Consider the following 259,440-nt stretch of genomic DNA (forward strand, 5'->3'; position numbering starts at 1 on the left):
TACAGGGAACGCTTTCCAGAACACCCCACCAGTACTCACTTGGCCGGATGTGACCTCCTGCCTTGACCTGCCCAGATGCGCTCCTGCCTCTGAATAACTTGCCCCAGCTCACACAGCTCACACCACATGTGCCCAGCACACACTGCAGTCCTTGTAAATGCCTCGAAAACTCTGCAGTCCCTCTTCCCTTGTGCCCGTGTAAGTGAGCTGCATTTCCTAGGACTCGAGTCGGCCTCACCTTGGAGCTAGCTCATTGCCGTCTGCCCTTTGCATTCTCATGCTCCAGCTCATCAGCAATTGTTTGTTCTTAGAGCTAAACTTGACAGGGGATGGAGAAAAACACACAGCCAAGGTCAGAGAGCAGCAAACTCTCTCCTCCATTAAGTCTGTCTTCATCTTTAAACAGCACGGATCAAAACCTCACCTGTGTTTTCTCTGAGCTACCTGCAGCCTAGTGAGGGTGAGTGTCCTCTGAAAGCTGTCCCCTCCCCTGGCTATACCTTTGTTTCCCCACACTGACATCACTGTCCTGAGACAGGACGCAGGAGAGAAAAGGGATGCCATCATTAGCTATAGCCCTTACGGTTTTCCAAAAGCTGTCTCTTAGGGCAAAGTGAAAGAGGAAGAGAAGCTGTTTTTCTGGGCACTTTCTCATTCCTTGGCTTGTGGTTTCCATCTTCAAAGAGCCGGCAACTGTAGCACTTCCCTGGGCTTTTCTTCGGTGTTCATCCTATCTTCCTCTGACTGACTCTTGTGCTTCCCTCTTCCAGGGAACCCTGTGTTTACCCCAGGCCCGTGTAGGTAAAGCAGGGTAATAAGGTTAACCAATTCACAACTGTAATTCCATCTGTCACCTAGGATTAGGGCAAGGACATCGTGGGGGGCATTATTCTGCCTGCCGCCCCCCAAACCCCAGTGCCTGTGAGTAGGTGCCGAGTCTGTGCATAACACACTCATTTTCCCTGGACGTAATGCACCAGGGCAGCCAGTCGTGAGTGTCCTTCGTATCTGAGTCAAGATTGATTAAGATGTTTGTTTATTGTCATTCAAAGAAGAAAACAACGCCAGCGTGTGATGGGTTCAGCATCACCACATTGCCCCCGGTAGATCAAGTCAGTTCCTTTGCCTGTGCTCGTTCTCACAGTTTCTGCCTGCGTCTCAGCCAGAACCCTGTTTTACCCACCACAAATTGTCTCCAAACACATCTAAGAAATTGTTCAAATCTTATATCTAAAGGTACACTACATATATCTCAATGTTCACTCAAGGGGAAGGGTCAAAGCACATATGGCAGATGAAAAATGCTGACCAAGAACAATTAATAAAGCATGTCCTGTGATGTGCCACCGTCCCAAGGCCATTTGTCCCAGAACGTTAATAAGATTCAGCTTCCAGGGGTCCCGGAAACTCGAAACTCCAGCCTCAGCTTACTAGTGGAGGTCATGTGAGAGAGAGAATCCCACCAATAAAAAATTAGGTTACTTGCTGTTATCTCTGACAGCTGTTGGATTATTCGCTGACTGCCACAAGTCTCCAGAGCTACCTCCAACTCTCTCTCTCTAATCCGGGAGGCATTTCATGACAGTTTAGATTTAAGACGGGGATTTACACAAAACCAGTAAGTAAATGAATTGGTCAATAGGTGTGAGCACCTAGACAGAGTTAGTGAAGTGATTAATGAAAAGAGTTTAAAATCAAAGGTTCAAATTTTCGCTCTTCTGCTTGCTAGCTGTGTGCCTTACGCAAGTTTATTTACTCTCTGTTTTCATCTTTCTCCTCTGTAAAATGAAGATAATAATATTACCTATCACAGGGTTGTTTTAAAATTAAATTAATCGTATATAATGCTTAGATCCTTGTTTGACACATAGTGTTGCTCAAGGAATATTAATTTTTACTGGTGTCATTATCATTATTAGTATGTATGTGACAGACACTGGAAGGCTCACTTGGGTTAGGTCCCCTGTCCTCTAGCATCCACAGGAGGGAAGCAGGGGGGAGGAGCTGAGAGGAAAGGGGAGGAGCATAAACTAGGACTGAGGATCAAGGAAGGTTTCTTAGATGCAGCTGCATTCAGGCTGAGACTTGAAGGATACAAAGAACTTAATCCGGAGGGTGTAGCTGGGGCCAGGGGTGGGGTGGGAGTGTTGCAGGCAGTGGGCACAAGGCCCCAGGTGTCTCAGCAGAAGAGGTTTGCGAGTTCCTGCTGTGAATACCAGGCTGCTATTTTAGGAGCCCCTGTGGTGGTAGCTGCCATTTCTGTTTCTTCCTTTCCCATCTGGCTCCTCGCCTTCTTTTCCCTTTTCCCTGTCCCTTTTCTCTTTATAAAGCCTTGACCCCAACAGCACTCCCAGACAGGACAGGTTAATGGCCTCTGGTTTAGATACGGTCCCATGGGGTAGGGGTGTGCATGGGTCAGATGCGTCATCTTCCTGGTCTGGGGACTCTGTGATCCCAGGTCTTTAATGAGGAAAGCACTAGATGGGTCTCTCGTGCCCTGTTGTTTGCAGGAGAGCAGTTCTGGACTGTCATTCCCACCCGGGCTGTGCCGGTCTCTCTCCCGGGCTTGCCACCGTCCTGAGGCCACTTGTCCCAGAACATTAATAAGAATCAGCTTCCAGGGGTCCCAGAAACTCCAGCCTCAGCTTACAAGTGGAGGGCATGTGAGAGAATCCCAGGTGAATGACAGACCGACTCTGTCTGGTGTTCCTGATGAAGACCAGACTGTGCTTTCCCGTTTCTGCCGCCAGTTTTGTATCGAGCTTTGACTATTTGCTGGGGGAGGAGCTGTCTGGGGCGCTGGAAGCAGATGAGCTGGAACCTTGTCCCAACCACTTGCAGAGGCTGAATAATTCTCAGCAAGACCTGTAAACCCTCAGAGCCTCCCTCTTCATCTGGAAGATGGGGATTATAATACCTTCTCCGGGGGCTATGATGAGGATCAAATAGGGTGAGTTTACAGCCCCGAGGCCGGGGCCCCACACCCTGGACTTGTGTGAGCGCAGGTGCATGGCATCAGCCCATCCTCCTTGTCCTCCCCACTAGCACAGCCCTTGTGGCTGAGCCTAGTCTCCCTTTTCCTGCCTTCTGATCGGGCTGTCACCGTACCGTATTGATGTGGGACAGTTTTGCTTACAGTGTGTTGTAAAATTGGAGAGCAACCAAGCAGTGGGCATGTGGAACAGACACAGGACTCTGAGCCAAAAATCTCTGTGACTTTGGTCAAGCAGTTACACTGCTCGTGTCTCTTCCCTAAATTGGGATAGAAGCTGACTCACAGGGTTTGGGTGAGGAAAAAAGTGAGGTCATATGAAAGCTCCTTGTAAATTGTATTGTTATTTCCCATCAGCATTAATAACTACTGGCTGGTCTCCAGATGTTGCTGAGGAAGGTTATCAACGCACACACACCCTGGAGGGTGGCTGTGACCAGCTCCCTGGTCAGTCGCCATCCTTGGAGGCTCCAGACCGGAACTGTCCACTAGGTAACCACCAGCCACATGTAGCTGTAGAAGTTTTAACTTAATTTAAAATTGACTTCCTCCATCACACCAGCCACTTTCTGTATGTCTGGTGGCTACCGTATTGACAGAACAGATATAGAACATTTCCACCATCACAGAAAGTTCTATTGGACAGTACTGGACTGAAATAGGCGTCCCCTTCCCCCATCTCTTTAAAGTGTTACAGGAACCCCTCAAGTGAATTTTGGGGATACCACAGAGCCCACAGAGCCTATGTTTTAGGTTAGATCATCCAAATCTGCCCTTCAGATTTACTATAAATAAAAAGACATAGAAATGGACACCGTTGCTATGAAAATAGTTATTAGAGTTATGGAGACTAGTGACCTAGGGGGATGCGCATTAATTCCCACCTACATGTGCTTTCTGGGTGGCCCCTCAGGAATTTGGCATGGAGAGATAGCGTCACAGAAAATTATTAGATTTAAGACGGAGATCATCCCTAAACCAGAGTGTAACTTTTGGGGGGTAAAAAAAGTGGAACCAACCAGCACCCCCGAAGCTAACACGGGGGACAGTAGTTGGCCTGCTAGTAGAGAAGTTATCAAAAGACAGCAAGAGATTTGCTGCAGCCTGTCTGCATAATGCCAGGACCCCGGGAGGACCTGGGCAATTATCATGTGTCACCACAGAGTCTCCTGGAGGAGGAGAGGGCAGGCCTCGAGTCAGATACAATAACCATCATTACTTGATGGTAAATTGGGTCTGAGACATCCCCTGGTGAGCTTGCCTCCTTCTTGGGCTGGAATTTGCTCCCGCAGCAGGGTGAGGATGAGAACTGGGACAAAATTGCTAGGGTTCAGAGCCATTTCCCGCTAGAAGGGTTCCCAGAGGCCGAACAATGAGACCAAACTTAATTTTGTTGGCTTTTAAAGTATATATTATTATTGTTTTATTGCCCCTTGCTTGTACTTGTAGTAAAGATTGTAATGAAGAAAATGGGAGGAGGCCACCTTCTGCAATGTGGGGACAGTCATATCTGTCTCACAACATTATTGCAAAGATTAATTGAAGGACATGTGATAATCTGCCCCCAGCATGGTACATGCTAAACACTTAGGAAAATGTTTGTTTGTGAACTATTAGCAGTACTACTTACTGCTAATAGTTATTGGTAGTATTACTAATTAATATTACTAATTAGGCTTACTAATATTTATTAGTAGTAAATATTTCGTAGCAATTTTCATAAATATTAGTAGTGCTATTAAATATCAGTTAAACTATTATTAGTTTATTTTTTAATTCATTCCACAGATATTTATCGAGCACACATTTGGTGTCAGACTCTGTTCTAAGCCCTGGAGCAACAGTGGCTAATGACACAGTGGCCTTGATCACGGCGAACTTATACTTGAGAGAAGGGAGACTGTCTGGTAAGATAATTGTAGACACATGCTAGTGACAGGGACTAATGGGGACAGGGGGACATCACAGGCTATCTCCTTAGGGTGGCTGGCAAAGCCCTTTCTGAGGAAGGGACATTTGTCCTGACCCTTATATGATGAGCTGCTCTCGGGTGATAGCAGTTAGAATGCTCTGGACAACAAGTAGCAGAAAACTCTGACTTGAATTGCTGAAACAATAAGAATATTTATTGTTTCACGTTGCAAGAAGTCTCGCGATAAGAAGGGGTTGGCTAACTCAGGGCTTCAACACAGCACAAGGACCCAGATTCTTCCATCCTCAGGATGTCAGCGGGGTCCTCGGGGATGGCCTCCCCATGGCTGCCACTGTTCTCAGCCCCACCCCTGAGGTATCTGGAGGAAGACAGCATTCCCAGAATCACACCCAGCACACTTCCTCTTGCATCTCATTGGTCAGACCAGGCCAGCCACCTTTAACATCACTCACCAGCAAGGGAATAGCATCACCTTCACTGGTGCACTTTTTCTGTAAAGAGATGAAATACTTTTGACTTGTGGGTCAAGAGGCAAAACTGAGGGTATTGTGCAGGTACTTCTATAATAAGAGAGAAAACACATTTGCATAAAGTCTTCATGGGTTGATAAAATTAAAAATAGAATAATGGTTAAATATAATTTTTTAAAATTCAGGTCTACTAATGAGAAGAATAGACTTTTTAGGGAGGATAACATTTTGCATATCTTTTGGCAAAGATAGTATTCCCTGTCATCAGAAAAGATTGCACACGTTCATCTGTTAACGCTGATCTATAATGAGATTTTACATATTTCATCTCTGAAAATGTCTTCACACAGACAGGTGATACATGTGACCTGAAAATCCTTTCAAGTTGTAACCTTGTTACTGTGACTGGTAGCGTGCCACTACCCAAGTTTGCTGTGGTTGTGTGAAGGCAGCCACAGACAAAAAGTAAATGAATTGGGACACAGCTGTGTTCCAATAAAACTTTACTTATCATCACTGTGATTTGCAGTTGATGTAATTTTCATGGGTAATAAAGTAGCAATCTTTTGTTTTTCTTTTCAACTATATAGAATGTAAAAAAAAAAATTAAATGTAAGCTGCACAAAAACAGGCAGTATACCAAATTTGGCCCATGGGCTATAGTTTTCTGATTCCTGCTCTAGAATCATGAGGATTTCCTCTGAGTCATGAGGGAAAGGGACCCTATCTTCAGGGATCAGGTAGAAAATCCTTGGGTAGGGATCCAACTGTGTTGGATCTCCCTACTTCAAGGGAGAAATTTCAAGGCTAAGGGAACAGTAGGTGCAAAGGTCCTGCAGCAGTGATAAGCCTGGCATCTATGTCCCTCAGTCAGGATCAGAAAGGAGAAGGAGAAGAGGTGCCCAAGATGAGGGCGGAGAGGGGGAGACAACTTCCAAATGGTGATGTGAGGAGTCCCACAGAGCCTCTCCCCAGCAAAGCAACCATAACTGGTGAAAATTATTTTAAAAAACAAAACCCAACCATTTAAACTCTGAAAATTGTCCTAAAGGCACATAACAAATAAATATTTATTCAAGAAAATGTGTCAAATCTTGGTAAGAACAGTGAGAGCCTGTGGCACTTGAAGCGAAACCCGTTCTCTCCTGCCCCTCCCCGCCACCCAGCTCCATGCTGCAGAGGCTAAATTCCAGACGAGTGTTGCCAAAATGTCGGGCCTCCCTTCCTCCACCCGGTCCCCACTGGTAAGGTAGAGGCGCTATTCCAGGTACGGCAAGCTGATAATACTGGTGCCCAGTTACCTTCACCCAGCTTGCTCATAGGGACACCGGGAGAGGCACACTGTCCACACAAGGATAGACAAGCCAGGGAGGTCAGAAAGTGCTGCCCAGCACCTGCTCATAAAGCAGGGACATTGCTCTGAGAAAGGCGGACCACTGTTTTGATCCTAGTTCTGAGGAAGAGACTCAGAGATTTTGTCCAAGAGAGAGACAGGTCTGAAAAGAGTGCACCAATATGGATCTACCGAAAGGACAGGTAGTAAGTAATGTAGGTGAGGATGTAGAGAAACCAGACCCCTCATACACCGCTGCTGGGAATGTAGAATGGTGCAACCATCTTGGAAAACAGTCCTTATTACTTTCTTGATGATGTCCTTGGAGCACAAAATTTTTAATTTTGATGAAATCCAAGTTATTTATACATATGCATATTGGAAATTCTAGAGGAAAAGAGAAAAAAAAAGGGCGGGAAGAATATATGAAGAAATAATGGCTAAAGATTTCTCCAAATTGAAAAGATTAAGCACTGAATTACCAATGACCCAGCAATGCCACTCCTAGATACGTATCCAAGAGAATAGCCACATGAAAGCTTATCTACAAATGTTCACAGTGATATTATTCACAATACCCAGAATGTCATCAACTGATGAATGAATACACAAAACCAGGTGTATCCCTACAAGGTAGTATTATTCAGCCATAAAAAGAACTGAAGTATTGATACATTCTACAACATTGATGAACCTTGAAAACCATATGCTAAATGAAAGAAACCAGTCACACAAGACCACACATTGTCCATTTATATGAAATGTCTACACTAGGCAAATCTAGAGAGACAGAAAGTAGACCCGTGATTGTCAGGCTGTGAGCTTGGGAGAAAGGCAGAGTGACTGCTGACAGGTATGGGGTTAGTTTTTAGCATGATGGAAAGGTTCTAAAATTGATTATGGTAATGGTTGCATAACTCTGTGAACATATTACAAACCAGCAAATTGTAAACTTTAAATGGATGGTGTATCCAAAGTAAATTGGATACTTTAAGTGGAATTGGTGGTATGTGAGTTATATCTCAATAAGGCTGTTATAAAAATAACAAAGGTGAGACGGGAGAGGTGGACTACAGACCCAGATCTGCAGTGTCTTGCTGGCCTGATGGAGAGTCTGGCTTTACTGCAGTGAATGGGAAAACATTGGAGGTTTCAGAGCAGGAAATCAGATATGATCTGATTTACATTAAAAAATATTGCTTATAACCCCTTGCTCATATTAAGAATATTATTGCCAATGTTACTACTCTCTTGACTCTGCAGTTTGAATGGAATAAATTCATTAAATGCCTGCTCTGTAACTTCCAGGACACCAGTGCCCATTAAGTACTCACTAGCTAAAAGTTCAGACCCAAGAAAGGCTGTCAGAAAATCCTGGAGTATCAGCCACAGCCTCATCCTGCTTGCTGGGATGGTGGGCTCCAAATGGCTCCAGTCTCTGCTTACCCTTAATGCAGTCTGAGGAGCCAGACACAGAGAATCACACAGTGGGGGGCATCCATCCAGGACCCCAGCCCTCCTGACCTCTGCTATTTGCCTCTTTGACCCTGATTATGGAAGGGAAAACCTTACGTCTTCTCAGAGCCATTCCCCAAGTCAGGTTACTCCACAGCTGAAGGCTGTTTCCTCTGATAATCTCCTGTGAGTATGTCCTCAAAGACTCCTGAGTCCTCAATAATGAATATTAATAATGTGTAATAACAAATCTAATAATGAATGTTCTTAAAGTGATTAAATACTTCTAAAGAAAAAATTCGTGTGTGTGTGTGTGTGTGTGTGTGTGTGTGAGTGTATGTGTGAAAACAGAGTCTCAAGTAGCTTTTATATGTGAGGTCTGGCAGCTTCAAGCAAGGAAGGAAGCAAACATCTCATTTTGCAGTTAACCTGTCTTATTACATCATTTGTTGGCAACCTTGGATGACATTAGTTCTGGGAACTGGCCATATGTTTTTGAAAAGATAAGGACTCTACCTCCAGATATATTGATGGCAATGAGATCATGACATGAAAAGCTGGGGTTGTAGCAGTAAAACCTACCATCAAAAATTTAGACCACAGGTCAGACACTCAAATACCTTTGCGGACAGAGTAGTAACACAGCAGTGTGCGGCTACTTTCTGTTAAGACTCCAGTGAACTGTGGTTACCTGAGAGGTTGTGGCTCAAATATATCCAAATTAAAAAACAATTAGATATTATGTTAGTTAAATCCAACCCAACTGGTGGACCCACTGGCTTCCAATTTGTAAGCCACTAGATGGATTTGCTGAATCAGTTTTAACCTTGAGACCATCTTACAGGATCTAAAGCCCCCAGGTTTACTCTCCTATTTATAATAAACCTCGGTAGTTTCCTCGGACAGAGTTCTCCGTATAGCTGCTGACTCATTATTATTTTTGTATTGTAAGTGAGAAACTCTCCTTGTGGGAGTATCTCTAATAGCGACAGGTGAGGATGATGGTGATGATCCATGTTCCATGCAACAGACCCTGGGCTAAGAGTTTCAAATTACTCGCTCTACTTTATATGCTTCCTTTTTAAAAATTCTCATGGAATAGACACCACTAAAGCCTTGAACTTAACCGAGGAAGTAAATGAGGGTCAGAAAAGTTAAGCAACTTAATGAAAACCACACAGCTCTGTAGCTTCGAAAACCTTCCAAAGAAAATCATTATTTAACGAAACACCTGGTCCTTTACTATTGCCTTTTTTGGTAGGTTTTAGAATGTGTCCTAAGCATTTACTTGAATTTCAGTTCAAGTTTTCCAAGCATGCCCATGGATATAAACATTTATTGAAATATGCTTTTAAAGACAGTAAATTCACAAATATCTGGTAAAAGATAATGAAGTAAGGGGCAGCATAGGGGTTCTATCACTAGAACTAAACTTGAAGCTCCTGAACATTGGTCTAAAACAGGAGTCAACAAACTATGGCACAGGGGCCAAATCCAGACTGCAACCTGCTTTTATAAATAAAGTTTTATGGGGACACAGCTGCACCCATTTACTATGTATGATCAATGGCTCCTTTCCCAGTCTAACTGCAGAGTTGAGAGGTTGTGACAAAGACTGTATGTTCTGCAAAACAAAAGTATTTACTATCTGACCCTTTATAGGAAAATTTTGCTGATCTTGGTCTAAAATAACTAATACCATATACATAATACATCTATAATTTCCCCAATTCTATAATCTCTCTGGCTGTCTTTTCCTTCATTTCGGCAACAAGGAAAAAACACTAGGGTTAAAAAAAGTGCCTCGGTAAATTTCCCATCTTGTCTCCTGAACTGGATAAAGGTCTCCTTTTTATTCGGGGCCGGCAGGGGTGGGGACCAGTGTTAAGAGGGGTCAAGCCACTTGCCCAGGTCATGGAGCAGGTGGGACAACACTGAATAACAACAATATCAGTAATAATAAAACAGCTCTTTACTGAGTGCTTAACACTGTGCCCTGTGCTTTACAGGCAGTGTCTCCCAGAATCCTTGTAACTGCCTTCTGGGGTGGTTACCATTAGTGCCTCATCTGATAGATGAGGAAAGTGGGGCCTAGACCAGGCAATTTCCCAAGATCACACAACCTTCTCTGACTCCAAATAAAGTGCTGTCTTTGACTATAGACTATCAGAGCATCTCTCGAGTGAGCAATCTGCCTTAAGGCTTTCCTCAGGGACTTGGTGGAGCTAGAAACAACAGGTATGGCTGCTGTGAAGCACTGAGTCTCTTGTGGCCACAAAATAAAGAGAAGCAGGAGCCTGGAGAGGCTCTGGACCAAGATCTACCTGCTAGGGCTGGAGCCTTACAGACCACTTGCATATCAGATGCTCTGGCCTGCTGGGTGCTGGATAGCAGGCAGAGCGTCCCGAGCCACCTGGCTCCCCGGTCATTGAAGGCCAGGTGAACTAACTTAGTTTCCAATAGCAGCACATGAGAACCTGATTCTGAGTTGGAACGTGCGCCCCCAGGTGCTTCTTGTATAAACGAATGCTTGAGAATCACTGGGTAGGTAATAAAAGACCGTTTCACCCAGAGAAAGCCAGGTAGATGCAGACTAGTTTTTCTGGCCAGGAAGAGACAGAGTTCTGCAACCAGGCGGTCCTTTTAAGCCCAGAAAAGTGGTGAGTAGGCATGTTTGCTTTCAAAGCACAGAGGGAGGTGACGGGAAAGAGGTGGGAAAGGAAAGGGAGGAGATGGTCAGCTTTCATCTCTCCTTCCTTTCTTAGCATCGGCCCCTCTAGTATGAGCACTGACTGCGGCAGACTGAATAATGTGCTCCCCACCATGTCCCCCCGCCAAGAGGTCCCCATCCTGGTCCTCAGGACCTAGAGATATGTTCCTGTACATGGTAAAAAGGATTTTGTAGATTAACATTCTGGATCTTGAGATGGAGAGATTTCCTTGGATTATCTGTGTAGACCCATACTAATCAGATAAACCCTTAAATGTAGAAAACATTTCCTGACTAAATTTTGAGAGATGCCAGAGCAAGAAGAGTTAGGAGGGATTTGCAACAGGAAAGAGACTTCACCCACTGTTGCTGGCTTTAAGAAGTAGGAAGTGGCCACAAGCTAAGGAACTGTGGGTGCCCTCTAACAATTGGAAATTGCCCCTAGTTGACAACCAGGGAGGAAACCAGGATCCCTGGTTCCCAAACTACACGGAACAAAATTCTGCCAACAGTCTGCATGAGGAAGGAATCAGATGATCCCCTAGAGCTGCCAGAAAGGAGCACAGAAAACCTTGCTGACGTTTTGATTTTGCTTTAATGAGACCTGCACTGATTGCACTTGCTACCTATAGAATTGTAAAATCATAAACTTGCATTGTTTTAGAAACTCAGTTTGTGGCAATTTGTTAGGGCAGCAATGGAAATTAGTGTTCTGACTCAGAGCTTTCTACTTGTTGTTTATCCTCAAGTTTTTCAGGTACAGTCGTGCCAGACTAGACCAGATAATGAACTGTTTTTGCCCTATGGTGCAATTCAGGCACCTGTATCTCCCACAGTACCCCCACAAGCCCCTAAAAGTCTGAGTGCAATGTCTGCTCTAGCACCTTGCCCAGAATTTCTGCAGCAGTGCCAGAAGGAGTGGTGGCCATCGGTGACTTGCTTTGTGCCTTTGGATTCTTCTCTAGTCCTCTTGAGCTATTCTTAGAATCATTGCCTTTGTTTCTTCACCCTGTGCTTCTCATGCAGTGTTCTTTTTCCCAAGAAAGGAAATAAATGCATTGTTTAATTTATGAGGATATAATACTATAATAGTATATTCCTCTGCCTGAAATGTATTCTTAAGTATTACCTTGGTCTGTACTTTAATTGAATTGGATAGAGACGGCACACTGCCGTTGTTAAGGTTAACGGCCCAATGATTTACAAGACAAGGCACATTTACTGGCAAATAGATTTTAGTAATTGTTCCGCTCCACGGTGAGAATAACAGCTTGTGCATTGATTCCTCATGTTCTGGAACTGGGGCTCACCTAGAGGAGACTGAGCTCAGGGTCCTAGAAACACAGAAGGCTGCCTAGGACGGATGAAATTAGCAGGCCTCACAAACTCTTCCTGCTCAGAGTACTTTGGCCCAGGGACGGCCTCAGGTGGAGGGAATGGTATCCAGAAATGAAACACACACACACACACACACACACACAAACTAATAAGGGATTGTTTTTTCCTAATCTGAGGAAGGTGGAAGATGAGCTATACTTGATACTCTGGACTTTGCCACTGGGGACTCGGTTTGGCATTTCTAAGGGGAAGGGATGAATTAAATAGCTAGGGGGAAAATATCTGCTAGGGTGGTTTGATCTTTTAGAAAAATCTTAGCAACGATGTTGGGGACCAGAAAGGAAGTCCACTTTCCAGAATGACTGCATTTGCTCTTTTGATACCCTTGCCTGCATGGTGGTTGAGAGTCACAGAATGGTCTATAAAACCAGGCCACTCTGAATATGTCTTGCTAAGTCTGACCCTTATTTTCTTCATCTCCAAGAATATTGATGAGGCCACAAGTTCTGTTTCAAGAACAGATTATCTTGCATTAACTGTGACAGAAACTCTAAGGAGGGAATTGAACCAGGACTGGTTGGGGTGGTGGGGAGGGTGGGGAGAGCTGGGAATTGCTGAGGCCATGGTTCCTCAATGACGCACATGCACCCAGGCCTCTGAGCCTCAGCAGCCACTGAGTGTAGGGCCCGCCCCACTTTGGCCTGTGGTATTCCCCAGAAAGTGATGGAGAAGATTCAAAGCACAAGGACAGCAATCCTTATTTTTTCACGGACGTTCTTTGTATTGTATATTAAATAAGTCCTCTGGAGGTTACATAGGACAGACTACGAGAGGAGCCTAGCTGTAGAGAAAAAGCTAACTGAATATTGTCCCACTTGAAAGATGATGTTATTAAAAAGCAAAAGGAGGGCAGTGCTTCTGGATGAATGTATTATCATGTGCATGCACGGTGAAGTTTTTCTTCTTTTTTTAAAAAAAAAAACAAACCTTGAAATGGTGAAATAGCATACTTGGCAGTCAGGGTCTACAACATATACTTTAAGTCAGAGGAAACTAAGCACTCCTGGACTCTCACCCAGTTTAAGAAAAAGAACCACCTGATGGCCACCGTCTGTTCCCAATGACCCCCTCCCCGGTCATGCCACCTCCCTCCCACAGAGGGCACTCTCTGAATTTGGTGCAATGACTTCATTTTTAAGAGCTTTTCTCAACATCTCTGCAGTTGTTCAGTACATTTTTAACATTTGCTATAGCTTTTCATTGTATAAATAAACCACAACTGGCTTAACTGCTCTAACATTGATGGAAGCGAGGGCCATTTCCAGTGTTTGGTATCACAGATGAGGCTGGTGTGCACATGGTTGTGACTGTCGGCGTATGACACGTGCAAGAGTTCTCTCAGGTGTCTAAGTGATCTCTAGTGTGTGTCCATGTACCATCTACCTGCACTGTCTAATGCCAAATTGTATTCTAAAGTGGTTGTACCAACTTTTACCCCCCACCAGCCGTAATGAGCACTCCCACTGCTCCATATGCTGGCCAATAGCAGATGTTTTTAGAGTCCTGTTTCGATAATCTGATAGTATTAAGGATATTTAATTGTGGGTTTAGTTTGTAATGCATTTGGATTGTTTCCAAGGTCAAATATCTTATGTTGGCTGTTTGCATCTTCTGTGAATAAACTTCTTCGTGATCTTTTTCATTTTCTGTTGAGTTTTGTTCTTTTTATTAACTCCTAGCTCTATATATATTCTAGACCAATGCTGCCCAATAAAGCTCTAATGCAGGTCACTATTGTAATTTAAAATTTTTCTAATAGTCACATTTAAAAAAGTAAAAAGAAACTTGTAAAATTGATCATAATTATTATTTCATTTAACTTAGTTTATATTATTTATCCAAAAATATCCAAAATAATTATTAATGAAGTCTTTGGAATCTGCAGGGTATTTTAAACTTAGAGTAAATAGCAGTTCGTGCTGGCCACATTTCAGTTGCTCCGTAACCATGTGTCTCATGGCCGCTGTCTAGAGGCTGTTCCCTTGTCCGTCATATTTTCTTCCAACCTGTAGCTGTATTGTTGCTTTTTGTGGCTTTTATGAACAGAATTTTTATGAACAGAAGTTTTCCACTTTAACATGGTCACATTTGATCAGTCTTCATGCTTTAAGTTCCAACATGGTTAACATACAGTGCTATATTAGCTTCAGGTGTACAATGGAGTATTCAACTTCTATACAGTGCTCATCCTAAGTGTGCTCTTAATTTCCTTCATCTTACTGCTTTTTTGCATTTTAGGAAATCCTTTTCTAGACTAAGGGTATTAAAATTTTATTTATTTTTTGTCCAGAAGGTTTAAATGTTTGTCCTTTACATGTAAGGTCTTAATGTGTATGGAATCCATGTTTGTGTATTTTTGTGATGGTTTGTAGTTCACTTTTCCATATTGTCACCCATCTGCCCTTATTGAATAGCCTTTTTTGTCCCCCTGTTCTGCCAGCCCCATCAACTTCCCATCAGAGAGCCTGTCAGGTTTTGGACCCGTTCTTCTCTTCCATTTGTCTATTTGTCTACTTCTCAAATGCCACACTGTCTTCATTTTTCTTATAGCTACTATAAGCCTTGTTATTTGATGGGGCAAGTCCCTTGGCTTCTTTCTTAAAAGTTTCTTGGTATATTTGGCCCTTTGCTTTCAGATTTTCAATATCGAAACCGGTTTGTCATGATGTGTGAAAATCCTCTGGTGGCCCTTCTGTTCACACAGATGTGTTACTTTGCCTCTCTGGCCTGTCTTTCCGTCTGTAAAATGAAAGCAGCATGGTGTCGTTTTTACAGGATTGTTTTGAGGATTAAATCAAATAATGCATGCAAAGGTCCTAGCATAGTACCTGGCACATGTGAAATTCTCAATAAGTAAAATGAGTAGTTTTATTATTTTTAGAGTGGAGAGGTGGCCAGCCTGTTGTGAAGGATGCTGGGATCCTGAGAGGAAGTCTGGCTTTTAACTGTGTGGGCTGTTGCACAGGAACCGTGTTCTTATTACTACCTTGTCCTCACGTTTTGATGAAGGCTTTTGTGCTTAATGCTAGTAATGTGTGTGTACCACCCTTCACGCTTAAAGGATTTTCTTTCGGTCATATTTGGATTGTTCAGGAAACTTGAACAAGTAAGCATGCACATATTTGGAAATAGGAGACTGGAGCTTCAGCTGAGTCTGAGAAGCTCTATCAGGGCACTGGGGTGAGAGGTAATGAGGGCCAGAATCTTCTACTCTACCACCTACATGTCAGCTATCATGCAGGATGATAACCCGAGGAGGTAGAGGTGAGGTAGGATTGCCAGAGAAGATATAGGACATTCGGCTCCGTTGGAATCTCAGGTAAACAATGAGTAACTTTTTTTTTTTTTAGTATTAACTATGTCCCAAATATTGCATGAGACCTACTCATATTAAAATTTATTCACTTATCTGAAATTCAAATTTAACTGAGCATCTTAGGTGGTTGTTTTTGTTGTGTTTGTTTTTTTTTGTTTTTTTTTTTTTTGTTTTTTTTTTTTTATCAGCTAAAACAGGCAGCCCTAGGTGGGGGACATTGTCATTCCTTCTACATGTTATGACTGTGCTCTAATAATTTAGTACATACATTGTCTTTCAATGGCGTGCAGTCTAACTAACCTCTTCTTTTGACAAATGTGGAAACTGAGATCCAGAGGTTCAGAGCTGGTTAACTGCAAAAATCGGATGGTTCTAGATCTCGTGTTCTTCCTAATGCTTCTAAATGTGCAAAAGGACACAGTCAACTTTTCATTATTCTCATCCTGGAGAGGTAGAGACCTCTACCACCACTGACCTTCAGTCATGTGCAGGTTCTGTGGCAGGCCCTGGCCACCGGGCCAGTATCTGGTCACCCAGGTGTGAAAGGCTCAGGATTCTATAAAGTTTCATGCTGGCCTGGAGTTTGAAGGGCATAAGGGTAAATGGCCCACATTTGAGGGCCTCTGTTGGAATGATTGCTTTGTCAAAGCCTTCAGTTACTATAGTGCTAGGGATCAGAGAAGCAGATAAAAGCATAGAAATCTTTAGATTAAAAAAAAAAATGATGAAAGGGAAGGAAAGATGAACAGATAGGAAGAGCTACTGCCACTTCCTGGCATCTGGAGGGACTGGAGGACATAATGGTGGAGAAGTGGGGCTCCACTGGGAGAGTCAAGTGGGATAATAAGATTTAATATCAGAAATTTTTTCCCCCTAAAATGAAGAGCCTTAGCCTGAGAAAGGGCTCCCAGGGGCCTCTTTGATGAAGAGTCCCATTGCTGGAGTCGTTTAAAACCAGAACTGAACGAAGCAACGGAAAGTGAACTGCAGGAAAGCCTCCCCTGAATATCTTTTGGGACAGCCTTGATAATCTGATAGGTCTTTCTTTTCTCCATGCCCGTGAATCTCTGGTTCATATGAAAACATAATGGTTAAAACTCTCAGGGAACCAGAAATTGAAAATTTAATTGAAAGTAATTTTCATACAGTGAAGTATGGTTTAGAAATTCAGTGTGCGTGTGCATGTGTGTGTTTTAATCCAGGATAGTGTGAGCAATGAGTCTTCAAATCCTCACCAGGCCAAAGCTTTGTTTCCACCTTGCTGAGCTGTTACTGTTCCTCACCTCTCGTTTCAAATTATTTTTATGTGACACTTGGATGATTATGCCTATTTGACTTCATTTTTCTAACTAAATAGTCTTCAGGAAATAGATCGCCCAGCTTCCTTTGAAGCTCTAAATAAACATTCACAGTATCTATGTGCTATAAAATCAGCTCCTCTATGATGCTGATCCAAGGCATGAAAATTGCCCCTCCTGGCGCTGGATGCCAAGCCTGGTTGACCTTCCCAATTTTTCGGCTGCAAATCTGAAAACAAACCCAGCTGTTGCAGAGAAACATCAGGCATAGGCACACATTAGATAAGTGTTCATGTTTTTCTTTCATAGCAGATGGCCTCACAGGAGATGAATCACGTAAACCACCCTACCTGTTAGCACGCCTTCATTGCCGTCATTTTATTTTCCTACGTCAGTTCTAATATTCCTGGTAACAGAGGCTTTTTTTAAGGCAATTTGGGGAGCAGCTATTGTCTTTTGCTTTGTATCTTACATGCCTTCCACACGAGGAAGAATGACCCGTTGTGGATTCGCCCTTTCTGTTCCAGCTCTCTCTCCCCAGCCCCACCTCTGCAGCCCCATGGGCCTCCCTGCTTCCCCCTGCATCTTCTTTGCTGTCTCTCCTGTGGCTGCAGCCATAGGAAGCTTCCTTGAGGAGAGCCTTGATCCTATCTCTCTCCTGCTCCGAAATTGTCAATAGCTCCCCGTTTTCTAAGAGGCATTTCCCCTAAAACATCCCTCTTTCACACACCATCTCCATTATCTCTGCTGTTTCCCCCTTCCTTCTGTGTGCTGTTGTTTACTTCATATTTATCTTTAAATGGACTCACTTTTTTTTTTTTCACTTAAATGTATTCTAGGAGGAAACTTTATCTGTAAGTAAATGGGAAGCCAGTATCATCTATCATAAATAGAAGCTAACAATAAATGCAATGAAAACAAAACAAAACAGAAGTAGTATCTTCTAGCTAGATATTAATGCCTGAGGCTATAAGCCTGAGGCCTGCTCTCATGTGTGAGCTTGCTTTCTTGCTCTCTCTCTCTCTCTCTTTCTGCTTACAAAGGTGAATGATTATTCAGTTATCTTCCATTTGTCCCTCAGGATACATTTTCCTCCTTTCTCCTTGCCCCTGGAGGCTAAGCCCTATGGACTAATCTTTGGGCTCCTTTGTCTTTTGGCTTCCACCAGGGCTTAGCCTATGGGAGCCCAGTAGGGTATAGGAGTGAGAGTATGGATCCGGGGCTTTGTGTTTGGTTTCCCCAGACTTGTAGTGCTTCTGACCAAAGGTTACTGCTTGTTTTAGGGTGCTTTGTTCCACATGGCTCTCCTCTCCTGGATTATGGCAAACTCCCTCCTCTAATCTCTTTAGGCCTAGAGTTGGTAACCAAGTGTCTTTACTAGCCCTGGTTTACTGCACTGCCCTTATGCTTCGCTATACTTGTGGTTTGTCAATAGTCCCTTTGTTAATCCATCCTCAGATTCTCCTATTTGACATGTCCTATCTCTCTATGGAGACCCTGACTAACACAGTTGTCATGACCTAGACGTTCTAGATAAATCTGCATCAGTGGAGACTCTCCTTGGGTTCATCAAAGATTAGAAGGGGGTGGATTGATATACTGTCTATGTCCCACTATGGTGCATACCAGTGACACATGTGTTATGCACTCAGGGACATACCTTTCTATGGAATTCTATGGGATTCAAGCTGGACTGGAGTCATCACCCTTCTCCTCCTGTTTCCTTCCACATACCCTTTGTTACAGACCAATGAACTTGATGCTGTTCCTTGTTCCTGCCGCATGGTTCCTCACCTTTGGTCTGTATTTAGCCTGTTTCTTCTGCTTAGAAAGAACACCTCCATCTCTGTGGTGAATTTGGTCCCTATTCTGATGCTGCCTTCTCTACCAGGGCCTCATTGATCTGACTGCTTCTCTTGTAGTGCCAAGTGACTCTCTTAATATTGTCTCCATTTCCCCCAAACCCTGTATGTCCTTCCCTTCACATCTTTCATGGGATGCAGAGGAGCAAAGAGTTGGCTCCAGGCTGAGCTGAGACTCTATACAGTTGTGTCAGCCTCTTGGACCCACTTCTGACACCAGGTGGCTCCTTCTCATGGCTGATTATATTCTTGCTTGTATTATGATAATGCCTTTTCTCCTGTACTATATGTAAGTCTCCATTAATTAATTTAACAAATGGTAATTAAAACCTACAAAGTTCCAGGTACCTGGTAGGTGCTGGACATATAGCGATACGTAAAACAACATGATCCCTATCCCAAGGAGCTAAAGGCCATAGAAAACTGCAGAAACCCTTTGAGACTGAACCATTCTAAGGAAGCCATTGACTTTATGTCCCCATCAATAATTTATTTACACACAGACATACATGAACAGCGTGTATTGGTTTACCATTGGGGTTGAAACCAACCTGTGTTTTGAGGTCTTCTTGGGAGACAACTTATATGCCCTCTTCAAAGGGTTATTATAAGGGGGTCAGTATACCACATGAAAGGGCTCTTAATATCCAGCACCAAATAAGAGCTCAGTATGTACATCAGAGGTGGTAGTTGGAGGGGAGTAGTCTTTAGACAGTAAAAGGTTGGAAATTGGCTCTCTTAGAAAAAAGCAACATTGGGGCGCCTGGGTGGCTCGGTCGGTTAAGCGTCTGACTTCGGCTCAGGTCATGATCTCACGGTCCGTGAGTTCGAGCCCCGCGTCGGGCTCTGTGCTGACAGCTCAGAGCCTGGAGCCTGTTTCAGATTCTGTGTCTCCCTCTCTCTCTGCTCCTCCCCTGTTCATGCTCTGTCTCTCTCTGTCTCAAAAATAAATAAACGTTAAAAAAAAAAAAATTAAAAAAAAAAAAAGAAAAAAGCAACATTGATATTTGCTTGAGAGCACTTGGGTTCAGACTCCCTAGTTCCAAGTACCTGGGCTGTGATTATAAACAAGCTTGCAGGGAAACCCTCAGTAAACCTGAGCAGGAGCTGCAGAAGGAGCTGAAGGTATTTAGAGAAAACAAACTCACACAGGCAGAGAACAAGTCAGCCCAGAAAATTCACACACCTTCCACTAAGATTCTATGTGTGCAAATTTTTTTGGTACACTCTAGAACTGACCTAGGAATACCGAGGATTAAACAGGTTGTCAACACATATTCACCATATTGAGTCCATTTTGGGTGTATAACATCACAAACCCTATTTAAGGATGGTGCTGGGCATGGTCTATATTTTGAATACAGACTCTTATTCCCATCCTAAGAGAATTTACAACTGACAAATTATTACAAGGACTAATCTTTTTCTCCTTATCAGAGAAATATAACTTGGAAGATAGTGGGAAAAACTCCACCTTCTCTATTTTGAAAGACCAAAAAGTGTTAGTTTGTGAGATTGCCCTGGGTCCTTCATCTTGGAGAAGGATATGCAGAATCCCTTTCCTGGCTTCCAGAGAGAACTTGGCTCCATGGAAGCCCATGGATATCTTTCATACTGTCCCTCTTAAAGAGCAAGCAGCTGAATTTCCTGAATAAGAATCACTGCTTTCTCTTTGAATACTTACTTTGTATGACCAGCAGTGGAATGAAACTTTATAATTAGCTCATTCTGAGAAGAACCCACTGAAGTGGTTACACTTTCCCATTTAGCATGTGATGAATTGGAGGTCCATCAAGGTCCAATATCTTGCCCACAGGACACTCAGATGGTGAGTAAGGAGCATTCAGTTCTCCCTGATGCCCAAACTTGTTCTCTTTTTACTTGCTCACATGGTCTCTCAACACCTTGTGTTCCAGATGTTTGGTTAGGTGGATCTGACATGGAGTATTTGATAGCTTTTAGCTGGAATTCTGTTTTCTGCCTTAGTACAATGACTGATGTTCTAAAGATGACTCCAACCCACTGCTGTGTCCTGAAATTAGTCTGAAGTAGGAGGGAGACCTGACCACTGAGCAAAGTTTGCATGTTACAGTACAAGGAGGGGCTCTGATTCTCGTACCACAGTGCCATGCATGTTTGTTTCCTCATTTGTAACCACCTCTCCTACCAGACTATAAATTCCACAAGGCAGAGGCCATAACCATGGTGGTAACCCTCTCTTCCTGGTGCCTAGCAACAAATAATTGTTGAAAGAATGGATTCTATCTGAAATGGTAATCTACATGTAACACACATGACTTAAGTCTATTTGCCTGAATTTCTCAGCAGATAGTTCTGTTCTTTCTGACACGTTGTCTCCTGGTTTGTATAATTTATTCATAGGGTTCTTCTTGGCGTACTAATAAATTCCTATGGGACTTAGACTCTTTATATGCTGTGGAATCCGCCACCATAAAGTGTTCATAAGAAATGACTTTAGAAATATTGTTTGGGGCTATGCCAATTATGAATTTCTGAATACTCATGTCTGGGCTCCTCTCTGCCTCTGAGTATGCAATGTGGGATATTGGCACTTCTTTGTATTAAGATGTGCATAGATTCTGATTTTAAAAAATGGTTGGGAGGTAGCAGGAGAGGAAAGTCTATCAGAAATCTCTACTCTCTGAAACATAGACACTTCACAAACCCTGGCATGAGTTTTAACAAACACATACATAGCATTCGTACGTGGTTTTTTGCTTATGCATCTAGATGATATGATCGATGAACAGGGCCCTGCATCTGTTGTAGGCAGGAAATTGTAGCCTCGTGTCTTGCTACTGCAATGAAATCTGAGGTGCTTTTTGAGTTTTGTTTTCACCCCTTGACAAAATTGAGTCCTGCCTACATACCAACTGAGAAGCCAGCCTATTTGGGAGCTTGAAGCTACCCTACTTGATGGCCTCCCTCTACCCACCAAAGCATAGCAGATGCTGAACAGGAAAAGGGCCTCTGGAGAGTTGACATCCACCAGTTTCTCTGACTTTTGCCAACTGACTTTGCAAGTGTTTCCAAAAGTCCTTCACTGCCTCTGTGGGTGTGAAGAACCCCTGTGCAGTTCAAGGGCTTGTGAAATCACGTGAAACGGGATTGAAAGCCTTCTGGCAAAGCAATTGCAGTTGGAATTAGCTATGTCACCAAGCCACATCCTGGCTTAAATGATGTTGTTTATATCCAACTGCACTCAACAAGTCCCAAAGCCTTCTGTCAAGCACAGAAACCTGACTATAGCATTGGCTCTTAGCTCCTCTCCTTTGTGTAGGAACAAAAAGGATTGCTCTTCCATACCTCTGTGTTTGAGCCCAGAAGGAGTATGTTCCCCACAGGGAAATGTCACTAATATTGAAGTGGATGAAATCCTGGGATTTCTGAATATGGTATACAAATACAGAAAGTTATGGATTAAGAGGCAGAAGGAAGACAGGTCCTCGGCTTCTTGTTCCTTAAGTGTGCCTCTGGAAAAAGGAAATGCAGGCATGTCCACATCAATAAACAGTATTTCTAAGGCTCCGTGTTTTTAATCACAAAATGGAGGAAGAACAGTGCCTGTTGTTGGGGATCAGTGAGGGGCCCTGTTGGAAGATCCATGCAGACCTCTTAGCACAGCCTCTGGCAGATAATGTGCTCCCACCGGGTAGCCAGTGCTGCACGGGGTTATCAGGGTATGAAACGTGTGTGCATGTGTATGCATGTTAGGAGTATAGGCCTTAGAATCCAAAAGATAGAAATAGGTGTCAGGAGACAGGATCTGGTCACAGCTAGACCATTCTCAGATAGGCGATAGGTGCTGGAGTTCCAAGCCAAAGTACCCCTTCCATGGCAGTTCACGTATTATGTACCACATAACCTCCTGTAATGCATTTTCTCTGGTGCCTGAAAGGTTCCATGTGCCCTCTTTTAAAAAATAAAAATAAAAAATTGTTTGTTTTTGAGAGAGAGTGAGAGAGTGAACGGGGGAGGAACAGGAAGAGAGAGGGAGACACAGAATTCAAAGCAGGCTACAGGCTCTGAGCTGTTGGTGCAAGAGCCCAATGTGGGGCTCAAACCCACGAAGTGTGAGAACATGACCCAAGCTGAAGTTGGACACTTAACCGTCTGAGCCATCCAGGGACCCTCTCACTCTCTTTGTTGTTGTTGTTGTTGTTTTTAATGCTTATTTATTTGGAGAGAGCATGCGAGTGAGCAGGGGAAGGGCAGAGAGAGAGGAGAGAGAGAGAATCCCAAACAGGCTACGTGCTGTCAGCACACAGTCTGATGCTGGGCTCAATCCCACAAACCGTGAGATCATGACTTGAAGGGAAATCAAGAGTCAGACACTTAACTGACTGAGACATCCAGGCACCCCTCCATGTGGCTGTCTAATTAGAGACTAAAACAACACACATTAAGACTAAGTACTTGTATTTTGATGCCTCAATTCAAAGAATGGTTCTACGATTTGGCTTATATTTTTTTTGTTCTTTGTGTTTATTGGTGGTAGGGTAGAGGTAGACCTAGAACTTCTGTGTTTTAGTGACCTGAAATCAGAAATTGTTTTAGAGTAGCAAATAAGAAATTACCTATTTTTCACTTCTCTGAAAATAACATTGATTCACCTTCTTGGTAATGAACACTGTACTTCCTAAATTTGTCAGACTTCTCAACCGTATCCCTGTATCAGAAGACTATATGGCTCACTGGTGAGATAACAGTGGCCTATGGTTTGGGAAGAATCATTGCCTTAATGATTTGAAAATCTTGCCCTCTTCCCCCTCCTCAGTCCCCTAATGCTGGAGAGGGTAAAATTACTGCTAAGGGTCTGGGTCTGGGAGAGTAGCCAGAACAGCCTGCCAAGTGCAAAATTGTTTGGAAGAATCAATGTTTAGCTAACAAATTCATGCAAGGTTTTCATTTTATTCCATTCTGTATCCATGTTTGTTCTAATATTGATAGTAAAATGTTTATATGATAGCCCCCATAATACACAAAAATGTTAAGTACAATTAAGACTGCAAGTCTGGGGGCACCCGGGTGGCTCAGATGGTTGAGCATCCGACTTTGGCTCAGGTCATGATCTCTCGGTTTGTGAGTTCGAGCCCTGTGTTGTGCTCTGTGCTGACAGCTCAGAGCCTGGAACCTGCTTCGGATTCTGTGTCTCCCTCTCTCTCTCTGCCCCTCCCCGCTCACACTCTATCTCTCTCTCAAAAATAAATAAACATTAAAAAAAAAATTAATACAGATTTTGCAGTCTTTTTTTTTTTTTTTTAAGGCTACAGTTTCAGGGGAGTCTGGATGGCTCAGTGGGTTAAGCGTCCGACTTCAGGTCATGATTGTGTGGTTCGTGGGTTCGAACCCCACGTTGGGCTCTGTGCTGACAGTTCGGAGCCTGGAGCCTGCTTTGGATTCTGTTCTCCCTCTCTCTCTGCTCATCCCCTGCTCATGCTCTGTCTCTCAAAAATAAATGCTAAAATAAATTTTAAAAAAAGTCCACAGTTTCACTGACTGCCAGATGGAAGACATGGAAGAGATTTATTTGAAACTGTAAATCTTAAATACTTTATCACCCTTTCACTCTATTCAAACTTAAACCCGGTCTAAGACTGGATTGGGAAGGGACTTAGGTGTGGTTTTCAGAAAAAGTCCCGAGCATGCCCCTGAAGTATTGATAAGGTGTATCCTGTCCCACGAACTGCTGTAACATCCTGGAGGAGAGCCCTATATTAGGTTAAAACAGGAAAAAATCCAGCCTTAGTCTGTGATGGTGAAAAATACAGATGTTTCAGACAATAACTGTTTTAATCACCTTTATCAGGTACTTGCCTTGGCTTAGATAAGCAGGGAATCTTCACTGTGTATTCAGAGGGGCCTTTCTAACCCTCCTCCAATGTGGAGGATAAAACAGCCTAAATTCTGCCCAAAATAACTTTATTCATTGAAAAAATACATATTTATATATATGCACACACATATATATACATATATATATACATATATCTCCTACCATATATTAGGTCTTACGTATAGCAGTAAACCAGTAACATGTTAATAAACTGTACAATCAGGGGCCCTAGTCTGATGGAGCTCACATGCTAGGGTAGGGAGAAAAATGATAAGTGAACACAGGAATAAAATAATTTCAAACACTGATATGTGCAACAAAGAAAAATCCCAAGAATGTAAGTAAATTTCTCTACTATTGATTGGGAGGTTGAGGACGATCTGAGGAGATATCATTTAGATCAAAGATCTTAATGATGAGAAGAAGCCATGCATGTGACAATGAGGGAGAAAAGATCTCCAGGCAAAGGGAATCGCTAGTGCAAAGGCCCTGAGGTAGAACCAGTTTAGGTGTATGTTTTTAAGGAGTTCAGGAAGGCCAATATGTTTGGATGCTTGAAGATTGTGACACAGAATCATGAGGGGAGAGGTAGGCAGGAGCAGATCAAGGCAGACCTTGTTACCATAGCAACATGTTTGGCTTTTAATTGTGACAGCAGTTGAGAGCCACAGAAGGAGTTTGAGCAAGAGAGACCTGTGAAGGGTTTTAGAAGATTGTACTGACAGCTGTATAGAAGCAGACCTTCAGGGCCTGCTAGAAGACTCGGGTTTGGCCAGGTATGAGCTGTGTTGGCTTAGACTAACGTGACTGTGGTGAGGAGAGAGAGAAGTGGTGGAAGTAAAGATCCACAAGTGAGCTCAGTGATGGATTCAAAAGAGAAGAATCAAATAATGCCTAGAGTGGTGCCATCCTACTGGAAATAGAGTATAGGTCACACCAGTAGTGAAGTTTTCTAGTTGCCACTTAAAAAAGGTAAAATCAATTTTGATAATACTCTAGATATATTGGCTTAAATAAAATATATTTCAATATGCAATCAATATAAAAAATATTACTGAGAATTTTATCTGTATGTATTTCAAACTAAGTCTTTGAACTCTGGCACATTTTTACGTTTCTCAGGTCAGCTCCATTTTGCAGTGCTCAGTAGCCAGTGTATTGCAGTGTAGCATGGCTGGTTTATCTGGGAGCACCCTGGAACCTAGCGCGGGGCTCTGACAAGGACTTTATCCCTCTGGCATCAGTTTTTTTCTTCCTAATTGGGAGGAAGACTGTTAGGCTGACTTGTGGGAACTCCTATTCTTCCTCTATCAACTTTAACATACAAAACTTTGTGAATATTTAGTCCATGGGACCGTGGCCATGACCCTACCCTTATAGGGGCTGGGCTCAAGGGCATTTGGAAGATGAGGTCTTAAGGTCTGTCTCTCTTGTTTAGCCTTCTCTAAAGTTTCCAGGTTTATGGGTCTCTTCTTGCCATAGAGTCTATAGTGGGCAACTAGTATCAGTAGGAAAGAAAAAAACAGAAAAGGACTTTATGTAAACTGTGCTTGGACCAAGTGAAGGCAAATGACTCCATGGGATTTTGTAAACAAAGTGTTGGATTAAACCCAGCAAATTCAGAAGAACACAAGGCAACAGCATATACTATTGCAAGTGGCAATTTCATTTTACAAAACATCATATTTCATGTGAACTTTGTTTGTGTTAATTAACTTAATGTTAATTTCAATTGTTTTGCAGTTTTGCAAAACAGTTTTCATATATATCTAATTATATGCAAAATGGGTAAGCAGACCTTAGTCCATGTGAAAAATTTTTCTTTAAAAAAAAGAAAAGTCTTTAAATTCACCAACTTCACTGAACCCTGTTCAAAGTGGTAAGCAGTTTCCAGAAGATGAGTGGGCGGATACCCTGAAACCATCTACCGTTGTATGACCCTGTGCGCATGAGCTGTGCCTGCATAGTTAGAACTAAATGCTAACTGTATGGTGATAGCAATTAACTATAGACCTCAGGGAGGCTTTAGTTCTGAATCTGGATACATTGATATTTACTTTAGTACTATTTTGCCTTTGATGTCATATTCACTTTTAATTCTTTAATATCCTATCAAAAAAGTCCGTTTTGCCCACAACAATGCAAATGAAAAGTACTATATTTTGGCTACCTCAAGGGTTTTGGAAAGGTTCCTAGAAATCTAACCACCTTTTAAAAATATTTCCATGGGAATGTATTTCTGAGTTTTAAATCTTGGATTTTTAAACTAAAACTTAATCTATTTTATTATTTTTATTTTTTTAATTTTTTTACTCTTATTTTTGAGAGACAGAGTGAGAGCAGGGGAGGAACAGAGAGAGAGGGAGACCCAGAATCTGAAGCAGGATCCAGGCTCTGAGCTGTCAGCAACTGAACAGGACTTTATGTAAACTGTGCTTGGACCAAGTGAAGACAAATGACTCCATGGGGTTTTGTAAACAAAATGTTGGATTAAACCCAGCAAATTCCTAAGAACACAAGGGAGCAGCATATACTCATATTGCAAGTGGCAATTTCATTTTACAAAACATCACATTTCATGTGAACTTTAATTCATGTCACAGGGCTAGAACTCATGAACCTCAAGATCATGACCTGAGCCAAAGTCAGACACTTAACCGACTGAGCCACCCAGGTGCCCCTTAAACTTAAGATATCTTAAATGAAGAACTCCCCAATACAAGAGAGTGTGCAAAATCTCTATGTATGTGCTTTGTGTATCTTCCATAAGGATTCTCTACAGAAAAGAATGGCTTAAAATAACATGAGCTCCAAAGATGGCCCAGCTGTGGTGTCCATAACCTAAACCAGTGGTTCTCCTCCTTTAGATCCATAAAGCACTGGTGGAACTTGCTTAAAAATTGAAACTTCAGGGCTTGACTCCCATGAAAATGTGCAGTTTACTCCCTCCCCAGGTGGGAAACAGTGCTACACTTTGTGGGTCACAGTGCCTGTTGCGATTGGACCAGCCATCTGCTAGAAGAGTACCTGGCCCTTCTGAATAATCATAGCCCTCATTACTGAGCCCCTACTTCAAGGCAGATTAACACATTGGATCCTTACAAGATCGTTAAGTAACTGGTTAGTGTTTTATGCATGTTACAGATGAGGAAACTAAAGTTTAGAAGAGACCAGCCTCTTCTCCATCGTTAAACACCTAGTGGTGAACAGAGCTGGGGCATAAAGCCTTGTCTTACTCCTAAGACTGCTACTCCATCCAGTTGCTTGACAGATAAGCATCCATGCAGGACCTTAAATCCTTGCTGAATCAACTGAGCTAAGTAACTAAAAAGCACCTTGGTTGCAGCTTATTTTGTTCCTAAACCTGTAAATTTGGCCTGGTGAAATTTTGGCATGGTCTTACATGATGACCCGTTTGGTTTGGGCTTTGTAATCCACTTACTTGCATTCTCTTCACCCCTGTTCATCTGTTGTCTTTCCTGTATGGCCCCTGTTAGGCTTGTCCTCAAATCCAAAGTCTCTGCCCTCCATTGTTTTTGTTGTGTTTTGTTTTGTTTTGTTTTTGCATGACTGAGCTTGACAAATGCCTTCATTTGAGAAGGCAAGCTGCCTCCCTGTGCTTGGTTTAATGTGAGCTTGGTAGAGTGGCATTGCTGGGTTTAGCATTAGTCCCCAGTGCTTTTAGTGCTTGTTGGTCTACATAATTGTCCTTTTAAGACTCAGATTAAGATCACAAATTCAAGAGTCCAAGACTCAGCTGCCCCAGGATGCAGGGCAGTCTATGAGGGTAAGGAGGCTCTTCTCAGCAATATGAGCTAAAAGTATGGCTATCACTTTTGACACTACTCCTTTAAGAAAAGACCAGAAATATAGAAGAAACCCTAACTAGACTTCAGTCTGGTGCAGCTAGTAGTTATCTTACCTGACTTGTTGGCAACTCAAGTTGGATAATGGATCATGTTAGATAAATGGGTCTTAGTGTGCCTGCAGAGGTCTCCTGATGGGCAATGAGGGGTCTGTAAATAAGACAAAAATCTAACCATGGATACAGTCATGAAGATCTAGAGGCTAACGACAAAATAAAAACATCTGAAATTTAAAAAGCGTCACAAGGAGATCTCTCTGAGATCTCTCTTGGTTGCTTGGAAAATGGATTATCCCAACTACACTTTGCTGCTCAAGTCATGATCTCACAGTTTGTGAGATCCAGCCCAGCATTGGGTTCTACGCTGACAGTGCGGAGCCTGCTTAGGGATTCATTCTCATTCTCGCTCTCTCTCCCTTTCTCTCTGCCCCTCCCCCTTGTGCATGCACTCGCTCTCAAAATATTTAAAAATAATAATATTTAACAAACTGGGAAATACTGAAACAGTTCCTTTGTATGACAAAGAAACTGTTTTTGTGTGTGCACATGTGCACATGCACTCCTAATTAAATTAATTGCTTATGGAGAACTGTTTCTCTAAATGTTTCAGGCAGGAACAAACTATAACAGCAGGGGAAGAAACTCAATTGAGGGGAGCATGGCATCACCTAAAAAGGGTGAGAAATCACTCTGTCAAACGAGAGGATTAAAATTAAACAGGTATCAAAATTACATACTCCTTGGAAGAATGGCTTACACTAGGAAATTGACTATCAGGCAGGGGGTATGAAAGTAAACTGCTGTCTGTAATTTCATCCTGTCACAGGTAACTACAGTTGTAGTCAACATGCTAATAGCAACAAAGGGGACTGTCTACTGCACACTCAGAAGGAGCCAGCTTGATGAGCCATCTGGGTTGTTTAGTAAAGAATCAAGATCTCTTTCCAGCTCTTAGAACACCACTAGAATTCTTAAGGACAGCTACTTAAGAGCAGAGAAGTTCATTATATCTACTAGTATCAATTACCAAAAAAAAAAAAAAAAAAAATCCCCTGAAAAACATAGGGTGAATGAAAGAATCCTGTATATGGTGAAACTTAGGGGGTAAAATTGTAGGCGAGTAGGGCACTATTATTAGAGTTCATAGTTGCCACAACTGGTAATGACCCATCAGCAAAAGACCATAGGGCTGTCCATAGGGCTATTGCAGAGAGATGCCAACCCAAGGATATTTCCTATAGCTGCTGAAACTCCTTATTCCACTTAAGGAGGTTTATTAGATGTCTCTTATAGGGATAATCTGTAACTCTAATATTTCAAATCAGAATATTCTGCATTTTAACCATTATTAGTACTGATGACTTAAGGTATCCCTGACAGCCCATTGCATGGACCTACCAGACTGTGGCCATACTGCAGCTGAGAACCATTTTTTCAAGATGGTGGTGGTGGGGGGGGGTCATTCTTTATGAAGCTTCTGTCTCTTCCAGTGTAAGGTCCCAGAATGCAGATCCAGTGCTTGTATTGGGAATGCAAATGGGGAAAGAGGCATATGAGCTTATCCTCAAATGGAGGAGAACCATAGTTGTTGGTATTTATGGATGGAAATTCTTGGGAAATACCATGATTCTGTTTTTTACTTTAAGAAGTTATTTGTGGATACCTGGGCCAGGTAACTTCCCCAAAGATTCCCAGTGGTTAGAATATTGGCCAAATCTTTAACACGATGCTCCAAGCCCCATGCTGAATCCTATGATTAATCTTTGTGTTGGCATCTTTACAGTGGGCCATGAAGTTACCTTCTCAGTGGTCAGATCCTGTCCTGAATTAACAGTGACTAAAACATTATAAGACAGACAAATCTATTATCTGATCAGTGTAATTGATTCTACCTGCTATAATAGACAAATCTCCCGAAATGTAATGATCCAAGGTTCTCTCTTGTTCATATAAGATCATCTGTAGTTTGGTGGCCCCTATTACTATACCATCAGGAATACATGACCTGTAGGGGTAGGGAGAGCTGGAGAAGATACATTGTCTCATAAACCATTGATCAAACTAGCCACATGACCTTAACATCAGCATTTGGGGGAGGGGTGTGGGAATTCAGAACAATGCATGGATGTCTGATAAGTCTCCCACATGAAACCTACCATTTCTAGACAATGCCACATAAATATTATTTCAGGTCTGGATGTGGCTCCTATTCATTTGGAGACCTGAGAATTAAACTGTCAGCCTTCACTTACTCATCTGTATCCATGACAAATAGGATCATCACAGCAAGCACACTTACTAATTTCCTATCATTTGGAAAGTGAAAGAACGGAGTCTGCTAGCAGCCACTAGTCCCCAGTAATCTGAAATCTACCAGGCATGGGCGGGGATCTCAGCCTCCCAGAGAGGAGAGTTTCCTTGTTTAGGCTCTGTGAAAGGATTCCTTTGTTCACTGTTCTCCTGGACCCTGGTTTGAATTCTCAAACCTATTTTGTTCTCATCTTCTTTTCTTCCCAAATGAATGACTGCTATCTTGAGGCTAAGGGAAACCAAATGTAGGAAAGCCACATCCCTGCCTCTTCCTACCCCCCTACCCCAGAAAAAGGCCTAAGGTTTTTAATATATAGCTTTCATAAATCAGGGTGACAAAGATGAATAATTTAGTAGAAACAAGACAAAGTCTACAAGGAGACATTCACAAGGAGAAATGCAGTTGGCCAATAAGTATGAGAAAAAGCTGTTCATCATCACAAATTTTAAAAATTAAAATGAGCTACATTTTCTACCACTTAGTATAGGTTTTGTTATATTTTAAGGTATACAACACCTTATATTTATATTTAAGGTGTACAACAGGATGATGTGATACCCATATACGTGATTATTACAGCCAAGCTAATTAACATATCCTCTCATAGATCCCCTTGATTTTTGTGATGAGAGCACCTGCTGAAGTCTCAGCATATTTCCGATATTGGATACAGTATTAACTATAGTCATCATGCCTGCACATTAGATGTCTAGACTTATTCATTCAGTTATCGCTTAATTGAGTCTTTGCTCTGAGTCATTTTATCCAGTTGAAAGGTTTAATTGGGCACCTGGGGTGCAAGGGCCTGAATTTTGAGACCCATATATTTCCTTGTATTTATTTTTGTAAGCTTGCCAGGGCTTCCCCTAGCTCATCCTTCTAGCAACATCTTGGCATATGTAGCCAGTGGCAACCAACACACTCTAATCACCTGTTTTCAGTATGGTAGGCACATGGTCTGCCTGCTGAGGCAGCACAGACAGGGCAGCCACTGAATTTGTTGTCCTGCAAAACAGGACCACCATCTTTGTATCCTCTGATAGCCAGTTCCTTGCTGCCTGCTGCCCAACGGATGCACTAATGGGTATATTTTATGATTTTGTTACAATCACACCCTGCTTCTGGGTTCCAGTACCTCTCTAAGGATAATTTTTTTAAAGTTTTTTTTTAACGTTTATTTATTTTTGAGACAGGGAGAGACAGAGCATGAACGGGGGAGGGGAAGAGAGAGAGGGAGACACAGAATCGGAAGCAGGCTCCAGGCTCTGAGCCATCAGCCCAGAGCCCGACTTGGGACTCGAACTCACGGACCGCGAGATCGTGACCTGAGCTGAAGTCGGACGCTTAACCGACTGAGCCACCCAGGCGCCCCTCTAAGGATAATTAATGACAAAATTTCAGTAGTTTCACACAGTAAAGGCCAAATGGCCCTGCTCCGTCTAGTAGCTGTGCCATCTGAAATGTGATCTCTAAGCTCTCCACAGCAAATGTCACAGGGCACTGCCACTCATAGTCCATTAGCCAGAACCGGACATGAGGCAGGGTGGTCAACCTCACTGCAAGGAAGCCTGGGGGTCTGTAGTGAAGCCCAAGAATCTTGACCTATCTCTGCCACGTGTGCTCACATAACTTGAGCAGCCAGCTGCTGCATTACAACTCCCTTATCCACAGCTCTGCACAAGTGTAGCCACAGCATCAGAATGGATTCTGTTTCCCAGAATGACGGATTTTTGCCCCCAAACTCCCTACCTGCTTCACCATGGAACTGGTTTTGTAAAGGAGAGTGGTATAGGTTGGCAGTGGCAGTCATGGATCACCCTAGAGGTTCTGCCAAGTGCCTCCCGCCCCACTTCTCTCCTTTTAAACTCCTCAGTTACTGCTTCCTCTTTTCCAGCCCCCCCCGCCACCCCCCCCCCCCCCCCCCCCCCCCCCCCCCGCCAACACTTAGCTTGCTTTTCAGGTCTGGAATGCTAGGGTGAATGAAAGGCACTTCAGTTTCTCCTTACTTAATTTTTAAAAAATAAAGTGGTGTGTGTGTGTGTGTCTATTTCAGATTTTAAGAGTAATGAATGCTGATGTAAGCCTAGAAAATACAGTAGTATATAAAGAACAAATAAAACTACACGTTATTTGATAACCTAAGAATGATCACGATTAGGAGCACTCGGCTAGCTCAGTAGGTAGAGCATGCAGCTCTTGATCTCAGAGAGATTCTGTTTGTTTATTTTTGAGAGAGACAGAGACAGAATGCGAGTGGGTTGCGGCAGAGAGAGGGAGGCAGAGAATCTGAAGCAGGCTCCAGGCTCCAGGCTGTCAGCACAGAGCCTGACACGGGGCTGGAACTCACGAGCTGTGAGATCATGACCTGAGCCAAAGTCGGATGCTAAACTGACTGAGCCACCCAGGCACCCCGTGTGTCCTGCTTTTCTTAACAGTGATCCTGAACATGACCTTGTTATTGGGTATTTCCATAAGCATGATAGTTTCACTGAGGTATACTTAACACATCATACAATTAACCATTTTAAAGTGTAAAATTCAGTGGCATTTAGTACATTCACAATGTAATGCAGCTATTGTCTCTATTTAGTTCTGAAAAATTTTTATCACCCACAAGGAAACTGTACCCATTAGGCATTTGCTCCCCAACCCCTGGAAACCACCATCTGCTTTCTGTCTCTATGGATTTACCTATTCTGATATTTCCCATAAATGGTAACCTATAACATGTCACCTTTGATGTCTGCCTTCTGTTACTTTGCATGATGTTTTCAAGGTTCATCCATGTTACGACATGAATTAGTACTTCATCCCTTTTTATGGCTGAAACATTCTGTGCTATGGATGTAATACATGTTTATCCATTTTATCCATTTGATGGACACTTGGGTTATTTACACCTTTTGGTTATTGTGAATAGTGTTAAGAACAATAGAATATACATTTTTGTTGAAATACCGGTTTTCAGCTATTTTGGGTATATTCCTGTGGGTGGAATTTCTGCATCGTATGGTAATTCTAGGTTTAACTTTTTGAAGAGCCACCAGGCTGTTTTCCACAGCAGCTGTATCATTTCACATCCCACCAGTGTATGAGGGTTCCAATGTGCCACATCCTTACCAATAATTCTTTTTTTTTTTTTAAATTATAACCATCCCAGTATGTGTGAAGTGATACCTCATAGTGGTCTTGATTTGACTAATGACTAGTGACTAATGACTAATATTAGTCATTTGATTTGACCAATGACTAATATTTTCACGTGCTTTTCGGCCATTTATGTATCTTGGGAGAAACTCAAGTCTTCTTTTTTTTTTTTTTTTTTTTAATTTTTTCAACGTTTTTTATTTATTTTTGGGACAGAGAGAGACAGAGCATGAACGGGGGAGGGGCAGAGAGAGAGGGAGACACAGAATCGGAAACAGGCTCCAGGCTCCGAGCCATCAGCCCAGAGCCTGACGCGGGGCTCGAACTCACGGACCGCGAGATCGTGACCTGGCTGAAGTCGGACGCTTAACCGACTGCGCCACCCAGGCGCCCCGAAACTCAAGTCTTCTATCCACGTTTTATTTGGGGTTTGGGTTGAGATTTTAGATTTCTTTATATGTTATGGATATTAGACCCTTCTGAGACCTATTTTCTCACCTTCTGTGGGTTGTTTTTTTCACTTTCTGATGGTGTCCTTTTAAACACAAAAAATTTAGATTGTATAAAGTCCAACTTATACTTTTCTTGCTTGTGCTTTTGGTGTCATCATTATAATTCGTATCCACATCCAAGATCATCAAGATTTACCCCGTTTTCTTTTAGAAGTTTTATACTTTAGCTCTTACACATAGATCTTTAGTCCATTTTGAGTTAATCATTTTACGTAGTGTGAGGTAGGGATTCAACTTCATTCTTCTGCATGTTTTTATCTAATTCCAATGACATTTTTGAAGAGACTCTTCTTTCTTCCATTGGATGATATTGGCACCATTGTTGAAATCAATTGACTCTATTTGGCTCTCATTATGTCAGCACCACACTGTTGTATTTATAGTAAGTTTTGAAATAAGGAAGGGTGAATCCTCCCTTCTTATTTTTTGAAGTATAATCGACCTTCAGTATTTTGTTTCAGGAGTATAATAATGATTTGATTTTTATACACATTATAAAATGATTACCATAACTCCAGCTATCATTTATCACCATACAAAGTTTTTACAATATTAACTGTGTTCTGTAAGTCTTGGTACCATGTCACCATACACGTTTTTACAATGTTGACTATATTCTATACTGTACATTACATCTCCACATCTTATTTTTTAAGTGGAAGATTGTACCTCTTAATCCCCTTCACCTGTCTCTCCATCCCGCCCCCTCTGGCAATCATCAGTTGGTTCTCTGTATCTAGGAATCTGTTTGTTTTATTTGTTCTGCTCTTTAGGTTCCACATACGTGAGATAATATGGTATTTGTCTTTTTCCGTCTGATTTATTTCATTTAGCATAATACCCTCTAGGTTTATCCATGTTGTGACAGATGGCAAGATCTCATTCCTTTCTATGACTAATATTGTTATATATATGTTATATATAAACTTAAACACGTATATATACATCTCCTATATTCATTCATCAGTAGGTGGACACTTAAGTTGCTTCTCTATCTTGGCTACTTTAAATAATGCTTCCATGAACATAGGGATGAATGTATCTTTTTAAATTAGTGTTTTTGTTTCCTTTGGATACTCAGAAGTGGAATTGCTGAATTATATGATAGTTCTATTTTTAATTTTCTAAGGAAACTCCATACAGTTTTCCATAGTAACTACATGAGTGTACATTTCCACCAACAGTGCATGAGGGTTCCCTTTACCCTATATCCTTAATAACACTTGTTTCTTTATTTTTTGATAATAGCCATTCTGACAGGTGTGAAGTGATAGCTCATTGTGATTTTGATTTGCATTTCCCTGATGACTAATGATGAAAACATCTTTTCATGTACCTATTGACCATCTGCATATCTTCCCTGGAAAAATACCTATTCAGGTCCACTGCCCCCTTTTTAATTTTTTTTTTTTTTTGATATTGAGTTAGGAGTTCTTTATATATTTTGAATGTTAAACCACCTACTGGATATATTATTTGTAAAGATATTCTCCCATTCAGTAGTTTGCCCTTATGTTTTGTTAGTGGTTTCCTTTGCTCTGCAAAAGCTTCAGTTTGATATGATCCTATTTGTTTTTTGCTTTTGTCAACCTAACCTGAGGATACAGGTCCAAAAAATATTTTGCTGAGATTGATGTCAAAGAGCTTACTGCCTATGGTTTTCTTGTAGGAGTCTTATGGTTTCAGGTCTTACATTTACATCTTTAACACTTTTTGGATTTGTTTTCATACATGATATAAGAAAGTTGCCCAGTTTTATTCTTTTTCATGTAGTTGTTTAGTTTTCCCATCACCATTTATTAAAGAAACTCTTTTCTTCATTTTATATTCTTGCCTTCTGTGTCATAGATTTACTGATGATGTAAGTACAGGTTTATTTCTGGCTTCTCTGTTATGTTCCATTGATATATGTGTCTGTTGTTTGTTGCCAGTACCTTACTCTTTTAATTACTGTACCTTTGTGATATGAGATCCAGGTGTGTGATACCTCCAGCTGCTTCTTTCTCAAGATTGCTTTGGCTATCCAGGATCTTTCATTGTTCCATACACATTTTAGAATTATTTGGTCTAGTTCTGTGGAAAATTCAGTTGGTATTTTGATAAGAATTACATTGCATTTGTAGATTGCTTTGGGTAATAGGGACATTTTAACAATATTGCACTTCATGAGAACAGTATATCATTCCATTTGTGTTGTCTTTAATTTCTTTCACCAATGAAAACCAATCTTATGGTTTTCAGAGTAAAGGACTTTCACCTCGTTGGTTAAATATATGTCTAAGTATTTTATTTTTTGATGCAGTTAGATTACAAATGGGATTGCTTCTTAATTTCTCTGATAGTTTATTAGTATATAGAAACACAAAATATTTCGATGTATTTTGTACCCTGTGACTTTACTGAATTTCTTTATTCTAATAGTTTTTTGTGGAGTCTTTAGGGTTTCTTATGTATCATTTTTATGTATTTATGTATTGCAAATAGTGACCACTTTATGTCTTCTCTTCCAATTTAGGTTACTTCTTTTTTTTAACTTAATTTTGAGAGAGAGTGTGAGTGGGGGAGGTTCAGAGAGAGGGAGAGAGAGAATCCTGTGCTCACAGCATGGAGCCTGATGTGGGGCTTGATTCCACAACTATGAGATCATGACCTGAGCCAAAATCAAGTGTTGGATGCTTACCCAACTGAGCCACCCAGGTGCCCCTAATTTTGGTGATTTTTATTTCTTTTTCTTGTCTAATTGCTATGGCTAGGGCTTCCAATACTCTGTTCAATAAAAGGTGGTAAGAGTAATCATCCTTGTTTTTTATAAGATTTTACAGAAAAAACCTTTCAGCTGTCCACTGTTGAGTATGCTATAGCCATCAGTGTGTCATATATGGCCTTTATTACATCGAGGTATCACTTTTTTTCTTTTTTCAAGACTATGGAAGTACAATTCAATGTCTTCATGACATTGTACTGTATGTGCATACCTCAATTTATTTTTCTGGTCTCTTAAGGTTGGAAAATAGATTCTTCCATTCAGTTTTCAGGTAGTCCTTGTGAACCACCACAAGCCAATATTTAAAAAAAAAAATACAGCTGTGGGCAGGACAGCAATATTTTCCACTAAAATTGAAAATGAAGAGTGCTCATATACAAAACTTTACTAATAGAATGGTATGCAAATAAAACATTAAAAATAAAAACTGAGAAGTGAGCATATAGGTAAAAAATATTTCTATTTCTCCTGCCTAATAGTATGGGAAACTGTCCTCCAACTACCTTCAAATATACCACATACATGCTCTGACACAAATACTAGATTTGGCCTAAGTCGTGTAATGAATAACTTTGTCTCTGATAGGGAAAATAAATGGACATTCCATCATACTGAAAATACAAATTCTTATATTCTAGTCTGTCTATACCTGTGTGAACTCTAGAGCTATATCAAAAGACCGAATGGTTTATTTTTATTTCCTAAAAATTGAGGTTTATTTGTAAATAAAAAAAAAAAAATGAGTCCTCAGACTTCTCATAATAAAACGGCTTAAGACCTAGAAAGCCCTTTTAACAGTACCTGCCCCATAAGTCTTTAATAAATGTTAGTTGTTTTTCTAGAAAGTTCACCAATTTCTACTCCGCCTTTGTTCCTTTACCCAAGAAAATGGGATTAAGAAGACCACTTCAATCCTGATATCAGAAAAAATTTTTCTTACCTCCCACAACCCCCAATTCTGTGCACAAAGCTATTTAAGAGGTTTGGAAGCTTTCTGACCTTGAACTGGTCCATTAATTTTAATATTGAGCTTTTGGGTCTGAACACAGTATAACCAAGAACATTAAAAAAAAAAGATACTCCAGGGGCACCTGGGAGGCTCAGCTGAGTGCCTTACTTTGGCTCAAGTCACAATCTCACAGTTTGTGAGTTTGAGCCCTGTGTTGGGCTCTGTGCTGACACCTTGGAGCCTGGAGAGTGCTTCAAGATTCTGTGTTTTCTCCTCTCTCTGCCCTTCCCCTGCTTGTGCTCTGTCTCTCTCTCAAAAATAAACAAACATTAAATAAATAAATAAATAAACAAATAATAAAATAAAATAATAAAATAAAAGTAATAATATATTCCACAGGGCCATTCCTCATAGACATTCCAGTTGAAGGGTAGCAGAATTGGTCATCCCCAAATATGGCACTTTGGCATAAGGATTATTTTGGGCCAAAGGCAAGTGAGAAGCAATGGAGACCAGAAAAGTTCTCTGCTTAAAAGCAGGATATAAATTTATCAGATGTATCCACTTCCCTCTCTATCAGAAGGACAAAAGTTAATCATTGGAGAGAATTCGAGAACCTTATCAGCCTAGAGATGGCACAAGGGGCATCTACATAATAAACCTTGCCCAAACTAGCCCTTTGCTACCATGTGATTCCCAAATTGTAGCTACCTTCCTGCAATTTGCTACCCCTAGAAGCTCAAAGTCCTTTTCCTTTTTCACTTCTCTAAAAATGTATTGCTCTTTTGTTAAGATGCTATATAAGCCTATGTTCTGACCACCCTTTGAGTTACTCATCACTGGGTACTCCAATGTGTATGTGCAATACACAGGTTAATAAACTTGTTTTTCTCCTTGTTAGTCTGATTTTTTGTTAGGAGCCCAGTAAGAGAGCCAAAGATGGGTAGAAGAGAAAGCTTTTGTCCCCCTCCTCCAAATAGGGCATGCCCTTCCGGATCTGTACAGATTGTTCCAGATTCCAGTACTTTCAGTTCATGATGCTCTGGTTCTTGGTGCTTCCTGATTATGATAAAATAGAAAATACTTCAGTATCAACCACACATACAGGATGAATTGGGTAAGCCTAGGACATGTTGCATGAAGATTTTTCCATTTTGATTTGAAATAAGGAGACACGGGAATAATTTCTCATGCAGGGCACCTCCATCAAGAGACCTGGCTCTCACCTGCCTCCAATAAGTGTTGAGGGGCAGTGGGCCACTGTATTCAAGCTGCTGGGGGGTGAAACAAGAGCAGCAAGGGATGGAGGAGCCAAATTAACTGTTGTAATCCGTTTCTGGTGACCTCAAATCACTGCTCATTCCATTCAGAGCACTCTGATACATAGTTTTGTGGAATAATATCCTTACAAAGGTTAAAACAAAAGAATCATTTTTTAAGTAATATTTTAATTGTGCATAGGGGTAAATCCCAAATTAAACAGTCTTAGAAGCAAACAGAATGATAGGCTGTGACCCACTAAATTGATTCCATGAGTCTTCATTGTAAATAGCAATCACCAGTTTGAAGAAGACTGCTGGGTGTCTGGAAATTTCCAACAAACTTATCCTACCTGAGGAGGAATAAATACAGTAGGCTTTGGTCTCTCTAGCAAATGTTCTTTGTGTATTTGTGTTTTGTTTTGTCCCTGGAAGATTGGAAGGTACTGGAGCTGATGTAGGGGATTGTAGAAGTATTTCTCAGTTTCCCTCACTTGTACTCTATTCCTTCTATAGCCTGGGTGCTCAGATCTTTATTCATCCATTGAACAAGAATCAATGAGTACTATCCTCAAAGATGAAATCTAGATATCTAAAATTTTTGCCAGTTCACTACCACAAACTTACTTAGCTTGTCCGTAGGAGAGACAGCCTCTTTTAGTCTCACCAGAAAGGATTCTGTTGTGTTTTCTGACAACAACCAGTTCTCCAACTCTCTGACACCAGCTGGGTGTCCTACAATTCAATACTGACATGATCTACCTGGAGTTAGCATCAGATCTCACAAGTTAAGGGCTCAATCCCATTGGACTGCCCCCCAACTTTAGATGCTAGTTGAAAGTCCCAGGTTGTCCCTGATGCTTCAAACCAACTGCCCATAAAGTCAGAAGTTCCTACAACTCCCTCCTCAGGTTTGATAATTTGTTAGAAGAACTCCTAGAACTCAGAAAAGCCCTCTATTTGTTATTTCCAGTTACTTCTAAAAGATACAACTCCTAAAAAGCCAATGTTTGGAAGACAGGCCTAGGTCAAGGTTAGAGGGAAAAGGTGTAGAACTTCCATTCCCTGTCTCTAGGCATGCCACCCTCCAAGCACCTTGATCTGTTCACTAACTTGGAATCTCTCTAAATTCTACCATCTAGGATTTTTTGGGAAGCTTTTGTTATGTAGGCACGAGTGATTAAATCATTGGCCATTGGTGAGTGAACCGAATCTCCAGCCCTCACCCATCCCCAGGGGCCAAGGGTTGGGACTGAAAGTTCTAACTCTAATCATGCTTACTCTTTTGGTGATGATCCCCCATCCTGATGCTATCTAGAGGCCCCTAACTAACAGTAATCTTATGAGTATGTAACAGACAATCTTATCACTCCAGAGATTCCAAGAGCTTTAGAAGCTCTTTGCCAAGAATGAGGGACAAAGACCAAATATTTATTTTTGTTATATACACACTGATTTCTCCCCAGGAAGATTTGTGGCTATCTGAGCTAGTGTTGAGGTGGCAGGAGAGGAACTAACTCCAGTTATTCATTTTTCTCCCCATCTCTCGTCCAACTACTTTGCACAGGGTTGAAGTAAAGTCAGAGAAGAAATCAAGCCAGAATTGGTTTAGTTCATCTTATTGTCCTTATCTTCAGATCAAAATCAGAGTGTCTTGAACGACTTGAATGTGAAAAATATTCCTGCTGAAGGCAAAATTGAGAATGGTTGAGGAAAAAAAATAACCAGGGGTGAGAAACAGTAGGAAGTTTTGAAAAGTTGAGTTATAGCCTGCTATAGTTTCCTTTCTGTTGGGTAGAAAGTTTGACCATATAATACTATACAGTTGGAGTGGCCCTGTGTTTGAAACTATAAAGCAAATACAGTGGTTACATCATTTCTGAGTTCCTGACGTTTCCTCCCTTTTAAAGCATATTTTTCTTGTACCTGTATTTCTTTAATTAAAGTTTTTATCATGACCTTTTGTCATATTCTTCTTTGTGTTATTCTCCACTCACTTCCCCATCTTCATTTTCTGGTTACCATGCAATGATCTAGTGCTGCTTCAGAGTGTATTCCTTGGTTTTGTGTGTTTTAAACCTTCACTTTCTGCATCTCAAAATATACATGACTTATCATGAATAAGACCATAAGAACACCAGAAGCCATGTCCCTCCACTGTTTCCCCTCTAAAAACAGGTGTGTAATCCTAACACTCCTTTTGATATATTGGAATTTTCATTCTGGGAGATTTTTTTTTTCTTATAGGGCTGCTTAAATTTTTTTTTCATTTTAGGTTAACAGAAAAATCAAACAGAAATGACAAGGAGTTCCCATATATCTGACCATGAACCGTCCCACCCCCAGATCCCATGTTATTAACATCTTGGATTAGTGTGCTACATGTCTTACAACTGATGAGCTAATATTGATATGTTATTAACTAAAGTGCATAGTTTACATAAGGCTTCGTTTGTATTCTACATTCTATGGGTTTTGACTAGTATATTATGTCATATACCCATCATTACAGTATACAGAATTGTTTTACTATCCTCAACATCCTTGGTGTTCTGCCTACTCATCTTTTTTTCCTAAACCCTGACAAACACTGATCTTTTTGAATTGGCTCTTTTTCATGTAGCAATATGCATTTGTTTCCTTCATGTCTTTTTATGGCTTGGCAGCTCTTTTTTTTTTTTTTTTTTTTTTTTTTTTGTTATTGCTAAATAACGTTTCATTGAATGGATATACCACAGTTTGTTTATTCAGCATGACCTCTTTTAATTGCAAGATCTTTGCAATCTGGTTTTCTTTAGCATAACCAAGAGATTTATTATTCTAGATTATAATTACAGCCTATTTATCTTGATGCCTATGAAAAGACTTTGATTTTTCATAACTCACAATTCTGCAAGAAACAAATAAGAACTATAAATGTATCACTGTACTTCATCTTCATTCCCCATCTGGTCTCACTTGAGGAAAATTTGTTTGAACATCAACAATACCCTAGACATCCTAGAGAATGCTGGGAATTATTAGCAAAGGATCTCACTGGAAAATATACAAGGTAGATAACATTCTCCCATAGCTTTCCTTTGGCAAATTGTCATCTTATTAAGAAAATTGACAAATTATAACACTGGACTTTCAGGTTTATTTCAGATGTGTGTGTGTGTGTGTATTATATACCCTCTTGGCATTTGTTTATGTTGTATCTCAGTCCATTTGGGCTGCTATAGTAAATATCAGACTGGTGGCTTTTAAACAATGGAAATTTCTTTCTCATAGTTCTGGTGGCTAGAAGTCCAAGATCAAGGTGCCGTGGTCGGATGAGGGCTGTCTTCTAGTTTGTGGACTTCTCACTGTCCTCAAGTGGTAGAAAAGGCACAGGAGCTCTGTAGATTCTTCTTAAGACCACTAATCCCTTTCATGACATGATCCATCCTCATGACCTTCCCACATAATCTCTTCCTACAGCCCCCAACTACTAATACTATCACCTTTGGGTGTAGGATTTCAGCATGAATTGGGTGAGGGCACAAACATTCAGACCATAGCATCTAGCACATAGTATCCCGATCACTGTACATCTAAATGAAATCCAGATCACCCATATGAACTTGGGCTGATTCTTCTCCCCCATCACCCTTCAGTGAAGTTCATTGGCAGGTGAGATGGTGGAGACAGTCCTGAAGTTCTGTGGGCAAGAGTTTGTCCCTGGGTAACCCAGATAGGACTGATGCAGTGGGTTCTGAATGAACATTGGAAACACTGTGGGAAAGGAAATGGTGTAAGTTCTTAGAGGGCATTTTTTGTTTGCCATTTCACCCTGTCTCCCCAGAATCCAGGGAAGTGCCTTCTGCTGATGAAAACTTGATGATGCCTTGCACGTATTAGAATGACAGTTTTTGGTATGGTGAATATGAAAATGGATATTGTTTAAGTAGGGGTCTGATTTATTTACCCAAGGTGGCAAATTGGGGATGAGAAACCTCAATCTCCATTCAGTGAGGATGTACTGAAGAACTAATAGATGCTGGCAACTATGGTAGGTGGGTTAGATGGTAACATGAATCCACAATGGATTTCAGCCTCAAAGAGTTTGCAGTTTTAGGAGGACTGATTGTTTCAATATAAGTAGAGTGAGATCTGAGTTAGGAGAAAAGTATAAATTGGAGCTAAAAGAACTGGTAGGAGAAGTTAAAACTTGTGGATAGGATTATCTTGTAGCATGAGTACCTTGAGGTACCGAATACTACTAGAGCAAAATGTCTGAACCCTTGGATTGTGCCAACTGTAAAGTGGGGACAGCTGTCCCCATCTTTGGAGTATGTCAGAGTGTTAAGTATGGTCTCTGCATTCTTCATTTTCCCATTATACCAGGGTTTTCTCTTACTGGTTCTTTCCTCATGCCTCTAATGCCCTTTTCTCTTTTTCTGTCTTCTTAAATTGGCCACTAAGAATTCAAGATTCAGTATGCATTGACTACATTGCATACATTTTTATGTTACCCCTTCCTACTTTTGAAAGGTATGTGAAGTATTTTGCATATCCATACTAAATTTGACTTAATGTACATGAAGAGGTATTATGCTAAGCTCTTTGGAACAGGAATTGGTCTCCTACTCACCATGTGTCTAGAATAGTGCCTGGGACATAGCTGGTATCTCTACTTGTGTTGGAAAAAGGTTTCAGGCCAGAAAAGCAGAGTTTGTATTATCTGGTAGCTCTGTGGCAATGGAAAACTTGCCCAATCGTTTTTAATATGCCTCCTCACTTAAATCATGGGATTAATAATCATATTTCAAGGCTTATTTGCAAAAATGAGGAAATGATGAGAAAATACTTAAAACTACGAAATATGTTAAGTATTGTATGTTGCCATTTGTTTGCATGACAAATCAGGAGGGTCTCAAAAGAATCAAATTCTTTAGAACTGGAAGAGGCCTCATACAGCTTTTCCAGTTAACAGAGCTTGATATATTTTTGAGGTGTCTTCATCTCTGTAACTCTGCATTTCAAGGCCATCTCATTACACCAAGCTCAAATCCATCTCCTGTGAATCTTTCACTTGGGCCAATATTCCCAAACCTGTTCCCTTTCTCTTCTCCTCACTGTGTACCTTAATAAGTGCTGGAAAAAGGTAAACTTTGTGCCTTTGTAACATGGCACAGAAACAAGGTCCTACAGATTTATTTGTAAAATGGGTCATTTATGCAACACACAACTCAGTGTTGCATAAGGAGTATCTGGAAACTCTTCAAATTGCAGCCCATTGGCAGAACTCTCCCCTACATACCTTGTTAGGATCTTCTGTGAAGTGAATCTAAATGCCACCATCCTTGTAGGAGGCTACATGGGCGATGCAGCAGGTCCAGGAAATGCACACGGATGAGCCTCAAGACTGTAGGGAGCCAAACCCAGGATGCCCTCTTGATGCACATGCATGGGCTATAAAATGCTTCTGAGTAAGAAGATACTGAGAGAAAAGGAAGAAAAACCTGACCTGCTATAGAATTTCTAGGCCCTTAGAGGGTTGTAGAGAGGAGGTTTGGAGTTGTAGGACACTCACTGCCCAAGAACACATACACCTGAGGATGTACACACCCATGAACATACATCTTCTCTCCCCCACAACCCACCCCACACTGCCTGGGAAAATCCACAGCCCTGGAAGTAGATCGCTTTTGAGTGAAGTGGTCACCCAGGAATAGTGCAGGAGCAAAGGTGAATTCACATTAGTCTTTTCCTTCATTGACTATGCCTGGTACCATTCCATAATCAGTTTCACCAACCCGTTATGGGCTGTAGAAGGTGACCTTTCCTGGGACCAAAACAGTGTCTTAGGTTACAGTGGAAATATACTAAGGTAGGGATACTCTAACCATTCTGTTCACAACACAATAATAGACTGCCTTTCCTGTGACAGTGGTTGTCTTTTGTCTTGATAACAACTGTCCTCAGGGGATGTTGCTCTCCTATCATTTAAGGGAGCTCACCAGCTGTAGCAAAGATAAGGCAGGATAAGGACTCTACTCAAAAACCAGTGCAGAATAATTCAGCTTATCCCAAACCCCCAGCCAGTCGTCATTCAGGTGGCATTTGATCATTGCTGCTTTATGGAATGAAAGCCCAGCAGGTACATTTCATAAGGGAAATAAGGCACCTGCAAGTGAGCAGGAGTGGGTACAATGTAAGGTTGCCAGATAAAATACAGCATGCTGGTTAAATTTGAACCCCAGATAAACAACATCTTTTAGTATGAGTATATTCCATGCATGCTCAGTTAAATTGGAATTTCTGATCAACTAAATTTGTTCAGAATTATATCCCATGCAGTATCTAACCAAGGGAACTGAGTTAGGCAGGGAGAGGAAAGGCCAAGGATGTGACAGCCCTTCAGTGTTCTATGGAATTTGGGAAGAGTTTGCAATGGAATCAAAAGAAAATGTGAGGAAAAATATTGACATGAAGAAAAACCCACCCCTAATAAAAAGGAAACCCCACTATCATAGTCACTACAGATGGAAGAGTTGAAATTAGGCTAAAGGGAAAATATAAGTATCATAATCCCTAAATGTTTTACTTGCACTTTTAATCTCTCAATCTTGAAGCATTTTTCTTGCAGTACATTCACTGTGAGTGCTTTAATTCAAGTAGACTCCATGATTTATTCCAGAGTTTTTCTTGGAAAAACTGTCCAGTAAGAAACACATTCTAATTCAGGTTCATTTAATTTGCCTTCCCCATGCTTCCTAAAGTCTCTTCAAGCCATTTACTTGCACACATTAAAAAAGATGCTCAGCATTTCTGCCCCAGAACCAGAACCAAACAAGTATGTAATCACTTAATGCAATTCTCTCCCTGACTTCCTGGAGGGGAATCTGGGCACTTTGAATAGAAATACAGAGCAGTGTGTCTACTCACCTTGCCCACCTTGGATTTGACTCCCCTGCCCCCAGTTTATGCTTTCTTCCCAGAAGTAGTTCATCACCAACTTCTGCTTCCTTTCCAAATGTGAACCTTCCCTGCAACAGGCTCGGGGTAGCGTTTTCCCCCCAGGTGAGAGGGTGAAAGGCCTCACCTGGCTCATGAGCAGAGGTTGGCACCTGAGTAGCAACCACATGCTCACCGCCTGCAGCTTCAGTAGGAAAGGATCAATCTAGCATATAAAAGCAGGCACAGATAGATTGCTAAACACTGTAGTACAATGATGGCATACATCTCTGAAATGGGAATCTTGAAAATCAATAAGAATTGAAATTGAAAGAGGAAGAATTGGAGCTGTCAAAATGCAGGATGTCGGCAAGATATTTGAGCCCAGGTCCACGTTGGCTTCTCTGGCGCCCAGCAGAATTGTCTGTTAAGAAAACTTGTCTCTAGGTGATCTTTTTCATGTCTCTTTTTGAAAAACACTGTGTCTAAGCCCAGGGACTGGACTCTTCTCCCAAGTTGTAATTGACCTACACATCATGTCTGCACAAGAGTGAGGGGCATTCCCCTCAGCCAGAGAGGGAGGTCTGGGGAGGGAGGAGAAGCCAAGGGTCAGAGGCTTATGTGGGAATGGGGTCTGGATAGAGGGAGGCACACCTCAACTTCATGCAATGATTAAATACAAAAATCTGTTGTCTGGAAGACTGGCCATAGGGGTACAGGGAGCAACCAGGCACAGTGAGAAAAAGACTTATCACAGAAAAACACTGAGTACCAGAGCCCTCTTCTGGCTCTTGGTTATAAGAAAAAATTCAGAATATGCCTTTTCACCTGTTCTATATCCTTTTTTAATAGATTTTTTAACTTCTATTTTTTAAAATTGTACCAGTTCATGTTAACACAGACATGTCCTACTGTTCCACATTCTTGCCAACTCTTGGTAATGTCTTAGTTACTATGTTGGGTTTTATGTCTGGTTTTGCTTGGTCAGTCCAGTGGCGGAGTGTGGTTTGGCATTGTGGATTTGATTTCCTGATTTCTGATGGGATGGAGTACACTTTTCTCTGGATAGAACCATTTGGATATCCTCCTCATAAAGAGTTACATACTTTGCCCATTTTAAGCATTGGATTCTTTATATTGATCTATAGTACTTTATATCTTCCAAATACTTTATTCGTTATATTGATTACAAATATCAATGTATTTTCTTTTTTCCTCTCTTAACAGTGTCTTTTGAACAATTCTTAATTTTGATGTAATGAAATTTTTTCTGTGGCTAATGCTTTCCAGGTCCTGTTTGGATCTTTTATTTTTCTGCTCATCTTTTTTTAGGATTATGTTAAAGGATATTTCTTTGTGCATTGACTACCTACTGTAAAATCTAACTAATTAGCATATCTGTTCAAAAGAACAATTTTGCCTTTGCAAGGTAAATAAAATAGCATAATTAAGATCATCCATTCATTTAACAAACTGTGTCTTGAAAACTTATGTATTGGTTTGAAATAGATGGATTAAAAAAAAAAAAAAACACGTGCACGTAGACTTCCAAGTTAACATATTGTAATATGTTATACATATGTATAAGTTACATATGTGCAAGTTAACATATGTAATATGTAATAATGGTTTCAGGAGGAGAATTTAGTAATTTATCACTTCCATATAACACCTAGTGCTCATCCCAAAAAGTGCCCTCCTTAATGCCCATCGCCTACTTAGTCCATCCCCCACCCAACACCCTGCCAGCAACCCTCAGTTTGTTCTTTGTATTTAAGAGTCTTTTATGGTTTGCCTCCCTCTCTGTTTTTCTTATTGTTCCTTCCCTTCTCCTGTGTTCATCTGTTTAGTTTCTTAAGTTCCACATATGAGTGAAATAATGATATTTGCATTTCTCTGACTTGCCTAGAATAATTCCCTCTAGTTTCATCCATGTTGTTGCAAATAGTAAGATTTCATTCTTTATAATTGCTGAGTAATATTCCATTGTATATATTATCCATTTGTCAATCAGTGGACATTTGAGCTCTTTCCAAACTTCGGTTATTGTTAATAGTGCTGCTATAAACATTGGGGTATATGTGCTCCTTTAAATCAGCATTTTTTTATCCTTTGAATAAATACCTAATAGTGAAACTGCTGGGTCATAGGAGTGCTCTATTTTTAGTTTTTTGAGGAACCTCCATCCTGTTCTCCAGAGTGGCTGCACCAGTTTGTATTTGCACCATCAGTGTCAAAGAGATCCTCTTTCTCTGCATCCTTGCCAACGTCTGTTGTTTGGTGAGTTGTTAATTTTAGCCATTTTGACAGGTATGAGGAGGTATGTCATTGTGGCTTGTTATTTCCTTGACGATGAGTGATGTTGAGTGTCTTTTCATATGTCTGTTAGCCATTTGGATGGCTTCTTTGGAAGAGTATTCATCATGTCTTTTGCCCATTTCTTCACTGGATTATTTGTTTTTTGGGTGCTGAGTTTGACAAGTTCTTTCTAGATCTTAGATACTGACCCTTTATCTGATATGTATTTGCAAATATCTTCTCCCATTCCGTTGGTTGTCTTAGTTTTGCTGGTTGTTTCCTTTGCTGTGCGGAAGCGTTTTATCTTGATGGGTCCCAATAGTTCATTTTTGGTTTTGTTTCCCTTGCCTTGGGAGATATGTTTAGTAAGAAGTTGCTTCGGCTGACCTCAGAGGTTGTTGTCTATTTTCTCCTCTAGGATTTTGATGTTTTCTTCTTGCACATTTATGTCTTTGATCCATTTTGAGTTTATTTTTGTGTATGGTGTAAGAAAGTGGTCCAGGTTCTTCTGCATGTTGCTGTCATTTTCCCAACACCATTTGCTGAAGAGACTGTGTTTTTTCCATTGGATTTTCTTTCCTGCTTTGTTGAAGATCAGTTGGCCATACATTTGTGGGTTCATTTCTGGATTCTCTATTCTGTTTAATTGATCAAAATGCTGGTTCGTGTCTGTTTTTGTGCCAGTACCATACTGTCTTGAAGATTATAGCTTTGTAATACAACTTGAGGTCTGGAATTGTGATGCCTCCAGCTTTGGTTTTCTTTTTCAGGGTTGCTTTGGCTATTTGGGGTCTTCTGTGGTTCCATACACATTTTAGAATTGTTTTTTCTAGCCGTGTAGACAATGCTGGTATTATTTTGATAGGGATTGCACTGAATGTGGAGATTGTTTTGGGTAGTATCAACATTTTAACAATATTTGTTCTGACCCATGAGCATGGAATATTCTTCCATTTCTTTGTGTCTTCAACTTCTTTTGTACTTTCATAAGCTTTCTGTAGTTTTCAGTGTACAGACCTTTCAACTCTTTGGTTAGGTTTATTTCCAGGTATTTTGTTGTTTTGGGTGCACTTATAAATGGGAGAGAATCTTTTATTTCTGTTTTTGCTGCTTCATTTTTGGTGTACAGAAAGGCAACCTATTTCTGTATGTTGATTTTATAAGCTTCAACTTTGTTGAATTCAAGTATCAGTTCTAGCAGCTTTTTGGTGGAACCTTTGGGTTTTCCATATAGAGTATTATGTCATCTGAGAAGAGTGAAAGTTTTTCTTCCTTACTGATTTTGGATGCCTTTTGTTTCTTTTAGTTATCTGATTGCTGAAGCTAGGACTTCCAACACTGTGTTGAACAACAGCAGTGAGAGTGGACATCCCTGTTGTGTTCGTTACATTAGGGGGAAGCTCGGTTTTTCCCTACTGAGGATGATATTAGCTGTAGGTCTTTCATATATGGCCTTTATGATCTTGAGATGTTTCTTTCCCTATTTTCAGGGTTTTTATCAAGAAAGGATGCTGTATTTTGCCAAATGCTTTTTCTACATCTATTGAGAGGATTGTGTGGTTCTTTTCCTTTCTTTTATTAATGTGATATATCACATTGGTTGATTTATAGATACTGAACCACCCCTGTAGCCCAGAAGTAAATCCCACTTGATCATGGTGAATAATTCTTTTAATTTATTCTTGTATTTGGTTTGCTAGTGTCTTGTATTTTTTCATTTATGTGCACCAGGGAGATGGGTCTGTAATTCTCCTTTTTAGTGGGGTCTTTGGTTTTGGAATCAAGGTAATGCTGGCCTTATAGAATGGTTTGGAAGTTTTCCTTCCATTTCTATTTCTTGGAACAGATTTAAAAGAATAGGTATTAACTCTTCTTTAAATGTTTGATAGAATTCCCCCTAGGAAGCCATCCAGCCCTGGACTCTCATTTTTTGGTAGATTTTTGATTACTGATTCAATTTCTTTACTGGTTATGGGTCTATTCTAATTTTCTACTTCTTCCTGTTTCAGTTAAAGTAGTTTGTGTTTCTAGGAATTTGTCCATTTCTTCCAGATTGCCCAATTTGTTGGCATATAATTGCTGATAATATTCTCTTATTATTGTTTGTATTTCCACAGTGTTGGTTGTGATCTCTCATTCATGATTTTATTTACTTGGGACCTTTCCTTTTTCTTTTTGATAAATATTCATAGAGGTTTATCAATTTTGTTAATTCTTTCAAAGAACCAGCTTCTGGTTTCCTTATAAATTAAGGGGTCTATACACCAAGAAGATCTAACAATTGTAAATATTTATGCCCCAAATGTGAAAGAACCCAAATAAGTCATTTAATCACAAACATAAACTCAATGATAATAATACCATGATAGTAGGGGACTATTAACACCCCACTTACAGCAATGGACAAATCACCTAAGCAGAAAATCAACAAGGAAACAATGGCTTTGAATGACACATTGGACCAGATGGACTTAACATATATATTCAGAACATTTCATCTTAAAGCAGCAGAATACACATTCTTCTTGAGGGCACATGGAACATTCTCCAGAATAGACCACATACTGGGTCACAAATGAGCCTTCAACAAGTTTAAAAGGATATTACACTATGCATATTTTCAGACCATAATGTTATGAAACTTGAAATCAACCACAAGAAAAAAATTTGGAAAGAACACAAATACTTGAAGATTAAAGAACATCCTACTAAAGAATGAATGGGTTGACCAAAAAAATAAGGAAGACATTAAAAAGTACATGGAAGCCAATGTAAATGAAAACACAACAGTTCACAACCTCTGGGATGCAGCAAAGGCAGTCATAAGAGGGAAGTATATAGCAGTCCAGGACTTCCTAAAGAAGGAAGAAAGGTCTCAAACCTAACCAAGCTAGAAAAAGAAAATAAAGCCCAAAACCTGCAGAAGAGGGAAATAATAAAGATTACAGCAGAGATCAATGATACCAAAATAAAAACCTGTATAACAGTGCACATATTTTTTCATTAGCTCCATGTTTATCTTTCACATCAAAGATTTCACTGGTAACATTCTATGTTCTCTAAAGTCACACTCTGCAAACCTTAATGTGCCTCCAGATCATCTGGAGATCTAGTGAAAATGTAGCCTCTGATTCAGTAGGTCTGAGGAGGGACAAGACTCTGCATTTCTCCCAGATCAAGGCAGTTGATGAAGAGAACACACTTGGAGAGCAAGGTTCTCCAGCACAAGGCAGATTTTATTACCATGAAGAATATATAAGCAACATTATTTATGTACTAAGTACTACATCAGTAGGATTTTAAATGGACTTAACTTTTTTCCACCCAAGATGTCCTTGAACTAAACAGACCTCTATTCTCAATTTTTCTCGATGTAAAGTAGAATATAAGCTCGTGACCACTAGCATTTTAAAATATCTAAACAGTTTGGGGGTGTGGATCAGCTTGCCCTGCTTCTAAAAGCAGGGTTCTGAAGCCAGATCCCATGAAACAAAGCCAACCATTTGGCCAAATAAAGGAGTATCTTCTCTGAAAGAACTTTACTATAAAATTTGGATTCGAAGCTTAATTTGAAATAAACTACCCTCCTCTTTCTTTCTCATCCTAATACTTCCTAATGTTCTATTCAGGTTCTCCCTGCCTGCCTTGGAGGAGGCTAATAGTAGTGACCCTTTAAATTTTAGTATCGTGAGCAACACCATGTTTTGAATACCACCTGAATATGATCCATTTTAGGCTTAGCTACTTTAAAAAAAATGGCTTACAGAGGAGAAAACTGGCAGATACTCTGTGGCCAGGTGATCAAGGTCTGCATTGCCAGTGAGAAATCACATCAATAGCCTCAACCACTGGATATGATATAACTAGAAAGGCACTTTACTTTGTAGCCTTTCTTCTCAAAAGCCCATAACCCCAGGGTAATCCTGAGAAAACCAGCACACAAAGCTGAAATGAGGGACATTCTACAAAATATCTGACCAATAATCCTCAAAAGTGTGAAGGTTATTACAAAGACTGAAAAAGTGCCACAAGATAGTGGAAATTAAGAAGGAGACATGCTGACCTAATGCAGTGTGGTTCCTGGTTTCAATCTTGGAACAGGAAGAGGACATAATATGGGAAAACTGGTGAAATGTGATTTAAGTTTAGAGTTCACTGTAATGTAGCAATGCTGCTTTTGGACTTCAGACAAATGTACCATAGTAATGTGCAAACATTGGGTGAGGGGTATATGGGAACTCCCTGTACTAATTTTGCAACGTTTCTGTCAATCTAAAGTTATTCCCAAATGCAAAGTTTATTAAAAACGGCATTGAAGGCAGGATTAGGGGAGAACAACACCTAAGGGACTACTAGAACATCCTCTGTAAAGCATATTTCATGGCATTTTTTTCCCTGTGTGTGTGTGGGGAGGGGGATGGCGGGGGTAGGATATTGTACAGGAGTGTATATTTTGCTAATGACCTATGGAGAAAATAACACAAAAATCAGACTACTTCTGGTTCAAAAGAAAAGCAAAAGAACACCTCAGTGTCCTTAAAAAAAAAAAAAAAAAGTCCTTAGTCATGAAATTTAGCTCAGATGCTCAGCTGACATGTACCAAATTGCTCTGAAAGAAAGCAAAGTCTAGAGGAACTGTTGAAAAATCTGTCGAGTGACTAATCCCAAGTTGGATCCCAGTGGAGGAAATTGGAGAGATCCATTAGGCAGACGAGGCTGTCCATTTCCTCAGAATTATCGACCGTGGTGATGTCCTTGCTCTGTGCGCATGTGCCACCGGAGAAGCTCCCCAGCCAGAATCAAGTTAAGTGGAAACATCACAATCAATAAAAGACACTCTATTTTCCATTTGCTCATTGTTTTTTAAGGGCTTATTTTGTAACAGCACGAGAAGGATTCAATTCAATATCAATTCACCTTCTGGGTGGGAGAGGACTCCAGATATTGACTTTTAGTCCCTGACAAAATTTGTGACAAGGTTCTGTTTGCTAACATTCTGACCAAAGTGCAAACCTCAGCCATTGGAGGAACCAGGATAAGCAGATGTTCAGCATCACTTCATGATACTGGAACCTCTTTCAATGCATCAACAAAGTCCACAACAAATGTCAATTGCACACCTACTGGCTGCTGAGCCAGCCAGCCAAGCACTTCTCATGGTTTTCAGTGAGTTGCCAAGAGTTGCTCCAGTCTGGGCTTTGCTTCTTCCATATTAAATAGGAGCTAAATGAGTCGTCTTCCAGGTGTTTATACCATTCTATGTTTGTTTCTATGTTTATACCATTTAAGGGTGACTTAAATGATACTGTTTAAAGCAATGTTGGACCTTTACATTGACCTTATGTATTTTACTTTGTGGAATTGCAGTTTTTGAGTTTGTGTTGGTGATGGTGGTGGTAGTGATGATAATGGGTTAGACTCGCCATAGACCGATTTTTTTCATATTCTTTCCCCACTCATGCCCCTGCCCCCAAGTGAAAATTACTAGGATTAACCAAGGATGTGGTTCTGTATATATTTAATACAATTTAATAATAGAGCAAATTATTTTCAAAGATGGCTGTGATCATTCCTCCCACGAATGTATGCATACACACCTCTGCAACATGACTTTGCAGCTCTTTCCATTAAGAGAGAAAATCTATTTCTTTACCCCCAGAATCTGATTTGACTTGCTTTGGCCAGTGGGATATTTGCCAGTGTGGTATGGGAGGCTTGAAAATGTGCACTTACTGGGGCTTGTTTTCTCTTGCTTCCAAGAATCCTGCCCTCATATGAGCAAGCCAGGGCTAGCCTCCTGGAGGAGGAGAGGCCACAAAGACAGAGGCCCTGCCTGTCTCACCCATCCCAGTGATGGCGTCAGACAAGGGAGCGAGGTCCTCCTAGGCCACATGGCTTCAGCCAAGCCAATTCAGAGCAGCAGCACTGCCAAAGTAACTCACAACAGTGATAAATGCTGTAAGCTATGTTTTGGAGTGCCTTGCTACATAGCAAAAGCTAACTCCTACAGTATATATTCTTTGTTAGAATGGTTTAGTTTTCTCATTTATAGTAAGTCTTTAGAGGCTCAAACCCTAATTCAGAGCAAATATCTTGCCCTCAGAATCTGCCTCTACCTGGGAGACAGAATTAATTGCTCTTGATAATTCTGTGCCACTCTGTTAAAACATGTGGCAATTATGTCATACCTTTATTGTCCACATCTGTGTTTCCCTCTGACTAAGCTCTAAATGGAAAAGTTTGTACACCTTTGGGCATGGCCCAGTCTTCAGTATGGTAGACACTGGAATATTAATAAATGTAGAAAAGTTCTAAGAAAATGATTTCTTAGTGACTTCTTCGTGCTGGGTCAAGCAGTGTATTCCACCTGCTTGAGTTTTGGCTAACCCGAGAAATAAGACTGAGGAGATGGAAAATAAAGATTATAATATCTATTCCTGATAAAACCTAGGTAGAAGACATGGTTTATCTGTCATCCAGTGCTGGCAAATAATCAATTCCAGAATTAACCAAATGGGACCCACTCAGGTATAGGCTGTACTATATGAGACTCCATTTGAGTGGAATCTGGAAAGACTCTCTTTTTATCCCTCCCCTACTGTAGAGTTGACCCCACTCTCTCCATGACCCCATTGTACATGTCTGTTTTGGTGTTCACAGATCTTCCTGGCAGTCTTAATAAATTATCAGCACATCTCTCCCCCAAACCAAGATTACAACCTCTTTGGCTCAAGGCCTGGCATGTTAGTTATTTCTGTATCATTTGTGTCTGGTGGAGATCTAGGCACAGAGTACTTAGTAAATACTTGTTGAAAGACTAAGCTTTGTAATTGTGACTCTGGAGATAGTTTGACTTCTCCTTTCTCAGTTCATTGGCATTGAAATAATCACAATTATGACATGGCATATGTCACATAGGACACATAACAGCTTATGGACAAAAGGGGAAATCAAAGCTGTATATGATGCTAATTTTAATAGGCACATGCTCACTTAAGGAGAACAATTAGAACTCACTGCAGTAATAAGCAATGATGTACTATTTGTGGACTAACTTAACCACCCCTCATATTTGCAGTGTTTTTTAGAGACTTAAAGATGATGTGACTATGACATGTTCTAAACACTGAATATGGTGTTAAGCAACTTTTTGTTCTTCGTATTTTTATTAACTTTTAAAGGCTAAATGCCTTTGAAGATGTTTGTGTAACAAACATTGTCTGATTCTGGTGGGGTGTATGGTACTTGATAAAAAAACAGATTCCTGATCTCCATTTCCAGCATCATTTGATTGGAGACTTCCGGATAGAGACCAGTGTTGTGTGTTTAACAGCTAACTAGGTGACTGATTCAGGGATTCTATCGGCCATCTCCTGAATAAGGGATCTTTAGGTTGAAAGGAAGAGAGATCTGCTCAATGAGTTGAAGTTCAAAGGTCCTTTTTCTTTTGTAAGGATACAGAGATCTCCCAGGAACCCAGGGGCTGTCACACAATCAGACATCTGCAAGGTCCAGCCCCAGGGCAGCTCCAGGGACTGGCTTGCTCTCCACCTCTGAGTCTTCATATCTGATCCTTTCTCACTCTCAATCAGCTGCCTTTCAGTCCTTGGTCCTTAGGATGTGGGCATGTGCTGCCACTGACTGTGTCCTAGCTCTTCCCCTAGATTCCTCACAACCACCTGTGTCTTTTGTTTCAAATTCCTGAGAGGCAATCTGATCAGTTCAATGCATCCTCTGGAGACCTGGTACCCAAGTCAAAGGTCAGGAAAACCTCTGAGAATTCATTTCTATTCAAGGATTTCTACTCCTTGTCCAGGCAGCTGGGGGCTGGCAGTGGAAAGGAAGGTTTTGAAGAAGACCGTGGCAGGGAGGCTGAAGGCGCACTGGCAAAAAGTCTGTTATTAACACAAACGCCTTCTCACCATTTTCAGTATCTGAATTTGTGACCAGTGATAAAATAGGGATTAAATTTGTCTCCACGAAAGACCTTTATCTTCAGGGATATTAGCCATACAGTAGGGGATATGTAACACTGCTGTGGAGTGTGGTGTTTTAATAATGCAAATATCCAAAAGGGGGAGTTCTAAGATGTTTGGATAGTGAAGAACTTCTAGAACCCAAAGGCTAGGAAATAGAAGATAATCAACTTGGAAAGGCCTTCTATTCCTTTGAGTCAAACTTTGAGTACTCATTTTGCCTTTGTACTCCTGGGCATTGATTGCATTAAACCCCATCTTGCTAGTTAGAGTTTTCTATGTTAGGGTGACTTTATTTACTTATCAGAGTCGGTAGGTGTTTGAGTTACTTGATGGAAATTTACCTTGATGAACTCATTTTGCATGTTAGAAGTAAAGAAAACCTCATACTCAGAACTGATCTCCTCGGCAAAATATTAGAGAGCTTGTGTGTGCACTCTGCCTCCCCACCCCCACAGCCACCTTCCCTGTGTGTGTGTGTGTGTGTGTGTGTGTGTGTGTGTGTGTGGGTGCATGCGCACACATGTGTAAATAAGAAAAGGTAAAAAAAAAAAATTGGAGTCGAAAACCAAATTATTTTCCTGAAATGTGTAAACTTCCCCCAGGTTAGAAAGATTTCATTTTGGACAATGCAATGAAACTTAAGTAATCATCTAAGTTGTGCGTCTGTATGTTTGACAGCAGAGCCTTCAAAATATTTTGATATGCAACCTTTCTTCTTTTCCTTTGTGTTGTCAGACAACATGCCAGCTGTCAGACGGAGGGAAGCAAGAAACTTTGGCATCACTATTCCTGCCACCTTCACCATGGAGTTCCTATAAATAGCATAATAGGATAAACCAGCCTCAGAGGGAGAGCAGCAGGTGGCACTCGTTGTATCCAGAGCTGAAGGTGTAAATGAATTTCAATGCCCTTTTGATACCCCAAACAACAATAAGATTACAAAGAATGAAGCTTTTGTTAGAGAGCCCAATATTTGAAGTAAATAATAATGATGATGATACTTTTCATTATCTGGCAGCTTTTCCCTTTGAAAGAGTTTTCAAAGAAGAAAGCGTCCTGTTTTCAGAACAGCCAGTGTCCCCTCTTATCTCTCTAAAGAGTCTCTCTGAACTCCCTCTTTTAAGAAAGGGGAGGTGATACTGATCTGAGCCAGGTGGTAGGTGGAGGGAATTAAGTCTGTTGTTGAAATGTTACTATAAAACACATCTTGCTGTAATTACCAGAAAAGGAAATCATGGTGGCCTTCATCAGGAATGTTCTTTGTTGTCACCCTATTTCTCAGCTTTGGCTTCTGTCCATTCCTTGTCATTTCAGATTTACCACTACTTTTTAGAGCCCGTTTACAGTTCCATCTCCTTTTCTTTCTGCCCTGATTGCTCCATTTTGAAGAAATCTGCTCTCTGACCACATAGCATGAAGAGAAACAAAACTTGTCACATGGTTTGGCATCTGTATCCTCCTCTAGCTGTGTCTGACTTGGCCTCCAATGTGGTCTCATGGTGTCCAACACATTTCTGGATTCACAGTGGCCACATTCTCCTTTAATCACAGTCTACACAACCAGGGAACACCATACTGGGATCAAAAGAGGAATGGGCGATGATGATGAAAGTTTAGCCCTTCTGACCTTGTGACCTCTTTCTCACCTTCTGTCTTTACCTGTGTCTTTTCAGCTTCCAACTATGGCTCTTCTCTCTCTCTGTCTGGTCCACACTTACTCCTCCAGCGGCTGGCAGGTTCAGCAAACTCCATGTGGTCAGCTCCACTCTTCCCCCAGCTGTAGCTGTGCAAACTCCTTTGACTCCTGGTTCCTCTGGGTGACTGTTCTGCCTTAGCCACCATGAGGAGGAATGGACCACAGGTGCTCAGTTGTAAATAATTAACCTTATGCCTTGCAATCGACTAAAATCAAGCCACACTTTATATTAGAGCCACAGCTGTACATAATCTGACCCTCGGCTTCTCTAGACTTTATCCTCCTTTCTCTCTCCTTCCCTCACCAAATTCTGGCCTTTGTGCCCCTTGAAGCTTCAGGACCCTTTCACTCCTCTTCTGTCTGGAGTGCTTGCCCTACAGCTGGTCCAGCTGTTGCTCATCTTCTCAGCTCACCCTTCCTAAACTTGACATCCAATTACTCTCTCCGCCTATTTTCACTTCCTTCATAGCAATACATAACTATTCATAATTCCCATTTGTTAATTTGCTTACCATAGATCTTCTCCCATCAAACGAATGTAAACTCTATGACAGCAGGGGCTTTATATTTTCTATCACCATGAAGCCACTTAATATAGAGAATGCTTAATGATGAGTGTTGGCATGGATGTGGAAGGAATGAGAACACAGAGAAAGTTCTTTAGTAATGTCTGTTCTCTGTGTGCTTTCTTTCACTTCAGGGACCATACTCTATTGTTACATACAGTTTGGCACCTAATTGAAAACTGAATTGTTAATGTCACAGATGCCAAGTTGTCTTAGTGAGCTGTGGCTGGAGATCCATATCAACCCTTGGTTAATCACCCGTTGTTACTCACATTTGAATAGAGTGACGCCAATGTCTAGTTGATCGTTTGCTGAATCTACCACGTGGATGAGACCGTAGTGCTATCTCTACTGTGTGGAGATAATATGCCACCAGCAGCTGTGTCTGCTAAGGCCTATTCAGTGTTCAAAATGGGTTCTTCCCAGTAGGCCTTGTTGATATGTACACCAAAACCGACATCTGGGAAGATGAAGTAATACCAATTACCTGCATTTCACAACAAGCCAACCAAAGTTCAGAGCCTCAACTGCAAAGTTGTTGAAATAAAAAATAAATGAACAGACGTGCTGGTTGTAAAATCCAATTTTATGTAATTCCTGCTGTACCACTGTCTTTCTCTTGGTCCTCTGCATTTTTCTAGTTTCTTCTGTTCTCTACAATTAGTGTACCTGCATGAAAGTTCTATGACCCACAGAAGGTGGGCTCCACAGCAACATAAACCAGTGTCTTTTGTGAATTCCCTTAAAACGTGTTCCTGGGAGAGTGCTGGAGGAAGTCCCCTTAATACTAGGGTGGGGTCTGCAAATTTTTTGGCAAAGAGCCCTATGGTAATTTTAGACTTTGCAGGCAAAAAGGCAAGATCTGGGATCTTACATAATACTTACATGATAAGAGATGAATTTCTGCAATTTTTTTTCAACAATGTGAAAATGTAAAATCTTCTTAGTCATAGACCATATGGAAACAGCCCAATTGGACCTGAGGGCTACAGTTTGAGGGCTTCTCCAGGGGAAGAACAGAAATATTAGCCCATGACTCCTAAACCAACACCACTCCTAAACTCCTTGACCTTGCCTTGAGCCACAAACCTGGCTCCTTTTTCGGGTGTGCTCACTTCCATACTTGTGTCCTGGGAGCCCCTTCTGAATTCTGTAACATCTGTGGAAAGTTGGGAGAGACCCTATCTTTTAACTTGGCCACAGGGGATTTATTTTCTCACTGGAACCTCATGGGGGTGGGGGGGGGGAGTGTCGCTGGTCTGTTGGGGACAGGAGCCTTGTTACAGCGTTTGCTATCTGGCTTTCTCACTTACTCTTTTCAGACCTCTCACAGAAGCCTTTCTGCTCATTCAGTTCTCTGGAACACATGACTTAACTGAACCCTCATTAGACTTGTTTACTGAAAATCTAGCAATGCACAAAACTTTGTCTTTCGAGCAGTGCTGTACTGACAGGACTACCATGGCAAATGGAATTAGGCCTATTTAGAGTTCTGTTTCTCTATATGTATAGGTAAAGAACCTCATTTTTAACTGAAGTGGGCAGTAGTTAGGATAGAACTTTAAGAACTCCCTAACAAACAATTTAAGACTGGGTCATGCCTTAAACCATATTTTTGCTATAACATGTTTCACTTCAATGAAAATTCTTTCCAGTGCATTTTTTCTTTTTCTGTGTGTGCGTGTGTGTGAGAATCTTTTTTTAAAATTTTTTTAACGTTTGTTTATTTTTGAGAGAAACAGAACATGAGTGGGGGAGGGGCAGAGAGAGGGGGAGACACAGAATCCGAAGCAGGCTCCAGGCTCCAAGCTGTCAGCACAGAGCCCAACGCAAGGCTTGAACTCACGAACTGTGAGATCATGACCTGAGCTGAAGTCGGACGCTCAACCGACTGAGCCACCCAGGCGCTCCAAGAGAGAGAGAATCTTAAGCAGGTTCAGTGCCCATTGAGGAGCCTGATACAGGACTCCATCTCATGACCGTGAGCTCATGACCTGAATGGAAATCAAGAGTTGGACACTTAACCGACTGAGCCACCCAGGCACCCCTTCCCAGGGGTTTTTAATAGGACTTTAAACACCATCCAGAGTTGGAGGCACAGAGTCAGGATCTTCCCAGATGAAGCCAAAGCAGATCTCTTTTCCCAAATACAGTTAACCCTTGAATAATACCCACCCCACCCCCACCACCGCCAAAACTTCACTAACTTTTGACTCTCGCAAAACGTAACTCCTGATAGTCTACTGTTGACCAGAATTCTTACTAATAAACATTCAATTTATACATATTTTGTACCGTATATGTATTATATACTGTATTCTTACAATAAAGTAAGTTAGAGAAGAGAAAATGTTAAGGTCATAAGGAAGAGAAAATACATTTATAGTACTGTATGGTATTAAAATATATGCATGTGTAAGTGGGCCTGTGTTGTTTAAAACCTGTTGTTCAAAGGTAACTGTACTCCATTTTACTGCCTCCTTCTCAGGATGTGGATGTTTCCACTTCCTGACACCTTGCAGTTGTGGTCTCTGACTTGCTTTGGATGATAAAATTCGAGAGGAGGTAGCATGTGTCTCATCTAGGTGGAAATACTTAATTGCCAGAGCAAGGGATTTTTTTTTTTAAACCCAGCTACAGGGAACATGGAAACCCAGTGGGTAAACAGTCCTCCATCAAACTGTACAGAGTATGCAGTACAAGCAAGAAGTAGACCTACATCTTTTTAAGTCACCAAGATTTGGGATTTTGCTCTTATTGCTGCACAACTCAGCCCATCCTGACTGCTATCCTCGGTCTAGCCCAAAAGCATGAGAGTAGAAGAAAAAATCTGTCCAGCTGGTTGTTTGGAAGAATCACTGATAATAGTGGTTTCTAGTTAGGCTATTCTGGATACAATTGTCCTGTGCACCATGCATGTTGAGCTGGAGCCATGGGCGGTTGTGTATCTTTGAGTAGGAAACCAAACCTCTATCACAGAGAGGGAAAACTGCACTGGCTGAAAATAAAATCTAGGTACTGGGGTGAATCCCATTGCATTGTGTTCTGAAAACATTTATTGAGTGCTTCTGTGTGCAAGACACTGTTGGAACCTCAGACTGCTTTATCAGTTTCTGAAGGAGAACTGCAAGTATTTTCTTTCTTACTTGTTTTCCTTGTGGTCAAGCAATTAGTTAAGACACCTAATTAGCAGCTATTGTACCTCTGTGCAGACAATTTACAAGTCTGTTCTCCAAAAGGGGAAATGTTAATGAGAAGAGAATCCTGTGGCTGAACTCTGGAGGGGACAACTGTCTCCCTTCATTGTATTCACTGGGCAACTTCCTTCCTTCAGTGTGCTGAACTCAGTCTGAAAAAGCCTCCAGCTACTCACGTGACACAGGGTTTATTTTTACCTCCTCAGATTGAAACCCTATTGCTAGTTTAGTGAGCCCTCTTGACCAGCATGAGCAGGTAATGTGAAAAATCAAAACTGACAGCATATTTAAATCACACCCCTAACCCACATTGGGTATGTGTACATCTCATGGTACCATTTAAATCCCCAGATGAAAAAGCAAGGGACATTATTACAATTGCTGCAGGATGGGTCCTGAAGGTAGAACTTTCCAACTACTAAGGACCAAGGATTGGGCAGTCTATGTTTAAGTTGCAAGGGGTGGGGTGTGGGGGGGTAACATTTAGCCACTGACCATTTAAGAAACCTGGAGAAGCCACAAACTATTAAGGTATATGTTCTTATTTTTGTCCAACACACACCTATAGCTACTATAGAATTTCCAGTCCTAAGCAAGATCACTAGGGAATCATCTTTTTCTCCTCTTGGTGCAAAATAACCAGTTTTATTCAGGAAGTATTTTTGTGAATTGCCATTAAACACTTTGTTAGTTGAATAAGGAAATGGCAAGCTCATAAACAAGTGTTTTTTTCAACCCAAGTGTTGATGATATTACTTTTGCTTCTGGATTTTCTTGAGTTATACTCTGCCTATATGTAAAATGGAAAAGAACCTTGTGAATTTTGAATCCTAAATATTTCTGTGTATGGGAAGGGGAAGTAGAAATCTGACAAGGGAGGCAAATCAGAGGCTCTTGTGAGGAGGAGGAAAGAATAAGCATTCCCATGTTGGCAGGACTTTGAGAATTTGCCTTTTCTGTCCAAAACCAATATCTGAGTCATGATGTCAATACTTTTGAGACTAGAAGCAAATATTGAGTATTTGAAATAGAGAATTTCCTTTTTGTTAAAGGGGCAAGGAAGCACCCTTTGACTTATCAAAATTCCTTCCACAGTTAAAGATGCTCAGAGAATAGAACACTCAATTTTGAGCAATCTTCATAAGGTAGGATAATGGGAGATTTGCTTCATATACAAAGCTTTGTATGTCTTCCAATAAGTGCACTTAGTTCCTCCAGCATTGATCAGTGAGGCTGTGGGTCTCCGAGTTCTGTATGGAATGTGGCTTCAAATTCTCTTGACTTCTGATTCTACCCTGGCTGCAACGACCTGTTCACACAGGCTTCAGGCAGCTTTCTGCAGGTAGAAATAAACAGCATCTTGCTTGGGTGTGTATCCCAGGCCTCCTGAATTTGTTTCAGGAATTCCCTGACATCATGGCCCAGTGGGACTGTCAGAGCCGCTTGGCAGGTTTGCAGGTGCATCCTAGAAGCCTAGGAATTAATGATCCTTTGGGAAACTCTTGGCCAATGGGAGTTGAGAGTTGAGGAATAAATGCTTTCTCTTTCTCTTCTCATCCCCTAGGGTAACCACTTTTAAGGCACATTTGACAAGGCTTCTAAGAAGGTCTTAAGGGATCTAGCATTGCAGTGTCTACAGTGCGGGCCAGATTGATAGCATGTTTTTGTGTTGCACCCCCCCCCCCCCCACCCATTCCTGTCTCAGTCCTATAGTCCCTCCCTCCTGCCCAGGCATCCTTTGTCAAAGAAACCACTTGCATACAAAGTTTGTCTCAGGCTCTCTTGAAAAAGCCTGTCCTAAACACATTCTATTCTTAACCCTCCACCCCTCCCCCGCCCACCACCATCCTCTGCCTAAGTGTGTAATTTCAGACTAAATTCAGTCTTACTGCTGTTGGGACATTATTAGTGAATATGAAAGATCCCACTTTTACATTTCCAATATGGTTTTAGCACCAGGGGCCAGTGGACAGAAATGATCCCATTAAAATGGCCAATGACCTATTTTTTTTTTCCTTTTGATAGAGGTTCTTCTTATGTGTGTTTCTAGCTCCCTGTATTGCTCCTTTGTGAGCCTCATTATAAAACCTTGACCTTCAGGAAAGAAAGGATAGGGACATTTCATGGTACTCGTGTTCATTCTCTGGATGCTTTTTGATCTTTGCAAAGTATAAACAGTCTGGGGAGAGTGCTGATGAGGCCAGTGCTGTAGCCTTGATCCTGGCATGAGCTGATTAGCCTTGCATGGCAGAAAACCATCACGTAGGCTGAAGCTGCATTCTGAATTCTGGTGGAACATGGTGTGTCTGCTCTTGGCCACCCAGGGTAGCAGATGACAATGTGCATTTCACCCTCCCTCCCGAACACGAAACACAACCTCCCTGTGACAGTGATTCGGATGTGCAGTGTTGCCCGTGATGAGACGAACACGTTGATGTAATGGGGCATTTATAGGTGGCTGAGCAGGGCTCAGATAGGACTCATGTAGGCAGTGCCCTGAAGTTAGGAGTGGGAGGGCAGGAAACCATCAGAACTGTTTGCACAGGAGACCAGGGACTTGGGCAGATGCTGGATGCGAGCAGCGTGGCTTCAAGGCACACAACCTAGGTGTGGTTCTCCTCTAGCAGGGAGCCGAGGAGGGGCTGGGTTCTCCACTCCCCATGGCATCTCTGAGGCATCGGTGGGATTGATTCCATGCTGAGATGGCACAACCATGTAGCCGTGGGCATTTGTGCATATGTGGAAGGGGATGGGGACAATGCTAAGAGAATCAGAGTCAGCCAAGCTGCCAAGTGCTCTTAAAACTGTGCTTACGGTGCACTCACTGTGGCACTTTCTTTCTTGTCCCAAATGAGTTGACTCTGCAGCCATGTTTCTAATGGCAGTGGGTCATCTGGCAACTCAGGAAGCTGCTGTTGTCTCTGAATTTCAAAGAATGCCTGGTGACCCCCCCAGGAGGGCCGCAGCTTGGCAGAGACTTTGCTAAGGGTAGAATTCGTTCTCCAGGGTAAAGCATGCTTGAGTTTAATTTTGTGTTCTAGGAATGTGGAGTGGTTTTTATTTTTGAGGTGAAATTCATATAGCTTACAATGAACCATTTTAATGTATACAAGCAGTGGCATTTAGTGTATTTACAATGTTGAGCTACCTGCTTGCAAAATATTTTCATCACCCCCAAATAAGACCCTGCAGGAATGTCATAATGTGGTTTTAATACCTGACTATGATGATAATTGCTTTTTTATGAGGAGCCAAAAAAAGTTCTAAGAACAAATATATACTCCTTGTTAATTTTATTCTATTTTTTAATGACATAACTTTATTTTTGTTCCTTCCAATTTATAGATGCAATGTATTTTCAATTCAGGAAACTAAAAAAATAATTGTGAAAATCATAAGGCAAAAGAATACCCAGACACCATATGAAGAAGGTAGAAGACTAGTTGGGACAAAGTTCTAGCAAAACCTTTTGCTAAGTTTACATGCTCTGCTCTATAGCCCATGTCTGGATCAAGACAAAGAGTCATGGATGAGAATTCCCTGAAAGAATTTGGACAATGTGTCTTCCTGAAAGTCCCATGTGATTTTTGCCCTTCTTCTTCTGGTATGCTTGAGAATTATTGGTTACACAGCAGGAGTGGTTTACAATCAAGTCAGACTAGAGGTAAAAATCCAAGCCCTGCTGCTTACTAGCTATGTGACTTTGGCAAGATGGGTAACATTTTTGTGATCCTTGGTTTTCTTATCTGTAAAATGGGGTTGGTATCTGCCTCATGAGTTTATTGTGAAAGGTAAATGCCTGGCACATAGTGCTGAGAAAATGAAAATGTTTTAAAAAGAGACAACCATAAAGACAGGCAAAGATACAGATGTTTGGGGGCCAGCTCAGGCCAGCACCTCTCTCATGGCAGGTTTGATTTAAGCTCATGCTACCAAAAATGGAATCAAACTCCCAAATACTAAAGCCAGGATGGCAAATGTCTACTGTTGGGCATTGTTCACTACTGCCAGAGACTGTCTCCCAATTTACAGCAAGATCACTTTGGGTAGCAAGTGACTCTGTGGTACGTCAAAAACGTACCAGAGAAATGGCAGTAAGTTGTGAAGGAAAGGTTGTGTGTTCTGTACCTGACTAGCTCAGTTGCATGGGAGTTTCGGAACAGGCCCCTCCCAAGGCTATAAATGACACTGGCGTGACAGGCATGGACCTGCTGCCGATGGTAGGATGCCTGATTCTCATGAGGCTGAGAAGAAACTCATGCCCCGAGGGCTGGTTTTGAGTAGGACCTGAACACATCATTTCCTGTGATCCAGGTATGGAATGCAATTTAGAATCCCATTAGTTTTGCCTGGGTAATATATCCAGCCTCTCCAATTTGTAATTTATTCAGGAAATTGTTGAACATCTATGGGTTAGATGCTACCCAAGGTGTTGACATCTGGAAACGAGACATGGCCCCGGCCATCATGAGAGTCCCAGGCTGGAATGGGCATTCCTTGGAGCATCCTGGGGTTGGGGGGGGTGGGTGGTGTGTCTATCACCTCTCAAGACATATATCCCATCCATCAGAAAAGCTTTCCATGACCAGACACATTTGGGAAACCGTGAGTAGGACATAAGTTTCATTAGGGTTTAAGACCTCTAAGATGTGGTAAAGGGAAAAAAGACAAAGTAACTTAATGTTCCCAATGTTAAAGTAAATAGGAAATCTTTTTGCCACTTAAAACTTCTTAAGGTAGCCTGGACCTGGTATTCCCTGTGGGTCTAGAAGAAATCTGTCCTAAGTTTTCCAGACTGAGATTCATAAGCCAATACAAAAATTATACTTCTTCTATAGATGCAGATGTATGTCATGCCTTGGGAAACTTTGAGATCTGATTCCATTTCAAAACCCCCCCTGAAAAAGATGGTAAACTGAAATGTTTGTGCAGCCAGCCAGCTTAAGATCAGTAGGAGTGGCTGGCTGGGAGTTTGTCTGTGCTCACTGACAAATTGGTGGCAGTGCTGTGACCTGGAAACACACATCCCTCCGCTCCAGTTGGTCTCTGCCGGGTAGTGTGAATGTAGGTCAGACCAGTAAGCACTTGTTTCTTAGGATAGCATGGAAACCTGTATTTTTTAGATTTGAAATTTCACAACTGCAACTTTGTAAAACACTGTACTGGCCAAACAAAACAACAAAAACACACTTCTATAGGCCAGCCCTTGGAGAGGAGCTACCAAGCTGTGACCTCACCCTGGGGAGATGGGTGGGAACCCTTTGCAGATTAGTAAGATCTGTAAAACAAAGGGTCTGGGAGTTCCCAAGGCAATTACTATGCCTAGGTAATTATGTTGGTGACCACACCCTCCATGCTCTGGAGATTCCCTGCCTGTGCCTCTTCCTTGGCTCTCAGTCAACAGCATTGACACAGTTGATGCCTTTCTTCCCAGAGACGGGTTCTGCAGTTAGCTTGCAGGGCAGCTCCTCCCTCTGCTTGGCTGGTTTTCCTTTTCTCCCCAAGTCTGGAAATGTTGGAAAGCCCAGGGTATAGTCCTGGACTCTTGGTTCTTTCTCATTTACACTCGCTTCCTCAGAGATAGCACACAGCCTGTGCTGCTAAAGCCCTGTGTGTGCATATTTATATTACTAGCCCAGTTTTCATTCCTGAACTCCACAGATGTATCTACAAGTCTCTTCTTCAGTCTAGTAGATCTTGAACCTGGCAGATCCAAAGCAGAATTCCTGATTTTTTTCAATCCCCAAAACTTCTCCACACACATCCTTCCCCATCTTGATCACTGGAGGCAACGGACTTTATGGCTAATTCCTTCCCTTCCTTTAAGTCTTGAACGCTCCCTTCTCAAGGAAACCTGTTTCAGATTGTGCAGCCTACCTTTGGTACGTCTGGTTCCTCCTTCTCTTATCAGTCTTCTTCCACAGCACTTCCTTCTAATACACAACATGTTTTTATGTTTGCTCAGCATCTGCCTGCCCACATTAGAATGTGAACTCCACAGGGGTTGAGGATACTTGTCTGTTTTATTTCCTAACATACCCTGGGATTCAATATGAAGCACATAGTAGATAATAAATGTTTGAATAAATAAATTCCAGTTGTCATCTGTCAAGGAACTCAAGAGAAGATGTGCTTCAAGGAACAAGCTTGTCATAAAAGCTCGTGTTAATACCCACTAATTAGTGACCATTAATTGGATTGAACCACAAACCATTGGGAGTATAAAGACAAGGAATGTCTTTAAAATGTACTTGGTATGTGGAAACACTGTTATAGTCAGGGAAGATTTTAAGATGTATGTTAATAAGTGTATATATAATGTGTTTATAGATTCATAGACACTTCTTTTAATTTTTTTTTTTACATTTATTTATTTTTGAGAGACAGCACAAGTGGGGAAGGGGCAAAGAAAGAATGAGACACAGAATCTGAAGCAGGCTCCAGGCTCTGATTGGTCAACACAGAGCCTGATGTGGGGCTTGAACTCACAAACTGTGAGATCATGACCTGAGCCAAAGTTGGATTCCCAACCGACTGAGCCACTCAGGTGCCCCTAGACACTTTTCTTCTGATCAGGAGTTTCATGTTTTGTTTGATAGGCCAAAAATTCTAGGGGATATCTACCTATTGAAGCATTCCACCAGCTTTCAGCTAGGGTTCCAAATTTAAAACAAAACAAAACAAAAAAAACATGTACTGCAGGCTTCTCCCTCTACTGATAGCTCATTTCCTAGTGTGTTGCTAATCTCCAGTTTTGCCCCAAAGATAGTATTTTAAAAACTTTCACACTGAGTTCCTTTGTGTATCAAAGGCCAAGTTATTATCAAAATTATTACTCATGTTCTTTGTCATGCAAAAAAGCATAAGTAATGTTTTTAATAATGCAAGCCATTAAAAAGTGGATGGGCTGAATTCATTGTGTCTGTTTCTAGCCTGCTTTGGGAAAGAATTTTTCTCCACACAAAGGTGTAACCCCTTAATGCCTGCATGAGTCTTTCCCCCTGTTTTTTGATACAGAGTTGAACGTCCATTTCATTTAGAAACTCAGAGCTAAAGCGTCAGCCTTTCAAATCCCTGCCCCCAAGATGGAAAGGTATTGAAAGGAACAGTTTTACTGTGAGAAACAACTTTCTTTGGGTCAAAAAAAAAAAATTGCTTTGGAAGAAAATGAAAGTTCTGGATTGATTTTTAAGTGTGACTGAGACTCCTTTCTTCAAAATGGTCTAGGGGTAGGTTCTTCGGACAGGTGGTACTTGAGGAGTTAGGATGCCCTTCAGGATTGAGGCCTTTGCACTGGCAAGCTTGAAAGTGAGAATGTGGTACGTGTGGAACATGTACCCTTCATTTCCCTACACGATGCCAAAGCAGACATCGAGATCAGGAAATCCTTGTCCAGAGTCTCACGCTATTATCTTTAATTTTTAATTTTTTAAATGTTTATTTGCTTTTGAGAGAGAGATTGAGAGCACAAATGTGTGGAAGGGGCAGAGAGAGAGGGAGACACAGAATCCAAAACAGGCTTCAGGCACTGGGCTGTCAGCCCAGAGCCCGATGTGGGGCTCGAACCCATGGACAGCGAGATCACGATCTGAGCCAAAGTTCGATGCCCAACTGACTGAGCCACCCAGGAGCTACCCACCCCCGACCCCCCGCCCTTTTTAAAAGTTTATTTGAGAGAGCATGAGCAGAGAGGTGCAGAGAGAGACAGAATCCCAAGCAGGCTGTGCTCTCTCAGCACAGGGCCTGATGCAGGTGGGGCTCAAACCCATGAAATGTGAGGTCATGACCTGAGCCGAAATCAAGAGTCTGATGCTCAGCTGACTGAGCCACCCAGGTGCCCCCACAGTATTTTTTAAACGTGGTAGTCCAAGCAGCCACCACCAGTCACATTGAATTGGCATGTGAAATTACCATAATAGATACAATTTTAAAAAGCAAAATATTTTTAAAAGATGGAGGGCAATTCAGGTGGACCAACACCAAGTCAAGGCCAAATTCAGGTACCTCTGGTCGTTGCTGCTGTGTCACCAGCCTTCCTCAGTTCCAAAACTTGGGTTCCTGTACAGGCTTTTGACCAATACCTCGTGGCCTTCTCTGGGATGTCTCAAACCTTCAGAAAAGGCTTCGGAGCAAGACCCAGTGAGAGTGGTTACGCGAGCTTCCTCTTGGCTTACCCCAGGGTGCTTTGAACATCCTGGCCACACATAACCATCATCTTCATCCCAGACTCTTCAATCATGTGTCACACAGATGTGACAAGTTCTGAGTTTCCTTCAGAAGAATCAGGTGGCCTTGCAGCTTTAATTCCTTTTCCAAATAGCAGTCTTTGTTCTAGTTAAGAGTCCCAGCCTATAAAGTAGTTACATAATGGGGGACTAGGCAAGAAGGCTGGGACTAGAATAGCTCTCCAGGGAGAGGAATGCGCATTGTAACTTTCTCAAACCCCAAATCTGTAAATGCTGCTTTGCTGTTGAAAGAAATTGCTGTTTATTTTTCGCTTCTAGTTTCAGAGAAGAAATGTGAAGGATCAAAAGAATGGATTTGCCTGGATGCTAGCGTGGCCTGATTAGGTTGGAATTAGTCTTTTTCTCTCTTCACTGAGAGAAGCAGAGACCATCTGCGGGAATTATTCAAATTCGTGTGCCTTCCAGGGAAGCTGTTTTATTTGCCACTGCATTTATTGTAGCACCAGGGAGCTTGACAGCCATTCCAAACTCTTGCCGCAATAGGCACCAGCCTTGCCTTTGGCCATTAGATTAACAAAAGGAAAAATTAACTTTCCTCCAGCTGAAAATTAACACCTTAGATTAATTAAAAAGCAAATGTGATCAAGTCCCCTGGATCTTTCTCTGAAGGTCCCTTCTGCAGGGGCTTCAGGACTGCAGTGAAGCTTCTCAGCTCATGGCAGGGGGTGGGAATGTTTCATCAGGATTAATTTATAATGTAACTTGCCCAATGTGAATAGAAAGAAAACCAGTGGGAATCTAAACCCTCTCTTGCTCCACACAGAAGGGATGTCACTGCTGTTTGTTTTGGAGATGGGGAGGGAGCTAAGATATGCGTGTGGGCTGCATGCTTCATTCTCAGGTCACCTTCTGTCCACATCCCAGGTGCCCCAGGTACTATCTGTGTGACCTTGGGCACCTACTCCATTTCTCCAAAACTTTTCTCATCAAGGAAATGGGAATAAATAACAAAACCTAGAAGCCACGGATCCCTTAGCATATAATAGGCACTCATTAGATGGCAGTCCTCATTGTCAGCATATTAATGAGGGCTGTGTGGTTAGAGGTGCTTTGACACTTCTTACTGATCTTACAAACACAGGTGATGTTGACAATTATCTGTTATTACTTGGTCTTTGGGACCAATACTGCTAATAGTTTTAATTATGCTTTTGCTGCCTGCAGTTTTGTTAGGAGGGATCTGGTTTGACAAACCTCAACATCTAATAGACTATGTCATAGCAGATTTCCTTCCATTTTTGTTTCTTCTTTGAAGATGTAGAAACATTGCTGCTTTCTTAATTCTTTCAACTACAAATTTGGCATCTTCTGGACTCTTTCACGTGGCATTGAAAGCTTTTTCTACCTCAACCCATGGACCATAAAATACCCTGGCCACACTGAAATGTCTACATTTTTCAAACCATTAGGGATTTTTCAACTCTCTGCTTTGACTCATACGAGTTTCCTTGTCTTTGAGACCTTTTCTCCCCTCTGGGTCTGGGATCTGGAAAACTCCTCTTTACCCTGAGAGGTAACCCCACCCCAAAAACCCATCTCTTTGTCTCTGATGCTCTCCTCTGATCTTAATCCACATCTTGGTCTCATTCTTCTCTACGGGAACATTTCTCCTTACATTCTGTTGCCTTTTAGTTTTGTGTATGACAATAACAATATCATTAAGGTAGTTAATTTATGGGGCAAAATCACTCTCCACAGTTAGTAGAATATGACCATGCACTAGGCATGATGTGAAGAATGTACTTATGTATGCTTTCCAACAACTTCATGAGATGAAAACTAGGACTTTCTGTAGTTGGCAAATGGGGAAACTGAGGCTCAGATGTACTTGCCACAGTCCCACAGCCAGCCTGTGGTAGGGGAAGGGCTGGAACATGGGCCAGTTTGTCTCTCAAGCCCATACTTCAAGACACGTGCTATGCTTCCCAGGTGTTGCCAGGACAATTCCATTCTATTATGATGCTCATGTCGGTCCCTCTTTTTAAAATTGTATGTCCTCTGTGGTCTAGGCATGGCTCGTCTGTCATTTCATTCCCTCGGCCTTGCACGAGCCTGCTACCTGGTGGGTACCTAAAGTGTGGTGGAAGGATTGAATTGGGTATGTGGGGGCTAGCAGAGACCAGAGTTGAGGACAGTGGCCCCCTACTCTCTGAAATATGACACAGTCCCATAACGACATCAGTTTGTGTGTCCCTCAGACAATGACTAATGATTCTCAGTCTTCCTGAGCACATTAAGACACGATTAAATTCTGTCAGCTCAGCTCTCCTGCCTTCTAAATTAGAGCAGCAAGCATGGTTTCTCTCCTCAAGTCACGTTTTCCTGCAGCAGATTCCATTCAACCTCCTGACACCAATTTGTGTGATATTTCAGCGTTTAGCACGCAGACAGGAAAATGGTATCCCGCTTGTGTCCTCTGGGCAGACAGCCCACTTTGAGGTTCAGCCATGTGGTTTGCCCTCGCCCCAAGTCTGGCCTACTCTATTGAAATTCTCCTCCTGAAATTCACTCATTAAACTCTCCCATGATCCATCACGATGAAACTGATTATCACAGTGTTGTCTTTTACCATTATTAATCTTTGGAGATTGATGCTCGCTGGTGCTTCTGACTGACTCACATGATTCCAGCTATTAATCTTTATCTCAATCAAATTATTTACTGTTTTAACTTGGAAGGTCTTGCTGCCTCTGGGGCTGAATCTTATCAGCTCTGATGGCTTCACAGTGAAAGCTATTTTTTTTTTAAATCCCATCAACTTTTTGGTTTGCAAACAACTTCTACCCACAAGAATTCCTGGATCGCCATGTTGTTTACTGGAGTCCCTTTCCAAACACTATTTTCTCCACCTTTTTGTCTGTCCTCCTCCTTCATGGGGGCCAATTAAATGTGGTACCTGAGAAATGACCTTCAAAATCTTTCCAATCACGTACCTAATTCACAGGAGGCTACTGCAGTGGACATAACCTATCCCAGTTTTGCACCACAACCACACCTCCTACAAACTACTCATGGCTAATAACTCAAAGTGTTGGGAATACTAAGGCAGACCCATTCCTGGAAGACAAGAGACTTACTTGTTTCCCGTTTTGGCTCTAAGACTCCCTTATGACTTTTCAGAACCTGCCTTAGACTGCAGGGCAGTCTGGAACACTCTGACCCCATCTTCTCTCCCTCTCTAGTTCACTTGGGGTCAGATTGCAGCATGGTCTGATAGCTCTCCAGTACTGTTCCAGCTTCCTTTCTGAGGATCTAGACTAACAACTCTCTCCAGACAGAGACCTGGCTGCACCTGGAGAGTTTAACTTTAATGGAGAATGATATTAAGGGGATGAGAGCAATCGGTATATCAAAAACCAATAATCTCTCAAGGAGAAAAATGAATCAGTAAAATTATTAGCAGAATAAAATTGAAATAGCTAGTTTCTAAGACAGGGCATGCAGCATTTGTTATTTTAGGGATTCAGTAGATGGAACACTGCCTAATTAACCTAATTAAGATTCGCTATATTCATGAGGATACATTCACATACTTCTCAAACAATTGGAGGTCAAAGGTGGGAAAGAGACATGACAAATACTATAAAACAGGCTACGGTACAGTTATGTACCCTGAGTTATCCTGCAGATAATCATGTGTTTTTTATTTTGTATCTGGGTGATTTTATTTATTTTTTAATTAAGAGATGTAAGCTGCTTTCAGGCTTATGTGATAATAAAGGAGATCTAAAAGGATGGAGATAACAGTCTTAAGAAGACTAAGTTTCAGGAAACTAATACCCTGCTTCACGGTTGGGGACTGGCTGAATGAAAGGCTGATCTGATAGAACCTTGACCTTGGAGGAAGGAAACTTGGAGTGTAGTCCACAATAAGCCAGTAATTCATACCTGTTGTACATTGAGGTAGGATGGGCCAGCTGAGTGTGACACACCCTTCCAGTGAATCTTCATAGATTCTTCCTGCAGAATCTAGCAGGAACCTCAACTCATTGGCTATTGAAGGTTTGTGTTGATGAGTAGTGTTTCATGTCTAGAAAGCCGAACATCGCTGACTGATTCCAGAATGTTCAAAATGAATAAAATTCAAGATATACACATGTTGGCCAGCTAAAAGTATAGAAAGGGGATTTTAAAAAGGGCATAATCCCAGCTGTCTTCCAGAAAGCAGATTTCATGGGATGACTTACTCAAGGTTGTTCATGGAGCTTCTGCTATGTTTTAGGCACTGTGCTAGGTATCAGCATTGTTTGGGGATCACTCTGTTAGCATAATTCCATAGATGAGTCCAAATCCCTGGTTAACTAGTACCCTGGCGGTCCTCCTCCTTCTAGTCAAAGCAGAAAGAGACAGTTTGAGTAGTGGAGTAGTGGTGGAGAATGAATTCAGCTCTTCTCTGCGTGAAGCCCACACCTTCAAAGGTGGAACTCACTTCCTATCTGAGGAATGAAGTGTATACAGATCCAAACTAAAAGCTTTCTATCACACTGTCTTTTAACATTTCTTGCTGCTTTTAGAAAGGGGAGAGAGAATCGGATTCGGTGACACCACTTCTAATTGAGTCTTTACCTTTGATGGTTTTTGAAGGAAGGATCATTGTACGTGCTCGCTATGAAATACTTTCTTTCTCGAAATGTCAGTTTGCTTTTTTCCAGTTACAGACAGGGATTCGTATATGGCACTGTGATCCTGGGGTCTGGAGCAGATGTACTGGTGGTTCCAAGGAGGCCTCTGCCCATACAGTGAAAATTTTCAAGGATGGTTCTCCTGCTTGTGGTGGTCTGAGTCTGTCTCAGGCCCTCTGAAGCCCTGGATTTTACCAGTCTGGCATCTCACTGCCTTTCCACCTCTTCCAGGCAACACTGCATTGCAGGGGAGTCATTCAGGGAAACCAGACAGCCATCCTAACTCTAATGGAGCTAACCTGTGATGCCAGTAACTAACTGGTTGGTTATAGCTGGCTCGATGCTCTCTCCAGTCATCCAAAACATTCCCCCCACTCGGAACCCCCTTCCCTGGGTCTCTAGGAGAGCTGAATTCACCTCGCTACCATATTCTGTTTTGAAGTTAGCATTTAATACATTTGTCAGTACTGATTATACAATTATTTCAGGCTCTCTGAAAAAAGCTTGGCAAATATACAAAAGCACAAGGAAGAAAAACATTCTTTCATCTTTCTATGACAAATACATATTTTTTTCCCTTTTTTCTACATCAGGGATCTTATTGCCCATACTGTGATGTTACTACTTTATACTCAATACTGCATTTTCCATATTTCCTTGCCTTAAATCTTTTATAAGAGGAGTTTTAGAACTGCATGTCATTTTATAGGTTGGATGTGCCACACCCTATTTAACCACACTCTTGTTAGATGTTTGGAGTATTTTCCCCCTCTAATATTCGTCTTCTCTGTCAGGTCTGAACTGTGTTCAGCTCTTTTTGGACATCTGTGATATTTTTTCCAAGGATAAAATCTTCAAAGTAAGGTTGTTGCCTTCTAGAAAGTGGATTTCATGGCATCCATGGGGGGAAAAAAGGCTATTTTACAAGTTTTGTGGATTTACATCATCTACACCTGTTAGAGGAGGACCCTTGGATTAAATTCGCTGGCGTGCTGCAGGTCACCACAGTGGTGGTTTCTAACGCTGGTTAATTTGATAGGTCAAAATGGGTTCCTCATTGTCATAAACACTTTGTTACTGAACCTGAATTTTTTAAGTGTTTTCCTTTTAGGTTCACTGGATTTTTGTGTGTTTCCCTTTATTTTTTCTATTTTACTTGTCATGCTTTATGTATTGTCCACTGTAATTAAAGTATCATTTTTATTGGCTTGTAAACTCTTAATTAACATAGCAGAGAGTTCATAGCCATTTGTCTGGCTTTTCTATTTTAACAATAAAATTTTTATATTTCATTTTAATAAGGCCAGATATTTCTAAAATCTTTTTTATGTTCTCTTCCTTTGCTTTCTGATCACCTTACGCTGAGAGGGAATAAATGTAAACTATGTTCACTTTTCGATCTTCTGATTGAATTATTTTAAACTTTCTCTGACCTGAATTTTCTTTGATGTATAAGGGGGGTAGCTGTTCAACATTTTGAGGTGGGGAGGGATCTAAGTACCAATTATGAAATATCTCCTTTAGGAATTTAAATGCTACCTTTTGACTATATTGACTATGTACATCAATATTTAATTCCACCCAGCTACCCTTGGGTCAATACAATCATTTTAGTTACTGTAAATTTTAAATATGTTTTAACATCTAGCACTTCACATTCCTTGGATTTTTCTTTTTAATTTGGAAATTATCACTTAAATTCTACTTTTCTTCTGTTTAACCTGTGAGTTTTCCCTTTTGATTATTGTTGGAAATGTTCCTTGGGTGCTTAAGCTTACCTCTTGAGTTAGCTTGCTCTCGGATTTCCCTCCCTTACCCTTCACTACCTTACACAACATAAGGCTTCCATTTCAGACCACAGACCTCTTTGAGTGTTAATACCTATTAACACCAAACACCAGTAAGCGTTAATAATCCTTATTCTTACCTTTCCCATTCCTACTGTATTTCTACCCTTCTCCTTCTAATTGTTTAATGTATGTCTTTCAACCTAGACAGTTTAATAGCTCAAACCTTTGGGAAAGGTATACTTACTTTTCAAGTTAGAACTTCTTGCATTTTTTGTTTTTCATACCGTGGGATTTGGAAAGTACCTACATATTCTCAAAACTGAAGGACACCCATGTGAACAGTAATCTCAAACTGCAATTTGCCACATACCTCCACTTGATCTCAGTGGAGGGAAACAAATGTCTAGCTCCCAGGTTTGCATCCCCTGCAACAGCTTGGTGATCCATTCTACAAACTACCATATGGACTATAGGGCTCATGTACATAGAAACTATATTTCTCTCCTACTCCCTTCTACAAGTGGAATAATAGGTTTTACATCAAAATCAAATGTAATACTGTGAAACATTATCAGGTGCTTTTAATAAATTAGCATACATGTTTTGCAAGTAAGTTTCCTATCCTCTTTTCACATTCCCCCTGCCACTTGCTCTTTCAGTGACCCAGAGTGTCTGTCACTGTCCACTCTTACCTAGATGCTGTGAGTTAGTGTAGACATCTTCTAAGAAGAGGACAACATCATGGGTAAGAGCATGAGTTTAAACTTGATCTATACAAGGCAGATAGTAAACACGTTTGACTTTTTATGTGCCGTAAGTCTCTTTTGCAAGCCATCTCTATCATTATAGTGAAACACAGAGACAACATGTAAATGAATGAGTATGGCTGTGTTTCAGTAGAACTTTATTTACAAAAATAGATACCAGGCTGGGTTTGGTCCCTGACATGTGGTTTGCTGACCACTGGTTAGAGGTGCAGGTTCTGGAGCCCAGTTACCTGAGAATGAGTATCTGTTCACTAATGTCTAGGTATGTGATCTAGGGTAAGTTTCTTACTGCCTTGTGCCACAAAAATAGGGCATTTGTAAAATGAGGATGATTATAAAATATGCTTTATAGGGTCCCTTTGAGGATTGAAGGAATTAGTACAGGTAAAGCTTCTGGAATTTATGTGCCTGGGAACATAATAAGCCCTAAACTCAATGTTGAATGTTGTGTTAGTTGGAGGCCAGTGCACTACATAGACACTGAGAGAACATTTGCAGCTTTTCCTTTCTCTTAACTTCTATTGTTTAAGCCTTGGGTCCTCTCCCAGCCCTCCCCAGAGTAAAATCTTTAAGGAAATGCCAGTGGAGAGGTATAACTGCTGTCTGTGCTGTTGTTTTATTTCCAGAAGGGAACATTGTAGTGGCAACAGAGGGTCTTTCCAGGATACTTTGTAACACAAAAAAACAAGGTCGGCTTTGTTATAGCTGCAGAAAATCTCATTGCTTGTATTTCTTTTCACATGGTTTGCCAGTCAAGATCTATTTACTCCATGGTTTCTTGGCTAATTATTTCCAGCATGGCACTGATTGAGCTGTTAATAAAGTGTGAAGGTGCCTTGCAGATACATTCTGAGCCTTAAAGAAGCCATCTACATCTCAAACTGCAAACTGCTGTGTCCTCCGATCCCTCCAATATTCTGGTGATAGCATCTCCAATTGTAAAATTAATCAAACTTCTTTCAGTGACAGAAATGTTAATTTAAAATTTTTGTCACAATTACCGGGAGTGTTATTGCAGCTTCTGACTTGTAATTAATTTCTCCTTCCCTTTTTCCATCGCTGGGTTAGTCTCCTTTGTAATAGTGATAAATGAAATAGCTGCCTGACCTGTTTTTTTTTTTTTTTTTTATTTTTTTTATTTAAAATAAATTACTTTACAAGAAAAAAATTACCTCTAGGTAATCAACACCTTCAGATAAACAGGGGAACATGGGGCATTAGGTACTTTATTGTTTCTCTCTGTCTTTCTATCTTTTTAATTTGTGTGTCTTCAGTGATTGAAATGACAAATGGAGAAAGAGCACCATGAGTCTACTTTTATGGCTGTGTTCCCATGTGGAACTAATTTGGGTTGCGGTGTTGGTTTTTATGGGTGCTGGGGAATACCAGCAAAATCAGAGTGTGATACTAAGACATTGTAAATTAGAATAAAAGAAACCCGCAGGGAAAAGAGGAAACGAGATGTTATGTTTACTTGAGCAATAATTAGAAAGTGTAGTGCCCCCTCAGTGTGAACAAGCCCCTCGCTACTCCCAGTGTGGGCTCAGACTAGATGCATGGTGGCCCCCGGGGAGCTTGCCGGAAATGCAGGATCTCAGGCACAGCCCCAGTCCCACTGAATCAAACAAATCCTCCTGTAACCTGTGTACGTACTAGAACTTGTAAAACACTGAAGCACAGACTTAACGATGAGGTGTCTCGGAGGCAGGTATGAATGAGGTTTATAAACAAGTACCAAAGCTCATGGTACCTCATTACTACTTGTGCAGAGAATAAGAGATCCAGGATGCATATTGGAATTTCAGAAAGTGAACAATTCAAGGAATAGGGATGAAAAGAGGTAATTACAAACAGGAATTGGTTTTTTTGTCCCCCTGTAGGAAGGCCTAGCTTTCCCATGAGTGTATCAGAATTGCCAACTTTGGGGTGGCAGGGACCATCCAGCTCTACCACAGGAGGTCCCCAGACATGTGAGTGGAAAGAGTAATGGAAGGGAATCTACTGGATCCTGTAAAAATCCAAAGCAGTTGGTATTAGAATGTAAAAAGCTTTTGTTGTGTAAATGGGTTGTTGAGTTGGTTTAACTGAAGTGATTTTGAGAGAATGAATAAGGATTTTCCTACTTCTTGAAATTGAATGATGGGATATGGGAGGCTGTAACCTGGCTGAGGTGCTGGAGGCTAAGATCAAGTGGGTGCAGCAATGCTCGGGACCCATGACGGGCCAACCCCTCTGCTGTGCACTGGAAGTACAGCTGTGAGGACACTGTGGGCTCTACTCTGGAGGAACTCAGAGTCTGAATATTGAGGGCAATGGTCTTGGTTTCTCTCTAGGGCTTGGCTTATTACTTTCTTTCTAGTACACTGCTTTTCTCAGTAATCCAGTCAGTGACTCTATATTTAGCTTCTATTTTGCCTCGAGACATTATCACAAGTAAAGCTAATGAATAGCGGTGAACTCTGGGCTACATTCCCTTGAGTTGGGACAGTTGGGGACTTGTGATGTCACTGGGAATGCACAAGGTAGTTAAAGAGGCTGCCTTTTAAAATCTCTACCCTAGGTAAAGGGCTATGAGAATAAGGATTACACACACAATGCTTTTCTGGGGAAAGCAAGACTGGTTTGGGATCTTTGTTGTGAAATCCTCTGTCAAAATTAATTAAGGGAACCACATAATTATAATTTATGCATCTAGATGGCCCCCGATGGTTTGTTTATTAATAATGGGATTCGTTTTGAAACATCTGAAATAGCAATGAAAAGACTAAATGGCCTTTTTAGGGGGGATAAAACTTAGAGAGCTAAAATAATCTTTGATTTAATTATAACTTCATGGCAGTTACGGTTAGGATGGGGACATTCCCCCCTTTAAACTTGATCATGTTAGGTGTGAATCCTCCAATTAGACGCCCTTGGATGGGAGGCCCTACGGAAAAGCCAGTATTATTTTTAAACCCTGGCCACATAACCAACAAACCTATTACAGGTGGCAAGGCTTGTAGGAGATAATTGCCAGCCCCCAGGTTCACAGGGAGGTGCTCGCTTCGAGATTGGGCTCCTCTGGCCCTTGATAAACACAGTTATCACTAACACACACATGCTGCTGAATATATTATTTCACTCACCAAATCGAGATTTAAAATGACTTTGCAACATGCCAAATTAGGTTAATTATCTTTTAAGAGTGTTTTGGAAAAAACTCTAAATGTTCTATTCTAAGGCTGCAGGGAACCTGGCATGAGCTGGCCTTTCTTTATTTAAAAAAATCACTTATTTTTTGCTCCTGCTTTCATTACTATTCTTTGCTTCCGCAGACATGCAGCAAATATCTCTCGTGGCACCCTCTTCCTCTGCCAGCCTAGTGTCCCTTCCATGGAGACCAAGGTCCTGTTGGAGAACCTCCCCTTCCTCATTCTCCATTCTTACCCACTGTGTCCTGGGAGAAGCCATAACTGAGCTCAGTTCTGGTTCTTGAAGATGCCCACCCGTTTCCGTTATCCTGACATTTTGGCAAAGACATCTCAGTTCAGCAAGGAGCCTCATGAGGCCAGAAGCAGGGACTTCTTCATCAGAGAATCCTAGCATGGGCACAAGCTCAGGAGGCAGGCTCCAATGGGTATGTGTCTAATGGATGCCAGTGAAGTGTATCCACGCCACCAGAATGTAGTTGGCATTCAGTTGCTGGAATGGTGAACTGTGGGACTTCTTAGCTTAAAATTCCTTAAACCTTTTTGCTTTCTGTGGGATAGAGTGAAAACTCTAATAGCACCTACAATGTCCCCCACCAGACTCCTTCCATGCCACTCTCAGTCTCTTTTAGCGTTTAACCCAATGGAGGTTCTCAAGAACCTGACGGTATCAAGCGTCTCCTTGCTATTGCATTTCCAACATGCTCTTTGCTTTCCCTGAGGAGTCTTCTCCTCTCCATCTCTACCTTCCATGTCCCTTTGCTGGTCAACTCCTGCTGCACTTGAGTTCTCTGCTTTGATCTTCTCTATGAAACCTCTCTGAGCCCCCAATGCTGGTTCAGGCTTGTGTCTGTTTCCACAGCATCTCCTACCACCCCACACTCCCAAATTACCCAGAACCTTCACCTTCAAGAGTGTGAGCTCATTGAGGACAGATATCTTTCCTGTCTTATCTACTGTTGGATCCCTGGCCCCTATGCCCTTCCTAGAGCAGCTACTCAGTTGTCTGGTGTTGAAAGACTTAGTTGCCTCTGCATGTTCGTAGGTGAGTTAAATTGTCATCAGAGAGAATAAGCCTCCAGACTTGGGGGCCTCATTAAGAATAGAGTATTAACTCTGGAAGAACCTGAACAGAAAGTCTTGAGAGGTGTATGGATTGCAGAGATTCTGCCATTATGGTAGCTGAGAAATGTCTTTGTCCTATGGGAGCAACAGCGTGCTGAGGGTGACTTCTAGAGCAGCTGATATTGGCATATCAGGATTTTCTAAGTAATCTGACTTAAACGGTGCTCTAGTGCCAAAGGCTGGTGATCTTTGAAGTCTGTGAACTCCTAGAATTAAACGAAAAGTCTTGTGTGTGAATGATGGAAGTAGTTATCCATCTCTGAAAACCTCCACCCCCTTCCTCTTCCATACCCCATTAATTAGGATTTCCAATCTTTTGTTTACCTTTTCTCACCTTTTCTATGTCACGAAGTAGAAGGAGTTGCTTAAGTAACTCTGTTGGTGAAGAATTCTGAATGCATTTGTCTCTTTGAAAGATCTCGGAATATTTCATTTCACCCTTTGGCATTACTACCAGAAAATTCCTTTCTGGGAACATGTGAGAACTTGTTTCAGTCGATGTAGTAAGGATCATCTCTAAGTTTGTAGAATGGCTTAGAAATAAGAAATTGCTGGCATTTTGTGAACATTTCCTATGTTCTGTGTATTAAGTTCATGCTTTTATGGCTTGTATCTCATTTTAATACTCACAGCAGGGTACTATTATTGTCCTCATTTTATCAATGAGGGAAACTGAGGCCCAGAGGGAGAGGCTTGCCCAATAGCATGCAGCCAGTAAGAGGTGAAGTCAGTATTTGAACCTAAAGAGTTGGTTTCTAGAACCCATGTTCTTACTTAATATATTATTATAGGTGATCTTGCAGGCCTCATTTCACAGATAAGAAAAGTATGGGTGAGGGGTGCCTGGGTGGCGCAGTCGGTTAAGCATCCGACTTCAGCCAGGTCACGATCTTGCGGTCCGTGAGTTCGAGCCCCGCGTCAGGCTCTGGGCTGATGGCTCGGAGCCTGGAGCCTGTTTCCGATTCTGTGTCTCCCTCTCTCTCTGCCCCTCCCCCATTCATGCTCTGTCTCTCTCTGTCCCAAAAATAAATAAAAAACGTTGAAAAAATAAACTTTAAAAAAAAAAAAAAAGTATGGGTGAGAGAAGCTAAGGAACTTAACCATGGTCACCCTGTTCTGTGATTTGCAGAACCAGGCTTGAAACCAGACCTGGTTCCCCTGCCAGTGCTGGTGACCCCTCAGGCTGTTGTACCTCCTGGTGGTCATCGGCAGCTGGTATCTTCTGGTTCAGACCCAGGTCCTTAGAAAACCCTCTGGAGGTTCTACTGGTAATTTCCTATCTTAGCTGTACGAATGCTTCAACATGGGATAGCTTCTACTTGAGAGCAACTTTTGCTTCCCCATCCTCCATGAGGCAGCCACACTGTGTACTCAGTCCCATTGCATCTGTGATTAATGCCACTCTCAGTGGGTGTTCTAAAAGCAGTAACTTTGGTAAATTGTCTTAAGGGAGCTAGTGCGATGTGATTCCTCATTAGCTGTGAAAGTTGGTGCAAACATTCCTAGAACCACTGGAGGTATTAGATCCTGAACTCTCTGGGCATAGAGTAGCTCTCTGTTCTTCACTATTTTTAAGGACAGTGTTCTAAGCTGCAGAGTGAGCTAGGACACTGAACCAAGGGGATCTTTTAACTAGTATTTTTAATCATGAACCATTCCAAGTGTTCTCTTCTGGCAAGATCTTTTCTCCAGATCACTGTATTTGTAGGCCAAAAGTGACTATGGTTCAGCTGGGTTTGGTATGTCTGAAACTATTGGCCACTGGCAGCATTCATGTCTCCTGCTGACCTTCTTGACAAGAATATTACGCCGCTATGCTATAAATGGCATTACTTGTTCTCGTTCAATAATTATTCATTGTAGGTCAATAATGTGCCAGGCATAGAGATACAGGGTAAACTAGATAGTTAAGATCCTTCCTTTGGAGGCTCTGGACAATAAACAGAGATAAAGGAAAAGAAAGACAGCTATGCAGTGAGCTATGTGCTATGAAGGACATAAGTGAGGGAGCAGTGATAGTGACTGCAAGGATGTACCTAAATACCAAGGACCATTAGAGGTGGCCTCTTTATGGAGGTTCTATTTATAGGAAAACTGAAATAGGAGAGAAAACCAGGAGGAAGCATTCCAGGCAGAGGAAATAGCACATACAAAGACGCTGAGGTGGGGAAAAAGCCTGGCAGTGTTGAGAAACTGAAGGCAGAGGATACCAGCTGGAGAGTCAGGCATGAGAGGCAGTTGTCATTCACATGACAGTGTCTTACTGTTGGGGAAGTAGGCGGGGTCTGGGTTGTGCAGGACCATGTGGGTGTTGGTACATGGGCAGGGATATTAGTAAGCCACTGCAACCTTTTAGGCAGAGAATCTATATGATATCATTGATAATTTTGAAAGCTCCCTCTGGCTCTTGTGTCAAGATTGGATTGGACTGGAAACTGCAAAGTGTTGCTGAAAGAAATCTTAGAAGACCTAAATAGAAAGACAACCTGTGTTTGTGAATTGGAAGACTTAGAAGCATGAAAATGATAAGGCTCCCCAGAGAAATATACAGATTCAATGTAATCCCTATTAAAAAAATGAGAGCTTTTTTTTTCAGAAATAGAAAAAGTAATCCTAAAATTTATGTGAAATCTCAAGGGACCTCAAATGACCAAAGCAGTGTTGAAAAAGAACAAAGATAATTTAGACTTCCTGGTTTCAAAATTACTACAAACTCCAGTAAACAAAATAGTGTGGGATTGGCATAAGGGAAGACATATAGACCAGTGGAATAGAATAGAGCGCCTAGAAGGAAACTCTAGCATATAAGATCAAATGATTTTTGACAAGGATGTCAAGACCATTCAATGGAGGTGGAATGTGTCTTTTCATCAAATGGTGCTGGGAAAACTGGATATCCACATGCAAAAGGATGAAGTTGGATCCTTACTTCACAATATACACAAAAAATAACCCCGAAGGAATCAAAGATATAAACATAAGAGCTAAAACTATAAAATTCTTAGAAGAAAATAAAGGGAAAGCATCAGGAGATTTGACTTGACCATGACTTTTTTCATTTGACACTAAAGCCACAGGCAACAAAAGAAAAATAAGACTTCATTAGAATTAAAAAGTTGTGTGCGACCAAGAACACTACCAAGAGAATGGAAATGGAACCAACAAAATGAGAAAAATGACTGTAAATCATGTATCTGACAAAGGATTAATATCCAGAATATATTAAACCTTAACAACAATAAGCCCAATTTAAAAATAGGCAGAGACTCCTGGGTGGCACTGTATGTTAAGCATCTGACTCAATTTCTGCTCAGGTCATGATGTCAGGTTTTGGGATCAAACCCTGAATTGGGCTCCACACTATCAATATGGATGTCAGCTAGGGATTCTCTTTCTCTGCCCCTCCCCTTCCTGTGTGCTCGCATGCTCGCCCCCTCTCCCTCTCCCTCTCCCTCTCCCTCTCCCTCTCCCTCTCCCTCTCCCTCTCCCTCTCCCTCTCCCTCTCCCTCTCCCTCTCCCTCTCCCTCTCCCTCTCCCTCTCCCTCTCCCTCTCCCTCTCCCTCTCCCTCTCCCTCTCCCTCTCCCTCTCCCTCTCCCTCTCCCTCTCCCTCTCCCTCTCCCTCTCCCTCTCCCTCTCCCTCTCCCTCTCCCTCTCAAAATGAATAAATAAAAAAAATAAAAATGGGCAAAGGACTTGAATAGACATTTCTCCAGTAAAAACATACAAATGGCCAACAAGCACATGAAAAGATGTTCAACATCATTATTCATTGGGGAAATGCAAATCAAAACCACAATGAGATAGTATTTCACATCTGTTAGGATGGTTATTACCAAAAAAAAAAAAAAAAAATAGAAAACAGGATGTGGAGAAATTGGGACCCTTGTATATTGCTGGTGGGAATGTAAAATGGTACAGCTGCTTTGGAAAACAGTTATGGTAGTTCTTCAAACAATTAAAAAAAGATACAATATGATTCAGCAACTCTACTTGTGGATCTATGCCCCAAAGAATTGAAAGCAGAGACTCAGATACTTGTCTATCAGTGTTCACAGTTATTCACAGTTGCTAAAAGATGGGAACAACCCCAATGTCCATCAAAAAATGAATAAAAAAGTTTGTGTATGTGTGTGTATGTACATATGCCTGCACACACAGTGAAATACTATTCAGCCTTTAAAAGGAGAGAAATTCTGACATGTGCCACGACATCGATAAACTTTGAAAACATTATGCTAAGTGGAATAAGCCAGACATAAAAGGATATATATTGTATAATTCCACTTATGTGAAATACCTAGAAAAGACAAATTCATACAGTCAAAAAGTAGAGTAGATGTTTCCAGGGTCTAGGGGAAGTTATTTAATGTGTACAGGATTTCAGTTTGTGTTGATGAAAAGTTCTGGAGATGAATAGTGGTGATGGTTGCACAACATTGTGAATGTAGGTAATCACATTGGATTGTATATGTACAGTGGTGGCCGTGATCAATTTTATGTTAGGTATATTTTACTGCAATTAAATGAAATAAAAAATATTGGATTGGAAGAAGGGAAGATAGATAGATAGATATAAACAGGTATACTGGTAAGGAAGAATTTTGCACAGGGCTAAGTTAAGAGAGGATGACATCTTAGGTTAGGGTGAGGGCAGGTGAAATGAAGAAAGAATTTTTGGCAGGGGAGTGTTATTTGTAGGTTTGGAATATCACCCATTAAGGGTTTATTATTTATTATTTATTTATTTATTTATTTATTTATTTATTTATTTTTATCTTGAGGCAAAATAAAAATACCTCTCATTGAAATATATTTTACTTTGGGAAAATTCAGTCATTACAGTGGCTTAAGTATCTGTAGATGCTTACCTAGTTTGAGTAGAAAGTTGATTGGGTGTTAAGTTACTCGCATTGACTTTTGACATTTATATGTTCCTCCCTTGGTAATTCTTCTACCCTTGGTTTACCTGTCTGGTACAAGGAAAACTAGCATTAGTGTTAAGGGTCTCTGACTCCATGGTCTTACCTGTAAATAAATTCCCCCAAATTCTCAGCAGACACTTGTTTTTGAGAGGCAAGTTAGCATATAAAATATTGATTTTAATGTAGTATTTGCATTGCAAATTAGCTCTTTGGAATAAGTAGAGTTTTTGTTGTTGTTTTTGTTTGTTTGCTTGTTTTGGATCCTCAAAGGATGACAAAACAGCTTTTATTTCTTACCAGCTTGTGTCTCTGAGATTTACACAAAATCTTACTGGAGGCCCTCACACAAAGGTTTGGGCAAATGGTCACAATTTCCTGAAGTGATAGTTTTTCTCCCTGTGCTAAGAGGAGAGTCACAGTGGATATTGTAGAGGTTCATTTTGGAAAGCATACTCCTTCTGAAGCCTGTTCGTTAAAGCAAAGAGAAATACTTTAATGACTCCTGTGTGCAGATTGGACCCTGATTTCTGGAGTGGAACAGCTGTGTTGGTATTACAGTGGGTAGAAGGGCTGCAGTGCCTTGTTTAGACCTGGGATGAACTGATTGCAGGATGATGAGTGGGGTTTGGACAGCCACCGTGGGACTGAGCGGCTGATCCCACAGTGTTTTATGCTCATGACCAACATCAGAAAGGGGGCCAGGTTGGGGCACCTGGGTGGCTTAGTGGCGTCTGACTCTTGGTTTTGGCTCAGGTCATGATCTCATGGATTTGGGGTTTGAGCCCTGCATCAGGCTGTGCGCTGACAGTGCACAGCCTGCTTGGGATTCTCTCTCTCTCCCCTTCTCTGCCCCTGGCTCATGCACATGCGATCATTCTCTCTCTCTCTGTCTCTGTCTCTCTTTCTCAAAAAATAAACATACATTTGAAAAAAGGGTGGGGGGCATGTGTCAGTAGGGAACCCAACCTACAGGTACTGAGTTCCATCCTAAAGAAAACAATCTCCTTGAGGAGGTGGTGAGGATTCAGGGGGTTTTGCAAAAGATTTTATAGTTATTTTCTTTTTTACTTTTAAAACCAGTCTTCCTAGGCTGTCTTGAGTTTATGGGGGAAAATACTTGTAATGCCTATTATGAAAATAACAGTGGCCATTGTAGCTCTCCATAAATATTAACTAACATGCCAGGGACTGTGTTAAGAGTCTGTTATAAACTAAGTTGTGTTACCTTACAATTTATATGTTGAAGCCCTAACCCCAAATGTGATTGTGTTTGGAGAGAGTGATTTTAGGGAGGTAAGTAAGGTTAAATGTGGTCATAATGGTAGGGCTGTAATGGAGTAGGACTGGTATTCTTATAAGAAGAGACAGAGAGATGTGGGGGAGGTGCATACTAAGAAGGCAGCTATCAGCAAGCTACGATGTGAGGTCTAAACCAGATAGTGACCCTACTGGCACCTTGATGTTAGACTTCCAGTCTCCAGAACCATGAGAAGATAAATTTCTGTTGTTTAAGCCACCCTGCCTGTGGTATTGTGTTTTAGCAGCCTGAGCCAACTGATACAGGATCCTATGTAATTTATCCCACCTAATCCTCACAAGGAACCTATAAGATAGATAGTATTTTCCCAATTTTACAGACGAAGACACACACTTCAAGTTGAAGGCAGCCTCTCTTAAACTTTGTGAGTCATAGTTTCACTCAAGAAACATTCTTTTCTTGCTTCAAACGGCTTACTTTCTGTTACTGTGATACTAGATAATGGTGTTTTACCTTCCATGGATCACCATCGCCTGCTAAGGCAACTCGTACATAGCAGGTCCTCATAGTCTCATTGAACAAAAGATGGAGAGGCACTGCAGGTGAAAGTTAATGTGGAGTTCTTTGGATCATCACCCATTTAATTTTGTTGATTTAACATATTATATTTTCTCTACATAAGGTAAGCATTGCCCAGATAGAAAATTCAGCTGCATATCATGAGTGATTGACTTAATGTATCCTGAGGGGAAATTATGTTTCTTGGGCAATTCATCGCAAAGAAAAGATACAGAAAGACAACCTGTGCACAACTGAGGTTTTTAGGCAGGGAAGTGGCTATTTGGTTATTTTTCAAACTAAGAAGCTCATTTATGTCAACAGTGTTTTCCAGGGGTGATCTTGCTCACTTACCTCCAGAACTGAGTTGAGTGCAAAAGGCCTTTGGTCCATGTTCTCAATTATGTTTATTTCCTGGTGACTGACACTAGTGAACCCTAAGTCTTTGAGAAGAAATCCTTCCCCAGGTGACATTGTTGTCATTCATCTGAAGAGCATCACACATTCCTTGAGCCTCTTCTATGCCTTTTCTCCTCAGCTCCGAAAGAAAATTTTCTCAAGTCAACATGTACATGCCTTTTGCTTCCCTTTGTAATACTGTTACTAAAAGAGATAAATTATTCTAATCTCCTTAGATGTTGGTTCAAGATAACAGATTACACATTAAAAATCCCAATTTTTAAGAACAAATTCACTGGGACTTTCCCTGTTTTCTATATTGTCACATGATAGCTGAGCAAATTAGACTTGTTAAATAAAGACATTCTTTTTTTTTTAAATGTTTATTCATTTTGACAGGGTGCGAGTGAGCAGAGGAGGTGCAGAGAGAGGGGGAGAGAGAGAATTCCAAGCAGGCTCTACGCTGTCAGTGTAGAGCCCAGTGCAGGTCTCAAACCCACCAACCGTGAGATCATGACCTTAGCTGAAACCAAGAGTTGGACACTCAACTGACGGAGCCACCCAGGTACCCCTAGAAGGTACCCCTATACAGAGTCATTCTTTAAAGAGATTTTTGGTCCTGGGTGAACAGAACTTAGAAAACTTGATGTACGACCATCCAAAATGAGCAAACATAGGGGTGCCTGGGTGGCTCAGTTGGTTAAATGTCAGACTCTTGATTTCAGCTCAGGTCATGAACCTTGTGGTTTGTGAGTTCGAGCCCTGCCTCAGGCTCTGTGCTGACAGCATGGAGCCTGCTTGCGATTCTGTCTCTCTCCCTTTCTCTTTGCCCCTCCCCCGTTCGTGCTGTCTCTGTCTCTCTCTCTCAAAATAAATAAATAAATATTTAAAAATGAGCAAACACAGAACATCTTTCAGACATTGACTTCAGCATATGTAGGTGTTTAAATAGTATTCACCTCTAGAGAGAGACTGGGATCAGGAAACCTGAAATTTGAATGTTAGTAAATTATCTAAAACAGCATATGTATATACCTAATAAAACAACAGGATCCATTTTACGGATTCATAATCGAATGTGAGTTTTCAAGAATTCATTTCTTAAGGCGAGATAAATCTCTTTCCTCTTGTTTTCTCGTCAAAAATCGCTTAACCCTTTTACTGCCTTCGAAGTGATACCTAAGCTTTTAGAATGCTAGACATGGAAGGGAACTCAGAGGAAACAGAATCCAACTCCCTTATTAGTAAAATGAGGAAAATTGTATTACCTGATTTGTCCAAGGTCACACACCTATTAACGGCAGGCTCAAAACTAAAACCCAGATGTCCCGATTCCCAGGAAACACAGATTTTGCTTCCAGTTGTAAAGGGGTAATTGCTTCCATCATTTGAAATCGAGATATGTCTCATCCCAAGATGGATATGTAATTGTCGAAGGCATCATCTGTTATTCTGCCAAAGATTCAACACACTACTCAGTGGGAAACCAGCTCTAATTTAAGTCAGAGAAAATGACGTGTTTTTTGTTTTTTTTTTTATTTTTTCCTATTGTGGGGCATGACAAGTTTCAAAAATAATGAGCTCCACTCACTAGACTTCTTTTTGGCTTGAGTATTCTACTCTAGAATCATTCTTACTAATATCCTCTAAGGAGCTGAAGCATTATACATAGGTTCTCAGAGCCATGTTTTATTATAAGGATCATTCATACCAGTTATGCATAAGCACATACCAATAGAAAGAGAAATTTGCTGTACCGCGTGCATGTGTTTAACTGAATGTGGACTGGTGTACTGAGGTTTGAGATCATATTAAGGTTCGGGCCTCATTTTTATGTAAACCTTTTCTGGCCTGAGGCATTTTTCTCATTATAACCCTCCCTGCTGCCGTCTCCTGCCATACAGGGAGCTTATGGTCATGACTGGCTATTTTTCAACTCATTGAAAAATATCAAAAGGTAGATAGCTTATTAATGTCAAACATTTGAACATCTGGTTTAAATGGAGGGATAGAAACAAGTGCCTCTACAAACTTTCATCTATGGAAAGAGGTAAAGTGTTATCCAAACCCCACACTGCTACTCAAATGCCACCACCTTCTCCCCAAATGCTTTGTGTCTGCTGCATGACCTAAATAATGTTTCTCAACCCTTTTGGGACACAGGCTCTATAGAGCGTTTAATGAAAGCCATAGACTTCCTCCACCTACCCATACTTAATACTTATGGACACACACACACACCCAACGTTGCTCTTAATTTCAGAGGCCTTAGCAATGCTCTGATGTCTATCAAGGGGCCTTGAGTTAAGAAATCCTAGTTAGTGTGTTAACTTTCTTTATCCTAGAATCCAGAACTTAGAGACTTTGGGGAAATCACCATTGATTTCTTGAGATTTAAACCATGAACATTGGTCAGTATCTGGTTACAGTCCACAGCAACTGAAATAAATTTCTTATCAAAAATTCTTTTATTGAGTAGTAGGTGTGCCATGCCAGGCAGCCTGGAAATGCTTGAGATACCCTAACTCAGAAGCATGTGGTCTAGTTAAAAACAAAGTCAAACTAGCACATAAAATAGTTGGTTAATCACAAAGTGTCATATTTCACCATGTAGAGTTCAGAAGGCAAAGGAACCTCTTTGGGTCAGAGTGATGAAAGTCTTTCCAGGGTGGAAGGAAATGATCTGTTGCTTGAAGCCCAAATATACTTTAGGTAGATGGAGGGATAGGGGAAGGATATTTTGAGCAAGGGAGCAGTGCCTTAGCAAAGCTATTGGGGAAAATGTCAAATCAGCAAGAATATGAATAGCGATAAGTATATGCAACAATTTTTTCTATTCCTAAGCATCACCTAACATAAATCTTCAGAGCTGGTGGTACTATTGACCTAATTCTGATGAGGAGGAGTGGTTATATAACCAATCAAACTAAATTGGCCACAGTTTAGAGTTGGACATACATTGTTTATTGAATGATGCTTTGTGTTCTCAGCTAAAAGATCTGCTTATTTCAACCTGGTCTCTGCAATTTTTTTCAATTTGTTGTTATTTTCTGGGTGTCAGCAGCTCTTGATGGGAGACCCAATATGTCTTCAACTTCTACAATCTATCTTCTCTTTTTCCTGATTTTTCTCATGGCTAATAAACACAAAAGTTAGATTTTTGTAGAGTCGAATATGTATATCCCTGCATTTGCATATCCATATATACTCACACATGTGCAGAAAAACAGGAAAGGTATTTGAAGGTTTTGTTCTAAAGTATTGGCAGTGGTTGCCTCTGGGGACTAGGGTTGGAAGGTGGTGATGGTAAAAGGAGAACTTTATTTTATTCTACATACTGCTGTATTGTTTGAACTCCTTACAATGAGCTTATATTACTTTTGTAATTAAAGAAAAAGAGAAAAAAGGAAAGAAATTGAATTTGACATATCTCCAAGTAATATGAAGCCCTTTCATCCTTTTGAAGGTACAAAGAAAAACAATTGTGCCTCAAGGGAAATTTATTTTATCAGAACCTGTACTTTTTTCCCCCTTTAATCATGTAATGAAGCATCTTGCCCTGGATTTCCAGTAAGCTTGCTTTGTTTAAATATGCAGATCTCTGCTAATAATTTATGGTAACTGGAAGTCATATTTGTTAGACTGGCATCTCATTCACACACTGGCATGCACATGTGGTTAGGTGATGTTGGTCCCCTTCCCTTTCTGTCTCTATATGATCTGGACTTCTGAAGATGATGTGCTGGCTTTCCCATAATCTCTCTTCCCCTCCATTCTGGGGTTAAGTAGGGGACAATTTCCTGTACCGTGCCCCAAGGCTGCAGGATGACCTGTAGAACCATGACCTTGGTGTCAGACTAGAGAATAGACATGCGATTTTGTTTGCTGTTGTGCTCAATGATGGTATATCATGCAAAAAATATATACATTGCCTCAGATGTATTTGATATTAATACCTGACTCGTGAGTCTAAAAACCATACATTTAATGAAAAATAAAGGCAGGAACACATAGAAACACTTTAAGATGATGTATGAAGAAGGCAGGAATATGGATGGTCTCTATTTTTTGACAACCGTAAACTGCTTCAGGAAGCAGAAAGAGTATGGTAAGGAAAGACTAGGCATGTACATTTTGGGGTGAGTATAATAAGGAGAAATAATGTAGAAGCAGTATGGCATTGTAGTTAAGAACATGGCTTCTGGCAGTCTAAATACTGGCTCCTCAACTTACTTAGCTTTTCTGTGCTTGAGTTTCCTCATCTGTAAAATAAAGTTGGTTATAGTGACTACTTTATGGGATTATTAGGAATTTAAGGTTGTTTGTATTTATACAACATTTGGAATAGTGCCTGGTACACAGAAGGTTGTGATGAAAAATATAAACTAATATGTCCATCATCTAGTGAGAGATTAGTGCTTGCCAGACCTAACTGAATAGGCTGTATATGCCCTAGTTTATTCCTCAGAACCTTATAAGAGGCTTTATGATTGCTCTCATTTCACAGTTGAAGACAACAAAGTCCAGAAAGAATGAGTAGGCACAAGGAACAGAATTTAAATACAGGCAGTTAGATTTCAGAGTTCATGCTCTCAACTGTAATAATCTATTACAGATAGAAAGGGAGAAAAAGGAAATTCTGATCCCAAACCAAGTATCTGCTCCACGGCTTAAAATATTGTACAATGGGCACAGGGTTTCCTTTTGGGGTGATGAGAACCTATGGAGTTAGATCATGCTGATGTTGGTATAATATTTTGAATGTACTTAGTGCCACTGAATTGTTTACTTTAAAATGATAAATTCTACCTTCTGTGTATTTTACTGCAATAATAAAGAAGGGAGCAGTTACCGGGACAAGTAGCCCCCATGTAAAGAATATGCTGACTGTTAATCTTTGTTACCAACAACTGCAAACAGCGTGTGTCAAAGACAACGATCCCTCTTCTCTTTGAGTTTGATGCCTATTCCTGAGACAGGGATTCTTCTAGCTTTATTACAAAGGCATTCAATGCAAAATGTGGGTGTAATGAAATCTCCCTGTGGCAAGCTCATAACAACTGTCCCTCCTATAAGTAGAGAGGCATAATTGTATTTTCTTCCCTGACGATGAAGTTACTTGCATATTTTAAGTCCTGAAGTGAGAAAACAGAAAAGCAGAGTCTAAGAGGGATTTTGTTTTCTGTGGATAATAATTTTACAAGACTGAAGGCAACATGAAGAGGAATGAAGTGAAGGGGAAATATTAAGCAATATAAATTAAGCATAATTTGTCTTTAATTTTGTTTTTTACTGAAGTCTATGCATGGAGCCCATCGTCTACTTGCTGGAAAAGAAAAAAAAAAATGTGTTTTTAACATTCTGCACAGTTGTTTAGCACCCAAAGCCATAGAGAACTTTAATCCTTTAGTGAAGAGGGACTAACAATTGACAGTATAGTGTGTTTATGTAGGTTTCATCATGAAACAACAGAATCGTTGACCTATTGGTGTGATGACTTAATTGATAGTAATAAAGACATAATTAAGGGTAATCTTGCCTAGGGTTGACTGTTTAACAGCTTGTTTGTCTTATTTGGCTTATTATATTGAACCCAAAACAGAGATATCAGACTAAATCATTAAAATTTATAACCACAACATAACACACAACATTGTAAGAGAGCCCTGTGTGCCTTGTTCCCTTATTTTAGCCATGAAGAGGAGACTGAAAGCCTATTTTATTTAAAAAACTGGTCTTATTAAGACATGCCTTGGGAAAGTTAAAAGAATTTTTATCTGGTGTTAAACCAATGTAAATGCAGTATGCAGAAGCAGATTCTGACATATTTAAAATGGGTGGTACTTTTTTTTTAAGAGTTTTTTTTTTTTTTTTTTTTTTTCTTTAGAGCATGCAAGCAGGGAAGGGGCAGAGGGAGAGAGAGAATCTTAAGCAGGCTCCACACCCAGCTTGGAGCCTGATTCAGGGCTCGATCCCACAATCCGTGAGATCATGACCTGAGCTGAAATCAAGAGTTGGATGCTTAGCCAACTGAGCCACTCAGGCACCTCAAATGGGTGGTACTTTTGCTAACAAAAGAAAGAAGCCAGAACAATGGAATAGACTGTTGTTGCTACAAAAAAGGCCTGGTCGCAGAGCCCCAGACTCAGTTAACATCCAGAGAAATCCAACACCAAATCCTCACCATTATCTTCCAAGCTGTATTGTATTCCTTAATAACTTACCAGAGGAGACTCATGGAATGATGCTATCAGCTGCTAAGTTCTCTGGTTTCAAGGAAATAGGTTTCCTACTTGGGAAACATGATATTGCTTTTATTGAATTTGAAAATGGTGCATGAGCTGGAGAGGCCAGGTGGGCTGTCTAAATTTTGCAAGATACTTAGGGTCACTCCCCCCACTGCCATGAAGATCAGCAAGCCAAGAACTAATTTTTGGATATACTCCTTTTAAAGATTTAGTGTTTTCTTATAGTGGTTATTCCTCAAGCATTTGGTCATGTCACTTCGCTGATTTGGGGCATGGGGGAATAAATATTTAGCATTTTTTTGTGGAGAATTTAAAAATAATACTCTTTCGACACTTTTAGTGTTGCTATTTTTGTCTCAGTAGACTTAGAAATGTGGAAGTCTTAATTTTGTACTATGAAAATTGACTCGTAGTCTAAAACAAAGTACATACCCTGGTATTGCCATTATAAAATCAGCATCACTGTTTTCATAGCCAGTGAAAGAGAAAACAAACCTATTGCAGGGTGTGGATGGGGGGAGGCAGAAGCAAAGAAAAGGTGGTTTTCCTACTTGGAAAGGTGAGCTCCAGAGGGCAACTTCTTGAGAATGGCATGTGGCCTCATCCCTCATGTCTCCTTTCCCAAAGCTGCCATTCATTTCAGAAGGGAAGAAGCAAAATAGGTGAAGAAATATAGAATAGTTCCAGGCTGGATTTTGATAATTCTTTTGTTATATTTCCTAGTTCTGTGATGAAAGTTGAGATGGCAGATCCAGTTGTCAAGCTGCTTGGATGGTGCTGCACTCAGGTGAATAAGTGTTATTTCTTTACATTTACTGATAGGAAACCAAGAACCCAGTCTCCTCAGAATTGGAGGTAGGCTACCAAATAGTCCATGCTAAAGAATGGTTACTATTCGATTTATTCTGAAAAACATACATGGGGAACATAGTTCTTAATTTGACTTACTTGGTTTCACTCATTCCCTGGATGATAAATGTTCTGCTTATGGGATAATATTTTATGCTTTTGAAGGTTTGAATCATTGAGTTGTACTAAGTGTTGCAAGATGTATTACCTCTCAAAATTGTTCTGATATTAGTGTGATCTGGGTCTTTAATCTGATGGTCTAGAATGGTTACATTGGTCCAAGATGCCAATCACTGTCAGAAACATCGTATCATATTTGCTAGTATACCATTAGCCATGCATTAGTGATATTAGGCTTTGTGATTTCCATTTAAATAGCATAAGATGCATTAGGAGCAGAATGTTACTGTTATCTTGTATTATACATATTCAGAATGGTGTTTGTTAAAAGGTGAAACATGTCACTTCTTGTCCTGCCTTCTGTTTTTATAAATGATAATTGGTTACAGATTTTCTGGTGATCTGAAAGCATTTTGCTTATGTTAATGTGAAATGGGATGTTGCTAATTTAGGGAAGGATGAAAAAAGGAAGAGAAGTATGTCTTACCAAGAAAATAGAATTATGTCCTGGGGCTAAGCTTGGGCTGTCTTCCCTTGATCTGGAATTTTATTGTCTATACTTGGGGATTAGAGGTTACAGACTGGCTATGAAGCAGTTATTTAATTGTTGCCTAGATGGTGCAACTGATTTCCAAGAACCTATCCTCCTGTGTGTCCTGGATCCTTGGTTTGTGTTCTCAGTACCTTGGGCAGTCCCTCCATTAGCCTTCTACAGAATAATTGCCCTCAAACTGTGGTCTCAGATCCCTTACACTTACAAATTATTAAGGATTTTAAAGGACTTTGGTTAAATATTTACTTTATTAAAAATTAGTTATAAATATTAAATTTGTGTATTTATTTTTAAAATAACAAACCTTGGGGTGCCTGAGTGGCTCAGTCAGTTAAGCTTCTGACTCTTGATTTCGGCTCAGGTCGTGATCTCACAGTTTGTAAATTCAAGCCCTGCATCGGGCTCTGTGCTGACAGGATGGAGCCTGCTTGGAATTCTTTCTCTTCCTCTCTCTCTCTGATTCTCCCCTGCTCTCACTCTAAATAAGTAAGTAAATAAGTAAGTAAATAAGTAAGTAAAACCTTTACATAATAACTACATTTTTAAATGAACAATAGCTATGTTTTCCAAAACAAAAAGAAATTTGAAGAGTGATAATGTTTTTACAATTTTTCAAAACTTTTTAGTGTTTGGATTAATATAAGACAGATTCTTTTATCTGCCAATTGCGTTCATTCTGTTGTGGTAGGTTCACGAAGATTGAGGTACATGAATAAAATCTGGTCTCACACAGATGTGTAGCTGCAAGAGAGATGAATATTTTAATGTCCTCTTTTAGATCATCATGGGTATTCTTCTTTGATAATACTCCTAAACTTGACAAGTGGTGGTTTTTCCAAAGGTATTTGAAGTATGAAATCAGAAACCATATGAATTAATGTTTTATATTCTGTAAAATTAAAATCAGTTGGTCTTCCTTTTATTTTGAAAGGGCCTTTTACTTCTGAAAGATTCTGTAATTTCATGTATTGATCATTTGGAAAATACTGGTGCAGTTCTGCCAAATGCTGACACATTTCAGTGTACAATATAAAAATATATTCACTAATCTCACGCTCCACATTATCAGAAAAATTTTTATGTAGTGGGAAGCTTTTAAGCTCACAGATAAAAATTTTTCCAAAAACAGTTAATTTTGCTTGAAAGCTCACATTTCATCATTGGCAACAAATAATGTAAGTTCTCCTTGAAATGACAGTTTCATGCTCTTTAATTTAGAAGAAAAAAAATGTCTCCCAAATACTCAAGTGTCACTACCATTGCGTGTCCGTTGTTCTTTCAAGTAAAAGTTGTGTTCTATTTAAGAAAGTGGTTGGTTCAGCTCTCTGCTCAACCACACAAGTGCTTTTCCTTGAGACAGCTGTCTGATTTCAGTTAGCAACGAAAGTGGGTGTGCAACCTTACCATTTTGTCATACAGAATAGTAAAAAGACATGCACTCAAGAGCCAAGACTTAACAGAGTTAAAAGTTTTTAACTCCCTTATCAAGTAACTTAAAAAGTTTTTTTAATGTTTATTTATTTTTGAAGGAGAGAGAGACAGAGTGTGAGTGGGGGAGGGGCACACACACACACACACACACACACACACACACACACACACAGAATCTGAAGCAGGTTCCAGGCTCTGAGCTGTCAGCACAGAGCCAGACACGGGGCTTGAACTCACAAACCGCGAGATCATGACCTGAGCCAAAGTTGGATGCTCAACCAACTGAGCCACCAAGGCGTCCCTCAAGTAATTTTTAAAGGGTCAATGTCTCGTCCTCCTCTTTTTTCTGTATTCCAGTGTGGAGGGAAGAGAGGGTGGTGTGTGTGTGTGTGTGTGTGTGTGTGTGTGTGTGTGTGTGAGAGAGAGAGAGAGAGAGAAAGAGAGAAGTTGCCTTGATTTGTGCTAAACCATTTATTTATTTATTTTTAATATTTATTTATTTAGAGCATGAGGGCAGGAGAGGGGCAGAGAGTGAGGAGAGAGAGAATCCCAAGCAGGCTCTGCACTGTCAGCACAGAGCCTGAGGAGGGGCTGGAACTCAAGAACTGTGAGATCATGACATGAGCTGAAATCAAGAATTTGGCAGTTAACCAACTGAGCCACCCAGGCACTCCTAATCCACTTAATTTTACCACCATTACTTTCACATCATCAGTGTAAAAGGTTAAAATAGTGAAAAAGGCAATAGTGTCTTAGGTTTATCACAACAATAGTCTTGACCTGTTGGCTTCCCCATGGGTTCTTTGGACAACCCCCCCCCCCCTGCCCCCCCCCCCCCCAACCCCACCATCCTCCTTCCCCTGGGGTTCTGTGGGCCACACTTTGAGAATTGTTGCTCTCCGGTAACATTTTGTTCTACAATGGTAATCCTTTGTGAAATTTGTTCCCCTTATTTTCTTTTATGATTAACTCTCTGAACTTAACTAAGTTATCAGCTGTACTGTGACTCCCATCCTAAGTGCTTTACCTGTGTGAAATATTTATCTCTAAGTGAATTGCTTAGCAGATGTTCCCACTGAAAAATAAGTTAAGGCAGAGATTCTCAGAGAAGAAAAATATTAAAGAGCATTGATCCAAACCTTTAGCGACTAGGTAATATTATTGTGATCTAATCACAGTGGCAGAATGTTCCTCAGACGTCGAAACGAACAGCTCCATAATTTTCACAGTGTGCTATGTGACAGATGGCAAAAACTGTTTTGATTTTCCCCAATATCAGAGGAGCAGCAAGCGGAGCTTGTGCCTCCCACTTTACTCTCACTCTTTGTCATCTCTGGTCGGCCTGACAGTAGACCAATTTTTACCTCTGTGATCTGTTCTCTCGATGACTATGTTTTCAATAGCTACTTAGTATAAAAATAAAATGTGCAGGTCCCATCAAATAAACTAATTAAGGCTTAGAAAGTGTCAAAATCCGAAAGCCAGGAGGAACAGATTAGACACTGGGTATAAGACACACAGACCTGACACCTAATGTGTTGCCATGGCAGCAGGAGAATCAATATCCCTCAACTGGGCAGAGAGATGACAGTAATTTTTGCTGGGTCAGAGAATTAGGAAGAGAGAGAACCACCTTCTGCTATGTAAAGAATTTCTCATTTTTAACCAAAAGCTTCTGAAAGCTTTGTAAATTTCTGTTGTAAAATTGCAATCGAGTCTAGGAGAAGGTGATGTCCATGGTGTTGGAGAAGGCCCTTACTATGTAAAAGACAAACTCTTGATGGGTGAATTTTCTTGAGATGTACCCACTATCTTTCTAAAAAATCAGAATATGAAGACAGGTGTTTCTTATGCATACTGTTCTCTATAAGTAAGTGTTTAACATATGACTGAAAGCTGGCATGTGTTTTCTCTTTGATCTGTTGATGATTAACCATAACAGGCAAAGAATTTTTGCATTTGATTTTCACTACTGTCTAGTCACATTGGAAATTAGTATTTTCCTGGATGTGGTGTCACAAATGCTTTGACATTCCATCATAGCTACCAAAGAGATTAGATTAAACCTTACTTTGTGCTTTGTGGAAGTTTGTCATTTAGCAGAAAGAGAGCTTCAGTGTTAACATTTATTTTTCCAAGTCTACTTCTCAGGCACAGCTGGTTTCTGAGTTAATTGGTGCATAATAACATCTGACCCTGTAGAACAAGATATTTCATATCAAACCCATTTAAAGAAAAATGGTGCTCCACAGAATGCATAATGGAATGGATGATAAGTTGCAAATAGGGAACAAAAACATTTATTGTTACTCTTTGCCAAAACTTACTACTCTGGGAGTCCAAATGTTTGTTTCTTTTCCTTCATTTCTTCCTTTGACATAAACTTAATGAAACTATTTTGAAAAGTTAACCAAAAGTCAATATACAACTTAGTTTCATAAAGTCCTATATGTCTTCTCAGTAATAATTCCTGATGGCTCTCTATTATTAAGTGGCACAATGTGATTTATGGTGAAATTAAAATATGGGCTGCAGTTTTGACACATAGGCATTAATAGAAATGACATCCCTAACAAATTAGGCACTGGGAAATCTGCCTGATTGCCAGAGAACTATGCTCATTTTTGCCTTTTGCTGTAACTTATAGAAACAAACCTCATGATGTAAATGCCTGTGGGTTATATTCCCAGTTGAGAGGCAGGTGACAGGCTTCAGTGGGGAAATGAGGAGAGGCAGAATTTTTGTTTGTTTGTTTCAGACAAAGGATTTCTGGCCTGGGGCGATCCAGCTGTAGCTGCTGTCAATATTGAGGCAATGAGCCTATTTTTCTAAATAGATCAAAAAAAGGAAATTCTGACTGTGATTCATTATATCAGAAAGAGAGGAAAAGGATGGGGGGAGGGACAGAGGAGGGGGAGAGAGAGAGAGATACAGGCAAGGGTGATTATTAGAGCAGCCACTTTCAAATAAGAAGTGCAAACTATATCTGGATCCACTTGCAAGACAGGAGCCTAAAGGAAAGAGAAGAGTAGTGTGATTCTCTGCTGTACAAGTGAGAGGAGCTTGTAGGATCTGTGTTTTTGGAGAGAGAGAACTGCAAATCTCAAGAGCAACTGAATTCAGATCAAATTGATGCAGAACAGCCTTGGTTTCTCATTTGCCAATTATATCCTGTTGTACTTTTTTCCTTCCTTGGCATCCCATGATACTCTTTTAAGAGCAAATCTTCAGGGCTGGATGAAAGTGACACTGGTCAGTGGGACCTTCAGTGTCGTCCCTCCAATCTGAACTTTGCCTGGGTCTGTGGCTCTCCTGTTCTCTTGATGCTGACCCATCGCTTGGGTCACTTTGAGAAACCTGAGTACATACACAGAAAAGTCCTTTTATTCTACAACTTACCTTTCCCCATCCATCTGCTTTTACTTCTTCAGTTGATAAATTAAGTACAATAAATGGGGGAAGAAAAGGAGAAAAATACGTAAATCTGAGTAACTGAACACAATGACTCCCTATGCTTTATTTATGTATTCAAAAAATATTTGTCAGCAAACAAACAACAACAGCACAAAATATTTGCCAAGTGCGTACTCCATGCCAGTGCTGTGTCAGGACTCTGGAGATAAACATCACCTGGAATTGGCAAACGAAGCCTCTACCTTCCAAGGCCACAACCCATTGAATCAATAAAGCACCTCTTCTGGTTCATGTTATTATTTTGGTTGAACAGACACTAGGGAATTCACTTAAGTTATTAACTATTTTATTCATTTTAAAGATGTTTGAGTTTTGCGTGTATGCACACACAAAGTTTGAGTTTTGCGTGTATGAAATTGACAAAATGAATTAGAAAATATTAACTTATTACAAATTTGGTCCAAATTATCTTGTTTCATAGCATAACCAGGAAAAATATTATGGTGGTTAATAATAATTTCTAGGTTGCAGAGACATGGCTGAGTAGCTCATGAAAACACCAAACTCCAGCTCAGGGTAGCTCCTTCTCTTCAAGTCAGATTAGCTCTTTGGGAATAATTGTGTGCCCTTATTGAGGGTGGGTAGGGGTTTGTCCTAAAATTACACTCTCCAATGTGGCAGCCCATAGCTACATTTGGCTACTGAAATGTAAACTTAAACTGATTTAAGCTGATTAAATGTAATCACATTAAAAATTCAGTTCTCCATTCATGCTAGGCATAGTATAAGTATTCCATAGTCTCATGTAGCTAGTGGCTACCATACTGAGGAGAGAATATAGAGCATCTCCATCATTCCAGAAAGTCCTGTTGGATAGTGCTGTCTAGAATATATCCATTCAGCCAACCTTTCTTGGGATCTTGTATGCTATGCATTTTCCTGGTGAAGTTGAGATATAGTCTCTGCTCTCAGGGGCATGTGGCCCAATGAGGATGTGAGGCAATAGTTGAGATAAATTACTGATGGTGAGTAAAGGCTCTTTTAAGGAGCTGACATTTGAGAAGAAATCTGGCATGAGGAGCCATGCCTGTGAAATCCAGAAAAATCATGTTTGGGGCACCAGAAACAACATAAGCAAAGCCCCAGAGGTGGGGAAGAACTAGGTTTTTCTGTAACTTCTCAAGTACAGAACTTTGAGTGATATGATAATGATGGTGACTGTGCATGACATTCCCTTACCCCAGTCACTACCTGGATGCTTTCTGACCCTATCTGGGCTCTCTGCCAATTCCTATTGTAACATTTTCTCAACTGTGACATTAGGTCTACTTCTCTGGTCTCAGATTGAAGCTGGGAGAAGTTGAAAAGAGTACATTTAGCTTTAATTAAAGATACATATGTTCCAGGGATGGACATGCTCTGATTGTGGTTAATAATGAGCTGTGGAAGCTTCTCTGTATTAATGTTCATTACCATCTTTGTCTTCAAAATTTCTTCTCAATTCAGACCTTACTGAAGCCTCAGAGAACTTCTCTGAGAATTCTGTTTGCCCACCTTGGTTGAATACATCTTCGAAGTTCAGGGCATCACAGAGAGGGATGCTCACTTCCTCATGTGCCTCCTCTGAGAATTTACCAGAGCTTGCTGTGGAGGGGTTCTTCCACTTCAGCACATGCAACAGGCCACAGCTCACGTTGACATTGGCTAATGGCCTATATTTAGAACTTCCTGTGATCTCCAGAAGCCTTGGGCTAGCTCTTGGAGAAAGGGATGAAACATGCATTTGAGACTAGTAACAAGACTCAGCAAAACCCCGACAGTAACTAATAATAAGAACAATCCTTGGAACATAGGTCTTAAACAATTAAATCTTTTTATTTTCAGTAGGTCACTCTGAGAAGTGGGCCTGCAACTGGTGCTTCCTGAGGAAATCATGTGGTGATGAAATTAACATAAAGATGTCAATGTTGAAGATAGTGTAGTCCTTGTGAGAAAGTTCCCCACTTATCAGAAAAGATACCTGGAAATGAAACCCCACCTGAGCAAGAAAATAGTCCCTGAGCATACTGCAAAGATTAGTCTTAGTCATTGTTCTTTTTGTCTTCCCAGATGCAGAATACCCATCTAACCACAAAGCATGCAAATAGAAAGGCAAAGAGGATTGCAAGTAATAGATGAACTGTACTACCTTCTATATTAATACATCTCTAATAGCCAAAAACATTGTTTGTATTTAGGTGGACACTATTGCCTATATCAAATATAATTTTCAAAGGGAGAGAGTTAATCAAGTGTACTTGAAAGAGTGCTTTGTAAAACTGCAAACAAATGTTATTAAAGATGACTCAATTCTTCTTAATAGAACACAACAAAAACCAGCCACACGGAAGTTTCTTCTCAGTACTTAAAATGATAGCACCATGTGTAAGATGGGGGTAGGTGGTCAGTTACTTTGAAGAAGGCTCTAGTTATGTTTATGAGCTGATGTCAGTTGATGGGTTTTCAGGGAAGAATTAATCCTACCAGTTCTTAATAGAGTCTGGGGTAGATAGGTATAGAAAGGAATTACTTTGTGGAAGGGTTTTATATTCCTGATATCTTTGTCAAATTGAGGAGAAAATGATGGAAGGGAAGACTGATCAAAATAATTTGTTTGGATTTGGTTCTTCTTTATAGGGAAAACCTGTGTGTGTGTGTGTGGGCTGCTCATTACTTGAGAATTGAAGGGTGTGAATAATGAGGTAGCTCCTGGCTATACAAACAATGTGACCCCACAAGAAATGAACTCTGTGTCCAGTTATTTTTCCTAGATGATGCTAAGCATTTTCTTCCCTTCAATTTGATTCCTTTCATTGGACTGAATTGTATTGTGTTTGTGTTTATGTACAGAGGCTCATGATCATGTATCTCAAATTTATATATTTTTTATATATTATATATTTATATATATTTACTTTGTGGATATGTGAAAAAAATCCTCATAGGTGATGAGATTACTATCATGGAACAGGCAACCAGAAGTGTGTTTTTATTCTGGGTAGACTAGGAAATTTTTTTCTGTGTGTTCACTGAGGACGTGTTTTATATGTACTTCAGTATATAGAAAGGTCCTGGCTCATAAGGAAACATAAAAATATGATACTGTCTTTGTTTAGTAGCTAGTAAAACCATCTGGGATTATTAATAATTTTGTGGTCCTGTGACTTCTCATCTAGAAATTTAGTGCTTTCCCTTTTACTGTGCCAACCCCAATCTGGCAACTTACTAGTTTCAAGTAATACTTCTATAGAAATTTGAAAAGAAATAATATTTTCTGCATATTCAAAAGTGGACTTCTGAAATATAAAATGATAAGCTTATTTGACTTCCTTTTAAAAAATTGTCAATTTAGAGTGTTTTAGAATAACCTGCTTATAAAACGCCAATATATATTTTCTACCGAAATTGCTTTACTCATTAGCCTCACAAAACAGTATAATATTAAATTGATTCTCATGGTAACTGAATCGGATTGCATATGAAGCCCAGACTTTATTCGGCCTAAATAAATCCCTATTAGTTTTTTATGAGTAGGTTTGGTTAATCTTCCTGCAACCAACAGGAAAAAGAAATGCACTTTGAAAAAAAAGCATTTTGGAGAAGGTAGAAAGGATTGTCAGATTGAATTGTGTCCTCTTAAAATTCATATGTTGAAGCCCTAGCCCCCTGTACTTCAGAATGTGACCTTATTTGGAAATCAGGTCATGGCAGATGTAATTAGTTAAGTTGAGGTCCTTTTGGAGTCGGGTGGTACTCTAATGTGACTGGTGATCTAATAAGGGGAGATTTTAAAAGGAGGCAAGCAGCACACAAGGGCAATGTGTGTGATGATGAATGTAGAGATAGGGGTGAATCTTCAATAAGCCAAGGAAAGCCAAAGATTGCCAGAAAACCACCAAAAACTAGGAGAGCAGCAGAGTCTCCCTCAAAGCCCTCAGAAGGAATCAACTCTGCTGCTACCTTGGTTTCAGACTTTTAGCTCCAGTATGGTGAGACCATACATTCCTGTTGTCTAAGCTTCTTAGTTTGTAGTACTTTGTTATGGTTGCCCTAGGACACCAATACAGATTGCAAATGGGAAAACACAGAACAACTGGGATCATCATGGCCACTCATCATTTGCACATAGTGGTGGTATGTTGCCAGGCTAGAAAAGGAATACCTACCAAAACCCCAGATGCTGTCAGCATTGGGCTATTTACCAACATCGTCATAAAGAAGCAGAGTTATTAAAGTCTCTGCGATCACTGGGTAATTCAGCTCTTGACATTGATGGATGGAACTTGGCTTTTCCTCTTTGCCAAAGCTGCTGACTGGGTAAATGTTTTATTCATGAGGCCCGGGGCAGGAAGGGATGCCAAAGGTTTAAGAATATTTTAAGAAACTCTTTGAGATGTCAGGCAAGTTATCAGGAGGTGTTAAGCAAGGAAGCTAGGTACTACATCAATCCAGCTGGACAATACAACCTTTGAGAAGGCTACAAGCAGTGACTGACCATGGTCTTGGGAAGCCATTCCATGTTCTTGGTCTTGTATTTTGTATTGACTTGCACCCATGGTCACAACTCAAAGAAGCAGGAATTTCTGCTGTGGCTCAAAGGTCCTTCTGTCTCACTAGGATCCAAGCTAACCCAATTTGAAGGATAGTCTTAGCTTTGGAAGTTCTACCTGCCCATGGATCCAGACTTAGGGAGTTTCCCCCATATTGGCAACTGCCAGAACCAAGGGAGTCATTTAAGTGACAGCATGTAGCTTTAGCTTACAGTCTCAGGATGCCCATTAGCTATTAGCTATGCATTTTAATTACCTATTAACAAAATGGTATTTCAAATTATTTAGCACAACAGATTTTTTTTTTTTTTTTTGCTGGGAGGATAGAGAACATCTTAAGTGTAGACAAGTTGCTGATGTAACTCTTCTCTTTCTCTATACAAAGAAAAGTCTTTTATATGATAGCAGGTTTTAATAAAGAATGTTTGTACTTATTCAGGTAACCATAATGATGGAAATTCTGGGTATATGTAATAAATCATAATAAAATGCCTTTTGTCCTTTAACTCTCTCTTATGGCCTGAGAATTTTAATATTTCATAGAATCTCCTAATAAAGTTTTAAAATTACTTAGACTCATATAAAAGAACCAAGAATGAAGTGTAGCTGGTACAGAGTTGTCAATCCAAGCATTTTCTCATTGCCAAGGAAGCATACACCTTGTGTCCAGATTAATCTTTCCAAATTTTATAACTCTGTTGAAACTAAACCAGGCTAAAATGAAGAGTTAAAATATAAAATACATTGGCAGATAAAAACCAGACAAGTTCTATGTATCCTTTGCCCTTTATTTTTGGGGAAGTTTCAGAGTCAGTGACCCTAAGAACTTTCCCTTGGGTCCTGATAACGAAAAAATCAAAGACCAGAAATTGACAGGGACAGCCACTCTAAAATATGCTGTCAAGATGCATCAAAATATGTCCCTACATCCTTTCTTTTCTATCTGTCAAAGCCATTGATTATTTTCAATGAAGAAAGTCAGTGACAGTTGCTGGAATTGTAGAATTCAGCATAGCAACTAGGTGATGCCTGTCACTCTCTAAATAGACAAAAAAAATTTACTCTCTGAATCAGAAGCATATTTTTGGAAGCATAGTTAAATACGGTTTCATAAAATATAACAATAAAATGCAGAAAAGTGAACTAGGAGACCCCTGGACTATTTCTCGGGCTTATTGGGATTTTCCATGAAAGTGCTTATTTTAGGTCTCTTTCAAAACAAAACAGTAGGTCAAGAACTCATTTCAAAAGTTTAAAATGTTTAGACCTTTTCCTGTTTCTGTGCTGGCTAGAAGGGACTTTTGTACCTTGGAGTTTTCAGGATTCCAGGAATACTGTTCATCTAGCCAGGTCACCCTTGGTCACACATGTTGCTAAAGGTTTGGGTTGTGTGGGAGCAGTTGAATAGCTTGCATAGTTTAGGACATATCTTAGGTTGTCTGGTATCCTAGAAAAAGAGTAAAACCCATGATGGAAGTGTATTAAAGCCATAAAAAACTGAACATGGACAGTTCTTGCTAGCAGCAGCAGAGATATGAACATTAGCCCATTTCCAGGGGCATCAAGGGTGTCCCTCAGAATCTGGTGGCAGGGATCATGCTAGAGGGGAGCAGCGCAGAGGTTAAAGTCAGTGTGCTCTTGTTTTTTTTTTTTTTAAGTTCATTTTGAGAGAGAGAGAGCACATGTGAGAGTGAGAATGAGCAAGTGAGCAGAGGAGGGGCAGAGAGAGGGAGAGACAGAATCCCAAGCAGGCTCCACACTGTCAGCACAGAGCCCGATGAGGGGCTCGAATTTATGAACCATGAGGTCATGACCTGGGTTCAGATCAAGAGTCAGATGCTTAACCAACTAAGATACCCAGGCACCCTAGCATCTGTGTGCTCTTGCAGGCTGCTGTGATGTAAGCCTGAATCCCACCTGCCTGGCTTCCCTTGGTACTGAGCCTGGTTCTTCAGGCCTTCCCCCTGTGATTCTGAGTTTCCCAACATCCTTTCAATAAATTCCTATTTTGCTTCTATCAGCCAGAGTCTATTTTTAATTTTGTTTTGTTTTGTTTTGTTTTTCTTTGCAACTAAGAAACCTCACTGATGAAATGTTGTGACTTGAGTTTGCTTGCAAAACCTCAGAGGGCTCAAAATGTGGTCAGGTTAGAGCAAAGCTGTTAACTAGAACCTACTATATGAATATAAGGTGGTAATTTGTGGTTTTTCTCTCTCAAGTTCTATTACCTCAACGTGATCAATACTAGAAACAATAAAAATTTTATTTGCTATACTACAAAATTAATAGTAGTAACAGTGGCTATAACAGTTACCACTTATTGAGATCTTACAATATCTCAGGCACTGTGCTAAAAGCCTATGTATAGTTATTATTGAATTATCCCAACAATCCTAAGCCAAAGGTATTATTATTAGTACCATCCTATTTATTTGGAAAATGAAGCACAGAGAGGTTATGTAACTTGCTGAGGAACACACAGCTAGGAAACGTGAAATGGGTTTGAATTGAAGAGTTATCTGATTTATGACCTGTGACTTAAACTTGTTTACATTTAATTGTTCTACTTTTAACTTTTAAAAAGCCATACAGATTCAAAGTAGTCCTACTGATACCTTAAAAGAAAATAGATATTTAAGTCATCTTTAAAGAATTGTATGTAAGACAATCCCCCAAACAGTTCATAACTTCATTAAGTTTCACTTGAAAGAAAGATACAATCAAAAAGGAGAGAGAGATCTTTGAGAATGTGGGTAGGGGCTGGGTTGGGAAAACCCAAGGGATGTGGTTTACAATTTTTAAAAATTTAGGTCTACATTAGCTGTTGTCACCCAAATTTATATCTGTAGCTAGCTAGAGCCATACTCTGAAGAATGTTTGTTGTTGTTGTTGTCTGCTGTTTGTTTTTTGAGATCAGTTCATTGGTTTTAGGAAAAAAAAAAGGTCACTGGAGATCTTTGTCTGATACACTCAACTTAAGTCTAATTTGCAAAACACTGTAGAATATTCTAGCGTTCAGCACACACTGCTGTGCCATTAGTCACATACACATGCAAAGACATTTGCAGGAGACATTTTAAATATATAAACATTAATTTATCTGTTTGAAATTCATAGTAATAAGCCCTGCCTAAGAGTATAATTTAAAGCTCTTCAGAAGAAAGATGTAAAGGATTAACAGAGCTTAAATCAGGAATTAGTATATGGGAATATATTGGGTGCCATGCTCTGATGGGTATTGTCAAAGAATCTCCTAGTGCTTATTTAGGAAAAATGCTATTTGGTTTCCTTGGAAAATTTTAAACAGTTTATAAAATTAAAACATGAAATCCTTGGAGATTTTCTATCTTCAGCTGAGCAAAAATGTTTTTTTTTTAAAGTTCCCTTAAAAAATATTTGCAAACAAATCTGTAACAGAAATGCCAAGAAAAATTTCCCAGGGAGAAATCAGCTTATATTTTAACAGAGCAAATGCAAAACATATTCATCTCTAAAAAAATACAATATACACATATTTAAATGTACAGTCATATGTAATACATAAAAGGGAATACGCATGAAATATATCTGTGCATACCACATGCAAATATATATTCTATTAAACATTCATAGTTAAAAAATTGGTACAACTATAACAGATTAGAGCTGGTTTATACTCTTGTTGCCTTTCTCTTTCTGTAACTAGTTCTGCTTGCCCTTGGCTCACATTATATTATTAAATCTTGGGATAATTTGAAAGAAGTATTGCTCCCAGCTGCTGCTGTAGAAACAAACTAAAGAGATAGTTTAAACTGGCATGAGAAGATTAGACAAGCTGCGTTAAGAATTCCCTCTTAAGCACTCACGTTTGCATGTTGTTGGAGATTCAGCAAAGGCCAGATCTCTACAAGGCTAATAAATAGAATAGGACAATAATCCATGATCATTATTGGTGCAGAGGTGCCTGAGTTTGACTGTGCTAACTAGGTGTGTCTGGTTTGCCTTCTGTGAGTGCTACTACTTCAGTTGTGCATTGGCTCTCTAGTCTCCAGTTTCTTCCTCCATTGTGCTATAGAAAAAAGCTTTTTCTGTATTTGACCTGGAAGAGAGAAGTTAGAAACTTGTTAGAAATAGTATTGCAGATACTTTAGATTTAAAGACACTAGGTTTAAGGGAAGAATATTAAAACATATGAAGGAACTCATGTTGCATAGTATAATATAACCTTATAGAATCTGTTACCCCGGACATGGTAAATTTAAAAGAAAAAAGAAAGAAATTCAGGCAGAAAACTAGGTAAATACTGGGAAGACTGAGCTACAATGACTCACCAAGCAACTTGCTAGCAACTTGTGGTTGTTTGGGAGAATTTTGACTTAGTGGAGGTAAACTACATCCCTCACCAGGAAAGGAATAATTTACTGGGTAGACCATTAGTCTGACTTGATTTTCTTTCATTTATTCATGGAATATGTATTCAATGTCTGCTATATGCCAGGTTCTACACTTGACACTCTGTGATGAATGATGCAGCCACTTTCCCTGGCTGAATGGAACTTAAATTTGGTGGGCGAGAGGGATTATGCTGTTATGTGCTGAATGTAATAGGGCAAGCAGGGAGTACCAGTCTCCAGGATCTCAAGAAGCTTTCCAGAAGGAAGGGATTAAACTTCCTGGAGTTCAAGGGAATAAATCAGGGGGAAAAGAAAGAGTTAGGGGTAAGAGTGTTCTGCATCAAGAGGGAGAATATGCTGCTAGTGCTTGGAGGTAAGGAAGAGCCTGGGATGCCTGAAGATGCTAAGTTCTGTGCACTGCAGTTGGTCCAAGCTGCATAAACCAGACACAGGTTACAGTGAAGTGATGAGGAGTGTGCAAACACAGAGCCCTGGCCTATAAACGAATGACTTCAGTGACCAATAAAGGAAGGCAATAAACAAGTGAAATGAAGCCAAGCACCTAGGCTAGATCTCAAGACTAAATGAGAAACTCAGCATAAATTCTGATGGCTAGAAACTTCAAGTGAAGCAGACGAACTGCACATCACAGAGATGGATTTGCTGCAGTGGACACAAGAAGGCCAGCAGTGATAGACCGTGCTCTGGGAAATGGTGGAGAGTGTTTGGAAGCAGCATTCATTCAAGAGCAGGTCTCAACGGGCTGACATGGTTGATGATGATGAACATGGAAAAAGTATATTGTTTGGAAGATAGATAGGGTGGGTGTGTGTAAAATAGGACTTTCCTTTTGGAGGAAATTAGATAGGTTTCCTGTAGAACCTTTTGTCAGTTCCCAACAGTTTCTATGCCACGTTAATTTGGGGTCATGATTAGGTATCTATTATTGACTCTTGTACATTAATAATGGCAATTTATTTTTAGAAAAGTTCTTTTAAAGAATTAAATGACATACATCAATGATATAAGGACATGGAGAATTACTTAGGAAACACCTGTGTGCCTTCTTCCCAGCTTTAACAAAGATGACATTTGCAAAATTGGCATAAGACATTTTTAAGAAATGAAACACCACAGATCTGTTAAATTTCCATGTACACCACTCACCAGTCCCATCCCCTCCCACCTTCCAGAGGGAACAATGTTCCTGTGTTTGGTTGTGTTAATCACCTGTATTTAAAAAAAATTTTTTTTTTTTACTAATTCTGTACCCTTAAAGAATATATAGAATAGACATTTTTATAACTGTATAAATGGTGTTATGCTATGGATAGGTACATATCATTCTGCATTATTTTTCACTCAGCATAATGTGTTTATTTTTCCATATTGATACAGAAGCTATAGTTGATACTCTTAACTGCTTAATAGTATCTCATTCTATGAGTATACTGTATTTTAATGACAATATTTACACATTTTTATAAATTTTTGCTATTATAAATAGTGGTGTGATGAGTATTATTTTACTTATGTTCTTATGAAAATAAGGAGAAGTATCGATTGGGTGTATATGCCTAGATGTGGAAGTGCTGTCATAGGAAACACCCATATCCAATTTTACTGAATACTGCCACCTGCTTTCCAATGTGGCCTCACCAGCTTCTGCTCCCTGTACCTGTGCATGGAAGGTCATCTTGCACTGTATCTTTGTCAGCACACAGTACTGTCAAACATTGAAATCTGTGGCAATCTAATGTGTGAAATGGTGTTTCAGTTAGGGTGTAGCCAGGGATGCTCTAGGATTTTCAGCAGAGGAAATTGAATACAAGTAACTCACTGGGCAGTTGATGGACCAGCTGAGAAACTAAGCAGGCTGGTGACATAACATCCACAGTAGTAGGAGGCTGCTAGCAACCCTAGGGCTGGAGACACATATGGAGAAGGTGGTGAGACCAGAGTCCAGAAGCTGCAGCCACCTGTCTGGAACTGAAACCAGTGTGGAGGATGGGAGTGTGGGAGCTGAAGCCACAGAGGCTCATGGAAGCTGCCAGAGATCCTCCAAGAAGGAAAGAGGCTCCTGAGACACTAAAGAGAAGTCCCAGGCTCTCCCTCTCCTGTCTCCCCCCTCCCCCAATCTCCTCCCAGTGTCTCATTTGGCTGAACTTACCCAGAGGCTGGAAGTTACTCATGATTTAAAGACAAGTAAGGCAAGAGCAGGAAATTGATCTGAAAGTAGACCGACTATTGACTAGAACAGGTGCTATTGTATTATGGTTTTAATTTTCGTGTCTCTGATTTTTAGTGAATGTATTTTAAACAATTACTGGTCATTTTCCTGTGAATTTTTTTCAGTTGGTCCATATTTTCTATCAGCTGTCCATTTTTAACTTATTTTGGGGGATTCTTTGTACATTATGGATCTTAATTTTGGTCAGCTATATATGTTGCTAATGTCAACTCATAATATGGCTAATTTTCCATTTTTTATGGTATATTTTGTGGTATAGAAGTTTTAAAATCTAATATACAACCTTGTCAGTATTTGCCTTTTAAGGTTAGCACTGTTTTGTTCAAGGAGATCCTTCCCTATCTTGAGTCGTATTCCCCCTATATTCTCCTTTAAAAGTTCTAGTTTTCTAGTTTCACTTTTCATATTTGTCTTTAATGTACCTGAGGCTTATTTTTTTATGATGCAATAAAAATATCTTAAAATTTTCTTCCATAAAGATAACCAATTGTCCCAGGCCATTTTAAAATGCTCTCCCCCAATTTTTTTTTATTGCTGTTCTTTTCATATATAGAGTTTCCGTGTATGTGTTGGTTTCTTCTGGTGTAAATCTGTTTCTGGGATATCAGCTCTGTGTCACTGGTCTGGTTTATATTCATGAACAACAGCGTGCTGTCTTAATATAGCTTTAAAATAAGACCTGATTGCCAGTAAGAATAGTTCCATCCAATTTGGCTGGGGTATTTCAGACTCCTAGGTACTTTGTATGAATTTTAAGATCATTTTGTCAAGCACCATGAAAAAAAATGTTCAGACTTTAATTAATGTTTTGTTGAATGTGTAGATTAATAGCAAAATGGTCACTTTTATAATTGTATTTTCTCCTTCACTAACATGGCATGTGTCTCCTGTTACATAGGCCCTCTTTGACATGTTTTTCTTATTATATAAAAACATTTTTATATATTTTAAAATTTCCTCCATAAAATTATTGCATACTTTTGGTGGTTTGTTTTCCCCCTATATATGTTATCGTTTGGATTATTGTTAAAAATGGCATTTGAAACTAGCATTTCAAATTCATTGCTGATAGTGCAAAAGAATACAAATAATTCTTATGTGACCAACTTATACCCAGAATACTTGCTGAACTGTTTCATTAGTTCTATATAGATTCTCTTGGATTTTCATAAAAACAAAATCATATGGCATATGAATATGGTAAATTGATTTCTTTCTTCCCGACCCTTACACCTTTGAGTTACATTTTGTGTCTCACTGTGCTGTCCAGTATCCCTTGAACAGAGATGGTGACAGCTGCTTGTTCCTAGGTTTGGAAGGTGCTGTAATATTTCAGCATTAAATACACTTTTTTACTCTGGGATTTTTGATTTATTTTTTCAGGTTAAAGAAGTTCACTTTTCTTCCTAGTTTGCTGAAAGTTTTGTTTAAAGTTAATTAAATAATAGCTATTTTTTTGCATCAGATGTTCTTCCTGCATCTATTGAGATAATCACATGACTTCTCTGAAGTTCTTTGAAGACTAATGCTCTGCCCGAGTAAAATCTGAACTTGAAAAACACAAAAATCAATACTGTATATTTTCTATGGACATAGATAGATGTAAAAGCATTTTTTAAAGGGAGGTAAGGCTATATACAGAAATGATTCTAGGTAGTACTTTTGGAGAGAGTGAGAAAAAGAAATGGAAAGGGAATGAGTCCAGATAGGATTGGGGATGGTAGAAACATAGCCACTAGCTCCATCTAATATATAACAGGAACATGTTCTCATCTACCTTCATAATTGTTTTAGCAATGTGTACACAGAAAAAAAAACAGGTGTGTAAAATTAATGATAAATTTTGAGTGCTAGAAAACAGGTGTGTAAAAATGACAAATTTCAAGTGCTAGAATATATATAATTGTCACTCCTTTCTGTACTTTGCTATAATTTTCTAATTTACAAGAACAACCAAAAAAAAAAAAAAAACATTTAAAAAGTATTAGTCATCTAGACTATGGCTGATGTGGGATTTAAATTGTTCAAGTTTGGTCTTAATATTTGGAACTGGAAAGTTGAAAGATTGAATTTCATTTCCTCATGCACATAGTCAATTAAAATTCATGTATTTAAGTACCTAATTGATTATGGCTTGGGTAAGATAATTATACGGACCCATCATCTAATAATAGGGATGGGAAATACAGACAAGCTTTTCAAAGAAGCACTGAACCAACATGTAAATCAAAAATGAAATATTGCTATCACATACAGGCCAGTAGTAATAGTGTTTCTTGGTTAGTGTAACTATTTTTTAATACACAGCCAATTCCTATTCCCTTTAAATTACTAAACAAGATGTTTCTTTCTGCAAAGGTCAATTTCACTCTAATTTTTATGTTTTTCTCTGGGACCCGGGAACTTGAAAATCAACATTTTCCCTCATGTGTGAAGTAAGAGTAAAATGTTCCAGTGTAAGTATTTGAGTACTCAGGGTTGGGTTGTCCAACAGATGATTGGACAGTTTGAGTATCAGCTTAGGGTGCCAGCAAAATGTATACAGATAAATGGGTAGATAGATGGATAGGTAGACAGACACACATAATAGGTATGTGTATGTACATATGCACATACATATGTATATATACATACATATTTAAGCATGTGATATTTCACATAAAAGAATGAAAACCATAATCAGAGGAACTGGAGTTGGACTTAGGCTTACTTAATGCTATGGTACTGATTTAATTTGGAGTTACATGGATGAGGGAGTAAGTATTACAGTCTTTCCAATGTTTTGGGCTGCTGAACATTTAAATCTGACCCAGTGAACACATCTTCTAGTGAGCAACACAAAGAAGGGCTCTTTGTGACAGACTTTGTGTTTTCAGATAGTAATCCACGTAATCCACGTAATTCACAAAAGGTGTAGAAGCTGAACCAGGCATGATGTACATAGAGTGAAGATTGAACTAAGGAGGGGTGTGTGTGTGTGTGTGTGTGTGTGTGTGTGTGTGTGTGTGTAAAATGCAAATTTAATCTTGAATGAGGTGAAAAATAATGAAATCCTCTCTGATTAAATGTCAAATGGCTTTGAAGAAAACCTTTTGCCCAAATGACAATAGTGGATTAGCCTATAATGGAAAAAAAAAGCTAGACTCTGAGCATATGGGGTCTGGGGGACACGATCTTGTGAGGAAGGAGCGTGGACAGAGAGAAGAGATTGGCAAAAGGCATGAGGAATAAGATGGTTGGTATCCACACAGTCTTTCTCCTGGCAAGCACACATGTCTTTCCTTGAACTTGTTCTAGAAACCTCATTTATGTTTCCTGACTCTAGTCCCTATCCTGATAAGGGCAAAAAAATGTCCAGGAGAGAGAGAGCTCCATGGCCAGTCTATTAGTCACTCCAAATGCACTGTTAGATATGAAGCTGATGGGCATTTAGGCTTTATTTTTGTTCTGGATATGCACACAGCTTAGAGGTATGTTTTCCACACTTTGTCATACTGTTCGTGGTTACAGATAGGAAAGGAAAGAATTGGAAATTGTTAGGCTTGAATAATGTCAGAGGCAATGTTTTATTGAAACAGCAGTTCTGAAGATATTAGAGATGCAGATCAATCTTAATCTTTACTCTTAGGACCATTATTGTACTGAACATTATAATATTTTTTTTCAAATATCAGAAATGGTTACTTTGTCTGGTTTTATAAAGGGGGACATATGAGCAGATCAGGTGCTTAAGGGCAAGGCTTTGGAGCCAGGTTTTGAATAGGAACTTTATTCTTCTCTACCTAATAAGTTGCTTAACCTCCCTGAAATTCCACTTCCTCATCTATAAAATGTGGTAATAATACCTCCCTCATACATTTCCTATGAGGAATAAATTATACAATACAATAAAACTTTGCGTGGTGCAGTGTGCAGTGTAAAGTACTCAGGGAATAGTGAAGGTGCTGTAGAGGTGCGATTAGTCAACATTGAATTCATTGAGTAGTATATTTTACATTTGTATAACAATGGTATTGTAATCCATTGCGTGTACAAACACCCACCTTCAATGGCTTAACCAAATGGGGATGTATTTTTCTCCTCTGCAAAAAGAGGCATGCCAGGGCTGTATGGCTCATGGAGCAAATCCTCAAGCACTTAAGTTCCTTCCATTTTCCCTGTTCTGTGTCCCTAATATTCTGTGACTCTAATAATATTCACAGTTGGCAAGATTCTCCTGCCCATTCAGGAATCATGCCTATGCACCAGTAGAAATAAGTAAAAGGTGTGGGCCAGCTAAATTTGTCCGTTTTCTATCAGGAACACAAAGTTTTCCAGAAGCTCTACCTGATAGACTTCCTCTTAGACATCAATGGGCAGAATTCAATCACATGAAGATCCCTGGTGCAAAGGATCCTGGGAAACTCTTTCTTGGTGAGCAACAGCTGTTGCCCAAGCAAAGTTTGCCTCTGATATTAAGGAAAGAAGAGAGAATAGATCTTGAATAGGCACCAGCAGCGTCTGCCATAGTTTGACGTTAGGAATTATTTGCTTCCTGCCCCTCCAAATGCCTAAGGCCTTAGTAATGAGAGAGTAAGAGAAAAAGCATCTGTTATGGCCTGATTTTAATAGAGGAGCTAGATTGTAGCATGACAGAACCCAGTATCACTTTAGGAGGAAGCAAGCAAATATTAGGCAAGAATTTTTAATTTCACCTAAATATTTTCCTGTCACAGAGGGCAGCATGGTATACTGGTTTCAAACAAAGCTCTCAGAAATCAAGCAGTCACGACTTGGAATTTTGAGACCCTGGCCCTATTTGAGTAGATCACTTTGCCCAAGTTATTTCATCTCTGTAGGATGTAAAAACTATGAGAGCAGTGGCTTTGTCGTATTTGTTATTATTAGGAGAGAGTTTTCCTATAGTAGGTGCTCAGGTATTGGATGCTGGATGGATGGATGGGTACAAACATGAATGAGTGAACTTCTCTAACCCCCAAATTCCTCAGCAATGAAAGGGATTAATAGAGACCATCTTTAGAGGTCATCATGAGGATTAAATGAGAGAACGTATGTTTTATAGAACACTCCAGTGATTCCATTGTTAGAGAAATACAATTTTACTTGGAACATCCCCAAGTCTCCCTGAACCTGAGAAGCTTTGTGGGCTTTTCTGAAGACCTAGTCAGCCAGCTGTTCATCTCCCGGTCTGTTGGATTTTTAGATAAGCTGCGTTATTGTACCATTTAAGTGTAATACTAATGTATTTAAAGCAAATATCCATGGAGTATATTTCCAAGATGGAGAGATGAAGGTATATGTGCACATGTCTATGTGTATGTGTGTATACACACCTAGAATGGTGGCTTTAATTTGGATAAAATTTTGCTGAGATTTTAATATCTGCTATTCCAGGCAAACTTGTTGCTAATTAAGGGTTAGCACACTGAATTAGCAGTAAATTAATACTCATTTCTGTGCTAGCACACTAGAGTGGCAGGAAAATTACCTAAATTAGATTCAGGTAGTGAATTTATCATGGCCAACAATAATGGGGTCTAAAAGGATTTTCTGTGAAACACTGGGAGTGAAACACTTCCGTAAGACCCAAAAACTCTGCCCTTATTTAGTTACTTGCAGTGGATGAATCTTAAGAAATGTTTTGATGGGGTGCCTGGGTGGTTCAGTTGGTTGGGCGACCAACTTCAGCTCAGGTCATGATCTTCTGGTTTGTGAGTTTGAGCCCCACGTTGGGCTCTGTGCTGACAGCTCAGAGCACAGACTCTGCTTCGGACCCTGTGTCTCCCTTTATCTCTCTTTCTCTCTCTTTGCCCTTCCCCAACTTGTGCTCTGTCTCTCTTTGTCTCTCAAAAATGAATAAACATTAAATTTTTTTAATGTTTAAAAAAATAGATGATTTGAAAGAAAATTCCTCTCAGTAGATGTGCCAAGTACACACATACAGTTAATATTGGCTGATTTATAGGGTTCATGCAGAACTTCAGAATTAAGGCCCAGAATGTCCTCATGCTGATAATGTGGAAGTTGCCAAATTGGATTACAAGGCAAGCAAATCTTACACAAGCACCCATCAATAGCTGAACAGTTCTTTAACACCCCTATGCCATTTCATGATAATTCACCACTCTCAACTCCTCTCTATTACATGGCGAGTTTTTGGCACCAATGCCAAAGTAGGGATATCTTCTGTGGGGTGGGCGGTACTTGTCCAGACTTTCTAAATTAAATTAATTGACTGGGTGATACCATGTTATCCATGGCCATTTAAAATGTGTTCTATGACAAAGTAGACAAAACCACCAAATAGGAAATTAATTGGCTTGGTGCCATACCTTTTCAGAGAAGAATGATTCACTCCTATCACATACATTGTGTCATTGTGAAGGCACTTCATTTCTAACCTCATGGAACATAGACTGCAGGAAAGCATCAAACTGTGCCTGCCCATCCCTCTGAGCTCCGTAGTTCCTGAGGTCCTTTACGGCCAACTTTGATGTCTGGGCCTGTGGGCCCATTGAGTATATGTCTGCTTTGTCTTTCTGCCCTAGCCATTCACCCTGCTCTGGCTTATAATGGGAATATTGACTGGCCATTGACTGGGCCTGGGAAGGCAGACTTTGCAGTAATTATGAATGAAAGATGTCAGTGGCAAAGCATCTCATTCCAGATATTTCTACACATAGTCGATATCGGCTTTTGTAAGCGTGACTGAGCTCCAAATGGCTTGCAGTCATAAGGGAATGACCAATTGAATAGCTATTATTTCATCCAATTGATGCTGTGCTTTTTGTGCAAAGGGAAACAGGAATGCAGAAGCATGCACATTTTACACCAGCCTGGTTCTTGCTTTCAATAGTTGCTGAAAAATATTAGCTATTTTCCCTAGGAAGCTAGCTCCTGGGGAGAAGCTATATGTCGCAAGTGGAAAACTATGTTAATTTTCAGCAAATGTTACCAAAGAATAGAATTTTCTACCCCAACTTAATCATTAATGCCTTTATTCCCAACAGAAAGAGGAGTATTTCCTGGAAACTCTTAAATCCAGCTTCACTAGTAAAACAAAGAGCATGGCTAAGAAAAGTCCAGATTAAAACACAATACCCCATGGGTCTTGTGGAAAATCCATGAATCCAGGCAAAGACAAAGGACAAAAATGAAATCTTCCACCTCCTGACAAGGTTGGGTAATTTGAGATCCAGTCCACTTAAAAGATCTTGTTCTTCTCACATTCTAGAGGCCACTGCATGTCAGAGCCACTTTAAATTTTTATAATTATCCAAATATTTACAGAGATTGTTTTCACTTGCTACAATTATCTTGGTAATAAAGCCTTAATTATTTTAGCAAATAGTCAAAGCAGTTACTTGGTACCCTTCAAAACAACCTATCCCAATTCCTGTAATGTTCAGACAATGCCAGATTGGTTGAGCAGAGGTGGGGGTGAGATTCACACCCGACAGTTACAAATGCCCCAAGAGCACATAGCTAATAAGCAGCAAAACCAGGAACTGACTTCAGAGCTGACCCCTCTAATCACTGTGCTCTATAGTCTCTCCATCATAGGTGTGGAATAGCAGTAAGATGAGTTCATGGTAGTGGCATATAGAAGTGACAGTAATATCAAGTGTAGTGTCAGCCATCGTTTTTAAAGTTCTTACTATGAACTAGACATTGAGATACTAAGTGCTTTCATGAATTATCTTTTTCACAAAACAATCCCATGAGATATATGCTATATTACCACCCCCATTTTGCAGAAGAAGAAACTAAGAATTTCAGAAAAACTAAGAGATTGGCTCAGGGAAGAAATATTAAATGACTTAACTGGAATTTCAACCCAAGAGACGTCATTCCTTGTGTCCTAACCACTACTTGTATAGCTTGCTGCCCTAGAGAAAAGAAAGATGTCATGTCTACTAACATCATGGGAGGACCAAACACTTGGCCATGGGAGCATTTCAATCTCAGAATGACACAGACCAGTCAGATTTCAGTTCAGCTTTGGTTTGCCTTCTCCCTTCAGGCAAGTGCTGAGACCAGGAGCCCTGTGGTCTTGTTAAAAGTGAGCATGGAATTCTTGGGCTCTTCAGACAGAAACATGAACCATGGGAATAAAGAGATGATGATGTACTGAAACATGTACTTCTGGCAAGCTACTGTGGTTAGGTCTGTAGTGGAACAATCTCAACAATCCTCTGATGTTAGTGTTAAAGCCCTATTCCTTTACATGAAGACTCTATAGCTCAAACATGCTAGGTAGCACTCACATTTTCTCCACCATGAAAAACAAGGGCTGGATCATGCACAAGTCCGTCTGACTCCAGAGTGTGTGGTCCTAGGGATCAGAACTCTGGAAAGGTGACAGTATATTTGCAGTCCTCACTCCCATCTTCACCTGAACTGGATCCTGCCTGTGTCATTCCATTTGCCTGTAATCAGATTATTCTAGGGATAAAGAAGGACTTTGTTCTCTCTTGATCATGTACTCCTTTACGATTCTTTAGCAGGGTTGGTACTGCTCCCAAGGGGCCATGTTGGAAGTTTGTGGGGGCTATTGCAGTGACTGATGTTTGCAATGACTTGCATTCATTTAGGTGGGGGTCAAGAATGCTAAATGTTCTGAATACCCTGAACAGCCCAGTTTCTGCAGCACTTCCAAATGTCATTCAAAATTTCATTTAAATGAAAACACCATTTATACCTCTTCAAGCCTTGAACTTGACTGCAATTTACATATCAAGTATAAAATAATCTCTTCAATGTTCTAGTATATGCTGTATTTTCCAGGAAGGCAGATGCTAGGTAAATGCAAAAACTTCTACTTCTTTGTACAAAAATAGCTTTTACCAGTACCCACTCAGGTTTCCCAAAGCCCTCTATGGGATCTGTATTAGTTTTCTCTTGCTGCATAACAAATTATCACAACTTCAAACAACACATATTTATTATCTCAGAGTTTCTAAAGGTCAGAGATCAGCATAGCTTAGTTAGGAGCTTCAGGGTCTCTCTCAAGTCTGTGATAAATATGTCAGCCAGGGCTGGAGTCTCATCCGAAAGCTCCACTGGGGAAGGGGACCCACTTTGAAGCTCCCTGAGGTTGTTGACCAAATTTGTACTCCTGATTTGAATAAGGGTCTAGGTTCCTTGAGGGCTGTCAGCCAGAGCCCACCCTCAGTTCCTTCACATGAGGCTGTCTCCTTAGGGCAGCTCACAACATGGCAGCTTACTTTATCCATGCAAATGAGGAGAGTCTACTGCAATATGGAAGTTATAATCTTAAGTGACCATCATGGAATTGGCATCCCATCACCTTTGCCGTATTTTATTGATTAGCAGCAAGTCCTACCCAGGACTCCACGGGAGGGGACTACAAAAGGGTATGAATACCAGCAGGCAAGGGTCTGTGGGGGTTGCCTTAGAGTCTGCCCATCATAAGTGCCCAAGATTGAGTTCTGTAGCCTTGTACCAATGCTTGAATGTGGAGCGTTGCACACTGCCTTTCATCAGAGAGAGGTTTTGGAATAGACCTTGAGTCTCTGCTTTTGGAAGTGTCTCTACATTTGTTTAGGCCATAAACCCAGGCTCAGAATCTGGCACAATGTTATTTCCCTAATTAAACAGATATACCAGAATTGCATTCTGCAAAGTGGGCTTTAAGTAAGAAGGCTAACTTGATCATAGCAGTTCTTAGTGGGGAGGTCTTCCAGTATCCTCCCTGTCATCCCTATTTTTTCTCCTGTTATTTTTCTATTCACTGCCTCTTTGAGGTTTTCACCTCAAATTTTTCTGCATCAGGATGATGGTTTGTGTATAAAATGTTCATTTTTAATTACATGGGCTTGGTAATAGGTATGTAGTCATGTTGGATCAGCTTTGGATGCAAAAAATCCTTATTTTCAGCTGATTATATCTTGAAAGGACTTGTGGTCCCAGGCACCTGGAAATTGGAATGCATCATTGTTCACTAGATGAACATCAAGGGACAGAAATTGAAGCAGATGGGGGGATGATGGTAGCAGTGATCCTTAAATTAGGCACAATGAAGGTGGATTGAGTAAAGCATGAGAACTTGGGACTGGAAAGGGAAGTCCAAGTGCCCACCCCCTCACTGATTCATGAGTGGTGAAGTGATAAGCCATAGCCAAAGCTACCATAGGTCCTTCCCACAGGGTAGGGTTAAGAAGTAGGCCAATCATAATGCATTAGTGTCTAATGCAGCAGGCAGGACCAGGTGGAGAAGGCAGACCTTCTCAGGGTAGTGATGAATTAGCCCACGAGTCACAGAGGCTTGTGGGCCCCTTTGGAATCTTGACTCCTGCAGTGTGACTATGTGGCAATGAGAGAGACCCTTACTTCTGAAGTTGCAAGGGTAAAAGGCCTGGGACTCAGATGCTTTTGAGTAGAGATCAGAGCCATTGAGCTTAGATCTGGAAGGAACTTTTAAAGAGCCCCTATATCTAACACCTTCGTTTGACAGATTGGTAAACTCCTATCCAGAGTGGCAACAGACTTACACGAGAACTAGAACCAGGTGTTTTATGCCCTTTTCACCCTTGCATGTGCCTTTTTAAAGTAGGCATTACAAAATGCTGGTGTCCACATAGGCTTCATTAACTTGGAATGGGAAAAGCAAAGTTTGTTGGTGTTGGGAATGGGTTTCTGGCCACTTCTCCTGGGGTCATGCATTGCATAACTATCCCATCATATCTTTCAGTGACCACCCCCCTAACCCTGCTCTGAGTGAGTGATTTGTACATCTGTGCCCCATTTAGCCCCAGTAATCCACGTGACTTGTTTTGGCCAATGCAGTGTGAGTAAAAGTGAAGTGTGTTGCTGAGGAGCCACCTCAAGGTTTGCCACATCTTTTCCTCTGCTATGAGACAGGCAGTGCTCCAGACAGAGGCTGCCTCACAAGTCTGGGTCCCACAGTGAAGAGGATGTGGGGCAGAGCTATAGCCAGATGGTGATGACAGGCAGTATGAACCACCTTTGTTAGGGGGGTTATTTGGGCTGTCACCACAGCATGATCTGGCCCACCCTATCAACTCAGTTTGGTGGGTGGACAACACACACAGTGTGTTGACTCACCTTTCCCAGGTACCAGGTCTTCCTCCAGATTGTCTCCTCTTTGTAGGCCCCACTTCTATGAATAACATTCCCTTACTCATGGAGCTGAAGGTCATACCTGCCTCCTCTCCCTCCACCTTTTTCAACCAGCTACCAAATGCTGCATTTCTACTTTTTAACTGCCAAGTTGGCTGGTTTTAGTCCTTATTCTTACCCTTCACCCTCCAGTTGGTCTCCAGAGGCAGCAAATCCCAGTAGAAGGTTTTTTTAAGTGGTTGCTGCAAGATCAGATTTAATACAACCTACACAGTCCTAGCAATGTCCCTATTTATCTTTCACTGTGTTACTACTAGGATCTTCCTCTTCACTCTCATCCAGTTTCTCTTTTTTTTTGTTTTAATTTATTAGGCTGCCTTACTCTGTGGAAGCCCTACCTCCCACCTACACTGATCACCACAAGATCCACTCATGCCTCTCCCTTCTGCTCACCCCCCTTTTATTTGGCTAACTCCTACTCACTCTTTGAACCTCAGCACAGAAGTACATCCTCTGGGAAGCCTTCCCTGATTGTCAGAGTAGGAGTTGGGTGTGAGTCCTCTGGTTCATGGCGCCCTGTACTTGCCTCATCATTGCTCTTTATGACCCTGTAGTGTAATTGACATGTGACTGTTCCCCAGTAGACTATATTCTCTGAGAGGTCCTCAACACTTTGCAAAGCTGTATCTATCACATAAGAGATGACCCTTAAACATTTGCTACTGAATGTTGGGTTTTCATCCTGAAGGTAGAGGAAAATAATGCCCAGACACTGGAATAAAATACTTTATCTTAAAAATAGGCTCTCTTGGGTACCGAGTCTTTATATTTTGTGTAGGGGAAAGATAAAGCTATTGGAACCAACTATAACTTTCAAAAATACATGGAATGAGCTACATGTATTATGAATTATGGGTCATAGTTCTATCTGCTTGGAGTGTGCAAAAATCACAAATTTTTTATCAAGAAATAAATATTTAAAAACAAAGCAACCATGAGTGCTGGGGGACTTTGGTGAAGAGTGTGAGGTAAGGATTGGGCAGGGGACAAAGAAGAATCTGTTTGGACTTGTGGGTCCAGGAAGATTCATTTAGGGGTGTGTGTGTGCGTGAGAGCAGTGTTTTATGTTTAAAAATACTTCCTTAAGAGATTGTTTACCAGAGAGTCAAACTTTCCCTTCTTGTTCTGTGCTGCAAACACAACCTGATTTCAGGACACAGAGTTGGAAGAGATGTTAAGAAATAAGAATCCGTGGAGTCCTTGAAGAGAGCTGGGGTTTCCAGAGCATCCTGCAGACCTGGTGGTTGATGATCACGTCTGAATTGTTGTGGTTAATATCCTGGGCACATAAACTCAGATTGGGTAATGATCTTGATTTTAGTGCCTCTTACAGGAAGTGATTTCCAGTGCATGTGGATGTGCATCCAAACTGTGGGTCTGCTTCTGCTGCCAGAGTGTCCTCCCTTGTAATCAGTCCAGAATGTAAGGCAGCATGGGAACACTGAGCCTGGATCCCCCACATTCCTCAAGGAGGAGAAGTTGGTGTGTATCTGCCAGCTCCTCACTCTGAATTATCACAGGCCCTCACAGGTACTGACTATAGGACTCCACTTGGGCACAGTGGCCAGATAAAAAGACTGTAAGTACATAAGCTATGTAGGTATAAGGACAGACAAGTGGCTGGCTGACTGGCTGGATGTGACTGTGCAGGGAGATGTACAGGTAGATAAAAAAAAAAAGACTTTCTGGGGCACCTAGTTGGCTCAGTTGGTTGAGTGTCTGACTTGGGCTCAAGTCATGATCTCGTGGTTCATGGGTTCGAGCCCCACATTGAGCTCTGTGCTAACAGCTCAGAGCCTGGAACCTGCTTCAGATTCTGTGTCTCCCTCCCTCTCTGCCCCTCCCCCACTCTCACTCTGTCTCTCAAAAATAAACATTAAAAAATTAAGACTTTCTAAGAATCACAATGATGGAAGTATATTCTTCTGACATTTATTTGCAGTTTATTAATAGTCAACACATGAAGCCTAAATAAATATGAGGTTCTGCCAAAGATTTAATTAACCCAACCTTTGAAGCATCTTTGATTTGTATCATTAAAATATTTTAAATGCATCATTTAGAAGGAGGTATCACAAAGGGGAAGTTGATAAACATAAAACCCCTTTGTCCAGGCATGAGAGAATTTCCCAAGAAACAACAGAGCTCATTTCTCCTCTGATAACACAGTTTCCCTCCACTTATAAAAAGACATAAGCAGGATAATGAACAGATTAGGTACAGAATCACCAACAAGGTAATGAACCTGCTTAAGCAATTAGCCCCCTGTGCTTTCCTCCTGGGAGAAGCAGACCCAGGTGACATCCAGACACAAGGCCAACACCTGAACTGAACTGGATGCTTTGTTCACAGTACATTGGTAGTTTGGCTGATTTCAAAGCGCATGAGGGAGGTGGTGGATTGGGTGTGTTTATTTCCCCCAAATCAGCCATCCTTCCTTCCCATCTGCAGTGGATGTGCACGTATGTCAGCCACACACACCCTCCCTTTCTTTAAAACACAGCTCCCCTTTCTATTGAGGCAGCCCTTTTAATGATTAGAACTTCCTATGTGGTTCTAATAAGGCTGCTAATCATACGACCCAGACTCGAAAGTAGGGCCAAGAACTAGGTGAGCCAAGCATAGTAGAGCCAGGCCCCAAATCAAGCCAATCAGAATTCCCCATCAGGTTTTCTTTTTAAGGGGGGTGGTCACCTTTCTTTTCTAGTAGTAAGGCTAAGAGGGTTGGCAATTTAGGAGAGCAAAACCAACATACAGAAAGGAAGAGAAGTAAGAACCAATCAGAAAAGGGGAAGGGGCCAGGGTCCAGATGGCATTTCAGTCCCTGAACCACCACCACCCCCAAAACATAATTTCTCTGATTCTTGCCTTCCTGAGACCTGGATGTACAGCATGTCCAGAGCTGTGAGCCTCTTCCATGTCTCTTCAACAAATAACCATTGTCTTAAGCTAGTTTGATCTAGGTTTGTGTTGCAATGAAATGAGTCCTCAATAGCTTCTTTTCTTTCACGCTTGGTTACTGAATACCTGTGTTATGGATGAATAATTCCCAAAATTTGCTCTAAAGGACTTCATGCCCTGTGGGAGAGATTCAAAGAGGCAACAGTGACACAGTTTATTTAGGAATATTATTGGTGTTTCATTGTAAAGACATTTGCCAAAATGTGAAAACTCAGTTCAGGTTGTAATACGATGTAATTTTTTTAAAATTTTATTTAAATTTTAGTTAACATACAGTGCAATATGGGTTTTAGGAGTAGAATTCAGTGATTCATCAATGTATGATGTATTTTCCTAAAATGATTCTTAGGTTCAGTACTTTCCTTGTGTTATACAGTGTGAATTGCTGTTTAAATTAAAAAAAATTAATGATTTTAAAGTTTTCTTGATCAAATAAGTATGGGGGATTCCAAGTTAAACAGAAGTGTGCTGCAGGACTTTTCAGAGCCTGTGAGACTAGCACAATTTGGAGCATAAAAGGCAATAATGGAGTATGCAGATATTTAGAAAGTTCCATAACCAAAGAATGCATTTTTCTTGGAATGTGTGATTAAATTTCAGAGAACTAGTGTTCTTGGAACACAACTGGGGAACACCCACACTTGATCTTTACTTACTTCTTAATCGGTTTATGTTAAGTTCCAGGCAGAGCTAGGCCAGGAAGAAGTCCTGGATTAATTAAATTTTTTTATTAATTAAATCCCAAGGCATGTTTCTCTCCCTGCTACCATTGTGGGGTGGGTGCCAGAGCAAATCCTCCTTTTCGTTGCAGTCAGGAAGCATGCTAAGCCCTCAGAAGGAGTTGCTATGCTACGATTTGAAAAGCTATCTTACTTTCTGGAAGCCTAAGGTAGCACTGCAAAACAGGCAACAAATGTCACCTATGTAGGACGTCAGCTGTATGAACTGTGGGGGCAGTCGGCAAATGTTGTCACTCTTCTTAGCTTTCTTTGAGCTTTAAGAGAGACTACTCATGGAAGTTTGCATTTTGATTTTCTCCTTTTCATCAGACGTACATTTAGAAAAAGCTCCTGTTACAACCAGAGCACATTGCTGGAACAGAATGCCGTGGAGGTTAAATTCCAATGGCCGGCAGAGGAGCATCCTGTGGGCTCCAAAGTTCAGCTTTGATGCCTGCATAGACACTTGGGAATAGAAATATGGAAAATAAAGCAATTTCTGTGACACCTTGATATATGGGGCAGAGTATAAGAATGCAGTCTCCACTGTTAAGGAAGAGGGCATCCAAGTTTTCCATTTATATTCTGGTTCAGTGTCTTAGTTTGGTGTATTTTTATGCTTTTGCTATTTATTGATTTGACCAACGTGAATCACCATTCGGCAAACAGGGCTGCATTAATGCGTTAAAAGCTCATTATGAGGATAATGGACACGAAGTAAAAAGGAATCAAATGATGTGAGTGTAAAAGGTTTTTCCCTAGACAGCTGAAAATAAATTGAAAACAAATTCAATTAAAATAACATTCAACCTTTTTATTCCTTCCGTGGTGTGATTCCTCTAAAGGAGGCGCCCAGAGCTAACACACTGCTTCGAAAGGCCGCCCCTCCCACATCTGACAGAGCCGGGCAGGCTTCCACAAAACGTGCTGACAAAGGGCTCTGTTTTGGAAGCTGCTCTTTGCAGCCATGTGCTCCTGCCTCCCCCAAGATCTCTACATCTGTTGGTCCTGACCCTTTCTGCTCTCTTCTGGTTAGAACTCCCGGAGACCCTTCCACGCGAGGAAGGGTCCTCCCATCTCTCAACCTTTATATGCCCCACACCCAGATCTTGGCCTGTCCTAGCCTGAGCCCACACCCACACCCACGCCCACAGGTGCCTCAGCTGCTGCTGGCTTTAAGCCTTCAAAATGTTGTCAAATTAGCTCCTTTCTTTGCTTCTCTGTTATGTATCATCCTAGCCATAGACAACACTTACAAGGTGTATTCATTTCCTAGGGCTGCTTTCACAAAGTGCCACAAACTGGGTGGCTTAAAACAACTGGAAATTTATCGTCTTACAGTTCTGGAAGCTAACAGTCTGAAAAATCATAGCATCAGCAGAGCCGTGCTTCCCCTAGCATCTAGAAGGCAATCTTTCCTTGCTTCCTCCTGGCTTCGGGTAGTTTGCTGGCAGTCTTTGGCGATCCTTGGCTTGCAGCTGCCTCACTCCAGTCTCTGCCTCTGTCATCACATGGTGCTCTCCCTGTGGGTCTCTGTCTTGGTGTGGCCGCCATTTTATTAGGATACTGGTCATGTTGGATTAGGGGCCCACCCTACTCCAGCATTTCCTCATCTTAACAAATTATGTCTGCGTTGACCTTATTTCCAAATAAGGTCACTTTCAAAAGTGCTGGAGGTTAGGACTTCGACGTATTTTGGGGGGTAGGTTGGGAGACACAGTCAACACATAACTTGGAGCTGTAGTTGGCTGGCCTCCCCCCTTGTACCTGTCACTCGTCCAAGGTGGACCTGCACAGCAGCCAGAGACAGTCTTCAGTTTGAATCTGATCCTGACACTCCTCTCCTTAAAGACCCCGAAAGACTTTGACAGGACCTAAGATAAAAATCTAAGCTGCCTGAGGTGGATGAGGTACTGTGTGGCCAGGAACCCTTCCAGCTCTGCTGTCCAAAGCCTTTACCCGTGGCCCCTTTACTGAAGGCTCTTCCCATCCCACCCCAGTCCACGTTATCCCGCTCTTTGCCTGAGTTTTGCCTTCCTCCTTTGTCAAAGTACCCCTTGGATGTTGGCTTTTCTAAAAGGCCTTCCCAGATTCCTCCTAAATCATGCCCTGATGCAGCCTAGTTTTCTCTCTCACTCTCTTACATCTGTAATTATCGAAGTGTTTATATGTTTAATATCTGTCTTACGTGGAGGTTGGTGAGCTATGGCCAATGGGCTAAATTTTGCCCAAGGCCTATTTTTGAAAGACTCTCAAGATAAGAATTATTTTTACAGTGTGAGGATTGTCGGGGGTTGGGGGGAATAGGCAAACAAAAAATATGCTATGGAAACTACACGTGCCTGCAAAAGCCTCAGATACTTACTCTTGGGATCCTTGAAAGTTTTTTGGTCCCCGGTCTTACCCACTGCCAGCACCCTGAGAGCCAGGAACTTGTCTGTTTTATTCACTGCTATATCTAGAAAACCTGTATCTAAGTTCCCTGACACTTCATATGTCCTCCAATAAACATATGATAGAGAAATAAATTATTCAATGGATGGTTGGTTCACAATGACTGTTCACAAGCTAGGAGAAACCAATCCTTTAATAACTGCCAGAGGGAATTCTGTGGTAGTAGATACAGATTTTGATAACTTGGTAATTCAGTCTTTTAATAAATACTTAGGACTGGTAATGTTTTAGAGAATAATCCAGGTGCCTAGGAAAGAAGTGGCCTTGGGAAACTTTTCCAGAAGGGACAAGATACAAAGTGTGAAGGAGGTTTTAACCAGGGAAAACAGTGGCTTGCTGAAAGCTCAACTCCTCTTTTGTGGTAGGGAGGAGGCAAACAGAGGGAATACCCTCTTTATTTTATTTTCTCAGCACACAGACACCCTTTCCCTAGTGACAAGTTCTCCCCAAAAGCATCTCTGGCCCAAATAGGACTATCTCTCATGAGTCAGTCCCAACTTCATTGCCCTCAAGGTACGGGCTGTAATGGACAAAGCAGAATATTTAGCATTCCCAGCCCTGGACTAAGAAAGCTTATTAATGTCTTCTTTAGCCCCTGGAGACTCTTGAGGAAATAGCTGGGGGCCGCAGCCACCAGTAGTCAAAGGGCTCAGCCCTTGGTCAGCTGCCATCTCTCACTCTGAGGCCTGTCAAGAAGGCTGGCTGTCATCTGAAATTTGGCCTCAGCTTCTTTGTCTTCCCGGGTTGCTGCAGTTTTAATGCCTATTTTCAGAAGCAGGTTGAATCTGAGATGCACAGTCTGCTGGCCGGCTTGGCTTCTTATAATTCAATGATTCATTTCAAAACTTCACCTGGTGAGTCTCAAGGAATCAAGCTTAAGGGTAGCATTAAGCTGTATACGAGGCTTTGTTCTTCTCACTTTTGGCTAAATGAGAATCCATTTGTCTTGGACTTAACTCTAAGCCTTCCTACCAGAACTTACCAGGATCTTTTATTTCTGAACAGAATTTAAATTTTCTTTTAAACACAAGTCCTAGAGAGGGGCCTTTGTTTTCCAAATGTGCAGTTGGTTTCTCGGACAGCTGGCAATGCTCTTCCTCCCTCCGCCCCCATATGGCTGTCACTTTCTTTTCCTGCAGGTCTCAGCTTCAAAGCCAAATGCCCATGGTGGGGCCTTTGTTCAGGACTAGCCCCTGGATGTGATGGTTTTTGAGGCACCCATCCACCTCCTGGTCCAAAAGAAAAGCCAAATCAAGTGCCTGTATTCTGGAATATTTGAACCATTTTAAATCCTAGTATTTGTGCAGAACAACGTATAATATAATGAAACTCAAATTCATTTACTCAAAAGATGATGGAGACTATTTTGTGAAAGAATGTGTAACATAATGTGGGCTGGGGGTGAGTTCCGGGCATGCACGCTCAATGAGGGTTGCAAGATGTGATCATCATTCAGTCCTATCAGGTTCACTCTGTGCCTTTGTGTGGACCCTCATCTGGAGGTGCCATTAACATTGGCCATGTGAGGCCCTTTGAAAGAAGAGGCACAGCCAAACACCTTGCTGCTGCTTCTCTGTGGCCAAAAGGTCTTTGTCTTCCCCACTGCTTTCCAGAACAGTGTGCTGTGTATTTCCTTTATAGTATGTTTTCTGATTTGCAATTATCTTAATTTACCTATTTGCATTCTGCCTGCCCCTCCCACTAGACTGTAAGTTCCCTGAAATCGTATCTTCCTCCCTGAGAGTGGGGTGGAGGCAGTACTGGTCACCATCATGTTCTTAGTCCTTGACCCCCAGTGGACCCTGTGGGTGAGAGAGTGATGGAGCCTGTCCAGTGGTGGGGATGGATATCTGTGGATTGTCTGAGGCATGCAAGGGCATGTAGGATGGTCTACCAAGCCCTGCCGTGTTAGACAGTGGTTCAACACCAAAGTCAACCACCTGGTCTGGCAACTGAACCTACATGTGTTTGCTCACTGCTGCCTATGTTCAGCTCCTCTTGGCTGGCTGGCTCCATGGCTGAGCTAAGATTATTCATTTTTAACATTCTGAATGTGATGAACCATGTAAATCTTGTGTCCCTTCACCTTTGTTTTCCTCTTGTTCTCCTTTCATTCCTGTTTTTGAGCTTATGCGGTGACTCATCTCTGAGTCTCCCTGGGTTCCACTGTCTTTCTATTCCCCCAGAATCCCTTTTCATTAACTCCAGCCATCACAGAGACTTGACCTGTCTCTCTGGGTCCCTGTGGTCAGTGCGGGGCGTGGGTTGGCAGGGAGCCCAGTATCTGGGACTCCCCTGCTAGTGATCTTCCATTCCATCGCATCCATGAGCTCCCCAGCTGGTTGCATTGTTTGGTCTTTGAATGTTCAGTGAGTATTTAAATCAACCTAGAGATGACACATATGACTTCTGGAAGCAGGCAGCCTGGGTTTGAATCCCAGCTCTGCCATTAAGTAGCTCTGAGTCTTTGTGCAAGCTGTTTAACCTTGCTGTGCCTCAGTTTTCTCACCTGTAAAATAAGGATAGAAATTGTATCGTCCTCACAGAGTGTTGTAAGGATTAAATACATTAATATGAGAAATCACATAGGACACTTTCTGGCATACAGCAGTGCTACTATGGGTCAGCTTCTTTATCATTCACACATTTGCACATTCAGCTCAGGAATAGTCTCTTAAAGAGTCCTCTTGCTGGGTGCTGGGTTATCTATTGTGTGTGAGGTTTTCTGTGTATAATGGCAATTGTTTGTTTAAATGAGAGCTTGGCCTGAGCTGATGCCTGTAGAGAAGAGCTGGAGCCCTTAGCAGTGACCCCTGGGATGATCCCATCTCCTGCCTGGTCTCAGTGGTGCAGAACACCAGCTGCAGTGCTCAGGGTGCCTCTCTTCCTGATGGCCATGTTGCCTAATGGCTGGCTGAGGACTTAGGGACAGGAAAAGAAACAGCAGAGGAAGCCTAGAGCCCGTGGAGGCCTGAGCTCAAGCCAAGGTCAGGAAGCAACAGGCTGTGATGAACTATCAGGCTGGGAATGGAAGCAAATGCCAAGGAACAGCATGATTAGTACATCAGGCTGGCTCCCTGCTACATCGTTGTCTGATTCAGGAGTAGCAAAGGCAGGTGTTGTCTTGAGAGACAGGCCAGGGCCAGATGCCACATGCCCAGCAGCATGGCAGTGGGATCCAAGCTGTGACCATCCAAAGACCCTTAGCAATGACCAACTCCTCCATGCCTCTTGGATCTTAAAGCACTGGACCTACTGCTCTCAGCCCCATTGCAGTTTTACCACTAGGGTATTTATGTGGCTATGGGCAGCTTCCCCCAAGCAGTTCTCACAAGAAGCCAGAAGATGGCGCACTTTCTCCTATGTTCCAGCCAGAGGTTCTCAGCTGGGGACGAGTTTTCGCTGCTAAGAACCAGCGATAATAAATACCTGTAACATTTTGAATATAAAATGTAGTAGGCAAAATACATTGGAGGCTGCAGGTTGGGATGGCAATTTATTTATTTTATTTTACAAACACAAGATGAAACATACATTAGAATTTACAAAAATATTTTATATGTATTATTTCACCAAAAACCCATCAAAATAGATTTTACCCCTTTTTTGAAAAATGGGTAGGATATATCTGAGTCCTCTATCTGCATCTGATTGTAAATCTTACATTGGCTCATTCGATCCTAAACTATGTGACAATATTACCATTGCTATAATGATATTGATAATAAGAGCAGAAATAATGGATTAGGCATTTTACATGTATTGTCTTGTTTAACCCACAGAACAACATCACGAGGAAAGAATCACACAGTGGCTGTATAACTCACAGTAAAATTCCTCGTCTCAGATAAAAACATGGAAACCTGCCCCTTTTGCTTAGACAGTAATTCTGCTCCTACTTCAGTACTGTGTCCTGCTTACCTCCTGATAGAGGAGATAAATGTAACACAGGGAAGATGATACATTAAATTAACAGTAGCAACAATGACAGGTATCATTTATTTACCTCTTTTTATGGGCCGTGTCCTATCCTAAGGGAATGTTTAAAACCTCACAATAACATTAGTAAGAAGGGACACTTGTTAATCACCACCTCACTGATGAGAGAAATGAGGCCCAGAGAGGTTTAGTAACGTTTCTAAAGTCACAAAGCTAGCAAGAAGCTGTTAACTCCAGAGCAGGGGCTCTTACATCAGCCACTAAGTTAATGGCCTTCAGAACGTAATTACCTGAGTGAATTTGCCCTCTGTTGACTTCTTAGTTTCATGGCAGCGTCTTCATTAGTGCAATACCCTGTTCTCCGACTCTGTGGGAATTTGTGTTTTTGTTTGTTTGGTTTTTTGTTTTTGTTTTTTGAGGTGGATTTTCCTCTTCGTTTATGTCCATGCAACTGCCAAATCAAAAATACAGCCCCAGTTGGTTAGTCCAGATTGGTGTTTGGAACACACTCCATATTCCAGGATGACTCCACATTTCTGAATTACTAAGGGGATTTGGTCATTTGGCAGAGCAAGTGGGCTTGCAAGATGTTGGCCTTGGCATTGAGTCTGTCTTCTCTGTCTCAGAGGAAAAGGGCACTTAGCTCCCTTCTTCAGGAGTTTGAGTCAGCGCTGGGCTCAGAGAGTCCTGTCCCTGCAGCCTTAACTTAGGCCTCTGGTTCTTTCTCCCTTGTCTCCTTGCTTCTCTTTCTTTCTACTCCCCTTCCCTGCACTGCATTTTCAGACACATCTGGGTACCTCATTTGGATGAGGAGGGACTGGCAAGGTATACGTTTCAGCTTCCCTTGTGCCATCAAACTTTTTCTTGTTAGCACTTGGATTTTGAAAGGGCGTCGCTGGCATCTAGGATGGATTTTTGTCAGAAGAGCTTATTTTCAGGCCTGGTGAAAATTTCTACCTGGAGAAGACAGCTGTCTCTTCCTAATTCAACAAATAGTGCCTAATGCCTGGTTGTAAATCCTGTTGCTCTGCAAATGGGGCTGTTGGTGGCATCCTTGTTACCCCCACTTTGCCTTCCTGAGTGGCTTCATCCCCTTTCCCAAGGTTCGGCTTAACTGCTTCTTTCCTCTCTCACCCTTCCAGACTGTCTGGCACCCAGAAAGGCATCCTGTTTTGGGGGTTGCCTGTCAAGTGGAGGCAGTTGGGTGTTGGTGCAGAGCATATCCTGGCGCTAAGGGAGGCCGCAGGAGGCAGGAGGTACAAGAGGCTTGCTTCTTCCTCAGTGGTGGCAGAGAAACATTCTCCAGAGTTGTTCCACAGAGTGGTATTGGTGGCTTCATGCACACGCACGTGTGTGTGCGTGCACACACACACACACACACACACACACACACATACACACACACACACACTCTGCCACCACTGAGAAGGAAAATGGTTTCCTGCTCAAGCAAGTCCTGGGAGCACTGAATTAAAGTGATTTCTTTTAGGGCTCATGAGTCTAAAATGGGGCCATAGCTTGGACAGTTTCCCCATTTTGTAGGCCAAAGAATCCCTTCTAGCAGACTACTTCATGGGGCCAGTAGTCTACGCAGCACATACTGATGTGTTAAGGGGCATGAAGTATGCAACCTACTCTCAAATAATTGATAAAAACATATACTAATATGTATATTAGTGAGATATAAATGTAAAAAAATGGTGAATTTGGGTGAAGACTCTTAAGAGTTCTTTGCATTTTTTGTTGCAGTATTTAGTAAGTTTGAAATTACTTTAAAATACTGTCCAAGAGGGTCATTACTTAGAGACAAGATTCCCCTCTGAGATGCAGAACAAGCAAACACACAGCACCCAAACCAAGGTCCTGTAGAAATCGGGGTGCAGATTTGCCTCTGGTTCCAGTGCTCCATGAGGTCACTCTCTGGAGCTGGATGAAAAGCCAGGTGTCCTGAGCAGGTTTGGGATGGGAGGTCTTAGCCTGTTTTTGGGACTTCGGAAGCATGGAAGGACCCGGTGGTTGGAAATGTGACTGGGGAGGAGAAAGAGAGCAGAGGCAGCCCAGCACAGCAGCCACATCAGCGGAGGTTGGGAGGCCCTTGTACCTCCCTTAGAGATTCTGCGTGTTTTGTGAATGCTAAACTTATTGCAAAGTATATGAATTCCAACCTAGCATTCTTAAATCTCCTGATTCTATGAATATGACATAAAAGCCTAAATGATCAAATTCTATGATCATTTGTGACACCACGGTTAAAAATTGGCCACCCAGACAGTTCCCCCAAATAGTGCTTCACATTTGTCCTTGGATGGATCTGTGAGCTCCTGTCCCCAGTCTGCATTCCCTGCTCCAGCTCTCCATATTCCTTACTACCAGACTGACCACTGGGTGCAAACTTCCTGCCATCAGGGTCTACCTTGAGAACTCCGATGGGGCCAATTCTGTGTGTTCCTAAGGCTCTCACTCCCATGGGTGCCAGGGTATGGCTGGCACCATACATTGGTGAGAAGAACCTGTCTCCCCAAAGCCTGCCATATTTTGTCACTTGGACCTCAAGGCCACCTTGCTTATGCCTAGAGTCTCTCCATTTATTCCAGGAACTATGATTCTGCTTTGAGCTAGAATTTTGCCCAGCCTCACATTGGAAGCAATAAGTACACAAATAAATAAAAAATAGACAAAAGACAAAAATGATTTTGTCCGTCACTCTTCTGATAGTAGAATCTCAAACTCAGCCCATTACAGGAATTGGGGACACACCCAACACTTTGTACTTCTTCCCCTCCTGTTTGTCCCAGCCCAAACTCATCTTTGTACCCAGACAGAACATATGTTGTGTGCTCCTTCTATGTTGGAGCGCCTGGGTGGCTCAGTTGGTTAAACATCTGACTCTTGATTGTGGCTGAGGTCATGATCTCACAGTTCACGAGTTCAAGCCCTGACTTGGGCTCTGTGCTGACAGTGTGGAGCCTGCCTGGGATTCTCTCTTTCCATCTCTCTGTTCCTCCCCTGCTCATGCTCTCTGGTTCTCAAAATAAATAAATTAAAAAAATTAAAAACAAAAACCTGCTATGCATATTTAGACAGTGGATTTAAACAGCTCTCAGAAGATGGTGGCAGAGTAAAAATAATCCCAGAAATTGTAGACATTCCAAGTGAGCGCATACCCTCTCCCCCCCTTTTTTTGCATCCAGTTCAGTGCTGAGTGCTTTATATGATTGATGTCATTCAGTCCTTCTAATCACTAAGTTCTGGTGTTATCTCTATCTTCCCCATGAGAAAACTAGGAGCGTAAATCACTCACTCAGGATCTCACAGTTAGCAAGCACTGGGGCCTGAGCAACTATCCATAGATGTCTGACTCCAGAGCCTGTGTCTTTAACCCACTTCATGATTTTGATTCCCTTTCTCCAAGCTACAGAATTGATGGGGAGGGGATAGGTATTGTCTTCCAGTGTCTGGGTTCTGAGGAAGGCTCCCCCAATTGACCTGTTCCCTATCATACCCACCAGGAGATGTTGTGGGACCTTTCTGAGTTAGAATTACCTGCACCCATGACTGTTATAAATCTTAGGGTGAAGTTTTAAAAATATCCACCTCTGAGTAATCTAAAGGAAGCCAGAAAAATACCTAATTCATTCACAATTGGCATTTGACCCTGAAATACATGAAGTGTTTTGGGAATAGTAGACCCTCTTCCTCTATTTTTTTGGCCCTGGCTGATATTAAACTGTGTTTGCCTTCCCTGGATTTCACTGAGTCCAAAGAAACATGAGTAGCTCAAAACCTGTTGAGTCACCAAGAAAAGTAAGTTCAGGAGTGAACATCTGTAATAGAAAACCTGCCATCAGATTATTCAGAAGTGGATAACCTAGTTGCACATGCTTCTTGCTAAATGGGTTTCAGGTGAGAAACCTGTTGCTTCTCTGTGCGGTTCAATGTCCAATCCAGACTGAAAATATAGGTAAAATTTCTGTTCTGACAGACACTCATTTATCCTCTGTTTAATACCTTAATTTCCTCTCAATTATGCTCAGACATTAACTAATACTGACTAACTACAACCCAAAATAATTATTGCTATCTGTTCCCTTTGTAAATATAACTTTAGCGCAGAGCTAGAAGAATAATGGCATATTTACAGAAGGCAGCTAATTAAACTGAGTTCCAATTGCTTTCACTTTGCCAGAAGGAGCCATTTTCACAGCAAAAATTGGGTGGATGCTTGCATGCTTACCATGAACAACTCAAGGTAACATAATTCAGAGTTCCCAAGACAAAAATTCAGCACAAGACAAATTTACACAAGCAATAAAAATCTCATTAAGGAAGATATGAAGATCTTTTTACTACAGCCCAACAGTTAAAAGGGGTATTGTTTTGGTGGGTTTATTTAAGGAATAGTATATATTTCATTGTTTTATAATGGGAGTAACTGCAAGAGACTCTTAGACAATTCTTGAAGAACACTTTCATTTTTGACTCTTTTTTTCCAGTTTATGAAACCACTTCACCATTCTCTGCCTCTTAACTTCTAAAGTTTTTAACGGATCCAAGCATTGTTGAGCCCATTATTGAAATTGTGAGTCCTCCTCTGCTTCTCATTTATTCCATGAATTTCGTCTTAAACACAGTTTGACCTCTCATACAGAGTTATGGGTTTCTAGTCATGTAATTTCTGGACTTTTGTTGAGCTCGTTAGTATCAACCACATGAGTGGAATTCCTCAGACAAATCTAGATTTGAAAGCATGTCTTAAGTTGGCCTTCTCCTCTGGGTTTATTCAAACACAAACCAAAGGTGAACCATGGCCTCCCAAAACAACCAGAAAAGCAGACATACCTAGCGTTGCATAGATGCTGGGTTCCATCTTGGTAAGGAAGAGTGTTTTCCTTGTTCTAGCCTTGGTTCCATCTCGGTGAGGAAGAGTTTCTTTTCCTTGTCCTAGCCTTGGGAGAGGAACTCCGGAACAGAGGAAGTCTGGTGCTTTCAGACTAGTAGCACTAACAACACCTTTTCAATTGCATTACTTCACTCTGTTTCTGAATGCTGTGATGATTTTTCTTCCTGCCTGTGTGTCATTCCTGAATGTGCTTCTATCTACTGGAAGTAGTGATTTGGCAGGCATCGGCACTTTTTCCATGTTTAATTAATTCCTCTAATTTTGTGGTAAATGAGAATAATGGGGCTTAATTTTGCTATTTATGTAAAATTGATTGGTAATTATGGAGAGCACAGGAGATTTGGCTTTACAAACGAAAATTAAGTGACCTCTCCATCATGGTGCCTTGGCATGCCTCGTTCACTAGTAGGAAAAAGCAGAAATGGCAGCAAAGCAGATGTTGAATGGGAGATGAATGTAGGTTTTCTGACTTCTGCAGAAGTTGAAACATGGAAATCTGTGGGGTCTTGTTTAAAGACCTAAATGAGCTCAAACCAGAATCATCTCAAAGAGAACATATGAAGGACAGAAGCCTGTTTCGGTTTTATCATCTCATATTTGGTATGGTTGGTCACTTTAATTCCAATATATTCTAATCTATTGTGCTCTGATCAAAGGATGGATAGTGAGTGGGGGGAGAAGAGGCCTTATATCGAAGTGATCTATGCTAGAGGCAGATATCATAGAAGAGAGTCTCAAGATGGAAAGATTTTAGAATTATTTTTTCTCTTGAAACTTTAGATACAACTCCAGATGATCCTTGATTCTCAGTAAATGATACTTATATTGTATGCAATGAGAAACAATTTCCTATAGGTAGATATCTAGGTATACATGTCTGTATCTACATGGCTCTCTCTCTCTCTCTCTCTCTCTCTCTCTCTCTCTCTGTATATACACACACATTTCATCTTTGCTTTCTATCCAAGAAGACTTAAGCACCCTACCATAACAATGAGAATTCTTATCATCCCTGTCAGGAACTAGTTGTTATCATGATGGGATTTGTTTGTTAAAGGCAAAAGAATTTGGTTTTGCTTCTGTTTGGCACCACCAAAACTCAATTCTTTGATGGACAACATTAAAATTATAGCTAGATGGCAAGGCATGTACCTTTACTCTGGTAGGGACATGGCAGACATTGAATTCTAGAAGCTGATGTCCAGCCACAAAGATCGGCAACATCGATTCATGTTATTTAGCCACATAGAGCTATTAAAAATTATTGACGGGGATGCCTGGTTGGCTTAGTTAAGCATCCGACTTCGGCTGAGGTCATGATATCGCATTTCACAAATTCAAGCCCCATATAGGGCTCTGTGCTGACAGCTCAGAGCCTGCAGCCTGCTTCAGATTCTGTGTCCCCCTCTCCGCCCTCTCTCTGCCCTTCCTTGCTCACGCTCTCTCTCTAAATATTAAAAAATAAAAATAAAAAAATACATTGACAATATCTTAATCAGCTAATGTTAATTACACATTATAAATCTTTAAGAGTTCTGAGAAGAATAGTTTAATATATATAACATTGAAATAAGTAGGATGCTTTTATCTCAGTTCTGCCCTTAAGGTATTTGCCTGATTTTGCATTACAATGAAACATACAGAAATATCTGGTAGTACCTATTTTCCCCTAAATTAACTTTTTTCTCCAATGAAGAAATTCACCATACCTGTGCTTTGTAAGTCAACGTGAGGTTACAGGGAAATTAATGTTTAAGAGAGCCTCTGCCTCTAGCTGAGAACAAGAGCAGACTGTCCAGAACTCAGTGCCAACAGGATGTGCCCGGGGTTTGGTAATTCCCTGGCCATGGTCCATTTAGAATCCTATCACTGTGGATCAGGCTGAGCATTCTAAGTGCTTTAGAACATTCCATCCACTGAGGTTTAAGGTAGAAAACAGAGTTGAGACAACAGAGAAGCCTAGGGGATCAATTGAAAATATCACTACAAAATGAAAAATATTTCCTTAGTTTTTTTTGTTTTTTGTTTTTTTTTTATTGATGCCACACCTGTGGTCTCCCAATATAGTTTTGATATCATTAAAACTCAGGGACATGCATTGCCATCCTGAAAACAAATTTAAAAAGTAACGAGGCAAAAACCCAAATTCATTCTTTGGGATTTGCTTTCTTCCTCTCAAAAACCTACTTTATGGTAGGCCAAATCAAATAATCATTACTTGTTAAAACTTTGGGGAAGATAGGTGGCAGCAGTAAAATGTTTGGATTTTCCTAAATCATCACATATAATTGGAGAAATTAGTTAGAAAAACCAAATTCATGATTTCAGAAGAAATTGAGGTGATGAGGTGTGCCCCAACCCACAGAATATAAGCAGGTATTACCATCTGTGTGAGAGAAAACAGTGGAAAGCAATGGGGTATCTGTCAGACCTGAAAACAAGAGAAAGAAACCCTGAAAAAGCCAACAGATACTAACTGAAATGCATGTCAGGCCAATTTTAAAATGGCAGCTAAGGGGCGCCTGGGTGGCTCAGTCCGTTAAGCGTCCGACTTCGATTCAGGTCACAATCTCGCGGTCCGTGAGTTTGAGGCCCGCGTCGGGCTCTGGGCTGATGGCTCGGAGCTTGGAGCCTGCTTCTGATTCTGTGTCTCTCTCTTTCCCTGCCCCTCCCCTGTTCATGCTCTGTCTCTCTCTGTCTCAAAAATAAATAAACGTTAAGGAAAGTTTTTTTAAAAAATAAAATGGCAGCTAAAACTGGCACTGATTTTGCTCTATCCTATGACAGGAGGGTGCTTGTTAGGCATGAAGGAGCTAAGAGAGAAGTCTTGTCTGTATGAACTCTCAAAATTAACCCCCCAGGGTCCTTTCAGAATATGGCTCTACATCAAGGAGAAATTGCTGGGAATGGAATAAAAATTGACCAGGAGAGATAAAAATATGAGGAACAGAGATAGGAAATTAAAAAAAAAAAAAAAAAAGGCAGACCGCTATGTTTTCAATACAACATTTAATAGTAAATGAAAGTACTTAATACTATATAATACTACACTAAGTAGTAGTCCAGCTGAACTTCACAATTTGAGTTCACAGAAACTAATTATGAGTAAAAGAAAAGTATTCAGGTTAAGTCTCACGCAAAGTTGTGATAAGAAAAAAAAGAAAATAAGTAGTAGATTATATTCTTCTAGAGGATAAAGCATGCCAGAATATGCTCAAAAAACAGATTAAAATTGTGAAATTTTATTTCAAAACAATCTAAAAGACACTAAGAAAATGATAAAAGACATGAAAATATAACATCAATCAAAATAATAATTGAATGTAGATGACAGTTTAAAAATTAGAAATAAAAATTTAAAGAATTTGGAAATAGTGGCCATACTAGAAGAAATAAAAGAATAAATAAACACAATAAATAACATCTAAGAAAAATAGTAGGTGCAAAGAAGGATGTTTTTAAAAATAATTAAAAAAAACCCAAAGAGATAGAAAGGATTTATATGAGATTGACAAATATCAAAGATAGGCAAAAAATGTTTTAACTCTATAGATAATAGGAGTTCCTGAAAAAGGATACTGCAGCAAGGGAGCAGAGCAAATACTAAAAGGGATAATTAAGAATATTTTTTTTCTTGAGTCAAAAAAAAAAAAAAACCCAAACAAACAACGACGACAACAACAACAACAAAATGAGGAGGGGCACCTGGGTGGCTCAGTTGGTTGAGCATCAGACTCTTGATTTTGGCTCAGGTCAGGATCCCAAGGCCATGAGATCAAGCTCCGCATCAGGTGCGAGCTGACAGTGTGTATCCTGCTTTGGTTTCTGTCTCTCTCTCTCCCTCTGCCCCTCCCCAGCTTGTATGCATGCATGCATGCACACACTCTCTAACATAAAAAACAAACAAACAAACAAACAAAAACCCTAAAAATTAAAGTGCATATTAAAAAGGCTCACTTTTCAATATCAACCAACTGCCAGATACATTCTAATAGAATGTCTAGATTTTAAGAGAAACAGGAAAGGAAAATATATGAGGCATCTAGGCAAAAGGAACACATGACTTAGGAGAGAAAGAATAATCAATTTCATCAGACTTTTTGATAGCAACACTTTATTACAGAAGAAAATGTAATAAAGAAGATGTGAGTGAAGAGTTAATGTCTACCAAAAAGAATCTTCTAGTATAAAAGGCACAGATAAAAATAATATGTAAGGATATCTTCCCATCATGGTTTTTGTTTGTTTTTAAAGAAATCTACTAGAGAATTAGCTTCAGATCACCAGAATGACTAGAGACATCAGTGCAAAAACTGGGATGGGACATTAAATGAACTTGTATATCTATGACGAAAAACGGAGATTATGCTAAGTAGTGGTTATATGATCTGACAGTGCAGACATAGTACAACCAAAAATGGAGGAAAATTGAAAGACATGTAAAAAAAATGTTGTAACTATTTTCAGGAATAATAATTGGTGATGTTAGTATTGTTATTCTGAGATTCATGTATATATACAGATGTAATCTGGGAAAATTATAAGTAAAATTCCTATAGTCCCAGATTGAATTATAAATATTATTATAAATTCATGAGGTATTCAGGCTTTGAGCATTAATTACTAGTAACATTAAAACAAGCAAAAAAAGCAAAAACAGAGCAATACAATGTGTCTTTGGGTAAAACAACACATTACCAGCCTGTGTCTTGCTAAAGGGATCAAACCTGATCTGGGTTTGGCTGTCAACTTGTGAGAAATACTCAGGACAGAGGAACATGTTCAATTGCCCATAAGTGTGTAAACAACAAATCCCAGACAGTGGGAAACCCCCACCGGTCAAATGGCCCAGGATCTTTAACAGATAAATACTAAGAGATGGAGGAGGAAACATCTTGGCTAGGAGACCTTCTCCATCTTGATGGTTTATTGGAAAATAGAAGAAAAAATTAAGAATTCATGTAAAACTTTCAGAATTATTTAAAACCTTGGTTTTATGATGAGAAAATTTAGGAAAGATTTGAGGATTCAACTCATGACAATGATAGTAATAACTATTTATGAAAGGCTATCATGTGACTCTATACTATACTATAATGTATTTATTATCTCTAATCTTCACAATGGTTCCGTGAAATAGTGACTATTATCCCCATTTTATGGTTGAGGAAATAGAGACACTGAAAGGTTAAGTAAATTACACAACAGACTTATAGCAAAGTCAGTGTGCCAACTGAGGCCTATGGACTCCATATAGCCCATAATTTTCAACGACATGATGTAACAAATTATATTTAAAATGTGTGTTAAGAAGCCTACGTTGTAACCTTAATGTTACCACTTAGGAACTTAAAAAGGCCATTTGTGTTAATATGTCCTTTGTTATTGTCCAGACATAAAGCTAAGAAGAATGGTGTGGTATTACTACTTGAGTATTAACCATAATGGTATCTAAGCATCCACATATCCAAAAGAATTTATATTGGACATAAATTTTTGGCTCGCTAGAGATGTCATATTTTTAACTCCTTTTCTGTGCTTTGAGAATAATTGTCAGCCACTGCTTCTAAACATTTTATCACTTTCAATCTTACTTTGCACCTCTCATTTTATGGAGATTTTGTTTAGCTACTTAAAATCTTGGTTTCTGATAGCATCAGAACAAGAAGATTTTGATGATGCCCCTGAGGCAAAATGAGAAATCATTAAACTGTATCAGTATTCTACAGCTGGTCCCTCATACTATGGAACTAAGCTTCTTGAAGGAAATAACTGTTGAGAGGCTGACCCAATGTATCTGGTTCTCTGCTTAGCACAGCCCAAATATTCCATGCATGGTAAACAGGGAGAAGCCTCTTAATATGGCACTGATTTTAGGGAATTTCTCATTTTGTTTGACATACAAATTTATAATCCATTTCACCCCATAATATCTTTATTCAGACACCACCCTGGGAAACAGCATGATCTTTTAGCATCATGGACCACCCCAGTGATTTCTGGAAGGGATTGCAATAATAATATTTCAATTTGCTCTAAGGCCAAGAGCTTCATCTATTGAACTTTTCCTTTCTATTTCCTTCCCTGTCCAACTCATTCTCACTCAGCTTAAAGCTCATCTTGAAATGGTGTTAAATCTAATACCACTCTCAGATTTCATCAATCTTTGAAGTTGGCCGGAGCTGCATAGAGTAAAAAGGCAAGCAAAAAATGGGCCTCTATAAATTAGAGACTGGAAAATACCTATCAGAACACCCAGATTCTGATAAAACTTTCCCCTCCAATATACAGGGTTTGAAAATTGAACTGGTTTTCTCCTCTAAAATGCCTTAAAAAAAAATTTTTTTTTTAAATCTCCTTTGTAATGGTTTGTGATTCCTTGGGCATCCGTTCACTGTTCCATACTACTTCAGTTTCTTTACTTTTGATTTAAAAATAAAAGTGATAGCTTTTGCCATACTACTGATTGCCCGGAATTCTGTTTCTCCATCATCTGCATATTATTTAGTTCCTTTCCTGAAGGCTTTAAGGTCCTACAGAGTTGATATAAATGAAGTTGGACCCCTGCCCAGAAATACAGAGACCCACTGAGCAACATTTCACATTGAAGGTCAATGCATGTTTAAGGGTATAGAGAGAAAAAGATTAGCCATGGGTATGTTTCACATCTAGGAAAGATGAAGCCAGAGAAAATCATCCTCTCCTCCTTGGAAGACTTTGGATGAAGGGGATTCTTAGGAACTGTTTAAATGATGGATGAGAGACCACTAACTTTACAAAAATTGTGTATTGATAAATAATATAGTTTCTAATCATTTAGGTATTATAAGAAGATTATTACAAAATTGTGCAGCCAAATCTAGGTGAGGAGTGGCCCTTTAAATTTGATCACCCAAAGTATTCTTCAGATAATCTAATCTTCGCTTCTGAGTGTTGGTGTGTAGGTGTTTGTGCATTTATGTGTGGCATATCCAATTTTGGTTGATATGGGCAATAATTTTAAGGACAATATAAAATAAGATCCATAGAATCATTGGAAAATGTAATAAATTTGCACAGTGAAGTGTCTTTGGGATTGATTAGGGCTGTTTTGCATGACTTAGTAAAGGTGAAGTGTCATCTCTCTTCTCTTCAGACAAATGAGTTTAGTTATTTCAATGAAAGATTTTTATGGAAAATGATCATACTCTTTTCTACTATAAACTTTCAGACTATAATTTTTATAGCGGTCATGTCTCCCTTATATTTTATTTGAAATTCAGACTTCTATTTCTCTTTCAGTTTTTAGAGGGAACTTAATTTACTTAGTGATTTATCAAAATATTGTGATCATCAGTAAATACCCATAATCTTGGTTTTATTTATTTATTTATTTATTAGCTGTAAGTAAGAAAAACATCAGGAACCCCTGGAAGATTTAATCACAGGTTCTATTTTAGACCGAACTTTGGCTGAATGGCTTGGGCAAATCACTTAATATCTTCAGACTTCAGCTTCCCCATTTTTCCCAAATCCAGAATGTCTAAAACTTTTATTCTCACCAATACCAAGCTAATAAATGAATATATGCATGCATGGGTTGATGCAGGGATGGAAGCATGGGTGAATGCATGGTTGCATAGATAGATGCATGTTTGGGTGTGTAGATGGATAAATGGTTGGATGTGTAAATGGGCACATGGACGAGTACAAAGATGGGTTTGGGGTTGAATGCATGGATGAATGCATAGATGGGTGCATGGGTAAGTGCATGGATGGGTTCGGGGATGAGGGCGTGGATGAATGCATAGATGGGTGCATGGGTGAGTGCATAGATGAATGTAAGTTGGATACATGGATGGACTCATGGACTGAAGGATGGTGGGAAGGAAGGATATAAGGGCACAAATAAATGTTTAAAATTTATAAAAAAACATAATTCAACAGAAGAAAAGTGTACAAAAGTAAAATTTGAGAAACTGCTAACATTTACTGAAATGTTCATTTGCTCCCAAAAGACACTATTGTGCCTAACATACCTTACAAGTAATCTTTAAAACTTTGTGCCAGGCCCCATGCTATATAATGTTTGGTATGTTTTCATTTGTAAGGGGCCTCTGCGGTTGGTACGGCTGGCACTTTATGGCGAAGGTCCTCCATCTTTACAGTAACGACTTTGCAATTAACAAGAACAACTTAGCTTCTATCCAGTCCAGCTCTTTGTCAGATTTGCAAAAAGAGGTACTAAGCATCAGTCTGAAGGGTTCCTCAGTCCATGGAGAGCCCCGTGATATACATAAAGCCAAGGGGAGAACTATTGTGTTGTTAATTTGTTTTGTTAGATTAATGATTCTTCTGTTAATATTTAACCTTTTGTCAAATTGTGATGCATAGGGTTGTACATCTAGATCAATACAAATGAATAATGGGACAGGCATATTTTTTCATCTCATTTCTTTTCCCACTAGTACACACTGTTTTATTGGCAATATGTTTCAAATGGCCTGTAATTAATTAAACAGAGAATGACGTATCCTTTTACCACGTGAAAAGAAACACCATGGTGCAAACTACTGTCTTCATTCTTCCTGTGAAGCAAACTGGGACTGATTTAGATTTTTCCTACATTTTCTTCCTGTTTAATCTTTCCTGAGGATTTGGAATAGTAAAGGAATCTCCTTGAGGTCTGGTTTGAGAGGAGGGAAATGGTATGCCTCATGGAATGCTAGCATATCAGGTGCAAGGCACTATGTCTAAAGAGGCAAATCTGAAAGCTTCTATGCGTGTTAGTGATGAGCAACATCTAAGGTCTAATTGGCAGTGGTGCTAAATAAGAAATGAATGAACACCTGGGAATTCCTTTCAATAACATGGTCTAAAATTATATTGCTTTCTCTCAGAATAGACAAGAATGATAAAGTACAGGTCTCCTTAGTCCCTCACAATATCACTTTGCCAGTTCTTAATTTTAAAGGCATCCTTGTTTATCTATTCTTTTAATAAAATTTGTCATGGCAAAATCTTCATCCCACACAGTGCCCGGGCTATAGGACACAACGCCTTGGAACAAGGTATACGCTGAATAAATCTTCTCCGCTCTATTCTTTTTTTTTAAATTGTACTCCTTTTTTTTTTTTTTTAAACATTTACTTATTTTTGAAAGAGAGAGACAGAACATGAGGGGGAGGGGCAGAGAGACAGAGGGAGATACAGAATCCGAAGCAGGCTCCGGGGACTCTGAGCTGACAGCAGTGAGCCCGATGTGGGGCTTAAACTTAGGAAATGTGAGGTGTTGACCTGAGCCAAAGTCGAATGCTTACCTGACAGAGTCACCCAGGTGCCCCTTCCCTGCCATATTCTTGCTGACTGGTTGTTTCCTTCCTTCCTGAGAAGAGGCATCAATTTTACCTCACATTTGTGTAATTGAGAGTTTCTTAGTGGTTTCTTACTTGGGTGGTGCTTGAGAAACAGAAAACTTGCAGAACAGCAGTGTTTTTCTTCAATTACCTTTTCTCCCAGGACAGGAGATCACAAGACCACTGTCCAGTGCTGATAATCTGGTTAATAGATGCCTTTGGTCATGGATTTACATCTGGGATTTAGCTATGTAAACTTTGCCAGATATGAGAACCTCTGCTTGGGAGCTGTTTCCCAAGGCAGCAATTTCCTGTGAACATCAGACCCTTGTAGGACACATTTGTTTCTTTCTGACTAGGGGCTGTGTAACCATGGGCTGCTTTCATGTCCTCTCCAGCTTGAAGGTGCACCATTGCCCTTTCCCTCCATGCTGCCAATCTCAACGACAGGAACAATCAGGTCTTAATGTTGAAGGGCACTCACATCAACCCCTGTCTGTTTCCACCGACCTGTGGGTACAGGTTTCCTGACTGATGGCTGACCTAGAATCCAAATGAGCTGAGTCCAAGCTGAACTTGCTTCTCTGGTTGATGTTTTAGCCATCTGTTGACCCTCTGTAGCTCAGTCAAGAGTTTCTAGCCCTGACAGCACAGATAAAAGAGACATGGGTTGAATTTGCCAACTTTTCTGTATTTTTGTTGCACTTTTCCCTATATTTTTTCTATTTCCCAAATCAGTGGGCATATTTAAGTTGCATGAAAGGCCCACTATTTGCATACGTGGTGTACTTAGCTATTTCTCCCTCTAAACTATAGGGCCAAGATAATTCAGGTCTCATTGGGATCTGCTCAAAAATGTTGGTGGAATAAATGAAGTGATAGGTGAATGAAAAGATGGTATGCAGGTGAATCCAAGGTGGATCTGCACCCATGGCTAATGATGAAGTCAAGGATTTTATCCAACATGCATATATCAACACTGACTCTGTGGTCTGATTTAACTTATCTTCTCTGAAGATAGAACCATGAACCACATTAGTAGGACAACAGCTTTGAGTTCTTCCAGTTAGTGGTGACAGAGCCAATCACCACATGACCAATGCTATAATAATTAGCATATGAGTACAATAATCACCAGGGCATGTCTCCCTAGTCACTGTTAAGACTGGTAGTACATTTGCATATTGGCCTCTGCCCCTACTTGGTGCCTTTAATGCTAGCTCTCTTCCTCCCAGACCCCCCCACTCCACACTGCTGACCGCTGCCTCCAGAGTGTACACACCATGCTCCAACACTCCAGTGCCATTCTGGGCACTGGGCCTTCTCATGCTTGGCCTTCTTTTGAACCTGTTCAAGTGCTCACACAATGCTTCCATGCTCTATCTTACGTGGACAATTTGTATGGCTTCAATATAACTGACCCTTTGCTTTGCTGCTCTTCAGATAGGAGCAGCAAGGTAATTATCTCAGGTGATTACTCCTCCAGCCCTTTAAGTCAATATTCCAGAGGCTGGCCTATCCCTTAAAAAGGAGGATCCCATAGGCCTACACCTGTGATAAAGGGTAAAATTGGGAACTCAAGGGGGGGAAAAAAAAGGACTTGAGCAGAGTACCAATGACTGAGAGCTATCAGGCAAACAGCATCATGAGCTCTTAAACCATTTGGGTCACGGAATTCCTGGGACTCTTCTTTAGAAAAAAAGTGTGTCCTAACACACTGTAAAATTTTGTGCAACAATAGCTATTACAGTTACTTGGAACACTAACATATTGACCACTTTCTATGACCAAAGCCCTCAATTAATCCTCCTAAAACTTTGGCATAGTAGATTCCATTGCATTGGTTTACGACATAGGAAGGTGAAGCTCAAAGAGATTATCCATCTTGACCAAGCTCATAGAGTTAGTGAGTGGAAGAGCCACTCTTCCACTCTTCTGGAAGAGTGGACACCCAGTCAAAGTCCTTAACGACTATCACTTCCGGTTCTCCCCCTCCCCCAAATAAATGGGTCTCTTTGGGCAACAGTATCTTCTTATTTATAGAATACAGAAATAGCTTTGTATAATATCAGGTTTCTAGGAAGACTGCAAATATCAGGAAATAACAATGTTGTCAAGCACTTTGCATATAGAAAATGCTAAATCAAGCTAAATTAAATTTGACAGAGTTCTAGACAGTTAAGAAGCCTTTATTAAACCCCTGCTGTGCTGGGCACCCAGCCGTGACTTGGGTTAAGCCTAATACTACTTAATTTATGAAAATGCTGTTATAATTATTCTGTTTCTTACATTTAGGTGCCCTCAAGAAGAAAGTACAATTTACAATTAAATATAAATTATTTATCCCAATTTTCTGACTTCTATTCCATCCAACACCCTTTTAAGAGGTACCTAACTATAGTAGACACATCTTACAAGGTCTTGCATAATTCATGATTACTGCCCTTTGCCCACAATTACCCCTTCTTTGACACTCATGGAGGTGGGTTACCTAGAGCCATGTTTGACCATTTATTCCAGGTAGGGCCAATCAAGCTTGCTCTTCTGTGAATTTTATATTTAAATTTAGAATCTGTTCCTTAGTCTTTGCATGTGACTGGCATGTGATATGTGAATTATTTAGACAGAGACCTGGGGGGGGGGGTGGGAGGGTGGTGGGGGGGCAGACTGCAGAGGGGAAGGAGAAAGCAGAAGAGAAACAAAGATGAGAAACTTTGTATCTTAAAAGAGATCGACACAAAGCAAGAGCATACAGGAGCCATGAAGAGAAATGTAGAGTTGAAAGCAGAAATTCCCAGAAGAACCCCTATGTGGTGGTAAAGCTGCCCACTCATAATGCTGCGCTTTGTGGAGTGAGGACTTGGTCCTGACAAAGTATATTAAAAGCATGGGTAACCAAGGATGCCTTTAAAATTAAGAACTTGCAAAGTGATATTTTGAAGGACTAAGGAGATTTGTACTTTATTATTGTTTTCTGGTCTGGGAGAAAGCCTTGAAATTTTAGACCATGAAATTGGATGGGATGCCCAGCTAATGTTTCACTTCTTATTTAACAATGATTTGCCAGTAATGTCCCAGGTGTTAATAAAGGACACAGTGTTGGGACTGACTGATAGCTTTACCTCTTCTGCATTCCTCCACATATCCCTTCTGATGTCAAGACTAACTTTCTGGTTGGACTACTTGGTTTTATGTTTTTGCTTTTGTTTTTGTTTTTTTTTTTTTTCCTTTGCAGGATATGCTGCCTGTATAAGGAGCTCCTTGGTGAGGTAGGTCCACCTCAATCAGAGTGAGGTCATAGAGAAGGTGATGGTAAGGCTCCTGCTATTCTTTTTATACCTCATGGCCTCATCTGGATTGGTAAACCCCTGATAATTTACCTGTGCCTTCACCCACTTGAACTGCTGACCTTTTGTGTTGTCTTCCAAAGTTTCTTGACTGCATGTTTGATGTACTCATGACTCTGATAAGGGTCAGTTCTGGTCTTGACAGTCATTCCAGAACATTTATGAAAGCCCTAGGGTAAGAGCTGAGAACATGCAGTTTATGAAAGAGCCTTTAGGTTTGTGAGATGTAGCCTTGCTTTGGATTCCTTAGTAATGAGAGAGACCATTAGCTCCCTCCACCCCCAAGCAACTGTATTTGTATTGCATTATAAACCAACTCATTAAAGAACAGAAGGCTTATGCCAGGCCTAATGATCAACTCTGCAACTAGAAAGCATTATAGTTTTGCTTCTTGTTTTATTTTCCCTTTCACATGCATGAGATATGGGGGCCTTTAGTCAAAAAGTGTCTGAGTGAAGCTGAGTCATCTGGTGTCTGAAATGAGACGTTTCCTGTAATCAGTGTAAGGTGGTCCCAGAACAGACCATGAAGCTCCTCACTCTCATCCAGGGTGGTGAGGAGGACTCTCCAGGCTGGCAGAGCATCCCCGGTTGTATCTGAAGGGTGGAGCAGAAGTGTACACTGTAACTCTCCAGGTTTGGGCTGCCAAATAGACCTTGAATGTCAAGATGTCAGTGGTAAAAAATTTGGCATTCAGATTACCAATTGCATTGTCCCATTCAGAACAGGTGGCTCATGTGGATGAAAATTGGAAAGTCATTTTGTATCCATTTTATAAAGCTCTCTCATTGAGTAAGCTTTCTAGTTATCTTTGTTCAAACTCTACTCCCTGCCAGCCTATTCCTGTTGTGAATACCTTTTGGGGTATCTTTGCAGGTCACTAGTGTCCCTTTAACCTTACTGTCAAAAGCAATGGATCTCCTTCTTCAGCAGCCATCCTGTGCAATGCGACATCTGGTCCAATCTCATTAAACTAAGCTTGGGTACCATTTTACCCAAGGTGGACCAAGTAGAATCCTTTTCTTCTAAAATGGAATTGAGATCAACAGAAATCAGGGAGACTGTCTGCATGTGGCTGGGCATGTAGCATCTATACTCAGGAACTAGTGAAGTAGTCTTTTGTTGTGCAGCCTGGAGCAAAACGAGGTAGCCTTCAAATGATGCAGATTCACAGAGAGAAACAGAAAAAAAGGATTAGGAGACAGCATTGTATGAATTCCTGGAAGCATCCTGGGTCCAATGTGAACCTTTCTTGAGAACTGGCTTCATTCCTGACCTTGGTTTCCATGTAGGGTAACAGCATAATCTGGTTTGTCCAACTAATTATAACAGTGCTCCCCTTCACTGTTGACACAGTAACGTCCACAGACATCCTATTTCTTAGGAACATCAATTTTGTTTTTGTAAGAGAACACCCCTTTTGCTCTCTAGTTCCAGTTGGTTTTTCTCACTTGCATTACAACCAATGCATGTAGCAGCCTTAACGAATAGGCATTTTAGTGAGTTATCTTCATTTTGCAGACGAGAAAACCAATGCTCTGGGGATTTAGGCAAATCATCCAAGATCAAACATCTAATAAAATGGTGGAGCTGGGGTATCAACCAGACCTGGCCACCTCCAAAGCCTGCGCAGTTTCCATCAGGCTTCAGTGTTTCTCAAGGACACAGACATCGTTGTTTGTGCAGTCAACAGCAATTTTGTCTGTCTCAAAGCCTCTGAAGACAGATTGGGTGTCCAAAAAATGAATCCCAAACTTTTCTGATTAAATATCTGCTTTCCAATTGCTCTTTGAAATATGGGAGAGAAAATGGCAATGCTGATGAAGATGAACTCATGCAGAAGCCTGAGCTGAATTTGGGAATGATGATTAGTGAATCCAGGGCTGGTGAGAAACAAAGAGGTTGTTTGCCTTTTCTCTATTATCCACGTGTTATTGAAAAGGTGGACAAATCTCACCTGAGAGCACTGTAATGAAATGGTCTTTTGGATAAGAATCTGAATCCAACAGAGGGACAATAAATTAAAGTGTATGTGTTCTTTGTACTGTTCTGGTTTCATTAGCCACTGGACCACATCTTTTTCTATTATTCACCAGGGATCACTACACAGAACAGCAGTGAATGCAGCCACTGGCTGAGTGTGGAAGGCCCATTAGACACCAATTCTTAGCCTTTTTTCTCCCCAACCAGGTAAAGTCACATCTTTCAGAAAGGAGAGGCATTATATGTGTTTTTAATTAACCTTACCTGGGTGCCAACTCTTTTCATATAGGTCAGCTCTGACACAATGAGTACAATGTGGCTAGATTTTCTCTTGAGGGATGACTGGGTCCTGGTTGTAAATGCAGAAAGCCTTTTTGAACTAGACTTCCCTAACACACACAAAGTCTTCTCCCCAGGGCTTGGATCCACCAGAGGAACACCCACCTCCTCACCACCACCCACAAAATCCAAGCACCTTTCCTGGTATGTTCCTTTTTGACAGAAATGAAGGACCTTGGAAGCTAAAAAATTCCAAGCCCAATAGAGGAGTTCTGCTGGCTTGCTTTTACAAGTAAAGTGCTTATATTTTTCTCTGCATTTCACCCTGTCTTCTTAATGGCAAAGGAAGTGGTGCTAATTTTACTGGTCAGCAATCAGAAGAGATCAATAGAGAGCAGAGGTGCCAATTTGTAGAGGAGGTGTTATTTTTAAACAGCATGCCAAACTCCAGAATTATATTGAGTTTTAAGGGCAAAGGATGGGCAAACCGGGTTTAATAACTTTTTATTCTTTCCAGTTTCCAATATGTCATTGTCTCACTTGCTAAATGTAATTTGCTTTTGCTGCTTCCTTAGGGGAGGGGTGGTGGGAAGAAAGAGAAAGAAAGATGAAGTCAGGGGAGAGAAGAAAAGAATTGGAAAAGCTCCATAAATGATCAGGGCCCAGAGGATGACATAATACCAACTAGTAACTTTAAATTGTCTGGCAATATATGCATTGCTGACTCTCTTATTGGCCGGTCCCCACTGAGAAAGATTATTTAATGCAAATGTGTCATTTCATTATAATTCTCCAGCTAGAGTAAATCAAATTTCAACATTTGCTCAACACCGAGCTAAAGCCACAGACAGAGAACAGATACGGTTCAATGCCTGGGGTAATTTCTCCTCTATCAGGTTCCTTTCTCAGGGCAAAGTTGTCCAATTTGGCTATTTTACTGGTCGGACATTATGAAAGAAGTCCCGGAACCATTGAGCCTCCTCCGTATTTATGTAATGGACTCCAGAACGGACTAAGTGGTGTGGTGGTGTAGGGTCTGATTCTGAAGGAGAACAGTTTAGAATAAGATCATTCTTGACCTCCCAGTTGGTAAACAAAAGTTCATTATCACCATTGATGGGAAATGTACCAGTAAAGGGGCTTCTGAGAGTAGCAGAAGGAACATTTGATTTTTCAGAACATTCCTTCACATTTTTGTTTGAAGGAAAATCTATCCTTTTTGTTTTAACTACTAGATATTCCAGAAGAGGGAAGTCAGATTATTTTGTAACGATTACCTAAAATTGGAAGGGGTGCAAATCGTACTTAGCTCATATTTGAGGGGAAAGTGCAGATGAACAGACCATGTGTAGAAAGCCATTCCCAAATGGTTCTTTCTCTATTTAGTTTAAGATATTTCTTTGAGTTGAGAGTCACGCATTCTCAAATATATTTACACTCAATTACTATACCAACATTTAGATCATTCCCAAGTAACAGTATGAAACCAGCAGCCTCAGAAGTATTTATTACTGAGATGCATGATTGGTGGCACAAAAATTGTTTTATAAAATACTCAACCTATCATTTTTGATTGCTGACTTAAGGTGTATGATCTGTATAAAAATATAAATTATTTGTGTTAAGGAAATGGTGATTAAATATGAGCTTTGTGTATTAGTCATTAATCTTTCCATTTAAATGCAAATTCTTCATTTCAACCACTACTTGAAGATACATCTAATAGGAAACAAGTTTGATCTTCTGATTTATTATTTCAGACAAGGTCTTTAAAATATGCATTTTTTTGTCATGGGGAAGGGTGGGTTCTATCCACATTCTTTAAAATGTGCTCTAAAAAAATCAGCCAACAAAATATTACTTCACACTCAAATATAAAAGTCTCTTGGGGGGCTCCTAGGTGGCTCAGTCAGTTAAGTGGCCGACTTTGGCTCAGGTCATGATCTCTCCGTCAGTGAGTTCGAGCCCCGCGTTGGGCTCTGTGCTGACAGCTCAGAGCCTGGAGCCTGTTTCAGATTCTGTGTCTCCCTCTCTCTGACCCTCCCCTGTTCATGTTCTGTCTCTCCCTGTCTCAAAAATAAATAAAACGTTAAAAAAAAATTAATTCCCTTGGTTGGCCAGCGGATGTCTAGCAGTGTACGCGTGTGTTGGGGATGGGGTTGTGTTTGAGAGTAGGGCATGGTAGTAGATAGCCACTCTCCCTCAATGATTCACAACTCTTGGATACTGGGGACCTCAGAGTTATTGTTGGATTTACAAATACTCATGCATCCACCAAGAATTCTCTTAATAGTCAAAAAGTAAATCTATCTTGCCTACATATTTTAATAGTAATTACTAGTATTCAATGGCAGAAATCACCATATTAAACCCTTAACTAGACTTACTCATTGAATCCTCCAAGTAACCCAGTGCTGTGCATGTTATTTTTATCCACAGTTGACAGATCAAGAGGTGCAACACAGATTAAGGAGTTGGTCTGAGATTATGTGGATGTTAAATAAAAGAGACAGAACTCTAACCCAGAACAGCTGACACCAAAGTCTGTGAATTCACCTCTAGACCCTGCTCTCTTCCTAGGTTAAATTTTATTCAAAGGCATTTAAATACTGATGTAAAACAAATACAATCCTCAAGTATGAGAAGGCTGAGAGCCCTTGCTCTAATTGAATGAGGACTTACATCTAATGGAGTTGGTTGCTGTCAGTTCTATGCTTCCTGAAACTAGGAGTTCAAGATGAGGTTGGGGAGAGAGCAACTGAGTGTATACAGCTCATCCATTAACTAACTTACCTGCCACTCAGTGGACACAATACAAACCTTACATCAGGTTCTCAGGTACCCTTCAGAGGGACGAACAATGGTGTCATAACTCCTAATAAACCATTCTGTAAATATAGCTCTCCTGTTCCATATTTGATAGCTGGGGCAATATGGCCCCAGAGGAAAAAAAAATAGAAGGAGAAGTATAGACTAAATTATAAAATGGAGCTTCTGAGGAGTATTTCCTCCTCTGATAATATTGGGGGTGGAAAAAAGCTTCTGTAACTTGCCACCCTGGGTAAAAATGTTAGTTATATCATCTGGCAGTGTCCAGTTAGATCACCCAGTAATACATTTACCTGAGGCATATGGAACATGGACAAGCTTTTTTTATCCAATAATTTTAGAGGCTGGATGGAATAGAAGAAAGAGTGGTAGACCAGTGATTTGTGAAATTCTTAAAGCAGCAACCCTTGGCAGAATTCACATGGGCTGTTGTCTTGCAGAGGCTGAGTGTTCTGAAATAGGCTGCAGGCAATCAGGGATCAGGTGCAAAGCCTTTTGTTTGGAGGTGTTGCACCTGAACCACTGGGGGGGCCTCTCTCAGTTCTTCATTAATGCTGCACCCTTTCTGAAATCAGCTGGAGAAAGAAAATTGATCAATTCATACTGAATAGAACATGTGTGGCAGAAATACCTGCGGACGAGGGATATCTGTCCCTTGCCTGCTCTGTCCTTCTTGGGAACAGCTCTTTCTTGACCATGTTGGGCTGGGGCCTGTGAGTAGCCCCCACAGGAGCATTCATACGCCCTGGAAATTGGCAAGTTGCATAAAGCAGGAATTATGCTACTGTTTCCCTGCTTCCTTCCCCCTCCCCTCTTCCCAGCCCTTCATAAGTCATGAAACACTTGCCAGCACAACCTCTGACTCTTCTCTGCCACCACTTGGGCACTCTCTGGTAGTGAAGTTCCCTGCAGGGTGCTTCAGTTTCTATGTCTATAAAATGAAAATACTGATATGAGTGCCTTATCACATAATTTTAGAGAGGATTAAATGAGATAATAAAGGTAAAGCATGCATCAGGTTGCTTGGTATTTAGTAAGTACTCAAGAAATTTTGGCTCCTTGTCATCCTCAGTGCCTTTCATTAACCAGAATAGATGTGATCTCTCTAATGTAAACCCTCTATTTGTTATTTCCCTACCTAAATCCTTTAGTGACCCCACCTGCCCCCACCCCTAGTATTTAATGAAACCTTAGTAAAGAAAATGAAGCAAATGGCCTATTTGGGAAGCAACCCAATGGCCTTAACCTACCGCTCCAGAGGGAGCGTTTCTCCTTTGCTGGGAATAGCCACAGAGGGTGTGTCCTTGTAGTTATTAGCAAACAATAAGGAAAATAAGGAAGGACAGGAAGGGCTACCATGTCTCATTATTGTGGGCAAGAGTTCCTGCAGGTGTGCAGCTGCGGAGAGGTCAAGTACTGGCAGAAGCTTATTTCAGACACTTGTACTTTTAGGTAAATGGACTACATTTCACCTCAGAGCTTTGGTCAAGAGCATAAGCTACAGTGTCAAGGGTCTTTAGTTTAGCGTCTACTCCACACTCTAGTAGCTACATGGCTGTCCATAAGTATTTTTGAAACCTTTTTGAGCCTCAGTTCTTCTGTGAAATGGGCATGTGAATGCCAGATTCATAGTCTCATTGTGAGCACTGAGATAACATTCAGCAAATCCTTAGCACAGTAACTGGTATTAGTTCTGCTGCTGCTGAATCCATCCTCCATGGACAAAGTGGTAAATGCAGTGATGAGAGAGGGCAAATGCAACTATTTTTTTTCCTTTTCATGCTCTGATGAGGCATCTGCTATAGTTACTTCTAAGATTCTAGAAATATTCTGTTCTCTTCAGGCACGAGTGGACACCAGGAAGACCATTTAGTGGCTGCATTCAGTTATTAAAACAAGAACAGTTCGTGGGGGATGTGCCTCACTCATGCTCCAGCGATCACTCTGGTCTCTGACATCTTGAGTATGCCCCAGTTTTACTTGCTGGTCTGCCCAGCCCCTAACCTGCTCTGAGCATTACTAGCCTGTAAGTGAAAGCTGGGAGGGGGGGGGGTCAGCCTCCAAAAACACAAATAATTGTAAAGGTTAAAGTAGTTCATGGCATTATAATTAACTGCTGTATTAGGTGTTTTACAATCTTGACACCACCACAGACAGAAATGTTTAATCAGAATAGAAAGTGCCTTGGAGTTAATCCATTTTCATGGTGGAAATTGCAGTGAAAGTGTAAAATCAGGCCAGCCTTCTTCAGAAGGAGAGCAGCCCATTTGCTTAGCAGGTTGGATGCTAGTCACTGTCTTTCCCTCTGCTATTAGAACTTCATCCCTCAGAACCTTCTATGCTGTAAAGCAACTTTTGTTACTACAGCAGAATCTATTTATCAGCCATTCTTGGAGTCAGGATTCTTTCTCTCTCTCCCTTTTTTTTTTTTTTTTTTTTTTTTTTTTTTTTTTTTGAGAGAGAGAGTGCAAGTGAGAGGCAGAGAGAGACAGAGAATCCCACAAGGGGCAGAGAGGGAGAGAAATAGGGCTCATCTGGGGCTCATGTTTTACCCCAAGTGGGGCTCAAGCTCACCCATTGTTGGACTGGAACTCATGAACTGTGAGATGATACCTGAGCTGAAGTCAGATGCTTAATGACTGAGCCACTCAGGTGCCCCTTGGGGTTAGGATTCTTAACAGGTTTTCCTTGTCAGAGTTTTATAAACCATGACCTGTGTATAAAAAATAGCACAGTGTTTCTCCTGGGTGAGCCTCAAAGAAGTTGAGTTTACCGAGTACAAATTTTGACTTGGACCTCTGACCCTCTCTTGCCCCCAGCCAGTGCTGACCAACCAGAAGGTGGGAGTTGGAGGTGTTCTAAAAGTGGCTATGCCTGGTCTATAATGACTTCTTGCCTTGTCATTATAGGTACACATGTGGCCCTTAGCACAATACCTGGCACAAAGCTAACCTTCTATAAGTGGTTACTCTTTTTTAAACAGGCTCTACCACTCTGCTACTGGACAGGGACAAGTTCCTTACCCACTCAAAAATCTCATTTCTTCACTGTAAAACTGACTTTGTGAGACCTGGCAAGAATCAGCTAACAGATACATGATCTCTAGGGTACAGTGTGCACCCCAAAGATGGAAGCTGTTAGGATTTTCTCGACTGTTATAATGAATGAACTGTGTTAGGGCACAGAGTGGGCTTATTGTGTGTGCCGTTATTATTTACAATGGCTACTTTGATAAACTCTGTCCTAGGTATAATATAAAGATCGTTCTATCAAATAACTCTTAGGTTCTCAGACAAATGTATTTGCTGATTTCGAAGCCTCTTAGTTTTTGCACTGGAAATAAATGAATATATAAAATAAAAATTTTAGACTGTGATTTTTTGAAGTCATAATCTAATGTTCTCTTTTATAATGGGATGTCTTCTCCTTGGAGGTGACTAATTTGTAAGGAGTTAGCCTGTACCCATTCTATAAATGATAGATTTGTGCCTGCCATTGCCCATCTGATGGGCAATTTAAAAATGGTTTCCTGCATGTGTACAATGCAGAGCTACCCATGCAAACAGCTCACTCTCTGAATGGGGAGCAAGCAGGCCCCCAACGCAGTCAGGTCAGGAGGGTGCCAGATCACTTCTTTGTGCAGTGAGTCTCTCCCAATCTGTGGGAGGTGGTTATTTTTAGCTCCCCACACCGTTTCTAGCACTGTCCCTCCTTTGGAGGCTGACAGCTTGTTCCAAGGATCTTAAACAAGCTGTTAAAAGCAAGAGACTGATGAAGGCAGGGAGGCAGCCTAGCAGCCAAGAAGGTGATTAGAGCAGAGGTCACCTTAGGTGTTAGAGGCAGAGGATGGCTTCGGTAGAGTGTCAAGCAAGTTGACCAACAAACTTTTAAAAGATGGCCTTGGTGACACTTGCCTGGAGCTTTAAAGAAACAATGCTTGAAAGAAGCTGAGAGCATGAAGGCAGCTGGGTACAGAGGCTGGCATGGATGTGTGACTTCTCACAAATAGCAGGAAGCTGGACTCCTGAGCTCAGATTGCAAATGCCAAGGGCAGAAGCAGGGAAAGAAATCCAGGGTCGGTGACATTCCCACAGGGCCAGCTGGTTGGTGCCTGTTCAGGCTAATTTGGGATGGCAGGAGGTCTGTGCTTGAGGTCATATCCATAATCATGCTGGTTAGTGTCAGAAGCCTAAACCACCCAGACAGTCCCAGGACACCTGCAGAGGACAGAGCTCCAAGGTTAAGGAAATAAGCAAGGACAGAATCTGTGAGCAAGTTAAGTCCCACTGGGTCAAATTTTTTTGTGGCAAGGAAGGAAGGAGGAGAGGCTGGGAACATTGCCTGGCTGAGTGGTGCCAAGTGTGCTGAGTGTCCTTAATAAATATTAAATAACAGTGGTGACATCATATCACATCAGGTGTGTTTTTGGGACTCAGGTAAGCCTGGTTGAACTAGCTCAGTGTGGCAGTCACCTGAGGGCTTGACCTCAAGGATCTTTAGTGTGAAAGGGACAAATGGGAAGCAAGACAGTAAATTCCAGAGACTGTAAGACCAGCAGCAGCTCTCAAACCTTCCAGGACATGATGGAGTTCATCACCACAACCACTGGTCAGCAGGCTGTTTGCCTGGCTGTTTTTATGTGCAGCAGATGGAAAGGTTGCAAGTGGCTTCAAGGAACACCCAGGGGGAGACAAGGGAGATGAAATTCTTTCCTTGCAAGTGTTCAGAACCCTGTGTGGGTCTTTGGGCAGGTTCAAAGCCCAAGGCAATGGAGAAGTGAGGTTTTGGCTGCTCAAGAACATAGCAAGGGAATGAACACCCTGCTGGTAGATCATGAAGCAAATATTCTCCACAGCCAAGGGTGGAGCTACAGAAACAGAACACTGGTCTCTGAAAATGGAGAATTTTCCTCTTGAGCCTCTTGTATTGTCCATTCCCATGGCCATTTTTCTGACCTTGAGATATGCATTGAGAATTCAATGACTTGCTCATTCATGCAACCAATATAACTGAACTCAGCTCACTCTCTTGGCTGTTGGTGAAAGACGTTGGACCTCTAACTCTAAATAAGTGACATGACCAGCTGATAATTGTGTCACCTGAAAGCTTGGAGGCAGTTGTTGGAAGAGGGTGGCCTTTGGAATCAGAGTAAACCTTGACTCAAACCCCATCTTTACTGTTTACAAGCTCTGTGACCTTAGCAATGCCACTCAACCTCCCAGCCTCAATTTTCACATCTATAATGTTTGGGGGGTGGATGTGGAATACCAGCTTTGTAAGGCTAAAAGAATGTGTCAGTCACTTGATAAACTATCTGGCAGAGTTTCAATTCAATTAAATTTATCAATCTATGTTAATAATAATAAAATTCAATAAATTAGAACCAAAATAGCTATCTTTGGGATCAGAATCTACTGATGAGCTGAAACAGGGTAAAACCCTACTGTTCTAGATTATCTTATGGCATTTAAAATTATGTCACAATTTTTTAAGTATGTGCTGTGGATAATTCTCTAGGATAATGTATTAGAAGCAAATGACATTATCCCCCAAATTCTAACAAGTTAACAATTATATGAAAGTAAGAGGAAAAGTTGGAGATTCTGGGACCACCAAGAAGAACTGTGTGTGGGCATTCATTTTTCAGCCAAACTGGGTATGTAGGTAGGAAAAAATAAATCAATGAGGCTAAGAGACAGAAAGGATACTTCTGGTTATGGGAAAATGATTGGAGAGGAAGAAGGATTCCAACAGCTGGGATGGGGCTGAAGAAGGGCATAGAAGAACAGAGACCACTATGTGGAAGGTATCTAAGTCAGCAGCCACCACAATAGTACAAATGAAGCCTCTGGAGATAGCCAAGCATTCCACATGGTGCTTCAGAACATGATCCCCTATGAGGAAGTCACCAGTGCTGATGCTACTTGAACAAAGAAGGACCATGAGTAACCAAGCAGCATCCATCTGCTTGAGCTAGAAGCAGGAGACTTGGGGAACATACAACCTATTAAATATAAACCCATATCACTGTAAATATTTTATATGGCTACATTTGGAGAAGGTGACATATTTTATACCTTCACTGTAAATCTAAGTACTTTATTGTTGCCAATTTTGCCATTGCCCTCAGCTAAAATGAGTCATTTATTGAGACTGACAGGGTTTGGTTATATCACCAGGGATCATTCCTTTCAGTGACTGACCTGATAATCTCTCCCAAGAAACTAATTGTCATCTATTGGAAAACACTGGAGACTTATGGGTATGTTTGCTTTTAAGTGATTCTAAAAGATATACAGCTATATGTGCATATATTAAGAGGGAAGGGCTTATCTTTTAGGATGTAGAAACTCAAGGAAAATGGTATAAAGGAAATCAGTTTCTAGGCTTTATTCAAATAAAAGTCAATAAAAATTCTCAATGAAGATCTCAATATAATTCATATTTTTGTATAAAATTAGGATTATGAATGAATACACAAAATGTGGTATATCCAATCCATGCAGGAATAGTATCTTGAGCTAAAAAGGAACACCATATTCAGACATGCTACAATGTGGATAAATCTCTAAAAGCAGTAGGCTGAATGAAAGAAGCCAGACACAAAATAACACATATTGCATAGAATGTCCAGAATAGGCAAATCCCTGGAGACAGAAAGTAGATTAGGGGTTGCCCAAGGTTGGGGGTGGGAACAAGGATTCACTGCTAATGGGCATTGGGATCTCTTTATGGACTGACAGAAATACTCTAAAATCAGATTGTGGTGATGGTCATACAACTCTGAATATAAGAAACAATTATTGAATTGTGACTTAAAATGGATGAATTTTATGGTAGGTACATTTTATCTCAAATCTGTTAAAATGAACAGGAGTGTGGCTTTTGATAGACGCAACTAGAAGTCTTTGGTGAAAAAGTAGGGACAGAAGTTTACACCCTCCCAAGGAGGATAATAAAATGGGACACAGGCTTAACCTGACAGGCTGAGCCACAGACCCTGTTCCTGTTGGTTTGCCAGTATCCCTCACAGCCTGGCAAAAATGTGACCAGTTTCCCTCAAGATTGGCCAACTGATACTTAACACATGTGTCAGTATACACACTCAGATGCCCTAGCTCAAGGGGGAGTGAGAAAGCTAAAACTGAGTGGACCAGTCCTCATAGGGTGGGCAGGGGAGGCATTGGAAGCACCAAAAAGGAAAACTGGATCATGTGTGAATTAGTCCCAAGACAGGAAGGTTTCAGCAGGAGTCGAAAGCCCAAACTGAGTGTGAGCCAGAGACTTCTTTTAAGTGTTTATTTATTTATTTTGAAAGAGCATGCACACAGGGGAGGGACAGAGAGAGAGAGAGAGAGAGAGAGAGAGAGAGAGACAGAGACAGAGACAGAATCCCAAGCAGGCTCCATGCTGTCAATGAAGAGCCCTATAGGGGCTTGAACTCATGAACTACAAGATCATGACCTGAGCTGAAACCAAGAGTTAGACACTCAACTGACTGAGCCACCCAGGCGCCCCCAGAGATGGTTGTTTTCAGAGCAGCATCCATGCTCTGGTACCAGTATGGAGCAGAGGTATCTGGGGCTCATCGCACAGCACACTGAGACACCTTGTGCTGCATTCTCCTTCAGTGTGACATGCTGCCAGAAGCAGCAGTCCAGCTTGTTATTCATAAATGTGATTGGGAACCACATTTGGTTATTTTTCCCCATCTGTCTAATTAAGTGGTAAGTCCCAAAAGGCAGAGACCAGCATGAGCTCTAGCTCATGCTCTCGGCATAGTTTTTGGTACTGAAAGAATATTAAACAATAGTCTAGTAATAAAAGACTGGCATTTTCCACAGAGCTTTTGTATCCGAGAGCAAAGCAACCCTTTGAATGGAGTTACAGGAGTTCGTTCTGGTTTTCATATTTCTCAGCAAGAGGCTCACTCCCCACCATCAATCACATTTTCATACCTGGTAAACCAAGCTGACAGGATTGTAATTGAAATAGTTTCATGTTGGAGGATAACCATTTAAGACTTCAGGTTATAACTAGTTCTTATTGGAACTAGGAAGCAACTGAAGAGTCAGCTTCATGTTAGTGCCTCTAGAAGAGGTTGAACCAACTCAATCCAATGCCTAGGGTGGTGCTGTCTAATGGAACTTTCTGAGATCATGGAAATGTCCTATAATATAGAAGAATATGTAGCTGGTGGCTACCATCTTGGACAACCCAACACTAGAGGTTCTCAAGTGGGGAAGATTGAACAGCTTTTTGATTACCCACATCAAAGTATTCATATACAACAATGAAAAGTTATCACTAGGAATAATTTTCATGGTGATCTCTTCTGTTGATTCAAAAAATGTTTACTGTGGGGTTTCTGAGTGCCAGGACCCACTCTAGACGCAGGAGCTAGCTCACTGAAAAAACCTGGCAAGGCCCCTGCTCTCAAGGAGTTTATAATTTTATGTTTAGAAACAAAAAAAAAAAAAAAAAAGGAAAAGGAAAAGTAAGAAGCCAATAAATCAATGGATAAAAATAATCTGTGGTTTCAAGAAGCACACAAAGTGATAAGATATATCAAGCTTCTTTGGACAGAGATGAGATCAGGTCTTGTTGAGAATGAGATGCAAGCTTCAGTTGGGAGAGCAGTGGGAAGAAAAGATCATTCTAGGCAGATGCACTATTCTATAAGGAAAATCCAAAATGGGGAAAGAGCTTGATGCCTTTGAGAAATTAAATGAAAGCCAGTGTGCCTGCACAAGGCAAGTGAAGAGAGATGAACAAGCACATGTTGGTGATGTAGGGCAGGAATCGAAGTGTACAGAGCTCTATATACTAGTAAAGTACATTGGAAAGTCTTGGGGTGATTTCAAGAAGAAGAATGGCATCAACAAGATATAGAATTTTACTCTGACTGTAAAGAGGAGAATGACTTGAAGGAGGGCAGGAGAGAGAGTGAGGACACCAGTTAGGAGGTTGCTATATTCAAAAAGTGAAAGGCAAGTGACGATGTAGCCCAGGGTATGAGCCTAGATGGAGGCTAGGCTAGAAAGGAGGGATTAGGAGTTCAGAAATGATTTGGGGAAATTGACAGATCTGACTGATGGGTTAGATATTGGAGTAAAGAGAAAATGGAAGAATCACAGGCCACTGCTAGGTTTCTGGGCTAAAAACTGGTGGAGTTGGCATTACTGGCAATAATGGGAATAGAATGGAAATATCTCTCCACTGTACTTCTTTGTTGGCTTTGTGTACTCACTAGTTCTTCTTGATTGTGGGAGGTTGGATGACAACAGGATTGAACTGGACCATCCTGTTAAGCACTGATGTGTGTGTTTCCAGATATGTCTCTTGAAAGTTCCTTTTATGTATTGGCTACATTTAACTCTAAAACCTATCATATTATGAAATAAGGAATATTTCGGACCATTGGTTCCCAACCTTTTAAAATGTGGCACCCCTCTGTAACAATGAAACATGGATCTCTGTAGAATTCTAATAATACTGGCTGTCTGCTTCCTTTAAATGGGATATGGGCTAGAAGAAAGCTGGCAAACACAGCCTCGGTAGGATTAGACTAACCTTGCAGTTTAACCAGCTGAGAATCTGGAAATGTAATGAAAATGTGACCTATAGGACAAGGGATGTTGCAGTGCTTTGCAATCCTGTTAGAATTAGAACAGTGGGGTTTTTGCAATACTGTTGCTCTCCAGGACTTCTGGAACCAGGTTTAAAACTGTGTCCCAGAAGTATGTAAGCATTTAAATTCAAGAGAGTGTTAAAAATAAAAATTAAAAAAAATTAAAAAAATAAATTCAAGGGAGTGTTTAAAGAAATCATAGTCTCCCATTTCTTGACTCATACTCATGATCCCTATCCAGGGGAGAAGAGAGAGTCTGTGCCCAGGGTAAGTAACACCGCCCTAGCTCTGTATCCTGGAAAGCCCATGTCCTGCTCTGTGCCTCATAAAGCACTCACTCTCAGGCCAGCCAGGGTCTGTATCAAGCCCTTGTCTGCATTATCACACTTGATCTTCACTAAAGTCCCTTGAGACATACTTCTTTTTTAAATGGTATGAACAGATGAGGGTGCTGAGGTTCGAAGTGGTAAAGAATAACCATTTTACGTGGGGTATCTGTTGATTAAGAAAATAGTGATAGGGGTGCCTGGGTGGCTTAGTTGGTTGGGCATCCAACTCTTGATTTTGGCTTGGGTCATGATCTCATGGTTTGTGAGTTCAACGCCCGCATCATCAGTGTGGGGCCTGCTTGGGATTCTCTCTCTCTCCCTCTCTTTACCCATCCCCCCCAAAATAAATAAACTTTAAAAAAGAAAAGAAAAGAAAATAGTGACAAATGACTATAATAAATTCAGTGGTTTTGGAGAAATTTGTATTTAATTCATTGCAACAACATCTATCAACTTTGGAAAATGAGTTGCCATGCCTTCATTTAATATTTAAACAATGTTTTGAATGTCATGAATTCCAGGCCTTCTTGCAATTTTCATCCCCCTCCCAGGAGTGCTTGAGTCATGATTGACATCTTCTGATCACACCAGAGCCACTTGTTCCAGATTAGAAAGTTGAAGTTTAAAGAGGGCAAGTGATTTGGCCAAGGGCAAAGAATTTGCCAATGGCATAATGGAACACAGACCTTGTCCTTCCATCTTTCTACTTAAAAGTTTTACTACTCTATCTTACTCCCTCATAAGATGAATGGATCATCTGCCTGAAGACCCTAGAAAAGGAAAGTGATTAAATCAGGATAAGCAGGAGGGCTGTAAATCCTACTGGTAGGAGTTGCTGGAAGAACTCTGTGGGGAAGGATCTTGAGGCCCTGTTTCACTGCAAAACATGCTAGTGACTGATTGATAACGTTTGCCATGAGTACATGACTGGGAGTTAAGGCACCTGCGCCATGCCTTTGGATGTGAACCAGTCAAGTCTTGGTGGCTTTGTAGGTGTGTGTAGGCTGGTTGTCCTCACAGTGCAGAGCCAAGTTCCACTTTCTTCATGACTGTCCTTGCCGGGTCAAATGCCTTTAAAAATGAGCAGCAGAATGGTACTAACTCTGGGCATCTCCTTTCTTTCCCACTCCCCAGATCATGATTTTTTGTTAGAAGCAGACACTAGCAAAAGTTCTGAGCACTGTATGTATACAAAAACCTTTTCTGACAAGGAAACAGAGGTCATGCTGAATGGAGAGAAATTGGATCATGGTACCTGAGGGTAGCCCTTGACATTTACTCAGAAATTTAAGCTGAAAAACTAAAGAATAGCATTTTAATTTTTCTCTGCTCCAAACCGTTTACCTCCATTTACCTCCAAACCAGCAATTTATTGCTTCTAAGTCTGAGTACACAGCTGAGTCTGGATGTAGCATTAGGAAAGCACAATTTTCAGTAGAAAGCCCAAATCCACAGACGGGGGTATTGACCAGAAATGTAAGGGCAAACTAATTCAATTACTTTCAGTGGAGTTTAACCTATAATCTTCACCCAAGCATATGGGTACCTCAGACAAAGAGAAAGAACTTTTAAAAAATTGATTGTTACCCTGCAAAAGAGCAGGCAGGAAGCTGGCCTTGCGTGGATGAGGTTTCTTTGGAGGGCCAGAAATCTGTTTCTGTCAGCATAGGAAAAACCATCGTGTAGCAAAGGAAGAAATGAAAACCAAAGTGGAAGTTAAACACTTTTTTTTTTCTCCAGATGACCTGGTGTAATGATTAAAATGCTGAATTGCTTTTTTAAAAGGTTTTTCCACCAGAAGAATGTCAGAGCCACCCCCCCCCCCCACCAACCTGCTCCCTTCTTTCAAAATATCTGCAAGAGAACATAAAATGGAATATATATTTATATACTTTTTTCTTAAGAGGACTGGTAAACAATTTGATCTCTTTCATCTGCAAGTTTTGCCAATGTTTTCATCAGTTCCTGTGGAGATGGCCTGTGATTCCACTTTTTCTTTGAACAAAGAATAAATTGGGTTTCTTTGCACTGAGAAATACAAGGCTCACTAAAAGTATGGACTTCAAAATAGTGCTTATTATGCATTTGGGGAAAGCATATCGAAAAAATAGTGCCTAGTGCTGCTTGTACTGAGAAGCCTACTTTGGCTTCCATGAAGCTGCCGGAATCTTCTGGAAAAAGCCTGTGAGATATGCTCAGCTGGAGACATTGTTGGCATTTCCATTTGATTCTGATTCATTCACTTGTGTCTCCATTAGCAATTTATTTTTAATTCAGTGTTCTGTGGAAAAAGCATATTGCTGGAAAACAGGTACATCTTATGGGCATATGCCTGACATTAAAATAAAAATGAACATAACACACTCTATGCTCAAAATAAACAGGCTGTCTTTCCATTTCCCCATCGAACAATGTTTATGAACCTCCAAGGAGATTGCTAATGTATTTGCCACCATCACTATCTCAGGCCTGGCTGTGTAATGGCTTAGTTCTAGTCTTTGAACCACCTAGGTGTCAGAATCATTGGCTAATCAGGGAAATCACCCTTCTCCAGGTGACCTGCCAGATTCAGGACAGCAATGCCTCAAAACTAACCCAAGAAAGTTCTTATAGTTTACCTGTTCCTTTTTTTAAAGTTTATTTATTTTGAGAGAGAACACAAGCAGAGAAGTGACAGAGAGAGAGAGAGAGGGAGGGAGGGACGAAGGGAGAGAGAGAGAGAGAGAGAGAGAGAGAGAGAGAAGAAAGAATCCTAGGCAGGCTCTGCACTGTTAGCACAGAGCCTGATGCAGGGCTCAAACCCACAAACCACTAGATCATGACCTGATCTGATGTTGAGAGTCAGAGGCTCAACCAACTGAGCCACCTAGGCACCCCACAGTTTACCTGTTCCTAATGGACAGTGTTATTTATGTTAATAGTAGTAATCTACTTCCTTTGTATTATGAACATTGAGCAATAGTTAAACTCATAAAACAGTTAGAATCCAGAAGATCTAAGATGGGTCTGAATTCTACTGTTTTCTAAGATCCTGGGAAGGACTCTTGACTTCTCTGTCTCCATTTACTCACCCATACTTAAATTCTGTATTCCAATATATATGTACACACACACACACACACACACACACACACACACACACACACGTGCACCTATCTTAAAGGATTAAGTGAGTGGGGCGCCTGGGTGGCTCAGTCGGTTAAGCGTCCGACTTCGGCTCAGGTCATGATCTCGCGGTCCGTGGGTTCAAGCCCTGCGTCGGGCTCTGTGCTGACAGCTCAGAGCCTGGAGCCTGTTTCAGATTCTGTGTCTCCCTTTTTCTCTGACCCTCCCCTGTTCATGCTCTCTCTCTCTGTCTCAAAAATAAATAAATGTTAAAAAAAATTTTAAAGGATTAAGTGAGAAAATGCTTGTGTAGTGCTTAGCACAGTGCTGGGCATATTCTCAGTTGCTAAACCAATGATTAAATAACATTTTTGACATTTATAAGTAGTTTTGCATTTCACAAAGGTGCTATCTTGAGTAGCATCTGAAAAGCAATTTGGTGTCCACATTAACATCCCTCTTTGAATGTGATTTTAATACTACAGATTAATTGGGCCACATCTCTTAGCTCATTCGAAAATAATAGGTTAACTGCAGTTAAACATACTTCCTCCATGGCCCTGACCCACTGGGAAGCCATGATGTCCTGAAGAAACATGTCAGCTGCTACAAGTATTGGCCTTGGGTTGAGTCTTAGGGAATCCACTTAAGCTTCTGTAAGCTCTAAACAACCGTGAGGAAGATTTTCTTCTAATAATTAAAAAAAAAAACTCCAAGCAAAATAATGATAATAATAATGATCCAGCTCACACTTGAAGTAGATTCTCAAAGTATTAGTATCTCTTCAAGTCTAGAAAATTCTTAGCCTTATCTCTGAAAATTGATCTACTCTACATTCTTATGAAGCTTGTGTGAAACCTAGATTTATTGTCCCTATTGTCTTAGAGCTGCTTTTATGTTGTCTCCTTATCTGAGCCTAGGTTCTGAGTGGTTTCCTCAGTTCCAGAAAGCCTGATCTTTTTTCAGGTGTATCCATCCAATATGTTGTTCCACCTGCTCATTGTAGTCTGAAGTTTAATGACTAGATGTTCTGTTGCCAATGTTCTCTTTGGTTCTCCTTCAAATCTTCATGATTCTTTAAAAGTAATTTTCCTTTCTTTCACTAAGGTTTCAGTGACTTCTTTATCTTTAATAATTTTGAACACATTTGTTTTATAGTTTCAATCAGATGATTATCTTCCATTCTTGAGATGCTAATTCTCCCACTTGATGTATCAGCTGATTCTCCCTCATGGTACTTTGTGTTCTTGTACAGGTCATCTCATTTAAAAAAAAATCATTGGGCTTATCATTTGTGTTGAGGGTGTGGTGGGGTAGGGACTTCTTTACAAGTCCTTTATGTCCTGGATCATAGAAATATCACCATAGAACAGTGAAACATGTAAGTCTCCTTTAATTCTTTGTGTGTTTGGTCAGCTGGGGGTTCCCATTCCCTATGTCAATTTGGACCTGTAATTGATCATCATGTGATATATACTGTGGGCTTTGATGCCTGTGTGTGTAACTGTTTCTTCCACCTGTAACTCCAGATAGAGTGCAGTCACATTCTGCAACTCTAGGCAAACAAAGAGATTTAATGGCTTTTCTCTCACAGAAAAGAAAAATATTCAAAGCCTCCAGCATTTCTGTTGTGGGCTTGAGTACAGTTTCTAGCCTCCATTGTCCAAAAAGTCACCATGGTATAAGTTCCATTCAGACTTTGTGACCCTCTTTGTTTTTGGACACCTGGATATTACTTCTCCTTGCAGACTCTGATATGGGGGTACTTACTGGTTTTATTCTTTTTTATGTTTTGTTTGTTCTTCCATTCTTTTGTTTTTAACAGGGATGGATACCCTTCAGTGTTTGTTCAGTGCTCTGGGTTGCCCCTGAATCTTAGCACAGCTCAAGCCTGCCTGGCTTAACTCATGAGAAATGGTCACTCAAAGCATCAAGCCCAGAAATGATCCATTGCTTTGATTATAAAGTTTGGGCCTTTTGCTAAAGATACAACAAAATTATACCACCCATTTTATTTGTCTTTAATTCCTGCATGTGTGCATGCGCGCACGAGTGTGTGTGTGTGTAAGTAAGAGCCCTAGGCGTTTAATCATTTGAAAATAGAAAGAGCAATTTCTCATGAGGATGCCTCCTTACCTAAAGAATAAACTAGAAAACATTCTTTTCTACAAATCAGCTCCAGATTATCTGAAAATCTAAAAGATTAAATGAGGGCAGTTTGTTTTTCCCCTAGTACTGCAAGCCAGTGATTGTGTTTTCACCAATGAATAGATCACACCAGTGCTGGGCTAATGTTTTCCCAGTATCCAAGTGGCACATAAGTTATAAAATCCTTATGAGAATTTTAGCCAACACCCTTTCTTATTGATATAGTAATACTGAGGCATCTCAATAGTTATTAATCTATAGAAACATAATCTGGGTTCCAAAAATGTTCTATTGTAACAATAAAAACAAAATAGTTCTTAGAGAGTTTTCTATTCTCTCTTTAAAAAATATCCTGTGGCCCCAAATAGCCACATTTTCCTGTGATAGAACCAGCATGAAGGTCAGTATTTGGGACCTGAGAGGTGGAAGAGGGGAAGAGAGGTAGAAATAGAAGGTTATGGCCCTTTCTTTCTAGCTGACAGTACAATAGGGCCACAACTGGGTAAAGCAACTGAGGTGTTCGTGTCAGGCACAGAATTTAGGGGGATTCCAAGAAACTCAGCAATTAAGGTACATGATGTTTTAATGCAATCTTTCTTAAAAAGTCAAACTGGCAAACTATGAGCCCTGGGCTATCCCCTGCTGTGGTGAAAAAGGTTTCATTAGAATCAGGTCCAGGATAAAGGTGAGATGAGTGAAACAGAGTTGTCTATGTGCATGGTCAGATACTTTTGATACTTTGTTCATTGTGTGAGTTTTGCATTAACTTTAAGATATTGCCTTAAATATTACTGATCTTTGTTGCCCCCTTAATTGTGCATCCAAGTAGAGTGCCTTACTTCTGTCACCAGGGTCTAGCCCTGGTGTAGCCCTGGTCTAGCCCTAGTCCCTAGCTATGGCAGGGACATGGTGAGGTCTGAGCTGTTACATTGGCATGGCTAGTAATGTAGGCACCAAATCTGCACTTTGGCAGGTGTGACCTTCCAGGTACTTCACCTTCCGTGTCTTCCCTGCAAAGTGGTGGCAATAATGGTACTTCTCTTATAGGATTGTATTGAGGATTGTCATAGGCGGCACAGCACAGTGCCCAGCACATAGGTCAGTAAGTGTAAGTTAGTAGCAACAGTGATGACAATGAAAGAGAGGTTCTGTAAGCTCTAAACAAAGGCACGTTGTTTAGGGCCTTGGGTGTCTTGCTAAGGATTTTGTTCTAATTGTGGTAAAACAAACATCACTTGAAGTTTACCATTTTAACCATTTTTCATTAGTGCATCCACATTGTTCTGTAATTATCTCCAGAATCTCTACACATTTTGAAGTCTCTCCTGTGAGCTTGAAAGGACCCTGGAAGGCTTTGGAGAAGAAAACTGGCCTAAAGGAGCATGTGGGGGAAATAAATGTGGGCGGATAATCCAGAATGATGCAGAGTAAGAAAGAACAGGGGGCAGGAGGTGATTAGGAGGGTCCTTCATTCGTCTGAATGTGAAGTGGCAAAGTCACTGACCAAGGAGGTGACTACAATAATAAAGAGAAAGGACAGAGGAGGAGGGTGGGAAGGTCATTAGACATTGAGAAAAGAGAAGGGTGGGAAGGAATCAGACTCGTGAGGTGAGATTTCGAAAGAAGATTCAATTCATTAAAAAGTTGCTTTAAGGCATAGAGACAGTGGAGCTGCGCATCAGACAGAGGCTCCCCTCTCAAGGCAGTGTGTTGTGACCAACTCCAATCACAAGCAGAACTAAGTCTTAAACTTTCAGGAATTTTATGAGCTAGTTGTTAACCAAAATTAAATACTAAACTTACAGTTAAATAAATTACATTAAAAACAAAGGTTAAAAGGACTCAACGGCCATCATTTCCTAATCATGTGATTCCATTTTCATATTGTCTCTATCTCTGGGGTCATTACAACTACTGTATCTGTGTAGTGAAATGCTCTGTAATTGTGTGCCACTGAACATCCCTTCCCAACTCTATGTTCACTACCATGGTGTGAGTAGCTGGAAACTGGCCGTGGTGTGGATATTTACACCAGGAGATTGGTAGAGGCTATCAGATGGGGCTGGATTCATCATTACCTTGATTGTCTCCACCTAGGAAGGTAATGGGAAAGTGATAATGATGCCACCTTATGCTTAAAAGTGTGTTGCATCAGCAGTTATTACACTATAACTATCTGTGAAATCAAGGTGAATGGCTGTGAAGACAAAGGGTCAGCAAAAGTCAACAAAATCATTGTATGCCAATCAATTGCAATCAATTAGAACTTAACATAAAGAATATCGTAAATGTTGTTGTGTGTAAATTGTATGCTACATATCCTTTGTATCAGTAAAATTTAAATTTTTAAAATTCTCTACCCACGTAAATATTTTGGGGCAATCAGTTGACCATTTGCCAGAACACCACTGACTATAATCTTCTGTGATAAAGAAATGTATTGTATCACAGGTATGTATTATTGAATCAACCTTAAACCTACCTTTATGAAGGACAAATGACTTATTTTCCAGTCCAAATGGAAAACTGGACACATTCTCTACTTAGTAAACAGTGAAGCGTGTTTCTCCGGGGAAACCACAGCAATTCCAACACCTTACTTCTTTACCCTTATCACCAGCAATAGTTGGCACTGTTTGAGGGTGACTCTATACCAGACACCACGCAATGTGCTTTATTCACATTTTTGTCCCCACTCAGCTTTGCAAGCTAGGTCCCACTGTCACCCCATGTTGTAGATGGAAAAACCAAGGCAGACTTCCTCTAAAGGTTGCACAATTGGCAAGAGGGGAGGGAGAGATCTGAATGCAGACCTCTCTGATTCTTTTTGACCTCTTGATTCGGATACCTTCTCTATAGTTCCTTTAAAAATGTATATATAGAAAAGCTTTACTTCACAAAGGATATATTTTTGGCAGCAGTTATCGATCAGTTATTATGTTCCCAGTGCCCTGAGGGACATTGGGCAAGTCTCATGAGAAGTCTACAAAGAGGCTTCTGACTTTCAGGAGTTGATTCTGTCTCCAAGCTCCTGTGGGCTCAAGGCTGTCGTCATCAGCTCTGCCCATTTTACAAGAAGAGGACTCAATTCCCAAACTGCACTTCTGTCACAGCTGATTCCACTTGCACTTCATTTGCTCCAAAGCCAAGACAGTCCTTTCTTGTGCCGCTTATATTCATGTCCTAAATCCCCCTTGAAGAGTTCACTTGCTCCTCCTCTTCTGTGTCCTTTAAGGAAATAGGATGATGATGCAGAAATCAAGCAGGAGGTACTTCGAGCCAAGAGGGCCTTACCAGGTGGTACAGTTTTATCTTCAGTTACAGAGCCTCCCATCAAAATTTTGTGCTGCTGTGCAAGCTCTCAGCTGCTCTATTTGGGTTGTGTCCAAGACAAGAAATTTCAAGGGCTGTTGAACACTGTTGTTTCCCAAGTGGATCAGTGGAAGAACTTTTGACGTCAGAGTCTTGGGAATCTGATACACTGGAGGGAATTTTCAGCACTGGATGGTCTTAAAAGTCCCCTTTCCCCCACATTCCAACGTGAGCCTGCATTCACAAACACCTTAAGCTCAACTGGCTGGAATGGAGAGCTGAGTTGAAGATTCTTGTTCTTCCCCCTTAATTCCTTTTTCTGTGTCCACTTACCAAGATATTTTCTTTGTCTTCTGCTTTCAAACTAGGCCAGTAATTAGGAGAGAAGTCAGAAATAGTGTTGATACGCATCTGTGTTGCAAACAGAAGCTCTAATAAAACAAGACAGAATCAAGGTCGGCCAAAGATAGAACAGAGATCCTTCTGTTCACCAGTGATTGAAAAATGAAGATTCTAAACATTAAAAACAATATAAATAAACCAAATATAAACAAACATGCATATTGATATTTATATAAATGTTTAAGCACATACACAAACAATGGCATTTTTTTTTATTAAGAGACAAAGAGAGGAAGGGGCCCACTCCTCTTTGTGAATAGGAGAACCCACTATCCAAATGTACATGTGGGAGTGCCCTGTGTTTAGAATCATACAAATATAGAGCTGATGCTTGTCCTTGAGGGGTCTACAGCCTACATTTCCCAAATTGGAAAATACATTGTTTTGCACAAGCCCTAGTAATATCACCAATAATCCTTATCTTACTATTAACCAGCTTTCTTCTCTGTGCTCAGAGTGAATACTTCCAGTGCATGATCTCATTCCCTCTCCCCATCATCACCAGGAGGAGGCAGGTGATTGGGTTCACATTCTAGCCAAAGGAAGTTGAGATTGCTTAAGCTATTTGTTCACTGTTACAGAACTAGGAGGAGGCAAGCTAAGATTAGATCTTGGGTCTTCTGATTCTGGAGTAAGGGCACCTAGCCTCTGTGCTAGGGCTGGGGAAAGGGTCTGAGGAACACACACACCTAGATTCAAAGCCCACCTCTGCCACTTCCCATTTTAATGTAGTTTGGGGGTGGTGGGGGGAATTTGCTTTCCCTTCCTGAGCCTCAGTTTCCCCCACTGCAATTAGAGCCAATGTTGTGACAGTGGAAGAGAATGTCCGTGAAGAACTCAAAACAGGATGTGGCATGTGGACAAGAGGAATTAGAAACTGATTTGTGGGACAAATTCTGTTGTGAAATGATGCCCAGTCTTTAGCAGGTAAATTTGAGCTGTGAGTGAAGAGAATTATTATAAAAACCCACCTCATCTGACATTTCTTCACTTATTAGTTATTCACTTGTTCATCCATTCAACAAATACTAAGCATCTACTCTGCTGTGAGACATTTTCTTCCGTTATTTGTGTGTAGTTTAAAAAGTAAAAAACAACCTGAAAGCCATACTGTGCAGCAGATGTAGTTTCTGAGGCAACTTTTTGGCATTTTCCAGCCTAACCGTTCACACCCCCTGTTGTATTGCAGGCACCGGGCTAGGTTCAAGGTGGACAGAATACATTTCCCACCATGTTGGGATGAGGGCTTATGGTCTAGCCTGAGAATCAGCATGCAGCATTAGAAGGGTGTGAACAGTGTTCTGACCACAAAGAAAAGGGAGGGACTCAAGATAACTTTTGAGTGTGTTGGGGAGATGGAAGCCGGGGTGGTCGTCCTGGGAAGCAGTGAGAAACCCAGAATGTCTGGAGCATCAGGTGCAAGGTAGCTTGGGGGTGGAGTGTCCATTTACCCTTTGGAATATAGTCTTACCGTTGGCATGGCAACTGCTGCAAAATAAATTCAAGGTGGTGCTTCAAATGATGCCTCCGAGACTGTCCAGGAGTCATTTAAATTGCTTGTTTGTTATGTATAAGGATTTGCCTAACCTCCAACCTGCAACTATAGCTTGGCAATCTCTTGTTTATTGTGCTGGTATTGTTTCTTGAGTCATTATTCTCCTTAAACCTTTTTTTTTTTTTTTTTTTTTTTTTTTTTGCTTTTGCTTTTGCTTTTTATTCTGTCCATCTAGGAAATATGTCCAGGCATTGTGTTGATATTCCTAGGCTCCCTTGAGATACCCTAGGCCTTTCCTTTCTTCCTCTGATGGAAATGCTGCCAGGGTGCTGTTTGCCGTCTCATTTCTCACCCCTGGATCCCTGCACTGAGCTTGGTAGATGTCATGGTCGCTCAGTCTATCATGCCTCCTTCCCATTGTGGATTTGTGGAATGGCCTAGAATTCAGTCTCCTTAGAGCAGAACAGAGGTTTCTCCTTCTAGGATGAGGAATGAGACAGTCAATGCTGGCACCATGAAAGCATCATAGATACAGACCTGCCCTACAAACCAACATCACACATTTGCTATCCTTGACTGATAATAAAAAAGAATACATAAAAAAAAAAAACAGATAAATGACTTAGGGTGCCTTTTCCCATTCAGGGTTCTAAAGCCAACAAAAGTCTTACCTTCTTAGATTGGTGGTAGATTTTCCAAAGCAAAATAAATGTCTAAATCTCTTTCTGCTTCATGTGTGCGTGTGTATGTGTGTGGGTATGAGAGATAGACCACCAACCACAGGGGGTCGGGGAGGGTGGGGTTGGAAGTGGCCAATGTGGCTTCAGCTTATTCGGGAGAGTTGATCTGTCCATCTTTCCAGGAGAAACTGAATATAAAACCTTTAGGCATGAAAAGAACCTCTCACATATGGACTCTTTGGGGATTCAATTCACACTCTTCTCTGCTTCCTTTCTCACTGTCTCTTTTGAACTTGAGGGAAAAGCATTTCCTATGCTGCTCACTTCTCTAGCTCTCAGATAATAAAGAGAAAGAACTAAGGGGCTTAAATGTCAAGATTTGTAGAATTTGGCAAACTGGCCCCACAAGGTTTGCAGTTTGAGTGATGGGTTTGCGTCAGGCGTGGTGACAATGATAGGAAAGGGGTCCAAGCAGGCAATACAGCAGACACTCCTTTAGCCCTTACTCTGTTCCAGGTACTGTGCTGAGGACTATTCATTAATTCATCTAATCTTCCAAATGATGTTACAAGGTACTAACAGTATTAGTGTTATTACATCCTTTTTGCAGATGAGGGAACTGATGTTTGAGAGATAGGTAACGTGACCAAGTCCTCACAGCTAAGAAGCGTGATAGCTGGGACTTGAATCCTTGCATCTGACTACAGAACAGTAGTTCTCAATCGGGGGTGATTTTGCACCCCCATGGGATGTTTGACCATGTCTGAAGACATTTTTTAATTGTCACAACTTTGGTAGGGGAGGCCTCTGCTACTGACATCTAGTGGATAGAGGTGAAGGATGCTGTTAAACACCCTGCCCCTTAACAACAAAATATTATCAATCCCAAATGTTCTGAGTGCCTAGGCTGAAAAACCCTGCCCAGGATTTATCACTTCTTACAGTTCTAGTGACGAAGGCCGAGAACCAGGTATCCCACTTGAGATCAAACATTTAAGCTGTGAATATTATCTGATCCCTCACTGGCTGACTGAGACACTCCACTTCTGTTCTCTGGTGCAGGGAGCAAGGTTCTCCTGAATGGTATTTTGCTTGGCTTTTGGCTGAATTTGGCAGGGAGAGCTCCTTGCTTTTTGCCTGAGCCATCACAGGGGACCTGGGTTTGGAATCGCAAGACCACGTGGTAGGGAATGAGAAGAAAGCACTCACAACAAAGTTATTTTCCTGTTCCCTTGCTCTCATCTGCCTCAGCCCTCTTGCCATCCTGAGACATTTTCTAAGTAGAATCACTAGGAAATAAAGTCTATGACTTCACAGGAAACATCTGTTGGAGAATGGGGGCCTGTGAACTCCTTTGCTTTGCTGGGGGATTTTCAAAAAATGATCAAAGTGTGGTTTGTTTTAGCATTCTGCTAATCAAGCCTCCTCTCTAGATTCCCCAATACTTGCTTCTCTTGACCCAAAAGAATTATTTTTGAGATTACCATCAAGTTGGCTACATTCAGTCTACATCTGCCGTGTACTTTTGGTTGTGGCCCTTGACCTGCAGCCTTGGAGTTACCTGGTAGCTTCCTAGAAAAGCAGTATCTCAGACCCTGCCCAAATCTACTGAATCAGAATCTGTATTTTAACAAAGCCCCAAGTTACTCACATATACTGGTCTGTAATGTTTTGATTTTTACTCTGAAAATTATTCTAAGAACCATGGATCCAAATAAATGGCAGCTCTCCTCACTAGGCCTCAGATTCCAAAGTTTTACAACATGCAATTTGTGTCACATGGACTCTGGAGCTCCACCGCAATTCACAAATGCCCTGAGATCCCAGATTTATGTAATCAAATAGTTTCCAAACAGTCCTACTAATGAATCAGTGTAAAAATGTTTGAGTTACCCCACCGGCCATAGTTCATATACTTTGAGTTGACCACCAAGCTCTTAGCAGGAACCCCTCCCACAAAGAAGGAATATTTCTTATTAATAGACATTCTGCTTTGGCTGTGACGGGTTGTCAGCGATTTGATCTGACTTCTTCCATCACTCAGCAGTTTCTTAGTTCAAATGTGATGTCTTACGAGGGATGTGAATTAATCTACTTCCCAGTCCTCTGCCACCCAACCCCAATTTTTTCGGTTGAGGTCCCATTCTGAAAACCTCATTCTAGGGTTTCTTAACACTTGCATCCATCCATCTGAACGTGGGCACATGTTTCAACATCACCACAGTGTTAGACTTGCTCTCTTCCCTCCCAATTTAGCTGCAAGGCCATAGACTGTGCCTTTACCAGTCATATAGATGATACTGTCATGCAGACCTTAAACAAGATGGCTGCTGCCCTGGTGAAATGATGGAATCACCAAACAGCTACTGAGGGTGCATGAAGCCAGGGTCACAAAAGCAAATGCCTGCATGGGCCATTAGAGAAGCGGGGGGACCTGGGGAGACTGTGATAACCTGTGGAAGTGTGTTGGGGGGTAGGGCTACAGCACATGTATAGTTTCATCTGATTGTTCCCAGGAAGAGGGGGCACCAGGGCCTTTATGTAATATGAATTTTTTTAACCAGGAGAAGGTACAAGTCTGACTTATGACAATTTCATATTTTGTAAATATTGGTTATAACCCAGTTTCCTTTTGTTTATCTGAAAACATGGGGCAAACAGAATGAAACACATCTGCAGACTCAAGTCAGACCTTATAGTCCCTACCGTGACCCTCTGGTGGGGATGAATCTATTTACAAGTCTTTAATGGGACTCTTCTACAGGACTAGTACCTTGTGTTTCTCTAAATTCTGTTTTTGGGTCACTCATGGTAGAATCATACAAAATCGCCATATGCATTTTCTGGTCCCTGTCCAGGACAGCCACAAATCTGTGGAGTCTTTGAGCATGCTCCTTCGGAATTTCTGAAGACACAGAAGTGTGATCCTTATTAAGTCTGGTTACTTGCAAAATACCAAGAGGTGAAAGAGTAAGTCTCCTTCCCAGTCCCTAGAATCTACTAGAGAATATAAAATTATTACATAGTAAACAATAGTTTAAAAAAAAAGAATGATGGGGGGCTCAAGTTATGGATTACTCAAATCGATTGCCTTAAGCAGTAGGCAATGGCCAGTTTCCCCTGAGTTTTAAAGGCAGCCAACTCTTTAACTGGGAAGCAGCCAGTGGGGGTCTGTTGTGTACTGATTAAATTTCTAAGCACAGGTATATAGATGGGGGTTGAAAACTCAGAAGCCTCAGAGGCCAGTTAGGTGATGCAAAGGAGTGAAGCAGGTTAGTGTGAGAGGAAATGGGGGATGTAGTAGGCTGTGGCAAACTGGAATGTACATGGCCCCACTAGAGGGGGCAATTAATCTCTGGCGAAGAGAAACAGTAACTAGAGACTAAGGCAAGTCCTATTAAACAAAACAATTTGCAGCTACTTACGCTCTAATTTATTTGGGATTCAGAAGTAGAGACCTTAGACTGCTTCTGACATTCCCACTACTCGGACAGGCCACTTCTCACTTGTGGATTCTGAGATTCTTCACATGTAAAGTGGTAGAGATGGTCCACATACAGAAAAGCTCCAGCACTTTTGTTCATTCTTTCCTGAGAATCAGGGCAATTATGTTGGTTAATGGCTTTAAACTGAGCTTTGGCCAATGAAAAGAGCACCAATAACAACAAGAATAATGATCAACATGCATAGAGTGGCTATCATGTGCAAAACTGGGTGGCCTCTCCCAGAAAGGAGAAGAGTGGGAGACAGGCAGGCAAGAGTACCCAGGGTGTGCACAGAAACAAGGAGAGATAGAACTGAGTTTCTCTATGGCTAATGGTCGCTCAAGTTTTTTTATGATTATTTCATGTGACAGTAAAAGGACAAAAGCCATTCATTCATTCATTTAACCCATATTTATTGAGTACATGTTATGTGCTACTGTTGGGTAAGTGTTAACTTGTCCACAACCAATTCCTCCACGCTGGCCTCCCAGAAGAAGATTTGACCTTCTTCAATAACCTTCAATACTCTGAAGAAACTTGCCACAGCCTAGTATTTCAAAAATCAGTCTTGCTGAGTTCTAAGTCTGGGACCCCAACTCCCACCACTACAACCACCACCCCATTATGCTGGGTGAGAGACCAATTCTTCCCCGTCCAAAAACTCTGAAGTGACAAATTCTGTCTCAAGCTTTTCTTATTATAGAGCTGCAATGATAAACCTTGGGGCTCAGCTCCAGATAATGGCTCCACAACCATGCAATTCTGCCATGCTATAATGCCACTGAATCCTTGCCTCTCATCATGCTAGGAGAAGGGCCGGTGCTTCCCTAACCAGGCAGTTGAAAAGATCACACAGTTGGAGGGTCAGTGTTGTCCTACTGGGCCTGATCTCTAACCTTGCTCTAACTCTTTGTGCTGCTCCAGAATGCAGTGGGTGGTGAGGATCTGCACACCTACTGCTCCTCTCTCCAGGACTTTTCTCCAATGAATGCTACTCAAGCCACCCTTATGTGTCATGCTTGGCCACCTACCCTTGTCTGAATGGCTGTCAGAGGCTGGGCATGTAACAGAAAGCAAGTCAGCCAAAGTCCTTGCCCTCATGGAGCTTACCTTCCAGTGAAGGAGATGACCAATACACAAGTGAGCAAATGGGTGGGGGTAGTGATGCAGAGAAGCAAAGAGACAAATCACAAGTGACCAGTGTTGGGACAGGAGTGAGGGCTGCTGTGGGAACAGGGGGTATCAGGGAGAGACTGCCGAGGAGGTGGGAGCTTCCCACAGCCTCACTTATTTAACTCCTAATTCAATATGACTTCAATAAATAGCAGTGTATTTATTATTTTTTAAAATTTATTGTAGAGCTAAACATGTTTATTTTCTTCAAAGCTTATGTTGATCCTCATTTGAGGTGTTAAAATATACTCTATTTTACATAATACAATGATATAGTTGATCATTTTAACATCCTTATTATGCAAAATAAAAGTTGCAAAATAAGGGGAAGAGAATTCTCTTTTTAATGTTTATTTATTTATTTTGAGAGAGAGAGAGAGAGAGACAGGGAGAGAGTACATGACAAGAGAGGGAGAGAGAGAATCCCAAGCAGGCTCTGTGCTGTCAGCAGAAGCCCAGCCTGAAGCTTGATCTCATGAACCATGAGATCATGACCTGAGCCAAAACCAAGAGTTGGACACTTAACCAACTGAGCCACCCAGGCACCCCAAGGGGGAAAGAACTATTTATGAGATTATGAAATTGAAACCTCCTGGAACCACTTCTCTACCAAATGTTCTGCCAATTCTATCTATATAATGAGAGAAGCTTATGTTTATTAAGCACTAACTACCTGTGAGGCACTCATCTGAATGCTTATATGTGTACACTTTTTAATTTTTATTGTTTAATGTGGTCGCTTTTTAAATCTTCAAACGAATCCTGGAAGAAGGGTACTATGATCTTTCCACTTTTATAGAAGAGATAACTGAGGCACACTGAGGTGTGGAAACTTGGCCAAGGTTATACTGCTAGTAATGGTTAGAGCATGGATTTGAACCCTGGTTTGCAAATCCCATAGCTTGTGCTTTTATCACCCCTTTCATCCCATCCCACCCCCAAACCAACTAGTTACAGTTTAGAGGATGATAGCCCTAAGCTCCGGCAGTCATTTACATGTGTAGCTCCTCTCCTTCCTACCCTCCCAGCACTGGTTTTGGAAACCATTTGATTAGGTACCCTAGAACCAAAGGAGAAGGGTTCCACAGATAGGTAGCCATTCTTGGACATTCCCCAGAGAAGTAAAAATGCTTTGCCGGCAAGCTCACTGTGCATATTTGCTGCTCTCTGGATGTGTCCCAGTTGGGCCAACTTCTGTTCTTGGCTGTCTGAATATATTCTGGCAGCTCAGAGGTGTAATTTCTCCAAATGCCGCATTCCTGCTGAGCCCATGGGATGAATTGTGCAATTTCAGGTGAGCACATCTTTAAACCTTAGCAGGGCTTGTAGTTTCTCCCCTTCAGCTTTCGCTGCAGGCCCCACTTGGAAGATTGAAGTCTTGAGAGCATATGCCAGGCCCTGGGGGGCAGAAGGTGAGGTGCTACGATAGAGATTGAGGAGGTCTGGCAGAGGACTGTGGAGAAGTGTGGGCTGCCCAGGCCAATGCCAGGTCCCCACTTTGAGAACCTGGATCATCTTTAATTTTACAGAGTTTTTGTTCATTTATACATCTACTTGTAAAATGATTTTCTGAGAGTCAGCTATTGGCCAGATACTGCTAGGTCTGGGAGAATGTTAACTGTTAGGAAGACAAGTCTACCTTTTTAGGAGCAGGTATAAAGGGAGGGGGGCCTTGACTCAGTCAAGAAAGCCGGAGACATCCTATGGGGGCAAGTGGAATTAAGAAGTGATCTAAAGGTAAAAAGGAGCTAATTCAGCAAAGGGCAGAGGGAACAACCTTGTGGAAAGTTTCTGGGTCAGGCAGGAGGGTACCAGACTAGATGAGGAAACAAAATGCCTGTCTCCTTCCCACTCCATTTCTGAGTGCTGACCATGTACCTGACTTGGGCTGTGAGCTTTACAACCCCATGATGCATCTCATGAGTATCCTGGATTTTCACACAAAGAAATGGATTTCAAGGAGCTGAATAGTTTGTTTATGCCACACAAACAGTGCCTGGTGGCCCAGAAATTCAAATCCAAGTTTGTGTGATTCCAAAGAGGGACTTCTTAGTCACATGTTTATATTGTTTTCCTAGACAGATCTCACCACTTGAAGGGACCCACACACCCTTTGCATACTTCTATCTTGGTTTTAGCATAAGAAATAATGTCCCTGGACTCATTTCCTATAGAACAAAAGGAAAGTAAGATAGCCCCCACCAAAGACATTCACAATGGTTAAAATGTGGAAGCTACACAAGTGTCCCTCCGTGGTTGAGTGGATAAACAAAAGGTGGTGTATATATACAATGGAATATTATTCCACCTTAAAAAGGAGTTCCTGGAGTTTGTCCAGAAACCATCCTAGATTTCTTGATTCTGAGACACAGACTTGGCAATGGCGATGAGGAAGGGACTCATCTCTGCATATTTAATGAGGTCTCTTTGTTCTACAGAGACTCAGAGACTTTTGGAAGTTTGGACATGAAGGACTTGAGTGGTCAGTACTTTTTGGAAATCCACACATTGGCAAATGGGGACACTGAGGTAGAGGGAGAAGGAGCTTAGCCAAGAATACATGATAATTAGCTTGGGTTTAAATGATCTTTCCTTCCTCCCTCCTCCTTCCTCAGCATTTTGGTTCTCTTTACATGTCAGGCATTGTGCCAAGTGCTTTCTTGCATTAATTCCATTAGTCCTGCCAACTACCTGTGAGGTAGGTTTTATTTTTAGTGCCCTTTTGCAGGTAAAAAAGAGTGAAACACAGGGAAGCTAATGACTTACCCAAGGTCTCTCAACCAGCAAGTTGTGGGACCATTTTTTCTCTCTCCTTTGAGGCTATATAGCAATCCTCCTCATGCAAACAGAGGCAGCAGGCAGTCCACCTGGGCAGTGCCTCACCTAGGGCATGGAGTCCTGCCCAAGAGCATCAGTCAGCTGTGGGCTGACCACCCAACCACACATCCCACAGCTCTCCTTGCACCATCAGCTGGAAGCATCAGGTAGACTCCTTGAAGTCTTCCTGGGAACCCATGAAACAGAGCAAAGGAAAGAACTAAAGCTAGGGGCTCTGGAATTGAGTCAGATCCCAGCTGGGACACTCAGAAGCAGAATCTTGGTACAAGTTTCATAAACTGTCTGATTATCATTTTCTTCATTTCTAAAAAGGGATTCATAGTAGAACTTGGCTCATAGGTTCTTGTGAGGATTTAAATAAGGTGATCTGTATAAAATAGCATAATGGTGCCTACCAGTTTGTAGGTAATTTCTTCTAACAGTATCATCATGGGCATCTTTATCACCCAAGCTGCATGAGAATGGGCTGTGATTTCCCCTGAGGAATTTGCTCCAGGCCTGCCCAGGGGAGGCGGAAGGGGAGCCCACCTCTGCTGCATTGGTGGGCTGTTTTGGCAGCAGACTCTTGCGACTGCAGAGCAGAGCTCAGGTTAAGCTCTCAAGGTATGCATCATACCAGAGGAATGGCCCAAAGGTCATAAACATAGCAAGGAAATGGACATTTCTGGGATTTCCCCACAGAGCTTACTTGTTCATCATCTGTCTCCACCACCGAAAGACAAAATCTGTGAGAAAAGGAAATTTGTCTTAAATACTTCCTTATCCTTGTCAGCTAGAACAGTTCAAGTCACTGTAGCTCCTTATTAATAGATATTTCCTGATTGAGTGAATGAATGAATTCTTCTCTGTCCTGGTTCAAGGGTCAATTTGCTATAGGGTCAGCAATGGAAATGAGGGACTTCTCAAGGGCCTGAACTTCACAACTAAAAACCCAAACACTCAAATAACAGTAATAATAAGTGGTAATTATCACAATGTATTGCAAGCTATGCCTATGTACTGATGATACACTAAATACTTAGTGTAAATGGTCTTGTGATACTCAATACCTGTGAGGTAGGCATTATTGTTATCCCCATGTTACAGATGGGGAAAATGAAGTTTGCAGAGGTGAAGCAGCCTGCCCAAGATCATAAGGCCAAGAAGCCGTGTGATCCTAGATTGGTTCCAGGGTTGGTTTGATTATAGAACCTGTGCTTTACAAAGCACTACTTTTTCCAATGTCTTCCATCCCCACCTGAAGATCAAAGAAAATCCCAAATAGCTTCACTCTTTCAGGGCACAAGGATACATTTTGGGAAAGGCAGGTCATCTAATATTGGATATCCACAGTCAAATCCAGAGTAAAAGAGAACTTTTCATTTCTCAAACCTATACAGCACCCCTGCGGTGACCACATGCCATTCTGTTGGATCTGGCTCACCATCACTTCTCTACTACCTTCACCAGCTCACCCATCAAAATGTATCAGCTCAGTGGCCCATTTCTTCCAAGTTCTTTTATATCCTCATTCTCCCAAGCAACCGATTTGAGCTAAGATAACAAAGTTCTTTTTTTTCAGATGATTCCTCCTATCTCTGGTGCACATCATCAGAAGGAATGGGAGAACTAAGGCCCACAGCTCCCCACTTCTCACCTCTACTTCGAACACAAGAGCTCAGCTTTCAACTATCTCCATCCACCTGTTAGGCTTCTGCATCTGAACAAAAGATTTTATGGAGCAACTAACTAAATAAATAAGCTTAACAACCATTGGTTTAATTTAATCCTCAGTGTAGGCATCTAAAAATATTTTGGGATGTGTGCTCTGTGCTTGGCAGTGTTCTCAACATCAGGGGAGCATAAAGGTAGGCAAAGTCCTTGCTTTCATGGTGCTTACATTCTGATGGAGAGACAGGAATTCAACTAACAAGTTGGTAGAGTAATGAGGGACGATAATAGTAAGTGTTAAGTAGAGAGTCAAAATCAAGCAGTGTCTTGCATGGTATAGTTGAATGGTGAGATCCAAAAAGATATGTCTGAGTCCTAATTCCTGGAACTTGTGAATATTATTTTCTATGGCAAAAGATGCAATAATTTAAGAATTTTGAGAGAAGGAACTTTTCCTATATTATCCAGGTGAACTCTAAATGCAGTTACAAGTATCATTGTAAGAGACAGGTAGAGGGAGTTTCAAGACATCACAGGAAGCAGTGGGACCACAGACACACAGTTTGGAATGATGCAGCCACAAACCAAGGAGGATATGCACCTGCCTGGTATGGCCCTGTTGAAACCTTGATATTTGATTTCTGACCTCCAGAACTGTGAGAGAATAAATTTCTGTTGTTTGAAGCCACCCATTTTATGGTAATTTTTTACATTAGGGTCAGGAAATGAATACACATGGCTACTTTTGATCGAGTGGTTAGGAAAACCTCAGAAGAGGTAACACGTAAGCTGATCATTGAATGACAAAAAGGACCATCCTTATGAAGACTGGTGGAAGGAACGTTTCAGGAAGAGGGAAGAGCCAGTGGAAAGGCCCTAAGGCAGGGTTCTAGCAGAGAGGCTAGTTAGGATGCTATGACAGGGGCCAGGTGGAAAGTATTCCTGACTTGCACTAAAAGTAGTTGAGAAGATAGGGAAAAGTAGAAGGACTTGGAATAAGTCACAGAAAAAAGTCAATGTTAATTGTTTCTGGATTAGACATTGTGGTGAGGGAAAGCAAGAGAAGATTTGGGTTGAACCACTGGAAAGATAATGGTGTTGTTCATTGGGGTGGAGAAAGAGCTAGCTGGGAAGGAAATCAGGAGGCCTTTCCTTTATCATAATAGGCTTTAAATGCTTATAGACTCCCAAGTCTGGGATTAAGGGATATATCTGGGTGGGAAATCTAGCTTTGGGAGCCACCGACACATAGGTATCCAAGTTATAGGACTAGGTGAGATCATGTGGGGAGAGCATGCAAATAGAGAGGTAAAGCAAGACCAAAATGGGACCCTGAGGTACCAACACAAGGAGATCAGGATGATGAGGAGTCAGTGAGGGAAACCGAGACAGAATGGCAAACATGGTGAGAGGGAAAGAGGAAAGTGTGATGTCTCAGAAGCCAAGAGAAGGAAGACTTCGAAGACTTTCCCTAAAGACAGAGGCATCAACCATATCAAAATAAGTTCTTCTGGCCAGGTAGCTTATATATATTTTCACTGGGAAGTTATTGTTCCAGGCCAATAGATGTCTTCTTAAGTGCCATCCCACATAATTGCTAGTGGATCCCGGGAGTTCAGTGATGAGAAGTAGTCCAGTGTTTCGTGTGAATTTGGCAGGAACACCTGTTATGTGATTGGCTGGTGATACCAGTGTGAGAACTTGGGCAAGAGTTCTGTATATTTTATGACCCCACCTGATCCAAAAGAAAGAAATGAGTTACAACCATTTCAGGGGCTTTTGTAATGCACAAGGAGATAAGCTGTGGGTAGGGTAACCCATCAGATCACATGCCATAAGCCAAGTCCATCTACATGCAAAGACCACCTTGCAGTGGATTCAGGACTACAAATGAGACTGTTTCTGGAAGAAGGACATACAGAGGAACAGAAATAGGAAGTGGGGATTATAACTTAAACACCAGTGAGGCATCAAGGGCTTTGGAAACTGACATCTAGATTCAACTCACAACTCTGCCCCTACTGTGAAGATATAGGTAACTAACCTTACGGAGCCCCCATTTCCTCCCCTGATGAATGCTATGATATATGTGCAATGGTGATGCCACAGTAACATGTAGGGCCAAGTCTCTTGGGATCCCTAAAGGCAAGATCTGTTTTTGAGGGGCCTGAGTGACACTTTAATTTAGGGTTTCTGGGACCTACTGAGAGGTTTATCCCCATCTATGGCCATTGCACCCTTCTTATAGAGAGAGAGTCTTACACATGATAGGTTCTCAATCAATGATCAAAGAGACTTAGATTACAATGTCCCTGATTTTGTGCTACTGTGACATACTAAGTTATAATCTTATTTTCTTAAATAAGAATCCTTTATTAAGGATATAACAAGGAATAACAACAAGACGTATGTATGTGTGTAACTACAATTTTTTCGTGCTCCCAGCTTTTAGGGAGAATACCATGCTGACACTGTGTGTCTATTGGATCTTTGTGGGACAGATCAGGGTAATGGGTAGAAAGGTCATGATGAAGAAATTTTAAAAGGAGAAGTATATTTGGGACACCTGAGTGGCTCAGTTGGTTAAGCAGCTGACTTTGGCTCAGGTCATGATCTCACAGTTTGTGAGTTTGAGCCCCGTGTTGGGCTCTGTGATGAAAGCTCAGAGTCTGGAGCCTGCTTTGGGATTCTGTGTCCCCCTCTCTGTCTGCCCCTCCCCCCTTCATGTTCTCTCTCTCTCTCTCTCTCTCTCTCTTTCTCTCTCTCTCAAAAATAAATAAACATTAAAAAAAAAAGGAGTATATTTCCCTGGAGAGGTGAGCCTATGAAGCAATCTCTTAGGGGAAATTACCTAGAAATCTGGAGGATGGGATTTAAGAGAAGGGGATAGTATGGGTGTGGTAAGTATGGGTAGAACCACTTAAGGAGGGAAGAGATAATTAAACAGCTCCCATTAAGAAAGAGATATTTTGAAAAGAGATAGTTAAGAAGCTCTGTTTGAAGAATTTTGCCATGTTGTATGGCATAAATCCTTTTTGTCACCTCTTCAAGAATCATTTGGTAAAAATGTACATTAGTTTTTAAGACTTTTTAAAGTGTGTATGTAGAATACCTTTCTGCTCAGGTTGGCCTTAAAGCGGCCACGTTTTATTTGGGTTCCATTGGTGGCAAAGTATCTTCATATTCATCTTTCAATTTGACCTTCAAATCATCTGTGATAAAAACTCATGATATTTTAGTTTTAAATTGTTTCCTATTCAGACAAAGAGAGACTAAGTCTTACCCTGTGTCATTGAGTTAATAACTGACAAGCTATAGGTAAAATCCATGCTTCCAGAGTCTTAGACCAGCATGTTTTTTCTTCCCTCCTTCTATCCTTCCCCATCTTCCTTCCCTTCCCTCTCTCTCTCTCTCCCTCCCTCCCTCCCTCCCTCCCTCCCTTATCTCCTGCCTATTCTCTCCCTGTGCATCACTGTTAGCAGTAAACCATAAGCACAAGACATTCCCTAATCTGCCACCATGCTTTTAGTTGAATATCTGAGTCCCAACAAGTCCAAAGCAGTGTCTTCTGGGAAACCAGAGGGCCTGTGCGTGGTGTTTAAAAATGCAAAGACTCAAAGGACCTACATTTTCAGTTTCCAGTGGGAAGGCCCTGAACAGCAGCCTTGATGGTAGTGGATATAGGTAGGCCCCTTGCCTCCTAAAGGTGAGGATCCAGACTGCGTGGGGGTTTGATAACTCCCCTGGGCCAAGCAGGGTGTTCATAACCTGTAGATACAAAGGCTGCCTCACAGGGCTTGCCACTTCATGTTGGGTCTCCACACCTGGGCCCGAGAGAGTAACCAGCCGCTGTCTCCCAGGGCCCATACTCCTGTTCTCTTCTGCCTTCCTTTAGTTACTGAAAACCTATTTGTGTGTAGTTTGGCTAAGAAAAATCCTGTTGCTTTCCAAGCGGATGCTTTGTTGTTTCTGTTACACAAACATATGAAAAATCAGCATTTCCTGCTCTGCATTGAGCCAAAATTGACTGCTGTCTCCATATAATAAAGCAGCATGTTTTGCCCCTCTCTTCTAACTGGAAGACACAAAGTCTCAACAGACAGAAAGAATGTGTTTATTGATTGAGCTTCATCCCAGAAACTGGACTGCGCCACAGGGAGTAAGCAGAGAGAGCGCGCACCAGCCAATTTTAAATACTCCGCAAATGCTCCTTAATGGTATTAATGAGCAGTGGACTGAAGTACATTAAGACCTCATGTGATGGAGTAAATGAAGGCAGAGCTTTCTGTTTCATAATGATCTGAAAACTCACTGGTGAGTGGGAAGGAAAAGAACGACTCATTTCCTGAGTTGCCTGTCCTCTCTTGCTGATTTGGAAACTGCACTGGTTCCCCAAATGCAACGATAATAAAGCTCTTACAAACGCAGGAACAAGCCTTGTTTGCTTGGAGAGGGAAACAATTCTTCAATGCGGTCTCAGAAGAAGCAGTAGAGAGATGTGGGGCAGTGCAGCTGGGCAGAAGCCAAGGAGAGATTTGCCGCTGGCCCTACTCATGAGTCTGAATCACCTCTACTTTTCCTTGTCCTGTCCTGCTCCCTGCCTCCTAGGTCCACCTGCTCCTTGGACAAAGCAGGCCTGTGATTGGGTAGGCCTAGCCTCCAGGCCCCGCTCTGCAGCCCCTCCATCATTTCCCAGCTCAGACTGTGCTTGCAGAGACTCAGGAATGTGCTACTAACAAACGCATGGAGATGAGCCTTTGGCAGAACCCACTGCCATCCCTGCCTGGTAGCTTGTGGAGAGCAGAGGGTATACCTGCCACTTGCTTGGCTCCCAGCCTTGGGGGTCTGCCAGCTCCCCTCACCTGTAGCAGCTGCCTGCCTTTCTTTCTTTCTTTCTTTCTTTCTTTCTTTCTTTCTTTCTTTCTTTCGCTGTGTCTGGCATTGTCAAGTTGTCATACTTGCCAACAGACCCCTAGGGTGGCCCCTTCTCCAGCTGCAGAGCATATGTTGCCAAACCTGAGCCTTGCTCCTATCTGGAACAGGAGCAACCCTGAATGACCCAGAATGCAGAGCCGCTTGCAAGGGGCTGCTTCTACCCCTGTGAAGCTGTCCTTCATTCCTAAAAACAATAGGGAGAGCCAAGAATCCAAGGGAATTTGGGAGAGATGTATGGGAGGGAGAGAATAGACGGCATGAGGCATAGAGTGCTTAGAATTCAGCAGATCTAGGTTCCAATCCCAAATCTGCTGTTTGCTACCAGCAATTTTTACCTAACCTTCCTGGCTTCATGCCCTCAGCCATAGAATGGGGATGATAATGATTCTCAATGGGAAGGGGTGCCTGGCTGGCTCAGTCCGTTAAGTGTCTGACTCTTGATTTTGGCTCAGTTTATGATCTCAGGATTGTGGGATCCAGCCTCGCATTGGGCTCTGCACTGACAGCCTGGAGCCTGCTTGGGATTCTTGCCCTCCCTCTCTCTGCCCCTCCCTTACTTGCATACACAACCTCTCTCAAAAATAAAATGAATAAATAACATTAAAAAATGATTCATAACGGGAAGATTAATTGGGATAGCACATAAAGGGCCTTCGAGCAAGGAACTGGACATAGACCACATATTGAAATCTGTTTCTTCCACCCACTCCAAACCAATTTTCCATTACCAAGCACTTACCAGGTATTCTATAAATATCTGAAGGACAGAAATGCTTTGAATGAATCAACCAATGTGTAATTTAAAAACACTGAATGTTTTAATGGATTAAGCCTTAAGGTCAGAAGATCTGGTTTTGAGTTCTGACTGAAATATAGCAGAGGGAACTGCTGAAGAAATTTGATTGTGAAAATATTTATTTAAGCTTCATTTTTTAAAAAATTTTTCTCATGAATTTTTTTATTGTAGCAAAATACACATAACATAAAATTATCATTTTAACCATTTTTAAATGTATAATTTAGTGGCATTAGCTGCATTCTCAGTGTTGCGCTGCATGGCCACTATCTATTTGTAAAACATTTTCATCACCCCAAACAGCAACTCTAATCTGTTAAACAGGCCTTTCCTCCAGCCCCTGGTAACCCCTATTCTACTTTGTCTCTATAATTTTACCTATTCTCAATAGTTCATATAAGGGGAATCATATAATATGTGTCCTTTTGTGCCTGGCTTATTTCATTAAGTATGTTTTCAAAGTTCATGTAGTAACATGTTTCAGAACTGCATTTTTTATGGCTGAGTAATACTCCATTTTATGTATCTACCACATTTTGTTTATCCATTCATCTATTGGACATTTGGGTTGTTTTTACCTTTTGGCTACTGCAAATAATGCTACAATGAGCACTGACATATAGCTATCTTTCTGAGACCCTGCTTTCAATTATTTTGGATATATTTCTGGGTTATGATAATTCTATGTTTAGCTTTCTGAGGAATTGCCGAACTGTTTTCCATAGTGGCTGCACCACTGTATGTTCTCACCAGCAATCCAGCAGTGTTGCAGCAGGGGCAGGGAAGGGAGTGTTCTAATTTATCCACATCCTACTCAACATTTCCTACTGTCTGTCCTTTTAACCCACCTACCAGCTGTGAAGTAGTAGCTCATTGTAGTTTGATTTGCCTTTCCTAACGACCTATGATGCTAAGTATCTTTTCAAGTGTTTACTGACCATTTGTGTATCTTCTTTGGAGAAATGTCTATTCAAGTCTTTTTGCCCATGTTTTAATTGGGTTGTCTATTTGTTGAGTGGCAGGAGTTCTTTATATATTGTGGATGTTAGAGCCATACCAGACATACAACTTGCAAACATTTTCTACCATTCTGTAGGTTGTCTCTCCATTTTATTTAGCCCTGTCTTTAATAGTTCCAAACACATGCACATATGTGAGGGCAACTTAACATTATGAGAGTGATCTGCAGTTCAAAGGCCAAAATCAGCCTCTTAATTGTTTATCTGCAACCTCCAATGTAGTATCTGTCCCTTAGGGTAGGAAACGTCTCTGCACATGAAATATATGACTTGATACAGCCATACTACCAGCTTCCAGGGAGCACTCTACCAGCTTCTGGGGAGCAAGAGGAGTCATTTTTGTTACAGTAAATATCACCCTAAAGCTCTGGTTATATCCAGCCTGAAACAGCACCACAGAGTCATAAACTGTCTTGTGAGTTCTGCCGAACATCCTTAGTTCAGCAGTGAAGGGAAGGAGTAAAATAACCTAATTGGATGGATTTCTCACATGGCTGAAGTCCAAATAATCAGACAGCAGGGGAGATCCTGACCCAGAAGATGGACTATATTTGGACAGATCTTGATGTTTAATGGAATACATGTTTCAGGATTCTAAGGGAGCATCTTCTATGACTTTTATAATCTGGGAGCCAAATATAAAGGAGGAATTCTCCCCTGTTCACTCTGGTGGAGGCAATGGGCCCAACCTTTGGGAAGTTTCTGAGTGAAAACAGTAGGGGCTCACAAGGCTGGAAGGGAGAGGAAAGGACATGGAGAAGAACTGTCCCTGCATGTCTCCCTCATCCCTATTCTTAATTATTTTGTATCTAGAGAGGAAATGGTCAAATCTGGGAGGAAGAAGAGGAGGGAAAAAACAGGTAAAGAATTAAAAAAAAAAAAACAAGTTCAACTGGATTGACTTTAAAATGAGGCAGCCCTACTGTCATAGTAAAGCATAAACACTTTTGGATATGATCAGCTCAGCAGGCAGGAGAAGCGGGAAGCCGAGTCTTGGGGCCCCTGATGAGAGCCCTCATTAGAGGAAGGGGCAGGAGCTACTGTCTCTCACATGCAGCGAGAGAAAGACTCTACACCTTTTTAGCCAAGCAGGGGTTTGGTAGTGCAAAAGAAACAACAGACCCTTCTCACCATGGAGCTTCATAGCACTAGGCCAAGGGCAAGTACACACTCCAAAGTCCTAGAGGCAAAATCAAGAATTTCTCTGCTAAGTGCTAAACAGGACATTTGGTTTAGCATGGAATCCTGGGCTGGTGCTTTGAGAGGTCTGCATTTGGAGGAAGCTTCCTGCCAGAAAAGACCAGAGGCCACTTACAGTAGACAGGTTTATTTGGTATCTGTAGAAATGAAAGAAAAAAGTTAAGTTGCTGGCCTAAAAGCCCATTTGGTGGCCTATTGCTACACACAACACCCCCCCCCCCCAAAAAAAAAAGAGGAAAGAGAGAAGGATAGAAGGATGAGATGGTAATGGGAAAGAGGCATTTGCTCATGGTCCCTTGGCTGATGGGATGCCAGTCTCATTGCCCAGACGTGATGCCAGGCTGCATGACAGGCTCTGAGTGCCAGGCAACAGAAGAAGCAGCATGCTGTATTTTTTTACTCCTCTACCTTGCCAGATGCCCATGAAGGGAGCTCTCCCTCAGCCCATAACAACCAAGACTAATAGAATATCTCTGGCAAAGGTGGTTGGCAGAAATATCTGCCATCTCAAATGTCAGGCTATAAGGAGGGACCAGTTCCCTTGTTCCATAAGCAAAGCGTTGGCAAGCCACAGAGGGGAAAAAGACATGGAAAAAACATGTACATTTTGGGGGAAACAAAATCAAACTGAGCCATCTTGTTTTAGTCATCTCTGGAAAAATTTTTCTGTTCTATGGGTTTCCAATTGGAAGAAATTTGAGATGCTGCTCTTCCTACCAGGAAAACAGGGATAAGAAGAACTGCCCCCTGCACAAAGGGAAACATGCTGAGGTCCAGGGAAAGAACTGGTCCCACTGCTCAGGCCTGATCCTCCTCCAGCACTTCTGTAAGGTCAGAGGGTGGGTAGAGCATGTAAAGACCTTGGAAGTCATTGTTTCTTCTGGCATTATGTCAACAGCATGTCTTCGCAGCCCTGGTGAAGGCACTGCTCACTTAGCACAGTTGGTATGTTCTCCTCCACTCCTATAAAGAGCACCTGGACCCTGGAGTTGGCATCTAGAATTAGCCATTGGGCAGCCAAGGGCTGTGGATAGTGGCCCAGGCTCTGGAAAAGAACTGGTGAGGCTTGAATGGCTCCACCATTCCCTTGTAGTGTGACTTTGGGCAAATTACTCAACTTCTCTATGCCTTGATTTCCTTGTGCCATAGCAGTTTAGCCAAGTAGTTAATAGTGAAAGCCCAAGGCCACAGTGACTGGGTTTAAATCCCCCATTAGCTGGCTGTGGGACCATGGGCAAAATTGAGTCATTCTGAGTGGTATTTTTCTCATTTGTAGAAAGGGGGTCATCATAGTACCCACCTCAGGGTGCCTGGAAGCCACAGATGAGCTAACCCAGGGGAAGTGCTGGGAATGGCTTGCAGCAGAGACCAGTGAGCTAGCCTGGCTGGTTCTCTTCCTCTCCACCCTGCCCCCTCTGGACTTCTCCCTCCCACACTCTGGCCACTACCACCTTCCTTTAGTCTTGGAACAGGCTGTGTTTCTCCTGCCCGAGCACCTTTCCTTGGGCTGTTGTCTCTGCCTGTGTTTGTACCTTAACTCTCAATACCCCTTTGCTTTCAGGTCTCAGCTGTCAGAGAGGTGTATATGAATCCCCTGGACAGGATGAGGAACCTCTTGGGACACATGTATCCCTTTATCCCATTTATTACATCGTAATAATTTATCATTGGATTGGCATGTATTAGATGTTAGAATGTAAACTTGTTTCTTCACCATGACAGCTTCAGCGCTGAGTATATTGCACATATTAGGCATTTGTGGGACGAATGAGTGAATGAATGGAGAAATGCCCATTTCCCTTGGGCTGGCCTGCCACCTTCCTGTCTAAGGATGAAAATTACTTTATCATGGGGCTAAGCTTCATCCGCTGATTTTTTGCAAAGAATAGTATCAACACTGGTGTTGCTTCAGCTTTAGGAAGTAGTCACTGGTGATACTCTGAGACACAGAATATACAGGTGTTTGTGAACCTGCAGGTGACAAAAGATGGTCTGGGATTTGAGGAGGCAGTGGGGTGGAGTCACTCAAAGTAGGCGCTCTTTGTTCAGATGGCCCAGCCTGGAATCCATGTCAGCATCACCAACTGTGTGATTGTGGGCAGCATCTGTGCCTTGACTGTGTCCTTGCTGGTAAAATACTCTCTGGGGTCGTTGTGAAGATAAAACAAGATAATGTGTATAAGTTGCCTGGCACATAATAAGTCGTATGCTAGTGATTTTTTTTTTTTAATTCAGATGTTATGTATCAGACACTATAACCAAATCCTAAGGAAAAAAAAATTTCTTTGCTTTTATAAATCCTTTTTTCCTTTAATGTGTCAGGTTTCTGACTATCTAAGTGGAAATGTAATCAACATAGCCATTTAAATTTATATGTGTGCTCAGGATATCTTGGCTGATGTTAATCCAAGCATTTATGATCCCTTAAGGTATGTTTACATTAGCTAGTGGAAAAAATATAAAATGCACAGAGTGCGTTTGAGAGGCAGGTTTTGGTGTCTGCAGCCACACGTAACATGCAAATAAAAATTCAGCTTATCCGAGGTCCGTGTGTGTTGTGCCTTAAGCACATTGTTGAAATGCATTTGTGTGTCTTCATATGGTGCTTTTCCTTCTGGGGTTGCACAACTAAGCCCATAAAAATCATGATCTGCCTGGACATTTGGCTGAAGACTGTAGATTTCAAACTCTGGACCACTATGAGAAAGCACTTTTTTCTTTCTGCCAACATCAACAATTCTTTAGCCTGTTATCAGTAAAATTTTTCTCCATTTTTCCTTTGCCACCATCCCTGGGTAAATTAGGCTGTTCTCTGTAGAAAACAATCACCTAATGATCTGTGTGTATCCCAGAGAGGAGGAGCCACTCCAGCCTCTGCCCTCCTGGGGACCCCACCAGTACTGTGCTCATCTGTGATTGCAGACTGCAGGGTAGCTGGTGGTAGTCTTGCCACCTAATTGCACTTCAGAATTACTTGAGCCAGAAAAGTGTCTGGATGGTGCCTAGGAAGACTAATGTTCATTAGTGTTGTGAGCATTCCATATTGGCCTGCCATTGGTGGTGCATGATAAGCAAAGTTTTTGATTAATTGCTCCATAAACCACATTTATGTATGGATTAAATGCTGGGCATGGGAAGGCATTTTGATGGAAAACTTACTCATCTTTTCCAAACTCAATTATTCCAAAAATATATACTGAGTGTCAACTATGTTCCAGAGATCATTCTAGGCTCTGATTATTCAATGATGACCAAGATAAGCCAGATCTCTGCTCCTAAAGGAAGAGAGGGGATGAGGATAGTAAGTTAACTGAAATAAATAAGCCAAAAGATAATTTCAAATGTGGTACATGCCAAGCATTTGAAGAAACTGGATGATGCAATGGGGATTCAGAGGCTAGGGACAATTACATTGGTTGATGAGACCGATAAGGCAGGAAGGAGCCAGAAATAGGATCTAGGGAAAAGGAGTTCCAAGCAGAATAAAAGCAAATTCAAAGTGTATGAAGACAAGAACAAACTTGATCCTGTGAGAGACACCAGGAGAATGCCATTGTGACTGATGTCTAGTGAGTAAGAAGGAGGCAGTCGAGGGCTAGATCATACACAGCCTCATAGGCCCTGCTTAAGCGTGGAACTTAATCCTGGAGATAGAAGTTTGTGGGGTTTGAATAGGAGTGTGCTTGGCTTGATCAAAATCTTTAACAGGCCACTCTGTAATATCCTGACAATAGGGCTCATACATATAGCCAGACCCAATTCTTCCACTGATCCTCTTCTAAAGAACGACATAAAAATCAACTACTTTTCTATTTACTTGGGAATAATTATTTAGTGTCTTAATATTACCCAGTCACTATAAATACCATGTGCTTCAGCTGGGTTTTCCTAGCTTAGCTTTAGAAATACATTTAACGTACTTTATCATTTGAACCCCTGGCCCCCCATCCCCAGAATTGGAGTAAGCCCTTTAATTCCAATGGGAATGTGGGGAGTTCTGGACAAAGTATGAAGTATAGAAAACTTATATAAACAAATAAAGAGAGACCTATCTAAAGTAGATGGTGCCTGCAAAAATATCTCAGCTAGTTCACCTCAGCAGTTCTTAACAGAAAGGAACCAAGCAAATACAGAATCATGATATATCAGATCATGACTTTCCTCTTTCTGGAGCCTGGAATGGGCACAAAGCAAGTGGATTTAACTCCCCAAAACAACAATAGTTTCTTATGAATGAGTGTAGAGGTGACCTCTGGATAATGAATTCAGATGCTTGTTCCCCCACACGCTGGCGGGGGGCGGGAGGGTCTGTAAGGTCTGAGCTCTATTGGTTTTACTCATCTGGTCCACCACTGTGCCTGGCACTGGAATTCAGTCTTTATGGCCATGGAGTTTTGAATGATTTCAGGGTCCAGGTTGTGGCCTGTGAGCAGGTGTCAGGAGGAAAAGGGAAGAGAGAGGAGGATGTTAGAAATGAGAGGTGGGATTGTATGCGGGTTACTACATAAAAGGCAGAGGATGGGATGAAGTGGAAGTCCATGATATCCAAACCACTGATGGATGGGAAGTAATGACCAGTACAGGTGTATGGCAGTGACACAGTGGTGCTGCATGGAGAGGGGGATAGAATTCAGTGGCACAAGTCTCAAGGATCACAGTGTATTGCGGCTCCTATTGAGTTGAAGTGTAATGACCTGTTTGCTAATTTTTCTGTCCACTAGACTATAAGATCCTCAAAGGCAGGGGCAGTGTTGCATCCACTGTAGCATCTCCTGTGCCTGGAATGTGATAGGCATTCAGGGTGTATTTGCTGTACTGAGAAAGTATCCCTGCTATGCACACCTGGAAGATACCTTCATGATTCACCACCTCCTGGTCCACCCTAGCAGTGAGTGTGCAAGTCCTACACTTTCCTCAGTATTTGCAATCGTTTTTTGTTTTTTGTTTTTGTTTTGTTTTTTTGATTCTCCTATAAAGAAGCAGGCCCTGGCAGCAGGGAAACTGTCCCAGTCATCTCCATAGTCCTGTGCTTAGCCTACTAACAGGTATTTAGTGATGCTAAGTGCCTTTTGTTAAGAATAAAAGACTTCAGTGACATCTCATATGCTTGTTTTCCTCTAAATCTTAAAGGTTTAAGTGGAGTTAAGGGTTTTTATCCAGAGAAACTATGGTATACCCATATGAGGAAAGTATAATTAAAATGACAGAAGGTCATTTGATAAATCACAAGGCATGTGCAGAGGCATGTTGTTGTTACTTACTAGAGTCATCCTTATTTGCAGTGCGACCTGACGAATGCATGCACATTTCTTGACTACTAAGAGAGAGGGATGGCTGAGGGAGCACAAAGGACTGAGAAATGCGGTGAATAGGTGGCAGTGGCTGTCTTGAGCTGGCTCTGACAAGGACAGGCAGGAGCGTGAGTGGGACTGAGTTACCCCAGGTGTTCACTGAGAGTGAATTGAGGGACATGCTCCCGTTGTGGTTTAAAGCCTGGGTTCATCTTGAGTAAATAAGGCTTTTCAAGGTGCCACTAGAAGATGAAAGACCCTGAGATCAAATCTGACTTATGTCAGTCTCAATAAGCTCACCTGCTTGCCACAGAAAGGGCACACTCACTCTATGTCTGCTAGAGTAAACTCTGCCATGTAAACATCTAACTAAATACATCAGGCAATGGGAAGTACGGTCAATAAATTGTGAAATGCCTGGGACAGAGGGCCTTCTTGACCCTGGAACCAGTCTGATTTCACACTAAAATGACACTTGCCTGGTTCATACCCTATATTGCGGTTGGCAGGTCCTTTTAGGTCAGACCCCAATCTGGTTTCCACTGGCCACCTCCAAAATTGCCCACAGAGGCCCAGCTGAAATCACCACAAGGCTGTTCTTACTCTAGGAAATAAACCACCTTCTTTTACCCAATTAATAAACATGCACCATATACCCAGTACTAACCAAACACTAGGACTCCTGGGACACTTGTCTGCCCTCAAGATGGTGGTAGGAGAGATGGAGACACAATAAGTCTAATGAATCTGATAAACCGTGATGTGGCGGCAGGGACAATGGTGTTGTGTTTTAGCTCCATGTTGAGTTTGGCCTGGGTTTCAACTCTCACCTTCCGCCACTTACTAGGTGGGTAATTTCAGGAAATTTAAATACCCTCTGGAAGTTTCAGGCTCATCATCGACAGAACAATGATAATAATTGTCCTTGTAAGGATTCAGTAAAATAATGAGTGTGAAGGAATCAGCCCAGTGTCTTGCAGGAGTAAGCTCTTGGTAAATCTATCTTGTCTTCTTCTCCCTTTATTACTCCTATCACTGCTCTCATCCCCCCTGGAACTGTTCTGATGGCTCTGTTATTGCTTCTCCTGTGCAGAGGTAGGAACCAAGCAGAGGAGAGAGTCTGGAGGATGGAACAGGATTCCTAGAAGGCTTTGGGATAAGCAACTATTGCTTTCAGGTCTCAGGGGATGAATGGTGTTTCACTGGGAAGGAAAGAATATGGAGATAATTCTGGGCAGAAGAATCAGCAGGGGCTATCCCCCTGTGCATCCAACAACCCACTTGTTTTGGATTTTTTTCATTCACTGATTAAACATGTATTTATCACACATTTACTGAGTGCACAATGTAACCTCCTCAAACTCCTGCCCCAACACACTCCACACAGACAAACCTTATTTAAAAAAATCAGGAGGCACAATTTCTAAAGTTCAATTACCTTCTGCATTAAATACATTCTCAAAAGGTAACCTTTCAGTCGATTTTTCATAAATTGGATCACCTTTCATATTGTCCAAGAAAGCTCATTACAGGAATCTCATGACAAATCTTCTGGGGAAGAAGAAAATCCTTACCTAATGGGAAACATCATTAGTCTTACATTTATTGATTCATAAATCTAGATATTGGATCCAGTTCTCTTCTTCCCCTGGGTGTGCTGAGACACATGTTTAACCAGATGGTTGGCCATCCAGTGTCAACCATCAGCATAGGAAGAACATATTTCTATAAGGAAAACTTCACTCAGAATGAGGTTTTTATGTCAGGCATTTTTCAATTGGTTGGCAACATTGATATTAATTTCTTAGAGTAAGCCAATGAAGGAAACCCAGAGGCCAAAGGCTAGGGGATGCGGTTTGGTTTTTGTGGTGCCACCACCAGCAGGGATGGGTCCTAAGTCACAACTTGGGGAAACCAGCAGCAGCCAGTACCATATGCAGGGCTGCTAGGACTAACTAAGCATTTGGGTTTCTGGAAGTTTACTGCTTTTCCTCGTAAGGAGAACCGTATGTGTGTGTTTGTGTGCTGCTAATTATAACTCAGGTGTTGACAGTTCCATACTGAAGAGCATGGGGAAAGGATCAATTACACGGTTTTGAGACATTGAGGAGATTTCTAAAATATTTATTTTGGGCTCCTATGTCAGACCATCATATAAACAAAATGTAAATATAGTCCAAAGATAAATGCTGTACTTTGCATATTTTAGGCTCATCATCATTGATGTAGAATGGAATGTAATCAGAATTTCCATACAGGAATATTTAGGGAAGAAACCCCTTTACTATGGTTTTTTTTTTAATTTTTTTGATGTTTATTTATTTTTGAAGGAGAGAGAGGCAAAGCATGAGCAGGGGAAGTGCAGAGAGAGAGGGAGACACAGAATCTGAAGCAGGCTTCAGGCCCTGAGCCGTCAGCCCAGAGCCTGACATGGGGCTCGAACCCATGAACTGCGAGATCATGACCTGAGCTGAAGTCGGATGCTTAGCCAACTGAGCCACCCAGGTGCCCCTTACTATGTTTCTACTTAGGCCCACAGAAGATATTTCTTTTCTTTAATTAGTAGTCATAAAATATTGATTATCACTTAGACAATATCAGCATGTGTCATATTTATTTCAAAATGTTATATTTATGCATCAAAATACTGCACTGCAAGCTTCCTGTCCAGTGGTGATAGAGAGCAATCCAGTCTCTCACAGGGGGGCATGACATCTTCATTAATTAGGATACCTCACAATTACATGGCCCTTTAGGGTTTATACAAGACTTAGAACCCTGTTATTTAACCCTTTATTTAACCCTTGTGGCTGGTTGGTTATTACCATCAGTATTTCATAAGTAAATCTGAAGTTCACAGAGGTTAAATCATCCAAACAAGGTAACAAAATAGTAAGTGAAATGCCACCAGGTCAACCGTGTCTTCTTTTCTTATATCTAAATGAGAAGTTCATTCAGAAGAAGAAATCATGCTTTCTTTTAAAGGCAGCCACATTCACTAAAGGCATCAAACTCCATCCTTAACTAGAATATCACTTCTTCTGGGTACCACTTAGATCTGTTTGTGTCTCAGAGGGTGAACGCTGGTTCATTTAGATATAGAACTCTTTCACCAAATTAAAAGTCAATTTGAAACAGCAAAACCACAGAGCTGACAAATCTGAAAATCTGTCGTTACTATGTTACTTCTTTCAGCATTGAACCTGAGGATAGAAGCCTGGCCTGCATCCCCCCTTGGCCATTAGCTCACTGTTTAGTCGCTGTACTTCATTTGTGCTCATTTATTAGTGAAGATTAGAGTCAGCAGTGGATGTGTGTTTTAAATGAGAACAGAGTGAGGTTGGGATTTCATTTTTATCTGAAGTCCAAGCCAAGTTTATTAAAGATAATTAGGGCTCTGGAATAGTGAAATTACAATCGACACGGGCCTCTTGCCAATTTAGGCAAGCACATTTTTCCAATTACAAAGAGGCACTAACTATCTAAAAGGAGCAAGACGTCTTCAGCCCCACAGGCCTCCTGTCTGTTTCCTGAAGGGGTGGAGTTCTTTTCCACTCAGAGCTTTTGCACTCGCTGGAACATCCATGGGCTGGAGCATCCTGCTTCTTGAAATTAAAACTGGCTCCATCTTGTCAGCCAAATAGGAACTGAAATGTCACTTCAAAGAGGCTCTCACTGTCTAAAGCAGCCGGCCAGTCATTTTATAAATCATATTATAATACATTAGCATCTGTTGTTTATTTTCATTATTTCTTTATTCCTTGTCTTCCCTTCACTAGACAAAGGTCTGTAAGAGCAGGGCCCTGATCCATTATTCTTCCTCGTATCCTCAGAACATAATGCTGGATGCATGGAGGGTACTTAATACATATTTGCTCAATGAAGGGAGGATCTTGAGAACTTAGGCCAAATCTGTCCTCTTTGATTGCCCGATGTGTTCATTATTGAATTATTAGTAAGTAATGAGCTACCTGAAAACTCAGTGGCTTACTCTAACAAGTCTTCATCATTATTCATGCAGTCTGCTGGCTGAGTGAGTGTTGGCTATTTAGGCTGGGCTTGGCTGGGGCAGCTCTTCTGATCCTGGCTGGGCTGGCTGGCATACCTGCAGGTCAGCTGGAGTTGGCTGACTTGAGTTAGGCTCAGCTGGTGCGGTTCTGTTTGACACTGTAGGTCTGAGGGTTCAGGTCTTCTGCACAACTCTCACATCTTCCCTGGACCAGCAGGCTACCCAGAACGGGTTTTTCCTTACTGTAGTGGCCTAGGCACAAGAGAACACGCAGAAATACATGAGGCCTCTTAAAGTCTAGGCTCAGAACTGGCCCACTGGCACTTTTGCACACAAGCCATTGACTAAATAAAGCAAGATGTATCCCCCAGGTCAAGGGATGGGGAAGTACACCCTACCCATGTTGAGGCTATAACAAAGATATAGATGAAGGGAAGACTGAAGGAAGAATTAGGGCAAATAATGCAACCACCACACCCAAAGATACAAACCTGGACACATGTGTGGTATATACCACATCTTCTCTATCCATTCACGTACTGATGGATGTTTAAGTTGCTTGCATAATCAGAGAAATGTACAAAATGGGTGTATGCTTAGTAGAAAAGCCTGATCTCTTCCATTTTCACTGAGTTCTGGCACTCACTCTCTTTTTCCTGTGCAAATCTCATTGTGTGACATCTGTGTGTCTCTTTCTCTCTGTCCTTTCATTACATGCACTTTTTCTGAATTTTGCATTTTCTTCTATCTTAATACTTTTATATCTTCCTTTAAACAAAAGTATTTTTAATGGTACTTACTGTATAGTTTCATATATACTTACTGTATAGTTCCATAAGAAGGAATTTAAGAGATTCATAAACAGTTACACTAAATTCAGCTGCTTTTTATGTAATGTAGCCTTACATTGATTTTTCTAGACATTATTTATATTCTATATAAAACTACCTCTTTATCTGACACCAATACATGCACCTTAAATAACATGCTTTTTTTCTCCCCTACATTGTTGATGAGGATATAAATTGTAAGCCCTCTCAGGTGGGCAATTTGGCAGTGTATCTCAAAATTTAAAACAGACGTATCATTGAACTCAAGAGTTCTCATTCCAGAAATTTATCCAACACGTGTATTTGGACATGTACTCAAGGGTGTTCCTTGTAGCACTGTTTATATTAGGGGAAAAAAATCTGTAAAGAATTTAAACATCTATTAATAGGGTCCTAGTTACATAAGTATGATACATCTATACAGTGAGAGATCATGTAGTCATTTAAAATAATGGTAGCTCTATATAATAGTTTAAAAATATTTCTAAGATATATTAAGTGAAGAATGTCAAGATACAGAATATTGTATCAAGTGTGCCATGGTGCTTAAAATGGACATATAAATATGTGCATAAATATTTGTACACATGTGCATATGTGGATATATATATGTATTTTCATTTATATATACACATGGACAACTTCTGAAAAATACATGAGAAACTTTAATGACTGCTTTGGGGGTGGAAGAAAGACAAACTTTTTTTCATTGGGTCATTTTTTAAAAATGAAGAATAATTGATGTACAATATTTTATTAGTTTCAGGTATACAGCATAGTGATTCAATATTTTCATACATTAAGAAATGGTCACCATAATAAGTCTAGTTCCCATCTGTCACCATACAAAGTTGTAACAATGTTACTGACTATATTTCCTATGCTATATATCGCAACCATGTATCTTATTTATTTTATAATTGGAAGATTGGATTTCTTAATCCTCCTCATCTATTTCATCTATTTTCCAGTCTCTTCCCTTCTGGAACCATTAGTTTGTTCTTTGTATCTGTAAGTCTGTTTCTGTTTTGTTTGGTTTGTTCATTTTGTTTTTTATGCAATATATGTAAGTGAAGTCATCTAGTATTTGTCTTTTTCCATCTGGCTTACTTCACTTAGCATAATACTCCCTGTTTTCACAAATTGCAAGATTTCATTCTTTTTTATGTCTGAGTGATATTCCACTGTGTGTGTGTGTGTATGTGTGTGTGTGTAAATACACAGCCATCACATCTTCTGTATCCACTCATCTATTGATGGACATTTAGGTTCCTTCCACATCTTGGCTATTGTAAATAATGTTGTGATGAACATAGGGGTACATATACCTTTCTGAATTACTGTTTTCATTTTCTTCTGATAAATACCTGGAAGTAGAAATTCTGGTAGTTCTATTTTTAATTTTTGAGGAGCCTCCATACTGTTTCCCACAGTAGCTGCACCAATTTACATGCCCACCAACAGTGCACAAGGGTTCGCTGTTTTCTGCATCCTCAGTAACACTTGTTGTCTCTCATCTTTTTGATTTTAGCCATTCTGATGTGTGTGAGGTGATATCTCATAGTGGTATTGATTTACATTTCCCTGAATAGTTAGTGATGTTGGGATTTTTTTCATGTGCCTGTTGGCCATCTGTATATCTTCTTTGGGGAAAAAAAGATGTCCTTTTAGGTCTTCTACCTACTTTTTAAAAACTGGATTGTTTGTTTTTTGATATTGACTTTTAATACATTTTGTAGTTTAACCCCTTTTGGGATATATCATTTGTAAATATCTTCCCCTGCTCATTAGATTGCCTTTTCATTTTGTTGATGATTTTCTACATCATAGAAAAGCTTTTTATTTGATGTAGTCTTACTTTTTTAAAAATTTTTTTGCTTTTGTTGTCCTTGCTTAAGGAGACAGATCTAAAAAATATCAGTAAGAGAAATGCCAAAGAGCTTACTGCCTATGTTTTCTTCTAGGAGCCTTATGGATTCAGATCTTACATTTAAGTCTTCAATCCATTTTATTTTTGTATGTGGTGTAAGAAAAGATCCAGTTTCATTCTTTGGCATGTAGCTGTCCATTGTTCCCAACACCATTTATTGAACTGTCTTTTCCATTGCCTTTCATGAATGCACGCTTGAATTCCATTTAATTATACTCTTTGGTATGGACTTGGTAAAGTGAGAGGTTATTGAGTCAACTTGTCCTTTACCACTATTGAAGTCACATGGCAATAAAAGGGAGACTGTCATAAAAATACAATTTTGAAAGAATGTTTTATGACTTCATTATAGTTTTTGATTTGGAGGACTATAAATTCCTGGGAAACTTCTAGATCTTACATAGACATTTGTGGTCTCAGCCTGAAGTTTTTCAATCTTTCCACCTAGACATTTCTACCTAGGTATTTAAACATTTGAACTGTTGTATATCTCTTAAGGTTTGAGGACAATGGAGAAGGCTGGCATTTTTAATTAATCCTATGCATGATGGCCTAATCCATCTTCTTGACTGTGAACTCCTGGGTCAAGAGTCAACCCATAGGACACTGCATCCTGAATATATTATATAAACACTCAATTGATCGAAGGTTAAATGGTCCCTTTAAAAGCCCAGTGTTACCCACAATTGCAAGTTATGGTCATATTCTGAGAATGGATGGATTTTCCCTTAAGTAACTGCCTTGGAAAAAAAAATCCCAGGCTACAAAACTAATAAGTATGATGAAATCCACATGCCAAATTTTAAATATTCTAGTAGCTACACTAAAAAAAAAAGTAACAGGAAACAGGGAAAATTTATTTTAATAACATTTTATTTAACATTTTGTATCAAAAATATTCAACATGTAATCAGTGTAAAAATTATTCATGAGACATTTGGCACACTTTCTGGTATGTATTTTAAGAATAAAATAAAGAATAACATAAATGTGTGTAAAATATCTCATGAATAATTTTTATTCTTAAAAAAAATCTCAATCTGGACAAGCTGCATTTCAAGTGCTTAGTTGGCACATGTGGATAATGGGTACCACAAAGGGCTGTGAAGATTTAGTAGCTGATTGCATTAAAAAAAATGATTCATCAGGGGCGCATGGGGCTCAGTCGGTTAAGTGTCCGACTTCAGCTCAGGTCATGATCTCATGGTTTGTGGGTTCCAGCCCCGCGTCGGGTTCTGTGCTGACAGCTCAAAGCCTTCAGATTGTATGTTTCCCTTTATCTCTGCCCCTTCCCCGCTCATGCTCTCTCTCAAAAATAACATTTTAAATAAATAAATAAATAAATAAACAAACAAACAAACAAATAAATAAATATTCATCAGAAGATCCTTCTAAAGTAAGAGTTCTTTTAGAGTATTTAAAATACAATTCAGATTACAAAGGTGAGATTTACATTATCACCTTTTAGTCATGACTTATGGAATGGAGGTAAAAGCTCACCTTCAGTGTAATTACTGCTAACCAAATCACCACAGAAGGAAAATTAAATAAAGCATTTTAAATAAGGCTCAGTCAGTATAAACACTTCCAATAAATGCCTTGCTGATGGTGAAAAAATAGCATTTTTAAGAACAAAGGCTGAGAAGTGTGAGGAGAGCTTGAAAAATTTGCAGCACATATGTGTGAGAGGGGTCTGGATATGTCTTCTCTGGTTCTGTAACGAGCAGCCTCTCAGCCATACTTTACCCACTTCAAGTCAGAAATGAGAAACTTCAAGGGCTGTTGAACACTTAGGGAATTTTCACAGTGGAACAGCTCAGGGTTATTTAGCGCAGGTGTTGTGTAAATCGTGATGCATTTGAAAAGTCTCTGCACCCGGTAGCCTCAGACCCCACCTGCTCAGTGGGTGGGTAGCAGGCAGTGTTCATGCAGTGGTAAAATGCAGCCCTTGAGACCACCGGTATCCTCCAGGCTCTCATTTTGTAGTGAACTGTCATGCAGTGACCTAGAAAGACCTTGGACTTGGAGCCAAAGGAGCTAGGACCATTCTTTTACTATGAGAACATAAACAAGCCATTGAATGGTCTTCAACTTTAGATGTTGTATTAGGGTTCTCTAGAGAAATAAAACCAATAGGACACACATGCACGCACATACACACAGTTTTATCATAAGATATTGGCTCACATGATAAAGAGGCTAAGAAGTCCCATAGTCTGGAGACCCAGGAAAGGCAACGCTGTAATTTGAAGGCCAGAGAATCAATGGTGTACATTCCAGTCTGAGTCTGAGGGCCTGAGAGCCAGGAGCACCAGGGGCAGAATGTTGATATCCCTCTCAAGCAATCAGTGAGAGAATGGACACTCCTCGCCTTTTTGTTCTATTCAGGTCCTCAGTGGATTGGAGGATGTCTACCCACATTGGAGAGGCCCATCTGCTTTACCCCGTTCACCAATTCAAATGTTGCTATCTTCCAGAAACACCATCATAGACACAGCCTCCAAAAACAAAACAAAACAAAACAAAACAAAACAAAACAAAACAAAACCAAAAAACATTTAACCAGCTATCACGGCATCCTATAGCCTAGTCAAATTGACGCACGAAATTAACCACCATAGGTGTCTTATTTTTAAAACAACAGGATTTGATGAGATCACTTCCAAGGTCTCTGGAGTTTCTAACATTCTATGATTCTTTGTCTCTAAGTGAATTGTATTAGTGGGTGTGGGCATCTGAATGTGTGCTTAACAAAATATGTGGAGTATTAGCTCCTGATAGGAGTAAAGGAATAGCTAAAGAAAAGGCAAAAAGTATCTGACAGGGAATGATGTAGTTTCAGGAGTGCTCAGAGAAATCAAAATTTTTTTTGTCCTTTAAAAAATTACATTAGTAATATATAAATAACTCTGATTTCAGCTATGTGTAAACATATATAACAAACAATGAACATTTTCCTTCAACTTTTCCTGCTTCCTCTGTACTCCTCAGAGGTAACTACTGTCATTGGTGTGGAATACATTTTTCCAGTCCCTTTTCTATGCATTTGACTATATATTTAGACATTGCATGTGTATTCCCATTTTTAATATAAATGGCATTGTATTATATATATTTTTCTATAACTTGCTTTTTTTCACCAATAACATGTTTTAGAGATATTTTTATGAGTGTACCTAGGTCTGTTTCATTCTTTTGAACAAATCCCACGAATTAATGTACCACAATTTATTTAAACATTCTCCTAAATGATGAGTAGTTAGGTCACTTCCAGTTTTTCACCATTGTAACATTCCTACAAATACCCCTGAAATACCTGTAGGTATTTCGAGAGATAGTCCAAGAAATTACCTTCTACAAAAACCCTCACCAACAATATATTGAACAGTTCACTTCTTCACAAAAGAGCCAACACACCGTTATCAATACATTAAAATTTTTTTTGCTAATCTTATTTATTTATTTATTTATTTATTTATTTATTTATTTATTTATTACAAATTCTTCAACTTCTGGAGAGCTTAGATTCTCTTCAAATATTTATTGGACTTTTGTATTTTCCTATGAAATGTCTATTGATATTCTCTTCACATGTTGCTAAAAAGTTATTTGTCTATTTATTGATTCACAGAACTATTCATATTCTGGATATTAATGCTGTCCTTTGTCTTGCATAAATATCTTGTATAAATTTTTCCCAGTCTTTTTATGTATTTTAACTTTATGGGATATTTTGCCATTTAGAAATCCTTAATCTAAATCTGTCTATCTATCTGTCTGTCTATCTATAAAGTTTCAATTCTTGCTAAGAACAATATTATTTTGCGACGATCCTCCTGAACTTTTGATGCTGCAATACTAGAAGATAAACATATGTGTATTTGGTGTATATTATACTGGTGTGTAAAGAGGTTTCCAAGAGTCTTCAAAATATGCATTGTTACTGATATTTCTGAAGATCTCCTATTCTTACATCCCTTTCTCCTCATCCTTCCATGGGACATTCCTGAGAGCTTGATTTCTCTGTCACAGAACGATCCTAGGCACAAGATGAACCAACCTGTCAGAGGTTAAAACTGGCCCTCCTATCTGATTCCCTGTGTTTATGGCATCTACATTTACTTGAGCTCCTGACTTCTACACGGTGAGTCTGATTCTTCTGATATTCTATTTTCATAACCAGAATATGCTAACTTTTGTTTTTCTGTCTTTCCAAAGACTCTTGTCCTTTTTCTTTCCTCCTTCTCTAACCCCCTCTATTCCTCATTCCTTCTCTTCCTTCCTCTTTCTTTCTCTTTTTCCTCTCCTTTCTCTCTTCCTTTTCCTCCCTTGCTCATCCCCTCCTTCTCTCTCTCTTTCTCTCTTTCTCCTTCTCTCTCTCTCTCTCTCTCTCTCTCTCTCTCTCACACACACACACACACACACACACACACACACACACCTTTAGTGAAAATTCAGAGTGTGTTAGGGGCTTTTCCACGTGCTCTGGGGACACATGATGAACAAAGAAGATAAGACATGCCATCATGGAGTTTGAATTCAGTATTACTGATGTTCTTTTTATCAGCGTTTGCAGTCTGCAGAGCTCACATTCATATACACAACAGGGGTGGTGAAGGGCATGGGTTTTGGTGTCTGGGAGATCTGAGTTTAGATTCTGGCTTTGTTTCTTATAACCTATGTGACTTGGGTCAAGTTGCTTCAGCTCTTCCTGAATGTCAGTTTGCCTCCTGTAGAATAAGGAGATTAATAGCACCTATCACATAAGATCGCGGTAAGGATGGAATAGTGTGTGAAGAATTTAGCCCCATGATAGAATTTAGTAAATGGCAGACAGTATTCTTATTATCTCATTGATTCTCACAAACAATCTCTAGAGTGGTGGTTGAGTGGAAATAATCAACTCTTATTTCAGAGATAAGAAAACAAAGACTTTGTGCAGGTGCAGTCACTGAGATCTCTGGGTCCTGGGTAGAGTGTGTGACTGCTTCACAGACCGACCTTGGAGTTTTGCTCTCTCTGTGTGCCGCTTGTGTTTCTATTTCTTTAATACTCTGTTTAAGTTGACTCATCTTTAACTTGAGTAAATACCCATAATATCTGTGAAAAACTTGGGTTTGAAATGCTGATTATGATTTATCTCATATACATGGAAAGAAATACTTTGAGCATTCTAGAGCCATCATCTGAGCTCCACCTAGAATCTCATTAGGTGACATTGGTGGGATGAAGCCCTGTAATATATGATGATGTCCCAAGACCAACACCTCAATCAAACTGTGGTGACTGGGTAAGTGTTCTTTGAGCTCATTAAGAAATGATGCTCCAGTTCCCAAGCAGTGGTGGAGCTACTCTGTCAACCATCCCAAGCCTAGCTGGCTTAGTTCAGCCCTAACTTGGAGGTGGCTTCTCAGAAGTGGAGCTGCTCTCCTCTCTGTTGTCACAGAACCCTGGTGTCCCTCTATCCCTTCATTTTTCACACTCTGCTACATCTCCCACATTTGTTTATTCCCTTTTTATCATATACTTATTGAGGATCTACTATGTGCTATGCCTCATGTTGTGCTCTAGAAACACAGAGGTAAACACACAATAGAGATGAACCTTAAAGAACTTTATTATCTAGTAGGCATTGTAGTATATGCCCCATCCATAGTTAAAAAGCTGCTACTATATACCATATGTGACAGATAGTGAAACATATTTAATACATTGTAAAGCCCAACTTCAGGATCATGAATTCTATTATTTTGATTCATAATGAGAGGTAAGTACTATTATTAACTCCCATTTTACAGATGAGAAAAATGAGCTTCAGAGACATTAACCTCCTTGCTCATGATCAGCTGACAAGTGACAGAAGCAGGATTCAAACATACTTCAGAAACAACTGTCAAATAAATTGATTGTTAAAATTTAAGACAGCCCGCTAAAGAAAACTGATGTCTAAGCTGCATGATGGTCTTGTCAGATTGTCACCCTTTCCCTACCCCTAAGTAGAGTCTGGATGAAATGTTTCAAAGGCATAGTAGAATCATGAGACTTTGGCTAGATGAATTCTAAGACCCTTCCATTTCCAGTGGAAATGGGATCTAGAGTTAATCTACAGAAGATTTCACCTCTGTTCTCTCAGTGCACTGATGTTAGAGGCTATTCCTTCAGGCCCTCCGTGGTATTTAGACTATTCCTGAGAAAGAAGCTTGACTTCCTGGTTAAGCTACTAGACTGGGCTGCCACACAGCATAAAAGCAGCCCCAATAGGCATTCTTTCTGAACCTCAGGTAGAAGCTATAGATGCTGGAAGAAAGCAAAAAAGACTCTTGAGTCCAAGAAAACTTGAAAGGCCTGGATATATTTTTCTTTTTTAATTATCACTTTTGGAGTCCCTTCTTGCCTCTACTCCAATGGGCTTTTGAGGGAAAATAATTCTTCTGTCTTTTCATGCCCAAATGGACTGATGGGAAAACTTTGCAAACCTGGAATGCACTGAAGAGTCAGGAGAGTTCTTTAATTTCCCCTCTAACTTTCCCCTGGATAGAGAGACAGGCCCTGTCTGTACGAGTCTGGGTGGAGATACTGACATGGAGCATAATTGAAGAATAATTAAGCACTGTGAATCATTTTTTCACCTCTGCCTATTAATTCCTCTAAGCAGAGTAGGAGGACTTGCCCTGCCTGGTGAGTGGGCAGCACTGCTCTGCCGTGCATAGTGATCTGGGAGATGGTCAAGTCAGCTGGGTGAGCAGAGCTAGTGTAGGTCACAGGTAAGGCCCCCTTCCTGCAGGACGTGACTCGCCTGGATGGTGGCCTAGGAGGTGGCGAGGCTCAGAGAAAGAATTGCATCTCCCACTGGGCCAGTCTCTTCAAATAAACCTATCTTTTACTCAGATTAATTTATTTCTTCATCCATTTATATAAAACCCAGTTAGTGCACCAAGAACACATACAAAGTAAGCCCATCACACATTTGTTTAAAAACCAACAGTAAGCACATTTTATGTTTCCCTTGAGAAGACTTCTAAGCTTTGGAACTTGATCTTTGTCCCAAATCTGACATCAGCCCTCTAGTTAATGCTCTTCCTGTTTCTCCTGCTATCACTTCTTTTTGCTGTGTTTGACTTCTCTTGCTTTTAATCAAGGCAGTATCTTCCAGAATATAGCAAAAAAAAAAAAACAAAAACAACAACAACAACAACAAAAAACAAAGCCCAATGCATGAGCTGGAACTATTGCCGTGTGCCTTTGTGCAAACTAGGAAAATGTGGCAGGAAGACCTTTTGCAAGGTACATGGCTTACAGAAGAGGTAGAGTGGGACTGCAGCCCCCATCTCTCTTTCAGAATGTCCCCTTGTCCAGGGGCAGGCAGACATGTGCCTAAATCTTGTTTCATCAAAGGCCAAATAGAACTTAATGGGGATGAGGGCTGAAGGCCATTCTCCACTGAGAAAAAAACTGAGTTCTCAAGAACTTTGGTGGTGTTGACATGTAGATTCTTTTATTTATTTTTTTATTTTTGACATGTAGATTCTTGAATAGTATGGTTTTCTAATTGGCCTTTAAAGACCCCTTTATACTCCAAAGAGGAGCCTCAGGAGCTGATGTAAGGAATGAGGTAGGAGGTCAAGAACATATCATTTTATTCAGGGCAGGTCAAACTTTTCATCCAGCACAACATAGAAGCACCTGCACGAAAGTGGTATAGGGAAGGGGATCCTAAGCACTAAAAAAACAGCAACTTGAAGACCATTTGTGCTACAGATCAAGTTGTCAAGTCAGTAAGAACCTTCTGCATGTGGATTATTTGTGTTTGGAAAGATATGTCTGTCCTTAATGCTTACACTGAATTTAGATAGGTACATAGCAAGAGATTGTTTACTATTTTACCTTATGGTTGTGATAGTTCTTAAGTTTACAGGTGTTTCTAGATGTATCTAGGGAAGAAAAGGTAAGGACAAGGAGGAAGGGAAAAATCTCTGGATGTTTGAGTGTATATGGCAACTGGTTCCTCATCTCATGTTTATTCAGGAGGTATTTTTATGAGCAAAGAGGAGTCATGCCAACACAATTTGGATTCTGAATCAGGGATGGACTGACTGTACTGCTTGTTTCTGTGTAAGATGTGCCACCCATGCAACCTAATAAAATTTAATCACTGTTAACTATTCCAAGTTCTGGGAAGTGAAACTTAATGTGCATTTCGTTGCCTTCAGATGCCAAGTATCCTAGACCAAACAGGTTGCTACAGGAAGTTCAAAGATAAAGTGGGAAGTCCTGGTTCACTCCTCCTGGGATTGATGAAGCTTCCCTTAGATCCAAGAGGACAACTCATTTTGGCTGTTTTTACAGATGAATTGTATTTCCAGCTCTGAACACTAATCTAATTGTCTGTGACATATGACTGTCTCTGTAAAGGAGACATAGGCTCTGGTAGGGTGCCCTCTGTGCCCCACTCAGCTCCAGAATATCCATCTCATCCTTAATCACTCAGCCCACAAGCAGCCCCATGGGGTAAAAGCCTGATGAGAAGCTTGGAAGTAAAGGATTGTTTGTGGCTCAGGTTGTTCTGTGTAGAAACTGTCCTTGGAGCTTAACCTGGGTGTATCTGGAGCTACCTCACTTGTACCTGGAGAAACCTACAGTAATGCCTCATGTATTCAATAGTTCTATGAGACTTTTAGACTTACTCTCTTATAAGATCTTGAATAGAGAGGAGCTTGTTTTGCATATATTTAGGTTAATGTAAACTAGGAAGAAAAAGCAGAAATAGGAAAAAAGAGGAAGAGATAAGAAATAAAACAGTGGAAATGATTTTGCAACCCCTGAGCATGTGTCTTCCCGTCCCCACTATAAATAACAAGAGTAGAATAATATCACAACCACCAGTTATTGAGTATTTACTGTGACAGCATTTTGCAGGGTGGTTTACGAATATTATCTTAATTAATCTAATCATTTATACATTCAACAAGCTTTGAGTCTATTATATCCTGAATACTGTGCTAGTGATTAGGGTTTAATAGTGTGCAAAAATAGTCAGAGCTCCACCTTCATGGAGGTCACATTCCTGGGAAGGAAACTCACCATCAAATGATTTCTCAAATATAAGTAAAATTGCAAATGAAGGGGAGGAACAAGATAGGATTGGAGCTTCAAGGGGCCATTAACCCAATTATGGGATATAGTTGAGCTGGGATCCAAGTGATGAAATGCGCATTAACCAAGGAAGATAAGCCAGGGCACTTTGTGGTTTGTGGGCATATAGTTAGTAAGCAGCAGCAGAGCAGATACAGATGTACCGAAAGTAACATGGGGTAGAACATGATGGGAATTCAGGAAGGAGTATTTTCTTCTCGCTAGAAGAGACAGTAAAATTCCCCTGCAGAAGTAAGCAGATGGGTGGCTTTGACTGCTCCAAGAGAGAGGCCTTATGTGTAAAGCTGCTACATGAGACACTTGGATGTGTCCCCCCCCCCCCCCCCACATACACACACCCCGCGCATGGGAATTCAGCACCCTAAGCAATCCCACAATCTCCTAGAGTAGTAGTTCTCAACAAGGACAATTTTCTCCCCAGGAGACATTTGACACAATCTGAAGACATTTTTGGTTGTCACACATGGAGCTGGGAACAGGTGTTTCTACTGGCTTCATGTAGGTAGAAGCCAGGGCCACTGCTAAACTTCCTACAATGCAGAGGCTATCTCCCCACAACAAAAAAATTATTGGACCCAAGATGTCACTATTGCCAAGATTGAGAACCTCCGCCCAATGCTTTAAGCAGGCCACAGGATGGGCACTTAGGAATCAGAATTCCTTGTTTCTGAAGTATCTTTCAGAGACTGAACTACTTTTAGTGTCTTTTCCTCTAGATACTACTTTGAAAAAAAATCAACATCTTTATGTTGATATTTATTGAAATGCTTATTGCTAAAACCTATCTTATTCATCTCTGTAGCCCCTACTATTGGATCTTGTATGAGGGAATAAGGAAATGGTAGACTAAATGAATGGGTAAATGAATGAATGAGCTGCTCTTCCTTGTGCCCTTAGAATGTACTTCTTTACATTCTCTAAATACCACAGTAGCATGAAAATCCTGGATGCAACTCTTCTTTAGCATGGAGGAGTCTCAGATCAACTCAGATTAATTTTAGGATCATCTTAGACAACTCTGTTTTTCTTATTCCTTACATCCAATGTATCAGAAAATCCTGTGGGTTCGATTTAAAAAAAGATCTAAATTTTTTTCATTTTCCTTTTTTATTATTAAATATGTAATAGGTTGACTATGATTTGTGATTTTTAGGAAATATATATTTGGTCATCTAAATTACCAAATGTATATTTCTCATGTTTTTTTTTTTTTTTTTTTTAACTCAAGTTAGTTAACATACAGCATAGTCTTAGCTTCAGGAGCAGAACCCAATGATTTATCTCTTACATATGACACCAAGTGCTCATTTCAGAAAGTGCCCTCCTTAATGCCCATCATCCATTTATCCCTCAGTATTATTTCTACTCCCTCCACCCTACCACCTGGTCAGAGCCAACATTAGTTCTTACTTGGATTTCCTGTTCCTTCTCTTGCTTTTGTCCCTGTAATGTCTACTTGATCTGTCCACCAGCTAACTCTTGGAACCCATTTAATGTCCTCAGCCCTGATGACTCTGTTCCAGACCACTAGACTTCCTTCATCTTTTTGAATATACATAGTTCTTTTCCTGCCACAAGGCCTTTTCATGTCCTCTGGACTCTACCTGGGACAAAATTTCCCCCAGAAATTCTCATGGCTTACTTTCTCACTTTATTCTGGTTTCTGCTCATATGTCATCTCATCACAGAAGTTCTTCCTGACTTCTCTATATGAACTAATCGCATCCTTTTCTACCTCTTTACTCTGCTTTATTTTTCTTCATATCATCCATTTTCACCTGACATTGTGTTCTATATCTATTTCTCTCTTTATCCCCTCTCTTTCTCTTTCACTATAATGTATGCTACATGAGGGCCAGGATTCTTAACAAAATAGATAAGTCCACAGTAAATAGAAGAAAGACTGGCCTATCATGAGTGCTCCATAAATTATTTAATAAATGAATGAAGGATCAGGTTCAGAAACTAATGAAGCCCTGGGATGTGGGACAGGAAAGACAGGAAGTATAATAAAGAAGGAAGACCTCAGTTCAAGTCTGGCACTGGGAGGTAAAATGGTGTGATGGGTCAGAAAGTCCTTAGAAGCGGCAGGGGCTATAAGAATGCTGAGCTTCTGGTTGAGGGCAGCTGTGACTGCCCTTTACAGCAAGAGTACCAGGCAGCCTGTGTCTACTTGGCAATCTTGGCACATGTTACCTGCAAACTTTGTCCCTATCCCACATGTCACTTTGCACAAGGTGGCCTTACTTTCTGCCAGGGAGCTGGGACCATCATCCCTTTGACCTTAGCCTAGAACACTGTTAATTTAATTAGCATTTGTATAATAACTTCTTTATCATTTCCAAGTCTAATTTATTTTAATTTCATGTGTGCTGATTTGATGATCAAAGGGTTTATTGAAGCTTTGTTTCTATTCAAAGCCCAGCGTATTAATCATCCACTTAAAACTATTATTCTCACCCCTCTCCAGCAAGACCTCCTTGGAGCATAAAGAGACATGGCAGATTGAGATGATTCATCTCATTTAGAGTTTCTATGATAGATTTCCTTTTTGTTTTTTCCTTTGCTTCCCTTTCCTTTCTGTAAGCCATCCAAGAGAACCCATTTATGGTGGAGCAATAGTAAAAAATGCTGTGTGCTTTTCTACCCCACTAAGTTTTAAGTGCCTTTCAAATGGGTTCCCGATCTTAAGGCTTTAGTCTCCTGATATGGTCAGAGCTGGAGACAGAACAATGTCATTATTAAGGGTACAATCCTTGGAGTCAGGCAGACCCAAATGCAAATATTTGTCCCTTACTAGTGTGACCTTGGGCAGGTTACATAATCTCTGTAAGCAACTATTTTTTTTTTTATCCATTGAATTCTCCATCATAAAATGGGGACAATAATAAGAACTTATGGATTTGACATTTACTTATCTGTTTGTTGTACTTTGAATGCTCTATGGAAATAAATGAAATAGAGGTAAATAAATATTTGCTTAACATTCCCTCAATATTTATTAACAGCTACCATCTTTCTATTCAGTTTCACACACCCTTACCTTGCAGTTCATCTGTGACAGGCATGAAGCCAGGTGCAAGGAACACTAGAAATAAACAGGGAACACATATTACCCTCACTTTCAGTCCAGTAAAGGGCCAGTATGCACACTCATGGTGGCAACACAGTGAGCTGAACACAGTGATTGAGTTCAAGGTGTACGTACTATGCCCCAAAGGAGCTCAAAGAATTTGTAGCATTGTGGGATAGAGAGGGTTGAGGAAGGCTTCACAGAAGGGCCTGACACAAATCCAGTAGGACTAGTAGGAGTTGACACAAGAGGGAGAGGAGGCTACAGGGACATGTCACAGTGAGGAGAAAGTGAGTGCAAAGGTTAGCTCAGTACTAGTGTGCTCCTCGAAAGGCAACTGTTGAGAATGTTGGGCCTCCTGGATACACATCAAATGCTAAAGGTAGACTCTACCAAGTCAGGTGATTGGACACATTTGTTGTTGATTTAGAGAGTTGGTTCAAGATTCCCCCCATGACAACATATGTCACACTTAATTTCTAAAGTCCTTGTCCTTATTGATTTCCCATCCTTCTGGAAGGCAAGTGTACTCACAGAGGTTTACAGTAACCAACAGTGTTAATCTGGGGCAAATTTCCCACAGGAACTAGACCATTTCCAAATTGTTTCCTATCTGTTCATGCACAAGAGACCGTTTCTTTGAGACATCTTGGACTGGTCTATAAGGGCTTTAGTATTTGTCAGAATATGAGGATTTTGTATTAGATAAATCAAAATCTTTTGATCCTTTAAAGGGTTTTAGCTATTTTTTTTTAATTGGTAATGTGTGTATATTGATTAGTGGGTTCAGTCACCTGGTAGAATTCCATCATTGACCAGTGACACCGAAAAGTCCAAGTGGGCTCTTCCATTCACTTCTACGTGTGTGTACCATTCTTCCTTCTCTCTTTTGCTTCTTCCCAACCCAACTTTTCTACTCTTCATGATTTTCTTTCTAATCTATGTGGTCGCCCTTCTCATAATGTTCAAGTTCGAGAGGGTGCAAAAAAGATTAGAAAGAATGACAGTATAGAGTATTGCTAAGGATCTAGGAGAACATGAATTCCCATGTAATGCCAATGGGAGTGAAATTGGTACAGCTCTAGTAGGGATCATTCAAATGCCTTGATTTTGAATACCATGTGACATGGTGATGCCACTTATAGGAATGTCTCAATAAATTTTTATCCTAAAGGTTTAATCATAGATACAAACTTGGCCCTGTAGTTTAATAGAAATATAAAAATGAAGGGGAAACCCCTAAATATATATTATTATGGTTAATCATTAATCATGGTCTATCAGAAAGGTAAGTGTTGGCTTATATTTACTGACATTGAAAAAAGGGTTTTTTCAATGCTATACTGTTAGGTGACAAAGGAGGTTATAAAACACTATGTTGAATGTGAGACCATTCCAATTAAAAATATATATAGAACTCACTCTTACTATTCTTTAGCTACAGATTGAGAATAGAGAAATGTGAGTACCTTTTTTTCTTCTGTATACTTTTTACGTATCTTTTTTTTTCTAACAAGCACACATTACTTTTAAAATCCAAAGAAAAAAAGACTCTTTGCACTTTAAAAAGAAAAAGCGTGCTCTCACCTTAGCCAAATTTGGCACTAAGTCTTCCTGAGCAGGTACTCTAGAAACAATCTTTATTGTACCTTCTTGTCAACATGGAGAGTCCAGTGGCTACATTTGCCTTAGAATTCCCTAAGTAATGGCCACCTTGAGGGAGTGATCAGACTTTTCCCCAGGAAATGTGGAAATCATTTTCCTCTCTCTACTCTGCAGAGAGAGTTAGGCTCAGCAGACTCATATGAAACAAATCTAGGAGCTGGGAATGATGGTTGTTATTCCCCCAGTTATGCTGAGCTTATCATCCAAGTTTGAAAGAAGGCCTTATATTATTGTCACTTAATGATAATTTTTAGCACATGCATGTATTGTCTGATAGTGGCATGCTGTTCTTTTGTTCTGAATAAACCCTTGTCCTGCTATAATTCCTTTGTAGTTGCCCAAATCCGGATTTCAGTGTGTTCAACATGTAGGTGTGGTGAGGAAAGCTCTTTAGAGAGCTGGCCACTGCTTCTTACATCAGCAGTTCATTTTGTAGCCTTGGAGCTTAATATAATCTCCCTTCCACATGATCCATTGAACTTGTAGGATTTCTGATCTGAATGGGAAAAGGAATTATATGAGTAGTCATATGCTCAGTCCTTATTACACTTTGCTGGTCTCTTTATGATAGGGGGAAGAAAGAAGCAGTAAGGTTTGTTTTTGTTTGCTTATTTTTTGTTTGTTTTTGTAGTTAGTGTTCTTCAGTAATCTTTTCTGTAATATCCTCACAATTAAGGGCAATGACAAGCATTAATAAGCATTTTTCTACCAATTTATAATTTACCTTGTGCTTTTGCTCTCATCACTTTATCTAATTCTTTTTTTAAAATTTTTTAATGTTTATTTTTGAGAAAGAGACAGACCGTGGATTGGGGAGGGGTAGAGAGAAACACAGAATCCGAAGCAGGCTCCAGGGTCTGTGCTGAGCCTGATGCAGGGCTTGAACTCATGAAAGGTGAGATCATGACCTGAGCCAAATCCAGACGCTTAACCACCTGAGCCACCTAGGCTCACCTACTTCATCTAATTCTTATAAGCACTCCCTGAGTATGTATAATCACTGCCATTTTTCAGGTAAGGGAACTGAAGAATATAGAGGCTGTTATCTTCCCAAGTGTATTAGTCTGGACTCCTTTGGTTGCAAATCCTGAAGCACAAATACATTTTGCTTAAGCCAAAGGAAAAAGTGGGGGTGGGTGGGATTTATTAAGTGCAAGGGTAGACCTCGGCTTCAGGCACAAATGAATCTAGATGCTTGAGTGATGTTGTCAGATTCACCCTCCATGTCTAGGCTCTGTTTTCTCTGTGTTAGTTTCATTCCCAGCAGATTCTTTGCATACAGTGTAGAACAGCCATCACAGCTCCAGGCCGTGTCCCACTGACTTAGCAACCCCAGTGGAAAGACATCTATTTCCCAACAAAATTCCCGAGACTGACTATTATGTGGCCCAGTCTGGTTCTTTTGGTTCAGCCATGCACCTGTCACTGTGCCCAGGGAATGGAATGTTCCAACTGGCAGGTCTTAGATGGGGTGAATTTAGTGCTACACTATAATGTGAACTGAGAGAAGAAGTTTCTTCAAAGTGAAACATGGTACTGTGCACAGAAGGGGCATGAATAGAGGTAGACAGAAGCACCACACTGTTCTATACCAAGTTGGAAGCTAGTAAGTATGAGTTGGCACTCCTTATGGAAGGCTGGAGTATGACATCTCACCTCTGAGAGCTGCAGGAAATCTGAAAAAGACTAGAAGCCACATGCTCTGCCATAGTTCTCAAACCGTGCTCTCTCATTCCTGACCTTTAGGCTATTTGACCGTTAAGTTATGTGGGTATTCTTGAAGCCATATATACATTCAACATTATCTTCAGAATTACAAATGTATCATGACTTGTTTGTATGACCACTTTTTTTCTCAATTTTATTGAGAAACAATTGACATACATCACTGTATAAGATTTTTTTTGAACTTAAAATCTTTTATTTTTTAAAATATAATTTATTGTCAAATTGGTTTCCATACAACACCCAGTGCTCATCCTGAGTATCCTCTTTTTAAACACATAAGTATAGTTATGATTAATAAAATATAAATTTGCTTTAAAACCTCACTGAATTCACGGGGTGGGAGTTGGTCATAATGTTTATTTTTAACTTCGATAAAAAAATTCACGTGTTATCCTGTTGAGGGTTTTAAGAACATTTTCATCTCTAAAAGGTTCAAATTACTTAGGTAGTCCTATAATCAAATATTAAAACACCACCTGAATAAGGGTTAGAAGCCCATTTCTGCCTTTATTTCTAGTGATTTAATGTTCCTTGGGTCTCAGTTTCCTGACCTGCACTATGGGGATAAACTGTCCTGTCTACATAAGCTTATAGTGAGGCTCTTATGTGGAAGTGAACTGCTAGGAAGTATTTTTTTTTAAACTGTAATATGGTAGCATTGGTATTTTTTTTTATTTGACTCCATGCTCAAGGATATTGCTCTTAATGTGTTCTGCAAACCACTAATGGCCCCTGATGCAAAATGTACTTGTCCATTTCTAATATGATTGTGCAGATCAATGAAGGTCTGTCTTCCTCTGTGATAAACTGCAGCCTTACAGATTTTGTAAAGATCTCTCGCTTCCAATGGTATATATTCCAGGAAGCACATTTTATCTTTCTTATGTCCCAAACACACTTGTGACTGCAAAAAGTGATCAATCATTTAAATTTTCTCTTTAATTTTCTATTGTGGTATAATGTAGAGAAAAGTGCAAGTATTCTAAGTATGTTTTTGATTAATGTCCATGACTGAACACATTTGTATAACCGGCACCCAGATCAAGAGAGGGGGCATCAATAGTTCTCCAGAAACAAATGTTGTAGCCCCTTTCCAGTCACTATCCCTCAAGGATAACCTCAACCTTACTTCTAAGAGCACACATATGCTTCATTTGGTTCTTTTATCCAACTAAATGAACTCATTTTGTTCGTGGATCTTTCTTTCAATGCTGCATTTGTAAGATTTATCCATTTGTTGTTGTAGTGACAGATGGTACATTTTTTATTGCTGCACAGTATTCCATTATGTGTATGTGGGGATGGGTGTACTTATTTTTTATAATATAAACATGTTATTCATGAGCATTTGAGTGTTTTCCAGTCTGGGGCAATTAATATACTATACAGATCTTTGGGTGAGCATATACATGTAATTTTTTGAAGGGGGGCAGGTTACAGAGAATGCCTAAGTTCAGCTTTACTACACATTACCAAACTGTTTTCCAAAGCGGGTATACCAGTCGACATTCCCATGAGCAGTGTAAGACAGTTTTGTTTTCTCCACATGCTTGCTGATATTTGGTATTTTCTGCCTCTGTAATTCTAGCTATTCTAGTGAATGTGCACGCTTTTAATTTGCAATTTTCATTGTGGTTTTCATTTGCATTTTCATAATGAGTAATGAAGTTGAAACAATTCTTCATATGTTTATTGGCCATTTGGACATCCTCTTTTGGGGGCACTTACTTATTCAAATATTATGCTAATTTTTCTTTGGATTGGTATCTGTTTCTTATTGGTTTGTAGGGAGTGGTTAGCCATTTGCTTTGCCTATTTTATTGGTGGGAAAAATTTTTAAACTTCAATATTTATTTTTAAATATGAAATTGAACATGGCTCACCATGCCATTTCATTAATGATCCATTCTCAAAACAGAACATTTATTTGGTACCCAACCTTTACAAAAACAATGATAGCTGTTAAGCATGCAACAGTAAACAAAACTGATGTGGTCCCCATCCATATGGCACTTGCCATCTAAGGACGAGACAAACAATATATTAATACATATGTAACTGAAAGATGAAGACAATTACAAAAGTACCATGAAGCATTCAAACAGGGTGGAGGGAGAGATTAAAAGGGCTTCTTTTCAGTTCTATAGACTTTTGTCATTTAATCTGAGACCTAAAGCCTAATAAAAAAGCAGGGGGGAAAAAAAAAGAAACAAGGGAAGGGTATTCCAGGCAGACACAATAGCATGTGCTATTCCCTGAGGTGGGAAAACACTTTGCATGTTCTAAGACTTGAAAGGAGGTAGTTGGTCTAGAGCATGGGTCAACAAACTGTAAAAGGTAAAATAGGAAATATCTTAGGCTTTGCAGACCAGATGGTCTCTGTTGCAACTACTCAGCACTGCTGTTGTAGCATGAAGGCAGCCATAGACTGAATGTAAATAAATGAACATGGTTGTTATTTCAATAAATCTCTATTTACAAGAATAGGCAATGGGCCAAATTTGATCCATGGGCCATAGTTTGCCAACCTCTAGTCTAGATTATGGAGAAAAATATCAGTCTCCTACCTGGACTACGTTGGTATGGCCCTAACTAGCCTTCCAGCTTCCACTCTTACTAATCTAAAATGCATTCCCTGCACAATACCCAGAGCAAATATTTGAAAGTCCTAAATTAGATGATGATGCTCTTCCCCAATTAAAGAAATCTTGATTAACTTTCTGGAAACTTCTTAGTGAACATAGAATAGAATGTAAAGCTGAGATGGGCTTGGTCTAGATGGTACATGGATTTGTAAGCCATTGATTTGTAGCCTTGATTTTAGATCTCAATACTTAAAATTGCTTCATATCTATGTGCATGGGATCCAGTGATAACTGTGAGCATGGAAAAAGGGAGCATGATGTACTGTATGGTTTCCAGCTGCTCTTCAGCTAAGAGAAGTCTCTCCCTTCTTAAAAATCCACACATACCTGACTTTGTGCCCATCTCATTTTTTACCTTCTATTACACCTTAATAGGAGAATCCCTATAATTGCTGAGTCTTGTCTGGTCTGGCCTTACATTCATAGTCCAGTAGCAGATGTGCTGTACTTGAATGAATGGATGGATATGATTGTGCTCTCTCGCGCTCTCTCTCTCTCTCTCTCTCTCTCTCAGTGAATAAACAGTTGAATAAAAGAATGAATAGATTGAGTTTTGCAGAAGGAAAAAGATACCAACAATGATCCTGGAATTCTTAGGCCTGAATTACCAGGGATGGGTGTGTTCTAATCAGAAATTAGAAAGTCAGGAGAAGGTTCGGATTTGTCAGGTTTCAGATATGATAGATCTCTGGTATAAGATGTCATTAGCGTGCAGGGGATGAGTAGAAATGAGTTCTGGGACTTGGGAAAGCGATCCAGGATGGAAAAAGTGACTGAAGCTAGAATTGTTTTAATGCTGGGGGATAGAAGGAAAAGTGGTCCAAGGACCAAAAAGTAGGTTGAAAGGATGAAAAAGAGAGAAAAATTTTCCATGAATGGCAAAAGTGAAGAACCATAAGATTTCTAGATTTTCAAATAAATTCATTCAATAGGAATGAAAAGTTGTATAGGCTCTCAAGGTTAATGCTGTAGTTATTTATTACATTGGAATGAAGTTACATTAAAATTCACAAAATAGCGGGGGAAGTCATTAATCTAGATTCTTAACAAGATATTCATTTTTTAATTAAAAAATTAACCATCTACTCTTCTTTCTACATCATACTGTGAAAAAACACAGAATAAAGTATCCTTAAAAAACTAGATTTGGAGTCAAGCAGGGCTTGAGTTCAAGTGCTAACCCTGCTACTGACTAGCTATTTGACCTCAAAAATTATCTTAGCTGTTCTAAGCTTCAGTTTCAACACCTTTAAAGTGAGATGGCTAATAGTACTTTCCTCAGAGCATGGTTGTAAGGACTAAATGATATGATATGTGTACAAGCCCCTGGCACCAGTAGGACATAAATAAATGGATGTTAGCAATTATGACTTACAACACATCTTCATATCATGGCAATGTACTCTGTCTCTGAAAGCCCTTGAGTGGAAGAGACCATACAACATAAGGATATGGTTTGTGTAGATAGCTGGCAGGGATTGAATCCTGACTCTGAATTTTACAGCAGGGTGACCTAGACACCTAATTCCTTCCCTGCCTGTAAATGGAGAAAATAATCATACTTCCTTCCTAGGAAATAGAGAGTTGATACATTCAAGGCTCTTAAAATAGTCCCCCACATAAAAATTCTCTATAAATATTTTTTGTTAATTTTATCATTATGGTTGTTACTCTTAGCTATGTAGCCATTCTAATGTAAGACACAAGGCAAATTTTATTTAGTTCCTATTTGAAATCATCTTGGAACTATATCAGAAGGATTATCCTAAAATTCAGCATGTCAATCTCTACAATTATTTCTGACAGCAAAGTTCGCACATTTGCCCCAGTCGAGGTAGTCAAGTTAATAGGAAATTATAAAAGACCATTTGCCGCACAAAGGAGCTTCCCAGTCTGTGCCTCAGTTGTTCTATCCCCAGCTGTGAGATCCCCTCTCATTCTCTTTGTCTCCTGTCCACCCCTAATGGGGAGAGCTGCCTTATATTCTGTAGAGAATTTTGGACAATAACTCACAGAGAGTTTGTTCAGGTTAGAGCTGAAGATTCCACATTAGGCATCGGGGAGCTGGCAGGGCATGGCAGGAGCAAGGTGGTACTCAGAAGTCCAGTAGAACACTGAGAATTGAGGGGAAATGAGACCCCAGCACTGAGAACATTAAAGAAAATTATCCTGGGGTGAGGGGAGGAAGCTTTAAAGAGGACCTTAACAAAAGTGGTAGATGAGGTATTGCAGAGAATAAGCTTGGGGAGGATGTCAGGGAAGAGGAATTCCCACATCCTGCCTGATTGAACTACAAACCCAGATCAGTAATCGACCATTGAGTCCTTGCTGGGCTGCACAGCAGCATCGAAGGTTCCAAGATTCCTTTCTACATCTCAACTGCAATAGTAAAGCTCACAGACAGCCCCAGATCCGGGCTTTTGTCTGTGCTGTGAGACTCCTCTGTGCCTCAGTTACTCCTATGTAACATGGGAATCATAATTGAATCTACCTCATTAGGGTTATTGGTGGACTACATATATGAAGAGTGTAGAAGAGAGCCTGGCATATATGTTTGATATAACTGTCATTGTTGCCATTGCATCATTATTATAAGGGCAAGTCCTTAGGGGAAGCTTTAGTTTTAGAAGAATCAAGTGTCCAGGTGAAGCCTTGGGGAAGACAGAAGTGTGTTGGTTTAGATCAGGGGCCTTGTAATTAGGCAGAGATTCCACTTCTCATGCTCATTAGCTGAATGACCTAGAACAAGTTATTTATCACTTGAGGTCAGTTTCCTCATCTGAAAAGATGGAAATGATAATCATACCCATTTTACATTATTGAGAGGATTACATGACAGGAAGCATGAAAAGCACTTCGAACTACATCTACCTATATGAACTGATCCGTAAATAATAGTAATTATTAAAATTGAGACTGAAAACATCTTTCCCAGCTGTAACTTGAGTGTCAAGTGGAGAAGCAGAGGTGTAGAGCTGAGCAGGGGTCCTGGGCCTCCAGAGTCAGACTCATACAAGGTGAGATTTGGAAAAGGCTGCAATGGTTTTTGCAAAAGGGCCTTGGCCTTCTACTTTGTGCTGTCAAAAGATCAGTAGCTAAAATAAATGTAACTTCTATGGCTAATCACAAGGGCTGTGTGGCTGCATATTATTGCTAGGCCAATGGAGGGGAGAGGGAGAATGAAGGGGGGCAGAGACTGGTTTAGGGTCACCCAAGAGGCAGTGGTTATTTTTTAAGGTGGGTTCATGGCCTCTGTCTTTGGGGTAACCACTCCCACATCCCTCACAACTAACACAAAACACTTTTCCCTCATTGCTGAAAAAAAAAAAAAGATTCATAAGGGAATTAATAAACAAGCCAAAGAAAATTCTCGTCTGCCTTTTAATTATAGAAGAGTGATTGCTATGCTAATCATAATCAGCATCAAGGTCAAAAGTTTCCACCACTCTGGAATGAACATTTAGAAAATAAATTAACCAGAATACCAATGCTATTTCTGAACTCCCAGCTCACGTGGGTTTCAGATAGAATGCTGTATATTTCAAGTGTCTTTTAAAAGGATCCGTATAATATTGATACATTGATTGGATAAACGTCACTCTAAAAACCTGCTAGTGCCCAAGGCAGAGGGGAAGACCATTTGGAGACCCATGAATTGGTGTGATTGCCTAGACTGCCAAAGTAAAGACTGGGAATTTGTTGTGTTGAGTATGATCATTTGCTTCATCTCTGGCAGGTATCACTACAAGATGTGCTGAAAGTACTTGGTCTCAGGTTAATGTGAGCGATGAGATATTAATGTATTTGAATAATTCTCCTCTATTTTCATTTACTCCTGGGTATTGGTATGTACAATAAAAATAATGGTTTAATGTCTATTATTTCACAAAGTTCGACCCCTACCTCACACTATATACAAAATAGACTACAACCGTAAGACAAGTCAAATAAAAGTTTAAGAATATTGATACAACAAAATGTTCAGCCGTAAAAGGGAATGTAGTACTGATACGAGCTACAACTTAGATGAACTTTGAAAATATTATACTAAGTAGATGAAGCCAGACTCCAAACGTTACACATATTGAATGATTCCATTTACATGAAATGTCCAGAACAGGCAAATCCATAGAGACAGAAAGCAAACTACTGGTTACCAGAGGCTGGAGTGAGGAGGGAATAGAATGTGTATGGAGTTTCTTTTGGGGTGATGAAAGTGTTTGGGAACTAGATAGAAGCAGTGGTTGTGCAATATTGTGAATCTTCTAAATGCCACCAAATTATACATCTACTAATGCACAATGGTTAATTTTTATAAGAGTTGAATCTCAATTTTAAAATGTTTAAGAGTGTTAGAAAAAAATTAGGGTAATATTTGTACAATTTTTGGGATGGGAGTGTGCTTTTTAAGAGTAAGGTAGAGACCACGGGGCACCTGGGTGACTTAGTTAAGTGTCCAATTTCAGCTCAGGTCATGATCTCACAGTCTGGGAGTTCAAGCCCCATGTCTGGCTCTGTGCTGACAGGTAGGAGCCTGGAATCTGCTTCAAATACTGTGTCTCCCTCTCTTTCTGTCCCTCCCTGCTTGTATTCTGTCTCTCAAAAATAAAAACATGAAAAATTAAAAAAAAAAAGGTAGAGACCTCAAAGCCCTCAAGCAAAAAAGGAACCAGTTTGTACATATGAATTAAAAACATTTGTATTACAAAAGATACCATAAGCAATGCTAAAACAAGTATAGACAAACAGCATACCAGAAGAAAAGGCCAGGAGACATTCAAGGCTCTGAGAGACTTTCAGATACCACTAAGGGCTCAGCAATCACCCACCCTATACCCGATCTGATGCTTCCATATCCAGTATAACCTCCTCCTTCCATATCCAATATCTACCAGGTTGCATTCCAACCTGGGGAGCTCCTCCCTTCTGCAGATGGCCTAGTCCATATTCAAGTAGCCATATTATCTTGAAAATGTTTTCTTATGTTGAGTCAGATTATCCTGCCTAAGAATCGTAGTAACTGAAGTGATTTTAGAGCACAGGCCTTGCATTTAGAGAGATTCAGTTTTGTGCCCTGGCTTACCACTTACCACTTACCACTCTATAATCTTGGGCAAGTTGCTTAACCACTCTGCACTTCCATTCCCTCATCTGTAGAAGAGGCTCATGTGTCCCTCACTGGGGTAGTCAGGAAAATTAAGTCATATCATGTCTGACAAATACCTACCAGAGAGCTTGGTACATTGTAGACTTTCAGTAAATGGTGGCTGCTCTAATGAATTCTGGAGACAGAAATAGAAAATGGCTCCTATCTGTCCTAACACATGGCACTCTTATTCAATAATTCTTTCATTCATTGATTCATTCACTTCCTTTCTCTCCTCCCTTCCTTATCTCCTCCCTCCCTTCTCTCCCCTGTTTCCTCTGTCCCCCCTCCCCTCTTCTCCCTACCCCTTCCCTTTTTTTATCCTCTCTTCTCCTCTCTTCTCTTCTCCTCTCTTCTCCTCTCTTCCTTCTCCTCTCCTCTCCTCTCCTCTCCTCTCCTCTCCTCTCCTCTCCTCTCCTCTCCTCTCCTCTCCTCTCCTCTTCTCTTCCACTGAGGATCCAAAGACCTTACTATGGCTACAAGGTCCTATACAATCAGGTCTCAAACCACCCAATCTTCCTGCTAACTCTTTCACTTTACCTCTTACCCTTTCTCCCTTCTGATTTGTCCTCTTCAGCCACACTGGTCTCCTTGCTTGTCCCTAAACATATTGAGCATGCTCCTGCCTCAGGGCCTTTGCTCTTATTGTTGGTTCTTCCTGGAATACTCTTCTCACTAGTCGCTCACTTCATTCACTTATCTGCTCACATATCACCCAGTGAGAGCTCTCCTAGACCATAACACTACCATCCATTATTCTCTGTGCTGCTTCACTCTGCCTTATTTTTCTTCAAAGTACTGGCATCTATCCATTTATTTATTGGCTCCTTCAATTAGAATGTAAGCATTAGAATGATAGGTACTCTTTTTTTCACCTTTATGTTCCTAGTGCTTGGCAAAGAACCTGGCATGTAGTAGGCACTTTATAAATAATAGCTTCGTAAATGTGTTAACCAAAATATGTGAGTACTTCCTGTGAGCCAGGTGTGCTCATGCAGAGGCAAACAGCAAGGTGCTTTCAGCTTCAGTTATAACAATCTTATCCTGACACGACATGGTTTTAACAAGCCAGCTAGCAGACTGTCATAGTAAATGTTGTTTATGTACAAGGCATCTTTATGCTGAGGGTAATAAAACAGCCCTACGGCACCAAAATCCTGAAGCTGAGTGACTGGTTAACTGTTAGACCATAAACAATTTGAGTTGGCGAGAAATATTCTCACTTCAGTGTGTGGCGGTATGCTGTCACTTCTCTGGATTCCATCTGACATGTTGGATTATTATAGATTAGATAAGCAATTGTAAATGGACTGTGGCCTAGCAACATAGGCCTGAGATAAAGGAGATAGGACCCCCAAAATGGGGATGTGGGAATGGGGCCATGGCCAAGCTCACAGGCAATGATCACTGTGTCATTGTGTGCACTTGTGAAGGCAACAACACTCGACCCTGTTTTGTACCCCCGCCCCCCCCCCCCCCCCACACACACAGTGTGCACTGAGTAAGCTATGATGACAAGGGCATTCACTGTGACTGGCCCCAAGGACTCTCCTGCTGATACTTGTGGCTATGTCTTTACACCAAGACTGCCAACTAGACAGCAAATATCTCATGTACTCAGCATTTTCAGCAGTTCAGAGTTGGAACAAGACAGACCTGGATTTGAATCCAGGCTCTGATGTTTTCTAGCATGTGACCTTGAGCAAGTTAGTTGACCTTTCTAAGCCTCTGTTTCTACAACTCTAAAAGGAGATGGAAAGAATTCTGGTTTCATTATTAAGGAATAAACATGAGAATGCACATAAAGCATTTGGCAAGCTGCCTGGCACATTGCAAGGGTCCAGTTATCACAATTGTGACTGTTCAAATGAACCTTAACATCTGATTTAAGACTCTCCTCCCACATCCTAAATGGATGTCTGCTGGTATGTCACATAAGACAAACAAGTCTCAACACAAGGAAGATATGGGAATGTTTCACTGACTTCCTAACACAAGAAAAAAGTGGCATTAAAATAGTCTTTGGGAGCGTATTCAGGGAGTAAAAATCCCTGTGGAATTAATATGATCAGTCATGCTCCCAGTCAGTTGTATAGCAACGAATTCAATTAAAGTTTGAAACATGTCAACTTAGTGATTCACAGTTATGGAATAGACATGCTTTAGCAGGACAGCCTGCCTGGAGGTTGGAGGATAAGGGCTTTCCATGACCACTATATGGTCTTTTGGAGGCCCATTCCCCTCTGAGCCTGATCTCTCAGTTACAGACATTTCATTTTTAAACAGTCTTAGAACAGCATGTACCCTAAATCCCCATTATTGGAAACAAACCCAATACTTAAATTACTCCTTGTAACAAACAGATCTATAACATGCAATCTAATAATTGAGGATTAATATTAAAATAGAATACAGCAAATGGCAACAATGGAACGTCAGCATTTTTGTTCATTCCTCCTCTACCTCTGGAGAATTGAGTTATCTGAAAGGTGGATTATTTGAAAATGCCCACATTTGCATATAGAGTTTGATTTTTTTTTCCTGTATTTGCTCTATCTTGATGGTCCTCAGACTGTAGTTTGTACAAGGTTTGCTATAGATTGTTAATGATCTAAAATAAACAGTTTCTACCTCCTGGGTATTTAAGGGATTTTTCATAGTATTTTGCCCATTACAAATATTTTTTCTGACTTCAGAGCATAACCTCCCAGTAGTGTGGGGCCCCACAATGAAAAGAAAACACCCAACCAGATTGTTTCTATTGTTTCTTTTCTTCCAGAAAATAAAGGTGATGGTGTAAGGGCTATTTTAGAGAAAACATACTGAACATCAAATTAGGTCACATCCATAAAATCACCTGGCAAGCTGTTTCATAGGAATGTTAGCTGCTAGAACAACCTGGGGGCAGGTTATAGCACAGATATTTTTGAAGCATCTGAGCTGTACCCTAGATCTGCACCTAGGATGGGAGAGTGACCTGGATAGGGCTGGCTTTGGAAACCCTGATGGAGGAGGGACAGTTGTAGGAGGTGGGCCCCTGGCCTGGGGAGCAGAACTGGGAAGGGAAGGTAGGGTATGAACATTGCCCTTAGGAATCAACAGGGCTTCAGCATTTGAAGAACGGTTCTATTACTTTTGTAATAGCCCCTATAGGGCTAGGAATTCGGGGAGTGAGGACTGTGGGAGAGTCTTCAAGAATCTATTCGAAAACCGAGGTTTGTGGCTCCCAGGCATCTTAATGACATGTCTCTCTGTAACTGTCTTTTTCTCTTGCCTTGAAGAACTTGCATCTTCAATCATAGGTGTAGGCACATGCCAAGAAGGGACCTCAGTCCTCTAGGTAGCTGCACTTTAGAGGACCATTGAGGCCAGTCCCTGTCACAGCAGCAAGTGCAGACACACTTTCAAGCTCAGAACACTTGGGCACCCCTCCGATGGGGTCATTCTCCAGAGAGCTCCGGGAACTATCTTGGAAGATCTTCTACATCCTATCTCTGCTACTTCCTAGCTCTATCATGTGGAGATGTGAATAACAGCATGCAACTGTGATGGGTAAACGAGCTTCTTGGCACTTTCAACAAAGCTGGAGGGAGAGATACCATTCAGGATGAGGGAGAGACTTCTCTGAGACTGAGTTTGGTTCAAGAACCAGCAGAGTTCAATGTTCACACACATTCCTGCAAACTGAAGCACAGAGATGGTTATATGCTTCTTGAAATGGTGACATAAGCACAAAAGTTAAAAGGGCTATGGCCTGGGGGCACCTGGGTCATTCAGTGAGTTAAGGGTCCAACTGTTAATTTCAGCTCAGGTCATTATTTCAGGGTTGTGAGATGGAGTCTGGTGTCTGGCTGCATGCTAGAGTAGAGCCTGCTTGGGATTCTTTCTATCTCTGTCTCTGTCTGCCTTTCTCTCTCCCTCTGCCCCCCCCCCCATTAAAAAAAGAAAAGGCCATGGCCTGACTGTGTGTGTTGAAGTAGGGCATCTTTCTGTGCCAATCTGAGGCCCATTTGAAACCCCATACTAACTCCATGGGTTGGTGTGAAAATATTAAATGAAACCATGAATATAAAGCATTTAGTATGGTTTCCAGAATATAGTAAGTGTCTAATGGAGTTGTTGCTATTCTTGTTCATCCAGTGTGATTTTCTGGGAGGGGAAAGTGAGTTGAAAGAAGATAAAGCAACCTAATTAAGGATCTGATTCCTCTCTCATTACCTAAATCCCTGAGGGCCAGGAAAGCCAATACTCTGGTGTCCATTCTGTTTAGGATATGGCTTAAGTTCAAGATCCCCTTTCTTTCCCTAAGTTGTGGCCTTTCTCAGCCTTGAAAGATGTTTGCAGAGTTTGGGAGAGAGTTGAGCAGAGTGGGCCCCATGAATCTCAAATGGCAAACACCTCCTTCACTCAAGGACTGAGTCTACCCCATGTCTCTCATTACTTGTCACCTGTTTTCCAGAATTGAAAATGCCTTTCCCTTCATCCCATGACTTCAGGAATTCCTTTCATACTTCAGTGCCTGCATGCTTGACACAAAATGGTGTTACCTCCTGCCATCATCTTTTAGTTCTGCTGGAACACACACACAAACCAGATGCAAGGCCCATGTGTTTCTTGCTGGCCTATCAGGATGCACTGTCTTCTCAGGCTGAACTGACAATATGAAAGGCTTTTTGCCCTTGTCCATTTTCTGGTTCAGTCTCTGACAGCAGTACCTTGTTTTCAGACTACCGTAATAGGAAGTGACAAGGACTTTTTCCCTGCAGTCCAGGTCATAGTAGAAGCAAGAGCTGACATAGAATGCATACAGAACTCAGACAAGTCCATCTTCCAGGTGACAGGTATCAGACCCATCAAACTCATAGGAAATCTCTTCCCGTGTATCTCTATTAGTTAGGTGTTTGAATTGGGTTATAAGCAAAGGCGCCCAAGTCTGGCTGAACTATGCAAAAGATTAGCATTGACTGAAAGTAGAGAAGCATGGCTCATAGAATTGAGGAAAAAGGACAGGCAGACCTCATAAAGGACAGACTGGAACAGGCAGGAGATTGAGTAGCAGAAGGGAAGCCATTGGGGTATATCTGCACCATGCTGGTCATGATCTAAGTTCCCTGGAGATAGGTGGATTGACTCATGGGTTCCCTGGCCCAGTGGACAGTGGAGAAATTCCACACAAGAAATCTAAGTACCGTTCCCAGAGAGGCAGTGAAGAGGCTGGTCAGAAAAGGCAAGGGTGACTACTGAAGAGACAGCAATCAGCCCTTATTCTGAGATTCTCCAGTGCCATTCTGTACATATTCTCCAGACCAGGTTAACTGGGACAAAAGGCAGAATGCTTTTCACTGCTGTCATCCCCTAGAGAAGAAGGTAAGGATGTTCCATGGGGCCTGAGCTTCCCATTCTGAGTCTTCTGTCCAGAACAGTGTTCAAAAAGGGGATCAAAATTTCCACACATTCCGTATTACTCCCTCAAGCTCTGCACGACTGAAATCTGTTGTCAATTTCTTCCTTCCTTCCCTCCCATTTTCCCTCCTTCCTTCCTTGAGAGGGGAGGGGCAGAGAGAAAGAGAGAGAGAGAGAGAGAGAGAGAGAGAGAGAGAGAGAGAGAGAGAGAGAGAATCCCAAGAAGGCTCCATGATGTTTGTGTAGAGCCTGACTTGGGACTCCATCTCATGAACTGTGAGATCATGACCTGAGCTGAAATCAAGAGTCAGATGCTTAACCGACTGAGCCACCCAGGTGCCCCTGCTGTCAATTTCTTTCTATCTAACCTCAACCTCTTCAGCTATGGAGTAAAAACTTTTTAATAAAACAGGATCTATAGGGCAGGGTTGGGTGAGGGGAAGGAATCCTGTATTTACAGCCCAAAGGCCTGCCTCTCTTCTGAACCTGTTTTCTGGGATGTGAAATGGGAATGGCCATTTCCTGTGCTACCTTGCAGGAAGGAGGAGGGAATGAGTCCTCTTGAAAATTCTTTGCCAGCTGTGAATGTGATGTGTCTGTGAAAGAGAACTTAATCAATATTCAAGAACAACAGGAGGCAAGGTTGTATTTCATTAAACGACTGACCATGGAAAACAGTGGAGGGATGAAGCAGCAATCTAGGTAAGTGTCATATACCTAAAGATTAAATTTCAAGAAATTGTTATGGATTCAAGAAAATACTGGAAAGCAGAAGAGGGGAGGAACAAAAGAAGAAATTAATTTGGGATAAAGAATCTAGGAGATCACATAACATCCATTCATGTATTTGTTTATTCACTGAATAGACAGAACCTGCTACTTGACAGACATAAAATCAGGAAAGACAGGAGATGAATAAAGTCCAACCTCCTTTCTAAAGTCCTAAAAATTGAGGAGGAAAGTTGGGAGTTAAGTCCCTAAGGAATATTTTTAGGATTTGTTAAAAATAGAGGCAGCGGTCTTGATTTCTTTTTCAAGAAACAGGAAAAAAAAAAAAAGAGGTGATATAAAATATTGAGATACCTAACGCCTTGGCTTTTCTGTCTGTGGACCTGTGAGGAAAACCTGAGTTTCTTCCCCAGAGAAGGATACCTGAGGGAACCTCTTTCATTCTCTAGGAGTTGCTAAGTTTGCAGGAAGTTAGGGGGAAGTTGGTTTTAGGGTAGAGGCCCTCCCTAAGGAATGTGGTGAAAACCTCAAGATAAGGCAACCTGGCTATGTGTGCCTGCACGACGTTCCTCATGACTCTGTAACCTAGACTGCCCATTCGGACTGTATGTTATCATATATGGGAGACAAGGGAGCAAAAATTATACAAAAGGCAACCCCCTGCTGCGCTCAAAGCTCAGCCTTTTGGATCTTAGCCGGCTGAGCCCATGATGACACAAACAAAACTGCTTCCAGGAAAGAAAAGCCTTGGTGTTCTGACTCTGTGTGTGTGAGACTCACTGCTACAGTGGGGTCCAGAGCCAGAGAGCCAAGAAAGAATTCTTGAGGCATCTTTGGTGCAAAAAGGTGATTTTATTAAAGCCAGACGACAGGACTGTGGGCAGAAAGAGCCTCCCCTGGATTGTGAGGAGTGACCACTGTACACGTGGGAATTAAAGGTAAAGGCAAGGGGAAGTTTCCAAAAGGGACTTTCATATGCTAAAGAAGACTCACCAGATACTGGAGGCCTTGATGTAGTCAAGCTAAGGTGGTTTTTCTAGCAAATCAACATTAAGACAGTAGGGAGTTCCTGGAGAAACATTTTACTCTGCCTGCCTCAAGTATTTGTCAATGGGCTGCAGGTTATAAGGAAATTTAATTTGACCATGTCCTCATGCCTTTGTTTCCCTCATCAATCCCAGCTATAGAGGCAGAATGAAAATTTGAATAATGAATTGTCCATTTTTACATCTTTGAAGCTAAACAAAAGTGTCCTAACCTTTAAAATCAACTGTAATGTTAACACCCATAGCAGAGTGGCAAATGTATAACGTATACATTAGTGGATTTCTTTAATTAAGAAATGAGCACTTTCCAAGTTTGGACCTAATGTATCTTGATCAATCTTAAGAAAGCAATTAGAACCTCAAGCTAGTCTTCTGCAGGTCCCATTCTGTCTAGTAGAGAAGACTCAACTAAGAGAAATGATTTTAATTTCCCTGTTAAGGAAACATTTAGGGTCATTATGTACTTATCAGAAACAGTTAACAATGGACAATCACTGCAATTGTTCAGCCACTTCCTGAGAATGAATCCAATTGTCTCTATAATACCTTTGACCATGTCATTTTCTAAGAATGGAGATGATTGATTATTCTATTATTTGACCAACCATAACTATGACAGGCAATGTCATATATGTGCGTTTATAGTCTCTGGTCTAATGAAAAGTGTAATTAAACCAAAAGGGAACTTTCAAAAATGAGTGCTTTGGGACCGATGTAGAAAACTTTTGGGAGCGTGTGTGTGCGCATGTGTGTGTGCATCTGTTTAACCAAAGAGATGTGGACCAGGTAAAGAATCCCTTGACAGTGTTAAACCACACAATAAATTAGAGCGAGCTGTCTTCTGTAGCTTCCTGTGAGTGATAAAAGGGTATTGACAGTAGAATTAAGCCTGTGGGATGTGAATGTGATAACAGAACTCCTTACAGTAAGATGCTTGTTACTGCAACATTTTAAATGGAATGTTTAATTACCTTTGGCTCTCTTCCTTTCCTGATCTCCCTTCCCCTCCCCTTTTGCCCCAGTAGGGAAATATTATAACACAATGAAGAATATTTCAGAGAGGAAGGAGAAAAAATAAAAGCCCTTAAAAAAAACACATTAGCACATCAATGCTCCAAACACAGCAAAGCCCATTATCTTTTTCCATTTAAAATTAGTTTGCCCTCTGTATTTGACTACTATTTTATTACAAATAATCACCTTAGTTTGGTGGCTTCTGTGTTCTTCAATCCATTACAACTAAAATCCCAGTTAAGATTTTAAGCAAATGCAAAATTCCATCAACTTGCTGAAAGAGAGTGTGGTCTCATTTAGTAGTAATGAAATTTTATTTTAAGCAACATTATGGATATTCTGATTTGCTAGTTTAGTCACTTTAAGTGGGCAACGGAAGCTCCAGGATGTTAACATCAAGTAAATCAAACATGACAGTTTTTACTATGTCTTACACTGATGTTTAAAGTCACAAAATAACATCCCTTAAATTCTGACAAAAACAAGTCTCATGAGCACTTTACTCTGTATGGGTAAGACAGCTGACCTTTCAGGGATATTCACTCTCAATATTTGAGCAACTAACATATGACACAGAAATATCCACTGCCATCTCACTATCATCCCCTGCAAATTCCCCTCCAGAGGTTCCTGCAGGTCATAAAGAGGGGCAGTGGTGCTGAAACTCAGTGATGAATTCCATGGGACTCTGAGGCTCACCAACTTAAAAACATGGCTATTTCCTCTAGGTATGGTTGTGCAAGTGACAGCATTTCTTCTCTTGACCATGATAGGATTACAATAATTGTTGGGAATCCTATTAACCAAACTGTTACTAGCTAAGAGTATTTATGGTCTTTCAGCACTCAGTTGTGCAAGCAAGTTACCTGTTCCCAGCTTCACCAGCCAAGTGGCCAGCCCTTCCCACAAATGAAAATGAAAGATGTTTTTAGGAGGGAAATAAAAGCTATCTCCTGGCGGGGCGCCTGGGTGGCTCAGTCGGTTGAGCGGCCGACTTCGTCTCAGGTCATGATCTCGCGGTCCGTGAGTTCAAGCCTCGCGTCGGGCTCTGTGCTGACAGCTCGGAGCCTGGAGCCTGTTTCAGATTCTGTGTCTCCCTCTCTCTGACCCTCCCCTGTTCATGCTCTGTCTCTCCCTGTCTCAAAAATAAATAAAGCATTAAAAAATTAAAAAAAAAAAAAAAAAAAAAAGCTATCTCCTGGGATGTTTCAGAGAAGCCACGAAACGCATGAACTTTTGTGACGCACCCTAGAAAGTCTTAGCCTGATGTGGCAGATTCACGGTCTTTTGCTCAGAGGTCTCTCTGCTACTGTTGACGTTTCTAGATAAAATAATAGAAATGAAGGTACTTCATAGTCTATTTGTCTAGACTCTGGACTCAAGTTTTAGATTCAGATAAAAATTCCAAAACTCTTCCTGTTTCTAAAGTTGCTTACCAAAGAATATAATATAGTTTTAAACATGCAATTTGTGTTCCATAATGAGATATTTCTATAAGAGGTATGATGAGGCTGGAGGGTTGAGACCAGGCTTTGCCATTTTGTGACTGTGGATCTCACCCTCTTCCTCCATAATGTAATTCAGTGAGATGCCATGGAAACATGAGGTGACAGTTCATATCATTAGAGAAGAAAGAGTGGCTGGCGTGCTGAGCTGATAGCCAGGTGGCCTGACTCCACTTTGGCCCTAGAGAGCTTGCACTGGGTCTTGAGAGACCACTTCATCTCTCTGGACTTCATTTTCTTGATTTCTTCATTTTCTTTCTTTTATTTTTAGTTTGTTTATTTATTTTGAGAGAGAGAGATAGAGTGCATGTGCAGGTGGGGCAGGGGCAGAGAGAGAGAGAGAGAGAGAGAGAATCCCAAGCAGGCTCCACATTATCAGCATAGAGCCTGATGCAAGGCTTAAACTCACAAAATGTGAGATCATGACCTGAGCCAAAGTCAAGAGTTGGACCCTTAACCGACTGAGCCACCCAGATGCCCCCAACCTTTATCTTTTTTCTCTGTTTTCAAAGAAGGAGGCTGGGACCAGGTGTCCCTGCTCATCCTATAACTCTCTGTTACTACTCTTTATCCACCCTGCTCAAAAAGACAAGTTTCAGAGTCGTTAGTGTTTTCCAGTGGATGGAATGGTGGTGGAGCAGTAAGGTTTTGGAATCAGTTGCATCTGAGTTCAAGCTCGGGCCTCACTACTCTAAGCAATATGGCAGTGAGTAGATACCTAGCATCTCTGTGCCTCTGTTTCCTCATTCATGAAGATCACAATGCCATCTTCTCATAAGGCTGACAAGAAGATGAAACTTAAATTTAAAAAGACAAAGCACTTAGCTCAGTGCTGGGCACATAGTAAATGCATGTACTGGTTTTTTCTGGCTGCCTTCACAAATGACCACAATCTTAGAGGCTTCAAACAAAGTACATTCATTATCTCACAGTTTTCTAGACTAGAGGTCTGACATGGGTCTCAATGGGCTAGAATCAAGGTATCAGAAGGGCTGTGCTCCCTTTTGAAACCTATCATGGGCTAAGTTGTGTTCCCCAAAATTCATATGTTGAAGACCTAACCTCTAGGACCTCAGAATGTAATTGTATTTGGAGATATGGTGTTCAAAGATGTGATTATGTTAAAATGAGGATGCTAGAGTAGGTTCTAATCCAGTGAGGTTGGTGTACTTCTAAAAAGAGGAAATTTGGACATACAGAGAGATGCCAGGGATGCATGTACACAGAGGAAGGCCATGTGAGGACACAGGAAGAAGGCACCATCTGCAAGCCAATGAGACAGGCCACAGGAGAAACCAAACTTGCTGACAACTTGATCTTGAATTTCCAGTCTCCAGAACTGTGATCAAATAAATTACTATTTTTTATGCCACCCAGTCTGTGGAATTATATTATGGCAGCCTAAGAAAACCAATAGGGAACCGCTATGGGAGAATCTATCTTCTTGTCATTTCCAACTTCTAGAAGCCGCCTGTATTCCTTGGCTTGTGGCCCTCTTATGCCATCTTCCAAGCCAGCAACAATGGGTAGATTTCATCTCACACTGTGATACTCTGACTCCTCTCCTGCCTCCCTCTCCACTTATCAGGATATTGGTGATCACATTTGGTCCATCTGGATAACCAAGCATAGTCTCCCTATCTTAAGGTCAACTAACTAGCAACCTGAAGTCCGTTTTCAAACTTTATCCTCCCCTGTAATATAATATAACATATTTATAGGTTTGGGGATTAGCCTGTGGGCATTTCTGGGGGACATTATCCTGCCTACCACAATGTTCAGTTAATTTTAGCTGTTGTATGGAATGGAACTTTTGCACCAGCTTAGCTTACTTTACTGATTCCAGCAGTGGAATGGAAATTACTAAAGAATTAAATTTCACTGAGTATAAACTGGAGAATCATGCTCATTCTGTAGTTTTCTTTTGCCTCCTTCAATACAGCACAAGATTCTGCTGACATAAGACTCCTGGTGCACAGGATAAGTGATGTTCCAATGTGCTGGAATTTTAGCATTCTGATTCAGCTGATATTTCTAGCAAATTGTTGACCTAGTACTATTTATTTAGGGGTTTTCTGCTCTTGGTAGAGTGGCAATTCAAGTCAAGATTTGTCATGCCATTTCTCGCACACCTGCTGTTTTTACCTTTAGAAACAGAGGTTTCAGTGTTTATGGGGAGACCAAGGTTGTATGGTTTCCATTGCATGTTTGGCCTCCATGTGTCCAGAGAAACAAAAAGTGAAGATCATAGAAAACTGGATGATTGTACCTTCAGAAGTGTTCCCAGGCACAAAGGACAGAAATCCAACTAACAGTGGCTTAAACTAAAATGGGAATTTGTTAGTTCACATAACTATAAAATCTTGAATGGGTCTGAATCTGAGTTTGGCTAGAAACAGGGACTATGCAATTTTGGGAGGATTAAGAGTCTCTCTACTCCCATTTCTATGCTTTGTTTGCACCTACTTTGCTGTCACTCCAGGGAGAGACCCCTCAGGACTCTGGGCCCTTGTGACTCTGGCCTTGGCTTAGCCTCCCAGCAAGCCAACCCAATGCAGAGACAGCTCTTCCTTCTCCAAAATCCAAGCCAAGTCCTAGGATTGATTATTCTTAGATCAGTTCAGGTCATGAGACCATCTCCAAACCAATCAGTTTGACATGGAGACACAGTACAATGATAGGCCAGGCTAAGGTCAAGGCTACCCTGGAGCCCTAGAAACGGGAGGAGGCTCAGCTCCACCCCAAACTCATGGACGGAGAATGAAGAGAAATGATTCCCAAGGAAAATAAAAATGACATCTCCAGAAAAGCGGTACACAATATGCAGCATGCAAAAATAACTGATGTCCACCTTGGGTGAGGTTTTTATTGTTACTCTGGAGAAAGGAGCTTGTTATGTCATCTGTCTTACTTGGGCACCAAGAATCCCCTGCTGGACACAGGGCAGGCTCTCCCAGAAATTTATGGATGTTCGGACAAATGACATATAGGAACCAGCAGATATGAAATAAAGTTTGTTAATCATTTATAAACAGCCAAAGGATTCAGTTTCTATTCAGAATGAAGCAAGAGGAAGGAGAGAGAATCAGGTGGTTTGGGGAATTTTATTGGTGCTTAAAAGATAGGGTTGAGATATGGGTTTCCTCTAAACACTGGGGTTTGAGTGGAATGAACTTCCCTGCCAGGTCTTGAGGTTCCTCATGGACTTGCCCAGATATGGAGCAAGTCATAAATGAGGAAGAATGGGGTTTGAAAGCTATCAGCAGTCAAACTTCAAACATGGGCTTAGACTCTTGATTATACTTTCTTACTCTACTTTGAGGTTAAAAACAAAACAAAACTGGGGCACCTGGGTGGCTCAGTTGGTTGAGCGTCCGGCTTCGGCTCAGGTCATGATCTCACGGTTTGTGAGTTCGAGCCCCATGTCGGGCTCTGTGCTGACAGTTCAGAGCCTGGAGCCTGCTTCGAATTCTGTGTCTCCCTCTCTCTCTGCTCCTCCCCCACTCTTGCTCTGTCTCTCTCTCTCTCAAAAATAAACATTAAAAAAATTCAAAACAAAACATAGAAGTCAAGAGTTTGAAATCCTGCCTACGTCAAACAAGCCTTGCCTCCCAGCATTTGTTTCTGATCAGTTTTGGAAAGGGAACATGTGAAAAACTTCCAACCCACCTCCTATTAGCAAGTCTTATAATACACAAAGGAAATGGGTATGATTTGCACATGTGGGTTTCCATTAATGAGCAACAACAATGTATCTTTTCTAAGAGGAAAATGGTTATCATGGAGATAAAGCTCTGGTGGCTGCATGCTCAGCATGGTGCTAGGGTTGATATTTACAAAGATAAATAAAGCCTAATATTCCTGTCCACAGGAGCAGGTGAAGTGGTTCATGAGATCAATGCACGACTCCTAAGAGCTGAAGTGTGGATGGGGTGTTGCAGATTAGATACAAGTGGTACAGGAGGTGGTGACATATTATTTCTGACCAAGGTCTTATTGCTATCAGGGGATGTTTTAAAAAAGTGATATTCAACATGATGCTTGACAAACTAGATGCATTTTTATGCTCTAAGACTGGATAGACATACAGAACAGGTTAAAAATAACATCAATTACATGAGTATGCAAAAAAGCAAACCATTGTACTCCACAACCCGATGGAATCTCACAGATGGTACATTGAACAAAAAAAGTTCATATAGTATGATTTCATTCATATGTACTTTAATAATAGGCAAAAGTAATCTACCACAATGAATCTAAACAGTTACTTCAGAGTAGAGGTGAGTACTGACTGGGAGGGGGTACAGGGTAGCCTTTGGAAGGTGGGAAAGGGGTTGTAAATTTTCTCATCTTGAGAGGGGTTATAAGGGTGCATATATGTAAACACCCATAAACTTAACATTTAAGATTTATTAGTATATGTGCATTTTACCTAAATGGAAAGAAAAGAAACATGGCAGAAATAGCCTAACAGTAAAAACCATACTTCTGTGCATGCAGAAGACTGAATAATGGCCCCTGAAAGATGTCCATATCATAATCCCTAGAACGTGTAAATATGTTACCTTACATGGTAAGAGAAACTTGACAGATCATGATGATTTTGAGGATCTTGAAGTGGGGAGTTTAGCCTGGATTATCCATGTGGGTCTGGTGTAATCACAAGGGGGCATTATAAGAGGGAACAGGAGAGTCAAAGGCAGAAGAGGGTGATGGGAGAACAGAAGCAGAGGTTGGGGTGATGAGCTCTGAGGATGGAAGAAGGGACCACGAGGCCAGGAATACTGGTGGTCCCTAGAAGCTTGGGAAAGACAAGGAAACATCCCTAGAACCTCCAGGAGGAATGCTGGCCACTAAGACTTGATTTTAGCCCACTGAAACTGATTCATTTCAGACTTCTGACCCACAGAACTGTATAATAATAAATTTGTGCTGTTTTAATCCACCAGGCTTATGGTAATTTGTTACAGCAGCTGTAGGAAACTCATACAGTGCGTATTATTTGCCAAGGAGGGATTACACTTGTATGCTATTTCTAATCTTAGTTCATCTTCATAACTGCCCTTTGAGGCTGATATTAACATTTAACCTCATTTTGCAAAGGAGAAAAGTGAGGCTCAGACAAGTGTCTCCCATACAAAAGAAGTGGAGAAACCATGATTTGGATACAGACTCCAGAGCTCAAGGTCTTCCTCACTCAGTTTTGCCCTTGCCAAGCAGAAGAGGCAGCAGCAGCAAACCCGCAGAGGTCATGGTTTGGAGGACCGAGAGTGCAGCCCATGCCCCAGGAGCAGTCTCATGGCTTTCTTTCTAGTTGGCATGTTCTGCCTGCAGAACAGTCCAGCCTCCTCCGGGGTCTATGGCTGTGAGGAAGAGGGTGTGGATTTGTCAGGTGCTGTAAAAACTTCGGTGACTGGAGACTTGTTTCAGGACCATGGCAAGCATTTGAAATATTTCACTTGTGTCTACTGGGCATCACATTTCATGAAGATGGTGTGATCTAAGTTCACTAAAAAAATAAGTCTCTCCCTGAATGTCCTGTACTGAGTTGATGCTGTCAGCTGTATTCATGTACACACATGAATATGTGTTTGGTTTTACTAGGGAGTTGTACCAAGTTATTGTTCTATCTCCCCAAATCCTAGGATGCCACCAAACCCATCTTTATTTTGCAAATGTGTAGTCAGAAGACTGTTCAGCTGAACTGTACAGAGAATTACATCAACTAATACAGGAGCCAAACCTGTGATTCTGGTTTCTGGAGCTCCATATTCGATGCTACTGAAAATAGGATATGACTTGCCCAGCTAACTGAAAGCAGTGCTCATTTTTCTTTAAGCCTTCTGGATGGTTCTGCCAGGTCATACAGTGAATGGCTGTGGTCTCCACTTTGCCCAAAGAAACACACTGGTTAGGACTGAAGGCTTTGCAGGCAATCAGAATACCAGCTCCATCTCCTACCAGCTGTGTGACCACTGCAGGTCTCTACCCTTCAATATATATCATGTATCTAAAACAGAATGTTTTTATTCTTCCAAACCCAGAAAGAATGTCAGATCTTTCAAGAACTTCAGGGACCATCTAGTCCAGTTTCCACATTTTATAGGTGGAGAAATTTGGCCAAGAGCAGAGGTGAGTGAGTAGGCCAATGGATGAGAGAGAAGTGAGTGGCCATTCCAACTGTATGGATACTGTCAGTGCGAGGTTGGCTGATCATGAAAAAAGCATTACCATCAGAAGCATTTCCGGTATACTATTAAGATCTATGATATGGTAATCATTTGAACAACTATGGTTATTAGTCTTATTTGCAGACACAGTGTTCAATTATGCAGAGCACTCAAGTGCAACAGTCCCATGGAAATTTCTCAGCCATCAGTGCAGAGAGACTATTTTAAATGAATATATTCAGTGGTTTCCTCAGACCTACTTATCATACACAGGAGACCAACTTCCCGTGGAAAATCAGTTCACTACAAGGGGAGGCATGGGAGCTTTAAAACACTTCTTATTGCACAGTAGCTAAATAATGTTTTGAATAAATAATCTTACCTTCTTGCCATCTAGGCTGTCCAGAAGGCTGTATGCAAATCTCCAAGTAAGCAGAGGTTAGTTTCTCGGCCTTGTCCTAAGGAACATCCCTATACAAAGAAATCAATACCTCATTATCCATGGAGCCCTCCTGATGCTCACAAGCTGGTTTTATGTATTTATTTGCAATGTGAAGGGAAGCAGGCTTAAAATAAATACTTATAAAAAGACCACAGCACATCACACACCTATACACAATTCAATAACTACATCATATGGACACTCTTCTGGAACTCTTAGACTCAAAATATTCTGTTGGATTTCAAACACCTGTCAGAGTCACTGCTGTCACTATTGGAGAATTTTGCCAAAATTTGCTCAAATTCTCCTTTTTCTGATTGTGTTTTCTCACACGTTTGCTGCAGACTGTGACTAAGCCAGAGCCACTCTGATGAGTCTTGAATGAAGCCTCTTTCCATTGGGAGCTTGTCAAAGTTTAGGAAGGGTTGACCATAAGAAAAAAAGGACTGGGAGTCCTATCTGGGACTTCAAAGTTTTTTTTTTTTTTTTTTTCCAAAATAGTTTGAACTGGCCTAAGTGGTATTAGAGGGTGATGGATGGTGCTTGGGTTGGCCTCTCAATTGAACAAAATGCATTCTACTGATGAGTGTGGCTTCAGCGAAAGACCAGGAAGCAAAGCTCTGGATTTGACTTTGTGTCATAGGATAGAGGGTTTTCAGCTCCCTGGGCCCAAAGTCTGGAATGATAAGCTGTCCAGGCCTGTGCATTCAGCTGAAGAAAAGACTGCAGCCAGACCAGAAAAAGTTAAAAAAAAAAAAAGCCTTTTCTGTAGAATCCTTTAGCCTAGAAAGGATTTCATTCAGCAAAGAGTCCATGAATGGAACCTCTGGGGATACTCCTTAAAATAGATCCAGATATTCACACATGGCCTGTCCTTTGGATAAGCTCACACATAGACTTTAGAACTACCTTTGCCATAAAGATCACATCTTTTTACACCCTCACATGCTCCTCCTGTCAGCCTCTAGCCTTAGTCTGCCCATTGCATTAGGGATTCTTGATGTTTTCTTAGCAAGAAAAGAATGGTGATAGGATGTGTCCCATTATGCAGGAGCTTGTCTACCTTAGGAATATATCACTTAGTTTGGATGCATTGGTAGAGCTTTTCAGTCCTGGGGAAAACATAGGAATACTTACTATTCTAAGGACATTTTTTTTTTTTTTTAGTTCAGTCGTGCAGTTGCTCTGTCCTTTAAGAAGTCCTGTGCTCCAAGTTTGTGTCCCACTTAATGTACAAAGGCAGCTGTGGGAGGGTGAATGAGAAGGTGGTTCTGCTGTTAGTTCTTTATTCATTTATCCAATCAGTGTGTGTGTGCGTGTGTGTGTGCATGTGCACACGTGTGTGTGCGTGTGTATTTTAAGAATAGTGCTTTTTAAATGTTTATGTATTTTTGAGAGAGAGCAGGGGGAGGGGCAGAGAGACAGGGACAGAGAGAATCCCAAGCAGGTTCCACACTGTCAGCGCAGAACCTGATACTGGGCTCAAACTCACAAACCACGAGATCATGACCTGAGCTGAAACTAAGAGTTGGACGCTTAACCAACTGAGCCACCCAGGTACCTCAGTCAGGATATTCTTACTCAGAATTTACTATGTGCCTCTTTGCTAAGTGCTGGGCATATAGAATTAATAACAGAGTTCATTCCTTGCCCTCATGAAGCTTCCTTGCTTTCTAGTGATGGAGACAGAGTAAACACATATAGTACTCCCTGGATGTGATAAGAAGAAGGAATTAAATAAATAAGAGGCTGATGCTGCCAGCACTGTAGAGGAGCCTCATCAGCTGTGGGCACAGAAGGTCTCTTGGAGGAGGTAGTATTGAAGCTGAGACTTAAACCATGAGAGAAAGCCACCTAACACTGGAATCAGGAAAAGAACATTCTAGACAGAGGAAAATAGAAAATGAAAAGGCACTGGGACAGGAGAGAACTTGGTGAAATTGATATTATAAGAAGGAAAAGCTGTCTAGTAAAAGGGGAACCTGGCAAGGAAAGACGAGAGCAAGTGTCAGAGAGGTGGGCAGAGGCAAGATCCTAGAGAAGCTTATAGGCCAGGGATAGGCATTTGGGTTTTATTTTATGTACAGTGGGAACCATTAAAATATTTTAAGTGGAAAATAATGGGCTCTGGCTGACACCTTTTAGTGAAATGTGATTCATGTGGAGGATAAATTAGAGCATGGAAACCAGGAGGAGGGGCTGGAAGATTGTCCTCGAAGTCAGACCAGTGTTGATGGTGGTTTGGTCTAGAGCAATGGCAGAGGAGCAAGAATAGAGAAATAGGTGGAAAGATAGAGGGGCATACCGTGAGACTATGAGTCTAAAGATGCACTAAGCAAGGTGATGGACTTGCTGTGGAAGGGATCCCTGAATGTTAACTTAGTGGATGGTACAAAATAGATGCTCAATGAAGGTTTGATCTGAAGTGAATCACATTTAGAGTTTTAGGTTCAAATTCAGTCTTTGCTTCTTATGGATATTTAGGCTCTAGGGGAGAAAAATTAATTTCCCCTCTACTCTTCTGGGTTCTTGGCTGAGAGCCCCCCACCTTTCCCCATAATGAAAAGACAGATTAACATGAGAAAAAAATTTAGTTGTATACATACCTAAGGTAGCCCCCCAAAGATATGAGACTTAAAGGCAGTCAGACAATGAGGCTTATATACTATCCTGAGCTATATACTATCCTGATCTTTGGAAAAGGGTTAGGGGTCTGGGGCTTTAAAGGGAAGAAGGCAATTCACAGAAAGGTGAGAGGAGGTGATGTGAGGTAAACCAAGGTAACCCTGCCATGCATGTAAGTCTCTCAGGGAGAAAAGTTCTCTCTGGAAATAGCTCTCTTCTCAGTATACGCCCCTTACCTAAATTTTCTTGGGTAGGTAAGAGGGAGGTAAAAAGCTTTGCCTGGCTCTGCTGAGTCTGGATTGCTTTCAGTCCCACGTGCCAAAGTGGCACATTTTGAGATGGCACATTCTGCTTCCCTTCATGGCAAACCCTTTACTCCCTCTCAGTGAGGCTTGGAGGGGATAGCAGATCTACAAATCCTTTGTAAGTGGCCGGCCACCCACATGCAAGGATTATGATGAGGACAGACATTTCTGGAGATATCAGTGCTCATACTGATTTTACAAGGCTCTTGGTGTTCACTGACCAGAGCTTGAGTGGCAGGTGACCAGCAGAACTTTGCATTTTATTTCTACTTCTACCCTGACTTCGAGGTTAAATCCCTGTGGGCCTTCCTATGCTGGGAAAGTAGAGAATGCTCCCTGCCCTTCCATTATTGACTTTGGATGAGTTTGTCCAGATCTTGTCAATTCAGATGCTCATTTGGCTGATGGACAAGAGGTTAGTGGGAACCAGGCTGCTACCACAGACCCATCTCAGGAAAATCAAAGAGCAGCTGGGGGGCTCTTGGGGACTTATTCGTGGAGAACATTTGGGTATGTGGCTAATTATATGCTTTATTATGGCTGCTGATTTGTGCTAGAAGCTGGTACCATGCATGTTAGCATTTAGCTCTAGTTAATGAAGTTGAGTTAAGCATTCAATATATCACTGAGCTCGCAATTTCTCCTCTTGGCTAGAACAACTTGGTGTAGAAAACTAATGGGTGATGGTGTTGGGGAAGAGAACACATTCACATAGTGAGTTTATTCCCTGTGACTTTGGGCTGTCTCCGATGTTGCATTGTGCACACACAGTATTAATGTGAGATAATTTTCAGTGGGATAAAACCCTGGGCTGTGTTAAGAGAAATATCACTGTGATTGCTCATTAGCATAATCACAAAGAGCCCCTGTGTGGGCTCCAATGAGGCCAACTGGAACCCTGTGGTTTCTTTTGAGATAGTCTTCATGTTTTAAAAAGAAATGGAAGCTGGCACAAAAATGTATTCAGCATGTGCCACTCAGCTCAGACCTAAGTTTAACCATCACTGATAACTTTAAAATACAGAGGATAAACAAGGTTACTTTTGACCTTTGCAATGAAGAAAATTATTTGCTCTGCTTTCATTCGTATTAGGAGGGGTTGTACATGTGGATCAATGAGATAATAGACTCACCATTTCATTTTTCTTTCACTGCCATCTTTCATGTTGGGCTGAAAGAAGAAAAAAACAAAACACAAAACAATGTCCTCTATGAAAAACAACTAGGTTGACCTTGATTCTTAGACATTCTTCCTCAGAGCCCAACTCCAGAGACCAGACACTCCGAAAGGTTTGGCAGGGAAGGGGTTGAGCTGCCCTGATGGGGCTGGTTACCAGAACCTCAAGTCTTCCAGAAAATCTGTTTTGAGAGCTTGCAAGCCTTCCAGAAAAGCTGACTTGAGAGCTGTCCACCCCACAACCAAGACTTCATCTCATGCGAATTAGCACATTCTCCCACTGTGTTGGGGTGTTCTATAGTGTTGTGGGGCAAGTAACTGGCTAGTTTTCCTTGAGCACTTAGTAAACACCAACCACTATGCTAGGTGTTTGAAATGCAGTACTTGACCCATCCTCATTGCTGCTTCACGGAGGCCACTGCCCCTTGAATGCCCAGATATCAAATGAGAAAAACAGAAAATACAGCAGACAATGGGAAATGACTCTTAAGTCAAACTGATTTCCAAGTTCAAAGTTCTAAACTAAAGGTGGGAAAACATTTTCCTTTAAGGGCACATAGTATGTAGTTTTGGCTTTGCTGGCTGTGAGTTCTTTGTTACAACTCACCTCTGATATAGAGGGACTGTGCCATAGACAGTATGTGAATGACAGGTGTGGCCATGTTCTACTAAAAATCTTTTACAAAAACGGTGGATATCCAGATTCACCCTGTGCCCCATGGTTTGCTGACCCCTATTCCTAAATGCCTGCTTCTTTTTTCTCCTCCGGGATCTTTGATGATTTCAAGCTTTGGAGTCACATAGAGCCGGGCTCACATTCAGTCTCTGCCACTTGGTTACCGTGTTGTGTTGGAGAAATCACTTATGGTCCATGAGCTTGGTTTTCCTTATCTGTTAAATGGGCTGAAGGACATCCTAAGAGGGTAGTTGAGAAAATCAAATGAGAGAATGAGTGTGAAACCTGGAACACAGAGTGTGTCGCTGAGAGAGCTGATGGACTGTGGCCTCAGGTCCTTGGGAGATGCTGTGCTGATCCTGCTCCTGACTCCAAGAAGAGTCAACCTAGGTCTGTGTGTGGTACCCAAGCCTCCTCACAGCAGGCAGGGAATGTTCTGGGGCCAGGGACCAGCTTTCATTCCTGTTTCTGTCTCCAAAAGAACAATTTGGCATCAGGGAACAAAAGTCAGCTTACAATGGGAATTCAGGCCCCTAAGATCCCAGAGAATGTGGGGTCTAATATTAAAGCACAAAGGAGGAAAGCAAGACATTTTTTAAAAAAGCTTTTTAGAAATGGTAAGAGATACAAAGAGCCCCTCACTGTTTTACACTTGTAAAGAGACCCCTGCCGGATTCCCAGTTCTAATCTGCAATAAAAAGCTACAGGGCTACAATAAGGCATCTGGTTCCATTGACTCACTTCCTTTTTTCTCCATAGCCTCTGGCATGAAAACTCAAACCAGTGAGACACTTTAGAATTGGCTTCAGCAGTGCTTTTCCTGTCAATCAGCTGCAGGTACTGGAAACACAAACATGGTGATATGACACAATTTCTGTTTTAATATCTGTACTTCTGATATGATCACCCTAGAGGAACCACAGTCCTCAGCTATTTACTTACAGCTCCCTGTGGCACAGAAGCCTGGGGCAATTAAACCACAGAATTAGATTGAAATAATAGTAATGGTGGTGATGAGAACACACAGGGCCAGACAGGCTGGGTCCTGGCTCAGCCTCACATAGGCAGGGTGAGTGGGCTTTGGTCATTTTATTTAACAAGTGTTATACACATTTATCTATTTTCCTTTACTGAGACAAGCAAAGAATGATTCATTCTTTTCTCTCCTATCACCTGTTTAGTAGCTTAAATCCCAAAAGGCATTATTAGCTCACATAACTAAAAAGTCTAGGGGTCTATTGGCTTCAAGTATAGCTGGATCCAGGAAGCCTAATCCATGTCATTAGAATTTAGATACCCTCACACACACTTTGTGCATGTTTTCTACCTGCCCCCCTCTTTCTTTCTCTGCATCTCTCACTCATTTATTCATTAAATAGATGGAAAAAAATAGAAGGGCCCGATGACAATAGTGTCGCTGAGGTTTAGAGTCAGGTGAGGGTGGTCAAAGAAGATTTGCTGCAGGAGGAAGTGTCTGTGTTTGGGATTCAACCTGTACTTACCAAATACCTACTGGACTTTTCGCCATGGTTGTCCAGTTTCCTGGACACCATCCTGTACCAACAGCATGAGAGTCTCAAGGAAAGGCTCTGACCTATGTTTTTCTTTAGCAAGTTCCCTCTGAATCTTGTGCACATTCCAGCTGAGAACAATCTTAGGGGGTAATAGCCTCTCATTCTGCACAATTAAGCAATGAAATTTAATCCAAGCCTGCATAGTGAAGCTAGACTAGGAAGTATAAAATATGTAGGATGGATACTTTAAAGAGTTTCCAGAACACTAACTCTGGAAGGCCGTTGGATCCCTGTATTCTCTAGCCTTCCTGAGTAATGGACACAGACAACCCTGACTTACAAGTGAGCCCTGTTGTAGGTAGACAGCCTCCCTGGGACCCTATAGAAGATGGTATTGTCTTTTTCATGCAACAGTGCAGAAAGCATGGAAGTCTTGTGTAGAGTCTATCTCTAGCCAGACTTAGCTCTGGATGATGTGCCTAGAAAAAATGCCTCATAGATACTAAGATCCCGGGACATTTTCATGAGTTCCTTTCATCTATCGCTGCAATCTTGGGAAAGGAAAGTGCAGTGTTTCTAACTCATGTGCTCCTAGATCTTCTTGCTATACCAGATCTTAGTGAGGGCTCTGAAGTCTGCAGAGAGATGGCTGTGGTCACCATTTTGCTCTGCCCCCACAGGCTGACCTTGAACAACTCTGAGCCTGTTATTGAGCATTTCTGAGCCTCAGTTTTCTCCTAGGCAACAGCTATCTCGCAAGATTGTGAAGATTAAAAGCAAGAACTCATGGGAGATGTTTACCATAAGATCTGGCACCTAATAAGTACTCAATAAATCTCAGCTACTTTGACTTGATCTTATTAGTACTTGACCTATGTTGTGCACAGAGAGGAGAAATAAGATTTTAATATGAGAAAGCTACCCGGTTCGTACATCTTTTGCAAACTAGTATTCGGTCAATAGAGCCTTGGGGAAAGATTTGGCTTCTATTAGTTTCTCTACTGGCCTTAATTACATAAAATTAATTATATATAATTATACAGAAATGATAATGAATATTTAGTTCCTTTCCATGAAGGAATCAACAGAACTTAGTAGTTAAGACCAAGACTTTTGGTGCAGGCGAGCCTCGTTCTGTCACTTAACTAACTCTACAATCTTGGGCAAGTGATTTAACTTCTCCAGCCTCAATTTTCTAGTGTATAACATGGGAAGAATAATAGGATTCGTTTCACTGGCTTGTTGTGAAGATTAGTTGATTTTTGGAAGTAAAGCACCATGTTTGCTGCACGGAAAGTGGTCCTCCTCCACCACTATCACCACCACTATCAGTTACAAAGACCCTTGTCAAGAGGTGTATCTGCACGTTCCATATGGAAAGACAGTTTTGTTGGGTTTTCCTTTTTCTTACAAAAAAATGGCTATATGGGGCACCTGGGTGGCTTAGTCAGTTAAGCATCCGATCTCAGCTCAGGTCATGATCTCACAGTTTGTGGGTTCAAGCCCCACATCAGGCTGTGTGCTGACGCCTCAGAGCCTGGAGCCTGCTTTGGATTCAGTGTCTCCCTCTCTCTCTGCCCCTCCCCCACTCATGCTCTGTCTCTCTTGCTGTCTCTAAAAAATAAAATAAAAACATTAAAAAATGGCTATGCAATAAAATGGCTTATTACTATCTACACTACTTATGTTACCAAAAAGGGGCTCTGCCAGATGGAGAAGAGAAGCTTGGATTGGAAGAAGTGGAAGAGGGGGATAGAATGACTTTCTCAGGTTACTTAAGACTGAATGTTCCAGGATCCTTGGGATTGGGATTGTGGGGTGCATCACCAATTTTTTTTTGTTGGATTTAGTTCTCTTTTCCTCCCTTCACCTGTTCATCTCTATTTTTTTTTTCTTTAGATGGTTATGGATATGGAGGTCTAGATTTTGCCCCTTGAAGTTGGGTCATTGCTTTTCTTCTATGGCAAATGCTGGAAAAACACAAAAGCACCATTTGTTTCTTTCTGCTTATTCATTCTTGCAACAGAATAGCTGGAGAATGGAGGAAAGCCCTATCAAAGGCATTCCTGTTCAAAGGAAAAACTCAATGATCACTATTACTGTTGGAAGTTCCTTCTGCTGCTTTGACAGCATAATCATTTTTCTCTCCTTGATTTTTGCCTGTTTCCCTGAGGCACCTGAACCTGAGATAGTTTTCCCCCTTTCAAGATGTGCCTATTGATTAGAAGGCATTAGGGGAGACTCAGCATGGTTCTAGGGCACGACCAGGGCACACCCAGGCCACACAGAGCTGGGTCTGCATTGCCACCAGTGGGAGGCATAGCACTGCTAGGGCAGGAGAGGATTTTTGGAGGCTGGGTACAAAAGAGCCAAAAAAAACATTAAATCATAAGGCGCAATGTTGTTCTCTTTCCACCTTCTCTTTGAATCCTCAAGGAGCAGGACTCTGTCCGGTGCTAGTGTATTTTAACACCTCTATAACACTTACTAATGTCCCTTTATAATAAAGCAGGCCTTGAGGCAGGGTTTTTAGCAGCTCACAGGACCTAGATAGAATTTAATAGCTTTTATTCATCCTTATGGTTAGCTTCTGTTTATGGCAAGGGATACTGGTTTTCCACTTGCTGCAGTAATTTTAAGTTTCCTTGAACAAATGTAAGTAAAAATGAGAGTTAGGTAAAATAAAATATATCAATAACACAGGCATAGTTATGGCAAACACGTTGAAGCCTGGGAAGGTTGCCAAGAGCTAGAGTTTGGGAAAATTGCGCTCGGTGCAATGACATACTATCCCTCTTTTGGGCTTACTTCCAAGGCGGAGCCACCCTCTCATGAAGTCGGATGGCTCCATGTATCAGTCTGTGAGTCTGCATGAACACAAAAGACCAAGCTCTCCAGAGGGATAAAGAGATGGTAACAGGGGATATTTTAGCTTTAGTCTTTGGGTGTGAGTGAAAGGGGCTCACCAGGCTCCGTCCCCAGAAAGAGGACAGCAAAGAGATGAAACTTCAGAGTTTTGTCTATTGGGATTTACATCTCAGCCACAAAAGTGTCATCACGGATTCTGGATTCACACCATCGGGTTTCAACTGAGCTCTGACACTTACTAACTGGTTAACCATGGGCAAGCCATACATCCTTGTCCTGCAATTTTCATATCTGTAAAATGGGATACTGATAGACTTACTCATAGGGTTGTTGTGCATATTGATTGAAATAACAATATAGAGTACCTAGAAAAAAAATGCCTGGAACATTATCTCGTGGTAAGTGTCTAATAAATGTCAAATACTATTATTGTCACCATCCTTGCCACCACCTTAGGTAACATCATTTCTGAGCTTCATTTTCCTTGTTGGTAAAATCAGTCTAGTATGATCTGCCCCAAAAGGTACATGGCTGATGCACAATCAATGCAGGCTCCCTTCTATTGTCTTCTCCTGAAAATGTGAGACAGGTAAGCTAATGCAAACTTCTGAATCTGTAGGTATGTGGCTTTTGTACCTTACTTAATTTTGACTGGGAGTACAACCACAATGGGGTTTTTGAGTGCAGATGCCAGCCCATCCACCAAGTCACTGGTGATGCTTGATATCCACAATTGTGGGAGGCAGATATGAATGTCAGTCATTCAAAATGGCACCTTTACCTTCTGGTGGAGTCCTTTGACTAACCAAGCCAAACGAAGTCACCCCATTTGTAAGAGTCCTTGTGAATAGCCATATTCTACCTATATATAGCATAGGTGAGCTTCTTTTCACCTAAGATAGAAACATAGACGTCTTCAGCTGCTAAGCCTGATTTTAAACCCATGTTGCTTCTCGTGGCTGAAGTTAGCACCATTTTATTAAGTTGGTAGTGAGCTATGGCTGCCCCACTTTTCCTTTGTTCATCTATCGATCTAAACTAATCACTTAATTAGCCCAGACAAGACGTCTTCTACGGTGTTAAATAACTCCAGAAACCTACTGGAGATGCTTGAGTGGACCGATTGGATTTAACCTGCATTTCATTACCTGTAGACTAAGATATGTGAAATTCAGGGCCTGGAAAACAAGCTGGATTCTGTACTGGGAACAAATTGTGTTTAAATGTAGAAAAAAAATCCCTTTCAAAGCTAGTGGTTTTCAAAGTGTGGGCCCTGACACATGAGTGTCAGCATCACCTGGGGACATGTCAGGTCTCACTCCAGATCTCTTGAATTGGAAACTCTGGAGGTACAACCTTGCAGTCCATTTTAACAAGCCCTCTCAATGATAGCAATGGAAAACTGCTGCTTTAGGCTGTCTCTCAAGGTTATGGACTTATTTTTGTGGGTCAACCTCTTAGCAGAAAGAAGAAAAAGAGGGGATAGGCAGGAAAAAAAATCAAAAAGGTGGGGGAATGAGGGCTGAGCAACCTGGAGGGAAGACTGTGTGACCTTGGACCAGCAGCCTGGGGGCTCATTGGGAATCTGAGAGAATTATTTCAGATTCTTCTTTAGGAATGGCATGGGATAGGGAGATGTTCAACTGTGACCAGGGTGACAGAATGCTCAGAGGGTGACCAAAATGCTGCTATATTGTAGAAGTGGGAGAGGACAGTGGGAACATCTCTAGGTAACATAAAGAACACAGGAAAACCTCAATTGCTCTCAGAGGGCTTCCCCAGGATGAACACACTGAGAGTACTTAGTAAATGCTCACTGGTTTGACAAAGATTGAACCTTGGTGGCCTAGATTGGTTTTCCCCAGATAATGTTGATCTGGAAAAAGTAAGTGTGTTTATTAGGGCTGGTTTGTAGGGAAGATGAGGAATTACCCATAGGGTATCAACTGTGCCTTCTTGTCCTGTCTTCTGAGAAAAACTTGGCTTTAGAGGAAAGAGCTCCAGGATTTAGTGTGGGAACATGTGTTTTTACTAGTGTGTGACCTTAAGCAACTCACTCACTCTGTATTGCAAGTTTCTCATCTATAGAAGGAGAACAGTAGTTACAGCCAGATGTTTTTATTCAGCATTGCAGCATGGGCACCTAATACATGCAATACTTGGCACACAGTGGTGATTGGATAAATATTTGTTTAAAAGAAAAAGAGAGAAAAAAGAAGGAAGATGGTTGATTATTGTGATGCTTAAATAAAATAGTGCTTTGAAAATGCCTGACATAATGCTGGGTATAAAGATATTCTGCAAGTATTATTCAGGAGGAGGAGGAGGAGAGGAGGTAAAGGAGGAAGATGATAGGATACAGAAAACCATCTTCCAGGCATCTAGAATTGGGCCCGTATTCTTGCTGAAAATAGTCCTGCTCTTCCCATTCCTCTTCCCTTTGCAATCCATGGTTACTCCCCTTCCCAGTGACACCTTAGGAGCCATCTCACTTTTGGCTGCTGGACCCATAGCCTTCAATTTGATGCATATTATAGTTGGTCAGATGTTTTCAGAAATGAAATGAACTGCAAGCATGTGACCATGTTTGAGAGTTGGTGGTGGTGGTTATTGCAAGTAGGACTGATGAGTTTTCAATCCCTGTAAGTAATTATATGTTAATTATTTTTACATTGTTCTCTTTCTAGGATAGGTAATCATTAACCTTTTGGTTAACACATTTGCCTCACAGTCAGAGTAAGCATTTTTAGTAATGCTCTTCCTGTATATTATTAAGTTATAGAAATGTCATTAGTTGCTTTCATTTACATGATTAAAGGGATGCTCTAACCTTGAGAATGTTTAAATATTCCCTGCCTTTCCTTAACTATCCCTTTGCTTTGAACATCAGTACAAAGGACCAATGTACCAACTTGATAGTTCAGGAGAGAAACTGGGAATGGTACTTATTAAATGTGCTGAGAGCTCTTCACTATTGATGAATCTCCAAAAAACCTAGGCTTTGGAAGTAAGACTTGAGTTCCCAAATCGACCTATTACCAACTTTGTGACCTTGATCAGGTTACCTAAACTTTCTGAAACAAATTTCCATATATATTGTACAGGGATCTCGTATGGATTAAATAAAATATCATTTGCAAATGTATCTACAATAAATATACAAGAAAAGTTTGTTTGTTTCTTTCACCAGTCTCTTGGGCAGTTATACCCAATAGCTGTAGACCACTGGAGGAAGTAGGTACTAAGTTTCAAGCTTGGATACAGAGAGGGATGGATGGAAGAGGTTTCTGTTTTATGAGACACACAGCTCCTTCTCACTATCTGAAAGAATTGATGGGATTGTGGGCCACCTGGGTGGCTCCTGATTTCAGCTCAGGTAGTGATCCCAGGGTCATGGGATTGAGCCCCATGTCAGCATGGAGCCTGCTTGGGATTCTCTCTCTCTTTCTGCCTCTTTCCCCTGCTTGCTCGCTCTCTCTTTCTCTCTCTCAAAACAAACAAGCACACAAAGAATTGATGGGGTTTAAGAAGTATTACTCTATAACTTTGGGTCAGCTGTGATGGAGACAATCATGGGGAAAGTTCCTTTTAAGC

General features: G+C 40.8%; 1 long non-coding RNA gene across 5 annotated transcripts; it reads left to right on the plus strand.

Annotated features, from left to right (window-relative positions):
• The first annotated feature begins 25,240 nt into the window (after positions 1-25,240).
• LOC122214511 lies at positions 25,241-187,051 on the plus strand. Of its 5 annotated transcripts, XR_006199915.1 has the most exons (5): positions 25,246-25,596; positions 29,100-29,209; positions 57,365-57,517; positions 95,936-95,999; positions 186,861-187,051. It is a non-coding gene; the product is annotated as an uncharacterized LOC122214511 (long non-coding RNA). The 5 variants fall into 5 exon arrangements; XR_006199919.1 differs by lacking the exons at positions 29,100-29,209; positions 57,365-57,517 and adding an exon at positions 80,828-81,129 and having other exon boundaries at positions 25,241-25,596; XR_006199916.1 differs by lacking the exon at positions 57,365-57,517 and having other exon boundaries at positions 25,249-25,596.
• The last annotated feature ends 72,389 nt before the right edge of the window (positions 187,052-259,440 follow it).

This window comes from Panthera leo, chromosome A2 (genome assembly GCF_018350215.1).
Source record: "Panthera leo isolate Ple1 chromosome A2, P.leo_Ple1_pat1.1, whole genome shotgun sequence".
Taxonomy (NCBI): Eukaryota; Metazoa; Chordata; class Mammalia; order Carnivora; family Felidae; genus Panthera; species Panthera leo.